At 43.2% G+C, this 265347-nt stretch overlaps 9 protein-coding genes and 1 long non-coding RNA gene across 13 annotated transcripts; 5 read left to right on the top strand and 5 right to left on the bottom strand.

Moving 5' to 3' along the window:
- Window positions 1-24943: 24943 nt before the first annotated feature.
- On the bottom strand, window positions 24944-55481 carry LOC120023657 (metabotropic glutamate receptor 1-like). The gene is made up of 9 exons (XM_038967710.1): window positions 54752-55481; window positions 49197-49446; window positions 37673-37908; window positions 32483-32729; window positions 31188-31356; window positions 30489-30615; window positions 28567-28955; window positions 26620-27146; window positions 24944-25943 (listed from the first exon to the last, which is right to left on the bottom strand). Exons 1-9 carry the CDS (start codon window positions 55479-55481, stop codon window positions 24944-24946), a joined length of 3675 nt encoding a protein of 1224 aa, XP_038823638.1.
- Window positions 55482-102191: 46710 nt separating this feature from the next.
- Window positions 102192-108716, top strand: LOC120023492 (F-box only protein 30-like). Its single transcript, XM_038967521.1, has 3 exons — window positions 102192-102359; window positions 105482-107690; window positions 108147-108716. Exons 2-3 carry the CDS (start codon window positions 105540-105542, stop codon window positions 108348-108350), a joined length of 2355 nt encoding a protein of 784 aa, XP_038823449.1. The 5' UTR covers window positions 102192-102359; window positions 105482-105539; the 3' UTR covers window positions 108351-108716.
- Window positions 108717-112738: 4022 nt separating this feature from the next.
- Window positions 112739-113770, bottom strand: LOC120023012 (putative proline-rich protein 21). The gene has a single exon (XM_038966964.1). The coding sequence runs from the start codon at window positions 113768-113770 to the stop codon at window positions 112739-112741; it is 1032 nt and encodes a 343-aa protein (XP_038822892.1).
- A 1849-nt stretch (window positions 113771-115619) lies between these two features.
- On the bottom strand, window positions 115620-136248 carry foxo3a (forkhead box O3A). Of its 2 annotated transcripts, XM_038967786.1 has the most exons (3): window positions 135571-136248; window positions 134873-135445; window positions 115620-119240 (listed from the first exon to the last, which is right to left on the bottom strand). In XM_038967786.1, the coding sequence occupies exons 2-3, from the start codon at window positions 135404-135406 to the stop codon at window positions 117798-117800; spliced, it is 1977 nt and encodes a 658-aa protein (XP_038823714.1). In that variant the 5' UTR covers window positions 135407-135445; window positions 135571-136248; the 3' UTR covers window positions 115620-117797. The 2 variants fall into 2 exon arrangements, with proteins under 2 accessions (XP_038823714.1, XP_038823713.1); XM_038967785.1 differs by having other exon boundaries at window positions 134873-136248.
- A 7365-nt stretch (window positions 136249-143613) lies between these two features.
- LOC120023581 lies at window positions 143614-145274 on the bottom strand. Its single transcript, XR_005472712.1, has 2 exons — window positions 145160-145274; window positions 143614-144695 (listed from the first exon to the last, which is right to left on the bottom strand). It is a non-coding gene; the product is annotated as an uncharacterized LOC120023581 (long non-coding RNA).
- Window positions 144625-163507, top strand: LOC120023580 (sex comb on midleg-like protein 4). Its single transcript, XM_038967615.1, has 8 exons — window positions 144625-144899; window positions 150379-150608; window positions 151586-151715; window positions 159037-159237; window positions 159951-160112; window positions 160867-161085; window positions 161316-161461; window positions 161869-163507. The coding sequence occupies exons 2-8, from the start codon at window positions 150384-150386 to the stop codon at window positions 161992-161994; spliced, it is 1209 nt and encodes a 402-aa protein (XP_038823543.1). The 5' UTR covers window positions 144625-144899; window positions 150379-150383; the 3' UTR covers window positions 161995-163507.
- A 3810-nt stretch (window positions 163508-167317) lies between these two features.
- On the top strand, window positions 167318-174340 carry vsnl1b (visinin-like 1b). 2 transcript variants are annotated; one of them, XM_038967731.1, is made up of 3 exons: window positions 167318-167479; window positions 167765-167980; window positions 174143-174340. In XM_038967731.1, the coding sequence occupies exons 1-3, from the start codon at window positions 167318-167320 to the stop codon at window positions 174338-174340; spliced, it is 576 nt and encodes a 191-aa protein (XP_038823659.1). The 2 variants fall into 2 exon arrangements, with proteins under 2 accessions (XP_038823659.1, XP_038823660.1); XM_038967732.1 differs by lacking the exon at window positions 167765-167980.
- A 2095-nt stretch (window positions 174341-176435) lies between these two features.
- smc6 (structural maintenance of chromosomes 6) lies at window positions 176436-205582 on the bottom strand. 2 transcript variants are annotated; one of them, XM_038967399.1, is made up of 27 exons: window positions 205534-205582; window positions 204222-204375; window positions 204019-204136; window positions 203667-203772; window positions 203379-203515; window positions 203043-203104; window positions 201870-201950; window positions 201495-201596; window positions 200485-200604; window positions 200233-200328; window positions 198265-198411; window positions 197892-197980; window positions 197062-197232; window positions 195674-195852; window positions 195239-195440; window positions 194798-194912; window positions 190915-191075; window positions 187160-187295; window positions 186766-186846; window positions 186458-186628; window positions 186122-186259; window positions 185011-185156; window positions 182880-183005; window positions 182500-182605; window positions 182024-182176; window positions 177996-178093; window positions 176436-177865 (listed from the first exon to the last, which is right to left on the bottom strand). In XM_038967399.1, exons 2-27 carry the CDS (start codon window positions 204351-204353, stop codon window positions 177775-177777), a joined length of 3264 nt encoding a protein of 1087 aa, XP_038823327.1. In that variant the 5' UTR covers window positions 204354-204375; window positions 205534-205582; the 3' UTR covers window positions 176436-177774. The 2 variants fall into 2 exon arrangements, with proteins under 2 accessions (XP_038823327.1, XP_038823328.1); XM_038967400.1 differs by lacking the exons at window positions 176436-177865; window positions 177996-178093; window positions 182500-182605 and having other exon boundaries at window positions 182069-182176.
- A 19065-nt stretch (window positions 205583-224647) lies between these two features.
- LOC120023011 (tudor domain-containing 6-like) lies at window positions 224648-230284 on the top strand. Its single transcript, XM_038966963.1, has 3 exons — window positions 224648-227227; window positions 228176-228796; window positions 229646-230284. The coding sequence occupies exons 1-3, from the start codon at window positions 224648-224650 to the stop codon at window positions 230282-230284; spliced, it is 3840 nt and encodes a 1279-aa protein (XP_038822891.1).
- A 1581-nt stretch (window positions 230285-231865) lies between these two features.
- On the top strand, window positions 231866-236763 carry LOC120023116 (ankyrin repeat domain-containing protein 66). Its single transcript, XM_038967089.1, has 3 exons — window positions 231866-232004; window positions 232392-232620; window positions 236656-236763. Exons 1-3 carry the CDS (start codon window positions 231866-231868, stop codon window positions 236750-236752), a joined length of 465 nt encoding a protein of 154 aa, XP_038823017.1. The 3' UTR covers window positions 236753-236763.
- Window positions 236764-265347: the final 28584 nt, after the last annotated feature.

Raw genomic sequence — 265347 nt, 5'->3', positions numbered from 1 at the left:
AAAAATATATATTGTTGTTTCATTGTTATCGGCGTTGTTTTTTTTATAAGTATGAAACACTATTTAACATAAAAACAGACAATACCTCATGAGAGAATTCATTATATATTTTTTTCATTGGTCAAATATTGCTACTGGAGGTGGCTAATAGCTATTACCTATGAGTTCAGAGTGTAAAAAAGATAGCCTGGTCCCCCTGTAGAGAGGACCGACAGAGTGTTTTAGGTCTGAGTGTATAGAAATCAGCACCATGGACAGTGACACATGGATCATGAGGGGTTCAGTGTAAAAAAGATAGCCTGTTCCCCCTGTAGATGTTCTTGCCAACTCCATTGCTAAAGCCAATGTTTGGCATGTGAGTGAGAAGGAGTTGGCATGATAGCACATACAGCCTGGCACTCAGGCTATGGAAAAGATACACTAGATGGCACAATTTACCAACATTGCTACCCAGCAGTCACTCTCACAGAAAAGGGACAATTGGTAATATCTATCAGAAATATTGAACACAGGGTTTTAATCTCTCTCCTCATCCTTACCCTTTCTCCTCATCCTTACCCTCTCTCCTCACCCCGTCCCTCTCTCCTCATCCTTACCCTCTCTCCTACTGAGGACCGACAGAGTGTTTTAGGTCTGAGTGTATAGAAATCAGCACCATGGACAGTGACACATGGATCATGAGGCGTTCAGTGTTATGTTCTCTATGAATATCAAAACACTGAAATCTCAATATATTATGATCAGTGGTAGAAGAAGTACTAAATTGTCCTACTTGAGTAAAAGTAAAGATACCTTAATAGAAAATGACTCAAGTAAAAGTAAAAGTCACCCAGTAAAATACTACTTGAGTAAAAGTCTAAAGTATTTGGTTTTAAAAATACTTAAGTATCAAAAGTAAAAGTATAAATAATTTCAAATTCCTTTCATTAAGCAAACCAGACAGCACAATTTCATTGTATTTTTTATTGACGGATAGCCAGAGGCACACTCCAACCCTCAGACATAATTTACAAACGAAGCATTTGTGTTGAGTGAGTCTGCCAGATCAGATGCATAGGGATGACCAGGGATGTTCTTTTGATAAGTGTGTGAATTGGACAATTTTCCTGTCAAAATGTAACAAGTACTTTTGGGTGTCAGGGAAAATGTATGGAGTACAAAGTACATTATTCTCTTTTGGAATGTAGTGAAGTAAAAGTAAAAGTTGCCAAAAATATAAATAGTAAAGTACAGATACCCCCCAAAAATACTATTTTTACTTAAGTAATTTACACCACTGATTATGGTTGCCTGGCTACACACACTCCTTGCTCTGGCTAAACACTATGCCACGCCCACAGACGTTAATTTCTTCTCTGCATTGAGTCTGGATCTGAGTACTTCCCACGACTCTTCACCGAATGCGAACAGATTCGGGGCCTGATTGGTCCAGAAACCGATGGGTTGGGCCAGAGCCAGAGCACACGTGGGTAAAGCAGCAGTTTTAAAATTCGGCATTGGTTTTGGTAATCTGATTGGTTAGAGATTATCCAATCGCTGATGACTTTGTTTTGTAGAACACCCCTCTTGCCCCTCGTCACCACAAATGACTTCAATGATGTCAGTGTCAGACTAAAGTATGTAACAAACGACAGAGCAGTTTCAGCTAAAGCCTATTTATTGGTGCACAGCATGCAGTACGAGAGAAAGAAGAGCCAGATAACAGAAAGTGTGTCTGCTTCGTATTCCCAAGATAGTGCACTACCCTATGGGCCCTGGTCAATAGTAGGGCTGGGATGATACCAGTATTGCAGACCTTCAGTGGCAATTCAAAAAACAACATAAAGTAGTATCTGGTGCTAGCTACTACGCATGCTTCCCAATTCAATAAACAGTTTGGCTCATCAGAATTCTTTATAACATTGTAGCAGAAGAGGTCAATAGAATTGGTCCCTGAGAAAGAGCGAATGAAAAGAGGGGAATTGAAAAAGCGTTAGAACGGGTTGAATTTGTGGTGGGGATGGCACTGCTGTGGATAGTGGCCGTTTTACGGAAAGCTGCACCATCGAAGCTGCACCATCGAGAGCATCTTGACTGGCTGCATCACCCTTAGCATGGCAACTGCTTGGCATTGGACCGCAAGGCGCTATAGAGCGTGGTGCATACGGCCCAGTACATCATTGGAGCCGAGCTCACTGCCATCCAGGACCTTTATAGCAGGCGGTGTCAGAGGAAGGCCTAAAAATTGTCATAGACTCCAGCCACCCAAGTCATAGACTGTTCTCTCTGCTACCGCACAGTAGGCAGTACAGATGCACCAAGTTTGGGACCAACAGGATTCTGAACAGCTTCTACCTCCAAGCCATAAGACTGCTAAATAGTTAGTGAAATAGTTAACCAAATAGCTACCCGGACTATCTGCATTGATCCTTTTTGTACTAACTCTTTTGACTCATCACATATGCTGCTACTGTTTATTATCTATCCTGTTGCCTAGTCACTTTATCCCTATCTATATGTCCTGTACATAATTACCTCAATTACCTTTTATCCATGCACATCGACTCGGGAAAGGGACCCCGTGTATATAACCTAGTTATCATTACTCATTGTGTATTTATTCTTCGTGTTATTATTTTTCTATTATTCTTTCTGTGTTGTTGGGAAGGGACCGTAAGTAAGCATTTCACTGTTAGTCTACACCTGTTATTTACGAAGCATGTGACAAATACAATTAGATTTGATTTGAATAAAGGGTCTTTAATTCAAAATGTCACATTTCTGAGCATATAATCAATAATGGAAAAGTTATTCATGTGGTATTAATGAGATATTATGTGTTTGTCCAGAGTGTAACAGTATTTGGGGCAACATCTCAGCTTGATTCCTGAATCTAGGTCTCTCCTGTATCTAGGACGTAAATCCATATTTAGAAGTTGTGTTCCTTCTTCTCAGTCACTTTCCCTCAGGCACAATTAATTACCACAGGAGGTAAACTAAAAACGCAATGGATGACCATTATCATGACTGTCGTGCTGCACCAAACCTGGCCATGGTTAATATACAGTAATATACAGTATCAGCTATTAGGGTGCTGTCAGATTCACAGTTTTCAAGATGAAGTTAATCTGAACATATACGTTCGGTTTCCTGGACACAGATTAAGCCCAGTCCTGGATTAAAAACATGCTTAGTGGGGCATCTTCATTGAAAGGGCTTTTTAGTCCAGGAGCAGGCTTAACCTTTGTCGGGAAACCAGCCAATATGTTATAGAGACAGAAACCTGAATGTGGCTGAGTGCTATAGAGTGTAGTCAGTGTATAGCACAGCAGCCCATAGCGTATATAGAACAGATCCCTAGACGCACAATGAAGAGTCTGAGGACACAGCAAAGTAAAACTACAGCATAGCAAAGAACAGATATGTGGTAAAAATAACCCGTCTCTAAATTACGACATGCCAGCAAATATAAGGGTCAAGGTTTCACTTTTATTTTTAAAGTAATATTCAATTAATAAACAACAAAATACAATGCGTGGGGAAATAATCACTCCGAACTGGGAAATTAATGCAAGCAGACATACATAAGGCCTCCCGAGTGGGGCAGCGGCGTCACTACAGATCCGGGTTCGATACTTGGCTGTGTCACAGCCGGCCGCGACAGGAAGACCCATGAGGCGGCGCACTATTGGCCCAACGTCGTCCGGCTTAGGGAAGGGTTTGGCCGGCCAGGATGTCCTTGCCCCATTGCGCTCTTGCGGTTCTTATGGCGGGTCGGGCACAATGCACGCTGACACGGTCGCCAGGGGTACGGTGTTTCCTCTGACACATTGGTTCGGCTGGCTTCCGGGATAAGCGAGCAGTGTGTCAAAAAGCAGTGCGGCTTGGCAGGGTCGTGTTTCGGAGGACACATGGCTCTTGACCTGCTGCGCCACTCAGGAGCCCTGAAGGTAGGGGTGAAGTGACTATACATAGATAATAAACAGCGAGAAGCAGCATTATTACTTTTAAAATAATGATATACCCATTGATTCTTGAAGAATATAACTTGTAAATTCCTCATGGGCTTAGTTCAAATGTCTTATTCCATTAGAACCCAAAACATAAACTTGTTTAACTCAAACTACACTACCGGTCAAAAGTTTTAGAACACCCACTCATTCAAGGGTTTTTCTTTATTTTTACTATTTTCTACATTGTAGAATAATAGTAAAGATATCAAAACTATGAAATAACACATATGGAATCATGTAGTAACCAAAAAAGTGTTAAACAAATCAAAATATATTTTATATTTGAGATTCTTCAAATAGCCACCCTTTGCCTTGATGACAGCTTTGCACACGCTTAACATTCTCTCAACCAGCTTCATGAGGTAGTCACCTGGAATGCATTTCAATTAACAGGTGCCTTCTTAAAAGTTAATTTGCGAATTTCTTTCCTTCTTAATGCATTTGAGCCAATCATTTGTGTTGTGTCAAGGTAGGGGGGTATACAGAAGATAGCCCTATTTGGTAAAAGACCAAGTCCATATTAAGACAAGAACAGCTCAAATAGCAAAGCGAAATGACAGTCCATCATTACTATAAGACATGAAGGTAAGTCAATACAGAACATTTCAAGAACTTTGAAAGTTTCTTCAAGTGCAGTCGCAAAAACCATCAAGCGCTATGATGGAACTGGCTCCCATGAGGACCGCCACAGGAATGGAAGACCCAGAGATACCTCTGCTGCAGAGGATAAGTTCATTCGACTTACCAGCCTCAGAAATTGCAGCCCAAATAAATGCTTCACAGAGTTCAAGTAACAGACACATCTCAACATCAAATTTTCAGAGGAGACTGTGTGAATCAGGCCTTCATGGTCGAATTCCTGCAAAGAAACCACTACTAAAGGACACCAATAAGAAGAAGAGACTATCTTGGGCCAAGAAACACGAACAATAAACATTACACCGGTGGAAATTTGTCCTTTGGTTTGGAGTCCAAATTTGAGATTTTTGGTTCCAACCGCCATGTCTTTGTGAGACACGATATGGATGAATGGATGATCTCCGCATGTGTATTTCCCACCGTAAAGCATGGAGGAGGAGGTGTTATGGTGTGGGGATGCTTTGCTGGTGACACTGTCTGATTTATTTAGAATTCAAGGCACACTTAACCACCATGGCTACCAAAGCATTCTGCAGTGATACATCATCCCATCTAGATTGCGCTTAGTGGGACTATAATTTGTTTTTCAACAGGACAATGACCCAACACACCTCCAGGCTTTGTAAGGGCTATTTTACCAAGAAGGAGAGTGGTGGAGTGCTGCATCAGATGACCTGGCCTCCACAATCCCCCAACCTCAACCAAATTGAGATGGTTTGGGATTAGTCGGACCACAGAGTGAAGGAAAAGCAGCCAACAAGTGCTCAGCATATGTGGGAACTCCTTCAAGACTGTTGGAAAAGCCTTCCAGGTCAAGCTGGTTGAGAGAATTCCAAGCTAAAAGTTATTTCCTCTATCTGTAATAGCGTGGCTGGGAAGTTCACTGAGTGAGTGTTTGACAATAACCTTGTCTTAGAGGTCTCCTCTATCTGGGGATGAAGTAGAATAATAATATCCAAGAGTTTCATAAGGATAGAATATAATTCTAAAATGTTTGTATGTCAGTCAGTCCTATAAAAGCTAATACAGTTTATTTTATAAGACTGACTGACAGACAAACATTTTGGAATTCTAGTCTATCCTCATGAAACTCTTGGATACCACAGTTTCACTTTTATGTTAGTCAGACAGCAAGATTGGGTCACTCATGTAAAACCTCTCAAGGATCTGACCTTTTTTTTCAATTTTTGCCTAAAATGACATACCCAAATCTAAATGCCCATAGCTCAGGCCCTGAAGCAAGGATATGTATTTTCTTGGTGCCATTTGAAAGGAAACACTTTGAAGTTTGTGGAAATGTGAAAGGAATGTAGGAGAATATAACACATTAGATCTGGTAAAAGATTATACAAAGAAAAATAAATGTTTGTATTTATTTTGTACCATCATCTTTGAAATACAAGAGAAAGGCCATAATGTATTATTCCAGCCCAGGTGCAATTTAGATTTTGGCCACCAGATGGCAGCAGTGTATGTGCAAACTCTTAGACTGATCCAATGAACCATTCCATTTCTGTTCAAAACGTTGTATCAAGACTGCCCAAATGTGCCTAATATGTTAACTAATAACTTTTCATGTTCAAAACTGTGCACTCTCCTCAAACAATGGCATGGTATTATTTCACTGTAATAGCTACTGTAAATTGGACAGTGCAGTTAGATTAACAAGAATTTAAGCTTTCTGCCAATATCAGATATGTCTATGTCCTGGGAAATTTTCTTGTTACTTTCAACCTCATGCTAATCGCATTAGCCTACTTTAGCCCAACCGTCCCGCAGGGGACCCATTTTATTGAAAGGGAAATAAAAAAAACAGCAGACACTAGGCCCTCCATGGAATGAGTTTGACACCTCTAGTGTAAAGTGAGTATCACAGCCATAGAAATATAATAACTATTCTATTCATTATATTTCTATTGTCTCAGTCAGCCCTTTCATGGTGGTGTGCTGTAGCCAGGAGACTGTACACACTAAGAAAAAAAGGAGCTATCTAGAACCTAAAACGGTTATTCAGCTGTCCCCATAGGATAACTCTTTGAAGAACCCTTTTTGGTTAAAGGTAGAACCCTTTTGGTTCAAGGTAGAACTCTTCTGTGTTCCATGTAGAACCCTTACCACGGAGGGTTCTACATGGAACCCAAAGGGGTTCTAGGTGGAACCAAAACGGGTTCTCCCCGGAACCAAAAAGGGTTCTCCTATGGGGACAGCCGAAGAACCCTTTTGGAACCATTTTTTCTAAGAGTGTACTAGAATGTATGTCACAGTGGGGTGCTGTAGCCAGGAGACTGTGTAGCAGGCTGTATGTCACAGTGGGGTGCTGTAGCGAGGAGACTGTGTAGCAGGCTGTATGTCACAGTGGGGTGCTGTAGCCAGGAGACTGTGTGGCAGGCTGTATGTCACAGTGGGGTGCTGTACCCAGGAGACTGTATAGCAGGCTGTATGTCACAGTGGGGTGCTGTAGCCAGGAGACTGTATAGCAGGCTGTATGTCACAGTGGGGTGCTGTAGCCAGGAGACTGTATAGCAGGCTGTATGTCACAGGGGGGTGCTGTAATCAGGAGACTGTGTAGCAGGCTGTATGTCACAGTGGGGTGCTGTAGCCAGGAGACTGTATAGCAGGCTGTATGTCACAGTGGGGTGCTGTAGCCAGGAGACTATATCGCAGGCTGTATGTCACAGTGGGGTGCTGTAGCCAGTAGACTGTGTAGCAGGCTGTATGTCACAGTGGGGTGCTGTAGCCAGGAGACTGTGTAGCAGGCTGTATGTCACAGTGGGGTGCTGTAGCCAGGAGACTGTATAGCAGGCTGTATGTCACAGTGGGGTGCTGTAGCCAGAAGACTGTATAGCAGGCTGTATGTCACAGTGGGGTGCTGTAGCCAGGAGACTGTGTAGCAGGCTGTATGTCACAGTGGGGTGCTGTAGCCAGGAGACTGTGTAGCAGGCTGTATGTCACAGTGGGGTGCTGTAGCCAGGAGACTGTATAGCAGGCTGTATGTCACAGTGGGGTGCTGTAGCCAGGATACTGTATAGCAGGCTGTATGTCACAGTGGGGTGCTGTAGCCAGTAGACTGTATAGCAGGCTGTATGTCACAGTGGGGTGCTGTAGCCAGGAGACTGTATAGCAGGCTGTATGTCACAGGGGGGTGCTGTAATCAGGAGACTGTGTAGCAGGCTGTATGTCACAGTGGGGTGCTGTAGCCAGGAGACTGTATAGCAGGCTGTATGTCACAGTGGGGTGCTGTAGCCAGGAGACTATATCGCAGGCTGTATGTCACGGTGGGGTGCTGTAGCCAGTAGACTGTGTAGCAGGCTGTATGTCACAGTGGGGTGCTGTAGCCAGGAGACTGTGTAGCAGGCTGTATGTCACAGGGGGGTGCTGTAGCCAGGAGACTGTATAGCAGGCTGTATGTCACAGTGGGGTGCTGTAGCCAGGAGACTGTATAGCAGGCTGTATGTCACAGTGGGGTGCTGTAGCCAGGAGACTGTATAGCAGGCTGTATGTCACAGTGGGGTGCTGTAGCCAGGAGACTGTGTAGCAGGCTGTATGTCACAGTGGGGTTCTGTAGCCAGAAGACTGTATAGCAGGCTGTATGTCACAGTGGGGTGCTGTAGCCAGGAGACTGTATAGCAGGCTGTATGTCACAGTGGGGTGCTGTAGCCAGGAGACTGTGTAGCAGGCTGTATGTCACAGTGGGGTGCTGTAGCCAGGAGACTGTGTAGCAGGCTGTATGTCACAGTGGGGTGCTGTAGCCAGGAGACTGTATAGCAGGCTGTATGTCACAGTGGGGTGCTGTAGCCAGGATACTGTATAGCAGGCTGTATGTCACAGTGGGGTGCTGTAGCCAGTAGACTGTATAGCAGGCTGTATGTCACAGTGGGGTGCTGTAGCCAGGAGACTGTATAGCAGGCTGTATGTCACAGTGGGGTGCTGTAGCCAGTAGACTGTATAGCAGGCTGTATGTCACAGTGGGGTGCTGTAGCCAGGAGACTGTGTAGCAGGCTGTATGTCACAGTGGGGTGCTGTAGCCAGGAGACTGTGTAGCAGGCTGTATGTCACAGTGGGGTGCTGTAGCCAGGAGACTGTGTAGCAGGCTGTATGTCACAGTGGGGTGCTGTAGCCAGGAGACTGTATAGCAGGCTGTATGTCACAGTGGGGTGCTGTAGCCAGGAGACTGTATACCAGGCTGTATGTCACAGTGGGGTGCTGCTCACAGGAGACTGTATAGCAGACTGTATGTCACAGTGAGGTGCTGTAGCGAGGAGACTGTGTAGCAGGCTGTATGTCACAGTGAGGTGCTGTAGCCAGGAGACTGTATAGCAGGCTGTATGTCACAGTGGGGTGCTGTAGCCAGGAGACTGTATAGCAGGCTGTATGTCACAGTCGGGTGCTGTAGCCAGGAGACTGTATAGCAGGCTGTGTGTCACAGTGGGGTGCTGTAGCCAGGAGACTGTATAGCAGGCTGTATGTCACAGTGGGGTGCTGTAGCCAGAAGACTGTATAGCAGGCTGTATGTCACAGTGGGGTGCTGTAGCCAGGAGACTGTATAGCAGGCTGTATGTCACAGTGGGGTGCTGTAGCCAGGAGACTGTGTAGCAGGCTATATGTCACAGTGGGGTGCTATAGCCAGGAGACTGTATAGCAGGCTGTATGTCACAGTGGGGTGCTGTAGCCAGGAGACTGTATAGCAGGCTGTATGTCACAGTGGGGTGCTGTAGCCAGGAGACTGTATAGCAGGCTGTATGTCACAGTGGGGTGCTGTAGCCAGGAGACTGTATAGCAGGCTGTATGTCACAGTGGGGTGCTGTAGCCAGGAGACTGTGTAGCAGGCTGTATGTCACAGTGGGGTGCTGTAGCCAGGAGACTGTTTAGCAGGCTGTATGTCACAGTGGGGTGCTGTAGCCAGGAGACTGTGTAGCAGGCTGTATGTCACAGTGGGGTGCTGTAGCCAGGAGACTGTGTAGCAGGCTGTATGTCACAGTGGGGTGCTGTAGCCAGGAGACTGTTTAGCAGGCTGTATGTCACAGTGGGGTGCTGTAGCCAGGAGACTGTATAGCAGGCTGTATGTCACAGTGGGGTGCTGTAGCCAGGAGACTGTATAACAGGCTGTATGTCACAGTGGGGTGCTGTAGCCAGGAGACTGTATAGCAGGCTGTATGTCACAGTGGGGTGCTGTAGCCAGGAGACTGTGTAGCAGGCTGTATGTCACAGTGGGGTGCTGTAGCCAGGAGACTGTGTAGCAGGCTGTATGTCACAGGGGGGTGCTGTAGCCAGGAGACTGTATAGCAGGCTGTATGTCACAGTGGGGTGCTGTAGCCAGGAGACTGTATAGCAGGCTGTATGTCACAGTGGGGTGCTGTAGCCAGGAGACTGTATAGCAGGCTGTATGTCACAGTGGGGTGCTGTAGCCAGGAGACTGTATAGCAGGCTGTATGTCACAGTGGGGTGCTGTAGCCAGAAGACTGTATAGCAGGCTGTATGTCACAGTGGGGTGCTGTAGTCAGGAGACTGTATAGCAGGCTGTATGTCACAGTGGGGTGCTGTAGCCAGGAGACTGTGTAGCAGGCTGTATGTCACAGTGGGGTGCTGTAGCCAGGAGACTGTGTAGCAGGCTGTATGTCACAGTGGGGTGCTGTAGCCAGGAGACTGTATAGCAGGCTGTATGTCACAGTGGGGTGCTGTAGCCAGGATACTGTATAGCAGGCTGTATGTCACAGTGGGGTGCTGTAGCCAGTAGACTGTATAGCAGGCTGTATGTCACAGTGGGGTGCTGTAGCCAGGAGACTGTATAGCAGGCTGTATGTCACAGTGGGGTGCTGTAGCCAGTAGACTGTATAGCAGGCTGTATGTCACAGTGGGGTGCTGTAGCCAGGAGACTGTGTAGCAGGCTGTATGTCACAGTGGGGTGCTATAGCCAGTAGACTGTATAGCAGGCTGTATGTCACAGTGGGGTGCTGTAGCCAGGAGACTGTGTAGCAGGCTGTATGTCACAGTGGGGTGCTGTAGGCAGGAGACTGTATAGCAGACTGTATGTCACAGTGGGGTGCTGTAGCCAGGAGACTGTGTAGCAGGCTGTATGTCACAGTGGGGTGCTGTAGGCAGGAGACTGTATAGCAGACTGTATGTCACAGTGAGGTGCTGTAGCGAGGAGACTGTGTAGCAGGCTGTATGTCACAGTGAGGTGCTGTAGCCAGGAGACTGTATAGCAGGCTGTATGTCACAGTGGGGTGCTGTAGCCAGGAGACTGTATAGCAGGCTGTATGTCACAGTCGGGTGCTGTAGCCAGGAGACTGTATAGCAGGCTGTGTGTCACAGTGGGGTGCTGTAGCCAGGAGACTGTATAGCAGGCTGTATGTCACAGTGGTTTGCTGCTCACAGGAGACTGTATAGCAGGCTGTGTGTCACAGTGGGGTGCTGTAGCCAGGGGACTGTATAGCAGGCTGTATGTCACAGTGGGGTGCTGCTCACGGGAGACTGTATAGCAGGCTGTGTGTCACAGTGGGGTGCTGTAGCCAGGAGACTGTATAGCAGGCTGTATGTCACAGTGGGGTGCTGTAGCCAGGAGACTGTGTAGCAGGCTGTATGTCACAGTGGGGTGCTGCTCACAGAAGACTGTGTAGCAGGCTGTATGTCACAGTGGGGTGCTGCTCACAGAAGACTGTATAGCAGGCTGTATGTCACAGTGGGGTGCTGTATCCAGGAGACTGTATAGCAGGCTGTATGTCACAGTGGGGTGCTGCTCACGGGAGACTGTATAGCAGGCTGTGTGTCACAGTGGGGTGCTGTAGCCAGGAGACTGTATAGCAGGCTGCATGTCACAGTGGGGTGCTGTAGCCAGGAGACTGTGTAGCAGGCTGTATGTCACAGTGGGGTGCTGCTCACAGAAGACTGTGTAGCAGGCTGTATGTCACAGTGGGGTGCTGCTCACAGAAGACTGTATAGCAGGCTGTATGTCACAGTGGGGTGCTGTAGCCAGGAGACTGTGTAGCAGGCTATATGTCACAGTGGGGTGCTATAGCCAGGAGACTGTATAGCAGGCTGTATGTCACAGTGGGGTGCTGTAGCCAGGAGACTGTATAGCAGGCTGTATGTCACAGTGGGGTGCTGTAGCCAGGAGACTGTATAGCAGGCTGTATGTCACAGTGGGGTGCTGTAGCCAGGAGACTGTATAGCAGGCTGTATGTCACAGTGGGGTGCTGTAGCCAGGAGACTGTGTAGCAGGCTGTATGTCACAGTGGGGTGCTGTAGCCAGGAGACTGTTTAGCAGGCTGTATGTCACAGTGGGGTGCTGTAGCGAGGAGACTGTGTAGAAGGCTGTATGTCACAGTGGGGTGCTGTAGCCAGGAGACTGTGTAGCAGGCTGTATGTCACAGTGGGGTGCTGTAGCCAGGAGACTGTTTAGCAGGCTGTATGTCACAGTGGGGTGCTGTAGCCAGGAGACTGTATAGCAGGCTGTATGTCACAGTGGGGTGCTGTAGCCAGGAGACTGTATAACAGGCTGTATGTCACAGTGGGGTGCTGTAGCCAGGAGACTGTATAGCAGGCTGTATGTCACAGTGGGGTGCTGTAGCCAGGAGACTGTGTAGCAGGCTGTATGTCAAAGTGGGGTGCTGTAGCCAGGAGACTGTTTAGCAGGCTGTATGTCACAGTGGGGTGCTGTAGCCAGGAGACTGTATAGCAGGCTGTATGTCACAGTGGGGTGCTGTAGCCAGGAGACTGTATAGCAGGCTGTGTGTCACAGTGGGGTGCTGTAGCGAGGAGACTGTGTAGCAGGCTGTATGTCACAGTGGGGTGCTGTAGCCAGGAGACTGTATAGCAGGCTGTATGTCACAGTGGGGTGCTGTAGCCAGGAGACTGTATAGCAGGCTGTATGTCACAGTGGGGTGCTGTAGCCAGGAGACTGTATAGCAGGCTGTATGTCACAGTGGGGTGCTGTAGCCAGGAGACTGTATAGCAGGCTGTATGTCACAGTGGGGTGCTGTAGCCAGGAGACTGTATAGCAGGCTGTATGTCACAGTGGGGTGCTGTAGCCAGGAGACTGTGTAGCAGGCTGTATGTCACAGCGGGGTGCTGTAGCGAGGAGACTGTGTAGCAGGCTGTATGTCACAGTGGGGTGCTGTAGCCAGGAGACTGTATAGCAGGCTGTGTGTCACAGTGGGGTGCTGTAGCCAGGAGACTGTATAGCAGGCTGTATGTCACAGTGGGGTGCTGTAGCCAGGAGACTGTATAGCAGGCTGTGTGTCACAGTGGGGTGCTGTAGCCAGTAGACTGTATACCAGGCTGTGTGTCACAGTGGGGTGCTATAGCCAGTAGACTGTATACCAGGCTGTGTGTCACAGTGGGGTGCTATAGCCAGGAGACTGTATAGCAGGCTGTATGTCACAGTCGGGTGCTGTAGCCAGGAGACTGTATAGCAGGCTGTATGTCACAGTGGGGTGCTGTAGCCAGGAGACTGTATAGCAGGCTGTATGTCACAGTGGGGTGCTGTAGCCAGGAGACTGTATAGCAGGCTGTATGTCACAGTGGGGTGCTGTAGCCAGGAGACTGTATAGCAGGCTGTATGTCACAGTGGGGTGCTGCTCACAGGAGACTGTGTAGCAGGCTGTATGTCACAGTGGGGTGCTGTAGCCAGGAGACTGTGTAGCAGGCTGTATGTCACAGTGGGGTGCTGCTCACAGAAGACTGTGTAGCAGGCTGTATGTCACAGTGGGGTGCTGCTCACAGAAGACTGTATAGCAGGCTGTATGTCACAGTGGGGTGCTGTAGCCAGGAGACTGTATAGCAGGCTGTATGTCACAGTGGGGTGCTGTAGCCAGGAGACTGTGTAGCAGGCTATATGTCACAGTGGGGTGCTGTAGCCAGGAGACTGTATAGCAGGCTGTATGTCACAGTGGGGTGCTGTAGCCAGGAGACTGTATAGCAGGCTGTATGTCACAGTGGGGTGCTGTAGCCAGGAGACTGTATAGCAGGCTGTATGTCACAGTGGGGTGCTGCTCACAGGAGACCGTATAGCAGGCTGTATGTCACAGTGGGGTGCTGTAGCCAGGAGACTGTGTAGCAGGCTGTATGTCACAGTGGGGTGCTGTAGCCAGGAGACTGTATAGCAGGCTGTATGTCACAGTGGGTTGCTGTAGCGAGGAGACTGTGTAGCAGGATGTATGTCACAGTGGGGTGCTGTAGCCAGGAGACTGTATAGCAGGCTGTATGTCACAGTGGGGTGCTGTAGCCAGGAGACTGTGTAGCAGACTGTATGTCACAGTGGGGTGCTGTAGCCAGGAGACTGTGTAGCAGGCTGTATGTCACAGTGGGGTGCTGTAGCCAGGAGACTGTGTAGCAGGCTGTATGTCACAGTGGGGTGCTGTAGCCAGGAGACTGTGTAGCAGGCTGTATGTCACAGTGGGGTGCTGTAGCCAGGAGACTGTATAGCAGGCTGTATGTCACAGTGGGGTGCTGTAGCCAGGAGACTGTATACCAAGCTGTATGTCACAGTTGGGTGCTGCTCACAGGAGACTGTATAGCAGACTGTATGTCACAGTGAGGTGCTGTAGCGAGGAGACTGTGTAGCAGGCTGTATGTCACAGTGGGGTGCTGTAGCCAGGAGACTGTATAGCAGGCTGTATGTCACAGTGGGGTGCTGTAGCGAGGAGACTGTGTAGCAGGCTGTATGTCACAGTGGGGTGCTGTAGCCAGGAGACTGTATAGCAGGCTGTATGTCACAGTGTGGTGCTGTAGCCAGGAGACTGTGTAGCAGGCTGTATGTCACAGTGGGGTGTTGTAGCCAGGACTGTATACCAGGCTATATGTCACAGTGGGGTGCTGTAGCCAGGAGACTGTATAGCAGGCTGTATGTCACAGTGGGGTGCTGTAGCCAGGAGACTGTATAGCAGGCTGTATGTCACAGTGGGGTGCTGTAGCCAGGAGACTGTATAGCAGGCTGTATGTCACAGTGGGGTGCTGTAGCCAGGAGACTGTATAGCAGGTTGTATGTCACAGTGGGGTGCTGTAGCCAGGAGACTGTTTAGCAGGCTGTATGTCACAGTGGGGTGCTGTAGCCAGGAGACTGTGTAGCAGGCTGTATGTCACAGTGGGGTGCTGTAGCCAGGAGACTGTATAGCAGGTTGTATGTCACAGTGGGGTGCTGTAGCCAGGAGACTGTATAGCAGGTTGTATGTCACAGTGGGGTGCTGTAGCCAGGAGACTGTATAGCAGGCTGTATGTCACAGTGGGGTGCTGTAGCCAGGAGACTGTATAGCAGGCTGTATGTCACAGTGGGGTGCTGTAGCCAGGAGACTGTGTAGCAGGCTGTATGTCACAGTGGGGTGCTGCTCACAGGAGACTGTATAGCAGGCTGTATGTCACAGTGGGGTGCTGTAGCCAGGAGACTGTATAGCAGGCTGTATGTCACAGTGGGGTGCTGTAGCCAGGAGACTGTGTAGCAGGCTGTATGTCACAGTGGGGTGCTGTAGCCAGGAGACTGTATAGCAGGCTGTATGTCACAGTGGGGTGCTGTAGCCAGGAGACTGTATAGCAGGCTGTATGTCACAGTGGGGTGCTGTAGCCAGGAGACTGTATAGCAGGCTGTATGTCACAGTGGGGTGCTGTAGCCAGGAGACTGTATAGCAGGTTGTATGTCACAGTGGGGTGCTTTAGCCAGGAGACTGTGTAGCAGGCTGTATGTCACAGTGGGGTGCTGTAGCCAGGAGACTGTGTAGCAGGCTGTATGTCACAGTGGGGTGCTGTAGCCAGGAGACTGTGTAGCAGGCTGTATGTCACAGTGGGGTGCTGTAGCGAGGAGACTTTGTAGCAGGTTGTATGTCACAGTGGGGTGCTGTAGCCAGGAGACTGTATAGCAGGTTGTATGTCACAGTGGGGTGCTGTAGCCAGGAGACTGTATAGCAGGTTGTATGTCACAGTGGGGTGCTTTAGCCAGGAGACTGTGAAGCAGGCTGTATGTCACAGTGGGGTGCTGTAGCCAGGAGACTGTGTAGCAGGCTGTATGTCACAGTGGGGTGCTGCTCACAGGAGACTGTATAGCAGGCTGTATGTCACAGTGGGGTGCTGTAGCCAGGAGACTGTGTAGCAGGCTGTATGTCACAGTGGGGTGCTGTAGCCAGGAGACTGTATAGCAGGCTGTATGTCACAGTGGGGTGCTGTAGCCAGGAGACTGTATAGCAGGCTGTATGTCACAGCGGGGTGCTGTAGCCAGGAGACTGTATAGCATGCTGTATGTCACAGTGGGGTGCTGTAGCCAGGAGACTGTATAGCAGGCTGTATGTCACAGTGGGGTGCTGTAGCCAGGAGACTGTGTAGCAGGCTGTATGTCACAGTGGGGTGCTGTAGCCAGGAGACTGTATAGCAGGCTGTATGTCACAGTGGGGTGCTGTAGCGAGGAGACTGTGTAGCAGGCTGTATGTCACAGTGGGGTGCTGTAGCCAGGAGACTGTATAGCAGGCTGTATGTCACAGTGGGGTGCTGTAGCCAGGAGACTGTATAGCAGGTTGTATGTCACAGTGGGGTGCTGTAGCCAGGAGACTGTGTAGCAGGCTGTATGTCACAGTGGGGTGCTGTAGCCAGGAGACTGTATAGCAGGCTGTATGTCACAGTGGGGTGCTGTAGCCAGGAGACTGTATAGCAGGCTTTATGTCACAGTGGGGTGCTGTAGCCAGGAGACTGTATAGCAGGCTGTATGTCACAGTGGGGTGCTGTAGCCAGGAGACTGTGTAGCAGGCTGTATGTCACAGTGGGGTGCTGTAGCCAGGAGACTGTTTAGCAGGCTGTATGTCACAGTGGGGTGCTGTAGCCAGGAGACTGTATAGCAGGCTGTATGTCACAGTGGGGTGCTGTAGCCAGGAGACTGTGTAGCAGGCTATATGTCACAGTGGGGTGCTGCTCACAGGAGACTGTATAGCAGGCTGTATGTCACAGTGGGGTGCTGTAGCCAGGAGACTGTATAGCAGGCTGTATGTCACAGTGGGGTGCTGTAGCCAGGAGACTGTGTAGCAGGCTGTATGTCACAGTGGGGTGCTGTAGCCAGGAGACTGTATAGCAGGCTGTATGTCACAGTGGGGTGCTGTAGCCAGGAGACTGTGTAGCAGGCTGTATGTCACAGTGGGGTGCTGTAGCCAGGAGACTGTATAGCAGGCTGTATGTCACAGTGGGGTGCTGTAGCCAGGAGACTGTATAGCAGGCTGTATGTCACAGTGGGGTGCTGTAGCCAGGAGACTGTATAGCAGGCTGTATGTCACAGTGTGGTGCTGTAGCCAGGAGACTGTGTAGCAGGCTGTATGTCACAGTGGGGTGCTGTAGCCAGGACTGTATACCAGGCTATATGTCACAGTGGGGTGCTGTAGCCAGGAGACTGTATAGCAGGCTGTATGTCACAGTGGGGTGCTGTAGCCAGGAGACTGTATAGCAGGCTGTATGTCACAGTGGGGTGCTGTAGCCAGGAGACTGTATAGCAGGCTGTATGTCACAGTGGGGTGCTGTAGCCAGGAGACTGTATAGCAGGTTGTATGTCACAGTGGGGTGCTTTAGCCAGGAGACTGTGTAGCAGGCTGTATGTCACAGTGGGGTGCTGTAGCCAGGAGACTGTGTAGCAGGCTGTATGTCACAGTGGGGTGCTGTAGCCAGGAGACTGTGTAGCAGGCTGTATGTCACAGTGGGGTGCTGTAGCGAGGAGACTGTGTAGCAGGTTGTATGTCACAGTGGGGTGCTGTAGCCAGGAGACTGTATAGCAGGTTGTATGTCACAGTGGGGTGCTGTAGCCAGGAGACTGTATAGCAGGTTGTATGTCACAGTGGGGTGCTGTAGCCAGGAGACTGTGAAGCAGGCTGTATGTCACAGTGGGGTGCTGTAGCCAGGAGACTGTGTAGCAGGCTGTATGTCACAGTGGGGTGCTGCTCACAGGAGACTGTATAGCAGGCTGTATGTCACAGTGGGGTGCTGTAGCCAGGAGACTGTGTAGCAGGCTGTATGTCACAGTGGGGTGCTGTAGCCAGGAGACTGTATAGCAGGCTGTATGTCACAGTGGGGTGCTGTAGCCAGGAGACTGTATAGCAGGCTGTATGTCACAGTGGGGTGCTGTAGCCAGGAGACTGTATAGCATGCTGTATGTCACAGTGGGGTGCTGTAGCCAGGAGACTGTATAGCAGGCTGTATGTCACAGTGGGGTGCTGTAGCCAGGAGACTGTGTAGCAGGCTGTATGTCACAGTGGGGTGCTGTAGCCAGGAGACTGTATAGCAGGCTGTATGTCACAGTGGGGTGCTGTAGCGAGGAGACTGTGTAGCAGGCTGTATGTCACAGTGGGGTGCTGTAGCCAGGAGACTGTATAGCAGGCTGTATGTCACAGTGGGGTGCTGTAACCAGGAGACTGTATAGCAGGTTGTATGTCACAGTGGGGTGCTGTAGACAGGAGACTGTGTAGCAGGCTGTATGTCACAGTGGGGTGCTGTAGCCAGGAGACTGTATAGCAGGCTGTATGTCACAGTGGGGTGCTGTAGCCAGGAGACTGTATAGCAGGCTTTATGTCACAGTGGGGTGCTGTAGCCAGGAGACTGTATAGCAGGCTGTATGTCACAGTGGGGTGCTGTAGCCAGGAGACTGTGTAGCAGGCTGTATGTCACAGTGGGGTGCTGTAGCCAAGAGACTGTTTAGCAGGCTGTATGTCACAGTGGGGTGCTGTAGCGAGGAGACTGTGTAGCAGGCTGTATGTCACAGTGGGGTGCTGTAGCCAGGAGACTGTGTAGCAGGCTGTATGTCACAGTGGGGTGCTGTAGCCAGGAGACTGTATAGCAGGCTGTATGTCACAGTGGGGTGCTGTAGCGAGGAGACTGTGTAGCAGGCTGTATGTCACAGTGGGGTGCTGTAGCGAGGAGACTGTGTAGCAGGCTGTATGTCACAGTGGGGTGCTGTAGCGAGGAGACTGTGTAGCAGGCTGTATGTCACAGTGGGGTGCTGTAGCCAGGAGACTGTATAGCAGGCTGTATGTCACAGTGGGGTGCTGTAGCCAGGAGACTGTGTAGCAGGCTGTATGTCACAGTGGGGTGCTGTAGCCAGGAGACTGTGTAGCAGGCTGTATGTCACAGTGGGGTGCTGTAGCAAGGAGACTGTGTAGCAGGCTGTATGTCACAGTGGGGTGCTGTAGCCAGGAGACTGTGTAGCAGGCTGTATGTCACAGTGGGGTGCTGTAGCCAGGAGACTGTTTAGCAGGCTGTATGTCACAGTGGGGTGCTGTAGCCAGGAGACTGTGTAGCAGGCTGTATGTCACAGTGGGGTGCTGTAGCCAGGAGACTGTTTAGCAGGCTGTATGTCACAGTGGGGTGCTGTAGCCAGGAGACTGTATAGCAGGCTGTATGTCACAGTGGGGTGCTGTAGCGAGGAGACTGTGTAGCAGGCTGTATGTCACAGTGGGGTGCTGTAGCGAGGAGACTGTGTAGCAGGCTGTATGTCACAGTGGGGTGCTGTAGCGAGGAGACTGTGTAGCAGGCTGTATGTCACAGTGGGGTGCTGTAGCCAGGAGACTGTATAGCAGGCTGTATGTCACAGTGGGGTGCTGTAGCCAGGAGACTGTGTAGCAGGCTGTATGTCACAGTGGGGTGCTGTAGCCAGGAGACTGTGTAGCAGGCTGTATGTCACAGTGGGGTGCTGTAGCAAGGAGACTGTGTAGCAGGCTGTATGTCACAGTGGGGTGCTGTAGCCAGGAGACTGTGTAGCAGGCTGTATGTCACAGTGGGGTGCTGTAGCCAGGAGACTGTTTAGCAGGCTGTATGTCACAGTGGGGTGCTGTAGCCAGGAGACTGTATAGCAGGCTGTATGTCACAGTGGGGTGCTGTAGCCAGGAGACTGTATAGCAGGCTGTATGTCACAGTGGGGTGCTGTAGCCAGGAGACTGTGTAGCAGGCTGTATGTCACAGTGGGGTGCTGTAGCCAGGAGACTGTATAGCAGGCTGTATGTCACAGTGGGGTGCTGTAGCCAGGAGACTGTATAGCAGGCTGTATGTCACAGTGGGGTGCTGTAGCCAGGAGACTGTATAGCAGGCTGTATGTCACAGTGGGGTGCTGTAGCGAGGAGACTGTATAGCAGGCTGTATGTCACAGTGGGGTGCTGTAGCCAGGAGACTGTGTAGCAGGCTGTATGTCACAGTGGGGTGCTGTAGCCAGGAGACTGTATAGCAGGCTGTATGTCACAGTGTGGTGCTGTAGCCAGGAGACTGTGTAGCAGGCTGTATGTCACAGTGGGGTGCTGTAGCCAGGAGACTGTATAGCAGGCTGTATGTCACAGTGGGGTGCTGTAGACAGGGCTGTATAGCAGGCTGTATGTCACAGTGGGGTGCTGTAGCGAGGAGACTGTGTAGCAGGCTGTATGTCACAGTGGGGTGCTGTAGCCAGGGCTGTGTAGCAGGCTGTATGTCACAGTGGGGTGCTGTAGCCAGGAGACTGTATAGCAGGCTGTATGTCACAGTGGGGTGCTGTAGACAGGGCTGTGTAGCAGGCTGTATGTCACAGTGGGGTGCTGTAGCCAGGAGACTGTATAGCAGGCTGTATGTCACAGTGGGGTGCTGTAGACAGGGCTCTATAGCAGGCTGTATGTCACAGTGGGGTGCTGTAGCCAGGAGACTGTATAGCAGGCTGTATGTCACAGTGGGGTGCTGTAGCCAGGAGACTGTATAGCATGCTGTATGTCACAGTGGGGTGCTGTAGACAGGGCTGTATAGCAGGCTGTATGTCACAGTGGGGTGCTGTAGACAGGGCTGTATAGCAGGCTGTATGTCACAGTGGGGTGCTGTAGCCAGGAGACTGTGTAGCAGGCTGTATGTCACAGTGGGGTGCTGTAGACAGGGCTGTATAGCAGGCTGTATGTCACAGTGGGGTGCTGTAGACAGGGCTGTATAGCAGGCTGTATGTCACAGTGGGGTGCTGTAGACAGGGCTGTATAGCAGGCTGTATGTCACAGTGGGGTGCTGTAGACAGGGCTGTATAGCAGGCTGTATGTCACAGTGGGGTGCTGTAGACAGGGCTGTATAGCAGGCTGTATGTCACAGTGGGGTGCTGTAGACAGGGCTGTATAGCAGGCTGTATGTCACAGTGGGGTGCTGTAGCCAGGAGACTGTATAGCAGGCTGTATGTCACAGTGGGGTGCTGTAGACAGGGCTGTGTAGCAGGCTGTATGTCACAGTGGGGTGCTGTAGACAGGGCTGTATAGCAGGCTGTATGTCACAGTGGGGTGCTGTAGCCAGGAGACTGTATAGCAGGCTGTATGTCACAGTGGGGTGCTGTAGCCAGGAGACTGTATACCAGGCTGTATGTCACAGTGGGGTGCTGTAGCCAGGAGACTGTGTAGCAGGTTGTATGTCACAGTGGGGTGCTGTAGCCAGGAGACTGTATAGCAGGCTGTATGTCACAGTGGGGTGCTGTAGACAGGGCTGTATAGCAGGCTGTATGTCACAGTGGGGTGCTGTAGCGAGGAGACTGTGTAGCAGGCTGTATGTCACAGTGGGGTGCTGTAGCCAGGGCTGTGTAGCAGGCTGTATGTCACAGTGGGGTGCTGTAGCCAGGAGACTGTATAGCAGGCTGTATGTCACAGTGGGGTGCTGTAGACAGGGCTGTGTAGCAGGCTGTATGTCACAGTGGGGTGCTGTAGCCAGGAGACTGTATAGCAGGCTGTATGTCACAGTGGGGTGCTGTAGACAGGGCTGTATAGCAGGCTGTATGTCACAGTGGGGTGCTGTAGCCAGGAGACTGTATAGCAGGCTGTATGTCACAGTGGGGTGCTGTAACCAGGAGACTGTATAGCATGCTGTATGTCACAGTGGGGTGCTGTAGACAGGGCTGTTTAGCAGGCTGTATGTCACAGTGGGGTGCTGTAGACAGGGCTGTATAGCAGGCTGTATGTCACAGTGGGGTGCTGTAGCCAGGAGACTGTGTAGCAGGCTGTATGTCACAGTGGGGTGCTGTAGACAGGGCTGTATAGCAGGCTGTATGTCACAGTGGGGTGCTGTAGACAGGGCTGTATAGCAGGCTGTATGTCACAGTGGGGTGCTGTAGACAGGGCTGTATAGCAGGCTGTATGTCACAGTGGGGTGCTGTAGACAGGGCTGTATAGCAGGCTGTATGTCACAGTGGGGTGCTGTAGACAGGGCTGTATAGCAGGCTGTATGTCACAGTGGGGTGCTGTAGACAGGGCTGTATAGCAGGCTGTATGTCACAGTGGGGTGCTGTAGCCAGGAGACTGTATAGCAGGCTGTATGTCACAGTGGGGTGCTGTAGACAGGGCTGTGTAGCAGGCTGTATGTCACAGTGGGGTGCTGTAGACAGGGCTGTATAGCAGGCTGTATGTCACAGTGGGGTGCTGTAGCCAGGGCTGTATAGCAGGCTGTATGTCACAGTGGGGTGCTGTAGCCAGGGCTGTATAGCAGGCTGTATGTCACAGTGGGGTGCTGTAGCCAGGGCTGTGTAGCAGGCTGTATGTCCCGCTGGTCTGTTTATTACCCTGTTGATTGGACCAGTGGCTTTACCAGGGATATGAGCATAATCATCTCCACAGAGGTGTTTATTACAAACCCCACACAGACAACCTACTGCCCCATACCCATGTACTGTTGATGGAGTGTGCTGAAAGGGTCTGAAATGAGAATGATATAAACTGACATTCCTGACACCTTATCCAGTGGGGAAAATTTGTTGAAATTAAATATTTATGTACAGGTATGAGTTTTACCCAGCTGTCCCTCTCTGTTCAAGTCCCCATATAGCCCTCTGAGTCCATTGTCTCCAGGGCGGTGCTAGCAGCATTTAAATGTTGTTTCTGACTGGCCCATGTTGATGCTGTCATTTTGATTGTCACTGTTGGACAGCACTCTGTCTATCTGCAGCATGTGCTGCACTAGGAATGCTCCTGCCTCGTCAACATTGACATTGGCCTGAAAGTCAGACATAAGGGAACATGGTACAAGGAAAAAATGTACACTACTGTTCAAAAGTTTGGGGTCACAATTTTTGGACCATTTTAAAATAACATCAAATTGATCAGAAATACAGTGACCCCAAACAGTGTAGACATTGTTAATGTTGTAAATGACTATTGTAGCTGGAAACGGCTGATTTTTAATGGAATATCTACATAGACAGAGTACAGAGGCCCATTATCAGCAACCATCACTCCTGTGTTCCAATGGCACGTTGTGTTAGCTAATCCAAGTTAATAATTTTAAAAGGCTAATTGATCATTAGAAAACCAGTTTGCAATTATGTTAGCACAGCTGAAAACAGCTGTTCTGATTAAAGAAGCAATAAAACTGGCCTTCTTTAGACTAGTTGAGTATCTGGAGCATCCGCATTTGTGGGTTCAACTACAGGCTCAAAATGGCCAGAAACAAATAACTTTCTTCTGAAACTCGTCAGTCTATTCTTGTTCTGAGAAATGAAGTCAACTCCGTTTCTTGAAGCGCATGTGGACGTAACGCGAGACGAAGCTGGTTATTCCAACTCCTCGCTCCCCAATTACCACTTTAAACGTATACTCTGTGCATATACTAAACCCCCTGCCATGTTCAAATATTAACTGCAACATCAGGCGTGTTGTAGGCTCGTGATATAAACCAGAGAATGGCTCTACTTTCTTTTTTCTGCGTGTGACCAATACAGACAGGCGTCATGAATGAATGACTCGGTACACGTGCAAAAAAAAAAAAAAAAGATTTAATTTATTCTAACAAAACATATATCTTTCAGAATCTTAACGACCATGACTTTGTTCTGCACTGCTCTATTAATTACATGTTTTAAACAGAAAACCTATTCAACTCTATGAAGCCATTTCTATCAAACAGCCTATTCATATTACTGATGATAATACCCATTGTTTATTACATTGTATATAGTGAGATCTTAACAATTGTGAAAAGTAAGAATAATGTTGTACAAACCCAACAGTCACAATAAACAACACATTTATAAATTGTTAAATAAACTTTACATAGTAATGCCTTTAGTAAACTAATCTGAATCGTTACCAAAAATAGGATGGATACTACATACAGTTCATTCACAAAACGAATGACATTCAATTGACATTCTATTACATTTTTGACAATCATATTATATTCTAAACTGGGTGGTTTGAGCCCTGAATGCTGATTGGCTGAAAGCTGTGGTATATCAGACCGTATACCACAGGTATGAAAAAACATGTATTTTTACTCTTCTAATTAGGTTGGTAACCAGTTTATAATAGCAGCAATAAGGCTCCTCAGGGGTTTGTGGTATATGGCCAATATACCACAGCTAAGTGCTGTATCCAGGCACTCCGAGTTGCGTCGTGCTAAAGAACAGCCCTTAGCCGTGGTATATTGGCCATATACCACACCCCTTCGGGCCTTAATGCTTAAATAGAAACTGTTGCAAGTATGGATTTAGAGGGCTGTTTATAAAATATACAAACTTGCAATTGAAATGAGAGACATAAAAAACATATATATCTTGTGTAAATGGAAGCATACAGGATACATGGCACTTGAAAATCCTTCTGGTTTTGTTTGCTACATTCTTACAGTAGTTATTGTATCAGTATCATAAGTTCATTCTGACTTTATCTGATGAGGACAGAGGCGGTAAAAATCTTTGTTATTTTTTCAAAATATAATACACACTTGATATGAGCAAAACAACAAAACACATTAATCTAGAATATTTTACATTTACAGGCTATTGTTCTATTAGTAAACACAGACCTACACAGCGCATATATAATTTATACACATATTTGTGTGAACTACAGGTGGGATAGTCTGGTAGCATTATAATTGATAAACCATCTAATTTCAAGCGGTGGAAGTTTGCCTTCATGAAAACAAGCAACAAACACAATCATTATTGTAATACCTGATGATGTTGAAATGTACACTGTATTGTACCCTGAATAACTTCTACTTAAATGACTTGAATAGGTAGGACTATCTTATCTTTTTGTTTTTCTAATAAGCACAAAGCCTACAGCAAGTTCGAAGCTTTTCATCTCTTGCATAAACATGGGAATGAATTTTGCGATGGTTAAATCTTTCAGTCTTTTCTCCATGATATTTACTATACAACAAAAATACCTTTTTAAAAGTGTGTCTTGTGTGTTTTTGCTCATTTTTTTCCATGTAAACACAAACACTTTTGCTCGTAGATTTCATGAGTCAACCAATATAGTCTTAACTTATTCAAGACATTGTTGCCATTTCTTACTGGTCACTGAATGGAACACAAACAAGATGCTACAAGTCATCAGCTACAAAATGGCTCTATATTATTCTACTATATCTACAGTACTCGTTCACAGAGTTGAGGAGCTTTCTTTGTAGTCCTTCAGAATGACGGAGGCGTAGTTCGGAGGGGTGCACAATATGGACTCGGACACGGGTGAGGTGTTGTGGAAAGGGCTCCCCATGCTCGCTGTATCACGGAACGGGGAGGGGGGCATCAGGGCCATAGAATCCTCCATGGCTGATTTGATCTGAACAACGTCGTCCTCTTCTTCTTCGTGAATCAGGCCGTTGTCATACATGTATCCATGGAGGAGGCCAAACTGTTCCTCCTCCACCTCTACCTCCTCCTCCTCCTCAATCTCCTCCTCCTCCTCAATCTCCTCCTCAATCTCCTCCTCCTCTTCTATCTCTATGGTGGAGGTGGGTTCCTCGTCATCAAAGGGGCCAAGGTCTAGTTGCAGGGGCAGGATTGCATGCTGCTGGATGAGATGAGCCTGGTGGTACACAGGCCTGCCATGACTGCTCCCAGACCGGCTCCCAAAACCACCACCACCCCCACCAGCCATAGGGCCAGGGCCGGGCAGACTGATCATGTCCATATCATTGAGCTCAGGGATGATGAAATCACTGTTGTACTGTAACAGTAGGTGGTCAGTGATGACCCTCTGTTGGGGGATCACTCTGCTCTGTGGCAGGGGCATGTGGTCAACAGGGGGATAATATTCAACCACCTCATCCACCTCTTTCATCGGCCCACCGATGGAGGGCATTATCTGCCCGTGGGCCATCATGTGGGGACTAAGGGGAGGGTTGTATCTGACCAGGTCGCACTCGTCCTCCTCGGCTACATTGTACAGAGTTTTGGTGCTGAGGTCAGAGAACTCCATGGCCATGCTGCTGCCTGTGTTATGGTAGGTGTTAGTTAAGGGTCTGATGACAGCCATCTGATTGGAGCATCCTGCTTCCTGTCTCTTCACGTGCACAGACAGTCTGTGCCAATTGTGCTCCCCTTTTGGAGGATGATGTCTTGCACCTGGTTCAGACCATGACACAGACTTTCCATTAGAACTATAAACAGAATAAAGATGGCTGTTAGCTCTTTCACAGGAACTCAGAAAAGTGAAGACAACAACAGCATTTCTGGTTCATGTAAAAATACATTTTTTTTAAACGAACGTTAAAATCAGATCAATTCTATGTTGATGGTGAGGTTTTGGGTTGAACTAAACCTTACTGAGGATTGTATATCTTTATTTATCTATTCAGATGAATGTATTTCCAATATACTATAAATCATTATGCTGTGTATCCTGATAGTACTCATAGGTATGCTGGTTTTCATTATATTCAGCAACAGATCAAATGTTAAGGTGTTTTTTAATTGAGCATTTGACCTGGATCTGGCATTATATACTCTCTCTCTGTGTCCCAAATGGCACCATATTCCTTACATAGTGCAATACCTTTGGGGCCTGGTCAAAAGTAGAGAACTAACCTACATAGGGTATAGGGTGCCATGTGGGACAAAGAATCTGAGAGTTAATTACTGTAAGACAAAATCAGCATCCCAGTGGTACCTCAGGAGAAAGGTCTGTACTCTCAAAGCGTCTCAGAGTACAAATTCTGATCTAGGATCAGGTCCCACCTGTCCGTGTAATCCTATTCATTATGATCTAAAAGGCTAAATCAACACTCCTCCTCTGATACTCTTTGTGAATACGGACCCAGGATTACATCAACCTACTTCTCAGAGTTCTTCTTCCGTTTGAACATGTTGAGCAGGCTGTTGCTCCGGCAAGTGCCGTCGCCCACGTGCATGCGCACGGCATCCGAGGTGGTGAACGCGCTGCGCACGTTACGCTCCGGCTTGGCGAGGATGATGTACATCTTGGGCGAGAACATACAGCCCAACGCCACGGTGACGCTCAGGCTCACGGAGAACGACGTGGTGATGATCTTATAGTTGGAGCCGAAGTAGATGGGGACAAAAGCCAGCCAGATTATACAGGTGGTGTACATGGTGAAGGCAATGTACTTGGCCTCGTTGAAGTTGGCCGGGACGTTGCGCGTCTTGAAGGCGTAGTAGGTGCAGCTCAGGATGAGCAGGCCGTTGTAGCCCAGCGGCGCCACCATGCTCAGTGTACTGGTGTTGCAGATGAGGTACACCTCCCTGATGCTGGGGTAGGACTTGACGGGCATGGGCGGCTCCAGGATGATCAGAGTAACCTCCAGGGAGAGCTGGACACTGACCAGGAGGCCGGCGATCACCAGCTGATTATACAAAATAATAAGAAGACAGGTTTTATATGCAGTTTTTCAAGATCACAGACACACCAAAGATTTAAAAAATGATGCGTCTAAAATAACATTATATTCCTTGTAGTACTCTACTTTTGACCAGAGCCCTGAGCATGCCCTAGAGCCCTGAGCATGCCCTAGAGCCCTGAGCATCCCCTAGAGCCCTGAGCATGCCCTAGAGCCCTGAGCATCCCCTAGAGCCCTGAGCATGCCCTAGAGCCCTGAGCATCCCCTAGAGCCCTGAGCATGCCCTAGAGCCCTGAGCATGCCCTAGAGCCCTGAGCATGCCCTAGAGCCCTGAGCATGCCCTAGAGCCCTGAGCATCCCCTAGAGCCCTGAGCATCCCCTAGAGCCCTGAGCATGCCCTAGAGCCCTGAGCATGCCCTAGAGCCCTGAGCATGCCCTAGAGCCCTGAGCATCCCCTAGAGCCCTGAGCATCCCCTAGAGCCCTGAGCATGCCCTAGAGCCCTGAGCATGCCCTAGAGCCCTGAGCATGCCCTAGAGCCCTGAGCATCCCCTAGAGCCCTGAGCATCCCCTAGAGCCCTGAGCATCCACTAGAGCCCTGAGCATCCCCTAGAGCCCTGAGCATCCCCTAGAGCCCTGAGCATCCCCTAGAGCCCTGAGCATGCCCTAGAGCCCTGAGCATCCCCTAGAGCCCTGAGCATGCCCTAGAGCCCTGAGCATGCCCTAGAGCCCTGAGCATGCCCTAGAGCCCTGAGCATCCCCTAGAGCCCTGAGCATCCCCTAGAGCCCTGAGCATGCCCTAGAGCCCTGAGCATGCCCTAGAGCCCTGAGCATGCCCTAGAGCCCTGAGCATCCCCTAGAGCCCTGAGCATCCCCTAGAGCCCTGAGCATGCCCTAGAGCCCTGAGCATGCCCTAGAGCCCTGAGCATGCCCTAGAGCCCTGAGCATGCCCTAGAGCCCTGAGCATCCCCTAGAGCCCTGAGCATCCCCTAGAGCCCTGAGCATCCCCTAGAGCCCTGAGCATGCCCTAGAGCCCTGAGCATGCCCTAGAGCCCTGAGCATCCCCTAGAGCCCTGAGCATCCCCTAGAGCCCTGAGCATGCCCTAGAGCCCTGAGAAGGCCCTAGAGCCCTGAGCATCCCCTAGAGCCCTGAGCATGCCCTAGAGGCCTGAGCATGCCCTAGAGCCCTGAGAAGGCCCTAGAGCCCTGAGCATCCCCTAGAGCCCTGAGCATCCCCTAGAGCCCTGAGCATCCCCTAGAGCCCTGAGCATGCCCTAGAGCCCTGAGCATGCCCTAGAGCCCTGAGAAGGCCTTGGTCAAAAGTAGTGCACTGTGTAGGGAATATGGTGCCATTTCGAACGCATCCAAAATCAAAACCAAACAGATTAATACAAAAAAAGAGACTAAGGAATAAGTCTATATAATCACCTGGGCCCAGGCGCTCATAAACCGCGGCTTCCTGGTACAGATCTTCTTCTTGCTGCCTGCCAGGATGCGTGCGATGCGGTTGGTCTTGGTGACTAACGCTGAGTAGCACATGGCGGCCGAGAGGCCCACTAGGAGGCGCTGCAGGTAGCAGGAGGTCACAGTGGGTCGGGCGATCAGGGTAAAGGGGCAGATGTAGCCCAGGAAGATGCCGGCCAGGATGATGTAGCAGAGCTCACGGCTGGAGGACTTGACCACGGGCGTGTCTCGGAACAGGACGAAGATGAAAGTGACGAAGGAGGTGACTAGGATGCCCAGGCAGGCAAACACCACCTGGACGATGGACTCTGGGTTCCCCCACTCCAGGTACCGCAAGGTGATGGGCTCACAACCTGGGGAGAAGACACAGATAAAGAGAAAATGTGTGAGACCTTTCTCTGAAGAGGTTTCACTAGAAACAAAGGACAAAGGCTATAATGTAATAAGCTAATGGGTTGATTAGTTGATTTAACCTAGGTCCTAGTCCAATATCTTTCATAGTATGTCTTACCTGACACTTCTTAATAATTAAATATTAGGAAAATGACCCAAAATCACAAAGGTAGAAACCAATAGTGTGTCGAAATTAGAATGCTGCCCAGTTGCCCAGAATGATGCCCAGAATAATATTCATTAAACATGGGTAGCCTATAGAATTTTACTTTCACCAAATCAACCATCAAAGAGCCTGTGTGACCGCTGCCTCCAGTTTGAAAACACACCAAGAATTAAAGTAGGTTTTCAGCTCAACTATAAATAAACCCCTTCTCTACTTAGGGAGGGCTAGTGCACAGCACAGCTAGCCATGGGGAGGGGAGGAAGAGACAGGCTGGAGTACAGAGCATAACCATGGGAGGGAAGAGGGAAGGGGGAAGGACATGACTGCAGCAGGACTCATTAAATCACTGCAACCTACCACTGGTCCCAGCATCCAACATCACAACAGTATCCATTCACAGACAAACCTAACTGACGCCAAATATTTCACTGACCAATTTTATATCGACATCAAACTGCAAAAACAAAATAATCACAAAAGGTCATTAAGTATTTTTTGTTATGATAGTTAAAATAAAATCTAAACAAAACATTTATTTTCACAAAGTTGTTGACAATTATTTTTGGGTCAGTATTGTCGTTTCATGTCTAATGCCTCTGGCGTAAAAGTAAGAAATGTGAATGAATTTAAAGGAGCTCATCTGAAGCGTTTGAAGAGCTTGAAAGCCCTTTGAAAGTAGAACGGGTAAGCAGCGACAGCAAGAGAGAAGTAGGGCTATCTGCAACACGTTGAACATGATTAATGGTGCTCTGGCCCCATGGGGACACCTTTGAAAATAGGACAGCAGTGTAGGACAGGTGGGTGATATAGTGCTGCTACTAACCATTATGGATGAATCAACTCTGTTGTGCTGAAATTAAGTGTTGTCCTGTGAAGGTTTTAGGGAACTGAACGTGAAAATAAGTGCGTAATACCCCTGGGGGAATGGAGCTTCCCCTGTGAATAAGATATCTGCTCGGATCTCGAAAATATTATGCTATTATACAGCTGAACAGAAAGGCAGAGCAAAACACGTGAGCAAGGAACTCCATCTAAATACTGCAAATAGCCAATACGCTGTAGGCCTACTATAACGTCAGGTAATAATACACAAGATATATACAATGGTAGAAGATAATATATGTCTTAGAATGATGTACTGTAACCAGGTGTATTTTGGCCATCATTAGCTGTGTTGCTGTAGGCACCTCTACAAAGACAAGAAAAGCTGAAACCAAACAGCATACCCTCCTAACAAAAACAACAGCATGATGGCACTGTTTTGTACTCTTTCGTTTGTTCCCATTTAGTCACAATTCTGTAGATATGGAAGAGGGAATGGCTGTACCTTCCAGTTCGGGGTCCGGCCACCAGCCCAGCTCGCAGGTCCTGCAGGTGAACTCATCCTGGACGATCTCGTTGTCTTTACAGGGCGTACAGATCCAGCAACAGCTCACCTCTCCCTTCCTGATCACCTGTATCCATCAAACACATTGAGTGATTGTATGTATGAGATCATTAAAAACACCTACAGACAGGATGAGATAACACTGTCAGTGTAGCCGCTCAACTTACTGCATTAACTCATACAGCCGCTCCCAGTTCCCTCACTAGTCCCTACCCCTTCCCCTTCCCAATGACCGTTCATCTGCAGGGCCTGTATAAGTATAATCAGGGTAGTGGTGGAGTGTCAACCATATTTCTTACACCTTACAGATCTGCAAACTGAAAGGTTATTGCAGATTGCTGATGTGTTAGTCGGGCTAACACAAGCTTTCACAAAGGCAGATTGATTTTAATTACGAAATCAAATGCCAGTGGGCGTCCTAGTGTTAATGAAAGTCGATGGATAAATGAATAATACGGTTCAGTAGCATCTGTGTGTGTGTGTGTGTGTGTGTGTGTGTGTGTGTGTGTGTGTGTGTGTGTGTGTGTGTGTGTGTGTGTGTGTGTGTGTGTGTGTGTGTGTGTGTGTGTGTGTGTGTGTGTGTGTGTGTGTGTGTGTGTGTGTGTATGTATATACACTGTACGTGCTATTGACCCGCACCTTGATCTCTCCCTTGGAGCAGGGCTCACTGCAGACGGAGCGGACCATGTCACTGCGGTTGATCTGCATCATGTAGTCATCGATGCTGAGCTGACCCTCGTGCCACGAACCCACGTTGATGTAGTCGAACGCACCAGGCTCCACATACTGGAGGTTCATTATTTCATACCTAACAGAGGAGGGAAAGTTGATTTGATGAAGATCGTTGTTGACAAAGCATAGCACATATAAAATATCTTAGCGCATATAAAATATCTTAGCACATATAAAATATTTTAGCACATATAAAATATCTTAGCGCATATAAAATATCTTAGCGCATATAAAATATCTTAGCGCATATAAAATATCTTAGCACATATAAAATATCTTAGCGCATATAAAATATCTTAGCACATATAAAATATCTTAGCGCATATAAAATATCTTAGCGCATATAAAATATCTTAGCACTTATAAAATCTGAAAGTTGCATTTGATTCAAGTGTACATAGACTTATTTTTGTTGTGAAAGGGAATGCAACAGATTAAATTATGTTAATGGTCAGGGGACTTTGGTTTATTGGTTTATTCGGATTCCCATCAGCTTTTTCCGAAGCAGCAGCTGTTCTTCCTGGGGTCCACACAAAGAACATATAACATGACATGTAACAAAACACTGATAGACAAGGGCAGTCACACAAACTTCAAGTACAACGATATACAAACAATACAACTAAAGAATAATAAATGTGTAGAGTGTGTGTTAGAGTGTGATAGAGAGAGAGTGTGTGTGTGTGTGTGTGTGTGTGTGTGTGTGTGTGTGTGTGTGTGTGTGTGTGTGTGTGTGTGTGTGTGTGTGTGTGTGTGTGTGTGTGTGTGTGTGTGTGTGTGTGTGTGTGTGTGTATGTTTGTGTGTGTGTCATTTCACAGTCCCTATTGTGCCATGAGATGTTGTTTTATCTCCCTAAAATGACTTTGGGATAAATATATTTATGAAGGAGCTTCTCTTCTTTCAAAGTTGACAAGTACATTTATTTGATAGGTTTCAGTAGGATTGATCCATAATGAGCTTCTGGAAACATCTTTCTAATCATCTGCAACAGTATTGTCACTGTCAGGGGATTTGTGTTGAATACAAAGAGTTGCTGTACTGGTCGTATTCTAGCGCAGTCATCTCGCTCAAGGCACCAACTTCTTAACCATTAGATCAAGAGGAAATCCCCTCTTAAGCCGGGGGCACACTGGTTCTATGTCTTATGGCAGTGCTATGTCATCACGAGAACGTGACTCCAAATCACCTGGGCTACACCTACCTGCCAGGCGTGTCCCCATTCTCATCGAACCACACGTCTTCTCCAGACACCCCAGTGAAGGAGGTCCTCAGGAGGAACTCTAGCAGCTGGCTTCCATCGATGGGGTCCATGGCCTCACACAGTCCCACATGGCCGGGGCAGAGGTGGCTGTGCATGTCATGCAGACCCTGAGCCATGGCGTAGATAGCGTTGATGACGAACCCCATCTTACTGTCCTGGACATAGTTATCCTCCAGACTTTCGTAACCTGTAATTAAAACATGAAATTAAGATTAGGGATGGATTGTTTTCCTGTAATGTAAAGAAAAGAAAGTGCTACATGTTTCAGTGCTGCAACCATTATACAACAATTATATAACGCTACAATGCTATGCAATACAAAGTGCAATAGATATTCATAGCTGAATATGAAATAGACAATCATATTTTTCTATTGTCAAATTTTTGGCAGCATAATACAGACTGACATATTGCAAAAGAATGATAGGGTGTCCGCAGACACATGCTTATTATTATTCTTGGGCTTATTTGTTTATTTGGATCCACATTAACTTTTGATAATTTTAGGCTATGGGCATCAGAAGGACACACTGTTCTGTTCTCTTCTGTTCTCTTTTGTACTGTACTGTGCTGTGCTGTGCTGTGCTGTGCTGTGCTGTGCTGTGCTGTTCTGTTCTGTTCTGTTCTGTTCTGTTCTGTTCTGTTCTGTTCTGTTCTGTTCTGTTCTGTTCTGTTCTGTTCTGTTCTGTTCTGTTCTGTTCTGTTCTGTGCTGTGCTGTGCTGTGCTGTGCTGTGCTGTGCTGTGCTGTGCTGTGCTGTGCTGTGCTGTGCTGTGCTGTTCTGTGCTGTTCTGTGCTGTTCTGTTCTGTTCTGTGCTGTTCTGTGCTGTTCTGTGCTGTTCTGTGCTGTTCTGTGCTGTACTGTTCTGTGCTGTTCTGTTCTGTTCTGTGCTGTGCTGTGCTGTTCTGTTCTGTTTTGTGCTGTTCTGTTCTGTTCTGTGCTGTGCTGTGCTGTTCTGTACTGTTCTGTGCTGTTCTGTACTGTTCTGTGCTGTTCTGTGCTGTTCTGTTCTGTGCTGTTCTGTTCTGTGCTGTTCTGTTTTGTGCTGTTCTGTTCTGTGCTGTTCTGTGCTGTTCTGTTCTGTGCTGTTCTGTGCTGTTCTGTTCTGTGCTGTTCTGTTCTGTGCTGTTCTGTTCTGTTCTGTTTTGTGCTGTTCTGTTTTGTGCTGTTCTGTTCTGTTCTGTGCTGTTCTGTGCTGTTCTGTGCTGTTCTGTGCTGTGCTGTGCTGTTCTGTGCTGTTCTGTTCTGTTCTGTTCTGTTCTGTTCTGTTCTGTTCTGTTTTGTGCTGTGCTGTTTTGTGCTGTGCTGTTCTGTTCTGTTCTGTTCTGTGCTGTACTGTGCTGTGCTGTGCTGTGCTGTGCTGTGCTGTGCTGTTCTGTGCTGTTCTGTGCTGTGCTGTGCTGTGCTGTGCTGTGCTGTGCTGTGCTGTTCTGTTCTGTTCTGTTCTGTTCTGTTCTGTTCTGTGCTGTTCTGTGCTGTTCTGTGCTGTTCTGTGCTGTACTGTTCTGTGCTGTTCTGTTCTGTACTGTTCTGTGCTGTTCTGTTCTGTTCTGTGCTGTGCTGTTCTGTTCTGTTTTGTGCTGTTCTGTTCTGTTCTGTGCTGTGCTGTGCTGTTCTGTACTGTTCTGTGCTGTTCTGTACTGTTCTGTGCTGTTCTGTGCTGTTCTGTTCTGTTCTGTTTTGTGCTGTTCTGTTTTGTGCTGTTCTGTTCTGTTCTGTTCTGTGCTGTTCTGTTCTGTGCTGTTTTGTGCTGTTCTGTTTTGTGCTGTTCTGTTTTGTGCTGTTCTGTTCTGTACTGTTCTGTGCTGTTCTGTGCTGTTCTGTTCTGTGCTGTTCTGTTCTGTGCTGTTCTGTGCTGTTCTGTTCTGTGCTGTTCTGTGCTGTTCTGTGCTGTGCTGTTCTGTGCTGTGCTGTTCTGTGCTGTTCTGTGTTGTTCTGTGTTGTTCTGTTCTGTACTGTTCTGTTCTGTGCTGTACTGTTCTGTTCTGTGCTGTTCTGTTCTGTACTGTTCTGTTCTGTACTGTTCTGTTCTGTTCTGTGCTGTTCTGTGCTGTTCTGTACTGTTCTGTTCTGTGCTGTTCTGTTCTGTACTGTTCTGTTCTGTACTGTTCTGTGCTGTTCTGTACTGTTCTGTGCTGTTCTGTTCTGTTCTGTGCTGTTCTGTTCTGTTCTGTTCTGTTCTGTACTGTTCTGTTCTGTGCTGTTCTGTTCTGTTTTGTGGTTAGGGCATCAAAGGGCAGGCATTATATTATAGCATCAAAGAATTCCTGTTACCATGGAGCCACCAAAAGTTTTGTATTTGCAAGTCGCCCTTCAATTATGTATAAATAATGGTGATATTATAATGAATTGACAGAGGAAGAAAATCTATTATTCTACTGTATCCTTTCCTCCCTCGATCCATTTGTATCCTTTGTTTGTCAGAAATACAGGGCTCGTGAATGAAGCCGTATTATGCCATATGTTAAAAGATGGAGACTGCAGGGTAACACTTTGATGATTTACAAAAGGTATACTATTTAAAGATACCAATATATAATAGATCCAGGGCCACCCTAATGGATTAACAAGCTTTAAGCAAGCTAGAAGCAGTATAAGTAGCACATACCGTTGGTGATCTTATACTACAATATCTCAATGTTAATAACAGTCTCCGGTACAGAAAGTGATCAACATTAAGCATCAAATAAACAATTGTGTTCATATCAATTTGTAAATCCAACCGTTCTGCAGTGATTGCTCAGTATTCAGATATGTTTGTTTGTAGTCGTGCTTGTGTTATTTTTTTTTAAATCAATCAGCTCACATAGTGATACAAGTACTAACAAACACACCAACGATAGATTGGATAGGGTTGTAGTGGATAGTGGCAGGCAGAGTGAGAGTTATATTCAGACAAGGTGTACCTGGTGGTGCCCCACTTAGAATGAGTCCTTGAGTTTGACCCTTACTTACTTCACTAACTTTTCACACTTGATGAAGTAGTACGTTACATGCATACAGATAATCACTACTGTTTCACTCTTCAAGTATCTCAGCTGTTGACCATGTTTCGTTTAATATAAGATAATAGTAATAACAATATATGCCATTTAACAGACGCTTTTATCCAAAGCAACTGACGGTCGTGCATGCATACATTTTACGTATGGGTTGTCCCGGGAAACGACCCCCCTATCTTGGTGTTGCAAGCCTCATGCTCTACCAACTGAACAATTTAACGTCTTTCTTTGTCCTCATCTCATCCTACTGATAAATCTTGTAACGTCATGAAACCTACTACTTAAGTGTGTGTACTGTATGTACACACAATTCTAACACCACGGTGTCTTGACGTGTTGGGCCGAAGGTCCATATAGGATCATGCAGCATGTGGTTCTACAAGGCAGACCAGCCAGCTGGCATCTCATCTAATGCTTTCAAATGTTATTGGGCTATGTTTTATACAGCAATCTCAAAACCAGTTGTTGTGATCTCACTGCAATGCATAAAACCACCCCAATAGCCTTATATAGTAGAGGTCAACAGATATACATTGGTAGGGTTGGATTTCAGGGTTGCTATGACTCTGATTTGGTCTCCATGCAGCCTAGGAAAAACTGTCTAAACCACAAAGGGCAATAACTTCCCATCAAACAAATCCTAGAGTTGTCTCTTGATAAATCACAATATCAGTGGACCTCTATGTATATTGCCAGAGTGACGTGCTTTACGAGATCATTCAGATAAAATACACACTCACCATCTTGGAGCTCTATGCAAAGAAACAATAGATGTGACTCAACAGCAAACTATAACTCTGTCTCTGATTATCACACATTATCAATATCCCTCTCATACATAGGAAGTAGAGAAACTTAGAGCTTGATTTGTGAAATGAGGTGGAAGAGGAGTCTTTCTTGTCAAAACGAGGTGGATATAGATTGGAAAAAAATATCAACAGCAGATTGACCAAGGGAACAGGACATGTAAAAGAGAAATGGAAATTCATGCTAAATATAAAAATAAAGTATATACTGTTGCATGCAGTGTATATATACGTTTAACTTCAATACATTGTTTTTGTCAACAAAAATAAGTAATTTCTATAGAATTCATGACTAGATTTGCTAAGAAATTGTACCCGACTCGACAAGCTTGGGTTAAAAAAAGTAAATATACAGCTAGCTCAAAAGGAATTTAAAAGCGCAACAACAAAAAAACATTTTGAGAACATGCTTTCTGAGCATTGTTTCAAGTGATCAATACAGCTTCAGCTAATCAATTAATCTTGATTATTTAAAAAAAAATTGTGAGATCAAATGTGCCATGATAATTCAATTTACCTAGATCATCTTTGGTTGGCCAGGAGAATGTTTCAGAAAAAAAAAAGACATAATATTATTGTATGGCTCCAGTAGATGCACAGAAACGTCCACCCTAAAGTACGCATAATAGAAGAAATATATATTCGTTCGAGTTTCATGAAGCTTCTAGACTTTTTTATTTTATTTTTTTATTTTAAATTTTATCCCATTTTCTCCCCAATTTTCGTGGTATCCAATCGCTAGTAATTACTATCTTGTCTCATCGCTACAACTCCCGTACGGGCTTGGGAGAGACGAAGGTCGAAAGCCATGCGTCCTCCGAAGCACAACCCAACCAAGCCGCACGGCTTCTTAACACAGCGCGCCTCCAACCCGGAAGCCAGCCGCACCAATGTGTCGGAGGAAACACCGTGTACCTGGCCCCCTTGGTTAGCGCGCACTGCGCCCGGCCCGCCACAGGAGTCGCTGGAGCGCGATGAGACAAGGATATCCCTACCGGCCAAACCCTCCCTAACCCGGACGACGCTATGCCAATTGTGCGTCGCCCCACGGACCTCCCGGTCGCGGCCGGCTGCGACAGAGCCTGGGCGCGAACCCAGAGACTCTGGTGGCGCAGTTAGCACTGCAATGCAGTGCCCTAGACCACTGCGCCACCCGGGAGGCCCAGCTTCTAGACTTTTGAAACAAAAATACCAAAATGATATCAAATCTAAAAATCTTAATGTAGTTATTAGTTGAGACAACATCAAGTATACCATGTTAGTTTACAATGTAAGTCATCAACCCTTCTGAAGAAACCATTATTATACTCTATCGTATCTACCTGAGCAGTTTTTCCTGTAGTTCATGTTCTCCTGCGGGTGCCCTGGGATGCGGCACTGGAACCTGTGCTGCCAGAACTCAGGGAACCACGGGTTCCTGGTGTTGGTGTGGAGGCGGAGCTTCAGGAAGTAATCATCAAATGACGTGACCTCCTCCGACTGCAGCTTCACAGTGATCCCGCCCACAGCCTCCTGTTCATAGCCCTCAACCACCTCATCTCTGTCTGCCCAGCCATCACTGTGGGGGGAGAGACACAGTAGCTTTGTAGTAACATCACTGTTAGGACTACTCTATACCACCCTTAAATGGATGGTCTTTAAGAGCGTTTCAATGGCATCCTAAAAAATAAGTTTGGAACGGTTTTACATGAATCTGTCAGGGACTGAGACAAACGTTTTTTTGTTTGCCTACATCGAGGAGACACAAGTCGTAGAGTCTGAGGGATGTGGCAAGACAGCATCTTCAAGCGTCACAACAAAAGCTGAAGCTATGGTGTGACAAAACCGCAAGAGAAAGAGAACTGAAGTCTGGGTCTTACTACTCTTACCTTCTGGGACAAGTAAAGTGGTTGCCAAGTGGCAAGGGCCTCAAAAGTGGTCAGCAAGACAGGGCCAATATAACCTATGAGATTCTCTGTCTAGGAAAACTGTGTCCCAAACAAAGAATATTGCAGAGAATATCAGAAGTAAAGTTAATGAATATAGTCTCTGTGTTGCGTGCACTCATGTCATAGCTTAGGGAGGAGAGATGAGCGTGCGCTCCAGGACACAAAAACATCACAGTAACATCATCACAGCCTGTTGCTCGAAGACTTCCACCATCTTATATCTGTCTGCCCAGCCATCACTATAGGGGACAGGACAGCTGAATCAGTATCATACAGATGTAGGATCTGAATTTGAGCCAGTTGCTACAGCAATAAAATAATCCTGCAGCAACAGAAAATGTGAATTATTATGTGGATTATAATTAATGGACATTTTTGTAGGGGATGATAAATTTTTTGTTAGAGAAAATCAAGTCTGAAATTTCAAAGTGGAAATTACAAACTTTAGGAGCCTTTTTAAAACTCAAGTTTTCATTTAAATTCTTAATTCTAAATTCTTAGCAACCAAAGAGTGATCAAATTAAGATCCGACATCTGTAATACTTAGAACTACACCCCTTGCAGTCTTGCCAGGGGAATATGCTAATGATACAAAAATGAAACAATTGAATGAATGTCCTCCTCCCTTCTCCAGCATGGCAACATCACCAGTATATAGCCATCTGTTTCACAGCACTACTCACACACTATGTGCCAAGAACTTGCTGCTCTGACGTCAGCACATAGAAGTCATCACACAAACCATAGTAGGAACAAAACACACTCAACGAGGCCAAATCACTTCGATGTGGGACACATAGAATTGTTGTATTGTCTAACCTTTACATAGATGGAAGGAACCCTATATACCCAAATCAAAGACAATGACAAATGTAATGTCAGGATTCAAGGAAAAAGCCCTCTGGTATTTAGAAAAGGCCTCTTGTCTCCTAGAGGGACCACACACACATGTAGAGTGCAGAAAATGGATAGTCTACTGTACTCTACTCTTCTATACTCTACTGTGCTCTACTGTACTGAACTCTACTCTACTCTAATTTACTCTACTGTACTGTACTGTACTCTACTATAGTCTACTCTACTGTACTCTACTCTACTCTACTCTTCTATACTCTACGCTACTCTACTATACTGTACTGTACTCTACTCTGCTGTACACAATTGTACTGTACTGTACTGTACTGTACTGTACTGTACTCTATTGTACTTTAATCTACTGTACTGTACTCTACTCTACTCTACTCTACTCTACTGTACTCTACTCTACTCTACTCTACTCTACTCTACTGTACTCTACTGTACTCTACTGTACTGTACTCTACTCTACTCTACTTGTATTGTACTCTAATCTACTGCACTGTACTGTACTCTATTGTACTTTAATCTACTGTACTCTACTCTACTCTACTCTACTGTACTCTACTCTACTGTACTCTACTCTACTGTATTGTACTCTAATCTATTGCACTGTACTGTACTGTACTATACTGTACTGTACTGTACTGTACTGTACTCTATTGTACTCTAGAGCAGTGGTTCCCAAACTTTTTATAGTCCCGTAACATTCAAACATTCAACCTCCATCTGTGTACCCCCTCTAGCACCAGGGTCAGCTGCGTACCCCCTCTAGCACCAGGATCAGCGCACTCTCAAATGTTGTTTTTTGACATCATTGTTAGCCTGCCACACACACACTATACAATACATTTATTAAACATAAGAATGATTGTGAGTTGTTGTCACAACCGGCTCGTGGGAAGTGACAAAGAGCTCTTATAGGACCAGGGCACAAATAATAATATATTAATAGTAATCTATAATTTAGCTCTATATTTAACCATCTTACATATAGAACCTTATTTGTTCATAGAAAATTGTGAATAACTCAACACAGGTTAATGAGAAGGGCGTGACATAACTGCAATGTTGGGTTGTATTGAAGAGAGTCTCAGTCTTAAATCATTTTCCACACACAGTCTGTGCCTGTATTTAGTTTTCATGCTGGTGAGGGCCCGATAATCCACTCTCACATAGGTACGTGGTTGCAAAGGGCATCAGTGTCTTAACAGCGCGATTTGCCAAGGCATCATACTCTGAGTGCAACCCAATCCAGAAATCTGGCAATTCAATTTTCACAGAACAGCTTGTGGCAATTTCGATGAGGCTCTCTTGTTCAGATATCGGTAAGTGGACTGGAGGCAGGGCATGAAAGGGATAATGAATCCAGTTGTTTGTGTCATCCGTTTCGGGAAAGTACCTGCGTAATTGCGCACCCAACTCACTCAGGAGCTTCGCTATGTCACATTTGACATTGTCGGTAAGGTTGAGTTCATTTGCACACAAAAAAATTATACAATGATGGAAAGACCTGTGTTGTTGTCCTTGTTAATGCAGACAGAAAAGAGCTCCAACTTCTTAATCATAGCCTCAATTTTGTCCCGCACATTGAATATAGTTGCGGAGAGTCCCTGTAATCCTAGATTCAGATCATTCGGGTGAGAAAAAATATCACTCAGATAGGCCAGAGAAACTCGTCATCAGTGAGAAACTCGTCATCATACAAGCGGTCAGACAAGTGAAAATGATGGTCAGTAAAGAAAACTTTAAACTCGTCTCTCAATAAAAAAAAAACGTGTCAATACTTTGCCCCTTGATAACCAGCGCACTTCTTCTGTATGTTGTAAAAGCGTTACATGGTCGCTGCCCATGTCATTGCATAGTGAAGAAAATACAGGAGAGTTTAGGGGCCTTGCTGCCTGTCATGGGTTTTGCGCTATCAGTACAGATACCAACATGAGCAGCAGCTACGTTTGACTACATACTGGAATTTCTGCGAGAGAGTAACGGTTAATGTGATTTGATGTTAATTATTTGACTAGGCTACCTGTATTTGACATTGTGTTGTTATTTAAACGTGAATCACATTATTATTTGATGTAGCCCTACGGCTTTGTGGGTACCCCAGTTTGGGAATACCTGCTCCAGAGTACTGTACTCTACTCAACTATACTGTACTCTAATCTACTCAACTGTACTGTACTCTAATCTACTCTAATGTGCTCTATTGTATTATACACTACTCTATTGTACTGTACTGTGCTCTACGCTACTGTACTGTACACTACTATACTGTACTGTACTGTACTCTACTGTACAGTACTTTACTCTACCCTACTATACTGTACTGCACTTTACTCTACTTTACTCTACTGTAATGTACTGTACTCACCTGTACTGTACTCTACTGTATCCTACTGTACTCTAATCTACGCTACTCTACCCTACTGTATTATACTCTACTGTACTCTACTCTACCCTACTCGACTGCACTCTACTCTACTGTACTCTACTGCCCATTACTTTACTCTACTATACTGTACTCTACTCGACTGTACTGTACTCTACTTTACTCTACGGTACTCTACTCTACTGTACTCTTTTGTACTGTACTGTACTCTAGTACACTCTACAGTACTCTACTGTCCTGTACTCTACTGTAGTCTACTGCACTCTACTGTACTCTTTTGTACTGTACTCTACTGTACTCTAATCTACTGTACTGCACTGTACTCTACTCTACTGTACTCTAATCTACCGTACTGTACTCTAAACTACTCAACTGTACTTTACTCTAAACAATTCTACTGTTCCCTACAGTACTTTATTCTACTCGACTATAGTGTATTCTACTATACTGTACTCTACTGTACTCTACTCTACTGTACTCTACTCAACTGTACTGTGCTCTAATCTATTGCACTGCATGGTACTCTACTATACTGTACTCTACTATGCTGTACTCTACTGTACTGTACTTAACTCTTCTCTACTGTACTGTACTCTACTGTACTCTACTCTACTCGACTGTACTCTACTCTACTCGCCTGTACTCTACTCTACTCGACTGTACTCTACTCTACTCGACTGTACTGTACTGTACTATAATATACTGTACTCTGCTATAATGTACTGTACTTTACTCAACTGTACTGTACTCTACTCTACTGTACTCTACCCTACCGTACTCTACTGTACTCTACTGTACTGTATTGTACTGTATTGTACTGTACTGTACTGTACTCTAGTACACGCTATAGTACTCCACTGTCCTGTACTCTACTGTACTCTACTGCACTATACTGTACTCTACTCTATTCTACACTCTATATAAAATGTTGTTCCAGGAGAATATGACTAACTGTGTTACTTTTCAAACCAAATTAAGCTCAGTTATGGATGTTTTGGCCAAAGCAGCGGTGGCAGAAATAAGTAAAATGTTCGATGATGGGTCTACTGATGGGTAAAGTAAAATGTTCTACTCTACTCTACTGTACTCTAATCTACTCCCCTGTACTCTACTGTACTTTACTCTACTGTACTCTACTCTACTACACTACTCAACTCTACTTGACTATACGGTACTATACTATGCTGTACTTTACTATACTCTACTGTACTCTAATATACTGTACTCTACTGTACTGTATTCTACTGACCTCTACTGTACTGTACTCAACTCTACTGTGATGTACTCTACTATACTGTACTCTACTCCACTCAACTGTACTATACTCTACTCGACTGCACTGTACTCTACTCAACTGTACTCTACTCAACTGTACTCTACTGCACTCTACTGTACTATTTTGTATTTTACTCTACTGTACTGTACTCTACTCTACTGTACTCTAATGTACTCTACTCTACTGTAATCCACTCTACTGTACTCCACTGTACTCTACTCTACTGTACTGCACTCTACTGTACTCTACTGAACTCTACTCTACTTGACTGTACTGTATTCTACGATACTGTACTCTACTCGACTGCACTGTACTCTACTCAACTGTACTGTGCTCTACTCAACTGTACTGTATGGTACTCTACCACACTGTACTCTACTATCCCGTACTCTACTGTACTCTACTCCACTGTACACTCCTCTACTGTACTGTAATTAACTCTTCTCTACTGTACTGCACTCTACTGTACTGCACTCTACTGTACTCTACTCTACTGTGATGTACTCTACTATACTGTACTCTACTCCAATCGACTGTACTGTACTCTACACGAGTGCACTGTACTCTACTCAACTGTACTGTGCTCTACTCAACTGTACTGTACTTAACTCTTCTCTACTGTACTGCGCTCTACTGTACTGCACTCTACTGAACTCTACTGTACTGCACTCTACTGAACTCTACTGTACTGCACTCTACTGAACTCTACTGTACTCTACTCTACTGTACTGTACTGTACTCTACTCCACTCTACTGTACTGTATTCTACTGACCTCTACTGTACTGTACTCAACTCTACTGTGATGTACTCTACTATACTGTACTCTACTCCACTCAACTGTACTATACTCTACTCGACTGCACTGTACTCTACTCAACTGTACTCTACTCAACTGTACTCTACTCAACTGTACTCTACTGCACTCTACTGTACTATTTTGTATTTTACTCGACTGTACTCTACTGTACTGTACTCTACTCTACTGTACTCTAATGTACTCTACTCTACTGTAATCCACTCTACTGTACTCCACTGTACTCTACTCTACTGTACTCTACTCTACTGAACTCTACTGAACTCTACTCTACTTGACTGTACTGTATTCTACGATACTGTACTCTACTCGACTGCACTGTACTCTACTCAACTGTACTGTGCTCTACTCTACTGTACTGTATGGTACTCTACCACACTGTACTCTACTATCCCGTACTCTACTGTACTCTACTCCACTGTACACTCCTCTACTGTACTGTAATTAACTCTTCTCTACTGTACTGCACTCTACTCTACTGTACTGCACTCTACTGTACTCTACTCTACTGTGATGTACTCTACTATACTGTACTCTACTCCAATCGACTGTACTGTACTCTACACGAGTGCACTGTACTCTACTCAACTGTACTGTGCTCTACTCAACTGTACTGTGTTCTACTCAACTGTACTGTACTTAACTCTTCTCTACTGTACTGCGCTCTACTGTACTGCACTCTACTGAACTCTACTGTACTGTACTCTACTCCACTCCACTGTACTGTACTCTACTGCACTGTACTATAAGATACTATACTGTACTCTACATGTCACGCCCTGACCATAGTTCCTTTTTTATGTCTCTATTTTGGTTTGGTCAGGGCGTGAGTTGAGGTGGGCATTCTATGTTTTTGTTCTATGTTTTCTATTTCTATGTGTTTGGCCGGGTGTGGTTCTCAATCAGAGGCAGCTGTCTATCGTTGTCTCTGATTGAGAACCATACTTAGGTATCCTTTTCCCACCTGTGTTTTGTGGGTAGTTGTTTTCTGTTTTGTGTGTCTTCACCTTACAGGACTGTTTCGATTTTCGTTTATTCACTTTGTTATTTTGTATTTAGTGTTCAGTTTTTTCAATAAAGCATGAACACTTTAAACGCTGCACCTTGGTCCACTCTTCCTTCAGCCCACGAGAAGCGTTACACCACAGCGGAGATTGAAGTATCTGTCCATAGGACCACTTTAAGCCGTACACTCCACAGAGCTGGGTTTTACGGAAGAGTGGCCAGAAAAAAACCATTGATTAAAGAAAATAATAAGCAAACACATTTGGTGTTCGCAAAAAGGCATGTGGGAGACTCCCCAAACATATGGAAAAAGGTACTCTGGTCAGATGAGACTAAAATGTATCTTTTTGGCCATCAAGAAAAATGCTATGTCTGGCACAAACCCAATACCTCTCATCATCGGCAGGGACTGGGAAACTGGTCAGAATTGAAGGAATGATGGATGGCGCTAAATACAGGGAAATTCTTGAGGGAAACCTGTTTCAGTCTTCCAGAGATTTGAGACTGGGACGGAGGTTCACCTTCCAGCAGGACAATGACCCTAAGCATACTGCTAAAGCAACACTCGAATGGTTTAAGGGGAAACATTTAAATGTCTTGGAATGGCCTAGTCAAAGCCCAGCCCTCATTCCAATTGAGAATCTGTGTTATGACTTAAAAATTGCTGTACACCAGCAGGAACCCATCCAACTTGAAGGAGTTGGAGCAGTTTTGCCTTGAAGAATGGGCAAAAATCCCAGTGGCTAGATGTGCCAAGCTTATAGAGACATACCCCAAGAAACTTGCAGCTGTAATTGCTGCAAAAGGTGTCTCTACAAAGTATTGACTTTGGGGGGGTGAATAGTTATACACGCTCAAGTTTATTTCACCAAAAAATATATTTTGCATCTTCAAAGTGGTAGGCATATTCTGTAAATTAAATGATACAAACCCCCCAAAAATCTATTTAAATTCCATGTTGTAAGGCAACAAAATAGGAAAAATGCCAAGGGGGTGAATACTTTCGCAAGCCACTGTATGGCTCCCTGGGCGAACCCCCCCCCCCCCCCCCCCATTAAAACCCCACCATTCTGTACTAACTGAAAGTTTTATTCAGACATATGGAACAACACAAATAAATAATCATACCATTTAAAACTATAAAAATATATACAAACATAAGACTCATAAATATCAAAAAGAAGTAACAAAGACAAATAGAAACAAATTGTAGCATATAAATACAAATAAAAAAGAGAATCTAATTATTACACTATTACCCTATTGCTAACAAAAAACACACAAATAAAACTAAATTGCACAAATCCTATATCACACAAATACACAAATAGAATAACACACTTATAAAGAAGAGAACCTGATTATTACACTATTGCACTTCAAACAAGAAACACAAACTAAATTGCACAACTAATTGCATTAGTACTGTACAAAGTTTGAGGTGCGCTATTTGATAGATTCCCCTGCTCCCCCTACCTCGAGCTTCTAGTCAACCTACCCCAGCCCCCTCCCCGTCTCGTACTTCTGAGTGGGAGACCTTCCCAGGCAGTAGCCTGCCTAGCTCACAAACTAGAATCAGGGCGCTAACTCCAACAAGGTTAATTGACCCACACTCCCACACGGTGACATGACATCATTGACGTGACGTGCAAATTAGCAATAGAAAACTGATCGCGCAAAAGTCACCATTCTGGATTTTTTTTTGGGTGCGGGCGCCCATGCCGTCCCCGGCAAGATGCCGCCCTGGGCAGCTGCCCATGTCCCCTATGCCTAAATCCGCCACTGGGGTCGTGAGTTATTCTTGGGAAAACAAATGAGGTCCCCAGAATACCACTGATCTAGATGGACCCAATCTTCCACACAGCACAGCATGGATGGATGGTCCCCACCAACCTTTCCGTTCACTTACTGCACTGCCCTGCAAAACAATCTTTTTTCAGTCGCAAGTCTCCTTGACCCAGAAAGAAACAGCCACACCAATTCCATGTCCTATTCATCCTTCACGGAGACTTGCGATTTTTATATCCTCACTGTCACCATATATCTGATTTATACGACTTACTTTGTTTGTAAAAACAATATATTTCTGTCTTTTGATGAGGAACTGTCCAAACCGTTTTCCAGGGTTAGCCTGAATGCTCCAACTGTATTGCTATCTTGTGAAAGGAAACGACTACCTGTAAGAACATCTGAGACCAGGCTAATTCAGGGCAGTTTGAGCTGTTAGCTTGAGCTTCACTTCTCCTGTCAGGTATTCATGCTAGCTAGCTCCATCCTCAATGGATAGCTACAGTCTAACTACAGTGAGGGAATGTCTTCCAGCTGATATGTGCTTTGATGCTCAGTAGTCCTCACCACTGAGCTCTGTGCTGGAGATGCTATCCCACATTACCCCAGTCTCCCACTGAGTCTGTGATCTGACAGGGGGAGAGGGAGCTGTCCCATATTACCCAAGCCTCCCCAGTTTGCCTGTGACCTGACAGGCGAGAGAGAGAGAGAGAGAGAGAGAGAGAGAGAGAGAGAGAGAGAGAGAGAGAGAGAGAGAGAGAGAGCAAGAGAGAGAGAGAGAGAGACAGAGACAGAGACAGAGAGAGACAGAGAGAGACAGAGAGAGACAGAGAGAGACAGAGAGAGAGAGACAGAGAGAGAGAGAGAACTCACTAACTCACTGTCTAACCATGCATTATTCAGGGTTGTGAGTGTGAATCAAAGCTTCTTTTTTCTTTCAGAAGGAACTCTACTACAGCTAGAATAATAATTATTATTATTGTGTTCCAGTATAAACTCTGAGTAAACCATGGGGGCCTTTGTATGAAATATCAAAGGTACAAACAGCAACATATTATTTTGAACAATCCTCAAGAGTCATGATAATAATTTTGTGTTTCCATATGATGAAAATGAGGTCAATCACTCCACAAAATGGAGTAAGGTAAGAAGAGCAAATACAGTGCATTCGTAAAGTATTCAGACCCCTTGACTTTTTCCACATTTTGTTACGTTACAGCCTTATTATGAAATGGATTAAATAAATAAAAAATCCTGATCAATCTACACACAATACCCCATAATGACAAATTGAAAACAAGTTTTTAGAAATGTTCGCAAATTAATAAAAAATAAAAACAGAAATACTTTATTTACATAAGTATTCAAACCATTTGCTATGAGACTCGAAATTGAGCTCAGGTGCATCCTGTTTCCATTGATCCTCCTTCAGATGTTTCTACAACTTGATTGGGGTCCACCTGTGGTAAATTTAATTGACTGTACATGATTTGGAAAGGCACACACCCACAGTTGACAGCACATGTCAGAGCATAAACCAAGCCATGAGGTCGAAATAATTGTCTGTAGAGCTCTGAGACAGGATTGGGTCGAGGCACAGATCTGGGGAAGAGTCCTAAAAATGTTCTGCAGCATTGAAGGTCCCCAAGAACACAGTGGCCTCTGTCATTCTTAATGGAAGAAGTTTGGAACCACCAAGACTCTTCCTAGAGCTGGCCACCTGGCCAAACTGAGCAATCAGGGGAGAAGGGCCTTGTTCAGGGAGGTGATGAAGAACCCGATGGTCACTTTGACAGAGCTCCAGAGTTCCTCTGTGTAGATGGAAGAACCTTCCAGAAGGACAAACATCTCTCCAGCATACCACAATCAGGCCTTTATGGTAGAGGAGCCAGACAGAAGCCACTCCTCAGTAAAAGGCACATGAGAGCCCACTTGCAGTTTGCCAAAAAACACCTAAATGACTCTCAGACCTTAAGAAAGAAGATTCTCTGGTCTGATGAAACAAAGGTTGAACTCTTTGGCCTGAATGCCAAGTGTCACGATCGAGGAGCAAAGTACAGAGAGATCCTTGATGAAAACCTCCTCCAGAGCTCTTAGGACCTCAGACTGGGACGAAGGTTCACAGTCCAACAGGACAACAACCCTAAGCACACTGCCAAGTCTCTGAATGTCCTTGAGTGGCCCAGCCAGAGCCCGGACTTGAATCCGATGGAACATCTTTGGAGAGACCTGAAAATAGCTGTGCAGCGACGCTCCCCATCCAACCTCAAAGAGCCTGAGAGGATCTGCAGAGAAGAATGGAAGAAACTCCCCAAATGCAGGTGTGCCAAGCTTGTAGCGTCATACCCAGGAAGACTCGAGGCTGTAATCGCTGCCAAAGATGCTTCAACAAAGTACTGAGTAAAGGGTCTGAATACTTATGTAAATGTGATATTTCCATTTTTTATTTGTAAGAAATGTACAAACATTTATAAAATCCTTTTTTTGCTTTGTCATTATGGGGTATTATGTGTATATTGATGAGGGGAAAAAACTGTTTAATAGATTTTAGAATAAGGCTGTAAAAAAGTCAAGGAGTCTGAATACTTTCCGAATGCACTGTATGTAATTCTGGGGCCTAATATATCAAGCGTCCCCCGTCCCCCAAATGTTATCCTTGATCAACACTCCTACTTTGAGACGCTTGATACATAAGTCCCCAGGTTGATATGACTCCATTTAACCCATTCCTGAGACTAATAACGATTATGTACAATGATCAAAGTTCTGTGGTGACCAACAGTTTACCTGCCGATGAGAAGGAACTCCCCTGCCACTCCAAGTCGTCTCATAGCCATGAGCAGCCCACGGACCGTCATGCCCTCGCAGAAGCAGACGACCACCCGGGCCTTGGGCAGGCGTTCTCTCAGCTTCCTCAGCAGCCTGTCAAAGTGCTTCTCCCCGGCGTTGCTGTAGATCTTGTCTGAATGGGCGATACACAGCCCCTCCTGAGAGGCCAAATCTTTAAAGGCTTCCATACCACTCTCTCCGTAGTTACCTGGGGAAATAAACAGCATTAACAAACAAAACAACATTATATCATGGTTTTTAAAGTTTAACACATTTTAAAATACAATATTATTTAAAAGGTTGACTCAAAAATGTTACATTCCGATGAAGTTTAAGACACTTTGTATTATAGCTTTACCTGTAATTTTTGCCAACAAGCCAAACACAACAGCACTGCAACCCATATCTAGTGGCTGGCTGCATTTCAACCTTTCCGTCTGCTTGTTATCACTCTATTTCAGAGACGGAAGTGCCATGTCACTGTATCGCACTGTATTTAATAATAATAATAAAAAAATACTAATCCTTCTGCTCATCGGTCTGGTAAATAACGAAGGTGCACCAGAACAGAAATGTAATTGAGTTTTAATCAGTTCATCACCAACTTTCCCTCACTGCAGACAGATCAGAGGTCTGTTCTTGCATCCCAAATGGCACCCTATTCCCTTTATAGTGCACTACTTTTGACCAGGGCCTATGGGGATAGTGCACTACTTTTGACCAGGGCCCATAGGGGTAGTGCACTACTTTTGACCAGGGCCTATAGGGCTCTGGTCAAAAGTAGTGCACTGTGTAGGGAATATTCTACAATAGGATGCACACTGTGACTATGAGGAACGTTCATATGCACATCAGGCAGGCAGCTATGACCCTGATGTCATTCAGACATCTCATCACCTGGAACTGGAATCTTAATTACTGTATAATAATCTACAGACCAGCAAAGATTTGTATAACTAACCCAAGATAGACCAGAGCATGTCGTTTCCAATGGGAGCAAATGAATTCCAGTTGGAAGAACAAGCAAGGAGATGGGCAGAGCCAAGCACGAGCTAGTGAGATTCTATTGGTGCATTTTAGCATTTATTTGCATATTTCCATTAGGGAACGACTACTCTGTGAAGTGCGGCGTGTGCAAAAACTCAAATCACCCTTGAACTCCTTCTAAACAACGTAACTTTTTTAAACTTTGGCAAAGGGTAAAGTCTACAAAACGCAGTCCACTCTGTGTGTTACATATTCTAGTTTTGGAAACAGAAAACTGTATGGAGATCAAATGTTTCATCGATGAGAAAATTAGCAGAACATCGGACAAAATCCATCTCGCACCATCTTCTCCCACTGCCAGCCACTGGGCTTCCTCTCATCACCATATTTGGTAGTGAGTGGAAACGCCAACCGGATGCTTCACATTTATACATCTGGTGAAATATCTGTCCCATTGCTCTATCTGTGGTAGCACTGTACTGCAGAGCAGAACTGTAGCTACAGAAGCCGAGGATTGTCTCGGTCTCCAGGTCTCATATGCTGTAGATTACCTGCTACCACCTCCCCAGTAAGATGCAGATATCTGAAGGACTTGGTTCACAAAATAGTTAGTGACTAGTGAGTAGGGGGTTGTGAGAGTGAATAGTGAGTAGTGGGTAGTAAAAAGTGACTAGTGAATAGTGAGTAGCAGGCTGTGGAAGTGAATAGTGAACAGTGGGCTGAGGTAGTGAGTAGTGAGTAGTGGGTTCTGGTAGTGAATAGTGAGCAGTGGGTTGTGGTAGTGAATAGTGAGTAGTGGGTTGTGGTAGTGAATGATGAGTAATGAGTAATGAGCAGCGGGTTGCGGTAGTGAATAGTAAACCATGAGTAGTAAGTAGTGGGTTGTGGTAGTGAATAGTAAGTAGTGTGTAGTGGGTTGTGATAGTCAACAGTGAGTAGTGGGTTGTGGTAGTGAATAATGAATAGTGGGTAGTGAGCAGTGGGATGTGATAGTGAACAGTGAGTAGTGGGTTGTGGTAGTGAATAGTGAATAGTGAGTAGTGGGTTGTGGTAGTGAATAGTGAGTTGTGGGTTGTGGCAGTAAATAGTGAGTAGTGGGTTGTGGGTGTGAATAGTGGGTTGTGGCAGTGAATAGTGAGTAGTGGGTTGTAGTTGTGAATAGTGAGAAGTGGGTTGTGATAGTGAATAGTGAATAGTGAGCAGTGGGTTGTGGTGGTGAATAGTGAGTAGTAGGTTGTGATAGTGAACAGTGAGTAGTGGGTTGTGGTAGTGAATAATGAATAGTGGGTTGTGATAGTGAATAGTGAGCAGTGGGTTGTGGTGGTGAATAGTGAGTAGTAGGTTGTGATAGTGAATAGTGAGCAGTGGGTTGTGGTAGTGAATAGTGAGCAGTGGGATGTGTTAGCGAATAACGAGTAGTGGGTTGTGGTAGTGAATAGTGTGTAGTGGGTTGTGGTAGTGAATAGTGAATAGTGGGTAGTGAGCAGTGGGATGTGTTAGCGAATAACGAGTAGTAGGTTGTGATAGTGAATTGTGAGCAGTGGGTTGTGGTAGTGAATAGCGAGTACTGGGTAGTGAATAGTGAGTAGTGGGTTGTGGTAGTGAATAGTGAGCAGTGGGTTGTGGTAATGAATAGTGAGTAATGGGTAGTGAAAAGTCAGTAGTGAGTAGTGAATAGTAAGTAGTGAATAGTGAGTAGTGGGTTGTGGTAGTGAATAGTGAGTAGTGGGCTGTGGTTGTGAATAGTGAGCAGTGGGTTGTGGTAGTGAGTAGTGGGTTGTGGTAGTGAATAGTGAGCAGTGGGTTGTGGTAATGAATAGTGAGTAGTGGGTAGTGAAACATTAGTAGTGGGTAGTGAATAGTGAGTAGTGGGTAGTGAATAGTGAGTAGTGGGTTGTGGTAGTGAATAGTGAGTAGCAGGTAGTGAATAGTGAATAGTGAGTAGTGGGTTGCGGTAATGAATAGCGAGTAGTGGGGGTCGATAGTGAATAGTGAGTAGTGGGTTGTGGTAGTGAATAGTGAGCAGTGGGTTGTGGTAATGGGTAGTGAGCAGTGAAAAGTGATTAGTGGGTAGTGAATAGTGAGTAGTGGGTAGTGAATAGTGAGCAGTGGATTGTGGTAGTGAATAGTGAGCAGTGGGTTGTGGTAGTTAATAGTGAGTAGCGGGTTGCGGGAGAGAATAGTGAATAGCGGGTAGTGAATATTGAGTAGTGGGTTGTGGTAGTGAATAGTGAGTAGTGGGTTGTGATTGTGAATAGTGAGTAGTGGGTAGTGGGTTGTGGTAGTGAATCGTGAGTAGTGGGTTGTGATTTCGAATAGTGAATAGTGAGTAGTGGGTAGTGAAAAGTAAGTAGTGGGTAGTGAAGAGTGAATAGCGGGTAGGGAATATTGAGTATTGGGTTGTGAAGGTGAACAGTGAGTTGTGGGTTTTGATTGTGAATAGTGAATAGTCAGCAATGGGTTGTTGTAGTGAATAGTGAGTAGTGGGTTGTGGTGGTGAATGGTGAGTAGTGGGTTGTGGTAGCGAATCGTGAATAGTGAGTAGTGGGTTGTGGTTGTGAATAGTGAGTAGTGGGTTGTGGTAGTGAATAGTGAGCAAGGGTTGTTGTGGTGAATAGTGTGTAGTGGGTTGTAGTGGTGAATAGTGAGTAGTAGGTTGTGATAGCGATTAGGGAGTAGTGGGTTGTGGTAGTGAATAGTGAGTAGGGGGTTGTGGTAGTGAATAGTGTGTAGTGGGTTGTGACAGTGAATAGTGAGCATTGGGTTGTGGTAGTGAATAGTGAGTAGTGGGTTGTGTTAGTTAATAGTGAGCAGTGGGTTGTGGTATTGAATAGTGAGCAGTGGGTTGTGGTATTGAATAGTGAGTAGTGGGTTGTGGTAGTGAATAGTGAATAGTGGGTTGTGGTATTGAATAATGAATAGTGGATTGTGGTAGTGAATAGTGAGTAGTGGGTTGTGGTTTTGAATAATTAATAGTGGGTTGTGGTTGTGAATAGTGAGTAGTGGGTTGTGGAAGTGAATAGTGAGTAGTGGGTTCTGGTGGTGAATAGTGAATAGTGGGTTCTGGTGGTGAATAGTGAATAGTGAGTAGCAGGTTGTGGTAGTGAATAGTGAGTAGTTGGTTGTGGTAGTGGGTAGTAAGCAGTGGGTTGTGGTAGTGAATAATTAGTAGTGGGTTGTGGAAGTGAATAGTGAGTAGTTGTTTGTGGTAATGATTAGTGAGTAGTAGGTTGCGGTAGTTAATATTGAGTATTGGGTTCTGGTAGTGAATTGTGAGTAGTAGGTTACGGTAGTTAATAGTGAGTATTGGGTTCTGGTAGTGAATTGTGAGTAGTAGGTTACGGTAGTGAATAGTGAGTATTGGGTTCTGGTAGTGAATTGTTAGTAGTGGATTGTGAGCAGTGGGTTGCGGTAGTAAATAGCACACATGAATTTCTAAACAGAAATTGATAAACCAACAAAAAAAGATAACGCTGTCATGTTTAAGCTTCTAACGTAGTATTGTTTATAAAAAAAATGTGTAGTCATGATTACTATTTGAACTACTTCAATTATGGAAAATAATAACAATCTGTTGCTTTCAGCATTGCTGGATCCATTCAAATGGAACATAAGGAAAACCAATGTGTCCATCTGTATACCCATCTGATAGTGGGTTGATATAGCTTTGATATAGCTTGTGTAAAAATGTTAATTAATAGTTGAGTTCATGGACACGGACTGATTTGACTGACCATTGACACTGACTGACAGTACAGAACCTCACAGATCCAAGCCTGTAATAATCATGTGCCAAACTCAAAATACACACCGGCTATTCCCTCCTCCTGAACCTACAGTTGAATCCAAACATTTGGCTACCTTTACTTCTCTGAGACTTCTCTCCACACCCAATTAAGCCCCTCAAACAATGCTGGCTAGGCCAGGGTTGAGGAACCTTGAAGGGCTAGGATTCTTGCCCACTTAAATCTGTAGCAACCACAGAATTTGACCATGAGAAAGTGGCTTCTCTTTCATGGTTTGTACCTGTCAAGGATTCCTCGTGAATTGTAGGCCAGAGGGCTGAGGAAGGCCTGAATGAACAAGGACAGGCTATTAACTTGATGGTGGATGATGTTGAACCCCTCTCCTTTTTTGACCTAAATCCATTATGATTATGATTTATGAATAACAGGAGGCTGGTGGCACCTTAATTGGGGAGGACGGGCTCATGGTAATGACTGGAGCGGAATCAGTGGAATGGTATCAAATACATCAAAGACGTGGTTTCCATGGTTTCCAGGTGTTTGATGCCATTCCATTTGCTCCGTGGTTGTTATGAGCCGTTCTCCCCTCAGCAGCCTCCTGTGTTATGAATGATCATAATCAATTGGATAGAACTATGTATATCTAGAATGTGAATATTCACAGTTCAATTCCCAACACAACTTTATCAAAATTGTGTTTGAATAGGCATTGATGGTCAGTAGGCAACATGCAGGCCAATTACTTATTGGATTAGAAACTTAACATGGAAAGTGTCTTACCCTCTGTATGGACTGCTGACACATAGGTCCAGTTATAGCGTTTGACAATGTCCAAGATGGCTCTGGCTTGGAGAGTGTCAGAGGGCACAACCCTAAGGAAATACTTGAAGAGCGTTTTGTCACTCAGATCTATGCTGGTCGCAGAATACGCTATCTGAGGGATGTTAAACAGCTGCAGGAGGTTTTGAACCTGGATAGCCACTGAGCTGGACCCAGGTCCAATGACACCTGCTATGGGTTTCTTGGTAGTGGGCGGCTGACTTGCAGGCGTCCCATCAATGCACCACTGTCTGGATGTACCATCTTTGTTGTCGTCATCCCTAATCGAGATGAGAGAGTCTCTAATGAACTCAATACTCTGCTCCAGAGCCACCGAGGAGTGCCAGCAGGAGTCCCTGATCTCGCACCCCAGAGTGATGTTGGGTAGAAGGTTCGGGTCGGAGTTGATTCTGTCCAAGGTGTGGAACATCGCTTCTACTCGTTGGATGCCGTACTGTTCCCGAACCTCCCCGCACTTCCTCTCCGCTACCTGCTCTGTTGACGGTTGGTGGTGGACCGAGAACAGTGCACCGATTATAATGTCCCCGTCCATTCTGGCCACCGAGCGGGACCCAGCAGCTTTAGAAACCACCGACCTCTCAAATATGTTACTGGGGGAGACGAACGCATCATACAGTAGAATAAGGAAATACAAAAACCTAATAACATTCAGGTAAATCATATTCCACATGGTGTCAACAGTCTTGGGGATATAATCATGTCCGCTTGGCCATTGGGGAGAGCTGAGGATCCAAGTTTAATTGAAGATCTATCATCTCCTTATCATCTCCTCTTTCACTGATGTCTTTCCTGCTGATGAGAGACATTCATTTAAGTTTGATACAAAGTGATACAAGTTTTGCAACAAGTTTTTCAACAAGTGATGATAAACAGCTATGTGTTGCCAATCTATCTTTGGCAACTCTTTTAATAGGCTACACAACTTAAGCAAAGGCAAATATAGTTATAGGCTGCTGCAGAAGCCAATCTGACATTCAATCTTGAATAATTCAAGTACTAATAGTCTACAGTAATGTATAACCATTTGATACATTTCAGTCATTTAGCAGACGCTCTTATCCAGAGCTGCGTACAGTCAGAGACGACGTTGAACGCCTTTCATAATCTATAGCCTACAGTAAAAACCGTCTACAGGAGGCTGATTAAAAGTTGATTTGTGCGATGGTTGGTTTGCGCGGCTGGTTTCAGTACCTTGGACAGCGCTAGGTTCTGACTTGAACGTTGGGCTCACAATAATTTGCCCACCCACGATGAGATTGTGTTTAGCTACATAAATTGCTGCTTAAAATGCTGCTTAAATGTTCCATTGAAATGATCAATTAATCAGATATCATATAATTTACCATTCTATTATTTATATATCGACATTGTCAACATCTAATTGACATTCCAATTGATAATCACCTACAAACGGTTTAGGTAAAATAGGGTATTTTACAGTTTCACTTTTTTCCCAGGACATTTGTAAATGAAATGCCGTAGGCTAGTAATCAAATAACTAAAGCAATGCTTACCATCATTGCTATTCACATGAGGAGCAATCTCCTCCATTCATGTTATATTGCACCTTTTTGCATTCACTATAGCCTAAAATACCTTAGATATCATAACGTTAGAGCGTGTACATACCTGCACCGGCTGCCTCAGGAACATTGCGTATCTCCTCGTCTCCTGAACCTCTCAGTTTGGAGCCCAAGTTTAATAAGCCTCTGCAGCGCTAATACAGTATTTCTCTCTTTTTTCCCCCAACCTCTAGCTCTCTATCTTTCTGAAAGGGAGCATGGGTGCCCCCTTCGATTCCTCTTGATCACTGCATGCATCTTTAAAACCGGGTCACATAGAATGCATTGTTTGGCCCGGATAAAAGACAGTACGAAGAGAGAGATAGAAACGTATGGAGTGGAGTTAATTGTCTCTATCTGGAGTATCGTCCAGTACATTGCAATGACACGCCCATCATTTCAAAAGTAAATGCATGGGGGTAACGTAGGCTCAATAAAATAGTTGATTGCATGTTTTATTTTTTCAGAATAAAAGGTATAATCATACCTACAATAAGAAGAATCAGGCCTACAATAAGAAGATAAGTATTGTAAGTATGAAATTAGTCTATAGGCATCTGTAGCTATAGCCTTGTAACCAAGTAGGCTAAACCAGTGATACTTGCAGATATGTAACATATCGAAACTAGCCTACATATTTGTTGCATTTGACTGAATTATCTTAATGCATTTTTTGTGCAATGTGACTGCAACAAGTTGAAAGGGACAAGCAAGCGAGCAAGAGCCACCTTTTCTACTCTACAGAGGAATGGAGAGCAATGATGCGACCTAGTGGCTGTGGCCTGACGGTTCCGGTTCAATGTTGTTGTGACCGTAGAGATCCTATTAAATTACCTAATAAATGAAATAGTATTCTAATTCCTAATTCTATGGTTATGACGCCACCTCATTTCCGGCCTGCATGAAAACATGGTGCACAGTAGCGGCAAAGGAGCAATCTGTACAAGAAGACTGTAAAGTCCATTCTTGACTGGTTTTGAACAACCGGACCAGTCTATTGTTTTGTCTGCAGGAACAGAGCCAACGCTTGGTGAGAAATCAAATGTAAATGTTCAAAGTTTGTTAGCAAGATGTCTGTGCCATCCTAGCCAGACACAATCATAATGTATCTTACTTACAAGAGGGAAGGTAATCATGACGTGCAGGGATATTATTTTTGTAACCATGGAAAGTCTATGCCAGATGATCATAAAACCTTGTGGTTTGGCCACTCGTTATCCTGTCGCTCTTGATCCTTTTTGTAAGCAGTGATGGAATAAGTACCCAATTGCCATTCTTAAGTAAAAGTGAAGATGCCTTAATAGAGTAAAAGTAAAGATACCTTAATAGAAAATGATTCAAGTAAACGTGAAAGTCACCCATTAAAATCCTACTTGAGGAGAAGTCTAAAAGTATTTGGTTTTAAATATATACTTCAGTATCAAAAGTAAATGTAATTGGTAAAATATACTTAAGTATCAAAAGTAAAAGTATAAATAATTTCAAATTCCTTATATTAAGCTAGACAGCACCATTTTCTTGTTTTTTTTTAATGTATGCATAGCCAGAGGCACATTCCAACCCTCAGACATCATTAACAAACTAAGCATGTGTTTAGTGAGTCCGCCAGATCAGAGGCAGTAGAGATGACCAGGAATGTTCTCTTGATAAGTGTGTGAATTAGACCATTTTCCTGTCCTGCTAAGGACTCAAAATGTAACAAGTACTTTTGGGTGTCAGGGAAAATGTATGGAGTAAAAAGTACATTATTTTCTTCAGAAATGTAGTGATGTAAAAATAAAAGTTGTCAAAAATATAAATAGTAAAGTAAAGTACAGATACCCCAAAAAACTACTTAAGTACTACTTTCAAGTATTTTTACTTAAGTACTCCACCACTGGTTGTGAGTAGCTAATTGTCTTCACATATTGACAACTGGTTACTGAATGATTATTGAGCTACTACATGTCAACAATGGTTCTGTAATGTAGAAATCCCATACTGCAACATTTTGTTACATGATGAGCTTGCAACAATGTAAGAGAAAGCTACACTAGTATCTGTGGTTGTCAGTGTTACAGTTGCCTTCTTAAGTGTCTGTCACGTTCCTGACCTGTTTTCTGTTGTTTTTGTATTTGTTTAGTTGGTCAGGGCGTGAGTTGGGGTGGGCAGTCTATGTTATTTGTTTCTTGTTTAGGTTCATGGTTAATTAGCCTTTTATGGTTCTCAGCACTGAAGCCACCTTTGTCCAATATCGTTCGTCATCCAGCTTCAAGGCGACGTTGACTCTGGGCCGGAGTTCTGGAAGGGCTCTGTCGTTGTACCTGTTGTTGTAGACATGACTGTACCTTGGCTTTGCTCTCTTGTCGACATGTCTCACCTGCTGGAGGTCTGGCCATGCCGGTTGTACGTTAACCTCCATACTGGAGACTGTGGTGTGGAGCTGTCTGCCAAGCATGAGCTGTGCTGGGCTCACACCTGTGCTGTGCAGTGACGTTGCTCTGTAGGTCATGAGAGCTAAGAATGGGTCAGCTTGCTTCAAGATCGTTTTGGCTGTCTGCACGGCTCGCTCTGCCTCACCATTTGCTTGGGCATAGTGAGGGCTGGTGGTAATGTGTCTGAAATCATAGTCCTTCGAGAATTGCGTGAAAGATCTACCTGACAACTGGGGAGCATTGTCTGTAATTAGCACATTTAGGCATCCCCACCTGGCGAAGATGTTCTTCAGTTTAGCTCTAGTAGTTTATCCTGACATGTGTTTGAGGTAAGCTATTTATATATACAGTGCATTCGGAAAGTATTCAGACCCCTTGACTTTTTTCACATTTTGTTATGTTACAGCCTTATTCTCAAATGGATGAAATAGTTTTTTTCCCTCATCAATATACACACAATACCCCATGATAATAAAGCGAAAAGGTTTTTAGAAAAAAACGGAAATATGACATTTACATAAGTATTCAGACCCTTTACTCAGTACATTGTTGAAGCACCTTTGGCACCGATTACAGCCTCAAGTCTTCTTGGGTATGATGCTGAAAGCTTGGCACACCTATATTTGGGAGTTTATCCCATTCTTCTCTGCAGATCCTCTCAAGCTCTGTCAGGTTGGATGGGGAGCGTTGCTGCACAGCTATTTTCAGGTCTCTCTGGAGATGTTTGATCGGGTTCAAGTCGAGGCTCTGGCTGGGCCACTCAAGGACATTCAGAGACTCGTCACGAAGCCACTTCTGCGTTGTCTTGGCTGTGTGCTTAGGGTCGTTGTCCTGTTGGAAGTTGAACCCAGTCTGAGGTCCTGAGCCGGATTTCATCAAGGATCTCTCTGTACTTTGCTCTGTTCATTTTACCCTCGATAGTGACTAGTCTCCCAGTCCCTGCCACTGAAAAGCATCCCCACAGCATGATGCTGCCACCACCATGCTTCACCATAGGGATGGTGCCAGGTTTCCTCCAGATGTGATGCTTGACATTCAGGCCAAAGAGTTCAATCTTGGTTTCAGAGAATCTTGTTTCTCATGGTCTAAAAGTCCTTTAGGTGCCTTTTGGAAAACTCCAAGCGGGCTGTCATTTGCCTTTTAGTGAGGAGTGGCTTCTGTCTGGCCACTCTACCATAAAGGCCTGATTGGTGGAGTGCTGCAGAGATGGTTGTCCTTCTGTAAGGTTCTCCCATCTCCACAGAGGAACTCTGGTGTCACGCCCTGACCTTAGAGATCCTTTTTATGTCTCTATTTGGTTTGGTCAGGGTGTGATTTGGGGTGGGTATTCTATGTTCTTTAGTTCTATTATTTGTATTTCTATGTTTTGGCCGGGTAGGGTTCTCAATCAGGGACAGCTGTCTATTGTTGTCTCTGATTGAGAACCATACTTAGGTAGCCCTTTTTCCCACCTGTCTTTGTGGGAGGTTAACTTTGTTTGTGGCACATAGCCCTTTAGCTTCACGGTTGTTTTGGATTGTTTATTGTTTTTGTCGGCGTCATAATAAATAAAGGATTATGTACGCTCACCACGCTGCACCTTGGTCTACTTCTGTTGACGGCCGTGACATCTGGAGCTCTGTCAGTGCAACAATCGGGTTCTTGGTCACCTCCCTGTCCAAGGCCCTTCTCCCCCGATTGCTCAGTTTGGTCGGGCGGCCAGCTCTAGGAAGAGTCTCGGTGGTTCCGAACTTCTTCCATTTAAGAATTACGGAGGCCACTGTGTTCTTGGGGACCTTCAATGCTGCAGAACATTTTTGGTACCCTTTCCAAGATCTGTGCCTCGACACAATCCTGTCTCGGAGCTCTATGGATAATTCCTTCGACCTCATGGCTTGGTTTTTTCTCTGACATGCACTGTCAACTGTAGGACCTTACATGGACAGGTGTGTGCCTTTCCAAATCATGTCCAATCAATTAAATTTACCACACGTGGTCTCCAATCAAGTTCTAGAAACATCTCAAGGATGATGGGGGGCTGCCTTAGTCAACATCCACCTCTTCGGCGCCCGGGGAACAGTGGGTAGAATGATGGGTAGAATGTATTGCTCCCTTTTCACTGATTTGTTGAATCTTGTCGAATCAGCACATACCATAAGGTTGGTCTTTGTTTCTCTTGGGTACCAGAAACATAGGACCACACCACTGTGTAGGCTCCCTAATCACACCACTCGCCACCATGCGGTCAAGCTCCTTTTTTGCCTTGGGGAGCATGGGCATTGGCACACATAGGGCTGTGTTTACACTGTAGGGCACTGCATCATCTTTCAGGCTTATTTTGATTGGTCATATCTTCAACCTGCTCAGTGCTTTGAGTCTCTTCTATTCTCTTCACCAAGCCCACTGCAACAGCAGCTACATTACAGCCCAGCAGATGGCCCCTTTATCACATACACTTTGAAGCTACACTGCTGTCACGAATTCCGCCGAAGTCGGCTCCTCTCCTTGTTCGGGCGACGTTCGGCGGTCGACGTCACCGGCTTTCTAGCCATCGCCGCTCCATTTCCTCATTGTTCCATTTGTTTTGTCTTGTTCCCTGCACACCTGGTTTACATTCCCTAATCACACTGCATGTATTTATTCCTCTGTCCCCCCCCCCCCATGTCTTTGTGTGAAATTGTTTTGTTACGTGTTTAGTGTGATGCGCCAGACTGGTTTTTCCCCCGGATATCGTATTTTGACCCGTTGTATGTATTTGTCATACATTTGTATATTTGTGAGTGTTTTCCCGCTTATTGACTTTTACCTGTGGCTGGAGGATTTTTGACGCAGTTGCGTCTGTCTTTTGTGCTTTTGCCAAATAAAACTGCGCCTGATCACAACTCACTGCTCTCCTGCACCTGACTTCGTACCAGTAGCGCACAACCTTGAAAACTGTTTTTCTTTCCAAATAGTACTAGGTGTAAAGTGACCCATACAGTTCAGTTCTGGCCTAATGGAGTGGAGGCCTCTGGATAGGACTGGCCCAGTGGAGAACAGGCATCTGGATAGGACCTGCCCAGTGGAGTAGAGGCCTCTGGACCGGACTGGCCCAGTGGAGAACAGGCATCTGGATAGGACCTGCCCAGTGGAGTAGAGGCCTCTGGACCGGACTGGCCCAGTGGAGAACGTGCATCTGGATAGGACCTGCCCAGTGGAGTGACTGGACTGACTAGAGAAGAAAAGTGTTGTGCAGCTGTGTCATCAGCCAGGAGTGGAGGCAATTAAGGTGCGCAGTTTGAATATATATACTCCACTCTGACTTCATATACTCTACTCGAACTTTATATACTCTACACTTTATATACTCTACTCTGACTTTATATACACTCCTTAAATACTCTACACTTTATATACTCTACGCTGACTTTACATACTCTACGCTGACTTTATATACTCTACGCTGACTTTATATACTCTACACTGACTTTATATACTCTACGCTGACTTTATATACTCTACACTGACTTCATATACTCTACACTGACTTTATATACTCTACGCTGACTTTATATACTCTACGCTGACTTTATATACTCTACGCTGACTTTATATACTCTACGCTGACTTTATATACTCTACACTGACTTTATATACTCTACACTGACTTTATATACTCTACACTGACTTTATATACTCTACGCTGACTTTATATACTCTACGCTGACTTTATATACTCTACACTGACTTTACATACTCTACACTGACTTTATATACTCTACGCTGACTTTACATACTCTACACTGACTTTATATACTCTACGCTGACTTTATATACTCTACGCTGACTTTATATACTCTACACTGACTTTATATACTCTACACTGACTTTATATACTCTACACTGACTTTATATACTCTACACTGACTTTACATACTCTACACTGACTTTATATACTCTACACTGACTTTACATACTCTACACTGACTTTACATACTCTACACTGACTTTATATACTCTACGCTGACTTTATATACTCTACGCTGACTTTATATACTCTACGCTGACTTTATATACTCTACACTGACTTTATATACTCTACACTGACTTTACATACTCTACACTGACTTTATATACTCTACACTGACTTTATATACTCTACACTGACTTTACATACTCTACACTGACTTTACATACTCTACGCTGACTTTATATACTCTACACTGACTTTACATACTCTACACTGACTTTATATACTCTACACTGACTTTACATACTCTACACTGACTTTACATACTCTACGCTGACTTTACATACTCTACGCTGACTTTATATACTCTACGCTGACTTTATATACTCTACGCTGACTTTATATACTCTACGCTGACTTTATATACTCTACGCTGACTTTATATACTCTACGCTGACTTTATATACTCTACACTGACTTTATATACTCTACACTGACTTTATATACTCTACTCTGACTTTATATACTCTACACTGACTTTATATACTCTACGCTGACTTTATATACTCTACACTGACTTTATATACTCTACTCTGACTTTATATACTCTACACTGACTTTATATACTCTACGCTGACTTTATACACTCTACGCTGACTTTATATACTCTACACTTTATATACTCTACGCTGCCTTTATATACTCTACGCTGCCTTTATATACTCTACACTGACTTTATATACTCTACGCTGACTTTATATACTCTACGCTGACTTTATATACTCTACGCTGACTTTATATACTCTACACTGACTTTATATACTCTACGCTGACTTTATATACTCTACGCTGACTTTATATACTCTACGCTGACTTTATATACTCTACACTGACTTTATATACTCTACACTGACTTTATATACTCTACACTGACTTTATATACTCTACACTGACTTTATATACTCTACACTGACTTTATATACTCTACACTGACTTTATATACTCTACGCTGACTTTATATACTCTACGCTGACTTTATATACTCTACACTGACTTTATATACTCTACACTTTATATACTCTACGCTGACTTTATATACTCTACGCTGACTTTATATACTCTACGCTGACTTTATATACTCTACGCTGACTTTATATACTCTACGCTGACTTTATATACTCTACGCTGACTTTATATACTCTACACTGACTTTATATACTCTACGCTGACTTTATATACTCTACGCTGACTTTATATACTCTACGCTGACTTTATATACTCTACGCTGACTTTATATACTCTACGCTGACTTTATATACTCTACGCTGACTTTATATACTCTACGCTGACTTTATATACTCTACGCTGACTTTATATACTCTACGCTGACTTTATATACTCTACGCTGACTTATATACTCTACGCTGACTTTATATACTCTACGCTGACTTTATATACTCTACGCTGACTTTATATACTCTACGCTGACTTTATATACTCTACGCTGACTTTATATACTCTACGCTGACTTTATATACTCTACGCTGACTTTATATACTCTACGCTGACTTTATATACTCTACGCTGACTTTATATACTCTACGCTGACTTTATATACTCTACGCTGACTTTATATACTCTACGCTGACTTTATATACTCTACGCTGACTTTATATACTCTACACTGACTTTATATACTCTACGCTGACTTTATATACTCTACGCTGACTTTATATACTCTACGCTGACTTTATATACTCTACGCTGACTTTATATACTCTACGCTGACTTTATATACTCTACGCTGACTTTATATACTCTACGCTGACTTTATATACTCTACGCTGACTTTATATACTCTACGCTGACTTTATATACTCTACGCTGACTTTATATACTCTACGCTGACTTTATATACTCTACACTGACTTTATATACTCTACGCTGACTTTATATACTCTACACTGACTTTATATACTCTACGCTGCTGACTTTATATACTCTACGCTGACTTTATATACTCTACGCTGACTTTATATACTCTACGCTGACTTTATATACTCTACACTGACTTTATATACTCTACTCTGACTTTATATACTCTACACTGACTTTATATACTCTACGCTGACTTTATACACTCTACGCTGACTTTATATACTCTACACTTTATATACTCTACGCTGACTTTATATACTCTACGCTGACTTTATATACTCTACGCTGACTTTATATACTCTACGCTGACTTTATATACTCTACGCTGACTTTATATACTCTACACTGACTTTATATACTCTACGCTGACTTTATATACTCTACGCTGACTTTATATACTCTACGCTGACTTTATATACTCTACACTGACTTTATATACTCTACACTGACTTTATATACTCTACGCTGACTTTATATACTCTACGCTGACTTTATATACTCTACACTGACTTTATATACTCTACGCTGACTTTATATACTCTACGCTGACTTTATATACTCTACGCTGACTTTATATACTCTACGCTGACTTTATATACTCTACACTGACTTTATATACTCTACACTTTATATACTCTACGCTGACTTTATATACTCTACGCTGACTTTATATACTCTACGCTGACTTTATATACTCTACGCTGACTTTATATACTCTACGCTGACTTTATATACTCTACGCTGACTTTATATACTCTACGCTGACTTGATATACTCTACGCTGACTTGATATACTCTACGCTGACTTGATATACTCTACGCTGACTTGATATACTCTACGCTGACTTTATATACTCTACGCTGACTTTATATACTCTACGCTGACTTTATATACTCTACGCTGACTTTATATACTCTACGCTGACTTTATATACTCTACGCTGACTTTATATACTCTACGCTGACTTTATATACTCTACGCTGACTTTATATACTCTACGCTGACTTTATATACTCTACGCTGACTTTATATACTCTACGCTGACTTTATATACTCTACGCTGACTTTATATACTCTACGCTGACTTTATATACTCTACGCTGACTTTATATACTCTACGCTGACTTTATATACTCTACGCTGACTTTATATACTCTACGCTGACTTTATATACTCTACGCTGACTTTATATACCCTACGCTGACTTTATATACTCTACACTGACTTTATATACTCTACGCTGACTTTATATACTCTACGCTGACGTTATATACTCTACTCTGACTTTATATACTCTACACTGACTTTATATACTCTACTCTGACTTTATATACTCTACACTGACTTTATATACTCTACACTTTATATACTCTACTCTGACTTTATATACTCTACACTGACTTTATATACTCTACACTTTATAAACTTATATACACTCTACACTGACTTCATATACTCTACTCTGACGTTATATACTCTACGCTGACTTTATATACTCTACGCTGACGTTATATACTCTACGCTGACTTTATATACTCTACGCTGACTTTATATACTCTACGCTGACTTTATATACTCTACGCTGACTTTATATACTCTACGCTGACGTTATATACTCTACTCTGACTTTATATACTCTACACTGACTTTATATACTCTACTCTGACTTTATATACTCTACACTGACTTTATATACTCTACACTTTATATACTCTACTCTGACTTTATATACTCTACACTGACTTTATATACTCTACACTTTATAAACTTATATACACTCTACACTGACTTCATATACTCTACTCTGACGTTATATACTCTACGCTGACTTTATATACTCTACGCTGACGTTATATACTCTACGCTGACTTTATATACTCTACGCTGACTTTATATACTCTACGCTGACTTTATATACTCTACGCTGACTTTATATACTCTACGCTGACGTTATATACTCTACGCTGACTTTATATACTCTACGCTGACTTTATATACTCTACGCTGACTTTATATACTCTACGCTGACTTTATATACTCTACGCTGACTTTATATACTCTACGCTGACTTTATATACTCTACGCTGACTTTATATACTCTACGCTGACTTTATATACTCTACGCTGACTTTATATACTCTACGCTGACTTTATATACTCTACGCTGACTTTACATACTCTACGCTGACTTCATATACTCTACGCTGACTTTATATACTCTACGCTGACTTTATATACTCTACGCTGACTTTATATACTCTACGCTGACTTTATATACTCTACGCTGACTTTATATACTCTACGCTGACTTTATATACTCTACGCTGACTTTATATACTCTACGCTGACTTTATATACTCTACGCTGACTTTATATACTCTACGCTGACGTTATATACTCTACGCTGACTTTATATACTCTACGCTGACGTTATATACTCTACGCTGACTTTATATACTCTACGCTGACTTTATATACTCTACGCTGACTTTATATACTCTACGCTGACTTTATATACTCTACGCTGACTTTATATACTCTACGCTGACTTTATATACTCTACGATGACTTTATATACTCTACGCTGACTTTATATACTCTACGCTGACTTTATATACTCTACGCTGACTTTATATACTCTACGCTGACTTTATATACTCTACGCTGACTTGATATACTCTACGCTGACTTGATATACTCTACGCTGACTTGATATACTCTACGCTGACTTGATATACTCTACGCTGACTTGATATACTCTACGCTGACTTGATATACTCTACGCTGACTTGATATACTCTACGCTGACTTGATATACTCTACGCTGACTTGATATACTCTACGCTGACTTGATATACTCTACGCTGACTTGATATACTCTACGCTGACTTGATATACTCTACGCTGACTTGATATACTCTACGCTGACTTGATATACTCTACGCTGACTTGATATACTCTACGCTGACTTGATATACTCTACGCTGACTTTATATACTCTACGCTGACTTTATATACTCTACGCTGACTTTATATACTCTACGCTGACTTTATATACTCTACGCTGACTTTATATACTCTACGCTGACTTTATATACTCTACGCTGACTTTATATACTCTACACTGACTTTATATACTCTACACTTTATATACTCTACTCTGACTTTATATACTCTACACTGACTTTATATACTCTACACTTTATAAACTTATATACACTCTACACTGACTTCATATACTCTACGCTGACTTTATATACTCTACGCTGACGTTATATACTCTACGCTGACTTTATATACTCTACGCTGACTTTATATACTCTACGCTGACTTTATATACTCTACACTGACTTTATATACTCTACGCTGACTTTATATACTCTACGCTGACTTTATATACTCTACGCTGACGTTATATACTCTACGCTGACTTTATATACTCTACGCTGACTTTATATACTCTACGCTGACTTTATATACTCTACGCTGACTTTATATACTCTACGCTGACGTTATATACTCTACGCTGACTTTATATACTCTACGCTGACTTTATATACTCTACGCTGACTTTATATACTCTACGCTGACTTTATATACTCTACGCTGACTTTATATACTCTACGCTGACTTTATATACTCTACGCTGACTTTATATACTCTACGCTGACTTTATATACTCTACGCTGACTTTATATACTCTACGCTGACTTTATATACTCTACGCTGACTTTATATACTCTACGCTGACTTTATATACTCTACGCTGACTTTATATACTCTACGCTGACTTTATATACTCTACGCTGACTTTATATACTCTACGCTGACTTTATATACTCTACGCTGACTTTATATACTCTACGCTGACTTTATATACTCTACGCTGACTTTATATACTCTACACTGACTTTATATACTCTACACTGACTTTATATACTCTACACTGACTTTATATACTCTACACTGACTTTATATACTCTACACTGACTTTATATACTCTACACTGACTTTATATACTCTACACTGACTTTATATACTCTACGCTGACTTTATATACTCTACACTTTATATACTCTACGCTGACTTTATATACTCTACGCTGACTTTATATACTCTACACTGACTTTATATACTCTACGCTGACGTTATATACTCTACGCTGACTTTATATACTCTACACTGACTTCATATACTCTACACTTTATAAACTTATATACACTCTACACTGACTTCATATACTCTACTCTGACGTTATATACTCTACTCTGACTTCATATACTCTACACTTTATATACTCTACGTTGACTTTATATACTCAACACTATATACTCTACTCTGACTTTCTATACTCTACGCTGACTTTCTATACTCTACGCTGACTTTCTATACTCTACGCTGCTGACTTTATATACTCTAAACTGACTTTATATACTCTACACTGATTTTATATACTCTACACTGACTTTATACTCTACGCTGACTTTATATACTCTACGCTGCTGACTTTATATACTCTACGCTGCTGACTTTATATACTCTAAACTGACTTTATATACTCTACGCTGACTTTATATACTCTACGCTGACTTTATATACTCTACGCTGACTTTATATACTCTACGCTGACTTTATATACTCTACGCTGACTTTATATACTCTACGCTGACTTTATATACTCTACGCTGACTTTATATACTCTACACTGACTTTATATACTCTACACTGACTTTATATGTCGTGTCTTTGACTATGCCAGATTAATTGCTATGACATGCTATTCTATAAAATAATTTCTCCGTAATTAATATTACCTGATTGAATTAATCATGTAAATATGAATTAACTAGAGGGACACCACAAAATAATATTTCTAGAGCTGTTATCTTTCGAATAAACTCTTGAAGATTTAGTAAGATTTTACATCCATAACAGTCACATTAATCTCATTTTATTCAGTCTCATCTGAAAGTTGTAAGTCCTTGATTATCTGCAAGAATCCTGGCTAACAAGTTGAATCAGCAATACAAAATTGGGTTTAATTATTTATTTACTAAATACCTAACTAATCACACAGAAACACACATACACAATTAAATCATAACTTGATCACAAATTACGTCATACAGAAAAACGTCCCTAGCGGGCGGAATAGATATGACAGCTTGTTACACAAAGGGAAGGGGCTGAGTCCTAGTGAAAGAGCGGGAGACTTGAACATAGGCGAGCTGTACTATCGTAAATACAGTATCTTATGCATTCTAAATTACCGCCCATTTGAAGAGGAAAATGCAATACATATTTACTCTGAGCTGCGCTTCCGTAGGTTGGTGGTAGATGGACCGTGTCGCCAACCCGAGTCCTCTGTCCTTTGAAGAATGTCTCTGGTAGTCACGGGATACGTTGTGTGTAGTAGACGGGATACTTGGACTGTCCTTCCTAACCTGCGTTTAGCTGTTGCTAACTCAACGGCTAGGAGATATCACTTCTGTAGTGAATACGAGTTCAAAGTTCATACCATTCACAATCAAAGTCCATGCTGATGTTGGCTTAGTTCTGTAGTTATCTGAACCATTCTGACACCGGATCGTCATCCTAGCGTACCCGGAACAGGAAGTTATATTCTTGTTCATGGCCTTTATAGTGGAGGGAGAGGGGTGTGTCTGAAAAGTTTATAACCCATGCCTCTTCACAGGGGCGGGCCACTGTGAGCAGAGGAAAACTTATGAAAGCACAGATCTCTCATTTGGAAGCTAAAATTACATTTCACCTCTTCACAAATAATGTCATATTCAAACATTTGAATTAAACAACAATTCCATGTGAATCCGATACCTCTGACGTTTAGACTTTCCACAGTAGAGTTTATGTCATTCTATCATTGATGAGAATGTGTCAGAGGGCAACCGAACTGACATAATATACCTTAAGTACCACCGCATATGTTCAGTTGGTCGGATTAGCAGAATATAGTTCATTTCCCCCAACTTCTGATGTTACCCAGAATCTCTATGTTAACCAAGGGGTTTTCTTATGTCACATCAGTTATAGTAGGGAGAGAGAAAAAGGGGGAAAGAGGTATTTATGACTGTCATAAACCTACCCCCAACCCAACGTCATGACATATATACTCTACACTGACTTTATATACTCTACACTGACTTTATATACTCTACACTGACTTTATACACTCTACGCTGACTTTATATACTCTACGCTGACTTTATATACTCTACGCTGACTTTATATACTCTACTCTGACGTTATATACTCTACACTGACTTTATATACTCTACGCTGACTTTATATACTCTACACTTTATAAACTTATATACACTCTACACTGACTTCATATACTCTACTCTGACGTTATATACTCTACTCTGACGTTATATACTCTACTCTGACGTTATATACTCTACGCTGACTTTATATACTCTACGCTGACTTTATATACTCTACGCTGACTTTATATACTCTACACTGACTTTATATACTCTACACTGACTTTATATACTCTACGCTGACTTTATATACTCTACACTGACTTTATATACTCTACACTGACTTTATATACTCTACGCTGACTTTATATACTCTACGCTGACTTTATATACTCTACGCTGACTTTATATACTCTACGCTGACGTTATATACTCTACTCTGACTTTATATACTCTACTCTGACTTTATATACTCTACACTGACTTTATATACTCTACTCTGACGTTATATACTCTACTCTGACTTTATATACTCTACGCTGACTTTATATACTCTACGCTGACTTTATATACTCTACGCTGACTTTATATACTCTACGCTGACTTTATATACTCTACGCTGACTTTATATACTCTACGCTGACTTTATATACTCTACGCTGACTTTATATACTCTACGCTGACTTTATATACTCTACACTTTATATACTTATATACACTCTACACTGACTTTATATACTCTACTCTGACGTTATATACTCTACTCTGACTTCATATACTCTACACTTTATATACTCTACGCTAACTTTATATACTCTACTCTGACTTTCTATACTCTACTCTGACTTCATATACTCTACACTTTATATACTCTCCATGACCCTGTCTGTGTACAATTTCTCTGTTCCCACGTTAGAAGTGGTGGAGACGGAGGAGAAGAAGTGTGACGCTGACTTGTAGAGGCAGAACATGGAGAAGCTGTTATCACACAGTTAAAGTGGATTCATTGTCATAGTAGAAGACCTTATGCATTTCAGGTAAAATAACAACTAATGTTTATATCCCAGGACAAATTAGCTAGCAACACCAAGCTAACTAGCTAAATTTCCATAAATATTTTATGCTTTTTGACCTGTCCCCAAATGAATATAGTTGGTTCAGAGTTTATTTTGATATTTCAACCTGCGTGTCCTGATCGAGTCTGGTGTGGATGGACAAAATCAACATGCGCACGACGGCACTCGCGGATGGACGCACGCGCGCACCCGGTGAAGTCAGCATGTTACTCAAGAGACCATGTTTGTATGCAGCTTTATTAACTCAAGTATCATATTTTTTTTAATTATTTTTTTTTTTACATTGTTTGCAAACTGATATGTAACACGAAATTAATGCCAAAATAACATGCAAAATAGAGCTACCTGTTTAACTAAAAATGAAAAAATAAAAATACATTATTTTGCTTGTTATTTTGGCATTAATTCATGTTACATATCAGTTTGCAAACAATGTATAAAAAAAACTATGTAAAAACAAATATATGGCCTCCCGGGTGGCGCAGTGGTCTAGGGCACTGCATCGCAGTGCTAGCTGCGCCACCAGAGTCTCTGGGTTCGCGCCCAGGCTCTGTCGCAGCCGGCCGCGACCGGGAGGTCCATGGGGCGACGCACAATTGGGCTAGCGTTGTCCGGGTTAGGGAGGGTTTGGCCGGTAGGGATATCCTTGTCTCATCGCGCTCCAGCGACTCCTGTGGCGGGCCGGGCGCAGTGCGCGCTAACCAAGGGGGCCAGGTGCACGGTGTTTCCTCCGACACATTGGTGCAGCTGGCTTCCGGGTTGGAGGCGCGCTGTGTTAAGAAGCAGTGCGGCTTGGTTGGGTTGTGCTTCGGAGGACGCATGGCTTTCGACCTTCGTCTCTCCCGAGCCCGTACGGGAGTTGTAGCGATGAGACAAGATAGTAATTACTAGCGATTGGATACCACGAAAATTGGGGAGAAAAGGGGCTAAAATTAAACAAATAAATATATATATATATATATATATATAATAATCGTTGCGCCCTGAATGACGGGTTGCCACTAATAACATAAAAAATTAAATAAAAACTTACCAAGAATGTAATTTCAGGGGTCTTGTAGAGAATTTCATACTTTTCAGCAGTGGTTATGTTGGAAGTAGCCTACCTTTGGAAGTAAACAAAGGGTTTATTTACCCTATGAACAGCCAAAGACACTCCTACCCAGTACGTAGTAGGAATGTTGTCATTTCTCCTCCTATGTGGGTAGATTAATGGCAATATTGTTGTAAATAGGAGAGTACAATAAAAATATATAAGCCATGCTCTGTAAACAAAAAAAGTAAGCACAAATATAATCCACACACAAAAACATTACGTTGTATTCGTAAACCATAATTTGAATAAATGTAAACATTTTTGTAAACATGAATAAAGATTAGTGAATTAATGCCCTGACATTTAGAAATCATTAAGCATAAATCATGAAGTGTGAATAAAAACAGAAGCATTGACAAATATACTTTCAGTATCCTTCCAAAGTTGTAAATAAAAGCATTACATTGTGTAGTTAACATTTTTCTCCATATAAAAGATTTTTTTTTTAATTAAAAAATTAATTGAAGTATATAAGGTTTGGGCTCTGTGGTTCATAAGCATCTTAATAGCACAGTGTTTTTTTCACTTTACTTTACTGTGTTCGAAGGACCCATTCACTGTGTGAAGCAAGTGGGGGTGGGTGGCCAATACAAGGGCTCTTGTCTCATAATGCTGTCTTTGATGACTGAATTGCTCTTTCTTATATTAGTTGGTTGGCACGGAGCCCAAATTACTAGCTGGTAATTGGATGGCCTCACACGGAGATAAATGGTCTCTATGGCCTCACATTTGTTCGTTGGTTAATCGATAAAGCCAGTGTGTCTGTGGTGTGCTATTGTATTGTTCAGTTCTGTTTGACAGTTAATGAGGTCTTACCTACAATGTGTTTCAGTGGCGCAGTTTTAATTTGTTGGTTGATAAAGGAAGCCTAAAGTGGGTTTCAGTTTCTGGTGCTGCTGTTTGCCAGTTGGTTTCTTTGGCTTAGTCTTCCAGATGGTTTATTTAGTTTAGTTTGCTAGTTGTTTGCGATGATGTCAGTGACACTTATAGATCCTATGATTTACAGTAATGCCATCACACAGCACATGACGATGGAGGAGCTGCTTAAGTCCCTGCAGAAGAAATGTTGAGTGGAATGTAAAGAGGCTCACAGACAAATTGGTGTACGCCCTCAACGGTCTGGCAGGCATCCACATCATCAGAGGTAGACAATCAAACACCACCCCGCCTTCTCTCCTCTACCTCTCCAGTGGTTCTGTCTTTCCCATGGGAAACCGACCTGATAGACTGTGACATCATTGATCCGCGATTTGTCCCTATAATGAGGATCCTTAATCCTTGTGCTGTGTGCAGGGGCAGACTGGCCATCTGTAATTTCGGGCAAATGCCAGATGGGCTGGTCCATTTTTAGCTTAATGGGCCTGTCTAACTTCCTTTTTCTGTGTGCAAGTTGATAATGATCAGGCTAATAATTGGAGCCTCAAGGGAATAAATGGTCTGGTGAGGGGGCCTCGAGGAAAAAAAGGGCCAATGTGGGGGCCTCAAAGAAAATGGGCCTGTGTGTTAGAAATGCCAGGGCCAATTTCTGGTCCCAATCTGCCCCTGGCATGACAGTTGAAACTACTGAAAAACAAATTGAGTAGTGTGGTGTTTTTGTTGTCATGCCCACCTGTAGATGAGTTTGTGGAGGCAGTGGAGATGTACAAAGAAACCCTGACGTCTTCAGAGGAACACAAAGGACGACTGAAGATTGATTCACTGCAGGTATATGCTACAATCCGCAGCCATCATCTTAAAGATGCGTTATAAAGGTTTTGTATAATTTCATCCAGTAGTTTTGAAAGTAGTGGTCACGAGTCCAGGAAAATTGTGCACTATGTCATCCATTTCGTATGATATATTACGTCCTGCAAAAAAAAGATAAAAAAAGATAAAAAAGCCTGCAATTCGTATTATATGTAACGAATTTGTAAGTGCTTAAGATCCCGTTCAATCTCTTTAAGGCCCTTGTTAGACTATCAAAACCTATTCAACATCAGATTTGCAACTTTTCCGTTTTTATGAACTCTCTCTTTCTATTGAATCTTTCTGTGTCTTTTTTGAACAAAGACTTCATGCCAGGGCCATCAGTTGGGTATGGCATGGTATGGAAGTTGCCATACCCTACCTAGCTCAAGACGAACAATTTTAGGCTAAAATCTTTCCAATCCTGAATAAAATGCAACGGCTGTTTGGGGTAATGCTGGCTGGCTTTAGGACCATGCCGACCACGGCTTCGGGGAGCAGCTGCCAGCCTGCAACCCTTTTCTTTCCCCTTCAGAAAGCAGACAGTGCCAGTGTGCTTTGCCGATTGCTTTGTATTTGATATTGGCATTTGAACTCGGCCTTGTAAACCTTGTTGTAATCTGATAGGCAGGGGTTAATTTAATTGGGAACTGGGAGAGCCCTCCTTTTTGGTGAACATTCAACACCAAAAGCTATTGTATTGCTATTAAAATACAGTACAGGTTGTAATAGCTGTAGCCTACTTGATGTTTTAATTAATTCACCCAGTAGGCTAGTGCAATTTTGTTTTCATTCATTGGTATGAAAAACTGAACCACTTGCTATTTAGAGCAGGTGTTCCCAAACTGGGGTACACGTAGCCCCAGGGGTACGTAAAATGCATTTATATTTTCCAACGGGGCTATACATTTGGGTGAGTTATTTTTCCTCGCCTGAGTAGCCTCGTTTCACTGCCAAAAAATTTAATTAAACCATCTAGTGTTCAGCGAAATAACAACACAATATCAAATACAGGTAGCCTAGTCAAATAATTAACATCCAATCACATTAACCGTTAGTGATGAGCTTGGAGGGCACAATGGTGTTGAACGCTGAGCTATAGTCAATGAACAGCATTCTCACGTAGGTGTTCATTTTGTCCAGGTGGGAAAAGGCATTGTGGAGTGCAATAGAGATTGCGCCATCTGTGGCACTACAGATGTCCACCCATCAGAGGCTACAGATGTCCACCATGAGGAGCTACAGATGTCCACCATGAGGAGCTACAGATGTCCACCATGAGGAGCTACAGATGTCCACCATGAGGAGCTACAGATGTCCACCATGAGGAGCTACAGATGTCCACCATGAGGGGCTACAGATGTCCACCATGAGGGGCTACAGATGTCTACCATGAGGAGCTACAGATGTCCACCATGAGGGGCTACAGATGTCCACCATGAGGGGCTACAGATGTCCACCATGAGGAGCTACAGATGTCCACCATGAGGAGCTACAGATGTCCACCATGAGGGGCTACAGATGTCCACCATGAGGAGCTACAGATGTCCACCATGAGGGGCTACAGATGTCCACCATGAGGGGCTACAGATGTCTACCATGAGGGGCTACAGATGTCCACCATGAGGAGCTACAGATGTCCACCATGAGGAGCTACAGATGTCCACCATGAGGAGCTACAGATGTCCACCATGAGGAGCTACAGATGTCCACCATGAGGAGCTACAGATGTCCACCATGAGGAGCTACAGATGTCTACCATGAGGGGCTACAGATGTCCACCATGAGGGGCTACAGATGTCCACCATGAGGGGCTACAGATGTCCACCATGAGGGGCTACAGATGTCCACCATGAGGAGCTACAGATGTCCACCATGAGGAGCTACAGATGTCCACCATGAGGGGCTACAGATGTCCACCATGAGGGGCTACAGATGTCCACCATGAGGAGCTACAGATGTCCACCATGAGGAGCTACAGATGTCTACCATGAGGGGCTACAGATTTCCACCATGAGGGGCTACAGATGTCTACCATGAGGGGCTACAGATGTCCACCATGAGGGGCTACAGATGTCCACCATGAGGGGCTACAGATGTCCACCATGAGGGGCTACAGATGTCTACCATGAGGGGCTACAGATGTCTACCATGAGGGGCTACAGATGTCCACCATGAGGGGCTACAGATGTCCACCATGAGGGGCTACAGATGTCCACCATGAGGGGCTACAGATGTCCACCATGAGGGGCTACAGATGTCTACCATTAGGAGCTACAGATGTCCACCATGAGGAGCTACAGATGTCCACCATGAGGGGCTACAGATGTCCACCATGAGGGGCTACAGATGTCTACCATGAGGGGCTACAGATGTCCACCATGAGGAGCTACAGATGTCCACCATGAGGGGCTACAGATGTCCACCATGAGGGGCTACAGATGTCTACCATGAGGGGCTACAGATGTCCACCATGAGGGGCTACAGATGTCCACCATGAGGGGCTACAGATGTCCACCATGAGGGGCTACAGATGTCCACCATGAGGAGCTACAGATGTCCACCATGAGGAGCTACAGATGTCTACCATGAGGGGCTACAGATTTCCACCATGAGGGGCTACAGATGTCCACCATGAGGGGCTACAGATGTCCACCATGAGGGGCTACAGATGTCTACCATGAGGGGCTACAGATGTCTACCATGAGGGGCTACAGATGTCCACCATGAGGGGCTACAGATGTCCACCATGAGGAGCTACAGATGTCCACCATGAGGGGCTACAGATGTCCACCATGAGGGGCTACAGATGTCCACCATGAGGGGCTACAGATGTCCACCATGAGGAGCTACAGATGTCTACAATGAGGGGCTACAGATGTCCACCATGAGGAGCTACAGATGTCCACCATGAGGGGCTACAGATGTCTACCATGAGGGGCTACAGATGTCCACCATGCTTCCCCAGCAGGGGCTACAGATGTCTACCATGAGGAGCTACAGATGTCCACCCAGCAGGGGCTACAGATGTCTACCATGAGGAGCTACAGATGTCCACCCAGCAGGGGCTACAGATGTCCACCATGAGGAGCTACAGATGTCTACCATGAGGGGCTACAGATGTCTACCATGAGGGGCTACAGATGTCTACCATGAGGAGCTACAGATGTCCACCATGAGGGGCTACAGATGTCCACCATGAGGGGCTACAGATGTCCACCATGAGGGGCTACAGATGTCCACCCAGCAGGGGCTACAGATGTCCACCATGAGGGGCTACAGATGTCTACCATGAGGGGCTACAGATGTCCACCATGAGGGGCTACAGATGTCCACCATGAGGGGCTACAGATGTCCACCATGAGGGGCTACAGATGTCCACCATGAGGGGCTACAGATGTCCACCATGAGGGGCTACAGATGTCCACCATGAGGGGCTACAGATGTCTACCATGCTTCCCCAGCAGGGGCTACAGATGTCCACCATGAGGGGCTACAGATGTCTACCATGCTTCCCCATCAGGGGCTACAGATGTCTACCATGCTTCCCCATCAGGGGCTACAGATGTCTACCATGCTTCCCCATCAGGGGCTACAGATGTCCACCATGCTTCCCCATCAGGGGCTACAGATGTCCACCATGCTTCCCCATCAGGGGCTACAGATGTCAACCATGCTTCCCCAGCAGGGGCTACAGATGTCCACCATGCTTCCCCATCAGGGGCTACAGATGTCAACCATGCTTCCCCAGCAGGGGCTACCACCACAGACGAGGCTGTTGTACCGATAAGCAGGCTCAAAGCTCAGTTCTCAGTGCATCCAGTTCACAGTGCTGATAGTAGACCAAGTCTTTCATTGATAGTAAACATTCCCCTTTTTAGATAGCTATTCCAATTAAAAATAACAAAAATAGAAAAAGCAAGCCTGTAAGTAAAGTACTAGATATCACTTTGTGTCTTTTAAACTATTTAAAGCAAAATTGTATTCGGTCCCGTTAGATCTGTCTGTCTGGTACAGAATAGTTAGTTCACTTGTTGCCACCGATTGGAAAACGGGGAGGTTTTTAAATGGGTTTATATGCTGTGTGTTGCTCTTCCTTCGACACTCAGCTTCCATCTCATTCCGATGAGGAGCTGCTTGTATGATTCCATTTAATCAATTGCACTGAAATATTGTGATGTTTTACCTCTCTGTATTCCCCACTGCTCAAAATACACCTTACAGTAGATCATGTATTATCAATTTGATTTCAGAAAATGCCTACAGAACAAGCATCATGATCAGTTATTGGATCTGAATCAACTCCACCTGAAAAAAATAAAAATAAACCAGGAAAAAAGACTGCTCATGACCTATCCAGATATGGGATAACATGACATCATGACATCCTTCATCAAACGTTGATATTCAGATGAGGGAAAACATTCCAGATGATGTAATCACTGTGTTGATTGGTTGAGGTATTCCATCCCTTTTTTAAAGAATAAAAGGCTGTCACAGGAGAGTTGTTTGTTCATCTGTTTTGAACCTGCTACTTTTGTATTATATGACATTCATGTCAAACTCAGTTGTTTAATGGCCTCGTTGAGGGCGTTGTAAAAGTTTGCAGGAAGGAAGCTGTTGTCCTTTACATCATACAGTAAGTGGATTTTGTAAGTTTTGGGGGAAATCTCATCCGTTGGGATCCATTGAAGCTGGTTGTCTGGTGGGATAATGACAGACAATCACAGTCTAACTGTTCAGCTCGTCTTATTTGCAACCCCCCCCCCCCCAAAACATGTTTCTATGTCCGTAAAATGTAGGCTGAAAAATCAACTCGTAAAAAGTTAAATTCCAACGAAAAAAATATGGTACAATTGTCTTAAAATGTTCATGTTCTAGCTTGCTTTCCAGTGCTCCTTGTCTGTTACAGCCTCGCACGTACGCATGCACACACACACACACACACACACGCACACACACGCACACACACACACACACAGTTAGAGCATTGGCAGTGTCAGTGAACTGCCCGTGACTCATTGGCAGGCCTTCTTTTCATCTCACTGTGTATCCCAAATGGCACCTTATTCCCTATATAGTGGATTACGTATTACTGGAGCCCTATGTGTGCCCTGGTCGAAAGTAGTGCACTATATAGGGAATAAGGTGCCCTTTGGGACGTAGCTATTGACTGGGGTTCCCGCACCAGTAAAGATTTCACAATGGCCTTTAAAAATGTATGTACAAAAGACGGCAGACAAAAGAGCAGTACCACCCATGTACTATTGCCCCTGTTTACATGTTAATGAGTCTGCTTGTTGATGTGTGTAGTAAGACGATGTAGTTACGTAGTTGTAAGATGTTTACTAAGAGGGCATCTCCGGCAACGGCCTAGTTGTATGGCTGCAGCCCAAGTGGCACAATTTTTCCTACGTAGTGTGCTACTTTTGACAAATAGTAGTGCACTATATTGGGAAGAGGGTGCCATTTGCGATGCAGATTTATGTGTGTTACCTCGGACTACTTCCTACAACCTCGGTTTCCCCTATTCATATGTGTAATCTCATTGTTGGTGGGGACATCATTCAGGCTGGGTTTTAAAAAAAAGGTCCAATGCAGCTGTTTTTAATCTCAATATCAGATAATGTCTGGGTAACAATTAAGTATCCTACTGTGATTGTTTTTCAATTCAAATTGTCAAAAAGAAACAAAAATTATCTGTTATTGGCAGAGAGGTTTAGAACTCTTTTTCTATTGGTCTATTAAATATTACCACATGGTGATGTCACCATGGAAGGCCAAAACTCCATCCTACCAAAACAGGCTGAAATTTCAGGCAGCCTTTTCAAACAGCTCTTACACTAAAAGGGCATTATCATAATTTTCAAAATGTCACAACGTTATTCCAATCGCATAGTGTGGAAATATATATAAAATACAAGGAAATCTTGTTTTTGACTGCACTGGGCCTTTAAGTTCTGAGGAGAGGGAAGAAAGGGGGGAGGCTGGGCCCCAGTCCTTGTTCATTAGAGCTGTGTTTGGAGGGCTGCACTGAGGGCGGACTACATCTGAACCTGACAGCTACACTGTGGTGAATAGCTCAAAAGATTCAAAAATCTGGGAGAAAGTGCCTAGAAGACAAGAGTCTAAGGTTGCGAGTGTCTGACAGTAGATAAGCCAAAGAGAGAGAGAGAGAGAGAAACTTTGAAGATGACACCTGCCAGTTTGGTGTTAGGCTGGTTCCTGCTCGCTGTGAGGACAGTCAACTCTGCTGTGTATCTGGACCCTGAGGAAGAGGGTGAGTTCAGTTCACGTCAACACCACTGGGATCCAACTACTTCAGGGTTGCTATAATCCCGTTTTTTTAAGCAGGGAATACGCTGAGAGAATCCTCCAAGCTGGAATTCTCTTCAACCAAGCTTTTTGATAAACAAATACATTTTGGGGACGTTTTCAGGAATTTTGCAACCATATTCGTGAGCAAATGTCAAGTTGAACATCTGTTTTTGTAACTGTTTGTTGATGTGGGCTTAATGTTTGATGGATCTTTTTCAACAATAAGAACCTGTTCAAATCTAGAGATCACATGTATTACAGAAGCATACCAGAAGCAGCATGTTGTCACAGGGGAAACTGTTTGGAGTTTGTGATGGAACATGTAGGAGAATGGAATCTATAGATTTAACCTTGCCGTAACAATACTGATATTGTCACATACAGTGTGGCATAGAACATTCTTAATCAACTGCCCTTATAATAACGGTATAGGTGCACATATTGATGTACAATGTAATACATTTAAAACTCCATTTAACAGATTTAATGCCATTTCATTTTACGTTATGATATTTCACATGTGATTTCATGTTCTGTGATTTCATGTGATGTGATTTCATGTTATCTGATTTCATGTCAGGGTCAGGGGGACAGGATGTATTTGTAGTCCCTCTGACTCCTTCCTCTCGCCAAGAGCTGAATGAAACTGTCCTCTGCACCAATGACCTGATGAAGGTGGTCATTCCCAGTGCCTTCTTCCTCAACAAAGTGCCACCCGTTTATGTAAGTTCTGTTTCACCTAGAATTAATATTTCTTTGTAATACAGTTACCTTACCATTAATCTACTGTTAAATTTGGTATTATAGATTACTGCCTGTGTGCTGTGTCATATTGTGCAATATCTTGCTCTAGTAATCTCAGCACCCAAAACCAAATCACCTTTTTAATATTAGGCTGTCACGTGGGTCTACTGCAACTCTCTAGTAATCCCCTCTCTTAGGTCTGGGATTTGCACCTAAATGACCCGGAATGCCGTGGTGTTGAGATTGGAGATGACTATGTCTTCAGCATCAAGACTAATCTCTCTGACTGTGGGACGATCCTGGTAAGACTGAGTTTTCCCTTTGGGCATGCCCTTTCATTCCAGGGGCATTGCAATTCTGTAATGATTGCTTTGGAAGATTTACATTTACTTGTGTACGCCAACTATGAAGGATTTAAATCCGTAAAGTAAACAAAGTAGTAACCTTTGTCATTCAGAGCTTCCCAGACAAAGTAGAAAGACATTAGTACCAGGGAACATAGAGATAAACTACAGTTGGGATTCCTTTCACCAATCACATAAAATCTCCATCACAGTAAATTACCTAATTTTACGATGCACTTCTGTTTTACTGAGCTCTGGCCTCCTGTCTGGTGTAGTGTTGTAGAACCTCTCTGCACTAGTTTGTGTGAGCTAAATAGGAGTTTGGATCGACGCAATGCTTAAAATGACTAGCATAAATAATATGTCTTGTTTTCCTTTATAAGTTAAATGTACACTCACTGGCCAGTTCATTAGGTACACCCATCTAGTACCGGACCGGATCCCCCTTTGCCTCCAGAACAGCCTGAATTTTTCAAGGCATGGATTCTACAAGGTTTCGGAAATGTTCCACAGGGATGATGGTCCATGCTGACGCGATGGCATCATGCAGTTGCTGCAGATTGGACTGAGGTACATTCATGCTGCAAACAGCCCTTTCCATCTCATCCCAAAGATACTCTATTGGGTTCGGTCAGCAACAATGTTCAGATATGGTGTGGCGTTCAATCGTTGCTCAATTGGTATCAAGGGACCTAGCGTGTGCCAGGAAACATTCCCCACACCAGTACACCACTGCTACCAGCCTGTTCTGTTGTCACCAGGCAGGATGAGTCCATGGTCTCATGCTGCTTATGCCAAATCCTGACTCTGCCATCAGCATGACGCAACAGGAACTGGGATTCGTCGGACCAGGCAATATTTTTCCACTCCTCTATAGTCCAGTGTTGGAGATCGTGTGCCCACTGGAGCTGCTTCTTCTTGTTTCTGCTGTTTGAGTGGAACCCGGTCTGGCCGCCTGCTGCAATAGCCCTTCCTTTACAAGGACAGATGAGTTGTGCGTTCAGAGATGCCGTTCTGCACACCACTGTTGTACTGCACCATTATTGGTCTGTTTGTGGCCAGCCTGTTAGCTTGCACAATTCTTGCCATTTTCCTTCGACCTCTCGTCAACGAGCTGCAGCTGACTGGATGTTTTGTGTTTGTCTCACCGTTCTCTGTAAACCATAGACACTGTTGTGCGTGAAAAGCCCAGAAGGCCGGCCGTTTATGAGATACTGGATCCTGCACGCCTGGCACCAACGATCATATCACGCTCAAAGTTGCTTAGGTCACTCGTTTTTCCCCCTCTAATGTTCAGTTGAACAATAACTTAATGACTCGATGCCTTTCTGGCTGCTTTATATAGCAAGTCACCTGACTCACTGTCTGTAAGAGCAGACCATTTTTGTAAATGGAGTGGTGTACCTAATAAACAGGCCGGTGAGTTTAGACCTCAGATATCAGCTTCCTGCACTGTAATAATCTTGTAATCTGTAGAACGAGAGAGGGAGAGACACACAGAGAGAGATAGTAAGAGTGAGACAGAGAAAGGAAAGAGGGAGGGATAAGTAGCCTATATGAAAATAGGGAGTGTTGGTCCTCACAAGAGCTACTAGACTTTATTCAAAGCAGCAAGGATGGGTGGGAGCTTAAAGCTCTAAATTATCAGGGTTGACATAGAAATGAGGAGCGTGTTTTCAGACCTGCTGAATAGCCAGGCAATAAATCTTTTTTTTTTTTGTAAGATTTTATTTTGGTTTTTAGACAATAGACAAGGACAATTTAACAATTCACAGACATGGATCCACTAAACTAGACATGACGTTGGCTGGGATTTAACACCCAACCTTCAACATAAAGAAAATAAGACGAATAAATTTCAACAAACATTCATGACATCGTATTTGCTCAGACCTGTTCCCACAGTATTGACACCTATGTTGTTTGTTCTCATAATAACATACTGTTTTTACTTTTCATCCATATAGTGCTTTAATTTTATGGCACACTGCTTCAAATTGTTCTATTTAGTTTATTTCTGTAGCCCCCATTTTTTCCAATAATACTGCAGTTGATTCATCCAATGTCTTAACAATGGAGGATCTGATCATCCCATTTACAGTTAATAAGTATAAGAACTTTTTATTTTCAAAATGATTGCCAAGAAAAGGATTGTCCAACCCATTGGGTATCTCAGCGCACGTTCGGCTGCCATGTCTTGAAAAATGCAGATAGACGGATTAAAAGGTATTTTTAAATTGTAAAACTTCTGATAGCCAACTGTCTACCGCAAACCATAACTTTTGGAATTTATAGCACTCCTAGAAGGCATGAAATATTGAGTCATTGTTTGTTTTACACTTAAGACATGACTGCCGTTGTGCTGTAGAATTTATGGATTTTCTCTTGTATAATGCATTTTGTATATTATTTGATACTGGATTAAGCATACATGTAACTGTAATTTTGTTAAATTATAATACACTCCCTCCATCTTGTGCCAACATCAGTTATTTTTAGGTCTTGGTTCCAATAGTATATTTTTTTCTAAGAGATTTCCAGTAGGATATGCTTTCTGTAAGGTTTTGTACATCTTACCTAACATATAGTATCCTTTTTGGACTCAAATAGGATTCCCTCAATAAAATATTTCAGATCGAAATTGTATGGTATAAAACTTGTAAGTTACATGTATTTCAAAATGTCTACATTGGTCACTCCAAATTGCTTTTTAATTCTGTCATGGAAATAATTTTATATTACCCAATAAGTAATTTGTGGGCCAAACATAGTGAGTGGTAGGCCCAGTGGGGGCTATATTAATACCTTGGTGTTGTTAAGTCTGGACAGTAAGGCCAAGGGTCAATTCATCCTTCTCAATGGCCATGGGACCAGTACTCCTTTTGCCCACAACACGGATCCGAGGACAACCCTCAACACGGATCTGAACACAACCCTGTCACACCTTATCATCCAACCCCTCTTTATAGTTTCTGCCTACGTCAGTAGCCGGCTACTAAACATTTCCACTGTAATAATCGCACATTCTTCAGTCACAGAAAACCACAGGGTTGCTGCCTACTGTACATAGTTAGAGGCTCTGTTTGGGTAAAGTGTCATCTTGGAACCCAGAACCAAATCTTGCGTGGACTGGCCAGCTACTCAATTTGACATTTATGTTAACAGTCTTGTCACACGAGAATAAGGAAAGAGTTTGCTAAAGAAGAATGGCTTTTAATAATGTAATAATATATACCATTTAGCAGATGCTTTTATCCAAAGTGACTTACAGCATACGTGCATACAGGCATTTGGTGAATGTAGCAGGGTTTGTGATGAGAATGCTGTTCATTGACTACAGCTCAGTGTTCAACACCATAGTCCCCTCCAAACTCATCACCCTGCTTGGGACCCTGGGACTGACACCCTCCCTGGGCCGAGCTTCCTGCCATCCAGGACCTCTATATCAGGCGGTGTCAGAGGAAGGCCCTAAAAAATCTGCTACCGTCTGGCAAATGGTACCGGAGCATCGGCTCTTGGATCAACAGGCTCCATGACAGCTTCTACCCCCAAGCCATAAAACTGCTAAATAACCAGACTGTTAGATAGTCAATTAATGGTACCCAAACTATCTGCACTGACCATACATACACTCACTAGACTATACACTGAGTGTACCAAGCATTAGGAACACTTTCTTACTGAAGAGTTGCACCCTCCCCCCCACCACCACCACCCTTGCCCTCAGAACAGCCTCAATTTGCCAGGGCATGGACTCTACAAGGTTTCGAAAGCGTTCCACAGGGATGTTGGCCCATGTTGACTCCAATGCTTCCCACAGGTGTGTCAAGTTGGCTGGATGTCCTTGGGGTGGTGGACTATTGTTGATACACACGAGAAACTGTTGAGCAGTTCTTGACACAAATCGGTGCGCCTGGCACCTACTACCATACCCCGTTCAAAGGCGCTTAAATATTTTGTCTTGCCCATTCACCCTTTGCATGGCACACATACAGTACACAATCCATGTCTCAATTGTCTCAAGCTTAAAAATCCTTCTTTAACCTGTCTCCTCCCCTTCATCTACACTGAATGATGTAAATAAGGGATCATGGCTTTCACCTGGATTCACCTGTACCTCTATGTCATGGAATGAGCAGGTGTCCTTAATATTTTGTACACTCAGTGTATATACACATTACACACAAACTTTTACACGCTGCTACTCTGTTTTCTTTATTTTAATCTTATTATTATCTATCCTGATGCCTAGTCACTTTACCCTGTCTTCATGTACATATCTTCCTCAAATACCTTATTATTATCTATCCTGATGCCTAGTCACTTTACCCTGTCTTCATGTACATATCTTCCTCAAATACCTTATTATTATCTATCCTGATGCCTAGTCACTTTACCCTGTCTTCATGTACATATCTTCCTCAAATACCTTATTATTATCTATCCTGATGCCTAGTCACTTTACCCTGTCTTCATGTACATATCTTCCTCAAATACCTTATTATTATCTATCCTGATGCCTAGTCACTTTACCCTGTCTTCATGTACATATCTTCCTCAAATACCTTATTATTATCTATCTTGATGCCTAGTCACTTTACCCTGCCTTCATGTACATATCTACCTCAAATACCTTATTATTATCTATCCTGATGCCTAGTCACTTTACCCTGTCTTCATGTACATATCTTCCTCAAATACCTTATTATTATCTATCTTGATGCCTAGTCACTTTACCCTGCCTTCATGTACATATCTTCCTCAAATACCTTATTATTATCTATCCTGATGCCTAGTCACTTTACCCTGTCTTCATGTACATATCTTCCTCAAATACCTTATTATTATCTATCCTGATGCCTAGTCACTTTACCCTGCCTTCATGTACATATCTTCCTCAAATACCTTATTATTATCTATCCTGATGCCTAGTCACTTTACCCTGCCTTCATGTACATATCTACCTCAAATACCTTATTATTATCTATCCTGATGCCTAGTCACTTTACCCTGTCTTCATGTACATATCTTCCTCAAATACCTTATTATTATCTATCTTGATGCCTAGTCACTTTACCCTGCCTTCATGTACATATCTACCTCAAATACCTTATTATTATCTATCCTGATGCCTAGTCACTTTACCCTGCCTTCATGTACATATCTACCTCAAATACCTCATGCTTCTACACATTGACCTGGTACTGATAATCTCTGTATATAGCTCCACATTGACCTGGTACTGATAATCTCTGTATATAGCTCCACATTGACCTGGTACTGATAATCTCTGTATATAGCTCCACATTGATCTGGTATTGGTACCCTCTGTAAATAGCTCAACATTGATCTGGTACTCTCTGTATATAGCTCCACATTGATCTGGTACTCTCTGTATATAGCTCCACATTGATCTGGTACTGGTACTTCCTGTATATAGCTCCACATTGATCTGGTACTTCCTGTATGTAGCTCCACATTGATCTGGTACTTCCTGTATATAGCTCCACATTGATCTGGTACTGGTACTCCCTGTATATAGCTCCACATTGATCTGGTACTGGTACTCCCTGTATATAGCTCCACATTGATCTGGTACTGGTACTCCCTGTATATAGCTCCACATTGATCTGGTACTGGTACTCTCTGTATATAGCTCCACATTGATCTGGTACTTCCTGTAAATAGCTCCACATTGATCTGGTACTGGTACTCTCTGTATATAGCTCCACATTGATCTGGTACTGGTACTCTCTGTATATACCTCCACATTGATCTGGTACTCTCTGTATATAGCTCCACATTGATCTGGTACTGGTACTTCCTGTATATAGCTCCACATTGATCTGGTACTGGTACTCCCTGTATATCGCTCCACATTGATCTGGTTCTGGTACTCCCTGTATATAACTCCACATTGATCTGGTACTGGTACTCCCTGTATATAGCTCCACATTGATCTGGTACTGGTACTCCCTGTATATAGCTCCACATTGATCTGGTACTGGTACTCCCTGTATATAGCTCCACATTGATCTGGTACTGGTACTCCCTGTATATAGCTCCACATTGATCTGGTACTGGTACTCCCTGTATATAACTCCACATTGATCTGGTACTGGTACTTCCTGTATATAGCTCCACATTGATCTGGTACTGGTACTCCCTGTATATAGCTCCACATTGATCTGGTACTTTCTGTATATAGCTCCACATTGATCTGGTACTGGTACTCCCTGTATATAACTCCACATTGATCTGGTACTGGTACTCCCTGTATATACAGTGGGGAGAACAAGTATTTGAAACACTGCCGATTTTGCAGGTTTTCCTACTTACAAAGCATGTAGAGGTCTGTAATTTTTTATCATAGTTACACTTCAAATGTGAGAGACGGAATCTAAAACAAAAATCCAGAAAATCACATTGTATGATTTTTAAGTAATTAATTTGTATTTTATTGCATGACATAAGTATTTGATACATCAGAAAAGCAGAACTTAATATTTGGTACAGAAACCTTTGTTTGCAATTACAGAGATCATACGTTTCCTGTAGTTCTTGACCGGTTTGCACACACTGCAGCAGGGATTTTGGCCCACTCCTCCATACAGACCTTCTCCAGATCCTTCAGGTTTCGGGGCTGTCGCTGGCAATACGGACTTTCAGCTCCCTCCAAAGATTTTCTATTGGGTTCAGGACTGGAGACTGGCTAGGCCACTCCAGGACCTTGAGATGCTTCTTACGGAGCCACTCCTTAGTTGCCCTGGCTGTGTGTTGAGGGTCGTTGTCATGCTGGAAGACCCAGCCACGACCCATCTTCAATGCTCTTACTGAGGGAAGGAGGTTGTTGGCCAAGATCTCGCGATACATGGCCCCATCCATCCTCCCCTCAATACGGTGCAGTCGTCCTGTCTCCTTTGCAGAAAACCATCCCCAAAGAATGATGTTTCCACCTCCATGCTTCACAGTTGGGATGGTGTTCTTGGGGTTGTACTCATCCTTCTTCTTCCTCCAAACACGGCGAGTGGAGTTTAGACCAAAAAGCTCTATTTTTGTCTCATCAGACCACATGACCTTCTCCCATTCCTCCTCTGGATCATCCAGATGGTCATTGGCAAACTTCAGACGGGCCTGGACATGCGCTGGCTTGAGCAGGGGGACCTTGCGTGCGCTGCAGGATTTTAATCCATGACGGCGTAGTGTGTTACTAATGGTTTTCTTTGAGACTGTGGTCCCAGCTCTCTTCAGATCATTGACCAGGTCCTGCCGTGTAGTTCTGGGCTGATCCCTCACCTTCCTCATGATCATTGATGCCCCACAAGGTGAGATCTTGCATGGAGCCCCAGACCGAGGGTGATTGACCGTCATCTTGAACTTCTTCCATTTTCTAATAATTGCGCCAACAGTTGTTGCCTTCTCACCAAGCTGCTTGCCTATTGTACTGTAGCCCATCCCAGCCTTGTGAAGGGCTACAATTTTAACCCTGATGTCCTTACACAGCTCTCTGGTCTTGGCCATTGTGGAGAGGTTGGAGTCTGTTTGATTGAGTGTGTGGACAGGTGTCTTTTATACAGGTAACGAGTTCAAACAGGTGCAGTTAATACAGGTAATGAGTGGAGAACAGGAGGGCTTCTTAAAGAAAAACTAACAGGTCTGTGAGAGCCGGAATTCTTACTGGTTGGTAGGTGATCAAATACTTATGTCATGCAATAAAATGCAAATTAATGACTTAAAAATCATACAATGTGATTTTCTGGATTTTTGTTTTAGATTCCGTCTCTCACAGTTGAAGTGTACCTATGATAAAGATGACAGACCTCTACATACTTTGTAAGTAGGAAAACCTGCAAAATCGGCAGTGTATCAAATACTTGGTACTCCCTGTATATAGCTCCACATTGATCTGGTACTGGTACTCTCTGTATATAGCTCCACATTGATCTGGTACTGGTACTCTCTGTATATAGCTCCACATTGATCTGGTACTGATAATCTCTGTATATAGCTCCACATTGACCTGGTACTGATAATCTCTGTATATAGCTCCACATTAACCTGGTACTGATAATCTCTGTATATAGCTCCACATTGACCTGGTACTGATAATCTCTGTATAAAGCTCCACATTGACCTGGTACTGATAATCTCTGTATATAGCTCCACATTGATCTGGTACTGGTACCCTCTGTAAATAGCTCCACATTGATCTGGTACTCTCTGTATATAGCTCCACATTGATCTGGTACTGGTACCCTCTGTATATAGCTCCACATTGATCTGGTACTCTCTGTATATAGCTCCACATTGATCTGGTACTGGTACGTCCTGTATATAGCTCCACATTGATCTGGTACTTCCTGTAAGTAGCTCCACATTGATCTGGTACTCTCTGTATATAGCTCCACATTGATCTGGTACTGGTACTCTCTGTATATAGCTCCACATTGATCTGGTACTGGTACTTCCTGTATATAGCTCCACATTGATCTGGTACTTCCTGTAAATAGCTCCACATTGATCTGGTACTGGTACTCTCTGTATATAGCTCCACATTGATCTGGTACTGGTACTTCCTGTATATAGCTCCACATTGATCTGGTACTGGTACTTCCTGTATATAGCTCCACAGTGATCTGGTACTGGTACTTCCTGTATATAGCTCCACAGTGATCTGGTACTGGTACTCCCTGTATATAGCTCCACATTGATCTGGTACTGGTACTCTCTGTATATAGCTCCACATTGATCTGGTACTGGTACATCCTGTATATAGCTACACATTGATCTGGTACTGGTACTTCCTGTATATAGCTCCACATTGATCTGGTACTGGTACTTCCTGTATATTGCTCCATTCTTGTGTGTTGTATTTTATTACTATTTGTAGCCCTTTCCTGTAGTCAAATTACCTCGTGGACTCATGGGTGGAATGTATATTTTTCATAATTTCATAAATAGTAAACATTATTTGAAAAAAGAAACAACCGGGTTTTCTGTGGTTTATGTCAAACTGTTTTGTTATATTTCAGTCTTCTGTGATGTACATAAAGTGTAATATTGGGATGCAAACTAAAAATGGAATACATTTCAACTCTATATCTGACATGGTAAAGGTGCCTTCTTTTTTAAAGCCCATAACCATGTGTGTGAGGTGTATACTCTTGTTTCAAAGTAGATTTGTTAAAAACTACCAAGAAACACTCTGTGTGACCCTGATTTAGCCCACTGCAGTAAAAGGTTAAACTGTGTGTCTTTGGGAAGGTCTTGTAAGCAAGCATTGATGGTAAAGTCTACACCAGTTGTATTCAAATTGTATTTTATTTGTGTTGCGTGCGTCATGGTTATAAATCTCCAGTTACTTCCTAAGTGACTCATTTAGCTGTGGAATAATGTACCAAGCCAGCCAGTACATCACGTTTGTCTGACTGATAGACTTATAGGTCTGCCCTCATAACCTTCATGTTTCCTTGACACTGTTGTTTCTCTGACGTCCTTCTAGGCATCAGATGATACACATATTATGTTCATAAACACCATACGCAACAACGATTTGGATGTCGTCACAAGGAACTACATCAACATCACGTTCGTCTGCCGTTACCCAATAAACTACATGGTACAGCAGCCCAATGGGGAAAACATGATCAGAGTGGATGTCAAGTAAGATATCTAAGCTAAGGTTGAGAAAAACAAATCACATTTGGTCATAGATTTACATTACGAGTTCACTAACACATGATTTAAACTTTAATTTACGATTGTTCACACAGTCTTAATTGACCAAAGCATCTTATCTAAAAGGAGGACGTTTTATGTTCTATATGGTGCTTACAGTTTGTAGAAAACATTGATCCAATAACCTTTAAGATCTCTGTTGGACGATTCTAACTTCCACTTTAAGTCGAATTTTCACTTTAGTCATTCGTGTCAAAAATGTGACTTTAGTGGAAATTAGGATTCGCACCCTTAAAACTGCACTGCACCTATACATCTATACTATTCTCTCCAGGACCATCACTCTGAACACAGAAGATGGGAACTTCTCTGTGTCCATGCTGCTTTATAAAGACGAAGACTTTGAGGACAAGTGGACCACTGTGCCCTCCCTGACCCTGGACGACAACATCTACGTTAAAGTGTTGATGGTAAAGATCACCATGTGATTTCTTTCTGTTTGATTCAGTGTCATGTACTGTCTCTGTTATCTGTTGTATATTTCAACCACACTCGGCACCATCACACGGCCTTCTTAGGCATGGTGTTGTTGAAATATGAAATCAGAGCTGATCATGTAAAGATAACTAGCCTAACTAAATATCTGCTGGTTACTGGAAGTACCAACAAATGCGGTACAGAATTTGAACGATTCATAAGAGACCCTATAATCTGTAGAAGCTTACTGTGTCTGAGCCATTTGTGCTTCTTGTTGGATAAAGATAAGCACCTTTAGTGAATGTTGAGCTGAATGACCAGTCTTTGGCCCTGACCATAGACAGAGTTTGCGTTCCAAATGGCATCCTATTCCCTATATAGTGCATGACTTTTGACCAGGGCACATCGGGCACTACATAGGGAATAGGGTACCATTTGGGATATAACACCAGTCATTGGCCCTGACCATACACATACAGTACTTGTCAAGTAGGGCATCGCCGGCAGGTAGCTTAGTGGTTACGAGACTTTGGGTCAGTAACCGAAAGGTCGCTGGTTCGAATCCCTGAGCAGCCTAGGTGAAAATCTGTTGTTGTGCCATTGAACAAGGAACTTAACCCTAATTGCTCCTGTAAGTCACTCTGGATAAGAGCGTCTACTAAATTACTCAAATGTAAAATGAAAATTATATTGGACACTAGACGTTGTGGGCAGCTAATCAACTACTCAGTCTGTGACAGACTGGACAGTAATGTGAGTGCTGCTGCTCTTGATCCTCTCTACTCTCTGTTGTTATCACTGTTCTGATCCCCTGCCTCTCTGTTGTTATCACAGGCTGTTATCACTGTTCTGATCCCCTGCCTCTCTGTTGTTATCACAGGCTGTTATCACTGTTCTGACCCCCTGCCTCTCTGTTGTTATCACAGGCTGCTATCACTGCTCTGACCCACTACCTCTCTGCTGTTATCACAGGCTGCTATCACTGCTCTGACCCACTACCTCTCTGCTGTTATCACAGTCTGCTATCACTGCTCTGACCCCCTGCCTCTGTTGTTATCACATGCTGTTATCACTGTTCTGATCCCCTGCCTCTCTGTTGTTATCACAGGCTGCTACCACTGCTCTGATCCCCTACCTCTCTGCTGTTATCACTGTTCTGACCCCCTGCCTCTGTTGTTATCACAGGCTGTTATCACTGTTCTGACCCCCTACCTCTCTGTTGTTATCACAGGCTGCTATCACTGCTCTGACCCACTACCTCTGCTGTTATCACAGTCTGCTATCACTGCTCTGACCCCCTGCCTCTGCTGTTATCACAGGCTGCTATCACTGCTCTGACCCACTACCTCTCTGCTGTTATCACAGTCTGCTATCACTGCTCTGACCCCCTGCCTCTCTGTTGTTATCACAGGCTGTTATCACTGTTCTGATCCCCTGCCTCTCTGTTGTTATCACAGGCTGTTATCACTGTTCTGATCCCCTGCCTCTCTGTTGTTATCACAGGCTGTTATCACTGTTCTGATCCCCTGCCTCTCTGTTGTTATCACAGGCTGCTACCACTGCTCTGATCCCCTGCCTCCCTGTTGTAATCACAGGCTGTTATCACTGTTCTGATCCCCTGCCTCTCTGTTGTTATCACAGGCTGTTATCACTGTTCTGATCCCCTGCCTCTCTGTTGTTATCACAGGCTGTTATCACTGTTCTGATCCCCTGCCTCTCTGTTGTTATCACAGGCTGTTATCACTGCTCTGACCCCGTGCCCTCTGTTGTTATCACAGGCTGTTATCACTGTTCTGATCCCCTGCCTCTCTGTTGTTATCACAGGCTGCTATCACTGCTCTGACCCACTACCTCTCTGCTGTTATCACAGTCTGCTATCACTGCTCTGACCCCCTGCCTCTCTGTTGTTATCACAGGCTGTTATCACTGCTCTGACCCCGTGCCCTCTGTTGTTATCACAGGCTGCTATCACTGCTCTGACCCACTACCTCTCTGCTGTTATCACAGTCTGCTATCACTTCTCTGACCCCCTGGCTCTCTGCTGTTATCACAGTCTGCTATCACTGCTCTGACCCCCTGCCTCTATCACTGCTCTGACCCCCTGCCTCTATCACTGCTCTGACCCCCTGCCTCTATCACTGCTCTGCATACTAACTACAACTTGGACTCTAGTTCTCACGCTCTCTATTTCTCCCCACAGTATCTCTATCCTCACTCAATTCAATGCAAAGGGCTTTATTGGCATGGGAAACATGTTTATATTGCCAAAGGAAATGAAATAGATAATAAACAAAGATGAAATGATCAGAAATGAACAGTAAACCTTACACTCACAAAAGTTTCAAAAGAATAGAGACATTTCAAATGCTATGGCCATGTACAGTGTTTTAACCATGTGCAAATAGTTGAAGTATAAAAGGGGGCAGACATTTTGATCAAGAGAGACCTTAAGAAAATATGTACATTTTCTCTAACACTAAGCATACAAATATGTATTTTACACTTATAAGTGTAACGGATGTGAAATGGCTAGCTAGTTAGCGGGTACGCGCTAATAGCGTTTCAATCAGTTACGTCACTTGCTCTGAAACCTAGAAGTAGTGGTTCCCCTTGCTCTGCAAGCTCTGCAAGCTTTTGTGGAGCGATGGGTAACGACGCTTCGTGGGTGACTGTTGTTGATGTGTGCAGAGGGTCCCTGGTTCGCGCCCGGGTCGGGGCGAGGGGACGCCATAAAGTTAAACTGTTACATAAGGAAGGTGAAATCTTACACTTAGTCATTTTATAATTTGATTATGCTGTATTTAGAAAGCATATCAGTAATTTCCAACTTATTCATACAGTTTTGTTGAATAAGAAATACATCACGTATTCATATTTGTACTGTGTACTTGAGCTTGTGTCCTTAAAAGTGACTACACCTCAGCAATGTATAACTATTTTTACCAGAAAGGTGAGATTTGAACCTTTCTTTGACTATGCCGCGTTACTAGTTATTGTTTATGGCCCTCTCATGATAACGAATTCCTTTTGGGGATTACGTAGATGACATTTAACTGGTATCCACCCATCTACACTGGATCTACACAAGTGACATTAATAAGGGATCATAGCTTTCATCTGGATTCACCTGGTCAGTCTATGTCTTGGAAAGAGTAGGTGTTCTTAATAAACCAATTACTGTAGTAGGCACATTTGGGCAGTCTTGACACAACATTTTGAACAGATATACAATGGTTCATTGGATCTTGACTAAAACGTTGCACATACACTGCTGCCATCTAGTGCCTGGGCTGGAATAATACAATGTGGCCTTTCTCTTGCATTTCAAAGATGATGGTACAAAAAATACAAAAAAATATGGATGTTTTTTTCTTTGTATTATCTTTTACCAGATCTAATGTGTTATATTCTCCTACATTAATTTCACATTGCCACAAACTTCAAAGTGTTTCCTTTCAAATGGTATCAAGAATGTGCATATCCTTGCTTCAGGTCCTGAGCTAAAGGCAGTTAGATTTGAGTATGTCATTTTAGGCAAAAATTGAAAAAAAGGGTTGGATCCTTTTGAATACTCATTGTAGTTTGTATTTACAATTGTGTTTGTACTTCACTGGTTGCCCTTTTCATGTAGCAACAGCTCACACATCTTGCTGCTGTGATGGCATGTGTAACGGATGTGAAATGGCTAGCTAGTTAGCGGTGGTGCGCGCTAATAGCGTTTCAATCGGTTACGTCACTCGCTTTGAGACCTTGAAGTAGTGGTTCCCCTTGCTCTGCAAGGGCCGCGGCCTTTGCGGAGCGATGGGTAACGATGCTTCGTGGGTGTCAGTTGTTGATGTGTGCAGAGGGTCCCTGGTTCGCGCCCGGGTCGGGGCGAGGGGACGGTCTAAAGTTATACTGTTACACATGCTATGGTATTTATATACAGTCGTGGCCAAAAGTTTTGAGAATGACACAAATATTAATTTTCACAAAGTCTGCTGCCTCAGTTTGTATGATGGCAATTTGCATATACTCTAGAATGTTATGAAGAGTGATCATATTAATTGCAATTAATTTCAAAGTTCCTCTTTGCCATGCAAATGAACTGAATCCCCCAAAAACATTTCCACTGCATTTCAGACCTGCCACAAAAGGACCAGCTGACATCATGTCAGTGATTCTCTCGTTAACACAGGTGTGAGTGTTGACGAGGACAAGGCTGGAGATCACTCTGTCATGCTGACTGAGTTCGAATAACAGACTGCAAGCTTCAAAAGAAGGGTGGTGCTTGGAATCATTGTTATTCCTCTGTCAACCATGGTTAAATGCAAGGAAACACATGCCATCATCATTACTTTGCACAAAAAGAGCTTCACAGGCAAGGATATTGCTGCCAGTAAGATTGCACCTAAATTAACCATTTATCGGATCATCAAGAACTTCAAGGAGAGCTGTTCAATTGTTGTGAGGAAGGCTTCAGGGCGCCCAAGAAAGTCCAGCAAGCGCCAGGACCATCTTCTAAAGTTGATTCAGCTGCGGGATCGGGGCACCACTAGTACAGAGCTTGCTAAGGAATGGCAGCAGGCAGGTCTGAGTGCATCTGCACGCACAGTGAGGCGAAGCCTTTTGGAGGATGCCCTGGTGTCAAGAAGGGCAGCAAGGAAGCCACTTCTCTCCAGGAAAAACGTCAGGGACAGACTAATATTCTGCAAAAGGTACAGGGATTGGACTGCTGAGGACTGGGGTAAAGTCATTTTCTCTGATGAATCCCCTTTCCGATTGTTTGGGGCATCCGGAAAAAAGCTTGTCCGGAGAAGACAAGGTGAGCGCTACCATCAGTCCTGTGTCATGCCAACAGTAAAGCATCCGGAGACCATTCATGTGTGGGGTTGCTTCTCAGCCAAGGGAGTGGGCTCACTCACAATTTTGCCTGAGAACACAGCCATGAATAAAGAATGGTAGCAACACATCCTCCGAGAGCAACTTCTCCCAACCATCCAGGAACAGTTTGGTGATGAACAATGCCTTTTCCAGCATGACGGAGCACCTTGCCATAAGGCAAAAGTGATAACTAAGTGGCTCGGGGAACAAAACATTGATATTTTGGGTCTATGGCCAGGAAACTCCCCAGAACTTAATCCCATTGAGAACTTGTGGTCAATCCTCAAGAGGCGGGTGGACAAACAAAACCCCACAAATTCTGACAAACTCCGAGCATTGATTATGCAAGAATGGGCTGCCATCAGTCAGGATGTGGCCCAGAAGTTAATTGACCGCATGCCAGGGCGGATTGCAGAGGTCTTGAAAAAGAAGGGTCAACACTGCAAATATTGACTCTTTGCATCAACTTGATGTAATTGTCAATAAATGCCTTTGACACTTATAAAATGCTTGTAATTATACTTCAGTATTCCATAGTAACATCTGACAAAAATATCTCAAGACACTGAAGCAGCAAACTTTGTGGAAATTAATATTTCTGTCATTCTCAAACTTTTGGCCACAACTGTACATTTTATTTTTCAAATTCTTTGTGGGTCTGTGTAATCTGAGGGAAATATGTCTCTCTAATATGGTCGTACATTTGGCTAGGAGTGGGCACATAGCCTGTCTTCTCTTGAGAGCCAGGTCTGCCTACGTCGTTCTCTCTCAATAAGGCTATGCTCACTGAGTCTGTACATAGTAAAATCTTTCCTTAATTTTGGGTCAGTCACGGTAGTCAAGTATTTTGCCACTGTGTATTCTCTGTTTAGGGACAAATAGCATTCTAGTTTGCTCTGTTTTTTGGTTAGTTCTTTCCAATGTGTCAAGTAATTATCTTTAAGTTTTCTCATGATTTGGTTGAGTCTAATTGTGTTGCTGTTCTAGGGCTCCGTGGGGTCTGTTTGTGTTTGTAAACAGAGCCCCAGGACCAGCTTTCTGATGGGAATCTTCTCCAGGTTCATCTCTCTGTAGGTGATGGCTTTGTTATGGAAGGTTTGGGAATCACTTCTTTTTAGGTGGTTGTAGAATTTAACGGTTCTTTTCTGGATTTTGATAATTAGCGGGTTTTGTCCTAATTCTGCTCTGCATGCATTTTTGGTGTTTTACTCTCTATCTGTTGACCTGGTCAAAATATTTAATGACTGCAGGCCTGAGTCACCTCTGTGTGTGTGTGTGTCACTGACTGCAGTCCTGGTTTGTCTCGCTCTCACTTAGATACCGGCTCATCTTTTGCTGCGTGTGGAGAGATGCTGGGCTACCCCAACCAACGACCCGTACAGTAACATCCAGTACACCTTCATCAAGGACAGGTCTGTTCAAAGGGAAGTTAAACATTATATCACTGTGTATAATAAGCTCCTCTCACCACATCTTGCTTTATATTTCATTCTGTTTGATAGAATTCATAAATATGTTATGGAGGCTTATCTAAATGTATATTTTTGTAGTGTCCCATTTTCAACCACACTTGACACCAGCACACAGTCCTCTGGGAATGGTGTTGTTGAAATATGAAATAAGAGCTGCTGAATTGCTTAGACAAGAGACCTGGGGGTGACAACTTCAGACCCCTGTCACATGACCCTGTCTGAGGCCATATAGATTTCAGACCCCTGTCACATGGACCAGGCCCTGTCTGATGCCGCGTTCATGTCATGTCGGAAACCCCAAAATTTCCGACTTGCTTACTTGTGGTAGAAAGATGATATCAGAGTTTCCCACTTGGGAAGTATCAGACTCAACCAATAGGAAGTTCTACGCAAATAACTTACGTTCATTTTAAATCTGAGGTCCCGAGTTTTCGACATGACGTGAACACTGCATCAGCCATATGCATTTCAGCTCAACAACTGTGCATGTCATTGACAACCAGGAGGTATGTTGTACTGTTAGCAACAGCACAGCAATGACTTGCACAAGGACTTTTGTTCACTACGTCTGAGGAGAAAACACTTCGGAGGATCTGTCTTGTCATTCCAAGAATACTAATGTTAATGTGTTTGCATTCCCATTATGAAAGATGGATATGTCACAATAGCAAAGTTCTCTGCTCTTACATTGGCATGTGTTCAATCAAAACCAGCGACTGTAGATTCTACACCAGTTTTTTTGTACCAGATGTTGGAATAGTTTACTAGGAATTATAGGGAAATCCATTAAAATGTTGAGTTTTATTAACCAACACATTCTAAAATGTATGATATCTTATTCAACGGTTGCACATGCTGCCTCTGATACTGATACGATCCATTGCCTGCTCTCTCTCTGTCTCTCTCGCTTTCTCTGGCTCCCTCTCTCTTTTTCTCTGGCTCCCTCTCTCTTTTTCTCTGGCTCCCTCTCTTTCTCTGGCTCTCTCTCGGTCTGTCTCAGCTGCCCCGTTTTGTCAAACGAACCATTGACAGTGCTGAAGAATGGACAGGGGCCAGAGGCTATGTTCAGGATACAAATGTTCAAGTTCGTGGGCAGCTCTTACAAGGATGTGTTTCTCCACTGCAATGTTCAGATCTGTCACAACACACTTGGGGTCTGTCAGCCTGTGAGTGATCCCTCCCCCTTTCTTCATAAAGATGATGCTCACTGGCTCGTTCAAACCCTAGTTTATAGCAAGGGCCTACTGCTGTCATAAAATAGACAACAAAACACACTTCTTTTTTATGTCTATTATTGCAATGAACTTTCATTTTGGAAAATTTAAAACAAAAAGTAAATATGGTAATTAGACTGGGTAATAATACTGTAATTAAACTATATATATTTGCTCACTGTACCTTAATATGTCTCCCTAATTTATATTGTTGATTACTACCCTTCATTTAACAGAACTGTTCTGGTGAGGATAACAATGGGCGGATGAGAAGAGATGTCACTACGGCCCATACAGTATCTTATGGACCAATCAGGCGACGTCTGCCTGAGAGTGACCAACCCAGCCTGAGTAAGTCTCCCAATAAAGGCTCTTTATTTACCATAACCAATATACTGTACTGGGTCATGTTCAGTCGAGATAAAAATGTTGTATTAGAGTGAAACAGTGAGGTACACTACCGTTCAAAAGTTTAGGACAATTACATTAGAGTGTCTAGTTTGAGAAGCAGACGCCTCACAAGTCCTCAACTGGCTGTGTCATTAAAGAGTACCCGCAAAACACCAGTCTCAACATCAACAGTGAAGAGGCGAGTCCGGTATGCTGGCCTTCTAGGCAGAGTTGTAAAGAAAAAGCCAAATCTCAGACTGGCCAATAAAAATAAAAGATTAAGATGGGCAAAAGAAGACAGATACTGCAGAGGAACTCTACCTAGAAGGCCAGCATCCCGGAGTCACCTCTTCACTGTTGACGTTGAGACTGGTGTTTTGCGGGTACTCTTTAATGACACAGCCAGTTGAGGACTTGTGAGGCGTCTGTTTCTCAAACTACACACTAATGTACTTGTCCTCTTGCTCAGTTGTGCACCGGAACCTCCCACTCCTCTTTTGGTTAAAGACAGTTTGTGCTGTTCTGTGAAGGGAGTAGTACAAAGCATTGTACAGGATCTTCAGTTTCTTGGCAATTTCTCGCATGGAATAGCCTTCATTTCTCAGAACAAGAATAGACTGACGAGTTTCAGAAGAAAGGTCTTTGTTCCTGGCCATTTTGAGCCTGTAATCGAACCCACAAATGCTGATGCTCTAGATACTCAACTAGTCTAAAGAAGGCCAGTTTTATTGCTTCTTTAAATCAGCACAACAGTTTTCAGCTGTGCTAACATAATTGAAAAAGGGTTTTCTAATGATCAATTAGCCTTTTAAAAGGATAAAATGGGATTAGCTAACACAACGTGGCATTGGAACACAGGAGTGATGGTTGCTGATAATGGGCCTCTGTACGCCTATGCAGATATTCCATAAAAAATCTGCCGTTTACAGCTACAATAGTCATTTGCAACGTTAACAATGTCTACACTGTATTTCTGATTAATTTGATGTTATTTTAATGGACAAAAATGTTTTGCTTTTCTTTCAAAAACAAGGACATTTCTAAGTGACCCCAAACTTTTGAACGGTAGTGTACGTTGCAGATAGAAATGCCATGATAGAGTCAACGTGATTCCTTATTCTACACTTCAGAGAGGCTTGTTTGTCCTTCATAACATATTTCTATCTGAACGTTCCAAAATGTTGTGTCCTGCTGAACACACCCCAGCTCATTTATGTTTTCCGTTTTAAAATGTTTTGCTAAGCGGTGCCCTACTGAATACGTCCCTGCATGTGGTTGACTGATCTCTTGCCCTGCAGACTCTGGAGGTGTCCCCTCGGTGGAGACCTTTGTCCTGGGAGGCCTACTTGTGGTCCTGCTGCTGTTCACTGGAGTGTTTGGGAGGCTGTGGCTGCGAACCAGACGTTCCTACCCAACACAGGAGGCTCAGCTCACCTTGTCCAACATACACCACAACTCAGAGGTGGCCCGCTGATCTAACCCAGCAGTTCAAGCAATGAAAACTGATATGAACCGGTGCACGCAGACACACAAATTAAAGCATGCACAGGCATGCATGCACACATAAACACACATTACATTTCTGCATAAGGAAAGAGGAAAGTATGAATTGACTGTAGTTTGGGGTGTAAATAAAATCTCACTGTAGAAAGAGGGATTTTGAAGATGTAAATGAGAACATGTCTCTGCAAGGAGTGTTCTGTGTTTTTTTGTAGAGAAAAATAAAGGTATTTCAAAGAGCTGTTTATGGCGTTTAATTGTAATATTTCGGACTTTTTCAATGTCTAAGACAACATATTTTAGTGAGATGTAATATCGTGAGGTTATTCCCCATCTATTTCAGGCGCACGTCTCTAGCCAAACTTCACTACATGATGACGTAATCAACTAGCGCCACTTGTAGCAGCTATCCAAAGATGGCTAGTTAGCTTTTTACAACACAGCGACTGGAGTCGAAAGACACGACATGAATATTTGTAACTGTCTAACAGCTACAACATTGCCGAACTAGTTAATTGTGTGTGGCTAGTGTTGCTGCCGAATATAAAGACAAGACTCATACGCTGTATCGTTTTTTCTTACGGGTAAGCCAACTTTGCCAAGTAACAGTAACGTTAGCCAGCTAATTTAGCGATCTAGCTTTAGTACTCGTTTAGCTAGTTAACGTCAGTTAATTTTCAAACTCCTTATTACCTGTAATTAAATCACAGGGGTGTTTGGTAGCCGCTAGCTAGCAATGCTAATTTACGGCTAAAGTAGGGTTAAAGATGGGAGCTGGCGTTGCTAGTCTAGACATCGTTATTTTCTATTTGAAGCCGCTAAGCCAGGCATACCACTTGCCAAGCAGTGGCATGCTTATCTGGCTATCATTTTAACTGCATCATTTTGATCATCTAGCCAATTAGCTTGCTACCATGTTTAATTACATATTTGTTAGTAATAGAACTACCGTAGCTCTCAAACTCTAGGCAGCATTCTGCGTTTTCCTACTGTTTTCAGCGATTAGCTTCGCCACGAAGGGCTAATAATGTGAAGTACAATCTCGATGCTGTGTTTTAACGTTTAGAAACGTCAATAGTCATGGCTTTCATCGCCGATAAAGAATCCTTCAAATAAAACCGATACACTTACTGTAGCAGTTTTGCACAGATCCATACAGCTATATGGGTGACTTCCCGAGTTCCGTTTACACACAGGTGTTCAGAGTAGGCTAATTAGCACAGGTGTCTGTTTTCTGTATACAAGCGCTGTAACATGGATATATGACCTTGTGGGAACTCTAACCCTATCAAGGTGTGTATCAATTAAACTTTTTTTTTTTTCATGATAAGGTCCTTAAATGCTTCCAATACCGTAGCGCAAGCGACGAGCGTTAATGTTCAGATTGAGCGTCGGGACTCTTAAAACTCCCCCATACAGATGACGTCTTTTCCGAGTAAAATACTACTTGAGTTAAAAGTATTTGGTTTTAAATATACTTAAGTATCAAAAGTAAAAATCCTTAAACATTCCTTGTAAGTAAACCAGACAGCACCATTATTTTAAATTATTTTTTAAATTTAAGGATAGGCAGTGGCACATTCCAAAACTTGGACATAATTTACAAACGAAGAAGCATGTGTTTAGTGAGTCCGCCAGATCAGAGGCAGTAGGGATGACCAGGGATGTTCTCTTGATAAGTGTGTCAATTAGACCTGCTAAGCATTCAAAATGTAACTAGTACTTTTGGGTGTCAGGGAAAATGTATGTTATTTTCTTTAGGAATGTAGTGAAGTAAAATATAAATAGTACAGTACCACACAAAACTACTTAAGTAGTACTTAAAAGTATTTTTATTTAAGTTCTTTACACCACTGCTCTTTTGTGTAATATAATGTAACTGAGAATCATGATCAATGGCTAAGATAGAACAGGTGAGTTATAAAAAAAAATGTGTGGCTTGCTACAAGTCATTGTTTTTTTTCTTTATATTTTGCAAAACGGGCACTGGTAGTAATGAAAATAGCTAGCTAGCTATGTGTTTGTATAGCTACTTCTTGCAGTGACTAAGTTCTGTTGAAATGTTTTTCCTAGTCGTATCTTATGCATTTCTATATATGAAAGTTACTGGAGAAAAAAATGTAGTTAGCTACACAAATAACTTTACAACAGTAGCTAGCCATATCTGACTAAAAAGTTAAATTCTTAGCTACAACTACAGCAGGAAGTAAGCATATTTAGATGCACGTTTATGGATGATAGCTATACAGGTAACTGCCAAAATAAAGGAAAAACTAAATTAGGATTACAAAGTATATTGAAATCCAGTGCTTCCACACAGGTGTGGTTCCTGAGTTAAGCAATTCACTTCCCCGTCATGTATAAAAATGCCCAGTTGACCATTATTTGGCTACCATGGCTAGAAGAAGAGATCTCAGTGACTTTGAAACAGGGGTCTCAAAGGAGCTTAGTGAGTCATCTGTCATCAGATCTCTTTTACATTTTACTCATTTAGCACAGGGTTTTCCAACCTCAGTCCTGGGGCCCCCCTCTGGGTGTTTGGGGAAACCCTGATTTAGCAGACGCTCTTATCCAGAGCGATTTAGTTAGCTATCTTAAGATGAATGCACTAGGTGGGACAAGTACATCACAGGCATTAGAACGTAATTGAGGTGAGGAGGATTATTTAAGATACTGTTTGACGTGGTAGGGTTTCATATGTTTTCGGAAGATGGGCAGGAACTCTTCTGTCCTAGCTTCAGGGGGAAGCTGGTTCCACCATTGGTATGCCAGGACAGAGAAGAGCATGGACACTATGCTGGTGTTTCTTTTATTTTGGCAGTTACCTGTATATGTCCAATAATAATTGCAACCACATCTCTAGTATTTTCTATTTTCATTACACGCCACTTTCGTGGATGACCAGATATTCCAAAATGGAATCCTATCCTGCTGTTGTATTTATAGTAATTCAAGGCCTGTCAAGCCATCCAAGCCCAGCAGTGCAACGTTTTTCCTTAGACTGTCATGGTTGGCCGACAGTTGCTTATAATAATCTTCAAGTTTTGTCATTATCAAGCTATGAGCAGGCCAGTGAGTCCAAAGATGGTGAATAAATTAAGATGTCCCACTCCGAACCTTTTACAGTTGAAAAAAAAAAAGTGGCATTTCCTGTCTGCTTAAGTGGCTCTCCCATATGCACCAATGCAATAACAGCTGGTTCTGATCTGCTTAGTTCATTGACTGTATATGAACCAGAAAAGGGAGCAAGTGGGATGTCTCGCTTCCTCTTCTGTCTCTGGTGAGACCACTGAACCGGCCTCTGCTTCGTACAGCCTCACCTTGGGGTCAAAGGTCATGAACCCTGTGGTACTTTAGGTTATATTCTAGAACTGGCGTGACCATGTACTGCAACCCGAGACGGGTGTCGTAAAATGTCATGCAGCAGCGTAAGAGATTTAGTAAACAGAAACCGTCTGAGATGGCAGCAGGGAGCAGGCGCTATGCAAGCCTTTTAAAGGCACGAGACTCCATTGCCACATGTTCCGTGGCTAGAGAGCCAGTCAGTGGGATAATGTGACAGGATGTTTCTAGCAACTGGGACATGGCCTGGTTACTTTTTCTATTCATAAACTGACTGTGGTTGAACTTGATTTTGTCTATTTTAATTAGACCTAAATTGTCCAATGTTTTTAATAATGGTGTTTTTTCACCCTCATTATTGCAGGCCACTTCACCCCTAACCCCCCACCCCCTTTTACATCCAGAATATCAACACAACAAAGATGGAGGAGCTCCATACCCACTGCCTGAACTGTGTGAACCGGAGGTGTATGATTCGCACAGAGACTGGTATGTCCTGTGATCTCATTGGCTGTCCTCTCGTCTGTGGGGCAGTCTTCCACTCCTGTAAAGAGGAGGAACATCATTTACTATGCCCGTTTGAAAGAGTGCCTTGCCTCAACACTGGATTTGGGTGCCCTTTCACTATCCCCCGGATTAAGATGGCTAAACACCTAGAGACGTGCCCGGCCAGTGTGGTGTGTTGCACCATGGAGTGGAACCGTTGGCCTGTGAGCTATTCAGACAGGAAGTCCTACGAGCATTTGAGCAATGTTGAAGTGGTGGAGCAGCTCGACATGGCCCTGGCTCTGCAAGATCAGAGGATGCTACTGGAGTCTCTTAGAGTCACCACCAACACGTCAAAGAACAGATATAATAAATCAGCTGAGGAAACGTGTTACAAGATCGCTGATGTAATGTCAAGTGTACCAGAGACTGACGTTAGTAATAGAACGGTTGAAATGGATGAGGCTGCTGCTTTGACTAATGGAGTGGTTGAAATGGAAGATGATGATGAGTCTTATAGTGAGGTACACAAAATAAACTTAGCAGCTACCTTGGCTGTCCTCAGAAGTGCCAAGGACATTGACTTGATCAGTGTAAATGTTGAAAACGGTGAGAGAGAAGGGGTTCTCCATAGGGGAGAGGACAGTGATAATGATAATCATAATGATTTGAAGAATGTAGAGATGAAGGCAAGTGACACAGAGTCGGGCTGTGAGCTCGGCGCAGTGGGCGGAGCCGGAGTGGACTGTGGATTTGGAACAGACAGACAGGGAGACGAGAGCTATTGGGGAGAGTCTTCAGAGGAAGTGGAGAAGGACCATGTGATGGGTCTTGCTGAGGTGGGTTGTCCTCCTCTCAGTAATGGTTTCAACCATACAGGAGACAACCAAAAACACTTGAGACAGCGTGAGTGGATGGATCTGAGCAGATCTCCACCCAGATGCTCTGAAGTCAACAGGTTTTCAGACTTCAGGCTGGTGATGCCTTATCTCTCCATGCCTAATATAGTAGCACCACGGGAGCCCTCTGGGCCCCACCCTCCACCACTACCCATCCACCTGCCTCTTCCCATGCCTCTCCCTAATCTGGAGCCCTACAACGTGCTCCAGCACCTGCCCTTGGAGATCGAAGACAGGTGGCTGGAGAGGAAACTTCAGAACCTCCAGGTGCTCAGAGGGATGAGCGTGTTTACATTTAACGGGCGCAGGGCTCTGATGTCTGACCCCTATCTGTTCAGAGCCAAAATGGAGGACAAGTCAGTGGACACCTCAGACCTGGAGGTAACTGACGATCCATTGGGGCTCCATGGAATCGACCTGATCACGGCAGCACTGCTCTTCTGTCTGGGGGACTCCCCTGGGGGCCGCAGCATCTCAGACAGCAGGTTTGTAGACGGCTACCACGTCGACTTTGGTACCCAGACCTTCTCCTTCCCCTCGGCTATACTGGCCACTAACACCATGGTGGGGGATATCGCCTCAGCGTCGGCCTGTGATCACGCCAGCCCTCAGCTCTCCAACCCCAGCCCCTTCCACTCTCTCCGGCTGGACCTGGTTTTGGAGTGCGTGGCCCGTTACCAGACCAAGCAGCGCACCATGTTCACCTTCGTGTGTGGACAGCTGTTCCGCAGGGACGAGTTCTCCTCGCATTTCAAAAACGTTCACGGGGACATCCATGCCGGGCTGAACGGCTGGCTGGAGCACCGCTGTCCCCTGGCCTACTACGGCTGCACCTATTCCCAGAGACGCTTCTGTCCCTCTGTTCAGGGCTCCAGGATCATCCATGACAGACACCTGGGCTCGTTTGGGGTGCGGCCCGACATGCCTCCCCAGTACGGCGATAAAACCCTCCACAGGAATGCCTGTCGGTTCGGGTCCACCTGCGACCACCTGAGCTCCTTGCCCTTCGAGGTGCAACAGTATGTGGCCAGTTTCCTGGATGGCTTCACCCTGTGCCAGTTGTCTAGGGTCTCTCGGACAATGAGGGATGTGTGTGGCAGTTTACTGCAGTCCAGAGGCATGGTGGTGCTGCTCTGGGAGAACACACGAAGGCCTGATGGGTCGTCCTCATGGCAGATCCAAAACAAGGTTAGTCACTTACTGTGCGTGCATGTGCATTAACATCTGTATCCAAGCTGTATCACAACCAGCCGTGATTGGGAGTCCCGTAGGGCGGCACACAATTGGGCCAGCATCATCAGGTGTAGGCCGTCATTGTAAATAAGAATTTGTTCTTAACTGACTTGCCTAGTTAAATAAATGTTCAATTGAATTTTATCTAGTGTAATTTTCCCATAAATCTATGATCCATGCAATAGTAGGACAGTCTGAGATGTGTGGGGATCTCAAGTTAGAATTCACACCTATTTGCTGACCATTGAATACAGGTTGTCCTGTCTCAACAAAATTGTCAATTAGATTAAAGGCTTGGCATTGCAAAAGGACAAACACAAGCAGGAATACAATATGACATCTAGTATATCAACGGCTTTATTGTTATTGGATGAGAACTAATTAGTTTATAATATTCTGTTTGTGAACCAGGTGTGGCGATTTAGCACAGCCTTCAGTACAGTGAAGGAGTGGAAGTTTGCCAACATCACCAGTATGGCCGACCATCTGAAGAAGTGCAAGTTTAACACCATCACCTGTCGGGACGAGGCCATCCCTCTGCCCTGCATGTGCTTATCCAGAGAGCTCACCAAAGAGGGATGCTCACTGCGCTCAGTCCTCAAGCCAGTATTATGAGTAACGCTATAAAAGGGTTGGAGTCCATGGGTACGTCTAAAATGGCACCCTATTAAAAGTAGTGCACTATGTAAGCTTTGGGGTACTATTATGGACGTAGCTCATTTCAATCCATTCAGTAAGTTCTTACAGAAGTACTCCCAGAATTCACTGAATTGAAATGCACTCCAACCCTGCTCTATGAGAAGCAAATACAAAATGCTGCTATCTTTCTCTTCCGGTCTGGACAGAAAAAACCTGACTTGTTTTCAACCTATTTGATATGCATTCACGCTGAGTGGACAAAACATTAGGAACACCTGCTCTTTCCATGACAGACTGACCAGGTGAATCCAGGTGAAAGCTATGATCCCTTATTGATGTCACCTGTTAAACCCACTTCAATCAGTGTAGATGAAGGGGAGGAGACAGGTTAAAGAAGGATGTTTAAGCCTTGAGACATGGATTGTGCATGTGTGCCATTCAGAGGGTGATTGGGGCAAGACAAAAAATTTAAGTGCCTTTGAACGTGGGTATGGTAGGAGGTGCCAGGCGCACCGGTATGATTGTGTCAAGAACTGCAGCGCTGCTGGGTTTTTCACACTCAACAGTTTCCGGTGTGTATCAATAATGGTCCTCCACCCAAAGGACATCCAGCCGACTTGACACAACTGTGAGAAGCATTGGAGTCAACATTGGCCAGCATCCCTGTGGAACACTTTTGACACTTTGTGGAGTCCATGCCCCAATGAATTGACTGTTCATGGGGGAGGCGCAACGTAACTCAATATTAGGGAGGTGTTCTTAATGTTTTGTGCACTGTATATATTCTTGTTACCAATGTACTGAATAGATTATTTAACTTTTACATACTCTGTCAATGTGTAAATAAAACATGTTTCGATGTTATATTTTCTATTTTTATAAGATAACTAAGTTCGTACTGTGCCGCATTGACAACAAAAGAAAATGGAGCCTTAACTTATGATAAAGACTTGATTTCTGGTCATGGGAGGGATCTGATGGGGATCTTTTAATGAGTAGATTTCTCATTGACCCCCGGCTAGAGCGATTTACAACGTCTTGCACGGTTTTATATACTTAAGGTGATAATGGTTTTTGTTGAGTTTGAGTCAGCGGATCATTCCGTTACTTTTGAGTCAGCGGATCATTCTGTTACTTTTGAGTCAGCGGATCATTCTGTTACTTTTGAGTCAGCGGATCATTCCGTTACTTTTGAGTCAGCGGATCATGCCGTTACTTTTGAGTCAGCGGATCATGCCGTTACTTTTGAGTCAGCGGATCATGCCGTTACTTTTGAGTCAGCGGATCATGCCGTTACTTTTGAGTCAGCGGATCATGCCGTTACTTTTGAGTCAGCGGATCATGCCGTTACTTTTGAGTCAGCGGATCATGTTAAGATATTGTCAGTGTAGCTATTTAATGCCGGGATTCAATCCGATCACTCTTGTAGACGACGCACATTTTAAAGGTATACTTGGCAGATGTCAGCTCAATTATTTGAAATTACCTTTTAAATGTAGATCAGAATGAATCCCGGCCTAACTCAACCTCCATCAGTATCAGGCTGGACAACAATGTTGACTGTTTGAGTTAAGGGTGATTGGTTGTCTTTCTGTATCCACTCTCCTTTTCCTCATTTGAGAACGATGTTACTTCTGTGAAAACCATTTGTGTGAATACTTGTTATAGATCAGTGAATCCTGCAGGCCCGGGAAAGTTGGCATAATGTAGCTTCTGTTCATTTAGAGTTGATCAGTATGGAAACTGATCATCATTCAATCATGGGCGTGTCTTTAAGTTATCATATTAGTGTTTTTATCTTTGTATTGTCCTCTTGGCTCTACGTAGTCACTGTGTTCAGAAGTTGCCTGCTGTGTCTCAGGGTTTGTAAAACATGGTTGCCTTCCAAATGGCACCCTATGAACTATATAGTGTTCTAATTTTGACGCTCCGGGGTCAGCAGTAGTGCACTGTATAGAGATTAGGGTGCCATTTGGGTAGTTGCCATGGAACAGAATCAATAGTGCTGGCCATTACTTGTACTGTATTGCCTGATTGACACTATAGGGCCGAGCCAGACCGGACTCTATAGTGTGAATTTGGCTTGTGTGTAAAAGATGCACCAAGCTATCTACCAGTCTTCACATGGAACAGTCACTTTATTGTCATGGTTATAGAGTGGGGTTAGTTCTAGGACTGATACACCGTTCAGTATTACTGATGTGTTTTATTACAGTGTTGCTACTGACACATTCAATTCCATGTCCTCAAAAGATCTTATACTTATCGATAACCTACCCATCATTTGACATGATTTTCTCCGGTTTGAATATTAGTTGAAAATCTGTTTGGGTTTGGAAGTGGAGTGCAATATTTAATTAATCAGTCTTAAAGATGGTGTTAATGAAATTAAGGCCTGGATTCAATCCGATCGCAGGTTGAAGAAAATGTGGCTTTAAAAGGCAATCTTCCAGTGTTTGCGGAGATCGCATTCACAGTAAACGCTGTATATTTCGGTTCAATTGGAAATTACCTTTAAATGACGCTTTGTCGGTGAAGCACAATCGAATTGAATCCCGCCTTAATTCATGGGTTTAAGATTGGGTTTAAGATTGGGTTGTAACGACCTTGGATCTTAAGGGCACAGTTTGCATCTGTTCTTTTTAAAAGGAAGTAAATGTTTATTTTACTTCAAGTTCTTCTCTGAATGGCTGTACTGTTTGTTCTTCCCTGTGTGTGTTATTACATTTTGGGGGAAAAGACCAGTGCAAACTTTGCATTATTGCAATCATGATGAACACCCCGGATGAAAAGTTTGAAACATTTTGATATGGTGAAATAATCCACACTTGTTTGGTTTGATACACATTTTGTACATGTTTAGTATTCTTCCATGCAACACTTTTTTAAATGGAGTTTTTTCCTATTATTTGGTGTAGTTCAGGATGTTATTAACATGCCACCAATATTACATAGACCACGTAAAGGTCTTCGCGGGTCTACCCGAAGACCCGGGACCTGAATGGGTCTAAAACTCAAACATTTCCCTAGGGTCCGGGTCCTGTTCGATTGTCATTGGGTCTCGGGTCAATTTAACTACAGCTGATAGATCCGAATGGACACAACCACGACTCTGCATAGTCTAAGATATATTTCTTTTACGCTAATACGGTGAATTTATTGACATAGAAGGCCTAGACAACATACAGCATAAAGACCTATTCGTTAACCAGAAGAGCAATCATAAATATTTTGGTGTCACTCGGGTCCAATCAGGTCTGTTCTGGTATGGGTCCAGGTCTGGTTGTTCTCAGGTCTGATTTTAACCTATTGATCATCCCCACATTATATCTTGGGCCCAGATCTGTTTGATGCTTAGACAAGTCTGATGGTCGTTGATGACCAATGACTAGGAGTTGGCAAAACAGCACAAACAGATCTGGGACCAGGCTAGACATGTTTCTGCTGGAGTCAGATTTAAATCCCCTTTTTTTCTGCATGTGAGTGAAGAGATTAACCGTCATTCTTAAAAACATGATTTATCCATAAAATGCAAGGTTATTTTTCACACTACAATAACCTTTCTAACGGTTGTGTGTGCCTCTATACAATGGGATTATCTGTATTTGACTACATTTGATGGTAGCATTTGCAACAATGAAATGACAGCTTTAAACAAGAATCTGGAAGCGTAATTTAGTTTGAAACTTTTCTTCAACAATTTATGTTATAGAGGTGATTATTTATGTATTGCCCAGTTTATTAAACTCTAGTTAAATAACACAATTTGTTGAAAAAAGGTTTGAGATTAACTCATGCTGCCAGATTACAATGAAGTTTATGGTACATTTTGCACTTAAAGCTAGAATCCTTACTTGAAACAATAACTAAGGGTCAAAAGCTGAGGGATGAACCTGGAGAAATGTAACTGCTCAAATTCATAGATAGCTATGGATCCAAGGACTGCCCATCCATGATATCAAAATTATAGTTTTAACCATGTTTTGAGGCTATATAGTGTTTGTTTACATTTATATTGGCTACAAACACTTGAGTAAAACAAGCTTATATTTGGGGTTCTAATGGGGAACGACAGCTGAACTAAGTTCATGAGGCATTTATAAGTTCTATTCTTCAAGAATCAATGGGTATCATTAATTTAAGTCCAAAAATTGATGTAGCATCTAAGGATTCTAGCTTTAACGCGTTACTTTTGCTATACGAAAACGTTTTCCCACAGTGTCTTACTGTTTTACATGTTTTGTTCAGTTTGTTTTAGCGGCCCTGGTGTATAAAGCTCCTTCACATTACTGTGTATCATCAACAGCAATTTCATCACCAATAAAGGTTTTTCTTTACTTGCTACAACATGGTTTAAATATCTTCTACGAGAACAGCATCATGTTTACTGATGGTCGAGTCTCAGCTGCTAAAGGTGTGCGGGAGACTGGAGGAGGTTGGGCCTCTATCGGTGAGGTCTGGTAGCAGGGTCTCCATCGGTGAGGTCTGGTAGCAGGGCCTCCATCGGTGAGGTCTGGTAGCAGGGCCTCCATCGGTGAGGTCTGGTAGCAGGGCCTCCATCGGTGAGGTCTGGTAGCAGGGCCTCCATCGGTGAGGTCTGGTAGCAGGGTCTCCATCGGTGAGGTCTGGTAGCAGGGTCTCCATCGGTGAGGTCTGGTAGCAGGGCCTCCATCGGTGAGGTCTGGTAGCAGGGCCTCCATCGGTGAGGTCTGGTAGCAGGGCCTCCATCGGTGAGGTCTGGTAGCAGGGCCTCCATCGGTGAGGTCTGGTAGCAGGGCCTCCATCGGTGAGGTCTGGTAGCAGGGCCTCCATCGGTGAGGTCTGGTAGCAGGGTCTCCATCGGTGAGGTCTGGTAGCAGGGTCTCCATCGGTGAGGTCTGGTAGCAGGGCCTCCATCGGTGAGGTCTGGTAGCAGGGCCTCCATCGGTGAGGTCTGGTAGCAGGGCCTCCATCGGTGAGGTCTGGTAGCAGGGCCTCCATCGGTGAGGTCTGGTAGCAGGGCCTCCATCGGTGAGGTCTGGTAGCAGGGCCTCCATCGGTGAGGTCTGGTAGCAGGGCCTCCATCGGTGAGGTCTGGTAGCAGGGTCTCCATCGGTGAGGTCTGGTAGCAGGGCCTCCATCGGTGAGGTCTGGTAGCAGGGTCTCCATCGGTGAGGTCTGGTAGCAGGGTCTCCATCGGTGAGGTCTGGTAGCAGGGCCTCCATCGGTGAGGTCTGGTAGCAGGGCCTCCATCGGTGAGGTCTGGTAGCAGGGTCTCCATCGGTGAGGTCTGGTAGCAGGGTCTCCATCGGTGAGGTCTGGTAGCAGGGTCTCCATCGGTGAGGTCTGGTAGCAGGGTCTCCATCGGTGAGGTCTGGTAGTGATCTCTCCTCAGGACCTGCGGAAGTAGGATACATCTTTAGAAACCGGAACTGAGCTATGAAAAGGTCCAACAATAATGGAATAGAACTAAATAAAATACAAATGACTATAAACGGACAATATGACAATCACTGACTGGCATTTAAACCATGGCCAACTATGTTTTGCTCACAGACCTCCTCCCCCATATCCGTCTACGTATAAGACTGGGAGGGTGTTACTATCTGTACAGAGAACTGAGAAGACAACTCTGGTTCCATTAGCTTTACCTTAGCAGCAGAGGAAACTTTGTAAACCACCTTGAACATGACAGGATGTCCTGGAGACTCTATGAGTAAAAAAATGCAAAAAAATTAAGTTAATTATGAAGAGATGTATCACTGCACAATCAATGGGTGTATCTCTACTGCTGTAATCCAACCAAAACATCTCTGGGGAGAGATATTGTAGTGTATAGTAGTTACATTTCTCAATAAATCTTACAAAACCGAAATAAACTAATTTAAGTGAATCATTGGCTTCTGAAAGCAACTCCAAACTTGTTCCTCTCCCAAGCTTGTTGTTCAGAGTATCCATGAAGAGTCTGATTTACTTGCGACGGGAACCTATACATACTTTTGACCTCTAGAGAGCACTAGAACTCCAATAACACTATAATCCAACTGGATAAATGCACTATGCTCTTGTAAAATATTGTAATTGATAATATACACAGAGTATACAAAACATCAGGAACACCCCCCCCTCTTTTGCCCTCAGAACAGCCTCAATATGTCAGGGACATAGACTCCACAAGGTGTCAAAAGCATTCCACAGGGATGCTGGCCAATGTTGACTCCAATGCCTCCCACAGTTGTGTCAAGTTGGCTGGATGTCCTTAGGGTGGTGGACCATTCTTGATACACACAGGAAACTGTTGAGCGTGAAAAACCCAGCAGCGTTGAAGTTCTTGACACAAACCGGTGCGCCTTGCACCTACTACCATACCCCGTTCAAAGGCACTTAAATCTTTTGTCTTGCCCATTCACCCTCTGAATGGCACACACGCACAATCCATGTCTCAATTGTCTCAAGGCTTAAAAATCCTTCTTTAACCTGTCTCCTCACCTTCATCTACACTGATTGAAGAGGATTTAACACATGACATCAATAAGGAATCATAGCTGTCACCTGGATTCACCTGGTCAGTAGGTTATGGAAAGAGCAGTGTTCCTAATGTTTTATATACTCAGTGTATTTAGCAGATCTTGTCTTTAAAAATTATAATTACAAGGATAAACTTCCGCCGTACAAATCCAAAACCATTATCAGTGATTTCGATAAATCAGGTGCACCTTGATCTCTTCCCTGTAGATATTTACCCTACTGTACCTTTCAAATATTGACTTATATTATCAACTACCCTAGCTGGATTGAAATAGCTCAACATGCTCACTTCTCTTGGATACAGGGAAACTGATTGGCTCCAACAAAGAATGGGCACATCCAATAAGAAATGGTCACAAGGTGCACTTCCACCAATAAGTGCACAAGGACAAGGGATTGTTCTAATTCCTTTGTCACAAGGAGAGGAGAAGGCTGTGATCGCCTGGACTGAACTGCACCATGAATCAATGACTGTGGATAGATGATTAACAATAATTCAATATGGTTTGTTCTATTCCTATCACAAGACAGAACTATAGAAATGCTCTGTTTTTAACAGAATCTGGTTGCAACCCCCCATTTTATGGCAGCATGTCTCCCTAGCAACCATTTCCTATAGCAGGACGTTCTTGTGAAAGACTTCCCTTTGTCTCAGAACAGAGCCCTTCAGAGTAAACATTTTTAAATACACATTGAGATTGATATTCAATACAATAGAAGAATAACATCCATTTTCAAGACAATTATAGTGCTTCACAAAGCTTTTATTTACATGCACCATTTCTCAGACATACATAACATAATGCAAAGTGGAAAAATACATGAGGAAAAGCCAACTGAAATCAAATATGGTTGTGGTTAATCAAATGTATTTATAAAGCTATTTTTACATCAGCAGATGTCACAACACAAACAGCAAGCAATTCAGATGTAGAAGCAATTCATGGAGGACCAGTGAGGTAAATACAAACATAGGTAGGCAGTGGGTGTTGATCCACAGTACATGAAGTAATACTGTTAATTACTTTAAAGGCGCAATCTGCGGTTTGAACAATAACAAAGCGGACACCCCTGCCGCTGATTTGGTAAACTGCTGAGGGATGGGGCTGGAGAAATGTAAGCGCTTTCAAACTCATGGACAGAGCTATGGATACAAGGACCGAACCTCCATGATATCACAATAATAGTTTTAATCATGTTGAGGCTATATAGTGTTTGTTTACATTTTGGGTTTAATAGGTTACGACAGTTGAGATAAGCACATGAGGCATCTATGTTACATTCTTCAAGAATCAATGGGTATGCATCATTAATTTGAAAGTCTAAAAACAGACATAGCAACTGCAGATTGTTCCTTTAATGATTACAAACAACTTGTTTCAGCATAAAAACATCCCAAAACCAATTACTGTATTCTAAATATGTTGTATTAGGAGTTTAAATCCATCAAAATTAATTACCAAGACCTCCTTTGGTGTTGCTATGAAGTTAGTTAACGTCTCTTCACGTAGTCCTACTCCATGTGGGAAATCAACTCAAAATATTGACTTCATATTTTTGGGGCAATAATTCAGAACATTGAGAGTTTGTTGCTTCTGATTCTACATGGAATGTTATTTTCCATAATCATATTTTAGGCCTAGCCTATATTTAGCATGAGTAATAGCTTATTCAATGTAAATGTTCAAAAAATATGATTTTTGTAAGCTGTAATTACATCACTTTGTTTAAGGAATAACAACCATCCAACACCTGGGCCCCGCATTCATAAAGTGTCAGGTTTGGAGTGCTGATCTAGGATCAGGTCCCCCCTTTACAAGCAGAGACTTGTCATCCTTATCAGGGTTTATCACAGGAGTACTGAATACTAAAATCACTGAAGAAAATTAAAACACAAGTTTCATACAGTACAATTAATACAATGTGGATTACCTTGGACTTGATGTTCCACATATAAAAAACATATGTTTTATTATATAGGTGCATGGAATTGTGCACTGATGCAAGGCTTTTCAAAAACAATTGTTTCTTTTGTCCTCTTTTCGGCTGAGAACATACCAGTAAAAGCTGAATCAAGTATCTACAACAAAAAGGTCACATTTGCTGGAGCTTGTTAGATGTAAACAGGCAGTCAACCACTGTACTGACAAATGGTTTGGTAAAAATATTGTGTTGGTTCATATGTATGGTTAAGAAATATGACATGGGAAGCAGGGTAAAAAAAAAAAAAAGTTTAATTTTATATATCAGTGTTTACAATCCACCACATAAGGAAAAATCCCTGAGACTTAAAAGCAGTGTCTATTTCACATTTACATCTAAAATCCCACTGATAACACTGGTGTTAAAAAGGTTCTTTTTTTAAATAAAGAAAAATAATTGTCACTGTCCCAACAGACTAGACACAGCTCTACAGTCCAGGGCCTGTATTCACACAGCACCTCAGCGTACGAGTGCTAATCTAAGATCCGTTTTTGCCTTTCAGATCATTATGAATAAGAGTGAGGACCTGGTCCTAGATCATCCCTTCTACTGGCAGATGGTTTGTGAATACCTGCCCTGAAATCAGACTCAAGCCTCCTTGTTTTTGGAACATGGTTTAGGGTACAAGAAGCTCATCTCCATCTTGTCTTCCAGACACTTGCAGTTCTAAATATGTAATGTCTGATAATAAAAAGAAGAAAATAATTGAATACTTGACACTTAGCCCTGCTATACAATCAAGTTGCACAATATGCATGAGTTATGAAAGCTCACCTGCAATGATCACTCTCTATACTGATCAAGGTTGGGTTCAATTCCATGTCAATTCAGCAAGTACACTGAAATTCCATTGAATTAACTTAACTGAAATTCAAACTGTCCCCAACCCTGACACTGTTCTGAGACCGGGCACCGGGTAGTACAGTACCTCAGCTAGCTTGGAACCCAGCTTGGGGAAGAAGAGGTTTGTTTGGAGCTGGAGAATCCCCCTGCTGTACTTAAGTTATTAGTGGTCTGAGTACCAGAGCGCAGGGGAGCGTGGTCAAAGCATAAGCCAAGGCAGTCAGCGTCCATCAGCTCATTACATATGATGTCACAGTCCAGGCTGCTGTTGAACACCTCCAGATCAAGGTCTGCAGGTATTGGGAAGTGGTCCTGAGCATTCAACTGCAAAAGGCTTCCAGATCTGCTGTTGGTACCTGAGCCACCAAGCTGCATACAATAATTTCTACTGGGAAATGGAAGGTGCTGGAGAAGCTGGTTGGCCTGCTGGGCCAATTCATTGCTTGCGCACAAGACTTCATTGTCAGGTGTTGACAAGCCAGCCTGAGCCCACCAACCGGGCACTGAGGAAGTCTTTGAATTCGGACCTGCAGCAAAGTCCCGGATTGATGATGACATAGGGTCCTTGCGGAGAAGCATAGCATTCCGCTGGGAATTCTGGGACAAAGTGACAGAGGCGCTGGCTTGTGACATCATCGGGTCAGAGTGTGTGAGCATGACGTCGCTGACATGGCTGCCATGGGTCTCCAGGTTCATTAGGTGTTGCAGGGTGTGGTGGTGGTTGAAACGAGAGGACAGGCAGGAGAAGGAAGCTTGGTGGTTCTCCTGGATAGTCTGCATGGGGGACTGACGTAGGGAGGCCACTGAGGAGGGTGGGGGGCTGAGCAGGAAGATGGTGCCGGGAGGGCCGAAGCTGCCGGAGGACGGGACGACCAGACTACTGCCGCTTCCTGGACACGTGTAGGTAAACACTGAGCTCCCCGTCTGATTGGTCCTGCTCTCCACTTCCTGCCCCTGGGGCTGCTGGGACGCCGTCAGGCTGACGTTGTCAAGCAAGTCGCCCATCAGGTGGTCAGGGAGCCCGTCGTTGAGGTTCTTAGTAAGGGCCATGTCGCCCAGACCGAGGGTGGCGGTGGAGGGGGACAATCTGCTGGGACTGGAGTAGAGGGGCGCGATCGAGTCGTCATCCAGAGCCTCGTCCAGTTCCGGGTTGGCCAGGATAGGGGAGAGGCGGCCACTGACCGTGCTGGCGTTGGAGTTGGTACGTGACCTGAAGTCTGTCCAGGTGTCCAGTTCGTCACTGCTGCGTGACGTGGGACTTCCTGTCCACTTGGACAGGCTACAGGACAAAGATAAACTCTCGGAGCTGCCATCTTGGAAGGTCTGTAGGCCTAGAGATGCTTTCTTTGCGGCGCGGCCTCGAGCACCTTTGATCAGCTTGTTGCTGTTGTCCATGGATACGGCCCGTCGTCGTGGAGCTTTGCCACTTTTCCCAACCTCTGGGTTGACCATCCACCAGGAACTCTTCCCCGTTCCTTCATTATGCACCCGCATGAAACGACTGTGGAGAGACAGGTTGTGTCGGATGGAGTTCTGGAGACAGAGGAGAGGGTTGGTTAGAATTAGGTCACTTCAGTTGTGTAATTAGTGTTACTACACAGGTTTAAGAGCAACACTATAACGTGATCATTTTTTTAATGGAGTGAGCCCAATACACGTGGATTTAGCAGTGTTGATTTAATTGCTGATGCAAATTTGTGAATTGTCTTTGATGTTCGAGATTCTTGGCGGTAACTTTGCTCCAAAAAGTTGTTATTCCTATGGAGACATATTTTCCACAACCTCTGTACTCAATTATACATAAACTAGGCACTAAGCAGAAAAGCTCAATAAAAGGAGGAAACACTAATATACACTGTTATTACACTGCAGTTAGTTATACAATGTGTTTGTCTTCTTCTGGGACATACAGTATTCCACTGCAGCTGTGACCTATTTTCTGTGAAAGGTCTAACAGTTTTCCCTGGAGATATTCTCAACCATGTAGCGTTTAAATGAAAGTCTGTATTCAGGCTACACTAACAGAGTGCTGCCGTAGAACAGAGGAACCAGCGCAGTAAGTCATCTCTGGCACTGCAGCACCAGGGCTCAGAGGGCTGGGCTAATGACATGTATGGATGGGAGTGGTTCTAGTCTTTCTACCATTTAGGCTAGCGTCAGCTGACAGCTTGATTGGTGGTATACAAATTAGATATGTCCCATATGGTTTTAGGTTTCATTTTTTGCATAATAGCAATAAGCATTCCACTAGAATCACACAATAGTCTACAAAGCTGGGAAGTTCTGTGATGTGAAAGATATGACTGACCAAGTCTGTCCACGAAGTACTGTGTGTCATTGGGCCTGACCTAAGCCGGTCTATATTTTACTTTGGGTCAATGGGTTGGTCTTGTGAAATCAAACTTAGCAAAGCTCTCAGCTCTCGCTTACTCCAAGCCAATTAATTACAGGGTTAAACCAACCCGTGAACCTTTTCATCGCCCAGTCAGTAAGGAGTGAAACATGCTTCTCTTCGCCTTCACTCTTAATGACCAGCCTGTCTTTTTGTTATGGACTAGCCTGGCAAGGTGGTCATGACTAAGGTTAGCGGATCAGGGTAACAAACCTACCTCATTAAGATCCAAATGTATTCTTTGGATTATACAAATGATGTAACAATCAAACTACAAAGTCTCATTCTTGAGAACCCATGTAGCCCAATCCAGAACTTTTCCTTGTAGGCCAAGTCATAGCATATAAACATTTGATTGTTGTGATGCCTTTAAAAAAAGATTACAAAGCCTCTAGGGTTTGTTTTTTTTAGCTCAGCTGGGACTGAAGTCAAAAGAAAGTTAATTATTTGTGGCCGAGACAGTCAAAAGCCTAAGCCCGTTTCCGTTCCCACATTCTAGGCTTTTCCAAGATCTTGGAACTTCACGTTGACTATTCAGTTAAATGAATGCCTTTATTTCCAAGCTATGTAGTTTAACTCAAGCCCGCTACAGAAGAGTAGGAATAACATTTTCCACAACCCTCAGGCAGCGACAAGTCCCAGCCCATTTAAATGAAAACCTCCTCAAAAAGTATTGTGCAGTGTGCAGACTTGGGATTTCTCTCCCAAGTGCTCTTCTGTGTGGAGAAAGAAACAGGGGTACGCATGTTGGCTTTCTCCTCAAACCTGTCACACCAGTAGGCTAGCTGGCTGGCCAGCGTGGACACATCTAAAAACAGATGTCGACTGACATGGGGATGGATGTGTGTGTAACGGATGTGAAATGGCTAGCTAGTTAGCGGGTACGCGCTAGTAGCATTTCAATCAGTTACGTCACTTACTCGGAAACCTAGAAGTAGGGTTGCACCTTGCTCTGCAAGGGCCGCGGCCTTTGTGGAGCGATGGGTAACGATGCTTCGTGGGCGACCGTTGTTGATGTGTGCACAGGGTCCCTGGTTCGCGCCCGGGTCGGGGCGAGGGGACGTACTAAAGTTATACTGTTACATGTGCAACACTACCACGAGGCCTGTGAACTGAATACCTTGTAATCTTTCGTCACTAATGTGACATTAAACAAACACATGGCAAACAACCCTCTTCCAGTTGTGGAAAATCTATCAAAATCAAGTCAACTAAGCAAGATTCTATGGATTCTCTGATGGAATTGCAGAGTGAAAAGATATCACGTTTTAGATGTGATCTCTATACTGTATGTGCTTCCTGTAGAAAGACTGTGCCAAAAGCACCCAGTGTAGTTAGTGCTCCCTTCCCCCACCCAGTCAGTGCACAGCAGCAGCCGGTAGCAGCCTTTAATAAGCAAAGCCTTGTGAACAGAGAGCCTCTCCCTCACACACAAACCCTCCATTTCTCGCTCTTCCTCCATATCGGTCACCCTCTACCCCCCCCCCCCCCCCCCACTTCTCTCAGGCTCTCCTGCTATCTCTCACTGCTGACCAACAGTTTCCAGTCAGCTGATTGATTGTGCTCAGGCCACCAGCCAATGAAAAAAAGGAGGTATGGAGCACAACTGCCAATGGCAAGCCTCCCATTGATTTAAAGCTAATCGTAGTAGGTAGGCCCATAACACTGCATCAGAGCATTAGCTATGGCTGGCTTATGGCTGGCTTATTGTATTATTGTGTAAGTAACCAACAATTATAGACAATAACGTGAACAAAAACAAAATGCATAACTGTCTTAAGTAGACAGTTAACCTAATAGCAGTTTTTACTTGCTACATGGAGGGTAAAGTTGTTCATTTCTGGACGAGCACAGTAGAACGGTACAGTCGGGGGTAAAAATCTTAGTTTTCAAAAGTTTCAAGTGGTCAAAACCATTTGTTTTTGAGACGTGGGTTTCACCAAAAACGTGTTGTATTAATTAAGGATGTCATAGCTCATTGTCAAAGACGCATTATGATGGATTACAAGCTCAACATCTTTCAACCAAAATGATTACGGTCAATTGCAAGACAATTAATTGTTACCCAAAACTCCAGAACCGTCACATCCCTACAATAGCTACAGCAAAAGGGTTGGTGATCCATCTAGCAGCCTCACATAATGCATAGAATCAATACTCTAAAGATAAGGTTAGTTACGTGTTGAACAAGTTGGCTTGACTGCAAGGTTAAATACAAATTCCATTCAAGGTTGAATACAAGAACTGGTGTATGACAAAACAGCGTTATCACAGTGGGAGCTGGATTAACTACTGTATATCAGAGATAACATGTACATGTATTTCACACCTTATGTCACTAAGTCTCCACATACAGGGCATTTGGAAAGTATTCATCTCCCTTCACTTTCTCAACATTGCTATGTTACAGCCTTATTTTGTTCCTCAAACACAATACCCCATAATAACAAAGTGAATAGGTTACATTTTTTTGCAAATGTATTAAAAAATAACACAGAAAAACCTTATTTACATAAGTATTCAGACCCTTTGCTATGAATTTTGAAATATAGCTCAGATGCATCCTGTTTCCATTGATCATCCTTGAGTTGTTCCTACAACGTGATTTGAGTCCACCTGTGGTAAATTCAATTGATTGGACATGATTTGGAAAGGCACACACACTTGTCTATCTATATAATGTCCCACAGTTGACAGTCTTAAATGAAGAAGTTTGTAACCACCAAGACTCTTCTTAGAGCTGGCCGCCCGGCCAAACTGAGCAATTGGGGGAGAAGGGCCTTGGTCAGGGAGGTGCCCAAGAACCTGATGGTCACTGACAGAGCTCCAGAGTTCCTTTGTGGAGATGGGAGAACCTTCCAGAAGGACAACCATTTCTGCAGCACTCCACCAATCAGGCCTTTACAGTAGTGGCCAAACGGAAGCCACATGACAGCCCCCTTGAAGTTTGCCAAAAGGCACCTAAAGACTCTCAGACCATGAGAAACAAGATTCTCTGGTCTGATGAAACCAAGATTGAACACTTTGGCCTGAATGCCATTCGTCACGTCTGGAGGACACCAGGCAGCACTTAGCACCTAGCCAATACCATCCCTATGGTGAAGCATGGAGGCAGCATCATACTGTGGGGAAGTTTTTCAGCGGCAGGGAGACCAGCCAGGATCGAGGGAAAAATAAACGGCGCAAAGTAGAGAGATCCTTGATTAAAACCTGCTCCGGGGCGCTCAGGACCTCAGACTGGGGCGAAGGTTCACCTTCCAACAGGACAACAACCCTAAGCACACAGCCAAGACAACGCATGAGTGGCTTCGGGACAAGTCTCTGAATGTCCTTGGAGTTGTCCAGCCAGAGCCCGGACTTGAACCCGATCGAACATCTCTGGAGAGACCTGAAAATAGCTGTGCAGTGATGCTCCCCATCCAACCTGAGAGAACTTGAGGGGAACTACAGAGAAGAATGGGAAAAACTTCCCAGATGCCATGATTCTGAAACAGGTCTTTGAAAACCTCTTTAGGAATGGAGTTTAATTGAGGGAAGGGTCTGAATACTTATGTAGACCTTCAGACAGATGTTGTGAAGCCTGTGTATTTCAACGTAGATGCTATGAACACACCCTTCTGTCCATCTCAACTTATTGAACAGCATGCCGAAAAGCATGCATGCTAACCTGTCCACCTTGTTCAGATGTTGAACTCAATTGGCCTACCTTATTTTTCAGATTGAGAACGAGTTGCCAATTCCTTATACAAATTGTGTTTATGCTTATTGCACAGACTAGACTGCTAGTATAACAGTCTTTGGCTAAAATGCTGTTAGTGGTATGTGGTACCGCAATAAACACGACACACTGAGCAAACATTTTCTAGAATGAATAAAGGTTCATAGATACTCCTATTTGAGTAGTGTCTGCTCCGCATGTCATTTGAGTCATCAGTTGTCATTAAAAGGTCATCTTTTCTATTACAGTCAAATCATGTCTTCATGTGTTTAAGTCCAAATGACCGATTTGGTCGGACCAAATCTCAAATGGCGAGTTCAAACCGCTTGTCAGAGGAAGAAGTAATCTCTCATCATCTTTGTTGTAGTGTGTGGCAGGGGGAGAGGATTGGTGTGTGTAAACAGGAAGAGGTGAAGCGAGAGGTTTCACTCTTGCCAAAATAAGCCCAATGTGTTTCTATGGGCTTATTTTGGACCTAAACTTGTCACCTGCCTTCAGCACAACTCCTATTGTTAGGACGGAGACATGAGCATCTCCTCATTATATCCAGATCTCTGGTGTAAATGGGAAGGTGCACATAGCACAGGAGTTAAATAGATGAGACCAAAAAGACAACATGAACGAACCAGCAGACAAACGCTGATAAAAAAACACAAATAATTTTAAAAATACAAATGAATCTAATGAGTTTGATATATGACCCAGCCCTATGTTATTACTATGATCATTATTCCTTTCCATGGTCTTTTGGAAAACAAGCGTTTCGCTACACCAGCAATAACATCTGCTAAACATGTGTATGTGACCAATAAAATTTGATTTAGATGGATGCGGAATAGAGGTTTGTCTCCAACAGTTGTAACGGATTACAAACCTAGGTTATTTCTATTTCCAGACCTCTCCCCCCCCCCCCCATTTCAATCCAGCAAAGCTGAAGCTTTCATTAGACTTGATTCCATGACAGATGGATCGGTTTTCCAGGCCAAACTAATCCCTGGAATGAAACAGAGGCAGGAGACGAGAGAGAGCAGAAAGCCTTGCAGACCAACAGACTAGACCACGTTTAACCACCAGGGTATAAGGGCACTAGGAGAGGCCTGGGGTGTATTCACTTCGAACCAAGCGGAAGCAAACGGGCCAAAACAGAGACGTACTACCTGAACTCGTAAAAAATGTAACACATTTTTTATTGAACATTGCAAAACATTTTGCTACGGTGTGCACTAATGAATATGGCCCAGGGTTAGTGGGGGCACAATAAGAGAAGCCTGAAAAAAACATTACTGATAAAATGGGAATTGGCAGATGACAAAGTACCTCCACTGTGGACAAATAAAAAGGAAAGCACTCCCTTCCCAGGTATGATTAGGCTGCTGAGGACTAGTGGGACTCCCTTCCCAGGTATGATTAGGCTGCTGAGGACTAGTGGGACTCCCTTCCCAGGTATGATTAGGCTGCTGAGGACTAGTGGGACTCCCTTCCCAGGTATGATTAGGCTGCTGAGGACTAGTGGGACTCCCTTCCCAGGTATGATTAGGCTGCTGAGGACTAGTGGGACTCCCTTCCCAGGTATGATTAAGCTGCTGAGGACTAGTGGGATTCCCTTCCCAGGTATGATTAGGCTGCTGAGGACTAGTGGGATTCCCTTCCCAGGTATGATTAGGCTGCTGAGGACTAGTGGGACTCCCTTCCCAGGTATGATTAAGCTGCTGAGGACTAGTGGGACTCCCTTCCCAGGTATGATTAAGCTGCTGAGGACTAGTGGGACTCCCTTCCCAGGTATGATTAAGCTGCTGAGGACTAGTGGGACTCCCTTCCCAGGTATGATTAAGCTGCTGAGGACTAGTAGTGGGTTTTGTTTTCATCCTCAGCTGTATAGATCAGTTTTACATAAAGAATCACTCACCGTCATAGCTATCCCTTCGTCACGTCCCAAATGGCAGCCTAATCCTTATATCGAGCACTATGGGCCACCTAATCAAACGTAGATCGCTATAAAAAGGGACTCATTTGGTACACACTTGTGTTTAACTGCCCCTTGGTTATGATCTTGTGACTGCCAACTGTTCTAATAAATCCACTTAAACCACATAAATCACTAGCAGTTTTGTATTTATTTAAAAGAGGCAAGTCCATAGTTGTATCCCACTGGAGAAAATTACTTACCGCTTAAGGAATAAGTTAAATACATTTTACAGAATTTGGCAACCTTTTGACTATATGGAGAATCTCCCCCCACATCACATTGAATGAATCTCTATATTATCCTTATATAATGTTTCACACGTAACGTATAATATGTAGCCTACGGCAGGTGACCATATGATCCAATGTCTCATTATAATTTTTTTTTTTATTGTATGTCTGTATATATAATTATAATTTGTTTTATTTTTTCTTTCTTTGTTATGCTCATCTGTTATTGTCACTTTGTCCTATTGTTGTCTAATATCTTTTCACGTTTGTCTTGAATGTTGTTAATTGGAAAATGCAAAAATAAAATATATTAAAAAAAAAAAAGAGGCAAGTCCGTTAAGGACAAATTCTTAATTACAATGACGGTCTACCCCGTCCAAACCCTAACCTGGATGACGCTGGGCCAATTGTACTCCGCCCTATGGGACTCCCAAATATGGCCGGTTGCCCTATGGGACTCCCCTATCCACATCGACGGGACAGTAGTGGAGAAGGTGGAAAGGTTTAAAGTTCCTCGGTGTACACATCACGGACAAACTGAATTGGTCCACCCACACAGACAGCGTTGTGAAGAAGGCGCAGCAGCGCCTCTTACATTTACATTTTACATTTTAGTCATTTAGCAGACGCTCTTATCCAGAGCGACTTACAGTAGAGTGCATACATTTTATTACATTTTTTACATTTCATTACATTTTACATACTGAGACAAGGATATCCCTACCGGCCAAACCCTCCCTAACCCGGACGACGCTATGCCAATTGTGCGTCGCCCCACGGACCTCCCGGTTGCGGCCGGCTGCGACAGAGCCTGGGCGCGAACCCAGCCCAGCCTGGGCGCGAACCCAGAGACTCTGGTGGCGCAGCTAGCACTGCGATGCAGTGCCCTAGACCACTGCGCCAACCTCAGTAGGCTGAAGAAATTCGGCTTGTCACCAAAAGCACTCACAAACTTCTACAGATGCACAATCAAGAGCATCCTGTCGGGCTGTATCACCGCCTGGTACGGCAACTGCTCCGCCCATAACCGTAAGGCTCTCCAGAGGGTGGTGAGGCCTGCACAACGCATCACCGGGGACAAACTACCTGCCCTCCAGGACACCTACACCACCCGATGTCACAGGAAGGCCATAAAGATCATCAAGGACAACAACCACCCGAGCCACTGCCTGTTCACCCCGCTAGCATCCAGAAGGCGAGGTCAGTACAGGTGCATCAAAGCAGGTACCGAGAGACTGAAAAACAGCTTCTATCTCAAGGCCATCAGACTGTTAAACAGCCACCACTAACATTTAGTGGCCGCTGCCAACATACTGACTCAACTCCAGCCACTTTAATAATGGGAATTGATGGAAATTATGTAAACATGTATCACTAGCCACTTTAAACAATGCCACTTAATATAATGTTTACATACCCTACATTACTCATCTCATATGTATATGTATATACTGTACTGTATATCATCCACTGCATCTTGCCATCTTTATGTAATACATGTATCACTAGCCACTTTAAACTATGCCACTTTATGTTTACATACCCTACATTACTCATCTCATATGTATAGACTGTACTCTATACCATCTACTGCATGTTGCCTATGCCGTTCTGTACCATCACTCATTCATATATCTTTATGTACATATTCTTTATCCCTTTACACTTGTGTGTATAAGGTAGTAGTTGTGGAATTGTTAGGTTAGATTACTTGTTGGTTATTACTGCATTGTCGGAACTAGAAGCACAAGCATTTTGCTACACTCGCATTAACATCTGCTAACCATGTGTATGTGACAAATAAAATTTGATTTGATTTGTGATACAGCCTGAAATTGAACCAGGGTCTGTAGTGACGCCTCTAGCACTGTAATGCAGTGCCTTAGACCGCTTCTCTTCTTGGGAGCCCAAAACAATTGGTTAGCCTACAGTGTTTTAAAAATTGCAACTAATGACAAAGATTCCGTTACAAGAAGAGCGTTTATTTGTTGTGATTAGAGATTTGCACGGAGGCCTGCAGGCCAGAAGTCCTTTACTACATGGGTTCCCCAAACTCGGTCCTCGGGACCCCAAGGGGAGCAAGTTTGGGTTTTTGCCCTAGCACTACACAGCGGATTCAAAATAATCAACTAATCATCAAGCTTTGATAATTTGAACCAATCGTGTAGTACTACGGCCAAAACAAAACCAACCGTGTAGTACTACGGCCAAAACAAAACCAACCGTGTAGTACTACGGCCAAAACAAAACCAACCGTGTAGTACTACGGCCAAAACAAAACGTGTACCCCTTGGGGTCCCGAGGACAGAGTTGTATTTTTTTCCCCTCTCTCTTCCTCTCGCTCTCTCAACGCTGCTCTACTGCATGCAAATACCCTTAGTCTCAGGTTTCTACTAGTTACCAGAGCGGCTAGACTGCAAAAATTAACTGAAAACGATTATTGTTTAACACCTTTATAGGGTTAGCGTTCCCACACGGCCAAATCTCCATGTTACAGAAAACAGACAGAAGACATCAGGTGACCACCTGTGCTAATTAGCCTACTCTGAACACCTGTGTGTAAACGGAACTCGGGAAGTCACCCATATAGCTGTATGGATCTGTGCAAAACTGCTACAGTAAGTGTATCGGTTTTATTTGAAGGATTGAAAACAGTGATGAAAGACAGTGGCCATATGTTTCAAAAGCCATGATTATCGACGTTTCTAATCGTTCAACACACAGCGTCGGGATTGTAGTTCACGAGCCAGTCGTGGGCGAAGCTAAAGGCTGAAAAATGTTAGGAGAAGGCAGAATGCCGCCTAGAGTTTAAGAGCTAGGGTTAGACATAAGTTTAGCAGTGTGGTTCGGGTTAAGGTCAAAAATCTAAGAGATAGGCAGGGTTTATGAATTTGTGGTTGAGGTAACGACCCGATACAACTTTGTCAGTCAGAGGAACTCTAGAATCCTAGCAGCCTAGCCTGGATCTAAAATTAAGTTAAACTGAACAATTAACCTATAGCCCAACTCAACCAAACCAGAGCAATAATGTAAAGTATTCAGAACCCTTGATATTTTCCACATTTTATTACAGCCTTAATCTAAAACTGATTAAATAAAATATTTCTCAATCTACACACAATACCTCATAATGACAAAGCGAAAACAGGTTTAAACAGTTTTACAAATGTATTAAGAAAAAATAAATACCTTATTTACATTAGAATCCAGACCTTTTGCTATGAGACTCGAAATTGAGCTCAGGTGCATCCTGTTTCCATTGATCATCCTTGAGAAGTTTCTACAACTTGGAGTCCACCTGTGGTCAATTCAATTGATTGGACATGATTTGGAAAGGCACACACCTGTCTATATAAAGGTCCCACAATTGACAGTGCATGTCAGAGCAAAAACCAAGCTAAGGAAAAGGAATTGTCCATAGAGCTCCGAGAGAGGATTGTGTCGAGGCAAAGATCTGGGGAAGGGAATCAAAACAATTCAGCAGCATTGAAGTTCCCCAAGAACAGTGGCCTCAATCATTCTTAAATGGAAGTTTGGAACCATCAAGACAGTTCCTAGAACTGGCTGCCCGGCCAATTGGGGGAGAAGGGCCTTGGTCAGGGACCAAGAACCCGATGGTCACACTGACAGAGCTCCAGAGGTCCTCTGTGGAGATGGGAGAACCTCCCAGAAGGACAATAATCTCCGCAGCACTTGCACCCCGCTTGGCGTTTGTCAAAAGGCACCTAAAAACTCTCAGACCATGAGAAACTATTTTCTCTGGTCTGATGAAACCAAGATACACAGTTGAAGTCAGAAGTTTACATAAACTAGTATTAATGACTCCAAACTAAGTGTTTGAACCACTCCACAAATTTATTGTTAACAAACTATAGTTTTGGCAAGTTGGTTAGGACATCTACTTTGTGCATGACAAGTATTTTTTCCAACAATTGTTTACAGACAGATTATTTCACTTATAATTCACTGTACCACAATTCCAGTGGGTCAGACGTTTACATACACTACGTTGACTGTGCCTTTAAACAGCTTGGAAAATTCCAGAAAATGATGTCATGGCTATAGAAGCTTCTGATAGGCTAATTGACATCATTTGAGTCAATTGGAGGTGTACCTGTGGATGTATTTCAAGGCCTACCTTCAAACTCAGTGCCTCTTTGCTTGACATCATGGAAAAATCAAAAGAAATCAGCCAATACAAAAAATTGTAGACCTCCACAAGTCTGGTTCATCCTTGGGAGCAATTTCCAAACGCCTGAAGGTACCACGTTCATCTGTACAAACAATAGTATGCAAGTATAAACATGGGACCATGCAGCCGTCATACCGCTCAGGAAGGAGACGCGTTCTGTCTCCTAGAGATAAACGTTCTTTGGTGCGAAAAGTGCAAATCAATCCCAGAACAGCAAAGGACCTTGTGAAGATGCTGGAGGAAACGGGTACAAAAGTATCTATATCCACAGTAAAACGAGTCCTATATCGACATAACCTGAAAGGCCGCTCAGCAAGGAAGAAGCCACTGCTCCAAAACCACCATAAAAAAGCCAGACTACGGTTCACAACTGCACATGGGGACAAAGATCGTACTTTTTTGAGAAATGTCCTCTGGTCTGATGAAACAAAAATAGAACTGTTTGGCCAATATGACCATCGTTATGTTTGGAGGAAAAAGGGGAACGCTTGCAAGCTGAAGAAACCCATCCCAACCGTGAAGCACGGGGGTGGCAGCATCATGTCATGGGGGTGCTTTGCTGCAGGAAGGACTGGTGCACTTCACAAAATAGATGGCATTATGAGGTAGGAAAATTGTGTGGATATATTGAAGCAACATCTCAAGACATCAGTCAGGAAGTTAAAGCTTGGTCGCAAATGGGTCTTCCAAGTGGACAATGACCCCAAGCATACTTCCAAAGTTGTGGCAAAATGGCTTAAGGACAACAAAGTCAAGGTATTGGAGCCCTGACCTCAAGCATTTAGAAAAATTGTAGGCAGAAATTAAAAAGCGTGTGCGAGCAAGGAGGCCTACAAACCTGACTGTTACACCAGCCTTGTCAGGAGGAATGGACCAAAATTCACCCAAATTATTCTGACATTTCACATTCTTAAAATAGGTCAGTTAGGATCACCACTTTAAGGCAGGGAATTTTTACGAGAATTAAATGTCAGGAATTGTGAAAAACTAAGTTTAAATGTATTTGGCTAAGGTGCATGTAAACTACCGACTTCAACTGTAAACTCTTTGGCCTGAATGCCAATGCCAAATGTCACGTATGGAGGAAACCTGGCACCATCCCTTCAGTGAAGCATGGTTGTAGCAGCATCGTGCTCTGGGGATGTTTTTCAGTCGCAGTGACTGGGGGACTAGTCAGGATTGAGGGAAGAGATCCTTGATGAAAACCTGCTCCGGAACACACAGGACCTCAGACTGGGGTGAAGGTTCACCTTCCAACAGGACAACGACCCTAAGCACACAGCCAAGACAAGGCAGAAGTGGCTTCTGTGCAAGTCTTGATGTCCTTGAGTGGCACAGCCAGAGCCTGACTTGTACCCGGTCAAAAATCTCTGGAGAGACCTGAAAATAGCTGCGCAGCAACACTCCCCATCAAACCTGACAGAGCTTAAAAGCCCCATATACTACCCACCACTGCGACCTGTGTGCTCTCGTTGGCTAGCCCTCACTACATACTCGTCGCCAAACCCACTGGCAAAGGTAAAGCCCCACCTTATCTCAGCTCACTGGTCACCATAGCAGCACCCACCCGTAGCACGCGCTCCAGCAGGTATATTTCACTGGTCATCCCCAAAGCCAACACCTCCTTTGGCCACCTTTCCTTCCAGTTCTCTGCTGCCAATGACTGGAACGAATAGCAAAAATCACTGAAGTTGGAGACATCTCCCTCTAACTTTAAGCATCAACTTTACAGCCCATCTGTAAATATCCCACCCAACTCCTCATCCCCATATTTATTTTTTTGTGCCTTTGCACCCCAGTATCTCTACTTGCACATCTATCACTCCAGTGTTTAATTGCTAAATTGTAATTATTTTGCCACTATGGCCTATTCATTGCCTTACCTCCCTAAACGTACTTAATTTGCACACACTGTATATAGACTCTTATATTGTGTTATTGATTGTTTGTTTAGCCCATGTGTAACTAACTCTGTTGTTTGTGTCGCACTACTTTTCTTTATCTTGTCCAGGTCGCAGTTGTAAATGAGAACTTGTTCTCAACTGGCCTACCTGGTTAAATAAAAGGTGAAATAAATAAAAATAAAAAACATTTTCTATTTAACAAAAATGTCCAAAAACCTGTTTTTGCTTTGTTATTATGGGGTAGTGTGTGTAGATTGATGAGGATGTTTTTTTAAAAACACATTTTCGAATTAGAAATTGACCGATTATGATTTTTCAACGCCGATACCGATTATTGGAGGACCAAAAAAAGCCGATACCGATTAATCGGCCAATTTTTTAAATGTATTTGTAATAATGACAATTACAACAATACTGAATTAACACTTATTTTAACTTAATATAATACATCAATAAAATCAATTTAGCCTCATAAATAATGAAACATGTTCAATTTGGTTTAAATAATGCAAGAACAAAGTGTTGGAGAAGAAAGTGCAATATATGCCATGTAAGAAAGCTAACGTTTAAGTTCCTTGCTCAGGACATGAGAACATATGAAAGCTGGTGGTTCCTTTTAACATGAGTCTTCAATATTCCCAGGTAAGAAGTTTTAGGTTGTAGTTATTATAGAAATTATAGGACTATTTCTCTCTATACCATTTGTATTTCATATACCTTTGACTATTGGATGTTCTTATAGGCACTTTAGTATTGCCAGTGTAACAGTATAGCTTCCGTCCCTCTCCTCGCTCCTACCTGGGCTCGAACCAGGAACACGTCGACAACAGCCACCCTCGAAGCAGCATTACCCATGCAGAGCAAGGGGAACAACAACTCCAAGTCTCAGAGCGAGTGACATTTGAAACGCTATTAGCACACACCCCGCTAACTAGCTAGCCATTTCACATCGGTTACACCAGCCTAATCTCAGGAGTTGATAGGCTTGAAGCACAGCGAAGAGCTTCTGGCAAAACGCAGGAAAGTGCTGTTTGAATTAATGCTTACGAGCCTGCTGCTGCCTACCACCGCTCAGTCAGACTGCTCTATCAAATCATAGACTTAATTATAACCTAATAACACACAGAAATACGAGCCTTAGGTCATTAATATGGTCAAATCCGGAAACTATCATCTCGAAAACAAGACGTTTATTCTTTCAGTGAAATACGGAACCGTTCCGTATTTTATCTAACGGGTGGCATCCATAAGTCTAAATATTCCGTTTACATTGCACAACCTTCAATGTTATGTCATAATTACGTAAAATTCTGGCAAATTAGGCGGTCCAAACTGTTGCATATACACTGACTCTGCGTGCAATGAACGCAAGAGAAGTGACACAATTTCACCTGGTTAATATTGCGCTAACCTGGATTTCTTTTAGCTAAATATGCAGGTTTAAAAATATATACTTCTTTGTATTGATTTTAAGAAAGGCATTGATGTTTATGGTTAGGTACACACTGGAGCAACGATACGCACCGATTATATGCAACGCAGGACACGCTAGATAAACTAGTAATATCAACAACCATGTGTAGTTAACTAGTGATTATGATTGATTGATTGATTGTTTGTTATAAGATAAGGTTAATGCTAGCTAGCAACTTACCTTGGCTTCTACTGCATTTGCGTAACAGGCAGGCTCCTCGTGGAGTGCAATGTAATCAGGTGGTTAGAGCATTGGACTAGTGAACTGTAAGGTTGCAAGATTGAATCCCCCGAGCTGACAAGGTAAAAATCTGTCTTTCTGCCCCTGAACGAAGCAGTTAACCCACCGTTCCTAGGCCGTCATTGAAAATAAGAATGTGTTCTTAACTGACTTGCCTAATTAAATAAAGATTAAATAAAAGGTGTAAAAAAACCTCAAAAAAAAACAGCCAAATCGATGTCCAAAAATACCGATTTCCGATTGTTATGAAAACTTGAAATCGGCCCTAATTAATCGTCCATTACGATTAATCGGTCGATCTCTATTTAGAATAAGGCTGTAACGTCACAAAACATGGAAAAAGTCACAGGGTCTGAATACTTTCCGAATGCACTGTATATGGCTCTGTGAGACAACACCTGATTGTCCTCAATTTCTCCGAATGGTCTTCATCAAGAGGGCTGAATGACAATTGGTGCATCTCTTTCTATTACAGTACAACACTGCGTCATGGGGTGAAAGGAGAGCTGCTGTCAACAGTCATCAGTGATATCTGCGGGGGACCGGGCAGTCCCTGGGCAGTGCTTCATGATCAGGTACATTCTGGGATCACCCCGTTTTTAAAATCAGGCAGCCATACACTGTCCAATCTTAATTGGTTATCATTAAAAGAAGACTATTGCCTCATGCCATTTAGGGCCTAACCCCATCTCATACACGCTGAGAGACATGGTCTAACAGCATACCATACTGTGGTCCTTGGTATGCATGTGATTGAATGCATCTGAGTCTCTGTTTGAATGCACCTTTAAAATGTTGGAATACTTCTTGATGTAATGTGATTCACATAAAGTATTTAACGTGTGTGTGTGCGCACCTGTCCACTACAATATGTACATTATGTACCTAAAAGGTGTATTTACTCCAAGTGAAAGCAATGTATTTCTTTATCAATTCAGACACCAGTGTACCTTAAAAACACATGGGCTCGGTCACACAGCGCTTTGTTAGTGTTCTGACTGAACGCATAGTTCCCATATCAGTGATGCCAGCCCACTACCACTGCTTACCTTCCAGCCTGCAGAGCTGTTGCTGTCCCCTTTGTCCTTGAAGTAAGTGACAGATCTCACCATCCAATCATAGATCTGGGCTAACGTCAGCCTCTGGTCCGGGGAGCTCTCTATGGCCTGGGTGATGAGGTCCGCATAGGAGTAGTTCCCCCAGGCATTCCTCCGAGTTGAGGACTTCCTAGGTTGGGAGGCCAGGCCATTGAGAGCTGTGAAATCATGTGTCTGTGAAGACCCGGCCTCCTCTTTTGAAGTTGGGGTTAGTACTTCTTCCTTAGTGGTGGCGGGGATGTTTTGGTGTTCAGATAAGTTATTTGTGTTCTGAGGTATAGTTATGCCACAATTGACAGGAGTGGAGCTAGAGATGCTGGGCGCTGTGACATAATCCTCCTCGTCCTCCGGGATGATGTCATCGTTCGATTCGGGCTTCCCTGTGTTGGACTCGGGTCGAGGCAGAGGCCAGGTACAAGACCTCGGTCGTTTCTTGGGCTCGAAGTCTGGATCGATGTCAATATCATTGTGCGGTACTTCAGCCATATTCCTCTCCTTGGTTTTGTCGCTTGTATTCGGTATACACTGATTAACAAAATTTCATTACAATAATAAAATGTTATTTGTTTGGTTATCATGCATAATATCAGCATGACATTACCAGACTCATTAAAACAATGAGTACAATAACTAGTACCCACATTCCACACCTTCAGCTGATGGTAGAACTCCACGTGCGTCCAGTCGACTGTCTTCTCTCTGCTGATCGCAGCAAAATTGATAGCGCGACTTAAAAATCCCTTGTTTTATGTGCATTGAGCTAGTACTGCAGCGTCTGTTTGTACTTTGTAAAAAAAATATATATACACATTTGTTAATACATACGTTAAGGGATTCAATATAATTCCATCACCTATTTTGGGAATGTAGCGCGTCCTCAATGAATAGATAACGTTAGCTAACGTTACTCAATCAACAGCGTTCCGTTTGCCCGTGTTTCTTTACCATTTCCAATATGCGGGTTACATCAAAATGTAAAACTAGCACCTTCACATTCCGAATGCAGCTGCCATCTTGACCATTTCCTTTCGAAGTCCTTTATTATTCGTTTAGCTATGAGCAGAGCACCACCGAGAGCTTTCTTTCCCTGCCTCCAGTGAGCTAGCTACTGGTTACCATCGAGACATTTTCAGCATTTGCACCGAGTCCAATTGTAGAGTTAAGCTACTTACAAATGTCGAAATTCGAATAAATAAAACATTCGCTCCGTCTGTGACTCTGCGCTGCCTCTCCTCATCTCGAGTAGTCGTGCACACCACACACTCAACCTCCAAGGCCATCCCTAACTGGCTACTAGCACTGTAGTACAATACAATTAGCCTAGCAACTAGTAGTCCCAGAGGACAGAACAGACCTGCGCTAAAGGAATCGGCTTTTAAAGAGACACGCTGTATTGCATCACATTGACAGGTTGGAACATTTCAAGTGACGTTAAGTGAACGCAACATACTAATGCTGCGTTCATGCGCTAGTCGGAACTCGACAATTACCGACTTGCTACTGGTTGTAGTTAATCAAGCGCTGCGTTCAATGAATTAGCTAATTGGAAATTTCCGAGTTTCCTAGTTCAGACTAGTACGTGAATGCAGCACAATAATATCATTTAAAGGCGCAATATGCAGGACTCTAATTTCCGTTTATGTGACAAAACAAGCACTCAGAATGTAGAGAATCATTGTACCATCTAAACCGCTGTGAAATATATTTTTAACAACCAAAAATGTTGTATTTTCAGCAGGTGGAAGCTAGTGTACAAAACCTTAAGTATAAAAACCAAAAACGAAATGTAAGAACTGAAAGCATAGAAATAGCACACATAGAACATATCTACCTCTTCGTAGACTTGCGTTCAATGAGAATAACAGATCTATAACTATATTTCTATGCGAATTGGGTCAGGTCACCCAAAAAGTTATTGCAGCTTTAATACAGTGACGTGTCATCATAATTCTACAGAATTACAGAGGTATTTACTTAGAATTTAAAATAATAATTATAATACTATTATGATCATGAAATCGCATTGGAGGGCAAAATTACACAAGGTACTGCACAGTCAAGATATGTCATCATGTCTAAAATTACAAGGTTATGCCCAGTAGTCTATGTTTCCTAGCCTGGTCCCAGATCGGTTGTCTCCTTCTATACCCTGGGCCCAGATCTGTTGTCTCCTTCTATAGCCTGGTCCCAGATCTGTTTGTGCGCTTGCCAAATCCATTACTTATTGTCAAGCCAATTGTTTGGCATGACAATTAGTGACAAAGCGGTGACATGAAAGCACATCACAGACTGGCACTCAGACTACTGTAATCTCTGTTTCCTAAATAAAATGTAAGACTATGAAGAAGGTAGGTTGCAGGATGTTGCCTTCTACATTAAACAAGCAGCCTTAAATACATCTATGATATTATTCACCCTACTGTAGTAGTTCTCTCTTAGTGATCATTTTAATTAAATAATACAGTACATCACTTATTAAAATAAACAATCCTTTTCATCACCAGATTTCAATCAAATAAAATAGCAATGCACCTCGAACCAGGAGTTCCATTTGTACAAGTGGATTCCCTTGAAGACTTCTTTGCAAACGCCATTCACACTATTCACCCGCTAGCTACTGTACATGTACTGCATAGTAAATGTAAATTACTAAAATATAGAAAAAAATCAACGGATACCAGAGGTTTAATGTAAAAATATTCTACACAGTTTGTATTATTTTTATTTTTTAAGTTTATAGACGCTAGGCAATTAATGTCACAGTTATTACAATTTAGGACACTAAAGAGGCCTTTCTACTGACTCTGAAAACACCAAAAGAAAGATGCCCAGGGTCCCTGCTCATCTCTGTGAACGTGCCTTAGGCATGCTGCAAGGAGGCATGAGGACTGCAGATGTGGCCAGGGCAATAAATTGCAATGTCCGTACTGTGAGAAGCCTAAGACAGCGCTACAGGGAGACAGGACGTACAGCTGATCATCCTCGCAGTGGCAGACCAAGTGTAACAACACCTGCACAGGATCGGTACATCCGAACCTCACACCTGCGGGACAGGTACAGGATGGCAACAACTGCCCGAGTTACACCAGGAACGCACAATCCCTCCATCAGTGCTCAGACTGTCCGCAATAGACTGAGAGAGGCTGGACTGAGAGCTTGTAGGCCTGTTGTAAGGCAGGTCCTCATCAGACATCCCCGGCAACAATGTCGCCTATGGGCACAAACCCACCGTCGCTGGACCAGACAGGACTGGCAAAAAGTGCTCTTCACTGACGAGTCGCGGTTTTGTCTCACCAGGGGTGATGGTCAGATTCGCGTTTATTGTCGAAGGAATGAGCATTACACCGAGGCCTGTACTCTGGAGCGGGATCGATTTGGATGTGGAGGGTCCGTCATGGTCTGATTGGACTGAGCTTGTCGTCATTGCAGGCAATCTCAACGCTGTGCGTTACAGAGAAGACATCCTCCTCCCTCATGTGGTACCCTTCCTGCAGGCAGGTCCTGACATGACCCTCCAGCATGACAATGCCACCAGCCATACTGCTCGTTCTGTGCGTGATTTCCTGCAAGACAGGAATGTCAGTGTTCTGCCATGGCCAGCGAAGAGCCCGGATCTCAATCCCATTGAGCACGTCTGGGACCTGTTGGATCGGAGGGTGAGGCCTAGGACCATTCCCTCCAGAAATGTCCTGGAACTTGCAGGTGCCTTGGTGGAAGAGTGGGGTAACATCTCACAGCAAGAACTGGAAAATCTGGTGCAGTGCACGAGGAGGAGATGCACTGCAGTACTTAATCCAGCTGGTGGCTACACCAGATACTGACTGTTACTTTTGATTTTGACCCCCCCCCCTTTGTTCAGGGACACATTATTAAATTTATTTTAGTAACATGTCTGTGGAACTTGTTCAGTTTATTTCTCAGTTGTTGAATCTTATGTTCATACAAATATTTACACATGTTAAGTTTGCTGAAAATAAACACAGTTGACAGTGAGAGGACGTTTCTTTTTTTGCTGAGTTTACATGTAAACAGGGGTAATAGTGATTGGTAGGAGGAATATATAAATACTGATGGTAATATATACATGTAAACAGGGGTAATAGTGACTGGTAGGAGGAATATATAAATACTGATGGTAATATATACATGTAAACAGGGGTAATAGTGACTAGTAGCAGGAATACATAAATACTGATGGTAATATATACATGTGAACAGGGGTAATAGTGACTGGTAGGAGGAATATATAAATACTGATGGTAATATATACAGTACATGTGAACAGGGGTGTCACGATCGTCATAACGAGGAGACCAAGGCGCAGCGTGATTGGAATACATTCTTCTTTTAATAAACGAAGAACACTTAAACAAACTAACAAAACGAACATGAAGCTATAAACAACTAGTGCTGACATGCAACTACACATAGACAATAACCCACAAAACCAAAATGGAAAAGGGCAAACTAAATAGGATCCCCAATCAGAGACAACGATAATCAGCTGTCTCTGATTGGGAACCAATTCAGGCCACCATAGACCTATAACAACCTAGACTAACAAACACCCCTAGATATACAAAAAACCCTAGACAGGACAAACAAACATACCCACCCTCGTCACACCCTGACTTGACCAAAATAATACATAAAACTAAGGTCAGGGCGTGACAAGGGGTAATAGTGACTAGTAGGAGGAATATATAAATACTGATGGTAATATATACATGTGAACAGGAGTAATAGTGACAGGTAGGAGGAATACATAAATACTGATGGCAATATACTAGTGGTAATATATACATGTAAACAGGGCTGAAAAGTGACTGGTAGCAGGAATATATAAATACTGATGGTAATATACTAGTGATAATATATACATGTAAACAGCAGTAATAGTGACCAGTAGCAGGTCAAATAGATGCATGGTGATTGGTTGAACTGTGTACTGTGTGTTGGACTGTTTTATGTGGAAATACTGCTGTGATTGGTCAAATTTGCAAGCCCACGCATAATATGCAGGGAAGTGTTGATTTTGATAAAATGTTTGAATTGGAGAATTCTGAGATCAATAAAATACTGGAGCAATTCTTAACCTTTTTAGGTCGAGGTCATCCATAAGTTCATGATGGTGGTGTTTGTGATTTCCATCGTGTACAAAGAAGTTACTTTTTTTATTTCACCTTTATTTAACCAGGTAGGCCAGTTGAGAACAAGTTCTCATTTACAACTGCGACCTGGACAAGATAAAGCAAAGCAGTGCGACAAAAACATCAACAGAGAGTTACACATGGGATAAACAAACGTACAGTCAATAACACAATAGAAAAATCTGTATACAGTGTGTGCAAATGAAGTAAGGAGGTAAGGCAATAAATAGGCCATAGTGGCGAAGTAATTACAATTTAGCAATTTACACTGGAGTGATATATGTGCAGATGAGGATGTGCAAGTAGAAATACTGGTGTGCAAAAGAGCAGAAAAACAAAAACAAATATGGGGATGAGGTAGGTAGTTGGGTGGATGGGCTATTTACAGATGGGCTGTGTACAGCTTCAGCGATTGGTAAGCTGCTCTGACAGCTGACGCTTAAAGTTAGTGAGGGAGATACAAGTCTCCAACTTCAGTGATTTTTGCAATTCATTCCAGTCATTGGCAGCAGAGAACTGGAAGGAAAGGCGGCCAAAGGAGGTGTTGGCTTTGGGCATGACCAGTGAAATATACCTGCTGGAGCGCGTGCTACGGGTGGGTATTGCTATGGTGACCAGTGAGCTGAGATAAGGTGGAGCTTTACCTAGCAAAGACCTATAGATGACCTGGAGCCAGTGGGTTTGGCGACAAATATGTAGCGAGGACCAGCCAACGAGAGCATACAGGTCGCAGTGGTGGGTAGTATATGGGGCTTTGGTGACAAAACAGATAGCACTGTGATAGACTGCATCCAATTTTCTGAGTAGAGTGTTGGAGGCTATTTTATAAATGACATCGCCGAAGTCAAGGATCGGTAGGATAGTCAGTTTTATAGTAGTCAGTTTGGCAGCATGAGTGAAGGAGGCTTTGTTGCAAAATAGGAAGCCGGTTCTAGATTTAACTTTGGATTGGAGATGCTTAATGTGAGTCTGGAAGGAGAGTTTACAGCCTAGCCAGACACCTAGGTATTTATAGGTGTCCACATATTCTAAGTCAGAACGTCCAGAGTAGTGATGCTAGTCAGGTGGGCGGGTGCGGGCAGCGATTGGTTGAAGAGCATGCATTTATTTTTACTTGCATTTAAGAGCAGTTGGAGGCCACGGATGGAGAGTTGTATGGCATTGAAGCTCATCTGGAGGCTTGATGATTGGTTGACAAGATGTCAATCAGGTGTGCTTGTCCGGGACTACAAAGCTTGAAGAATTTTGAAAAGAATAACAGGCAAATTCTGCTCAATACAGGTGTGTAAAGCTCTTATGAGACTTACCCAAGAAGACTCACAGCTGTAATCGCTGCCAAAGGTGTTTCTAACATGGATTGACTCAGAGGGATGAATACTTATCTAATCAAGGTATATTAGTGTTTTAATTTTCATTAATATGAAAAAATAACAAATATTTCACATTAGAGTATTGTGTGTAGATCATTGACAACAAATGATAATTCATTCCATTTTAATCCCACTTTATAACAAAGTGTGTGTCACGCTCGTCGTTAGGTGGAAGAGAGGAGGACCAAAGCGCAGCGTGGTACGTTTCCATATTTATTGGAACACTTACTTTAACACGAACAAAACAATAAACAAAACGAAACCAACGACGCTACAGTCTTGAACGAGAGAACATAAAACACATGAACGCACGAACAGGAACAATCACCCACAAACAAACAGTGAGAAACAGCCTACCTTAATATGGTTCCCAATCAGAGACAATGACAAACACCTGCCTCTGATTGAGAACCATATTAGGCCAAACAATAAACCCAACATAGAAACACAAAACCTAGAATGCCCACCCAGCTCACGTCCTGACCAACTAAACAAAGACTAAACAAAGGAAATAAGGTCAGGAACGTGACAGTGTGAAGAAATCCAGGGGGGTGTTGACTTTGTATAGGCGCTGTATTTGATGCTGTCTGGTCAAAAACATTATGGGATGTCATACTATTTTTGGCCAGATAGCATTAGATACATGGTGTACATATAGAGAAGACAGAGGGGCGCTGTTTTGCTTGCTCTGAAGCTTTCTTCTGTGAGATAGTTACAGCCACTTGTGAATTGAAGGAAAGTTGGCGGGTGCACAGTGCACTGTTCAGATGCTGGAATTATTTTGGATGAACCTGCGAAGCTAATTACCTTGGGACTAAACACCTCCCTCTGTAACTGGATCCTGGACTTCCTGATGGGCCACCCCCAGGTGGTAAGGGTAGGCAACAACACGTCTGTTACGCTGATCCTCAACACTGGGGCCCCTCAAGGGTATGTGCTTATACCCCTCCTGTACTCTCTGTTCACCCACAACTGCATGGCCAAACGACTCCAACACCCTCATTAAGTTTGCTGACGACAAAACAGTGGTAGGCCTGATCACTGACAACGATGAGACATCCTATAGGGAGGTCAGAGAACTGGCAGTGTGGTGCCAGGATAACCTCTCCCTCAATGTGAGCAAGACAAAGGAGCTGATCATGGACTACAAGAAAAGGCGGGCCGAACAGGCCCCCATTAACATCGACAAACTATAAGTGGTCCAAACACACCAAGACAGTCGTGAAGAGGGCACGACAACACCTTTTCCCCCTCAGGAGACTGAAAATACCTGGCATTGTACCCCAGATCCTCAAAAGGTTCTACAGCTGTACCATCGAGAGCATCCTGTCCGGTTGCATCACCGCCTGGTGTGGTAACTGCTCGGCATCTGACCATAAGGCACTAGAGGGTAGCGCGTACCGCCCAGTACATCACTGGGGACAAGCTTCCTACCATCCAGGACCTATATACTATGCGGCGTCAGAGGAAAGCCCCCAAAATTGTCAAAGACTCCAGTCACCCAAGTCATAGACTGTTTTCTCTGCTCCCGCACGGTAAGCGGTACCGGAACAGCAAGTCTAGGACCAAAAGGCTCCTTAACAGCTTCTACCCCCAAGCCATAAGACTGCTGAACAATTAATCAAATGGCCACCGGATTATTTACATTGACACCCCCACTCGCTGTTTATTATCTATGCAGTCACTTCACCCCTCCCTACATGTACAAATTACCTCGACTAACCTGTACCCCCGCACATTGACTCGGTACCGGTACCCACTGTATATAGCCTCGTTATTTTGTTACTTTCTATAATTTTTTACTTTATTTGGTAAATATTTTCTTCTCTCTTGAACTGCACTGGTTAAGGGCTTGTAAGTAAGCATTTCACAGTAAGGTCTACACCTGTTGTATTCGGCACAGGTGACAAATAAAGTTTGATTTGAAGGTGACCTACTTTTTGAAGTGATTCGTTTCAAAATCTGATGAAAACACATGGTTGTGTTCATGGCACATTAAAAGGCAATACAATTGTACAGTTAAATTACATATCTTTACAGTAAATCCCATACATTTGTTAAGACATGCCTCTGCCTGGCGCCCCTGTACATTATTGAATGTGTTTTGTTAGTGTGCACACCAGTTTCTAAAATCAAAGTGCATGCATAGAAATCCAATTACCTTTGAAAAAGATGGATGTAGGCTGGTTGCTGTATTTATTAAACAGTTACATGCAAAACAGAACAGCCAGAGGAATTACACAAAAGACAGAAGAAAACTAAATACAAATCCACATATCAAATACAGACATGTAGCGAATACATTTTGACATTTTCTTTTGTATACGTTTGAATGATTCTAAATAGTTTTCCAAATCAGATACAAAAATTACAGGCTTTTTCTTCATAAAATGATTTGTGTATGAAAAATGTTCCTAATAAAATAAAGATATTTATAACATACTGACGAGCAATTGCGGAATCACTGTAGTAAAACCATATGTCAAACTTAGATATTTCAATGGTTGAATGCATTATGTTTCCAAGATATAGTTTATCAGTCCAGAACACCTCACTATTAAACAATTACAGAATAAGTGTTCAATAGATTCAGTTTCTAGTTCACAAAAACTGTATTCACTGGTATTAGGTATATATTTAGAAATCAAGCTATTACACGGGTATAATCTATGGATGATAATCTTAAAGGAGATATCCTTTACTTTATTGGTCACCATACCATTGTTGGAGTAAGCCAAGCACGGCGACAGTTTACATCAAACTATGAAGTCCAGCAATATATAGCAGAGGGGATATAATTCCTGTAGAAAATATCCCTTAATTAACGATTGTTGAATATCTTATCTAGTAAACCTATGCCATTCATCTGGATATCGCGTACAATAGATGTTCCAAAATATGCATTATTCTTAAGTAAATATTTTATCCCACAAGGTATAGATTTTATAAGTGTCATATTCCTTGCTTGAAACCTCAAAGTTGTATCTTTCCATTAATTCTCTCAGCGTAAATAGATTCCAACTAATACTAAGTAATTGGCTGACAAGGACAATGTTTTTCGAGAACCGAAGCTTGTTGCTGTAACCTCGTAGGGTTTTGTGCATTTTATCCAAGGTCTGAACCACGGTTTTCTGATGCGGGTCCTCTCGCAGCGCCAAGTCCATGACCAGACTGGTGTAGTGCTCCAGCGGTCCGCTGTGGCGGCATTGCTGTCTTCTGCAGCAGGTTGGAGAGCATCTCCATCTGTCGAGTAGCCTGACCAGTAGACAAGATCACGGAATTAACGTTAACATCCTGATGCTGCGGTAGTAAGATATATAGCTAGACCCCTGTGGAGGTTTAACGTTACGTGTTTAGAGGAGCAAAAACTGTTATCCAGTTAACGTTACGAAGTTAACAAGCAAGCTTCCAAAGATTGATTGATTTGTCAGCGATTCGTTATTCCCTCGTCTCAAAAAGGTACGTTTGTCAGCACCGTAACAATGCAGCTAGCTAGCTAGCTAGCTATTGATGTCATTATAATAATGGCTGATTTATGTGCTTGTTGCCAGTTAATTAGTTAGCCAGCCTGACTAGACAAGTCCGGAATGGAATTAAGTTTGACAGGTTAAGGTAACTAGCTAACTTTAGCTATACTAACACGCTACAGTAACTATTAACTAGGTGTCAGTTGATATTAATTTGAAACGACACAATAATAAAAATAATAATATTCTCACCTCGTCTGGAAATTTCGGTCACACCGTTACATATCGTTGTCGAGGAATAGGACTGCTCTTTCAGTAGAAGTCTAATGATGGGCGACATCTTTGACGACAACATGCACGTCGCCATTTTGGCTTCAAATGCAACTTTATTGAATCAGGCAAAAATTAACAAAATTATCCTTAAGTGAGCCAGGAGAGGGCTGTATTTCTCATTTTAATTAAGGACTGCAGTTCACATTATGCTTATTTTTTTCATGAATAGAGAATAAAGTAGCTTACTAAATATGCACATTTTGTTGCAGTGTTGGTTTATTTGATCTCAATTGGCAATGAATGGCATTGGCAGTAATAGTCTATGGGCCAGACCCCTAAATTCGTGAAGATGCCTCATAGTGATTTTCTTGAAGGTCTATATCCCTAGTTGGAACATGTGTGATAAGTGCAGCAGTGCAGCAATGGCAGCTTTCTCTGTGTTATCACTCTTTATTTCATCCCTCCATCTCATTCATTTTTCCCATAGGGATTTTACTATGACAAAACAATGTCAGTATACAACAAGTTATTGCCCACATATACCCATTAATCAGATATAATTGCAAAGCTAAGATTAACAGCTATCCATCAGATACAATTTCGGGAATGCTCACATCAACAGAACTTTGACATTTGACCTCTAGTGTACATATCAGAATGACCTGTATAAATTGCTTTAAGAAGGAAACCCTGATAATGTTAAACTTTGTTTGACAAGTGGTTTTGAAAGTTCATGAAATTATGTTTCAACTGATGTACAGTGCCTTCAGAAAGTATTCGTACCCATTGACTTATTTTGCCTGTGCCTAGCTCCTAGTTCCATTCCGTTTATTTTGATCCTGAAAACCATATGTCAGTCATAAGTCCCAAAGAGGGTGTTTTGTCCTGTTGGTGCATTCATCCCAGTCATCAGTCCCAGTCTCCCGAGTGGCACAGCAGTCTAAGGCATTACATCTCAGTGCTTGAGACGTCACTACAGACACCCTTGTTCGAATCCAGGCTGTATCACAACCGGCCGTGATTGGAAGTCCCATAGGGCGGCACACAATTGGCCCAGCGTCGTCCGGGTTTGGCCGGTGTAGGATGTCATTGTAAATAAGAATTTGTTCTTAACTGACTTGCCTAGTTAAATAAAGGTTAAATAAAAAAATCTGCGATATAGCATTGGGTTAGGCACATATTTGTCATCAATGTGTGTACATTAACAATGGTAATGAAATGGTCAATTTTAGGAAATGTTACTTAACATACTATTTATAAGTAGAATGGAATGGTTTGCCTTGTGTGTTAGGATTTGTGGGCTTTGACACTCTTATGTAGGTGTCATAACCAACCATAAAATATTGCAATATACTGTATGTCACAACATATGTGTCATTACAGTGTTATGACAATGCTATGACATGGTTATGACCGTGTTATGACGCTAGGTGTCCAATAAAGTGTTACCAAAAGGGTCAATGCAGATAGTCCTGGTAGCTACAGTATTTGGTTAACTATTTAACTAACTACAGTATTTAGCAGTCTTATGGCTTGGGAGAAGAAGCTGTTCAGGGTTCTGTTGGTTCCAGATTTGGTACATCGGTACCGCTTGCCGTGACTTGGGTGGCTGGAGTCTTTGACAATTTTTAGGGCCTTTCTCTGACACCACCTGGTATAGAGGTCCTGGATGGCAGAGAGCTCGGTCCTAGTGATGTACTCTGCTGTACGCACTACTCTCTGTAGCACTTTGCGGACGGATGCCAAACAGTTGCTATACCAAGCGGTGCTATACCAAGCGGTGCTATACCAAGCAGTTGCTATACCAAGCGGTGCTATACCAAGTGGTGCTATACCAAGCTGTGATGCAGCCAGTCAAGATGCTCTCAATGGTGCGTGCCACAATTTTCCAGCCTTCTGAAGGCGAAGAGGTGTTGTCGTGCACTCTTCACGACTGCGTTGGTGTGTGTGGACCATGATCGATCCTTAGTGATGTGGACACAGAGGATCTTGATGCTCTCGACACACTCCACTACAGCTCCGTCGATGTGAATAGTGGCGTGCTCAGCCCTCCGTTTCCTGTAGTCCACGATCAGCTCCTTTGTCTTGCTGACGTTGAGGGAGAGGTTGTTAGAGACCGCAGGAGCGGTAGAGATACTCTTAATGATCGGCTATGAAAAGCCAACTGACATTTACTCCTGAGGTGCTGACTTGCTGCACCCTCGATAACTACTGTGATTATTATTATTTGACCATGCTGGTCATTTATGAACATTAGAACATCTTGGCCATGTTCTGTTATAATCTCCACCCGGCACAGCCAGAAGAGGACTGGCCACCCCTCATAGCCTGGTTCCTCTCTAGGTTTCTTCCTAGATTTTGGCCTTTCTAGGGAGTTTTTCCTAGCCACCGTGCTTCTACACCTGCATTGCTTGCTGTTTGGGGTTTTAGGCTGGGTTTCTGTACAGCACTTTGAGATATCAGCTGATGTACGAAGGGCTATATAAATAAATTTGATTTGATTTGATTTATTCTGCCAACACACTACCAGGTCTCTGACCTCCTCCCTATAGGCTGTCTCATCGTCGTCGGTGATCAAGCCTACCACCATTGTGTCATCTGCAAACTTAATGATGGTGTTGGAATTGTGCGGGGCCACGCAGTCGTGAGGGAACAGGTTGGAGATTAAGCACACCCCCTGAGGGGCCCCCGTGTCGAGGGTCAGTGTGGCAGATGCGTTGTTGCCTACCCTCACCACCTGGGGGTGGCACGTCAGGAAGTTCAGGATCCAGTTGCAGAGGGAGTTGTTCAGTCACAGGGTCCTTAGCTTAGTGATGACCTTGGAGGCCACTATAGTGTTGAATTCTGAGCTGTAGTCAATAAACTGCATTCTCACATAGGTGTTCTTCTTGTGCAGGTGGGAAAGGGCAGTGTGGAGTGGGTCCAGGGTGTCTGGGATGATGGTGTTGATGTGAGCCATGACCAGCCTTTCAAAGCATTCCATGGTTACAGATGTGAGTGCTACGTGGTGATAGTCATTTAGACATGTTACCTTGGAGTTCTTGGGCACAGGGACTATAGTGGTCTGCTTGAAACATGTAGGTATTATAGACTGGATAAGGGAGAGGTTTAAAATGTCAGTGAAGACACTCGCCAGCTGGTCAGCGCATGCTCTGAGTATACATCCTGGTCATTTGTCTGGTGAATGTTAACCTGTTTCAAGGTCTTACTCACATCGGCTACAGAGAGCGTGATTACACAGTCGTTCGGAACCGCTGGTGCTCTCATGCATGGTTCAGTGCTGCTTGCCTTGAAGTGAGCATAGAAAGCATTTAGCTCATCTGGTAGGCTCGCTTTTAGCTCGCCTTCCTAATATTCAGTTGCAGCCCCCCCTTTGCCCTCAGAACAGCCTCAATACGTCGGGACATGGGCTCTACAAGGAGTCTAAAGTGTTCCACAGGGATGCTGGCCCATGTTGACTCCAATGCTTCCCACAGTTGTGTCAAGTTGGCATGATGTCCTTTGGGTGGTGGACCAATCTTGATACACACGGGAAACTGTTGAGCGTGAAAAACCCAGCAGCTTTGCAGTTCTTGACACAAACCGGTGTGCCTGGCACCTACTACCATACCCCGTTCAAAGGCATTTAAATATTTTGTCTTCCCCAATCACCCTCTGAATGGCACACATGCATAATCCATGTTTCAATTGTCTCAAGGCTTAAACATCATTCTTTAACCTGTCTCCTCCCCTTCATCTACACTGATTGAAGTGGATTTAACAAGTGACCTCAATAAGGGATCATAGCTTTCACCTGGATTCACCTGGTCAGTATATCATGGAAAGAGCAGGAGTTCTTAATGTTTTGTCCTCTCAGTATACACAACAACTGAAATATTTTATTAAAGTAATGTGAATAAATGATGGTTAATAAGTGATAAGCAGTAATGGGCAGTCCCTACCATCATGGGACTTTATTAATTATTTTATTCTGTGTTGTTACAGCATTCAACCCACATAATGCATAGTGCATTTAATGTTTCGGGAAAAAATGAAACCGAACCGGCCTCAAAAAGCACTAATCGCAGGGCATGGAATCACGCACACACACACACCATATCTATGTACACTCTCAACACTTTCAAATTAATTCCTATTGTAATTAGCGGTTGATTTGAGGGTGCCTTCTATACTAATTATACATCCACCCAGTTTTGGGCCTGAGTATCAAGCAGCAAGACATGGGAGATACAGCCGGCAGGGTGTTACAGGCTTGTTGCCATGACAACAGGCGAATGTTTCCCGGCACTGGCTGACACACACACACACACACACACACCATTACAGTGGAATCTGCCTTGCTTGGAGATTCCACTCTGTGGTGCAGTTGAAGACATTTAGAAGCAGGCAAAGACACAGACAGGACAGAGGGTGATTCAATAGGAGAACAACTGAAAAGGGATATACTCTCCTATCCTCATTCATTCTGATGGTGTGTGCATACTGGCTCTGTTTTATCTCCCTTTATTTTCTGTTGTCTTTGTCAGCACAAAGGAAGAATGAAGCATGCTGCATGCTAATGCTATATTTTAACCACTGTAATTATTCAGCATTGCCTGTGTGTCTAGTCTTCTGCGCTCTATATATGAGACATGCATGTTGATGTTGTTTTCATCAGTAGGCTAGGCTGACTCTTGAGGCTGCTGCTTTTTTAAGATTATGGTGAACGCTGTCATCATAATGCTAATTCATAGCTGTGTAGCCATGGTGAAGTCAATTCCCCCTCCCCCCCTCCCTTCCTCTGCCACTGCTGAATGCATTAGTGTAATGAGGAGTCTGCAGCCAGCCAGCCTGTGTGCCGTGCAGCAGCAGAGACGAGAGGAGCAGAGAGAAAACATACAGCACAGCAGCTAAAGGCAAGATGGCTTCAACAGCCTGCTGAGGCAGTGTGCAGGGTTTAGAACCTTCTTCTGCTATTCTGGAATCTAACCGGGATCTAAGAAGCGAAGCGCTTGGTTCTCAAGCGTTCTAGATCAAAGGAAATCAGGTAATGGAAGTTCTGGGAGACAAGCAGACAGAATGTTGGGGTTCATGCACATTGAGGATAGGATGGACTGGATGGTGGAACTGCCACTGTTTTTTATTATGTGCCATGCAGTCTTCAATTAATATAATTATTTCTCCCTTTGTGTTTCCCTCCTTCCTGTGTCTCCCTCCAGCTCCAATGAGTGTACCTGCAGCAGCAGCAGCACAGAAAGCAGACAGCAACAGTGAAATGCAGTCACCTGCAGTGTCTCCCTCCTTCCTCCCCAGCCAGCCAGGAAAGATTCCAGGCAGGAAGAGGGGGAGACCCCCACTACATCGCAAGATGGATTTTCCAACCCGCTACCCTGAATCCCTCCCTCCCCTCAAAGTGCCCAAGAAGAGGGGGAGAAAACCTGGCTTCAAGGTCAGTGTCAGGGATGAGAGGAGAGAGAAAGAAGAGGGTATTGGAGGAGAGGGAAAGAGGAGGGGATTGGAGGAGAGGGAAAGAGGAGGGGATTGGAGGAGAGAGAAAGGGGAGGGGATGGGAATGGAGGAGAGGGAAAGGGGGGGAGAAAAAGGGAAGGGATGGGAGAGAAAGAAAGAAGAGGGGATTGGAGGAGAGGGAAAGAGGAGGGGATGGAAGGAGAGAGAAAGGGGAGGGATGGAAGGAGAGAGAAAGAGCAGGGGATGGGAGGAGAGAGAAAGGGGAGGGGAGGGGATGGGATTGGAGGAGAGGGAAAGGGGAGGGGATTGGAGGAGAGGGAAAGAGGAGGGGATGGGATGGGAAGAGAGAGAGAGAAAGAGGAGGGGATGGGATTGGAGGAGAGGGAAAGGGAAAGGGATGGGATTGGAGGAGAGGGAAAGGAGAGGGGATGGTATCGGAGGAGAGGGAAAGGAGAGGGGATGGAATTGGAGGAGAGGGAAAGGAGAGGGGCCAGTGGGGATGCAGGATGTTAACAAAATGCATATGATGATGTAGCTTGACAGACCTAACTTCATTTAGATTTAGTTGGAGTAATATATAACATGAGGTAGCCTTTGTTTGTTTAATTGAAGACTGTTTTAATTGATATTCTGATTGGCCATGTATATGCCTAGCAAAATTAAATGCTTGGTAAATATTGCAATACGAAGAGGGGAGATTATTTTATTTACAAGTTTCTGTGTAAAAATATCAATGTGTAGATTTCTGTTGAGTGTTTACTAATGCCAATTGAGAACCATCATCTTTTAGTCTATTGTTGCTATCTCAGACTGTATGGCATGGCGCTTGCAACAAGAGGGTTGTGGGTGGCCACCCATATGTAAAAATGTATCAGTCGCTTTGGACAAACGCGTATGCTAAATTGCATGTATTATTTACAATTAGATACTGAGATCCAACCCCCTGTCTTCCTGCAGCTGAAGCCCAGGATGGTGCTGAATCCCCTGGCCATCTCTCCTCCCAGCAGCACCCCAGAACCAGACATGAGCTCCATCCCCCAGGATGCTGCTACCATCCCCCACTCTGCCACACCCCAGGTGCTCACAGGTAACTATACCCACCCCGCCAGGCTCCAGGTGCTCACAGTTAACTATACCCACCCTACCAGGCTCCAGGTGCTCATAGTTAACTATACCCACCCCGCCAGGCTCCAGGTGCTCACAGTTAACTATACCCACCCTACCAGGCTCCAGGTGCTCACAGTTAACTATACCCACCCCGCCAGGCTCCAGGTGCTCACAGTTAACTATACCCACCCTACCAGGCTCCAGGTGCTCATAGTTAACTATACCCACCCCGCCAGGCTCCAGGTGCTCACAGTTAACTATACCCACCCTACCAGGCTCCAGGTGCTCACAGTTAACTATACCCACCCTACCAGGCTCCAGGTGCTCACAGTTAACTATACCCACCCCGCCAGGCTCCAGGTGCTCACAGTTAACTATACCCACCCTACCAGGCTCCAGGTGCTCACAGTTAACTATACCCACCCCGCCAGGCTCCAGGTGCTCACAGTTAACTATACCCACCCCGCCAGGCTCCAGGTGCTCACAGTTAACTATACCCACCCTGCCAGGCTCCAGGTGCTCACAGTTAACTATACCCACCTCGCCAGGCTCCAGGTGCTCACAGTTAACTATACCCACCTCGCCAGGCTCCAGGTGCTCACAGTTAACTATACCCACCCTGCCAGGCTCCAGGTGCTCACAGTTAACTATACCCACCCCGCCAGGCTCCAGGTGCTCACAGTTAACTATACCCACCTCGCCAGGCTCCAGGTGCTCACAGTTAACTATACCCACCCCGCCAGGCTCCAGGTGCTCACAGTTAACTATACCCACCTCGCCAGACTCCAGGTGCTCACAGTTAACTATACCCACCTCGCCAGACTCCAGGTGCTCACAGTTAACTATACCCACTCTGCCACACCCCAGGTGCTCACAGTTAACTATACCCACCCCGCCAGGCTCCAGGTGCTCACAGTTAACTATACCCACTCTGCCACGCCCCAGGTGCTCACAGGTAACTATACCCACCCCGCCAGGCTCCAGGTGCTCACAGTTAACTATACCCACCCCGCCAGGCTCCAGGTGCTCACAGTTAACTATACCCACTCTGCCACGCCCCAGGTGCTCACAGGTAGGCCCCACCCCCACTCTGCCACGCCCTTGGGGCCTCATTTTTCAACCGTGCGTAAATTTTGTACAGATTTCTGGCGTATGTAGAGATTCTAGGATTTGCGTGCACAACAAATTATTGGGATTTATCAAACTGTCGTACGCAACATATACACATGTTTTCATTGATAAATCAGAGCCATACTATATTTTTACTACAACCCCGCCTGGAAAACGCCCTCCATTCACCTTTTAGGGTAACAAAAACACCCTCATTTGCTGTATGATTTGGAAATGTTGGAACTGGGCCATGACAGTTTCTAAAAGAAAGCGAAATAGCAAATTTTATCACATTTCTATACAGGTGTGGGCAGAATGTTTTAATCTTTTGCAGTGACTTTTTTCAAACTAAGGTCAGTGTTTGGCACTCGCTGACCTCACATTCTGGATGATTGACTGTCTGTTCAACCAACAAAAAATAAATACTACAGCCCACACTTCTTTCGTTTGTCAATAGATGATTGTGTTTATATCACCTGTCTTGGTATAGTCTCTGAGATTAAATAGAAAATGGTGTTGCGCTCCTACAAAGGCCGCTATGTGATCTTCTTACCGTTAGGCTACGTTTACATTTTTTCCTAGCAACGCTTTATTATAATTCCCTTGTGTCAAACACTCAAAACAACAGTATTGACTTGTAATACAATTCTTCAACCACTAGAAGTTGTGAGTACGCATGGTCTGAGATATGCACACTTTCCCGTCAAATTCAAATTTGATAAATACCAACCTTTGCGGGAAAAGTGGTGCACGCAAGGTTGTCTTTTTTGTGCTTATGCACATCTGATAAACAAGGCCTTAGGCGCTCACAGAGTTTGCCTCACTCTTCCAATGTCTCCCTCCATAATGCTTTGTCTGGTGAAACATCTTGGGTGTTATGAAAAGTCATGTTGGTAATCACATTTCAAATGTAATTTGTATTCTGTTAGTTATAAGCATGTTGTACTCGTTAATTTAAGGAAAGCAACGTCACCAAAGTAGCCGACCTAAATATCTTTGTCTCCTCTGTCCCTCCTGCTGTGTGTCCTGCAGTGTGTATCTACGTACATCATCAAGCAGGCGGACATGGTTACTAACCCTCGCTCGTACATCATCAAGCAGGTGGACATGGTTACTAACCCTCGCTCGTACATCATCAAGCAGGTGGACATGGTTACTAACCCTCGCTCGTACATCATCAAGCAGGTGGACATGGTTACTAACCCTCGCTCGTACATCATCAAGCAGGTGGACATGGTTACTAACCCTCGCTCGTACATCATCAAGCAGGTGGACATGGTTACTAACCCTCGCTCGTACATCATCAAGCAGGTGGACATGGTTACTAACCCTCGCTCGTACATCATCAAGCAGGTGGACATGGTTACTAACCCTCACTCGTACATCATCAAGCAGGTGGACATGGTTACTAACCCTCGCTCTTACATCATCAAGCAGGTGGACATGGTTACTAACCCTCGCTCGTACATCATCAAGCAGGAGGACATGGTAACTAACCCTCGCTCGTACATCATCAAGCAGGCGGACATGGTTACTAACCCTCGCTCGTACATCATCAAGCAGGCGGACATGGTTACTAACCCTCGCTCGTACATCATCAAGCAGGTGGACATGGTTACTAACCCTCGCTCGTACATCATCAAGCAGGCGGACATGGGTACTAACCCTCGCTCGTACATCATCAAGCAGGTGGACATGGTTACTAACCCTCGCTCGTACATCATCAAGCAGGTGGACATGGTTACTAACCCTCGCTCGTACATCATCAAGCAGGTGGACATGGTTACTAACCCTCGCTCGTACATCATCAAGCAGGTGGACATGGTTACTAACCCTCGCTCGTACATCATCAAGCAGGTGGACATGGTTACTAACCCTCGCTCGTACATCATCAAGCAGGTGGACATGGTTACTAACCCTCGCTCGTACATCATCAAGCAGGTGGACATGGTTACTAACCCTCACTCGTACATCATCAAGCAGGTGGACATGGTTACTAACCCTCGCTCGTACATCATCAAACAGGTGGACATGGTTACTAACCCTCGCTCGTACATCATCAAGCAGGTGGACATGGTTACTAACCCTCGCTCGTACATCATCAAACAGGTGGACATGGTTACTAACCCTCGCTCGTACATCATCAAGCAGGTGGACATGGTTACTAACCCTCGCTCGTACATCATCAAGCAGGCGGACATGGGTACTAACCCTCGCTCGTACATCATCAAGCAGGTGGACATGGTTACTAACCCTCGCTCGTACATCATCAAGCAGGTGGACATGGTTACTAACCCGCGCTCGTACATCATCAAGCAGGTGGACATGGTTACTAACCCTCACTCGTACATCATCAAACAGGTGGACATGGTTACTAACCCTCACTCGTACATCATCAAACAGGTGGACATGGTTACTAACCCTCGCTCGTACATCATCAAGCAGGTGGACATGGTTACTAACCCTCGCTCGTACATCATCAAACAGGTGGACATGGTTACTAACCCTCGCTCGTACATCATCAAACAGGTGGACATGGTTACTAACCCTCGCTCGTACATCATCAAACAGGTGGACATGGTTACTAACCCTCGCTCGTACATCATCAAACAGGTGGACATGGTTACTAACCCTCGCTCGTACATCATCAAGCAGGTGGACATGGTTACTAACCCTCACTCGTACATCATCAAACAGGCGGACATGGTTACTAACCCTCACTCGTACATCATCAAGCAGGTGGACATGGTTACTAACCCTCGCTCGTACATCATCAAGCAGGTGGACATGGTTACTAACCCTCGCTCGTACATCATCAAGCAGGCGGACATGGTTACTAACCCTCGCTCGTACATCATCAAACAGGTGGACATGGGTACTAACCCTCGCTCGTACATCATCAAGCAGGTGGACATGGTTACTAACCCTCACTCGTACATCATCAAGCAGGTGGACATGGTTACTAACCCTCACTCGTACATCATCAAACAGGCGGACATGGTTACTAACCCTCACTCGTACATCATCAAGCAGGTGGACATGGTTACTAACCCTCGCTCGTACATCATCAAGCAGGTGGACATGGTTACTAACCCTCGCTCGTACATCATCAAACAGGTGGACATGGTTACTAACCCTCACTCGTACATCATCAAGCAGGCGGACATGGTTACTAACCCTCGCTCGTACATCATCAAGCAGGAGGACATGGTTACTAACCCTCGCTCGTACATCATCAAGCAGGTGGACATGGTTACTAACCCTCGCTCGTACATCATAAAGCAGGTGGACATGGTTACTAACCCTCGCTCGTACATCATCAAGCAGGCGGACATGGTTACTAACCCTCGCTCGTACATCATCAAGCAGGTGGACATGGTTACTAACCCTCGCTCGTACATCATCAAGCAGGTGGACATGGTTACTAACCCTCGCTCGTACATCATCAAGCAGGTGGACATGGTTACTAACCCTCGCTCGTACATCATCAAGCAGGTGGACATGGTTACTAACCCTCGCTCGTACATCATCAAGCAGGAGGACATGGTTACTAACCCTCGCTCGTACATCATCAAGCAGGTGGACATGGTTACTAACCCTCGCTCGTACATCATCAAGCAGTTGGACATGGTTACTAACCCTCGCTCGTACATCATCAAGCAGGAGGACATGGTTACTAACCCTCGCTCGTACATCATCAAGCAGGTGGACATGGTTACTAACCCTCGCTCGTACATCATCAAGCAGGTGGACATGGTTACTAACCCTCGCTCGTACATCATCAAGCAGGTGGACATGGTTACTAACCCTCGCTCGTACATCATCAAGCAGGTGGACATGGTTACTAACCCTCGCTCGTACATCATCAAGCAGGTGGACATGGTTACTAACCCTCGCTCGTACATCATCAAGCAGGTGGACATGGTTACTAACCCTCGCTCGTACATCATCAAGCAGGTGGACATGGTTACTAACCCTCGCTCGTACATCATCAAGCAGGTGGACATGGTTACTAACCCTCGCTCGTACATCATCAAGCAGGTGGACATGGTTACTAACCCTCGCTCGTACATCATCAAGCAGGAGGACATGGTTACTAACCCTCGCTCGTACATCATCAAGCAGGTGGACATGGTTACTAACCCTCGCTCGTACATCATCAAGCAGGAGGACATGGTTACTAACCCGCGCTCGTACATCATCAAACAGGTGGACATGGTTACTAACCCTCGCTCGTACATCATCAAGCAGGTGGACATGGTTACTAACCCTCGCTCGTACATCATCAAGCAGGTGGACATGGTTACTAACCCTCGCTCGTACATCATCAAGCAGGCGGACATGGTTACTAACCCTCGCTCGTACATCATCAAACAGGTGGACATGGTTACTAACCCTCGCTCGTACATCATCAAACAGGTGGACATGGTTACTAACCCTCGCTCGTACATCATCAAACAGGTGGACATGGTTACTAACCCTCGCTCGTACATCATCAAGCAGGTGGACATGGTTACTAACCCTCGCTCGTACATCATCAAGCAGGTGGACATGGTTACTAACCCTCGCTCGTACATCATCAAGCAGGCGGACATGGGTACTAACCCTCACTCGTACATCATCAAGCAGGTGGACATGGTTACTAACCCTCGCTCGTACATCATCAAGCAGGTGGACATGGTTACTAACCCTCACTCGTACATCATCAAGCAGGTGGACATGGTTACTAACCCTCGCTCGTACATCATCAAGCAGGTGGACATGGTTACTAACCCTCGCTCGTACATCATCAAGCAGGTGGACATGGTTACTAACCCTCGCTCGTACATCATCAAACAGGTGGACATGGTTACTAACCCTCGCTCGTACATCATCAAGCAGGTGGACATGGTTACTAACCCTCGCTCGTACATCATCAAGCAGGTGGACATGGTTACTAACCCTCGCTCGTACATCATCAAGCAGGCGGACATGGGTACTAACCCTCACTCGTACATCATCAAGCAGGTGGACATGGTTACTAACCCTCGCTCGTACATCATCAAGCAGGTGGACATGGTTACTAACCCTCACTCGTACATCATCAAGCAGGTGGACATGGTTACTAACCCTCGCTCGTACATCATCAAGCAGGTGGACATGGTTACTAACCCTCGCTCGTACATCATCAAGCAGGTGGACATGGTTACTAACCCTCGCTCGTACATCATCAAGCAGGAGGACATGGTTACTAACCCTCGCTCGTACATCATCAAGCAGGAGGACATGGTTACTAACCCTCGCTCGTACATCATCAAGCAGGAGGACATGGTTACTAACCCTCGCTCGTACATCATCAAGCAGGTGGACATGGTTACTAACCCTCGCTCGTACATCATCAAGCAGGTGGACATGGTTACTAACCCTCGCTCGTACATCATCAAGCAGGTGGACATGGTTACTAACCCTCGCTCGTACATCATCAAGCAGGAGGACATGGTTACTAACCCTCGCTCGTACATCATCAAGCAGGTGGACATGGTTACTAACCCTCGCTCGTACATCATCAAGCAGGTGGACATGGTTACTAACCCTCGCTCGTACATCATCAAGCAGGTGGACATGGTTACTAACCCTCGCTCGTACATCATCAAGCAGGTGGACATGGTTACTAACCCTCGCTCGTACATCATCAAACAGGTGGACATGGTTACTAACCCTCGCTCGTACATCATCAAGCAGGTGGACATGGTTACTAACCCTCGCTCGTACATCATCAAACAGGTGGACATGGTTACTAACCCTCGCTCGTACATCATCAAACAGGCGGACATGGTTACTAACCCTCGCTCGTACATCATCAAGCAGGTGGACATGGTTACTAACCCTCGCTCGTACATCATCAAGCAGGTGGACATGGTTACTAACCCTCGCTCGTACATCATCAAGCAGGAGGACATGGTTACTAACCCTCGCTCGTACATCATCAAGCAGGAGGACATGGGTACTAACCCGCGCTCGTACATCATCAAGCAGGTGGACATGGGTACTAACCCGCGCTCGTACATCATCAAGCAGGTGGACATGGTTACTAACCCTCGCTCGTACATCATCAAGCAGGTGGACATGGGTACTAACCCGCGCTCGTACATCATCAAGCAGGTGGACATGGGTACTAACCCGCGCTCTCTCCACTCTTGTGTATCCTGCAGTGTGTATCTACATCAACAAGCATGTCAACATGGGTCCTAACCTGGACAGGAAGAAGCTGCAGCAGCTCCCAGATCATTTTGGGCCTGACAGGCCCTCGGTGGTGCTGCAGCAGGCCGTCCAGGGATGCATCGACAGCGCCTTCCAGCAGAAAGCTGTGTTCACTCTCCTCACACAGGGCTACGGAGGGGAGAAAATATCAGGTATAACTAGGGCCATGTGCTCATACATGTGCTTGTACAGTGTCACTGAGATTTTGGTTTTATATTTATTAATTTTATTCGTAGCAACTGGCCTGAGGGAAATGATAGAAATTGACATACACTGATTAGATAATCTAGTAACCATGAGAACATCTGAGAACATCCGGAACTGTTACCCCGGGGTTATTGGCCATTTCCATCTTTGGATGTCAGTGGATGAAATGCATTGGCCATCCTAGGTTGTAACTGTTGCTTTGAGACATGGCTGTAGAGATGTGTCCCCTAGAGCAAAGTTAACTGCAACAAGATTTACTGCAATGGGAAATTAAAATATATTCCAGCGTTGCGTCCCAAATAGCACCCTATTCACAGAGCAACACTCCAAATCAAATGTTATTAGTCACATGAGCCAAACACAGTGAAATGCTTACTTACGAGCCCCTAACCAACAATGCAGTTTCAAAAAATACGGACAAGAATAAGAGATAAAAGTAACAAGTAATTAAAGAGCAGCAGTAAAATAACAATAGCAAGACTATATACAGGGGGATACCAGTACAGAGTCAATGTGGGTTGGCACTGGTTAGTTGAAGTAGTATGTACATGTAGGTAGAGTTATTGAAGTGACTATGCATAGAAGCCATTGGCTCTGGAATAGGGTCCCATCTGGGACGCAACCCAATGGGTTAATCAAGTCTTCCTTTGTGTTCCAGCCACTTTCGATGGGAAGCAGCACCTTCTGAGTCTTCCTGTGGTCAACAGCATGGGCTACGTTCTACGCTTTCTCAAGAAGCTCTGTCGCAGCTTGCACTGTGAAAACCTCTTCAGCGACCAACCAATCCCCCAGCATAATAATGCCTCCTACCAATCAGAGGGTAATGTACTGTCCTGTATTCAATTGAATTCAAAATGCTTTCTTTATCCCACAAGGGAAATGGTGTAGGCAGAGGTGCAGATATGATACATTGATTGTTTAAGCAATAAGGCCCGAGGAGGTGTGGTATATTAGCCATATACCAGAAACCCCCGAGGTGACTTATTGCTATTATAAACTGCTTACCAACATAATTAGACCAGTAAAAATGAATGTTTTGTGATACCCGTTGGTATACGGTCTGATATACCACGGCTTTCAGCCAATCAGCATTCGGGGCTCGAAACCACAAGGTTTATAATACTTTTTAGAACAATCCTGTGCCTTAACAAGAGCTTTTGAAGATATCGCCCCTCAGACATTTTGTGGGCTCAGTTCCTCAAATATTGTGCTATATTGCGTCAGATTGCTCATGAAAGCACAGAATGACATTTTGTCAAATACACATCATTTGGTGTTTTACTTGTGTAATCCCTGGTAATCCTAATCCATTATCCAAATCCCTGTATTCCAACCTAAACAAATGAGACCTCCATGCCAGAACACTACCTAGAACATTTTCTTGAACCTAAACAAGAGCACCAGGGAAACCCTACGCTCAATTCTCCAAACAGGGTTTGTTTCTTCCGATTGGACCATAAAAGCACAGAAGGACATTTCATAGACATCTTTAAAGGCTTCAGCTTCTATCGAAAGTTATTCAAAGTATTGCCAATATGTTTTACTTATGTAATCTCTTTCCATTCATATCACAGCTGAAACCTCCATGCCAGAGGAGTATCTTCTGGACCCGTCAGACAAACGCTACTCAATGGACCCAGGTGACTCCGCCTTCAGTGCCATAAGCTCCTCCTACTCATCCAAACCATCCTATGGGTTCCGCTCCTCGCAGCAGTTCCCCAACGGCTCCTCCCCCTTGGGCATGTGTAGACAGACGTCCAGCCCTAACACCTTCATGGAAGGCAACAGGATAGGTAAGAGATTGGAGAGTGGAGACTATGCTTGCAAAATTCTGGTAAATTTCCCAAAATGTCTAGGTTTTCCGGGATATTCCCTCCCGATTCCGGGAATCTTCCAACCGGGATTTCTGGGAAACCTGGAGATTTGGGGAAAATGTGTTTCTTGCTATAATCACAATGCCCTAACCAGGTAAAATAGACCAGCATAGAAATCCTTCTTGACCTCTTTCTCTTTTCTCATGCAGCGTACAATCCATCTCAGGACTCCCAGGAGTCCAAGCCGCCCCCCAGTAAGGACCCTTCCACCTGGAGTGTAGAGGATGTGGTGTGGTTCATCAGAGACGCTGACCCGCAGTCCCTGGGCCCTCACGCGGATGTCTTCAGGAAGCATGTAGGCTACCCCTGGGCTCACTCATAATTAATATTTCCTTGATACCTCGTATCCTCTCTCCGAACCTTCTCAAAACGCCTTGGAGGAGAAGGTCCTTGGGGAGGGACCTCGGACCTTCTCTTCCAATCCAGTTGAGGATGAGACAAGGATGTGAGGAATCGCTGAAAGACAGATTGAGGCCTGGATCCGCAACAGTTGGGGGAAACCCCTTTTCTTTTTCAGTTGTTATGTTTCATGTGATGTTTTGATTTGATTTGAGTGGTTGGATTAAATCTGAATGTGATGTTTTGTGAAATACTTACCCGGATTGGGGTCACTCCCAGTTCAGTAAACAACCCTGATACATGTGTCCACTTTACTTTTAGTGGAGATTTAATATAACCTGAGCTTCTGTTTCTATCCCACAGGAGATAGACGGCAACGCGCTGTTACTTCTAAAGAGTGACATGATGATGAAGTACCTAGGACTGAAGCTGGGGCCAGCCCTGAAGCTCTGCTATCACATCGACAAACTAAAACAAAACAAGTTCTAAATCTGAACATTTTTTCACGTCATCAATCTGTGGGACCCAACTTTGTGGATGCGTTCCAAATGGTACCCATAACCCACTCGTTTTGACCGTAGCCCTATTGGCCCTGGTTAAAACTAGTTCAATATATAGGGAATAGGGTGCCATTTGAGACGCTATATTTTACTGGTTATTTTTGCATTTTCATATATCATGTATCTAAAGAAAACAATGTGATCATGTGATCGTGACAGAATACGTTTTTGGATATTCTAGTTTTTCTGTTGAAACAAGGTTTTGGTTTATACAGATTACAAAATATGCAAATTGTGGAATGCATAACTGATACACTGGTTGACAATACCTGGAAGAGAGATACAGCTGTCCTATAAATTAGCTTATTAAGGCACCTATGCGCCCTGGTAAAACATACCAAGTTACGTTTATGATCTGTTGAGAAGTGTGAATTATTTTAGATAAACTGTTATTTATACTTGGTCTCAAATCTGCGGTATAACTTTGTTTTAAAGGATATAAAAGGGGGGGGGGGGGTCTCCACAAATGTGTGACAAACACATCAAAGCTGTCCCGTATTGTTTTATTCTATACCTTTACAACAGTAACTTGAATATGTAGTAGGGTTAAAGCTGTTGATGAAGTTCTTAACACATCAATGCATGTGATTTAAAAGCAGGAAGCTACAGTGATGTTAAACATTACTATACTTGGTTTTGTTATTTACACAAAATAATGTAAACTAAAATGGTTTTGCATATTGTTTTACATATTGTTTTGCATATTGTTTTACATATTGTTTTACATATTGTTTTGATAAAATTGCCAAAAAGATCATGTTTGTGCTGCAACACATAACGAGACATTTCTATAGTTTAATAAAATAATGATCTCCAGCCTCTTTTTATTTGGTTTATTTATTTTACCTTTATTTAACTAGGCAGTTTCTTATTTTCAATGACGGCCTAGGAACACTGGGTTAACTGCCTTGTTCAGGGGCAGAACGACAGATTTTTACCTTGTCAGCTCGTGGATTCGATCTTGCCTCCTCACAACGTATTTACTATGGACATTTTTTACTACATATCATTCTTGAAACAGTTGGAGAGCAATGGATGAGAACACTCACTGCATAACTTCAATTGACCTACAGTATTGGGTTATTAGGCCATATAGCATTGCTTGTGTACGCCAGTTTGGCAGTATGTGTACTTTTTAGTAACCTGTGTACGTCAATGCTGCTGTATACAATTACATGTCATTCATGCCAAGTCAAATCAACCTGGGACTAGGTCTTTTATTTTGAAAATAATATTGGAAAGATCTATACTGTAAATCAGAGAATAACCACTGTATGGATTAATTCATTTGTACTGGTGCTAAAGAAGTTCTCAATGTATTGAATATCTCATGTTTGCTTTTGTGTTGTGAGACTTAAATGGAAATCAATCAATGTGTGTATTTAACCTGGCTGTGTATCCTATCTAAGTAATAAAATAAAATAAAAATATTAAGGAAACAAGGTGTGGTCTTTCTTGTTGATATCAAGCATCTTTCAGAATGAAATCAAGCTTGGGACTCATGTAAAAATAATAATGAAATGTTACCAAATATGACACAATTATGTGTCGATTCAGATAATTATATTTTCTCCTGATGCAGAATAATGTATTAACCTACAGGCTTACTTCAGTATATTTGAATGCGTTAAACAGTATGGCCTATCCTTTGTTTGGCTCATAGTCTATTCTTTCAGTCATGTTTGCTTTGGGATTGACCTGGCTATTGTAGGTTAGGCTATATGCAGAAACAGGTGCACGTAAACTAGGCCTTACTGCAGCAGGCTTTGCAGTTGCATGTACATTTCAATCTGAATGAATATAACTGTTAAAATTGAATTATTTACTGTATATCCCATTTGAAGCATAGCCTTTCAACAAAACAGCATGCACTCCACCAGCTAAAATAAATGTTTAGTTAATCCACGATGTGTTTATTGACTGGTTTTGGTCACCCCATTCTTAATTTATCCATACACCTATCCAATAATATCATTGTTTGTGTTGAAAGGGAACAAGACTTTTAAGTCATAGACAGGCCTATACTTATTTTATCGATGCAAATGTATAAAATCAAGCAATGGAGCAATGCACGGAGTAGGGGCTGAGGTGGGGTGACGCCGTATGTCTAGAGTCGCATAACCAACGACGAGACGAGCGTGGGATCGGTCCCTATACTGCCGCTGCTGCCTGCCTCATTTGGAATAGCACGGAAAACCGTTATTTTTTTCTCTGCGTCCTGAAGAGGCCAATTTCAGGGATAGTCCCATTTGGGCATTCTTGATCATCGGGAGGTTTTTACAGTGTCTGACAGACGACAGTACAGACTGCCATTAGCGGTAGCATCTCCAAAATAAGGTAAGAAGCATTTGTCTGCAGCAGACACAGTGAATGTTGTTTTTATGTTGTCATAGCATATATTTTAAATTATTTTGTATGATTGTCTAGAGACATAGGCTAATCATTTCCATTCACGATGTATCTCATAATGGGGGTATCCTGCCCTTATAAACACATTTGATTAATGAGATTTGGGGAGAGATTTGGCGTTTTATTTGGGGGAGGAATTGTCACCTGCGCATCCATCATTAAAATTAATGCATAACGTTTTAAAAACATCCTGAGTTAATTCATTATATTTAGAAAATAACATCAAAATCGTGTTTTTCTCGTTGTTCTATTCACATTTCATGAGAATGACCAGACAATCATGTCATTTTATGGGTTGATTGTCAGTTTTTGTCATATTTTAAGATTATGCGCATGGTGAAAAATGACATGAGAAATAGAGTGATGTGATTTCAGGCGGGTTATCACTTACGGGGTTTAATTCCCTCACCACTGCGTCGTTTCTATCGGAATGCACTTGCATACCTCTCTCTCTCTGTCCGAGCAGACTCGTACCATGAACTGGATAACTGAAACGACATGTTCTATCTGCAAATAAATAGCCTATTTCTAACCACATCACATGTTATTTTTGCGCGTACATGTGAGGTGGACACCTATACCTTGTTCAATGTCTAACGACGTTAATCTTAGATGAACAATTAGACCGTAGGAGCCAACCCCATTTTCACCTTGCCCCTGATAATTTCTCTCTCCTATCTTCGCTCAATATGTTTCTCCTCAAGGTCATTCGATGCATAGTAGCCTAATGATTTAGGCTCATTTTATGTTATGTAACATCTAAATTATTTCAACACAAGCCTTTTGGTTGCATCATCTAAATATATGTCATTTTTTAATGAAAAATATAGTTTGCGCAAAATGTTGGGTATGCAACATAACCTACTTTGCAAATAAGCCAAGCCCATGTCAATATACTGTGCCTGTGTATCGTGTAATGGTTATGTATGTCAGGATGTCAAACTCCTTCCATGGAGGCCCAACTGTCTGCTGGTTTTTGTTTTTCCCTTTCAATTAAGCCCTAGACAACCAGGTGAGGGGATTTCCTTACTAAATTGTGACCTTAACACATGGTTGTTGGTTCAAGCACAGTGCTCGCTGTCCATGACTACATGACAATATACTGTATGCATATCCTACTGCATAGCCTACACCCAAGGCCATCAACTTGTTTCTATCATATGATGGTTGTTCCAGTTATCGTGATCTCCCTCAATTGTCAATTTATAAATAGTCAGAGTTAATTTGATTTGGATTATGTTTTCCAGGACAGGTCAGGATAACATCTGACATTTCGCATATAGGCTACAATATCAACACCCATATAGTTTACATAATGTACTGTGGTCAACATATTTGCAGGACAGGTGTCAGCAGCAGCTATTGTTAATCCAGGCTGTCAGAATTGCACGTTTTTATTATTGAAGAGGATCAGAGAGCAGCTCACCAGATGGGCTGATTCCCTTGTTTATTCATTAGTCAAAAGGCTTTATATGATCACCGAAGTACCAACGATAGCCTATTGCCCACACACCCTACGGGCTACACACTGACTTCATCTAATCCCTCCACTATGTGATGGATACCTTATCACTCACTCTGTTTCCATTAATGAATAGATTCCTCTGGAGGTTTCTACATCGAGGTTATTAAACATAAACTGCAATTAAAAGTCCAGGAGTATGTCCCAAATGGCACTCTATTCCCTATATAGTGCACTACTTTTGAGCAGAGCCCTATAAAGGGAATAGGGTGTCCTTTGTGAAGCATCCCATGTGTCAGGCTACAGGTAATCATGGAACCAAAATTGGTGTACGACAGTCTGTCACACAAGACTACAGGCTACAGGTAAAATGCAGACCGGTAACCTGATAGGTGATGATCGAACGCTTGAGGAAGTGGTCGTGCTGACGGCAGTGGTCCTGTCCGACACTGTGTGATGTCAGGCCAGATGTGATGTGGTGCCAACAGATTTAGAGAACACAAATAGAACACTGCCGTCAGGCAGGGAAAGCATCTGTGCATGTCAAAATCAACCTCATTGAAATCAACCAAGCAATTCATTATTGTCTTTTTTTTGTTGTTTAATTTTTTACAAAAGGACTGTTTGACACAAAACAGAGAGCAAAATTGTTGGTAAAACTTCCTATGAAAACCCTCCCATCATAATGCATTATAAGCATGTTTATAACATCTTATGCGCTATGCATAACGCACTATAATGCACAGCATACATTTGAATGTGTGATAGGCTTTTTCTATAACCATGATATAAATAAAATAAAGGCATGTCTTACTACATGTAGTAAGCATGTGCTATATTGTGCTATATTGTACTACATGTTAGTAGAACAATACCTTGATGAAGGTTTATTGAGACCGAAACGCTGGTCTATGATCTATTAAATGTGTGCTGGAGTTTCCTTTCTATTCAAAATAAATCCTTCCTCAACTATATTTCAAATTGGACAGAGTGAATGGGGGGGATCAGGGAGATGAGCAGATGCGTGTTGTGTAAGGTGCTGTAAAATCTAAAAACTAATTATTGGCTCGTCATCTCAGCTAAGGCTGGAAATAGCTAATAAGAACCCTGATAGTGCTGCTGCAAGTTCTATAATTTAAATTTTGTTATAATTATTATTTGTGTGTGTGTGTGTGTGTATATGTATATATATATGTATGTGTATGTATGTAATATATATATATATAAAACAATTTTGTATTATTATTATTATTATTTATTATTATTTTTTTTTAAGTCACATCTGTGAATGTGGAATGTGTTTGGTTGGTTGATTGAAAACTTAATAAAACTTTAAATTGAAAAAAAAAAAAGAATAAATCCTTCCTGCACCACAGGCATCATGGGAAAACAGAACAGCAAGCTGACCCCTGAGGTGATGGAGGACCTGGTGAAGAGCACAGAGTTTAACGAACACGAGCTGAAGCAGTGGTACAAAGGCTTCCTCAAAGACTGCCCCAGTGGTAGACTGAACCTGGACGAGTTTCAACAACTCTATATCAAGGTGTGTATGACGTGTGGTACACCCGATGCTGGAGAAATGATGTATATGGTGTTATTACTCCTAGCTAGGGAAATGATTGATATCCTGATTATATCATGCGATTGTAAGAAACCTTTGTGAAGCTAGAACAGACAGAATCAGGGTTTGATTTCTCTATATTAAAACTGCACTGTTGCTCATGATTTTTCCCTGTCATATTAACCAATCATAATGCTAGTTAAACATAGATGTTTTTAAATAGTTGGATATCACAGCTGTCTCTCAATAAATGTTTCAACTTTGCAGTTCTTCCCGTACGGCGATGCGTCGAAGTTTGCACAGCACGCCTTCAGGACCTTCGACAAGAACAGCGACGGCACCATCGACTTCCGAGAGTTCATCTGTGCCCTGTCCATCACATCGCGTGGCAGCTTCGAGCAGAAACTCAACTGGGCCTTCAACATGTACGATCTGGATGGAGACGGCAAGATCACCAGGGTGGAGATGTTAGAGATCATCGAGGTAAGGAATAACACTGATGGCTGGCTTCCCGGACACAGATTAAGCCTACTTGGTTTCCCGGACACAGATTAAGCCGTTTTAGTCCATTACTAGGTTTAATCCGTGTCCGGGAACCAGCCCTATATGTTTTTTGATTTACTTGTACCCATGAAGCTTATACTAGCTGTTTAAGTTGTTTATCCAGTTTTAATTAATCAGCAGTGCATGTTACTTCAATGTATGCTACAAAGACAAACATGACTAAAAGAAACATTGAGACAGAGGACGATCAAGTTTAGCCGCTAGATAAATCAGGAGAACGTGTGTCCTTAGGGATAGCAGCAGGTAAGTGACCGTTGAGGGAGGTTGGATATCCCTAGGGCGAGTGTAACGGATGTGAAATGGCTAGCTAGTTAGCGGTGGTGCGCGCTAATTCCCTTTCAATAGGTTACGTCACTTGCTCTGAGACCTTGAAGTAGTGGTTCCCCTTGCTCTGCAAGGGCCGCGGCTTTTGTGGAGCGATGGGTAACGATGCTTCGTGGGTGACTGTTGTTGATGTGTGCAGAGGGTCCCTGGTTCGCGCCCGGGTCGGGGCGAGGGGACGGTCTAAAGTTAAAAACTGTTACACGAGCAGCAGGTAAGGTAAGTGACCTTTGAGGGGGGTGGGATGTCCCTAGGGCGAGCAGAAGGTAAGTGACCGTTGAGGGGGGTGGGATGTCCCTAGGGCGAGCAGCAGGTAAGTGACCGTTGAGGGAGGTTGGATATCCCTAGGGGGAGCAGAAGGTAAGTGACCGTTGAGGGAGGTGGGATGTCCCTAGGGGGAGCAGAAGGTAAGTGACCTTTGAGGGGGGTGGGATGTCCCTAGGGGGAGCAGAAGGTAAGTGACCGCTGAGGGAGGTTGGATGTCCCTAGGGGGAGCAGAAGGTAAGTGACCGTTGAGGGAGGTTGGATGTCCCTAGGGGGAGCAGAAGGTAAGTGACCGTTGAGGGGGGTGGGATGTCCCTAGGGGGAGCAGAAGGTAGGTGACCGTTGAGGGGGGTGGGATGTCCCTAGGGGGAGCAGCAGGTAAGTGACCGTTGAGGGGGGTGGGATGTCCCTAGGGGGAGCAGCAGGTAAGTGACCGTTGAGGGAGGTGGGATGTCCCTAGGGGGAGCAGAAGGTAAGTGACCGTTGAGGGAGGTGGGATGTCCCTAGGGGGAGCAGAAGGTAAGTGACCGCTGAGGGAGGTTGGATGTCCCTAGGGGGAGCAGAAGGTAAGTGACCGTTGAGGGAGGTTGGATGTCCCTAGGGGGAGCAGAAGGTAAGTGACCGTTGAGGGGGGTGGGATGTCCCTAGGGGGAGCAGAAGGTAAGTGACCGTTGAGGGGGGTGGGATGTCCCTAGGGGGAGCAGAAGGTAAGTGACCGTTGAGGGAGGTGGGATGTCCCTAGGGGGAGCAGAAGGTAAGTGACCGTTGAGGGGGGTGGGATGTCCCTAGGGGGAGCAGAAGGTAAGTGACCGTTGAGGGAGGTGGGATGTCCCTAGGGGGAGCAGCAGGTAAGTGACCGTTGAGGGGGGTGGGATGTCCCTAGGGGGAGCAGAAGGTAAGTGACCGTTGAGGGAGGTGGGATGTCCCTAGGGGGAGCAGAAGGTAAGTGACCTTTGAGGGGGGTGGGATGTCCCTAGGGGGAGCAGAAGGTAAGTGACCGTTGAGGGGGGTGGGATGTCCCTAGGGGGAGCAGCAGGTAAGTGACCGTTGAGGGGGGTGGGATGTCCCTAGGGGGAGCAGAAGGTAAGTGACCGTTGAGGGGGGTGGGATGTCCCTAGGGCGAGCAGCAGGTAAGTGACCGTTGAGGGAGGTTGGATATCCCTAGGGGGAGCAGAAGGTAAGTGACCGTTGAGGGAGGTGGGATGTCCCTAGGGGGAGCAGAAGGTAAGTGACCTTTGAGGGGGGTGGGATGTCCCTAGGGGGAGCAGAAGGTAAGTGACCGCTGAGGGAGGTTGGATGTCCCTAGGGGGAGCAGAAGGTAAGTGACCGTTGAGGGAGGTTGGATGTCCCTAGGGGGAGCAGAAGGTAAGTGACCGTTGAGGGGGGTGGGATGTCCCTAGGGGGAGCAGAAGGTAGGTGACCGTTGAGGGGGGTGGGATGTCCCTAGGGGGAGCAGCAGGTAAGTGACCGTTGAGGGGGGTGGGATGTCCCTAGGGGGAGCAGCAGGTAAGTGACCGTTGAGGGAGGTGGGATGTCCCTAGGGGGAGCAGAAGGTAAGTGACCGTTGAGGGAGGTGGGATGTCCCTAGGGGGAGCAGAAGGTAAGTGACCGCTGAGGGAGGTTGGATGTCCCTAGGGGGAGCAGAAGGTAAGTGACCGTTGAGGGAGGTTGGATGTCCCTAGGGGGAGCAGAAGGTAAGTGACCGTTGAGGGGGGTGGGATGTCCCTAGGGGGAGCAGAAGGTAAGTGACCGTTGAGGGGGGTGGGATGTCCCTAGGGGGAGCAGAAGGTAAGTGACCGTTGAGGGAGGTGGGATGTCCCTAGGGGGAGCAGAAGGTAAGTGACCGTTGAGGGGGGTGGGATGTCCCTAGGGGGAGCAGAAGGTAAGTGACCGTTGAGGGAGGTGGGATGTCCCTAGGGGGAGCAGCAGGTAAGTGACCGTTGAGGGGGGTGGGATGTCCCTAGGGGGAGCAGAAGGTAAGTGACCGTTGAGGGAGGTGGGATGTCCCTAGGGGGAGCAGAAGGTAAGTGACCTTTGAGGGGGGTGGGATGTCCCTAGGGGGAGCAGAAGGTAAGTGACCGTTGAGGGGGGTGGGATGTCCCTAGGGGGAGCAGCAGGTAAGTGACCGTTGAGGGGGGTGGGATGTCCCTAGGGGGAGCAGAAGGTAAGTGACCGTTGAGGGGGGTGGGATGTCCCTAGGGGGAGCAGCAGGTAAGTGACCGTTGAGGGGGGTGGGATGTCCCTAGGGGGAGCAGAAGGTAAGTGACCGTTGAGGGAGGTGGGATGTCCCTAGGGGGAGCAGAAGGTAAGTGACCTTTGAGGGGGGTGGGATGTCCCTAGGGGGAGCAGAAGGTAAGTGACCGTTGAGGGGGGTGGGATGTCCCTAGGGGGAGCAGCAGGTAAGTGACCGTTGAGGGGGGTGGGATGTCCCTAGGGGGAGCAGCAGGGAAGTGACCGTTGAGGGGGGTGGGATGTCCCTAGGGGGAGCAGAAGGTAAGTGACCGTTGAGGGGGGTGGGATGTCCCTAGGGGGAGCAGCAGGTAAGTGACCGTTGAGGGGGGTGGGATGTCCCTAGGGGGAGCAGCAGGTAAGTGACCGTTGAGGGGGGTGGGATGTCCCTAGGGGGAGCAGCAGGTAAGTGACCGTTGAGGGGGGGTGGGGAGAAAATGTAAATTGGGGGAGTAGGTTGCTGACTATTCAACAGCCTGATGGTCTGAGGGTAGAAACTATTGGCCAGTCTTCCAGTTTTGCCATGATGCTCCTGTACTACCCGCATCTAAGTGATTGAAGCAGGGAGAACAGGGCGTGTCTTGGGTGGCTTGGGTCCCTGATGATCATCTTGGCCTTCCTGTGACACTTGGTGGTGTAGGTGTCCTGTAGGGCAGGAAGTGTGCACCCAAATGGTGCGTTCGGCTGCACGTATCAACCTCTGACGTGCATTGCTGTCTGCGGTGGTGGAATTGCCGTACCAGGCTGTGATGCAGACTGACAGTACGCTCTCGATGCTACTCCCATAGAACACTGAGGGGCCTCGGGGACAGCATCCTGTGGTTGAAGAGTTGCTGTCGTTTCTTCTTCCCCATGGTCTCCGAGTGGTTTGACCATTTCAGCTTCTTTTAGATGTGTACGCAGAGGAATTTGATGTCATTGACTGTCTCCACGGCTGCCCTGTTGATGAGGATGGGAGTGTGTCCAGCCTGGTTCCACCTGAAGTCCACAGTCAGCTCCTTTGTTTTGCTAACGTTGAGGGAGAGGTTGTTTACCTGGCGCCAAGCCGTCAGAGTGCCTACCTCCTCCCTGTAGGCCGTATCGTTGTTGTTGGTAATCAGGCCTACTACTGTCATGTCATCAGCTAACTTGATGATGGAGTTGTAACTGTGTGAGGCCAGTCAGTTGTGGGTATACAGGGAGTACAGGAGGGGACTGAGGACACACCCTTGTGGGGCCCACGTGTTGAGAATCAGTGTCGAGGTGGTAATGTTGCCTACCTTCACCACCTGGGGGCTGCCCATCAGCAAGTCCAGGACACAGTTTAATAGGGAGGAGTTCAGACCCAGGGCCGATTGTAATGAGCTCATAGAGCACTATGGTATTGAAGGCCGAGCCATACTCGATAAACAGCATTCTCACATACAGTGCATTTGGAAAGTATTCAGACCCCCTTGACTTTTTCCACATTTTGTTCCGTTACAGCCTTATTCTAAAAATGATTAAATAAATAAAAAATCCTTATCTACACATAATACCCCATAACGACAAAGCGAAAACAGGTTTAGACTTTTTGCAAATGTATTAGAAATAAAAAATAAATACTTTATTTACATAAGTATTCAGAACTTTTGCCATGAGACTTTAAATTTAGCTCAGGTACATCCTGTTTCCATTGATCAACCTTGAGATGTTTCTACAATTTGATTGGAGTCCACCTGTGGTAAATTTAATTGATTGGATATGATTTGGAAAGGCACACATCTGTCTATTTAAGGTCCCACAGTTGACAGTACATGTCAGAGCAAAAACCAAGCCATGACGTCAAAGGAATTGTCCGTAGAGCTCCGAGACAGGATTGTGTCGAGGCACAGATCTGGGGAAGGGTACCAAAAAAATGTCTTCAGCATTGAAAGTCCACAAGAACACAGTGGCTTCCATCATTCTTAATTGGAAGAAGTTTAGAACTAACAAGACTCTTCCTAGAGCTGGCCACCCGGCCAAACTGAGCCATCGGGGCAGAAGGGCCTTGTTCAGGGAGGTGACCAAGAACCTGATGGTCACTCAGACAGAGCTCCAGCGTTCCTCTGTGGAAATGCGAGAACCTTCCAGACAGACAACCATCTCTGCAGCACTCCGCCAATCAGGCCTTTATGGTAGTGGCCAGACGGAAGCCACTCCTCAGTAAAAGGCACATGACAGCCCACTCGGAGTTTGCCAAAAGGCACCTAAAGGACTCAGACCATGAGAAACAAGATTATCTGATCTGATGAAACCAAGATTGAACTCTTTGCCTGAATGTCAAGTGTCACGTCTGGAGGAAACCTGGCACCATCCCTACGGTGAAGCATGGTGCCAAGTGTCACGTCTGGAGGAAACCTGGCACCATCCCTCTGGAAGCACGGAGGTGGCAGCGATCATGCTGTGGGGATGTTTTTCAGCAGCAGGGACTGGGAGACAAGTCAGGATCGAGGGAAAGATGAACGGAGCCTAGTACAGAGAGATCCTTGATGAAAACCTGTTCCAGAGCACTCAGGACCTCAGACTGGGCCAAAGGTTTACCTTCCAACAGGACAACAACCCTAAGCACACAGCCAAGACAACGCAGGAGTGGCTTCGGGACAAGTCTCTGAAAGTCCTTGAGTGGCCCAGCCAGAGCCCGGACTTGAACCCGATCGAACATCTCTGGAGAGACCTGAAAGTAGCTGTGCAGCAACGCTCCCCATCCAATCTGACAGAGTTTGAGAGGATCTGCAGAGAAGAATGGGAAAAACTCCCCAAATACAGATGTGCCAGGCTTGTAACATCATACCCAAGAAGACTTGAGGCTGTAATCGCTGCCAAAGGTGCTTCAACATAGTACTGAATAAAGGGTCTGAATACTTATGTAAATGTGATTTCATTTTTGCACAAATGTCTAAAAACCTGTTTTTGCTTTGTCATTATGGGGTATTGTCTGTAGATTGATGAGGAAAAAAACTATTTAATACATTTTAGAATAAGACTGTAATGTAACAAAACATGGAAAAAGTCAAAGGGTCTGAAGACTTTCCCAATGCACTGTATGCATTCCTTTTGTCCAGGTGGGTAAGGGCAGTGTGTTATGTTATATATATTTATATGTTACAGTGGGGAACATTGGTATATAAGTTCAGAAGTATCAAGATTAAACTTTGAACATGTTAACAGATTAACCAAGACTGTGTGAAAATAGGTCTTTCTTGAATTCATTACACACCTGTTCCTTTCTGTGGTATCGCCTCACCTATCAACCCTGGTTGTCTATAGGCCATATACAAAATGGTGGGCACTGTGATCATGATGAAGATGAACGAGGATGGCCTGACACCGGAGCAACGGGTAGACAGGATCTTCAGCAAGATGGATAAGAATAACGATGACCAGATCTCATTGGATGAGTTCAAAGAGGCGGCCAAGAGTGATCCGTCCATCGTGCTCCTCTTGCAGTGTGATATGCAGAAGTGAGGAGGTGCTCGTCTGTATAAAACCAGACATGCACACACTCTGCGGACAGGCAGCACATGTTTTAAATGTTTCATTAAGTTCTTCTTCTCAGCCTTTTCCAAAGGAAAAAAATTATGCTTGGACTATTTTTCAATGGACTTGCTTCTTGTGGTTGTATGCATGAGAATGTCAAATAGCGGAATAATTTTTAATATATAACATTACACAGTATCATGATACATTTATATTTTATCAAACCTGACCTGCCAATGTGAATTGTGCACAAGTAATCGTATTCCACTTACCCATTCACTTTTAGGCTAGCTTGTATATCAGTGAAGCGCTATAAATTGAATGATTCTGTTCCTGCAGTATTTAGATGATCCATGTCCACTGCTGCAGCTAGCTGCTAATGCTAGCTGCTAATGCTAATGCTTAACATGCTGGTAATGAACAATCATTCCTTCGATCATTGTAACTTGTCTCTATAATACCCAAACTTATTGAGCTCTTGGAAAAATAGAGGAGATCCTTGTTCTTTCCAAATAAGGTGTTCTGTTCAGACTGACTGAAACTGATGTGTAGGTTCTAATATTTGCATGCATGTGTTTCGTGTTGAGACTCTATACTCCAACCTCTTGTTAAACTGTTGCATCTGCAAGGGGGGTATTCAAGGAGAACCCCCCCCCCCCCCCCCTGAAAAGCGTTTGGTATTGTTGCATGGGATGTACAGTAGTGATTCACCTCACCATTACATGATTAACCTTCTGTGGGCGGTTGTTGCCCTCATATTTAATAACGTATATATGTGTAATTAATGTGACACTTGAGTTCTTGAACGACAGATAATATGGGCCCTGGTTGTAACCTCTCACACATACAGAAGACGTATCTGAAAATGTAGTATTGAATTAAAGCACAGCAGTAATTGAAAAACTAGAGAATAACTCTGCTGCTGATAATATACTACCCACTGGGCAGAAACTGGTTGAATCAATGTTATTTCCACATTTAAAAAAAAAGATCATCAACGTAAGATTATTTTTAAATATTTTTTTTAAACCCAACTTTGAACCTAAATCCAATGACATGGTGACATTTGTTGTTGATTTCACGTTAGTTGACAACTCAACCAAATGTAAATCAAAACTAGACGTTGAAATGACGTCTGTGCCCAGTGGTTATCTATCTATTATATTATTCTGTTGCTTCAATCAAATCAATCAAATCACCAGGCCAATACTAATCTATCTTCAATACCAGTCACCCATCACTCTTAGCATTGCTGGATACATTATACGCCATAACATCCTAATAGGTTGGATTTCTCAGCCTGTACGTTTTCCCACTATTTACAATACAAAGTTACGTCATACATATCAATATGTTTACCGTAACACAGAGCATGGCGTCTGGAGCTTGTAAATGAAGCGCTTATTTCCAGAGCAGAAAAGCCTTACATGAGTTTACCGGACATACTGCATTACCACCAACTGTACTTTTTTATTACAATTAAAAAAATTATCAAAGGTTTCATCTTCTAATCTCAATCTAAGTTTACAATGGTCTTTAAAATATGCAGAATCCTCCACGAGATACAAGTGTTAGGATGAAAACATAGCTTCTGAAACTAAAGGTTGCAGTCCTGTATCAAATTTACACCTATATGGATTACAGATATTGTGAAAATTTACTTTGTATTGAACATAACCAGACTGATTTACCACTTGGAAGCTATGCAGGCATGTACTGGCAGGCAGTCCACTTACTGTACCAGTGGAATCTGGCCCTGTTTTTCATAGTTCTGGATACAGCATCATGTAGACTTGAATGCTCATAGCTGTTAATTAACATTAGTCTATATTATTAGTACAACACGGTGATCCTAACTCCATGGGCAAGAATCTTTGTCAAGTAAATGTTTATACTAAATTTGAAAAATCCAATTAAAAAAAGATAAGTGTATTTTGTTAGTTTTGTTCTTTTTATACATGTTGCATGTGTTGCACCCAAAATGACATGGTTACATTCTTTATGTAGTACTAAAGAAACTCAATCAAATAAACATCTATGGGCTTTTACAAAAGGCATGGTCTGGTAAGTGTGATTCTATTTATTATCCAGGCAATCAAGAATGGTACATATTTCCTTGATTGCTTATCCAACATTTAAAAAATGATGCTGTTTAGCAACCTGTTAGGTTCCAAACATATGCATTTTGTTGTTGTTGTTCGAGGTGAATTATTGGAATCTTTCAAGATTCTCTAATTTAAGAAACAGGTATTTCCATTTGTTAATTTTCCCCAATGTCTGTAATATTATGTATTACAACCAATGACAGTTGGATCAGCTAATATTTGTTAATCCATTTTATTGTAACAAGAATTAACATATAAATTAGGTTAGAAAAATTGGATGCGTAAAACATCTTTCAGTTGACAGTAGTTTAAAGCACATCATCAGCATTCAAATATGTTAAAAACCAAATACAGTAACCTAAAAATATTGCAGATAAAATCAATAGCAGGGTTGGGCAAATTGTTTCTGAACAAAGAATGAAACAAAACATAATTCCCAATGTATCAAAATTATACAGTGTATTACTAACTGTAATCAAAGTCAAAAGATATCTACATCTAGTGTACACATACAGTAAGATGAAAAATAAAAAATAAAAAATAAAAATCTGCAAAAAACAAATTTACAGAATTTAAATTACAAGCAATTAAAGATGCACTATGCAAAAATCGCTCTCCATTTCCTGGTTGCTAAAATTTGAATAGTCGACTAATTTCAGTTTATGTGACAAAACAAGCAAGTATAGTGTAGAGAATCATTGTACCATCTAAAAACAGCTGTGAAATATCGTTTCCAAAAACAAAAATATTGTATTTTCAGCTATTTGAAGCTGGTGTACAAAACCGAAAGTAAGAGAGACAAAACTTAAGAACGAGAAGCATAGACATAGCGCACATAGAACAGATCTGTCACTTCTTAGACTTGCTTTCTATGAGAACTATAACACACATTTCTAAGCAAATTTGGTTGGGTCACACTAAAACATTTACATATTGCAGCTTTAATATGTAGAAAATGTAAAATATGCATAGAGATATGTGAAAGTAATGGTGTTGACAATACAACAAAGATGTATCCACACAGCCACTATGAAAGTATATAGGCCTACATACTGCATCATAGGGGGAATTCTTCATAATTCATCCGTCTGCATAGCGCACAACAATAAAGCATAGTCTTAAGTCTCCCAGAGAGACTTACGTATTCATTCCTAGCGAAAATTAATAGAATGTGTTTAAAAATCCCACACTGTTCTAATGGCTTGTTAGGCATGACGATGGCCTAATCCACCATCTATCAGGGTTGGGGTCAACTCCATTTAAATTCCGGAAGTACAAATTGGAATTTGGTTTACTAACCAAATTGACATCTATCAACTACCCCAGGTCTTCATCTCCTGTCTGTCCTCCTGCCCTCTCTGGATCCTGCAGCTGATGTATCTTGATGTGGTCACTTTTTGGCAAATTGCTGAAAGAAAAAAGTGAGAGAATCACCAACAACACATCTTTAATGTTCTGTGTTCAAATTTGATTTGAAGATCAATAAGGGATAAGGGCAATATACACATGTACAATGTCCTCCTCCTATCTCCTCCTACCTGGTAGATAGGGGGGTGATGAAGAAGAACTGACGAAGGTGCTGCCGTTCTGACAGCTCCAGGAGGAGATCCAGTGAGATACGACGATTGTGCATGTCCTTTGAAAAACAAATTGGAGACAATTTTTTTCCAGCGTTGATTCAGTAAGACCTACTATTTTACTATTTTGTTGGGATCCCCAATTAGCCGCTGTCAAAGCAGCGGCTACTCTTCCTGGGATCAAAAGAGGATATAAAAACAAATAAAATATACTTGACAAAAATATGAATGCAACATGCAATAATTTAAAAGATTTTACTGAGTTACAGTTCATTCTAGACGATTCTGTGCTTCCAACTTTGTGGCAACCGTTTGAGGAAAGCCCTTTTCAGCTGTCCACTAAGGGAGGTCCATACAGAAATAGCTTGCCGAGATCGGTGTGGAAGAACTTGAATGGCCTGCACAGCGCCCTGACCTCAACTCCATCGAACACCTTTGGGATGAACTGGAATGCAGATTGCGAGCCAGGCCTTATCACCCAACATCAGTGCCCGACCTTACTAATACCTGTGGCTGAATAGAAGCTTTTCTTCGCAGCAATGTTCCAACATCTAGTGGAAAGCCTTCCCAGAAGAGTGGAGGCTGTTATAGCAGCAAAGGGGGGGACCAACGCCAAATTATTGCCCATGATTTTGGAATAAGACGTTTGATGAGCAGATGTTCATACACTGTTGGTCATGTAATGTCCCGTAAAAAAAGAGGGCCTCAGGATCTCGTCATGGTATTTTTGTGCATTCAAATTGCGATCAATAAAATGAAATTGTGCTCGTTGTCCGTAGTTTATGCCTGCCCATACCATAACCCTACGGGGCACTCTGTTCACAATGTTGACATCAGCAACCCGTTCACTCACACAACGTCATAGACATGAAATGCGGTTGTGAGGCTGGTTGGACATAAAGCCAAATTCTCTAAAACGACATCGGAAGCGGCTTAAGGAAGATAAACAAACATTCAATTATCTGACAATAGCTCTAGTGGATATTTCTTCAGTCAACCTGCCAATTGCACGCTCCCTCAAAACTTGAGACATCTGTGGCATTGTGTTGTGACAAAACTGCACATTTTTGAGTGGCCTTTTATTGTTCCCTGCACAAGGTGCACCTGTGCAATGACCATGCTGTTTATTTAGCTTCTTGATATGCCACACCTGTTAGGTGGATGAATTATTTTGGTAAAGAAATGCTCACTAACAGGGATGTAAACAAATTTGGCATGCTGACTGGAGGAATGCCCACCAGAGCTGTGGCCAGAGAATTGAAATGTTTATTTCTCTACCATAAGCCACCTCCAAAGTCGTTTTAGAAAATTTGGCAGTACGGCCAACCAGCCTCAAAACTGCAGACCACGTGCAACTATGCCAGCCCAGGACATCTACTAGAGGTCAACCGATTAATTGGAATGGCCGATTAATTAGGGCCGGTTTCAAGTTATCATAACAATCGGTAATCGTTGTTTTTGGACACCGATTATGGACGGTTCCATTGCACTCCACGAGGAGACTGCGTGGCAGGCTGACTACCTGTTACGCGAGTGCAGCAAGGAGCCAAGATAAGTTTAATGCTAGCTAGCAACTTATATAATAAAAACAATCAATCTTAACATAATCACTAGTTAACCTCACATGGTTGATGATATTACTAGTTTATCTAGCTTGTCCTGCGTTGCATATAATCGATGGGGTGCCTGTTAATTTATCATCAAATCAGATGATAATTTAACAAGCGCATTTGCGAAAAAAGCACTGTCGTTGCACCAATGTGTACCTAACCATAAACATCAATGTCTTTCTTAAAATCAATACACAAGTATATATTTTTAAACCTGCATATTTAGTTAATATTGCCTGCTAACATGAATTTCTTTTAACTAGGGAAATTGTGTCACTTCTCTTGCGTTCTGTGCAAGCAGAGTCAGGCTATATGTTGTGAACTGTGTGAAGACCATTTCTTCCTAACAAAGATCGTAATTAATTTCACAGAATTGTACATAATTATGACATAACATTGAAGGTTGTGCAATGTAACAGCAATATTTAGACTTGGTTCCGTATTTCACTGAAAGAATAAACGTTTTGTTTCCGGATTTGACCATATTAATGACCTAAGGCTCGTATTTCTGTGTGTCATTATATTATAATTAAGTCTATGTTTTGATATTTGATAGAGCAGTCTGACTGAGTGGTGGTAGGCAGCAGCAGGCTCGTAAGCATTCATTCAAACAGCACTTTCCTGCATTTGCCAGCAGCTCTTCGCTGTGCTTCAAGCATTGCGCTGTTTATGACTTCAAGCCTATCAACTCCCGAGATTAGGCTGGCAATACTATAGTGCCTATAAGAACATCCAATAGTCAAAGGTATATGAAATACAAATGGTATAGAGAGAAAAATTCCTATAATAACTACAACCTAAAACGTCTTACCTGGGAATATTGAAGACTCATGTTAAAAGGAACCACCAGCTTTCATATGTTCTCATGTTCTGAGCAAGGAACTTAAACGTTAGCTTTTTTACAAGGCACATATTGCACTTTTACTTTCTTCTCCAACACTTTGTTTTTGCATTATTTAAACCAAATTGAACATGTTTCATTATTTATTTGAGACTAAATAGATGTTATTGATATATCATATTAAGTTAAAATAAAAGTGTTCATTCATTATTGTTGTAATTGTCATCATTACAAATATATATATATATAAAAATTGTCCGATTAATCGGTATCGGCGTTGAAAAATCATAATCGGTCGACCTCTAAATCTGGCTTCTTCACCTGTGGGAATGTCAGACCAGCCACAAGGACAGCTGATGAAACTGTGGGTTTGTACAACCAAAGAATTTCTGCACAAACTGTCCCAGGGAAGTTCATCTGCGTGCTCGTCGTCCTCACCAGGGTCTTGACCTGATTGCTGTTCAGTGTCGTAACCGACTTCAGTGGGCAAATCCTCACCTTCGATGGCCACTGGCACGCTGGAGAAGTGTGCTCCTCACAGATGAATCCCAGCTTTAACTGTACCTGGCAGATGGCGTTGTGTGGGGGAGCGGTTTGCTGGTGTCAACATAGTGAACAGAGTGCCTCATGGTGGCAGTGGGGTTATGGTATGGGTAGGCATAAACTACAGAGAACGAGCACAATTTCATTTTATTGATCGCAATTTGAATGCACAAAAATACCATGACGAGATCCTGAGGCCCATTGTCGTGCCATTCATTCGCCACCATCACCACGATAACGCACTGTCCCATGTCGCAAGGATCTGTACACAATACCTGGAAACTGAAAATGTCCTAGTACTTCCATGGCCTACATACTCACCAGACACGTCACCCAATGAGAATGCTTGGGATGCTCTGGATCGATGTATACGACAGCGTGTTCCAGTTCCCGCCCATAACCAGCAACTTCTCACAGCCATTGAAGAGGATTGTGACAACATTCCCAATCCTCTTCAATGGCTGTGCGAACAGCCTGATCAACTCTATGTGAAGGAGATGTGTCGTGCTGCATGAGGCAAATGGTGGTCACACAATATACGGACTGGTTTTCTGATCCATGCTCCTACCTTTTTTTTGTTAAGTTATCTGTGACCAACAGATGCATATCTGTATTCCAAGTCATGTGAAATCCATAGATTAGGGCCTAATGAATTCATTTCAATTGACTGATTTTCTTATATGAAATGTAACTCAGTCAAATATTTTCAAATTGTTGCATGTTAAGTTTAGATTTTTGTTCAGTGTATTACATTAAGGTACTTAGTTGTAACCCAGAAATAATTTCATATGAATAAAAAAAATTACTGCATTGGGCCTTTAAATTAGTCATAGAAGTTGTAATCTTCAACGATTTCAAAATGTCTCATCAGCACGTCAGCTCAAACTAAGGTCTTGGAGATGAGCATTAACTTGAACTTTGATTAAATACTATTTTACTAACTATGTGAATCCAGGTGTGTAAATAACAAGCATATGCATGTAGGTCTGTCTTACCATGTAGACGTCAAACTCGTCCAGGCACCTGAAGGGGGACTCAGTGATCTCCCAGAGGGAGAGGATAAAACACACTGTAGAGAAGGATCTCTCTCCTCCAGACAGAGACCGCATGTCACTCATACTGTCGTTCTCACGGCCTGGCGGCTTCACCTGTACACACAGGCCCAGGAGGTTAGAGAGTACAGACAGACAACAGGACACATTGAGTTGGGGTTCACACCCGTAGCTTGAGTGTCTAGTTTTATCTGGTTGTTGTTATGTGGGTCCTGTTGTCTGTAAATACTGATGATTTAATGCGGTCTTAAATGCAGTCCTCTTGAATGCCAAACACATTCCTGTAAAAAGCTAAATAAATGAACTGAACAATTATGATGAAAATGTATTTGTCAAATTGATTCTGACGAATACAGATACTTTATGTTATGTAAAAGCTACGGAGGCCATTTGAAAACTATGAGGATTAGCACACATACCGAGATGGAGAGGGTCTCACTGTTGTGATCAAACATCATGGACCCACAGCAATTCATCTTTATCAGGAAATTATTAAAGTATAACTTGCATCTCACAGAGAGGGACCTAGGTACATAAAAGAGTGTGGGAATATTCAACATACGGTATTCGACAATTAGTATTCAGAGGGCGAGTTGTGGACTAAAAGGCCCAGTCGTGTCCTAAAAAGCATGCTCAATGGAGATCATCCATTTGTACAGGCTTAAGCGTAATCTGTATCTGGGAAATGAGCCATAGAGTATTATTTTGGGGGTTTAGAGCGGTTTAAATAAATAACAGTCATGAGCATTTTCAAAGCGGGATTGTCCTTTATGAAATGCGTCAAATGATCACGAATTACCTGCGCATTATTTTGTACCGGGTCTGCCTGTCGGACATTATGTTGTCAAGACGATCTATGAACTTCTTCAGATCTCTCACTTGGTTTGATTTGTCCCTGTAGTTAGCCAGGGCCTCTGCATACTCTCTGGTGAGGAGACAAAGATAGTTGAAGTCGGAAGTTTACAGACTTAATTTGGAGTCATTAAAACTCGTTTTTCAACCTCTCCCCAGATTTATTGTTAACAAACAGACAACAGAAGCAGCTTCTGTCTTATTTCTGTAGATATATACAGTTGAAGTCGGAAGTTTACATAAACTTAGGTTGGAGTCATTAATACTCGTGTTCAACCACTCCACAAATTTCTTCTTAACAAACTATAGTTTTGGGAAGTCAGTTAGGACATCTACTTTGTGCATGACACAAGTAATTCTTCCAACAATTATTTACAGACAGATTATTTCACTTATAACTCACTGTATCACAATTCCAATGGGTCAGAAGTTGACATACGCTAAGTTGACTGTGCCTTTAAACAGCTTGGAAAATTCCAGAAAATTATGTCATGGCTTTAGAAGCTTCTGATAGGCTAATTGACATCATTTGAGTCAATTGGAGTGGATGTATTTCAAGGCCTACCTTCAAACTCAGTGCCTCTGCTTGATATCATGGGAAAATCAAAAGAAATCAGCCAAGACCTCAGGAATACAAATTGTTGACCTCCACAAGTCTGGTTCATCCTTGGGAGCAATTTCCAAACGCCTGAAGGTACCACGTTCATCTGTACAAACAATAGTACGCAAGTATAAACACCATGGGACCACGAAGCTGTCATTCCACTCAGGTAGGAGACGCATTCTGTCTCCTAGAGATGAACGTTCTTTGGTGCGAAAAGTGCAAATCAATCCCAGAACAACAGCAAAGAACCGTGTGAAGATGCTGGAAGAAACAGGTACAAAATGATCCATTTCCACAGTAAAACAAGTCCTATAACCTGAAAGGCCGCTCAGCAAGGAAGAAGCCACTGCTCCAAAACCGCCATAGACTGCACATGGGGACAAAGATCCTACTTTTTGGAGACATGTCCTCTGGTCTGATGAAACAAAAATAGAACTGTTTGCCCATAATGACCATCATTATGTTTGGAGGAAAAAGGGGGGGGGGGGGCTTGCAAGCAGAAGAACACCATCCCAACCGTGAAGCATGGGGGTGGCAGCATCATGTTTTGGGGGTGCTTTGCTGCAGGAGGGACTGGTGCACTTCACAAAATAGATGGCATCATGAGGGGAAATTATGTGGATATATTGAAGCAACATCTCAAGACATCAGTCAGGAAGTTAAAGCTTGGACGCAAATGGGTCTTCCAAATGGACAATGACCCTAAGCATACTTCCAAAGTTGTGACAAAATGGCTAAAGAACAACAAAGTCAAGGTATTGGAGTGGCCATCACAAAGCCTGACCTCAATCCTATAGAACATTTGTGGGCAGAACTGAAAAAGCGTGTGCAGGCAAGGAGGCCTACAAACCTGACTCAGTTACACCAGCTCTGTCAGGAGGAATGGGCCAAAATTCACCCAACTTATTGTGGGAAGCTTGTGGAAGGCTACCCGAAACGTTTGACCGAAGATAAACAATTTAAAGGCAACGCTACCAAATACTAATTGAGTGTATGTAAACTTCTGACCCACTGGGAATGTTATGAAAGAAATAAAAGCTGAAATAAATCGTTCTCTCTACTATTATTCTGACATTTCACATTCTTAAAATAAAGTGGTGATCCTAACTGACCTAAGACAGAGAATTTTTACTAGGATTAAATGTCAGGAATTGTGAAAAACTGAGTTTAAATGTATTTGGCTAAGGTGTATGTAAACTTCCGACTTCAACTGTATATACAAAAGAAATGTACAGTATTGGCCTTGAAAAGTAATATTTTCAAAATGCCTTGACACAGTAGGTACAGCATGTGGGAGCAGGCAGAAATGTCTAACATCACAATCTCCATAACGCAGAACTAAAATCTTGCCTAATTTGGTGTTTACCTCATCTGTCCACGAGAGATGAAACATTACAAGACGACAGACAGTTAAATGAGCAATGTTTAATGAAATATTCATGCCGTTTGGATATGTACTGATGGAGTACCCTACCTAACCACCTGCTCGTGGTCTCCATGGCTACTCTCCTGAACGCTGATCTTCCTCCGTAACCTCGTGATCTCCACATCAATACTCCTGGCGCTGCGATCTACCTGTTGGCGCTCTGGGCTGATCTCTTTGGCTTTGGCCACAAATTCCTGTCAACAGTTGATAAACAGATTAACAACTGCCATTTACAGTATGTTCATTTCATTTTGCACAATTTGGCCCCATCATTGTTTTTTATTTAGCAAAATAACATGCAGGATGACAAAAAGAAAATGAATGCAATAATTTAAATTCATCTTATATAATTCACCAATAAATATCCATATATGGGTTGATTTGTGTTTTTTGAGGTCGGTTCTATTTCGGTTAGATTATTTGGGTTGAATGCTGTAACACAAAATAAAACAACAAAAGTTCCATGATGGTAGTGTGTATATTAGGCTACATTTGTTTTATGACTATTATTTAATTCCAAGTCATTATCTCATCTCTATAGAGCTGATGTATATCCTGTCTGACTAAATCACTATTTTGTAGTTCTTCAAAGTAAATAAAGCATCATTTTATGACTGCTGAAGACCAGCTATCAATCACTTAGCATATCACTACCTGAAAATACATTATCTAAGCAACAGCTGCTCTCTAGATCCCCTCATGATCACGAAACGTCGCTAAGCAACAGCTGCTCTCTATGTCCCCTCACGATCACAATACGTCACTAAGCAACAGCTGCTCTCTAAAACCCCTTACATCACGATGCGTCGCTAAGCAACAGCTGCTCCCTATATCACATCACGATAAGTCTTTAAACAACATCTGCTCTCTATATCACCTCACGATCACGATACGTCGCTAAGCAACAGCTGCTCTCTAGATCCCTTCACGATACGTCGCTAAGCAACAGCTGCTCTCTAGATCCCTTCACGATACGTCGCTAAGCAACAGCTGCTCTCTAGATCCCTTCACGATTACGATATGAAAAAATATACTACATGGAATTCAAATAATTGAACCGACGTTGGTTAATTAGTTGTTGAATTATTATTATTTACATTTTGGTTAATCGCTCAGCACTAGGGTTGATTCCAACATTGGGACAAATATTATCTCTTACTGTGACCTCCTCTTCTTTCAGAGCCAGATCACTTCTCATAGCCTGCATGTTGTCCTGATGATCCTTGAGTTTCTTCTCTAAGATCTTCAGGCTTCGTTCCAGTTTACTGCACTGTGCTTCAGCCTTACCCTGTTCCTCCTGGTCAGTCAAGAACAAAACAATAACACACAAAGCACAACGTCATCACAAACAGTTTGTGTTTGTACCAAATAACTCCAATTTCATTAGGTACCATTTCAACGATTAAAGTTACTCTGGATAAAAGTGTCTGTCAAGTGGCATTATTAAGCGCTTTCATCTTTACAGCATCAGGCACGCCAAACATGTCTACAGTACCTTCAGTGGCTCTGTCTCCTCAGCCAGCTGTTCTATCCTGTTCCTCACGTCAACATACTGGCAATCAACTTCCTTGGTAGTTCTCTTATGCTCCTCCAGCTCCTCCTTCGCTTCCTCCACAGTTTTCTTCTCACCATCGATTCTCTGCTGGTTCTCTTGAGCCACTTCTTCCTGTAGCATTTTATGAAGTTAAACATTTAAATGAAATGCACCGTGTTAACAATTCAATCAATCCAACCAACATCGATCATCTCTACAGGAAATCATGGCATCATTTGGAATCATGGATAAATAAAGTTACACTTTACCAAAGTGCTGATGTCATCAGTCTGTTCCTCCTCAACATTCTCCAGCTCGGTCACACCGGCCTTGACCTGATTCACTGTGGCCTGGATTCAAATATATAGGTAGACTGTTAAACAGCATGCATGTCCTACGTTACATAGGGGGTGTAACATGCTCAACAACAGATGACACCCTGCATTAATATACAGGACATTTGTCAATATCTTTCAGATACATCTACAGCAATGCTTCCGTTTACAACACACGTCTTTTTCAGAGTAGTGATGGTGCAATGTATCGGACTGTTGTCAGTTCAATGTGTCAATGTTTTCATTGCATATGTCCCTATTCAAATTAACAATTGGTCAAGAAAACTGAGCAGTGACAAACACATTATAACACAGTTCAACACATTACCAGAGTCTTTTTCAGAGTCATGATTGTGCTGTGTAGTTTGGCCTCCATGCGCTGGATGTCCTCATTGACTGAGCTCAGGTGAAGCTGAAACCGGGAGAGCTGGGCCTTGTAGTTCTCCAGCTCTGACTCCACCATGCTGAGCAATGACAATGAACAATAAAACTACAAATCAATACAATGCTGAAGGACAGTACCATCTCATGGGATGAAGGCGGCAGGTAGCCTGGCTGTTTAAGAGGCTTGCCAGTTCGAATCCCGGGTCTGACTGGAAAAATCTGAGTGGGTGGGGGAACGTGAGCTGGCAACCGAAAGGTTGCTGGTATCAAATCCTTGATGCCATTGCCTGCTATTGTGCCCTCGAGCAAGGCACTTAACCCCCAAAACAACTGCTCCCCGGGCGCCCAGTGTGGCAGCCCCCCATAACTCTCCAAACCCTGTATATGTATATATTAGGGCTGACCCCATTTAGTCGACTGGTCGATTGTAATAAATTAATTGTGACTAATTTTTATTTTTTACATGTTGCACAAGACACCTGTTTGATTCATGCCTGTCTCAGTGGACTGTTCCATGGCGGAGGCCACAGGGATGGCACATTCCATCACTCTAAGACATGTGATAGTGAAATTGTGTATGGTTAAATCATGTAAAAAATAAATGGTGGAACACTAATACATTTAATATAATTTAATAACAAATGCGCTTTCTACCGCGTTGTATATGGCCACTGTCCATGATAGCGCACTGTAGAATTGGAACCTTCCCCTATGTTGCTATTGTGCAAAATAGCAAAATTACCCAGCATATTGGGATTGAGAACAATGTGACGGAGGCAGCAGCAGAGATGAGGAAACAGCCCTTGCCTTAGCCTAATTATCCAAGAAAATTGAGGAGAGAGGAAACCAACTTAATTAGGTCTATAATCAATAGCCTAACTGTTAAATGTGCCAGGCTTTATAAAATCATCCATATATATATATACACATATTTATGTATGTATGTATGTATGTATGTATGTATGTATGTACACACACATATATATATTATATACACACAAACACACATATATATATATATATATATATATATATATATATATTATATATATATTATATTACAGTATAACACACGTTATAATATATATATACATACATACATACACACACATTATAGTATATATATATATATATATATATATATATATATACACACACACGTATGTATGTATGTATGTATGTATGTATGTATGTATGTATGTATGTATATGTATATGTATGTATGTATGTATATATATATATATATATATATATATATACACACTGCTCAAAAAAATAAAGGGAACACTTAAACAACACAATGTAACTCCAAGTCAATCACACTTCTGTGAAATCAAACTGTCCACTTAGGAAGCAACACTGATTGACAATAAATTTCACATGCTGTTGTGCAAATGGAATAGACAAAAGGTGGAAATTATAGGCAATTAGCAAGACACCCCCAAAAAAGAAGTGATTCTGCAGGTGGTGACCACAGACCACTTCTCAGTTCCTATGCTTCCTGGCTGATGTTTTGGTCACTTTTGAATGCTGGCGGTGCTCTCACTCTAGTGGTAGCATGAGACGGAGTCTACAACCCACACAAGTGGCTCAGGTAGTGCAGTTCATCCAGGATGGCACATCAATGCGAGCTGTGGCAAAAAGGTTTGCTGTGTCTGTCAGCGTAGTGTCCAGAGCATGGAGGCGCTACCAGGAGACAGGCCAGTACATCAGGAGACGTGGAGGAGGCCGTAGGAGGGCAACAACCCAGCAGCAGGACCGCTACCTCCGCCTTTGTGCAAGGAGGTGCACTGCCAGAGCCCTGCAAAATGACCTCCAGCAGGCCACAAATGTGCATGTGCAGGTTATGTCGATATAGGACTCGTTTTACTGTGGATATAGATACTTTTGTACCCGTTTCCTCCAGCATCTTCACAAGGTCCTTTGCTGTTGTTCTGGGATTGATTTGCACTTTTCGCACCAAAGTACGTTCATCTCTAGGAGACAGAACGCGTCATCTTCCTGAGCGGTATGACAGCTGCGTGGTCCCATGGTGTTTATACTTGCGTACTATTGTTTGTACAGATGAACGTGGTACCTTCAGGCGTTTGGAAAATGCTACCAGGGATGAACCAGACTTGTGGAGGTCAACAATTCTTATTCCTGAGGTCTTGGCTGATTTCTTTTGATTTTCCCATGATATCAAGCAGAGGCACTGAGTTTGAAGGTAGGCCTTGAAATACATCCACTCCAATTGACTCAAACGATGTCAATTAGCCTATCAGAAGCTTCTAAAGCCATGACATAATTTTCTGGAATTTTCCAAGCTGTTTAAAGGCACAGTCAACTTAGCGTATGTCAACTTCTGACCCATTGGAATTGTGATACAGTGAGTTATAAGTGAAATAATCTGTCTGTAAATAATTGTTGGAAGAATTACTTGTGTCATGCACAAAGTAGATGTCCTAACTGACTTCCCAAAACTATAGTTTGTTAAGAAGAAATTTGTGGAGTGGTTGAACACGAGTATTAATGACTCCAACCTATGTAAACTTCCGACTTCAACTGTATTTATCTACAGAAATAAGACAGAAGCTGCTTCTGTTGTCTGTTTGAGTGTTTAATAGCCTACTGATTCCGTGAGCACCAAGCCTCATGCAACGGCAAAATGTTGGAGAAAGCGAACACACAGATTTGGTTGTTTTTAATCCTTGCTATGCTGTAATAAAGGCTTTACAATAGTAGGCCAGCATCCCGGAGTCGCCGCCTCACTGTTGACGTTGAGACTGGTGTTTTGCGGGAACTATTTAATGAAGCTGCCAGTTGAGGACATGTGAGGCGTCTGCTTCTCTAACTAGACACTAATGTACTTGTCCTCTTGCTCAGTTATGCACTGGGGCCTCCCACTCCTCTTTCTATTCTGGTTAGAGCCAGTTCGCGCTGTTCTGTGAAGGGAGTAGTACACAGCATTGTACCAGATCTTCAGTTTCTTGGCAATTTCCCACATGGAATAGCCTTCATTTCTCAGAACAAGAATAGACTGACGAGTTTCAGAAGAAAGGTCTTTGTTTCTAGCCATTTTGAGCCTGTCATCGAACCCACAAATGCTGATGCTCCAGATACTCAACTAGTCTAAAGAAGGCCAGTTTTATTGCTTCTTTAATTAGGACAACAGTTTTCAACTGTGCTAACATAATTGCAAAAGGGTTTTCTAATGATCAATTAGCCTTTTAAAATGATAAACTTGGATTAGCTAACACAACGTGCCATTGGAACACAGGAGTGATGGTTGATGATAATGGGCCTATGTAGATATTCCATAAAAAATCAACTGTTTCCAGCTACAATAGTCATTTACAACATTAACAATGTCTACACTGTATTGCTGATCAATTTGATGTTATTTTAAAATGGACAAAGAAATTGGTTTTCTTTGAAAAACCAGGACATTTCTAAGTGACCCCAAACTTTTGAACAGTAGTGTACGTATGTGTGCGTCTTTCGGAGGGAAAAGGGTAAAAAGCTGAAGTCAGATTTCCGTTGGACCTTATGTGCAATTGACCAATAATGTGATCTTAATCTGGTACTTCCTGGTTAAATAAAATAAACAAATATTTACTGCTGATGTGTTTCGGAGCAAGGTACTTTATAAGAGCACACCACAACAACCATACCAAAATAAATGTAATAAGAGTCCAGAGTAATAAAATAGGTACTTGCCGAATTTCTGTTTCCAGATCTCCCCCGAGGTATTTGGCCATGCTGAAGTCTGGAGTGTAGTACCGGTTAGGGTAAACCTGGTCTCCCTCCACGGTGAAGGCCTCACGGCAGTTCCTCGGGGGTCGGCCTTGTTGCATCACTCTCCTGGCTGCATTCTTCTCCTGCAATCACAACCGGGACAAGAGACATTGGTAGCTGGGAACTTTATCATGTTTTTAAATTATTTATTTATTTAAACTTTATTTAACCAGGTAGGCTAGTTGAGAACAAGTTCTCATTTGCAACTGCGACTTGGCCAAGATAAAGCAAAGCAGTTCGACACATACAACAACACAGTTACACATGGAATAAACAAACATACAATCAAATAATACAGTAGAAAAATCTACATACAGCATGTACAAATGAGGTAGGATAAGAGAGGTACGGCAATAAATAGGCCATGGTGGCAAAGTAATTACAATATTGCAATTAACCACTGGAATGGTAGGATGTGCAGAAAATGAATGTGCAAGTTGAGATACTGGGGTGCAAAGGAGCAAGATAAATAAATACAGTATGGGGATGAGGAAGATTGGATGGGCTATTTACAGATGAACTATGTACAGGTACAGTGATCTGTGAGCTGCTCTGACAGCTGGTGCTTAAAGTTAGTGAGGGAGGTAAGAGTCTCCAGCTTCAGATATTTTTGCAGTTCGTTCCAGTCATTGGCAGCAGAGAACTGGAAGGAGAGGCTGCCAAAGGAAGAATTGGCTTTGGGGATGACCAGTGAGATATACCTGCTGGAGCGCATGATACGGGTGGGTGCTGCTATGGTGACCAGTGAGCTGAGATAAGCGGGGCTTTACCTAGCGGAGACTTGTAGATGATCTGGAACCAGTGGGTTTGGCGACGAGTATGAAACGAGATCATACAGGTCGCAGTGGTGGGTAGTATATGGGGTTTGGTGACAAAATGGATGGCACTGTGATAGACTGCATCCAATTTGTTGAGTAGAGTGTTGGAGGCTATTTTGTAAATGACATCGCCGAAGTCGAGGTTCGGTAGGATGGTCAGTTTTACGAGGGTATGTTTTGCAGCATGAGTGAAGGATGCTTCGTTGCGAAATAGGAAGCCGATTCTAGATTTAATTTTGGATTGGAGATGTTTAATTTGAGTCTGGAAGGAGAGTTTACAGTCTAACCAGACACCTAGGTATTTGTAGTTGTCCACATATTCTAAGTCAGAACCGTCCAGAGTAGTGATGCTGGACGGGCGGGCAGCGATCGTTTGAAGAGCATGCATTTAGTTTTACTTGCATTTAAGAGCAGTTGGAGGCCACGGACGGAGAGTTGTATGGCATTGAAGCTCATCTGGAGGTTAGTTAACACAGTGTCCAACGAAGGGCCAGAGGTATACAGAATGGTGTCGTCTGCGTAGAGGTGGATCAAAGAATCACCAGCAGCGAGAGCGACATCATTGATGTATACAGAGAAGAGACTAGGCCCGATAATTGAACCCTGTGGCACTGTGGCGTAACTGCATCGCAGTGCTAGCTGCGCCACCAGAGTCTCTGGGTTCGCGCCCAGGCTCTGTCGCAGCCGGCCGCGACCGGGAGGTCCGTGGGGCGACGCACAATTGGCATAGCGTCGTCCGGGTTAGGGAGGGTTTGGCCGGTAGGGATATCCTTGTCTCATCGCGCTCCAGCGACTCCTGTGGCGGGCCGGGCGCAGTGCGCGCTAACCAAGGGGGCCAGGTACACAGTGTTTCCTCCGACACATTGGTGCGGCTGGCTTCCGGGTTGGAGGCGCGCTGTGTTAAGAAGCAGTGCGGCTTGGTTGGGTTGTGCTTCGGAGGACGCATGGCTTTCGACCTTCGTCTCTCCCGAGCCCGTACGGGAGTTGTAGCGATGAGACAAGATAGTAATTACTAGCGATTGGATACCACGAAAATTGGGGAGAAAATGGGATAAAAATTAATAAATAAATAAACTTTCACTGAGGTGACGTCATAAGGGTTTTGTGTGATTGTATTGACTAGGTCCTGAGCTCAGTAAGGGGAATTTCCAAGGCTGTAGGCTAACTTGTCTATATTATGCTAATATTTTGTATATTTTGTGATATATTGAGTCTTTTGGTGTCTTATGCCTAGAATTAGCCAAGGAGGTTGTATGGTTCATTTGGTTCCTATTCTGAAAGTTTGATAAATTGTGCATAATGACATGTATATTTAATTGTGCAACAAATGTATTTAGGGTGTCAGGCTCATATACTGTATTTCAATGCAAATTCAGGGGCACTTCTGAAATATTTTGGAGCACCCACTGGCCAGGATGAGGAGCCATCTACCTCCTCAGCCACACAGGCCTCTTCAGAAGTTATCTCGGAGCCTCAGGATGAGGAGCCATCCACCTCCTCAGCCACACAGGCCTCTTCAGAAGTTATCTCGGAGCCTCAGGATGAGGAGCCATCCACCTCCTCAGCCACAGAATTAAGACACAACTAGTTTGCAGAGGACCAAGTGAGGTAGCACCTAACTTTGTTTTCCCAAGGAATGAGAGTGATGGAAGAAGTTGTCACCACCAGTATTTCAGTAAGACCTTGGTGAGTGGTGTAAATAAATTCCTAGAAGTTGGTTGGTGTATTCTGAAAGAAACAGCCTTTTCTGCTGCAAACTCTTTTCTAAGAAGAAAATGTATTTAGCAAACTCAGGACTGACAGACTGGAAACATGCAAGTTCTTTGCTGACTTCACATGACAGCAGTCCAGAACACCAAAACTGCAACTGCATGAAAACATAGAAAGAACTGGCAATGAGGATCAAAAAAGAGGAAACAATTGATAATCATGATGGCACTTAATGGAGGCTGAGAGAATAAGATGGAGAGAGAGGTGTTGACATGTCTGACTGCTATTGTGCCGTCTCTGGCAATTAGACATCTGGCACTAAGGAGACACACAGAAACACTGTACTCTCCATCAAAATGGACATTTTCTCAAAAGGAGGTTAAACTGATGGCACAATTTGATCCAGTCATGAGAGCATCTTAACCGTGTCCAAAAAGGGTCCTTGAGTCACACCATCAGCTACCTTAGCCACCAAATACAGAATGAACTCATTGATTTTTTGAGCAGCAAGGTCTTTTCAATAATGGTGAGTGACATCAAGCTGGCAAAATGCTTCTCTATCATTCTAGATTGCACCTCAGATGTCAGCCACACTGAACAGTTGTGCAATTAAGTTTGTGCGTTTCTTGTTTGAAGTGCAATTGTGTAATAATCAGGTTCTCTTCTTTATAAGTGTGTTATTCTATTTGTGTATTTGTGTGATATAGGATTTGTGCAATTTAGTTTTTTGTGGGGGTTTTGTTCGCAATAGGGTAATAGTGTAATAATTCCATTCTCTTTTTTAATTGTATTTATATGCCACAATTTGTTTCTATTGGTCTTTGTTACTTCTTTTTGATATTTATGAATCTTCTTTTTGTATATATTTTTATATTTATATGGTTTTAAGGGGGGTTTCGCCCAGGGAGCCATAATGATCTGGGGTCTGTTGCCTTTAAAAGAAGTAGTGTGACATCAGATCCTGGAGGACTGCCTCGTCCTTGTAGTTGACACAGCAGAAGGTCTTCATGAAGCTCCTCAAGCAGCTCTCCACTGCTACAGCTAAGGCAGGGTCCTTCGCCCAGGGAGCCATACAAGCTACAACCACCACTGGTTCCCACTCTATGCAAGACAGCCTGATCAATTCCATGACGGTACAGTTAGAAACATGGTAAATGCTGTTGTTTCTATCTTCCAAGTTATCTTTGTCGTATGATGCCTCAATGCCAACTCCTTCAAACAAACGGTTTGTTGGACTGCACATTCAACTAGGAGCTTAAATCAGGGAAGAAACTAACCTTGATTATGAGAATGGATTCTATGCCTCTCATGTCGATGAGACAGTTTGCGATGACTGGGTTGGCTATGCTCAGAGAGTCCAGTACTGAGGGGTAGTCTGGGTGATTGACTCCCCTGAAACACAACCAAATAAAAAAACAAATTAGCTTTACTGACAACAACAAAAAGTATAGATATAGTTTGTTATGAACATCTAACAAAATAAGTTGGTAACAATGAGACAATGTATTCACAAATCCACAGAGTTTCACTCTAATAATATCTGTAACTAAATATGGTCAAGGATCAAATACGGTCCATAGTAGCTACCGGTATTCAAAAACAAAACAATATGTGGTAATGTCCCAAATGGCACCTTATTCCCTACATAGTGCACGACTATTGACAAAGGCCATGTAGGGAATATGTTGCCATTTCAGATGGAGCGATTGTGTCCTCACCGTCCTTGAACCTTGTAGACGGAGCCAGAGAAAGGGCTGACGATGATCTGGGGTCTGTTGCCTTTAGAGAAGTATCGTGACATCAGATCCTGGAGGACGGCCTCGTCCTTGTAGTTGTCACAGCAGAAGGTCTTCATGAAGCTCCTCAAGCAGCTCTCCACTGCTACAGCTAAGGCAGGGTCCTTCAGGTTTATACATGCCCCTGATGGGAAACCATGGATGGATGGATGGATGGGTAGATGGATGAATGGATGGATGGATGGGTAGATGGATGAATGAACAGAAAGAAAAACAGATTAATTCATGTTAAGTACATCTTTCTGAGGTTTCCCCACAGGGGGTAAATAGGAAGACTGTTGCACATGACCGTGCCATTCGGCCAGACCACTATATGATTGGGCTATACTAAACCAAAGAAGGTTGAGAACCACTGACCTATAGGACCAAGAGGTTTCTTGGTAAAACGTCCTTGGATGTAAGCCTTGTCTATGGTGTCTAGCAGATCAGGCATGTTATCTCCAAAACGCTTCAGTTTGTTGGATCTACTGGCCAGGAGCTGGTTCTTCCTCTTCAGTTTGGCTTCCATCGACACCTGAATATTCTTCTCTTCCAATCTAGAGCATTCAATCAACACATGAGCATTACAGAAGTTTGAGTACTCATACTAAAAGAAGAACGTGAGAGCAAATGGTTGATGCAGAAAGTGGTGGTGATCACGTTGCTGAGGCCTATATGTGAGTCTTCCGGGCCACACCCTATTGGGCCACACCCTACTCCACACATTGAATTAATATAAAATGTTAATATCTTCGGCAAAGAGTGATAAAATAAAAAGGCTTCAGCGACAATTATTTGAATAATTTATGGATGTTTTGTGAACAAAGTTGATGACTAAAGTGTCTTATTAGGAATGTCCAAATCTGACTTCTCTATGTGGCCGTGTACAGAAATGGTCATTCTGGACCGGGCGTCAGTTAAACTGCAGTACCGAAACAAAACTGTAGAAGCAGTCGACACAGTGCTTCTAGACCGGAACCATGGCCCCTTAAGTCTCAACACCGTGAGGATGTGTAAAATTGCTAATGGTCCGTAGGTATTTGTTGTCGTACTTGTTTCATACAGTAGAAAAATGCCACAGGTAGAAGAATGCCACAGGTAGAAAAATGCCACAGGTAGAAAAATGCCACAGGTAGAAGAATGCCACAGGTAGAAGAATGCCACAGGTAGAAGAATGCCACAGGTAGAAGAATGCCACGGGTAGAAGAATGCCACGGGTAGAAGAATGCCACGGGTAGAAGAATGCCACGGGTAGAAGAATGCCACGGGTAGAAGAATGCCACGGGTAGAAGAATGCCACGGGTAGAAGAATGCCACGGGTAGAAGAATGCCACGGGTAGAAGAATGCCACGGGTAGAAGAATGCCACGGGTAGAAGAATGCCACGGGTAGAAGAATGCCACGGGTAGAAGAATGCCACGGGTAGAAAAATGCCACGGGTAGAAAAATGCCACGGGTAGAAGAATGCCACGGGTAGAAGAATGCCACGGGTAGAAGAATGCCACGGGTAGAAGAATGCCACGGGTAGAAGAATGCCACGGGTAGAAGAATGCCACGGGTAGAAGAATGCCACGGGTAGAAGAATGCCACAGGTAGAAGAATGCCACAGGTAGAAGAATGCCACAGGTAGAAGAATGCAAACAGAATTCATCGGACTTAATCGTTTAAAAATAACAGGTTTTTATCTGATCTTATCATACTGTACAATATGATAAGACCACATTCTTGGAAGAGAAAGAAAATAGACTTTGAATCGTTTTCCATTACCGTAGTTTGTCCAACTCCTCCTTCCCTTTGAACAGAGCCTGTTGCCTGTCCTTGATCTCCTGATTCAGAGCGGTGCACTGCGTCTCATGCTTCTCCAACTGCGTCCTCAGACTGGAGATCTTCAGCAGTCTCTTGGTGTGCTCTGCCTCGGCCTTCTTGTTCTGACTCCCACTACATGGTTACATCAAAAGATCATTTCAACAAAAGCTGAATGTATGCAAGGAAATCCAAACGACAGTAGTTATGTAACTAAAAAATGTGGACCAGACCACAATGCAATGACTATTCATGCTTACGTAAATCAGTGTGTGCAGTTAACAGTGTTGAGGAAGCTACTCTGAAAACATAGTTTGTGAAGCTACCAATTACTTCACACTGGAAGAAGTTAAGAAAAATGTAGTTTACTTAAGTTACTTTGAAAAAGCAGTTCACTACATCCAAAGTACTTCGTGAAAAATTATTCTATCTAAATCTGAGATGTTATAGACCACAAATTGAAAGAACAGATCGATCTGGAGTCAGATGTTACCAGAACGTGTCATTTAGACTATTAAAACACAAAAACTGTTTCAAGTCAGAATTAGAAAGATGTGATGCCTACTTCACCCATACTTTCAGTTCTTTTAGGGGAAAAAAGTTCCAGTAGTTAGCTAGACCGCTACATGGCTAAAAAGTAATGAACTACTGAAAACACTACCTATATTTGAATTTAGTTTAACTACCACCTAGCTACTGCAAAACGTAGTTCAATTACTACTATCCAACACGGGCAGTTAATCCTTTCACAGTATATTCTACCAAACATTGACTATCACTCAAAAATCTCTCACATATTTTTCACTTTGTGAATTCTCTCGTGAAGAAGGGACTGTTCCTTCTCTGATTGCTTCAGTTTGTTCACAGCACGGAAGTACACCACCTACAATACAACAGCATAAAATACAGCTCAGACAAAGGTATTGCATTTCATCAAAGTGCTGCAAACATACAGAAAAGTATCGGTAAGCAAGGATATTAGTGAGGAAAATGGACATTTCATGTTAGTCCTAAACAACACCTTATTCCCTATGAAGTACAGTACTTTGAACAGAGCCCTATGGTCCCTGGTCAACAATAGTGCACTACATAGGTAATAGGTGCCATTTTGGCCGTAAACCTACATTTACTTCCTGGAATGGGATTGACCTCAACTCAGCCTCTTACCTCCTGCTCTTTCTGAGCTTTATTCTTTGACTTTACTTCTTCCTTTATCTTCCGACAGTCCTCTGACAGTGACTCCTCCTCTTCTTTCCGACTGTGAAGCCTGCTCTGGATCTCCTGCAATTTCTTTTCAGCTACTGTCACTTTATTCTGGAGGGAAAAGAGAGGAAAACATTAAAGGCCCAGTGCAGTGAAAAACTAGATTTTCATGTGTTTTAAATACATTTCCACACTGTTGAAATAATACTGTGAAATTGTGAAAATAATTATATGCCGTTTTAGTGTAAGAGCTGTTTGAAAAGACCACCTGAAATTTCAGCCTGTTTAGGTGGGATGGAGTTTTGGCCTTCCATGGTGATGTCACCATGCAGTAAATTAGTTAATAGACCAATAATAAAAATAGTTCTGAACCTCTGTCAATAAGAGTTCCATTTCAGTTTCCCCCTCCCCACTCCCTAGCAAAATTCCTGCTTGAGAATTTTTTTTAAAGCTAAGAATCTTTAAAAAAAATTCATTCACAGTATATTCACAGTAAATTCATTCACAGTAAGGTACTTAAAATGTAACCCAGATATGATTAAATATTGAGATAAAAATGGCTGCATTGGACCTTTAAGATATAACACAGGCAGGATTTCTAAGAAAATCATAAGAGTTTCTCCAATGGATTTCTCAACAGATCCAACTGACAGCATACACTATATATATATATATATATATATATATATACACACACACACACACTCACACAAAAGTATGTGGACACCCCTTTAAATGAGTAGATTCGGCTACTTCAGCCACACCCGTTGCTGACATATAAAATTGAGCACACATCCATGCAATCTCCATAGACAAACATTGGTAGTCAAATGGACTTACTGAAGAGCTCAGTGACTTTCAACATGGCATCGTTATAGGATGACACCTATCCAACAAGTCAGTTTGTAAAATTTCTGCCCTGCTAGAGCTGCCCCGGTCAACTGTAAGTGGTGCTGTTATTGTGAAGTGGAAACGTCTAGGAGCAACAACGGCAGTGGTAGGCCACACAAGCTCACAGAACGGGACTGCCGAGGGCTGAAGCGCGTAGGGCTTAAAAATCGTCTGTCCATGGTTGAAACACTCACTACCAAGTTCCAAACTGCCTCGGGAAGAAACGTCAGCACAATAACTTTTCGTCGAGAGCTTCATGAAATGGATTTCCATGGCCGAGCAGCCCCACACAAGCCTAAGATCACCATGCGCAATGCCAAGTGTCAGCTGGAGTGGTGTAAAGCTCGCCACGATTTGACTCTGGAGCAGTGGAAACGCTTTCTCTGGAGTGATGAATCACGTTTCTCCATCTAGCAGTCCGACGGACGAATATGGGTTTGGCGGATGCCAGGACTACGCTACCTGTCCCAATGCATAGTGCCGACTATAAAGTTTGATGGAGGAGGAATAATGAATTGGGGCTGTTTTTCATGGTTCAGGCCCCTTAGTTCCAGTGAAGGGAAATCTTAACGCTACAGCACACAATGACATTCTAGACAATTCTGTGCATCCAACTTTGTGGCAACTGTTTGGGGAAGGCCCTTTCCTGTTTCAGTATGACAATGCCCCCGCTGCACAAAGCGAGATCTATACAGAAATGGTTTGTTGAGATCGTTGTGGAAGAACTTGACTGGCCTGCATAGAGCCCTGTCCTCAACCCCATCGAACGCCTTTGGTATGAATTGTAACGCCGACTGCGAGCCAGGCCTAATCGCCCAACATCACTGCCCAATCTCACTAATGCTCTCGTGGCAAGTCCCCGCAGCAATGTTCCAACATCTAGTGGAAATCCTTTCCAGAAGAGTGGAGGCTGTTAAAGCAGCAAAGGGGGGTTCAACTCCATATTAATACCCATGATTTTGGAATGAGATGTTCCGATGAGCAGGTGTCCACATACTTTTGGTAATGTAGTGTACTTAGACAAATATACTTCACAAATACCTGACAGAGTTGAAGGTTTTCTTCGTGTTTGTGATTACTTTCCTCTGTGTCCATCTGTTCCTGTAGCTGTTGGACCAACCGCTCCTTTTCTCTCACCTGAAAGTAACAAAACAGAGGTGACATGACCATATTATTTTCTCGCAGAAAATAATTTATGCAGTTTTTCAAAGAATTTCCAACACTTTTGAATGGCTTTGACTTAGCCCAAACTAAACAAAATGGTGAATGAGAAACAACCAAGTAAAGTCCTACCAAGCACCATGCCATCATCTTCTTGAGTTCCTCCAGAGTCTCCTTCATCTTACCAACAGATGACAGGTTTTCATACCTCTCCTTCTTCTGCAAAAACTCCTGCTTGAGATCCTTTAGACACTGAAAGCAAAAGATAAAACATGGTTAGAGTCTTAACTTACTGTCCTATTTATGTACTAACCAAAAATAGAAATGCAACATGTGAAGTGTTGGTGCCATGCTTCATGAGCTGAAATAAAAGATCTCAGAAATGTTCCATATGGACAAAAATCTTATTTCTCTAAAATGTTGTGCACAAATTTGTTTACATCCCTGTTAGTGAGCATTTCTCCTTTGCCAAGATATGCCACACCTGTCAGCTGGATGGATTATTAAGAAGCTGATTAAACAGCATGATCATTACACAGGTGCACTTTGTGCTGGGGACAATAAAAGGCCACTCTAAAATGTGAAGTTTTGTCACACAACAATGCCACAGATGTCTCAAGTTGAGGGAGTGTGCAATTGGCATACTGACAGCAGGAATGTCCACCAGAGCGGTTACCAGAAAATGTTAGGGAATGTGTCCTGCTACATCCTGCTACATGAGGCAAATGGTGGTCACACCAGATACTGACAATTTTTTTCATCCACGCCCCTACCTTTTTTTAAGGTATCTGTGACCAACAGATGCATATCTGTATTCCCAGTCATGTGAAATCCATAGATTATGGCCTAATGAATTTATTGTAATTGACTGATATCCTTATATCAACTGTAACTCAGTAAAATCTTTTAAATTGTTGCATGTTGCGTTTATATTTCTGTACGGGGTAATTTAATTGAAAACCTCTAACAAACCAGGTACATACGTAGTGTTACATTGTCATCTTTTTTTTTTTTTTAAATCTAATAAAAAATAAAAAATAATCGTTAAGTGTATGTGTGACCATGTATGAAATGCACTTTAAAAATGTAATACATTCATTTTTGGGCCCCCATAAAATGTAATTTCCATGCGATAGCATTACCTCCTCTTGCCTCTCAACCTGTTCTCTGGTCACTGCTTTAGTCTGTTTGATGTGGATGTAGTCTCTCTTCATCTGCTCCAGTAGAGTCGCTTTCATGAAGAACTACATAAATATTTTTAAAAATGAATCCCCAGAAGGAACTTTGGTTGCGCATGATGAAGTGGACACAGAATTAGAATTGCATATGGGACAAAAATGAATGACAAAAAAAACAAGCACCACAAACATGTAGACAAGAAAATGACAGAGCTTAAATTACAAAACAAGGACAAAGAGCTTAAATTACAAAACAAGGACAAAGAGCTTAAATTACAAAACAAGGACAAAGAGCTTAAATTACAAAACAAGGACAAAGAGCTTAAATTACAACTGTACCTTATACTTATCTGCTTCGCTTTTTGAATGGAGAAATTGCTTACTCATTTCTTGGTTAAGAATTGAGACTGGGTTATCCACCTGTGATTTACAGTAAACAGCAAAAGAGGCTTTTCAAATATGGACATACACTACCTTTCCAAAGTTTGGGGTCACTTGGAAATGTCTTTGTTTTTGAAAGAAAAGCCAATTTTTTGTCCATTTAAAATAACATCAAATTGATCAGAAATACAGTGTAGACATTGTTAATGTTATAAATGACTATTGTAGCTGGAAACGGCTGATTTTTAATGGAATATCTACATAGGCGTACAGAGGCCCATTATCAGCAACCATCACTCCTGTGTTCCAATGGCACGTTGTGTTAGCTAATCCCATTTTATCCTTTTAAAAAGGATAATTGCTCATTAGAAAACCCTTTTACAATTATGTTAGCACAGCTGAAAACTGTTGTTCTGATTAAAGAAGCAATAAAACTGGCCTTCTTTAGACTAGTTGAGTATCTGGAGCATCAGCATTTGTGGGTTCGATTACAGGCTCAAAATGACCAGGAACAAAGACCTTACTTCTGAAATTTGTCAGTCTATTCTTGTTCTGAGAAATGAAGGCTATTCCATGCGAGAAATCGCCAAGAAACTGAAGATCTGGTACAACACTGTGTACTACTCCCTTCACAGAACAGCACAAATTGGCTCTTACCAGAATAGAAAGAAGAGTGGGAGGCCCCGGTGCACAACTGAGCAAGAGGACAAGTACATTAGAGTGTCTAGTTTGAGAAACAGACACCTCACAAGTCCTCAACTGGCAGCTTCATTAAATAGTACCCGCAAAACAACATGCTCAACGTCAACAGTGAAGAGACGACTTCGGGATGCTGGTCTTCTAGGCAGAGTTGCAAAGAAAAAGCCATATCTCAGACTGGCCAATAAAAATTAAAGATTAAGATGGGAAAAATAACACACACTGGACAGAGGAACTCTGCCTAGAAGGCCAGCATCCCGGAGTCACCTCTTCACTGTTGACATTGCGGGTGACCACAAACTTTGGAACTTAAGTGTAATTAAAAATAAATAACATCATTCACTTTCAATAAAACACACACACACTATATATATATATATACACACACACTATATATATATATATATATACACACACACACACACACAATACCTGGATGTTGAAGTGATCTAAAATTGCAGTCAATTCATCCTTTTTATTTGAAACCAAGTGCCCTGGAATAGAAGGTAAAGGTTGATTAAAATAGAGAAGAGATAAAGAAAACGGCCAGACAGACCAACCTGACGGCCGGACAGACACGGACAGACCGACCTGACAGACACGGACAGACAGACACGGACAGACTGACCGACCTGCCGGCCGGACAGACAGACAGACAGACCGACCTGCCGGCCGGACAGACACAGACAGACCGACCAGACGGCCAGACGGACCGGCCAGACGGACCGACCTGACGGCCAGACAGACCTGACAGATTTAAACTATTACCTGTTTTACTCTTCAACCTGCACGTCCGAACACCATCACTAGAAATCCTTTGTTCAATAGAAATGCATTCCCCGTAGACATCCCCTTTGTACGCGTCTGGTCCTCTGTTTCTCAGTTTCACTGTAACATCCGCTGTGCTGGAAATAAGTTCACCCACAAGCAGGTCTATTGTTTACATTACATTCAAAAGATCTATTTGCAAACTCAGCGGTAATGAGAATTTACACTGTGCATAAAAAAGAGAGATATGGAATGGGTGTCATTATAATATAAGTAACTAGAACTGACCTTTCACCATTTTTCACAAAACCCTTCAAAGATGCTCCTCTGTTTGTGATGGTGGCCTTTCCACCAAGGCCCACTATTAGAGCAGTCAGTATGGCACTTTTCCCACCTGCAAAACAAAATCTGGTGAAAATACCATGGCACAATAACATAGCAGAAATAGGTCCCACTCACAGTACAACGAATAGCAACTAAGCTATTATAGACAGGGGGAAACTGTAACTTGAATTCACTATTCAAATTCAGTTATAATGACTGTTGGAGAAGGGTTAAAAAGTTAAGGGAAGGCATCAAAAACATGTCTATGGGGAGTCCTTTAACCAATACAAAGTATCAGTTTAAAAATCTTTCTTACTTCCATTGTTGCCAACAATGAAGTTCACATTGGGCCCGAACTGGAATGGACCGAGCAAATGGTGACACATGAAATTCTTTATGGTGATGCTTTCAATAACTCCAATATCTCCCAAACCCTAAAAATGAACAACAAAAATAGAAGAAAACTGTAAGCCATTACAAATCAATCTATCGATCAGATAATTGATGGGAGGCACTGACCGAGGGAGAGGTGGAGTGGTCATTAAATGTTGTCCCATGATCCTCTCTGCCATCTTCTTCCTCTTTAACCGCTTCCAATCTACGTTTCTTGGTGAATTTTTCATCATTCAGTACTTTGCTTTTCCGCTTCATTTTAGTAACATCTGGATCCACGCTGTTGAAACAAAAACATCTGCATAAATATTAGTAATTACATGCCTAAGTCATGTTAGTTTACTGCCAGAGCACATAGGGAAGATTCTGGAGAGACATATGGGTCTCAAATTGATTGTTGCCTGACTTACTGTAGGCTACACTACAGATGTGGCTATCGCGTTTGAGTCGCTCTGGATGGCGCCGGAAGAGATGGCTGCCGTTTTACGGGCTCCTAACCAACTGTGCTTCTACCCCCAAGCCATAAGACTGCTGAACAATTAATCAAATGGTCACCCGGACTATTTACATTGACACCCCCCCCCCCCCCCCCTTGTTTTTACACTGCTGCTACTCGCTGTGTATTATCTATGCATAGTCACTTTACAAATTACCTCGACTAACCGGTTACCGGTATCGCCTGTATATAGCCTCGTTATGTAATTTTCTTGTGTTACTAAATAAACAAAAGTTTAAAAAAAATGAACAAGCAAATATTTTCTTAACTCCATTTCTTGAACTGCATTGTTGGTTAAGGGCTTGTAAGTAAGCAATACACGGTAAGATCTACCTACACCTGTTGTATTCGGCGCATGTGAAAGATTTAATTTGATTTGAGTAAGTGATTTGACGTCTGGTGTCTTGAAATTGGTGTCTTGAAATGATACCCGGGGGGGGGGGGAAATCATTGGATATATTACAAAATGTGTACTTGTCTTACAGGTGGAAGGGTAAGCTTCAGTGTAGACCACTACCACACAGGAAGGCGCCATGAAAGTACAAAGCTTGACACATCTTCCATAAGAACGCGCAGGTGCAGACTAACATTGCAACGTTCCAATCCAAACTGATACAATCTAACATTTTTACGTTTCGTATTCAACTATATAAGGGCTGCTGAAGTTCCATATAGGGGGTGATATGACAAATACAGCTACAATAGGCCTACTCGATACTTTCTTTGCGAAGCATAGGCTATCTTTGTTTGCAAGATCAGTGCATTAAAGTTTTAAACTGAAGAGACAAAAGCGTTCACCCCCGTCAGTCACAGGTCCAGACAAGCAGTTTTATTCTACTGCCTTTCGTTCAGGATAGTCTTAACTTCTAAATGTCCGTTTATGAGGTTGAATTATGCATTATGTGTTCTTCAAGAACAGACAAAAATAGAGCGCGTACGTACCCGACTCTGACTTCCTGGTGTGGTGGACGTGCTGCGAAACGGAGGAGGAGAAATGTGTGGGAGTGTGTTAACTTTGTATCAGGCTGTTTTCAAAGAGGAACACATATTCTTCTTCGGTTTGCGTCAAATATGTTGCATTACCGCCCCCAACTGGACTATAATATAAATCCATTATACTTTGTAATACAAAATAGGAAAAGGGGAAAATAAAAAACTAAATTTACAAATCTAAAATAAAACACACCCTTCAAACTAACCTTACACTCATTCAAAACCCACTAGCCCACTCCAATACTTTGTCCCCACCTACTCATGCACCATGCCAACGGCCTGGGAGGCCGGTACACCACCACTCAACACACCCTGTTGACGTCAAATCTCGTATACCCAAATACTTTTTTCTGCAGCATCCACCACAACATCTATTTTCTGTGATTTACATTCCATTTCTGCGGTACAGTTGATAACCATTGCTATGAACGCTAAGAAGCCAACCTTACAGCATATTTCACTCGTTGGCCTATCCCTCAATGGAGGCATAGGTCTACTACTCACAGGGATCCTCTCAGGATCCCTCACCCTTGACCCATCCTCCTCTACTTTCTTCACTACCTCAGTGTAATAGTATAACTTTACGGCGTCCCCTCGCCCCAACACGGGCGCGAACCAGGGACCTTCTGCACACATCAACAACGGTCGCCCACGAAGCATCGTTACCCATCGCTCCACAAAGGCCGCAGCCCTTGCAGAGCAAGGGGCAACACTACATCTAGGTTTCAGAGCAAGTGACGTAACTGATTGAAACGCTACTAGCGCGTACCCGCTAACTAGCTAGCCATTTCACATCCGTTACATCAGTATACGACGCCTTCTGCACTACTCTGACTCTAGCCACCTCAACCTGCCTCTCTCGCACCGGACATGTCCGATCCACAGAAACATGGGCACCCCTGCAGTTGACACAAAACTTTATCCACCGAGACTCCACAATATTCTATCCCATGCCCCCCTGCACACTTCCCACATCTTGGAATCTCCATCCTACAAACTGCTGTGACATGACCATTGTCCAGAGACTTAACATTAGTGAGTAATAAGTGGTGGATGGTGTCCACTCCGAAAACCTCTTCTCTGCTGGTGGCGACTTGGAGCAGCCTCTGGGATAAGTTCAATTGCCCTGGGGTGTACGAACAAAGGATCCAATTCGGGAAAGTCGTATTCCTGGTCGTAATGCTGGTGAGTTACCTCTGCACTGATATCCAACATTTATTTCCGGCTGTATGTAATAACAAAAAAACACCTGAAACAGAGCAGTGGATTCAGCACAAAAGGCTCTAACAGGATAACTGCCATATCCTAACATGACTTTGTCTGGTAGAGACTCTGACTCACCGAGTGCCTGCTCCCTCTGATCAGAAGAAACACAAAAATATATTACAAGTCCATTAACGTTACAGGTTACCTTCACTGATTCAACTGCAACCAACCAACCCTTTCTCACCCAGCCTGAAACCACAAATGGATCTGTCAAAAGGCAAAGATTCACTTTCTCCAAAAATGGAACTCCTACTGGACCAGATTTTTCTTTATCATGTCCATTGATGCCAGGCTCTGGTTCTGAACTCTTCACCACACTTTCCACCTCACTTAACTCGCCCTCATTCCCTTCCATTTCACCTCCAGAACTCGGTCAGGCGCACAGCTCACTCTATTTGCACTCAAAACCAATCTTCTTTGACACCCCATCTCCATTGTTATGGTCATCTTCCTCAGATTCAAATCCAACCTCTTTCGTCATTCTCTTCGATCTGCTTTCGTCATTCTCTTCGATCTCTTCTTCCTCTTTTTCCACCTCCATTCCTCCTCAGAAATCCACCATTCTGTGTCCCTGTCCAAATGTTCCTCTTTTCCCGACTTTGCATGCGACCCGGTGGCATCCCAACCTAACTCCATCTCATAATCATCCTGCTCACCTCGGACGAGGAACACCTATGTGAAGCCAGCCACAGTATGAGTCATAATACCCACAAAACCTAGCATTAAAACCCTGAAATGGTTCCAATCGTTTTTTCCACCATTCATTTTTCTGTAGAGGATTTTAAAACTACTTCATATAAGGTCTGTGTTTTGTGTAGGCTAATCCTGGCGTGGCGTTTTGATAACCACACAAATCGATCAATATATTTGCCTGTAATTACCCCCCTAATCAGCCACTAATGTGGCTATCATACAGAACTACACATCCTGTGCTTTGACATAATCACTCAAGGTGCAGCGTGGAACCCCCCCCCACCACCCACATTTCTCTAACCTCAGTGACCTCACGGCTGAGGGTTTTAACTTCCTTCTTGAGAATTTGAATCTTAAGTAAGGTTGTATAGCTCATTGCAATAGTTCACCTCTTCGGGCAAATAGTACCCTAGACTGTCCTGATCATCTAGTTAATCATTCCAGATAATTCCTCCACCCCAACAGAAATGTCTCATCCACATAGAAGGATTTTAGATGTGCAGATAGACTAAAACCCAGTCTATTTTACCATTACTACAGTCAAGTCTGTGGGTTATGGTATTTTCATATAAATGTTACCATTTTAGTAATCAAGTTAGCTAGCTAGTAAAAAAAACGTTAAAAGTATTTCAGATGGGTGGACCAGAAACCTAGAGACCACACTCAGGTCTGCAGCTGCCATTTTCCATTTTCCTCTGCCCATGATACATCGCAATGTGAATTGTGTTGTACTACTGAATGAAACTGAGGAGATGCACTCAGACCAGCCTTTGTGATTGAACTTATGTTAACTACATTACTTTAGATAGCTGCTTTGAGCAAAACTTGAAGGTAATACATTATAACATATTCTAGGAGCCTGTTGTTTGTGTATGATCTTTATTCATTGTTCACTTGTTTTTCAACAATGTCAGGTACAGGCAAGGATGATAAATTCCCACTGTGCCCATGATAAAGTTAACTACATTACTTGCATGTAATATAACCTATTCTGAGAGCCTAATGTGTGTGTGTGTGTGTGTGTGTGTGTGTGTGTGTGTGTGTGTGTGTGTGTGTGTGTGTGTGTGTGTGTGTGTGTGTGTGTGTGTGTGTGTGTGTGTGTGTGTGTGTGTGTGTGTGTGTGTGTGTGTGTGTGTGTGTGTGTGTGTGTGTGTGTGTGTGTGTGTGTGTGCGTGAACAATGTGGAATATGTATGGACCATTGTCTTCCCTGAAAACAGGTACTGACAGGAGGAACAATATGTGTCTGTCAGAGGTCGTCAATTATGAATGTCAATAGATTTTTTGATTCTATCTCATCAATGACAACATTCTAGAACTGAGTTATCACTCATCTAAGTCTGGTATCCTGAGAAATCTGGTTAATGATTATATAATTGATTAAGTGGCTCTTTCCTTGTAGAATGTTGACAGCTGTATATACCAAATTATATTGCTGAGATGCTCAAACTTAACTTAATAGCTACACTCACCGATACAGAATCAACTTTATCCCTCATGCTGGCCCTGATTAAACTGGTAAATTGCCCATCACTATAGCTGCACTTCTCCACATTGCCAGATTTATAGTGGTCTAGTAATACAAAAATATTTTTGATCTACTTCTCTGCTAATTAGCTAGCTAAAGTGTAGTCATTGGCTAGCTATGACAGAGAAAAGGAAAGTTCAACACTTTATTCAATTCAATGCAATACAGCACATGGATTCATCATGGATTGGGCACAGGTCTCTGATCGCGCTGGGGAACGGTAGCTGACAGTGTCGGGTAGAGATGACATGCAGCAATTTCCTGCAGGAATTAGTAGTCTTGCTGAGGTCTTCTCTGTTGCTAATGAGCATTTAGAATTTTTTTGAGTAAATTGAGGCGAATATACAGTTGAAGTCGGAAGTTTACATACACCTTAGCCAAATATGTTTAAACTCAGTTTTTCACAATTCCTGACATTTAATCCTAGCAAAAATGTCCTGTCTTAGGTCAGTTAGGATCACCACTTTATTTTAAGAATGTGAAATGTCAGAATAATAGTAAAGAGAATGATTTATTTCAGCTTTTATTTCTTTCATCACATTCCCAGTGGGTCAGAAGTTTACATACACTCAATTAGTATTTGGTAGCGTTGCCTTTAAATTGTTTAACTTGGGTCAAACATTTCGGGTAGCCTTCCACAAGCTTCCCACAATAAGTTGGGTGAATTTTGGCCCATTCCTCCTGACAGAGCTGATGTAACTGAGTCAGGTTTGTAGACCTCCTTGCTCGCACAGACTTTTTCAGTTCTGCCCACAATATTCTATGGGATTGAGGTCAGGGCTTTGTGAAGGCCACTCCAATACCTTGACTTTGTGGTCCTTAAGCCATTTTGCCACAACTTTGGAAATATGCTTGGGGTCATTGTCCATTTGGAAGACCCATTTGCGACCAAGCTTTAACTTCCTGACTGATGTCTTGAGATGTTTCTTCAATATATCCACATACTTTTCCTACCTCATGATGCCATCTATTTTGTGAAGTGCACCAGTCCCTCCTGTAGCAAATCACCCCCACAACGTGATGCTGGCACACCCGTGCTTCACGGTTGGGATGGTGTTCTTCGGCTTGCAAGCCTCCCCCTTTTTCCTCCAAACATAACAATGGTCCTTTATGGCCAAACAGTTCTTGAATCTGCTGGCTGCCCGCGGGCGTTCTGAGAGGGTCCTGTACGTTCCACCACCCAGCCCCTCCGCTCCTATTCCGATGGAGTTGGGAGGGGCTGGGCCGAGGGATACCGGAGGAGGAGGCTCTCCCTGCACCAGCTGTGGTCGGAGAGGACACACGGCCGATCGGTGCTGGGGGGGTCCGTCTGGGAGTCGAGATGGCAGGCGGAACGCTTCTCGATCACCCCAGGTGAGTCAGCACCAAACTCACCCAGAACCCCCTGTTAGTCACATGTTTGTCTTGATTTTTTCCCTCTTCCCAGCATAGGGCGCTAGTCGATTCAGGCGCAGCTGGGAACTTTATGGATCGCGGACTCGCTCTTAGGTTAAGGGTTCCGCTTGTGTCGATAGATTCTCCCTTTCCCGTGCACTCCCTAGATAGCCGGCCATTAGGGTCAGGGGTGGTCAGGGAGACCACGGTCCCCCTGGACATGGTGACGCAGGGGAATCATAAGGAGCGTATCAGCTTTTATATTATTGATTCGCCTGCGTTTCCAGTGGTGCTAGGGATTCCCTGGCTGGCCCGGCACAATCCTAAAATTTCGTGGAGACAGGGGGTTCTCCAGGGGTGGTCAAAGGAGTGTTCTGGAAGGTGTTTGGGAGTTTCCATCGGTGCCACGTCGGTGGAAAGTCCAGACCAGGGTTCCACGGTGTGCATTCCCCCCGAGTATGCCGATTTGGCAATCGCTTTCAGTAAAAAGAAAGCGACTAAATTACCACCTCATCGACCGGGAAGGGATTGTGCGATAGATCTCCAGGTAGACGCTGCGCTTCCCAAGAGTCACGTGTACCCATTGTCCCAAGAGGAGACGGTGGCTATGGAGACATATGTCACTGAGTCTCTGGGACAGGGGTACATTCGGTCCTCCATCTCACCCGCCTCCTCGAGTTTCTTTTTTGTGAAGAAAAAGGAGGGAGGTTTGCGTCCGTGTATTGATTATAGAGGTCTAAATGCCATCACCGTAGGGTTTAGTTACCCACTACCTCTCATTGCTACGGCAATGGAATCATTTCACGGAGCGCAGTTCTTCACAAAATTGGATCTCAGGAGCGCGTATAGTCTGTGGAAAACCGCATTTAGTACCACATCGGGCCATTATGAGTACTGCGTCATGCCGTATGGGTTAAAGAATGCTCCAGCCGTTTTCCAATCCTTTGTAGACGATATTCTCAGGGACCTGCACGGGCAGGGAGTGGTTGTTTATATCGATGACATTCTGATCTACTCAGCCACTCACGCCGCGCATGTGTTTCTGGTGCGCAAGGTGCTTGGTAGACTGCTGGAGCATGACCTATATGTCAAGGCTGAGAAGTGTGTGTTCTCCAAACGAGCCATCTCTTTTCTGGGTTATCGCATTTCCACCTCGGGCGTGGTGGTAGGGAGTGACCGCATTAAGGCCGTGCGTAATTGGCCAACTCCGACCACGGTAAAAGAGGTGCAGCGGTTTTTGGGTTTTGCCAACTACTACCGGAGGTTTATCCGGGGTTTTGGCCAGGTAGCAGCTCCCATTACCTCACTGCTGAAGGGGGGTCCGGTGCGGTTGCAGTGGTCAGCAAAAGCGGACGGAGCTTTCAACAGGTTGAAGGCGCTGTTCACGGATGCGCCCGTGTTGGCGCATCCGGATCCCTCTCTAGCATTCATAGTGGAGGTGGACGCGTCCGAGGCTGGGGTAGGTGCCGTGCTATCACAGCGCTCTGGTACGCCACCAAAACTCCACCCCTGTGCTTTCTTCTCGAAGAAACTCAGTTCAGCGGAGCGTAACTATGATGTGGGGGACCGGGAGTTGTTAGCAGTGGTCAGTGCCCTGAAGGTGTGGAGACACTGGCTTGAGGGGGCTAAGCACCCTTTTCTCATCTGGACCGACCACCAGAATCTGGAGTATATTCGGGCAGCTAGGAGACTGAACCCACGTCAAGCAAGGTGGGCCATGTTCTTTACCCGATTTCAGTTTACGTTAACGTATAGACCGGGCTCTCAGAACGTAAAGGCGGATGCACTGTCCCGTTTTTACGACTCGGACGATCGGCCCACCGAACCCACTCCCATCCTTCCCGCCTCAAGGCTGATAGCACCAGTGGTGTGGGAAGTGGACTCGGACATCGAGCGGGCGTTACGGGCGGAACCCGCTCCTCCTCAGTGTCCGGTGGGGCGGAAGTACGTGCCGCTTGGTGTTCGGGACAAATTGATTCGGTGGGCTCACGTTCTACCCTCCTCGGGTCACCCTGGGGTGAAGAGGACGGTGGGGAGCCTTCGGGGGAGGTATTGGTGGCCTACCTTGGCGAGAGACCTTAGGGTTTATGTTTCCTCCTGTTCGGTATGCGCCCAGAGTAAGGCTCCTAGGCACCTTCCTAGAGGGAAGTTACAACCCCTCCCCGTTCCACAACGGCCTTGGTCGCACCTGTCCGTAGATTTTCTGACCGATCTTCCCCCGTCTCAGGGGAACACTACGGTACTGGTGATTGTGGATCGGTTCTCGAAGTCCTGTCGTCTCCTCCCGTTGCCCGGTATTCCTACAGCCCTACAGACTGCGGAGGCATTATTCACCCACGTCTTCCGGCACTACGGGGTGCCGGAGGACATTGTTTCTGATCGGGGCCCCCAATTCACATCCCGAGTATGGAGGGCGTTCATGGAGCGTTTGGGGGTCTCGGTCAGCCTGACCTCCGGGTATCACCCTGAGAGTAATGGGCAGGTGGAGAGAGTGAACCAGGAGGTGGGTAGGTTTCTGCGGTCGTATTGCCAGGACCGGCCAGGGGAGTGGGCGAGATACATTCCCTGGGCCGAAATGGCCCAGAACTCACTACGCCACTCCTCTACTAACGTGTCCCCCTTTCAGTGTGTATTGGGGTACCAGCCAGTCCTGGCACCATGGCATCCGAGCCAGACCGAGGCTCCTGCGGTGGAGGAATTGGTGCAGCGTTCCAAGGAGACATGGAGGGCCGTCCAGGAATCTCTCCAACAAGCCAGTGGACGGCAGAAGAGGAGCGCTGACCGCCACCGCAGTGAGGCCCCCGTGTTTGTACCGGGGGACAGGGTCTGGCTCTCGACCCGAAACCTGCCCCTCCGCTTGCCCTGCCGGAAGCTGGGTCCGCAGTGTGTAGGGCCCTTCAAAGTCCTGAGGAGAATAAACGAGGTGTGTTATCGATTACAACTCCCTTCCTATTATCGTATTAACCCCTCGTTTCATGTGTCTCTCCTCAGGCCGGTGGTAGCTGGTCCCCTGCAGCACGGTGAGGTGCCGGAGGTCCCTCCTCCCCCTCTGGACATCGAGGGGTCCCCGGCGTACACGATACGGGCCATTCTGGACTCGAGATGCCGGGTGAGGGGGCTGCAGTACCTCGTGGACTGGGAGGGGTACGGTCCGGAGGAGAGGTGCTGGGTACCGGTGGGGGACATTTTGGATCCGTCGATGCTGAGGGATTTCCATCGCCTCCATCCGGATCGCCCTGCACCTCGTCCTCCGGGTCGACGCGCTGCGGGAGCCGCGCGTCAGAGGGGGGGTACTGTCACGACTTCGACCGAGGCAGGCTCTCCTTCCCGTTCGGGTGGCGTTCGGCGGTCGTCGTCACCGGCCTATTAGCTGCCACTGATCTTTTTCTCCCCCTCCCTATGTGTTTATTGGGTTCACCTGTTTTGTATTAGGGTTAATTAGTTGGGCTTATTAGTCAGCCGGCCCGCACGTTTCTTTGTGCGGGATTGTTTGTTTGTAAGTAGTGGTGTTGGTTTTGTGCTACGTGTTTTCTGGACTGTGTTCCTTTCCCCCCGTGTCTGGGGTTGGTTAAGTAGTACACCCAGTGTGTTAGTAGGGTGGCCTAGTTTGTCCGTGTTCATTAAAGAACATTTTGTATTGGCACCTGCTGTTTCCTGCGCTTTGACTCCACACTCCGACACCCAGGCCTTACAGTTCTATTTTTGTTTCATCAAACCAGAGGACATTTCTCCAAAAAGTACGATCTTTGTCCCCATGTGCAGTTCCAAACCGTAGTCTGGCTTTTTTAATGACGGTTTGCAGCAGTGGCTTCTTCCTTGCTGAGCGGCCTTTCAGGTTATGTCGATATAGGACTCGTTTTACTGTGGATATTGATACTTTTGTACCCGTTTCCTCCAGCATCTTCACAAGGCCCTTTGCGGTTGTTCTGGGATTGATTTGCACTTTTCGCACCAAAGTACGTTCATCTCTAGGAGACAGAACGCGTCTCCTTCCTGAGCGGTATGACAGCTGCGTGGTCCCATGGTGTTTATACTTGCGTACTATTGTTTGTACAGATGAACGTGGTACCTTCAGGCGTTTGGAAATTGCTCCCAAGAATGAACCAGACTTGTGGAGGTCTACAATTTTTTTTCTGAGGTCTTGGCTGATTTCTGATATCAAGCAAAGAGGCACTCAGTTTGAAGGTAGGCCTTGAAATAAATCCACAGGTACACCTCCAATTAACTCAAATGATGTCAATTAGCCTATCAGAAGCTTCTAAAGCCATGATGTCATTTTCTGGAATTTTCCAAGCTGTTTAAAGGCACAGTCAACTTAGTGTATGTAAACTTCCGACCCACTGGAATTGTGATACAGTGAATTATAAGTGAAATTATCTGTCTGTCAACAATTGTTGGAAGAATTACTTGTGTCATGCACAAAGTAGATGTCCTAACCGACTTGCCAAAACTATAGTTTGTCAACAAGAAATTTATGGAGTGGTTGAAAAATGAGTTTTAATGATTCCAACCTAAGTGTATGTAAACTTCCGACTTCAACTGTATTGATAAAACTCACCTTGTCCGAGAGAGAATTACACGTTTATCAAAACCTCATGCCAAGGTAAGCCTAAACCAAACACATAATTAATATGAAGTGTTTGTAAAATTCACTATGTGAAAAAGGAAATAGTGGAAAGACGATTGGAACCATTTCCATGTTTGACCTTTATGTTTTATGGGTATTATGACATGTCCACTATGGCGGATTATAAGGATAAGAGTTTATAAAAATATAGAGCTCGCCAGCTTGTAGTCCTAAAACCTGGAAATAAGTTAGATTGTTAAGCCATCCCTGTGGGGAAAAATAATTGGGGAAAGGAATAAACGTTGAAAATAAGGTCTGAGGTTAACATGAGATCATGTTAAACTTAAATCAGAATAATAGTAGAGAGAATGATTTATATTTTATGTTCTATGAGATAATAGCAGTCCGGTTAACATGACCTTTATGAATTATGACGCCTTTGATGTGTTTTATTACATAAATTCTTCAAAATTCACAAAAATGACGTTAGCTGATAAAGATTATGTCATAGAACAAAACACATAAGATCTCCTAAGCCTGTGTTTAACACAGGTCTTATTTTTGGCGTTTATCCAAACACCCTACAAAAACGCCATTAATTTTCCTCATAGGCTTTGTCCAATGAACCATGGTGGAGTTAGTGCCTACAAAAAGATGCCATTACTATTGCTCTCTATTAGCATCGTAGATCTTATTGCGGGACTTTGACAGTCGGAAATCTCCTCCCTAGTCAGCCTATTATGCGTACTGACATTCATATTGCACTGTACAACCTTACCTATGGATTGTGGATCAATGAAATGGAGTATCAGTCTACTCAGTGACACTCACAGAACACAACTGAAGAGTTTATACAAATATTAGCATTATAACTGATATTGCGGGACTCTGAAACCACTGTGAAATTAGCCACATGAAAAAGAAATGTCACCTTGGTACTGGCACATCTTATAGTCATTACTATATTAACAACATTACGTTTTTGGTCATAAACATAAATGATCCAAACCACAAGCGCATTTTCATTTCACTGGTAGAATCGGGAAGTTTTGACTCCCTGTGTATTCGGTTGCTCATAGTGAACCACAAACTCCAGCATTCATAGCGAATGCAAATGCCGCTCACTTAGGTAGATGGGGCGTGCCCATAAACTTGGATAATTGTTTACTTTAAAACGACTTCTATATCCAAGATTTTTTTGGAAAATGTTTGTTTTTCACTAACATTTGTCATCATGCCCGTGTGGTGTCCTGTGTCTGGCGGTGCTAATTACAAACAAGCGCGAAAATTAGTTATCCAAAACGCAAAGCACCGCCCCTACACGAGTTGTAGTCTTTCAGACTGGAAAAATGTGTCAGCTTGTATGTTTAATTAATCAATCCTTATTCATTTATAAAGCCCTTTTTACATCAGCCGATGTCACAAAAACCCAGCCTAAATCCCCAAACAGCAAGCAATGCAGATGTAGAAGCACGGTGGCTAAGAAAAACTCCCTAGAAAGCCAGAACCTATTAAAGAAACCTAGAGAGGAACCAGGCTCTGAGGGGTGGCCAGTCCTCTTCTGGCTGTGTCGGGTGGAGATTATAACAGAACATGGCCAAGACGTTCAAACGTTCATAGATGACCAGCAGGATCAGATAATAATAATTACAATGGTTGTAGAGGGTGCAACAGGTCAGCACCTCAGGAGTAAATGTCAGTTGGCTTTTCATAGCCGATCATTCAGAGTTAGAGACAGCTGGTGCGGTAGAGAGAGAGTCCAGCAGGTCCGGGACAAGGTAGCACATCCAGCGAACAGGTCAGGGTTCCATAGCCGCAGGCAGAATAGTTGAAACTGGAGCAGCAGCACGACCAGGTGGACTGGGGACAGCAAGGAGTCATCAAGCTAGGTAGTCTTGAGGCATGGTCCTAGGGCTCAGGTCCTCCGAGAGAAGAGGGAGAGAGAGAAAGAGAGAGAATTAGAGGGAGCATACTTAAATTCACACAGGACACCGAATAAGACAGGATAAATACTCCAGACATAACAGACTGACCCTAGCCCCCCGATACAAACTATTGCAGCATAAATACTGGAGGCTGAGACAGGAGGGGTCGGGAAGCACTGTGGCCCTATCCGACGATACCCCCGGACAGGGCCAAACAGGCAGGATATAACCCCACCCACTTTGCCAAGGCACAGCACCCACACCACTAGAGGGATATTTTCAACCACCAACCTACTACCCTGAGACAAGGCCGAGTATAGCCCACGAAGACCTCCCCCACGGCGCGAACCCGAGGGGGGCGCCAACCCGGACAGGAAGATCACGTCAGTCAACTGATACCCCATTTCATGAATCCACAATCCATAGGTAAGGCTGTAGTGAAATATAAGTATGCCACCATTGCAATTGTAAAGTCTAATACAACCACAGTGTGATCAACTGATTTTTGTTGAATTTATATAACATTCAAAACTTGTTTAACATTATCTAGTCCAAATATGGCAAGATTCCAATATTTGTATCAATGAAAATTAGGGACCTTTATTTTGAAGGCGAGCCGCAAACTCCACTATTGTGGCTAATCCTTATTTTGGCTAGCTTCACATAGGTAAGAGGACCGACCTGTTTGTGTTGGTTTGTTGCGAGGAGCGCGCAACGGTCAGATTTTAGCTGCATTCAGAGTCGCACCGTTAAAAAGTTCTACATGGTCTGATTAAGGTCTATTGACCGACATCTCAGCTACTATTAAAATCAATTAGAAGGAAGGTTGCCGAGTCTTTTTCCCGTTTCTCCAGCAGATTCTGCCTCATCTCTTATCAAAAAATTGTTGTAAACATGCTCATGCACTTTAATGTATACATTTGCGGCTGTGGGTACAACAGGTGACACGCACCCCATAGAGATAGAAGACTCTAGTGCCCAAAACCCCATTTTAGTATGGGCAGTGTCCATTGAGGACTTTCACCATTTTGAAGTAGTCAACTGGGTGGGACTTCCTATGAGTTAAGGAAGGATCACATAATTATAGGTCATCAGGAGGGAGGGATCAACCAATGAATTTTACTGCTGAGCAAACATTCCATAACTGCAGGTGTCAGTAAATTGCCAACCTTTGCTTTATTCCCAGATCAAACACACTCTAGGTGACAGTGTGCACCCTTTCAGTTTGTTTACCAACTCATAGAAGTAGTAGAAGAAAACTGACTAGTTCAATGGAGCGGCCCATGCTCACAGACACCATAATGAGACATATACAATGATGCTATGTCTAAATAAGTATATGGTGCTCCCCCACCTCCACCCATAGACTGGCTCCAATAAACACTAATTATTTGGCGTCCATTGCAAGTGGTGGTTGATTCCAATTGGATTGCGATGAGGAAATACAAAATGTTCACAAACATGAGTTACATCAAATTTGGTAAGGATTTATTCTGAATTTATATTTGATTTTTAACTGCTTTCTTAGAACTAATTCGACATATTGTTTTTCATGTCAAATAGCAGAAGTTTTCATTCACCATGGAATGACAGAGTATTACTCGCTGGGACATCCAGTTTGATCATCTGAATCTGGCGATGCTGTCCATTGTGTACAGCATATAGTCACGCATATTTACATAACTCAAAAACCTAAACGTTCCTGATCTGTCACGAATGTTGAATATAATTATATTTGAACTTACTCAGCCGATTGACCATGGGGCTGGGACCTCAATTATAACCGTTAGGTAATTTTCTACATGCACAATTTATAAAAGGTCTAGGCACGTACGAAAATAATGAGATTCTAAAATTTGGCGCACACCATAGATACGCATTTTCGCCGTTATAAATCAGAACAGTCTTAAAATTGTGTGAATGAGCTTTAAAACTCCGCATGGAAAACGCCCTCCATTCTCTTTTCATGGTCACGTTCCCCTCCAACCATTTCATGAGGTTTAATTACGTGACGCATGAAAAAAAAAAAAGTCACGACAGGACTGATGGAAACATGAAATGCCGGTACAATGTTATAAAGGCCGACAGACAATTTGTTCGTTCGACATGGTGGGCTCTTTTTGTGTCGTTAAAATAAATAATGCAATAAATGGTGGCGGAAACACCTTTATGCGCAAATATTGATATAATAACCAAAAATGACTACTCGGAAAGCATGAAGTGTATTATGTGGTGTTGGAGGGCCAGTAGGAGGCACCCTTTCCTCTGGTCTAAAAAAAAATATCCCAATGCCCCAGGGCAGTGATTGGGGACATTGCCCTGTGCAGGGTGCCGTCTTTCGGATGGGACGTTAAACGGATGTACTGACTCTGTGGTCACTAAAGATCCCATGGCACTTATCGTAAGAGTAGGGGTGTTAACCCCGGTGTCCTGGCTAAATTCCCAATCTGGTTCTTTTACCATCATGATCACCTAATCATCCCCAGTTTACAATTGGCTCATTCAACCCTCCTCCTCTCCTCTGTAACTATTCCCCAGGTCGTTGCTGTAAATTTAGTGTTCTCAGTCAATTTACCTGGTCAAAAAAATTAATAATACAAATTATGCTACAGATTAAATAAATTATGAACTTGGTGGTGAATGTGCAAGGTGATGAGCTTGATGTTGCTTTCCAATAATATTATTCTGGTGACATGAGGATTGATGCTTGGCTGCCATTTGACAAATACAAATAATATCGCTCTTATCCATAATAACATCATAATGTAGTCTACCCGCACTGTATCTGCGATCTGTTGGCTAGAGTGCATGAGCCAACACCAGAGTGGGCACATTCGCTACATAACTCAGTAGAGTTGAAAATGCAATGAACCCCATTTAACTTGTATTTTTCATTTGGTACATGGGAATTTAACGGGAATGTATGTGCACTACGTCATCGCGCACAGCTTTTTATCCGCAACAAGTCAGTTTAATGGCAACACATCTCTGGTTGGATAATGCGCATATTGATTTATGCAGATTTTAGAATATTCGCATGAAAATCTGTCGCAAATCGGATGGAAACCTAGCTAATAACCAATTAATGGATGCCAGGTATCCCCAAATATTTGACCCCCCCCCCCCCCCCCCCCCCCCCCCCCAAAAAAACAATATATATACAGTTGAAGTCAGAAGTTTACATACACTTAGGTTGGAGTCATTAAAACTCGTTTTTCAACCCCTCCACACATTTTTTTGTTAAAAACTATAGTTTTGGCACCTCGGTTAGGACATCTACTTTGTGCATGACACAAGTAATTTTTCCAACAATTGTTTACAGACAGATTATTTCACTTATAATTCACTATCACAATTCCAGTGGGTCAGAAGTTTACATACACTAAGTTGACTGTGCCTTTAAACAGATTGGAAAGTTCCAGAAAATGATGTCATGGCTTTAGAAGCTTCTGATAGGCTAATTGACATAATTTGAGTCAATTGGATGTGTACCTTCAAACTCAGTGCCTCTTTGCTTGACATCATGGGAAAATCCAAAGAAATCAGCCAAGACCTCCACAAGTCTGGTTCATCCCTGGTAGCATTTTCCAAACGCCTGAAGGTACCAAGTTCATCTGTACAAACAATAGTATGCAAGTATAGACACCATGGGACCACGCAGCCGTCATACCGCTCAGGAAGGAGACACGTTCTGTCTCCTAGAGATTAATGTACTTTGGTGCGAAAAGTGCAAATCAATCCCAGAACAACAGCAAAGGACCTTGTGAAGATGATGGAGGAAACAGGTACGAAAGTATCTATATCCTCAGTAAAACGAGTCCTATATCGACGTAACCTGAAAGGCTGCTCAGCAAGGAAGAAGCCACTGCTGCAAACCGTCATAATAAAAACGCCAGACTACGGTTTGCAACTGCACATGGGGACAAAGATCGGGGAGGCTTGCAAGCCGAAGAACACCATCCCAACCGTGAAGCATGGGGGTGGCAGCATCATGTTGTGGGGGTGCTTTGCTGCAGGAGGCACTGGTGCACTTCACAAAATAGATGGCATCACGAGGGAGGAAAATTGTGTGGATATATTGAAGCAACATCTCAAGACATCAGTCAGGAAGTTAAAGCTTGGTCGCAAATGGGTCTTCCAAATGGACAATGACCCCAAGCAAACTTCAACCGATGTGGCAAAATGGCTTAAGTACAACAATGTCAAGGTATTGAAGTGACCATCACAAAGCCCTGCCTCAATCCTATAGAAGATTTGTGGGCAGAACTGAAAAAGCATGTGTGAGCAAGGAGGCCTACAAACCTGACTCAGTTACACCAGCTCTGTCAGGAGGAATGGGCCAAAATTCACCCAACTTATTGTGGGAAGCTTGTGGAAGGCTACCCAAAAGGTTTGACCCAAGTTAAACAATTGAAAGGCAATGCTACCAAATACTAATTGAGCGTATGTAAACTTCTGACCCACTCGGAATGTGATGAAAGAAATAAAAGCTGAAATAAATCATTCTCTATACTATTATTCTGACATTTCACATTCTTAAAATAAAGTGGTGATCCTAACTGACCTAAGACGGGGATTTTTACTAGGATTAAATGTCAAGAATTGTGAAAAACTGAGTTTAAATGTATTTGGCTAAGGTCTATGTAAACTTCTGACTTCAACTGTGTGTGTATATACAGTGGGGAGAACAAGTATTTGATACACTGCCAATTTTGCAGGTTTTCCTACTTACAAAGCATGTAGAGGTCTGTAATTTTTATCATAGGTACACTTCAACTGTGAGAGACGGAATCTAAAACAAAAATCCAGAAAATCACATTGTATGATTTTTAAATAATTAATTTGCATTTTATTGCATGACATAAGTATTTGATACATCAGAAAAGCAGAACTTAATATTTGGTACAGAAACCTTTGTTTGCAATTACAGAGATCATTATACGTTTCCTGTAGTTCTTGACCAGGTTTGCACACACTGCAGCTGGGATTTTGGCCCACTCCTCCATACAGACCTTCTCCAGATCCTTCAGGTTTCGGGGCTGTCGCTGGGCAATACGGACAAAACAAAAACACTTTCTGTCCATTAAAATAACGTCAAATTGATCCGAAATACAGTGTAGACATTGTTAATGTCGTAAGTGACTATTGTAGCTGGAAACAGCAGATTCAAAAAATTAAATAATGAATATCTACATAGGTGTACAGAGGCCCATTGTCAGCAACCATCACTCCTGTGTTCCTAGAAGGCCAGCATGCCTGAGTTGCCTCTTCACTGTTGATGTTGTAGACTGGTGTTTTGTGGGAACTATTTAATGAAGCTCCCAGTTGAGGACTTGTGAGGCGTCTGCTCTAGGAAGAGTCTTGGTGGTTCCAAACTTCTTCCATTTAAGAATGATTGAGGCCACTATGTTCTTGGTGAACTTAAATACTGTAGAAATATTTTGGTACCCTTCCCCAGATCTGTGCCTCGACACAATCCTGTCTCTGGGCTCTACGGACAATTCCTTCAACATGGCTTGGTTTTCGCTCTGACCTTACACTGTCAACTGTGGGACCTTATATAGACAGGTGTGTGCCTTTCCAAATCATTCCAACCAATTGAATTTACCACAGGTGGACTTCAATCACGTTGTAGAAATGTCTCAAGGATGATCAATGGAAACAGGATGCACCTGATCTCAATTCCGAGTCTCATAGCAAAGGGTCTGAATACTTATGTAAATAAGTTATCTTTTTATTAATTTGCAAAAATGTCTACAAACATGTTTTCACTTTGTCATTATAGGGTGTTGTGTGTAGATTGATGAGTAACATGTTTTATTTAATCCATTTTAGAATAAGGCTGTAATGTAACAAAGAATAAGGACTCTGAATACTTTCCGAAGGCACTGTATGCAGTGTTTATAAAGGAGCCCCCTGGTCCTTCAGGTGGTCGACATTTGAGACAATATCCACAGGAAAGTATTATTAAACCAACTTCAAAACACGGGTCTCTGTGTGTCTTTTTCCCGTTTCACGGGTCTCTGTGTGTGGCAGTCATTTACATTTATACATTCACGTCATTTAGCAGACTTGCTTATCCAGAGCGACATACAGGAACAGTTAGGGTTGAGTGCCTTGCTCAAAGGCACATTAACAGATTTTTTACCTAGTCAGGTCGGGGGTTCAAACCAGCGACTTTTAATTTATTGTCCCTATGCTCTTAACCGCTAGGCTACCTGCATCATGTGCACAACAAGGAAATACATGCAAGCATATTAACTGAAGTCTTGCAGGTGTTTATGGTTTTGCACATCTGCCAGGTGATAGAAATTTCAACGGCAGTACTGGCGCTCTAAAAAGTAAAATAATACTCTCATGTGGATAGACTGAGTTCAAATGTAATTGTATTCAACATTCTGGCTTGTAAGTCAACTTTCCAAGTTTTTGCACTGCATTGTTTGAGAATGTGTACCAATAGTTGGTATCACAGTGTGATTTATTAGGCAAGCTGGTCACCTACTTGACCAGCTCCTAGGCATGTTTTTGAACACGGTAGCATCTACCAGCTAAAGCTGGTTGACCAGCTCTAGTTGGTTGGTTAGTTAGACCATCTACCAGCTCTAGCTGGTTGGTTAGTTAGACCATCTACCAGCTCTAGCTGGTTGGTTAGTTAGACCATCTACCAGCTCTAGCTGGTTGGTTAGTTAGACCATCTTCCAGCTCTAGCTGGTTGGTTAGTTAGACCATCTACCAGCTCTAGCTGGTTGGTTAGTTAGACCATCTACCAGCTCTAGCTGGTTGGTTAGTTAGACCATCTACCAGCTCTAGCTGGTTGGTTAGTTAGACCATCTACCAGTTCTAGCTGGTTGGTTAGTTAGACCATCTACCAGCTCTAGCTGGTTGGTTAGTTAGACCATCTACCAGCTCTAGCTGGTTGGTTAGTTAGACCATCTACCAGCTCTAGCTGGTTGGTTAGTTAGACCATCTACCAGCTCTAGCTGGTTGGTTAGTTAGACCATCTACCAGCTCTAGTTGGTTGGTTAGTTAGACCATCTTCCAGCTCTAGCTGGTTTGACAAACACAATTCACAATAGTAAACTGTAGCACATAGTTATAGCAACGTTTGAATGAATAACTATAAAAGAGTGCTTTCGATAACTATTTTTTGCAATTCTAATTAGTGTTTTTTTCCATCTGTTTTAAGTGGCCACCTATCACATTGTGTTGCGCATAAAAAAAAAAAATATTCTCATGATCAAGGTAGCCTACTATACATAAGCATTGATTTGTTCCTAATTTAGTTTTGAACAAAAACAGTCCCATATGCAAGATACATATTTTTGTCATATATCATCAAAGAAATGACGAAAATATATATCATATGGATGACCATATATTTAGAAAATATGTCCATTGCAAAAGTTGAACGCACTGACTAAGTCGCTCTGTCTAGAGTGTCTGCTTAATGTAATTGTAAAAGGGGTAGCCTAACACAGGAGGCTGCTGAGGAGAGAACAGCTCATAACAATGGCTGAACGGAGCAAATGGAATGGCATCAAACACCTGGAAACCATGTGTTTGATACTATTCCACTCCAGTCATTACCACGAGCCCGTTCTCCACAATTAAGATGCCACCAACTTCCTGTGTAGCCTACCATCCACATATCTAATTCTTTTTTTTTTTGTATTCCCAGGTTAATTGTGACCTGTCCTGAATTCTACTCAAAATGTGTTCCATTCCTGGATTGCCAACGCCAGGATCCCAAGTCACAGTTCTCATTACAAGGGTAAACCTAAATCCTATCTGTTCTCTAGTGGAATTGTGGGGCAACTTTGATCAAGAAAGGCAACATGCTTACCAGCAAATGAGAAGGGGAGTTCAGATTCCCAGACAGAGGTTTTGTGAATCAGAAGGAAACCCTGGAGACTTGTGTCTAGCTCATCTGAATGTAACCTGGCACAGAGCTAGGATAATTTCTAGACATGGGCATCATTACAATGTGTTTCTCATTGATGAAGGGAGAGCTCATGTTGCTACAAACAACACCTTAGCATGGGGTAAGAATGACTGTTTTCTTTTACCTCCAGAAGTGGAGTTCTGTGTTCTTGCCAATGTATCCCCCTTATCACATGAAAACAAATGGACTCCAACAGCCTCAGATTTTTTGGAGTCTCTTTGCGGCAAAACGGTCAATGGAATGGTTCAGGATGTATTGATGCCAGACAGAACAGTCCTCCTTTATATTCCAATCATTAACAAACATATGTATGAAGTCGGCTTTGCCAGAAAGCTCCCCAGTGACAAGTTCAAACAACTTGTTCTATTGTCTCTGAACTTGCCAAAGAGTCAGGTCTCCTCCACAGAGACATTGCCACCTACAGTGTTACACAAACAGACTGATGCTGGGATAGAAATTGAGAAGTTTCAACAATACTTCTATCCAGAACTGCTAACAGACTTCATTGAGACTGTGGAAGTCACAGAGGTGATAAACCCACATCGTATCTTCTGCAAACTCTCAGTTTTCTCTCAGGAGCTGAAGAAACTCTCTGAGCAGATTGATGAATATTACGAAGGAAGATCTACTTTTTGCAAGGCAAGACAGACGGCCTCAGGCGCTCCATGTGCAGCAAGAGGGAGCAATGGCAAGTGGTATCGATCTCTGCTACAGCAGGACATTGGATCAGAGAGTGCTGTGGAAGTACTACATGTCGATAATGGGAAGACGGACTTCGTCCATGTGGGTGACATCAGACCACTGGCTGCCAAGTTCTTCAGAATGCCAGTTGTAACTTATGTTTGCTCCCTCCACGGTATTGAGGACAGAGGCATTGGATGGACAGCGGATGAAATCAAGTATCTGAAATCTGTGCTGTTGCACAAGACCGTCATTGCCAAATTTGAATACCACAACTTGTCAGAAGGCATCAACTGTGTGACACTCTATGGAGACGACAATGTAAACATCAACAAACGTTTTGGAGTGAAAGAGAGATGTCTTCTGGAGTCAGAGAGGCCTCCACCACGAGTCACAGAGGAAAGCTTTGCCACAGACATACAAAACCGTGTGCATCCCCTTACCACTCCACACTTTCCGTCAGCAACAGAGACTGTCCTCAATGAACATTGGTTCCAGGTAGGAAGCACCTTGGAAGTCAAAGTATCTTGCATTGAAAGTCCAGCAAAATTCTGGTGCCAGATAGCACAGGAGAGTACAAGTCTTCAGATCCTTATGCAAGAAATGCAGTATCATTATACCTCCAGTCCTCCACAGCAAATTGATGGAGACATTTGTGTTGCTCTGGATCATGACAATGGTATGTGGTACAGAGCACGGATTGTTGAGAATGATCAGTCTCCCCATGTAGATGTGCGGCTCATAGATTACGGACAAACCAGGCGTGTCTCTCTGCAGGACTTGCGCCCCCTGGACCCAGTGTTTCGAAGACTGAAGACCCAGGCCTTTCAGTGTTTCCTGCAGAATCTGAACACTCCTACAAGTCCTGTTCCAGCAGATTGGAGTGATGCTGCCTCATCGGAGTTCCAGAAGTTTGTAGATTCCACTGCTGACTCTAATGTAGGCTTGAAATGCACCGTACATGCAGTCATGCGTGACACCCAAGGCTTGGTGGTTAATATGGTAGATATTGAAACACCAGTTCAAAGTGCATGCAAACTTCTGGTTCAGAAAGGAGTAAAGACCCCAGCTCCTCTAAAATCTCCTCCACTTTCTTCTGCGCCGCCCGACACGGAAAACTTCTCATTACACAACATTGAAGTTGGAGGGAAAGAGAAGGTGTGGATAACTAGTGCAAAAAGTGTTGCTCACTTCTACGGCCAGCTTGAAAGAAATTCTCATGTGATTGACAAATTGACAAAAGATGTTCAGTATTTTTGCCACCAACCACTGCAGAGCACAAACTGTCTTCAATCACTAGAAACTGTTTGTTTTGCTAAATACACTGATAACCAGTGGTACAGAGGACAGATTAAAGCAACACATCCAACCCTCCAGGTTCACTTTGTGGATTATGGTGACACAGTCACATTGAGTCAATCAGACATCCTTTCCTGTCCTGTAGAAGCCGGCTCGCTCATGTCAGTTCCTGTGCAAGCTGTTCTGTTTGGACTCTTCGGTGTTCCAGAAGATGTATCCCAAGAGGTCAACCGCTGGTTTGAAAAGCATGCCACAGACCTGAGCTTTACCATCACAGCGGTGGCTAAAGACTCTGGTGGAAAGCTTTTAGTTGAACTGTATGACGGAACGACACATATAAATGAGATGGTCAGAGAGAAGCTAAAAGAGGCAAGACCAGGAAAAGAAATAATTTTAGTCCAATCGTCTTCTCTGAGCTCTAAACTATCAACTACTTCAAGACGCACAGCTCAATTTCAGACCAAATTTAAAGGGCCAGAACGTGTGCAAATGCCAACATCTCAGGATTGGGCTGCGAGGGGAACGGTAATAAAGCACAGTAGCACTGCAATGTGTTTCGCATCCCCGCAAAGAAAAGTTGGACAGTCTACTCCTCAGCAGTCACTGTTGGACAAACCTGAAAATAAGCCTATGGTTGAACATGATGGACAGATATGTCGTTTCTCCAAACTCACAGACCTTCCCTCAAGACCCTTGAAACCAGGGTTGGTAACGGAGGTGTATGTTTCACACTGTAACAGCCACTCTAGTTTCTTTATTCAGTTCACAAAGGATGAAGATGATATATTCTCTCTTGTGGAGAAACTAAATGACTCACAGTCATCTTGTGATGCCCCTCCAGTTGACTTGAAGGAACTGCAGCTCGGTGACTTGGTGAATGCAGAGTATCCCGAAGACAGCTCTTGGTATCGTGCAGTTGTTAGACGCAAACCTGGGAATGGAACCGTTCATGTCGAATTCATAGACTTTGGAAATGAAGCAACTATTCCATCCCTGAATGTAAAACAACTCGACAAGCAGTTCATAGAATATCCCAGGTTCAGTATTCACTGTGTACTTAGTAGAACAACTAATGCTAACAAAGAGACATGGGAGGAAGATGTCACATCGATGATCAAAAAGGCTACAACAACAGAAAACGCTGAGAAGAAACTGGCATGCACATTCATGAAGGAGACCGGATCAGTTTGGGAGGTCAGTCTAGAAGATCAAGGTATTGTGTTGGCACATTCCTTAGTTGAAGCTAGTCAAACAGGCAGAGCAGATGTATCACAACTGTCTTGTTCAGGTGAAAACACGATTCCCATGCTGTACAAGAAGCCAAGCGTTTCCCAGAACCAGGCTTTAGATGTCTATGCGTCCTCTATAGTTGAACCTAACTACTTCTGGTGTCAACATGCAAACTCTGAGGAGCTATACAGGATCTCAGGAATTGTTCAAGAGTTTGTAAACTCTGCCCTGCAGGACCCTGTCCCAATGGATACCCTGATCCCCAGAAGTCCTTGTCTGGCTTTCTTTGCAGAAGACAACCAATGGTATCGAGCTCAGATTATTCGCAAAACGAATGATCTTTTCACTGTTCTTTTTGTGGACTATGGAAATGAGTCCGAAATTGATCTTAAGGCGATAAGGTCAATTCCACCTCCGCTACTAGAGAGCGCCCCTCAGGCCTTTCTGTGTTCTCTGGCTGGAGTTGAGCACCCAGAAGGTGCCTGGGATAACAACACTGTTGATGGGTTTTATCAGCTTATAGTTGACAAACCACTAAAAGTTACAGTTCAGAACATGTATAATAATCTGGAAAGTTTCACCCCACAATACCAGGTCAAAGTGGAGTGTGAGGAGCATGTTATCAACGACTTGATGAGAAGTTACTTGCATTGCTCCGATTTGCACGTCCACAGCAAAACAGAGTGTGCTGACGAGCTCTTCTCTGACGTGACCATTTCAAATGAACGCTTCAACCGGTCTGAGTATAAACATCTTACACAGGAAATAACTCCCAAATTGAAATCCACTGATGTTCCAGTGATGGATAGATCACCAAGCACCACGCAATGTTCAGGAGACACTCTGGCAGTCAGGACAATCTCTTATAATGGTCTTGCAGGAGTCTCCTCAAGTGGATCCAATGTACCTTCTGAGAGTGTCCCCAAACTTGAAAATCTTCCAAAACGATCAATAAAACCAGGTTGGGTAGCAGATGTCTATGTTTCACAATGCAACAGTCCATCAAGTTTCTTCGTTCAATTAGTAGAGGATGAAAAGTATCTGTTCTCTCTTGTGGAAAGACTCAATTCTGACCAATCAGATGGTGTTGCACGCAAGAACGTTGCCAATCCGCAGCCAGGGGATCTGGTGAATTCTGAGTTTCCAGATGACTGTTCCTGGTATCGTGCAGTCATTCTAGAAACAAATGGAGAAGACAAAATTCATGTGCAATACATAGACTTTGGTAATGAAGCATACGTTTCACCCCTCAAGGTTTGCAGGGTGGACACCCAGTTCCTGGAGCACCCAAGATTTAGCATCCATTGTTCTTTAAGTGGACTTGCGGACACTAAAGACAAAGGATTGGAGCAGGAAATTAGTTGCCAGTTCAAAAAAGTTGCAGGTGCAGACAGTGCAAGGAAATGGGAATGTAAGTTCATCAAAGACACTGGATCCACTTGGGAGGTCTGTCTGGACCAGAACATCGTACTAGCAGATTCACTAAATATGTGTTGTTCAGCTGGAGACTCTCACCTTGACCAACAAAGCCCAAGTTCTGGATCTTTGCCATCCCAGATAGAGAGGAGTGACAGAGAGCATAATACACTGCTGCAATTCTGGAAACTGGATATATTCCTGGGACAGACTTTGGATGTGTACGCCTCCTCCATAGCGGGCCCTGGTTATTTCTGGTGCCAGTATGCAAACTCTGAGGAGCTTGCTGAAATCTCTAAAGTTTGTCAGCTCATTGGAAACTCTGAGCATAAGGACACAGTCCTCATGTCTACCCTGAGCCCTGGAAGTCTTTGTCTGGCTCTCTTTGCCGAAGACGAGCAATGGTATCGAGCTCAGATTGTTAGCAAAATGGATGTTATCTCTGTTGTCTTTGTGGATTATGGAAATGAGTCAGAAACTGATTTGAAGTCTTTGAAGTCTGTTCCACCTCAGCTACTAGAACACCCTCCTCAGGCCTTTCTGTGTTCCCTGGCTGAATTTGAGAACTCAGAAGGCAGCTGGGATGACAATGCCCTTGATGGGTTCTATGAGCTCCTTGCTGATAAGCTGCTGAAAGTGACAGTTCAGAAAATGGATAATAATAACAAGCTCCCCATTCCTCAATACCAAGTGAAAGTAGAGTGTGAGAAGCTGATTGTGAATGACTTCATGAAGACTTGCTGGAGAAGCTCCCCCACCGAGTCTCAATCAGGTTTGTAAATGTTCTCAACTTTTTATTGAGAGTTGTACAGTCTCCATAGAGACTGTCTCCATAGAATGATTGTGAGTTCATTTTAACTCTTTGCTTTTTTTTCTGTTGAAGGTTACCTGTGCTTCAGATTAAGTTTTTAAACTTTTCAATTCTAATATTGTTTAGTAATACTACTATACATTTAAAATGTTCAACTTTATTATCCCATTGGGAAATTTAGTTTGCATATAAAAAATAATGCACCACATGTAAAACCAAAGTGAATCAATAATCTCAAGTTAATCATCAGTATACATTATATGCATGTACATTATAAATAATTTATGTAAATTCATGTTTCTTCCCTTTCAGAAGAAGCGGCCAGTCATTGTAGCTGGCAACTGGAAGAGACTGATGATTGAATCTGGTTCGGTCAGATTTTAGTCCTAGTTTGCATCAAGACTTTAGAAGTGATGAAGTTGTTGGATCCTCAAGATTGTAGATGTTAGCACATTGTGGACATTAATGTCTGCAAACAAATCTACAGGGGCGGCAGGTAACCTAGCGGTTAAGAGCGTTTGGTCAGTACCCGAAAAGTCACTCATTCGAATCCCAGAGGGAACTAAGTGATATCTGTCGACATGCCCTTGAGCAAGGCACTTTACCCTAATTGCTCCTGTAAGTCGCTCTGGACGAGCGTCTACTAAAATGTAACAAAATGTACTATTAAATGTGAATATTTTCAGATTCAAAATACAATAGCTGTAATGTTTTTGTAACTGTTTGAATATGTTATGTGGTGAATGGTCTTGATTGAATAATCTTGTTTTATTTGTGGTGTCTGGGATTCCCACTTGTTGTTTCTCCTCCAAAAGTTTGCATTTGGAGTTTTCCTATTCTAGTGATCTGTGTTATCTTTGTCCATGTGACTAGTTTTCAATATAACTGCTACTAAACCTAATGCACTTGGAAACAACAGGTTTTGAAAAGCTTGTAGATGGGAATTTCAAAGAATGTTTCAATGACAGTGTTAGTATCTGTCTTGGAATGTCATGACATTGTACCTTGTTTGGAATTGAAAGCAATAAAATGGGACTGAGAATGCATTATCAAAGATATTGTTTGTAGTTTTATACTCAAGTTCAAATAGCCTACTTTTTGTCAGTTTGTTGCCATAATTGTCAAACATTTTTGCATAGTAGTCATGTATGAATTTGTTTTCCCTTTCACGATTAGAAGGATCAATTAACCCAAGTGCAATTCTGCCTTGAACCAGGAAGTTTTACTTCCTCCTTCCTCCTTCCACCAATCTAATTACTTTTTGATCCTTGAGGTGCAAGTGCACACCTCAGGAGGTATGAACGAATTGGGAATTGAGCTAATGTGTAAAACTCCACCCAGTCCACCAGTGGGCAAACATACTTCCTGGTTCATTCTTGTCCCTAGATGCTGATCATGGGTCAGTTTTGCATTTCCCCACTAAGGGTTGGGGGAGGGGAAGCTGATGCTAGATCTGTTCCTAGGGGAAATTCACCCTGGAGCTGTAAGACAACCCCTCTTGTGTTGTTGAATGTTGCTTGGCAACCTCTTTTTTTCCAATCATGTTAGAAATGACAGAGTTGCACCAGGCAGCTGCTGCTGGAGACTTTGATCTGGTGGAGGAGATTCTGAACAAGAAGAAATGTAACCCCAATCACAGAGACATAGACTGGAACTACAAGACACCGCTTCACTGGGCAGCAGCCAAAGGTAGTTGTCTTTAGAAGGTTTGTGTCCATTAAACAAGAGGGCTGCATTCAGCAGGGTAAAATGTTGTGGAACTTTCAGCTAGAAATATATTATCGAACAAACATATAGAACAAACATGCCTCTCTGACATGTAGAATAAGGAATCACATGGGTTCTGTTTGACATGTCTATTTGCAACGTTTGCCTACTGAAGACGTTTGCCTATTCGTTTACCTATTCCCTATATAGTGCACTTCTTTTGAACAAATTTTTGCACTATTTAAGGAATGGGGTGCCATTTGGGGACACATCATTTATCAAATCCTGTTTATTATGAACTGCATTGTGACTCTCTTGTGTTTTTATTTTTTAAATACGTTATTGTCACATTTAGTCCCTGTTTCCCAGGACAGACAGAGACTGTTAGAATTCTGGTGGAGCACGGAGCCAGAGCCTGCCTGAGAACTGATAGTGGATGGACACCTGCCCACTTTGCAGCCGAGGCTGGGAGACTTGGAGTGCTGCGCCTGCTCCACTCACTACACGCCCCCATAGACAAAGAGGACTTCTCTGGTGACAAACCAGTCAGAATAGCAGAAGTCTATGGACATAGTGACTGTGTTCGATTTCTTGAAAGGTATGTATTGTCAGTGGTGAAAAAAGTACCCAATTGTCATACTTGAGTAAAAGTAAAGATACCTTTTAATAGAAAATGACATAAGTAAAAGTGAAAGTCACCCAGTAAAATACTATGTGAGTAAAAGTCTAAAGTATTTGGTTTTAAATATACTTAAGTATCGAAAGTAAATGTAATTGCAAAAATATACTTAAGTATCAAAAGTACAAGTAAAAGTATAAATCATTTCAAATTGCTTATATTAAGCAAACTTTTCTTGTTCTTTAATTGACACACTATATTACACATTATTTTCTTGTTCTTTAATTTACACACTACATTACACATTATTTTCTTTAGGAATGTAGTGAAGTAAAAGTTGTCAAAAATATAAATAGTAAAGTAATGTACAGATACCTCCAAAAACTACTGAAGTAGTACTGTAAAGTATTTTACACCACTGTGTTTCGTATATTTATAGTATAATATTTCAGTGATTTTAAAAATATATATTTTTTATTTTACTCTGCTCTGACATGCAAACTTTACTGTTGTGGTTAATTGATTCTAGTCTACTAAACATTTGGGTAATGAATTGTGATTGATATAAGAATAACTTTCCCTCTTAACAGACTTCTTTAAGTGTAGTTTAAGTACAGTAAACTGCTCCACAGCTTCATCTCTATTATGTCTGAGGGGATATGTGTGATGTAGTACATGTGATTATCTATTTCTGCATCATGCACAATAATATGATTTAGATTCACTGCTTTATTTGAATGATGTGTGAGGGGATCAATGGCCGTGTCCGAATACCGTAGGCCTACTTGCGTTCTTAGTAGTAGGCATTTTGGGTATATACGAAAAAAACGTGAATAGTCAAATGTGAAATTCAGTAGGCTTTAAATGCCAGGATGTCATACTCTTTTCGGCTTTGCATCTAGTCAGGGACGGACTTAGTGATTTGGAGGCTCCAGACAGAGGCCAGTATGAGACCCCCCTCAACTGTAAAAATGTTTTACCTTTTATTAATGTGAACCAGTCATGTTTTCATCTGACGATTCCCTTCAAAAAGTAGGGTACCTTTGCATGTTCATCCCAAAATAATTCCGGCATTTGAACTGTGTACACGACAGTTTTCCTTTAATTCCAGCGCTTGACTTGGGATGAAAGCAGTGCAGGAGCGGTCTTTTTTTCCCCAAGTCGGTCCATTAGACAGAAATTCCCAAATGACATTATGCTATAGTTATGCTATACCTGATTATTCTCTGTTAAGGTTTCATACACATTTTGACGACTTCCCATGACTTTTAACCAAATTTCCATGACCAATAATTGGTTGCATCTATGTAGCCTACATGAAAGTCTGCATAAATGTGGTATTGACACTAGAAGGCTGCTGCTCTCTGTTCCCATGTAGACCTACTATCTCCTGCTATTGTGCCCTTGATCAAGGCACTTAAGCCTCCACAAAGTAAAATAATTGCACTGTTAGGCTACTTTATAAAACATGTGGTCAACCCTCCATCTGGAGAGAGACAGGGAGTGCAGGCTTTTGATCCAGCCCTGAAACACACCAGAGTCTGCCTATCAAGGTCCTGTCAATCAGCTGATGTTTAGGCTACAGTGTGGTGTGTTCGAGCGGGGCTTATCAAGGTCCTGTCAATCAGCTGATGTTTAGGCTACAGTGTGGTGTGTTCGAGCGGGGCTTATCAAGGTCCTGTCGATCAGCTGATGTTTAGGCTACAGTGTGGTGTGTTCGAGCGGGGCTTATCAAGGTCCTGTCGATCAGCTGATGTTTAGGCTACAGTGTGGTGTGTTCGAGCGGGGCTTATCAAGGTCCTGTCGATCAGCTGATGTTTAGGCTACAGTGTGGTGTGTTCGAGCGGGGCTTATCAAGGTCCTGTCGATCAGCTGATGTTTAGGCTACAGTGTGGTGTGTTCGAGCGGGGCTTATCAAGGTCCTGTCGATCAGCTGATGTTTAGGCTACAGTGTGGTGTGTTCGAGCGGGGCTTATCAAGGTCCTGTTGCGCAGCTGATGTTTAGGCTACAGTGTGGTGTGTTCGAGCGGGGCTTATCAAGGTCCTGTCGATCAGCTGATGTTTACCTCTATTTCGGTCCTCCTGGAGGACGGTTGGCCACCCTTGACATAAAATATTGCAACATTACAACCAAATACGTCTTTATAAAATGATTCCCTCATTCAATGAATCAGGGATAAAATGGATAAGGTAGTCTACAACCGTATAAGGCTAAAATATTCACATTTCAGGGGAGATGTATGCATAGCATGGAAGCTATTTGTCAATGCGGCAATGTTTTGGAAAAATTACGTTCCCGGAATTATACTGATAATAAATGCAACATGCAACAATTTGAAAGATTTTACTGAGATAACAGTTCATAAGGAAATCAGTCAATTGAAAAACAGTCATTAGGCCCTAATCTATGGATTTCATATGACTGGGAATACAGATACAGTATGCATCTGTTGGTCACAGATACCTTAAAAAAATGTAGGGCGTGGATCAGAAAACCAGTCTGTATATTATGTGACCACCATTTGCCTCATGCAGTGCAACACATCTCCTTCGCATAGAGTTGATCAGGCTGTTGATTGTGGCCTATGAAATGTTGTCCCACTCCTCTTCAATGGCTGTGCGAAGTTGCTGATATTGGCGAGAACTGGAACACGCTGTTGTACACGTCGATCCAGAGCATCCCAAACATGCTCAATAAGTGACATGTCTGGTGAGTATGCAGGCCATGAAAGAACTGGGACATTTTCAGCTTCCAGGAATTGTGTACAGATCCTTGCAACATGGGCCTGTGCATTATCATACTGAAACATGGGGTGATTGCAGTGGATGAATGACACAATGGGCTTCGGGATCTTGTCACGGTATCTCTGCATTCAAATTGCCATAGATAAAATGCATTTGTTTTCGTTGTCCGTTGTTTATGACTGCCCATACCATAACCCCACCATGGGCCACTCTGTTCACTATGTTGACATAAGCAAACTACTCACCCACACACGCTATCATAGAGGGTGCATAAAAAAATAAGTTTAGTGTGGAATTACCTGTATGCTTTTTTTTTTAAACATAGAAATGCATCATTCACATCCATTCATTTTTCGGCTCCGTACTGGGTTACTGTCAGACAAGTACCGTGAGACTTGTTGGGTCATATTAGTGTGTAGCCCAAACGCTACAGACGTTTGTGAGAAGATCCATTTTCGGATGTCTCTTGGTCTGACGAACACCACTGTCGCTCTGCTACCTTCCACCACAAATGTGGAAGGCGGACATTGGTGCATCATAGACATTAAAGTGGCGGATACTTTGGATTGAGACACAGCCCATACAAAAAAAACATATCTCTAGCTTAACAGATGGATTTAAAAAATATTTATTGCAGCTGATAATCAGATGAGGTAATGATGCTTTCAATACAACACGGAAAAAACTAGGTCAAATCATGATGTCTGATCTTCAGGTTGGAACTCTAGAAAGAGGCCCGAGTTCCCGACTTGGAATTCCGAGTTGGATGACCATTCAAAAAGATCTTTCCCAGTCGGAGCTCGTTCTTTTTTTCTCCAGTTGTCTTTCCTTGAATGCACTGAAGTTGGTTGTCAGAGATTTCCGAGTTGTTTTGAAAGCGTTATAAGAGGACGTGCTGAACAAAAATTAACGTCAGGAAGCAATGCAATTACGCATTAGATGACGCATTCTCAGTAAGGTTGAGTGTGTATAGTAGCCTATGTTAATATTTGTTGTTTACTGCATAAATGTTTACTAAACAGTATGTTCTAAATCCTATGTAGTATGATTAGTACACATGTACAGTTTTAGTCGGTAGCCTAGTAGGCAAGACCGATTTCGGACACGGCCATCATTGTAGATTCCCAAATTGAACCCTATTCCCTTCCCAGGGCTCTGGTCAAAAGTAGTGCACTTTGTAAGGAGTAGGGTTACATTTAGGGTGCAAGCCCATGTGTGTTATGTGCAGTAGGTTACTTCCTTAATGTGATTGTCTGCATCATATTTCAGTGCAGAGCCAGAGTGCAGGGCCTACCGCCAGATGGCAGTGTTAAACGGTTTTCCCTTGGACGACACGGACAAGGAATGGGAGGAGCAGAGAAGATAGGAACTAAACAGGACTGCAAAACAAGGGATTACCACACATCCTTAACAAAAACATTATTGGGAAAACAGCTAATATAGTTTACCCAAACCAATTTTTAAAATGGTACACCATCAAGCACTAGTGGCATTTGGCAGAAAAATACAGACATTACATACATTTCACTGGCCATACAGTATGAAAAACTATTCTGGACACTTACGATAGAAACAAGTGTAGGTTACACATTATGCAATTCATTTGCCAAATGATTAATTCCTATTATGTAATTTTCCATTCTGCATAACATCTAATATATAGGCTATATTACAACAGAAAAATAAGGCTACAATTATAATAAATGATACATGTATGACACTGCACATACTTTCTCAGTGTCAGAATTTCAGTTGATTAGTATTGGGTTTAATTTGGATATAAACTAAGCCTAGATGAATAAACAGTATAGGTATAAAACGTATCTAAAAAAAGAAACTGCATTGAAATATCATTTCGTCTTCATCGTGGATGCCAGTTTGGAACTTTGACTCACTGCTGATTGTACCTGCTGGTGAAGAGTGAAATAGATAAATAATCACTTAGCTATGACATTACAGCCAGTTGGTTCAGACCAATAAATAAATTGTGATTTGTGAACTCACTTTTTGGTTGAAATATTTCACTAGTGCAACACGAATCTGTTTGGAAGGAATAAAAAAAAAATGATTGAGTTTTTGTTTTGCTACATATTTCTCATTCATCCGGTATTGTTGCCTGGTTACCCATCAACATCACTCCAGCCAAACGCCACACCCACTAATGTTTCTTCCCCAACCGAGTGGGTGCGTTCAGTTTGATTAAACTTTTGCTAGGTTGTGTAAACAGTTTGCACTGAATGACACGTTTTCCCCAAATGTTCTCGAACTGACTGAGGTATGTTTTCTCTGTTTGGTGGGTGCGGTGTGGCTTGAAGCAATAAGTGATATATTTACAGGCCAGCAGCCATGCTGACAGCGTTTCCCAACCCACAACCCAATAAATGATTTGATATTGAGATAAAAACAGCTGTATTGGACCTTTTTTCAGTAGCTTACCGGTTTTTCTCCAAAATATGCAGTGAGTAGAATGAAGAGACCCTGTAAGAGCATAAAAACAACATTAAAACCTTGTGACCTGAAGAAGGAAAAGATGTCACGTCTACTCCTGCTCCTCCCCTCCTGCATTAGACGTTGCCGGTTTACTAACCGTTGGTCTTGGCAACCATTCATTACTCACACCTGCGCCTCATCAGGCACACCTCGATCTTATCACTTCCCTGATTACACCCCCTATATATAGCGCTCTGTTGGTTTTTCCCATCAGGCATTATTGTCTCTGTTTCCATGTTCAGATGCATTCCTTGTTTTTGTATCTGTACGTTTATATTAAACTCTGCACCTGCTTCCTAACTCCCTGCGTCTACATTACAAAAGACAATTACAGGGTTTGATCAAAAGACAATTGTATATTAGTCAGTGTTGCATTCAATTCCCTTCTAACACAGTTGACTGAATTGAAATGGAATTGACCCAACCCTAATCTCAGTCGTACCTGGAATGCGTTCAGCAGAGTGAAGGCATAGTTCACCAGGTAGGCTATAGGTCCTGTGGTGATGTCAATCATCAAAACAAAAAATCCAAAAATCCATGTCCCTCCAAAGATTGGGGTTAGGAGGATAACCGCTTTTAGGATACCTTTGGCCACTTCTTTTTCATCCTTAGTGTTGACTTCAATACTTGGTCTCAGGAGCCTTATGATAACTACTAGCATGCAGAACACATTGACTACTACAATAGTGCCAACAGGCAGAAGGAACGCAAAGATGGAGCCCTTTAAAGAACCTCCATAAACCAGCCAACAAGTCTCACTGGTATAGTAGTAGTCCTTCTGGCCACTGTTGTAGGTGATAAATGTAATGAAAACAATTAACAGTGGACAGCAATAGCCAACAAAAAAGCACAGTCCCAAGCAAAACTTCTTGCTCATCTGATGGAACATAAATATCATCTGATGGAGAACCATGATACTCAGGCACAACATCCAGAAGAACATGGACAGGAAGCATAAATGCTTAACTACCACGAAGATCTGACACCAATTCTCTGGGATGTTTTTGGGGAAAGCTGAGGCGAGAAAGCTACAGTCGGCTACCAGTAAACACAGGCAGATGTTAATGTGGGCTGTGTGGCGACAATACGACACGCTGGACTTGACAACAGATTTCCACACAATACATTCTATCACTAGACAGGAGAGAAGTGAGACAATTGAGACGCCCAAGCCCACATAGGTTATCTCATTCATATAGGGAAGATTATCTGGTTTCTTTGACATGAGGGTGGTGAACGAGGATAAGTGGGTGCATTCGCAATGGTTTTGGTTATCAGGACCACTCCATTTACAACCTTCATCAGACCATTGGCTTTTTGTAAAATCCCAATATACACACTGTATCTTGTGGTTGCGGGGCCTTTCACGGATCAACTGGAAGTCTATTGAGATATCTGCAGATCCTTGACCAATGCTAGTGGACACCACAATGCTGTTTGGATCAGCGTCTGTTTGTTGCGGCTTTGGTAGATAGTTATTGAGAGATTTAAAACCTATAGTTTTAACCATAATGGAGCTAGTCCTCATGATTACGGTGACATTGAAAACTTTGTTCACACAATGTTTCTCCGGCTGAGGTTCACAGCCATTCAACTCTATGTTTGTGTGTTGGTATGTGTTATTCTCGACATCTGACTGTTCAACCAGGCCCTCAACAGAAATCAGATATCTTTCAGCCATGGATATGTTGGCCTGGTCAGGTTTAGAAATCCATGAATTTACAAGACTGCTATCCAAAAGATTGCTGGATGATATTAGAGCATCCTGAAAAAGGGGGGGGGGGAAGTCATATTTTAGTCGATAATTATGATATATATTTTTTTACATTTCTGTTTACTTAATCTTTTGTTATTATAAATCGTACATAGTGAAGAACAGATAAATAACATTCTGGTAAAGATGATTATGGATTATACTTACTTGTAGTTGAGCCTTATTCAGTGTGTAATTTGTTAGAGATGCGTTGATTGCGTTGTTCATGGTGAAGAGTATGGACACAGAAGCATTCACATTAGCATACGTGTTGATGGATTCTGAATTATCGGTGGAAGACTTCAGACGTGAAAATATGTTCGCAGAATTTGTTTCAACTGACCCAAGTCCTATTCCAAGGTTCTGTAATGACAGAAGGAAAATGCATACAAAAACTACAGTTTAGAGCAGTTTAGAATAAACTATAATAACAAAAAGTAATTTAAATGACAACACGGCCACCCCGCCACTTGTTTTGGGAAACAGCTGATGGATGGGGCTGGAAAAAGGTAACCACTCTGAATAAGATCAAAATTATAGTTTTAACCATGTTTTGAAGCTAGTGTTTGTTTACAAATACATTGTTTATGAACAATGGAATAAAAAACAAGATAATATATTGTGGGTACAGCAGTTGAACTAAGCTCATGAGGCATTTTAAGTTCTATTATTCTAGAATGAATGGATCTACGGGTCGATCCACCAATTCAGTGCCTTTTGAGAAGTGAAACTCGGTCCCCCCCCCAAAAATGTTTGATTTCCCCTAATTTTAACATTCGGTCATAAAGAGCACATGTTCAACTTCAGGAAAAAAAGGTTTTCCCCATCTCAAGACGTAAAAAAGAGACTATGTAAGTGCATAATAGGTGCCAAGTAAAGTAAGAGTTGACCATAACAGGGTTGACGATTTCATTTTAAATCAGCCATAAATCAATCCACTTCTGACAACAGGGAATGGCGATTTAATTATTCACAAAAAAACGTTTCTAGCCTTTCTTATCTATAAATAAATAAATGATAATCTTCAGAAATCACTTTGTCAAAGCAACAAAATAACATTACAGTGATGGTGAAAATTTGGAGACATTTTGGGGTGAAGTGGGTTAACACTAGAAGCTCCGATACCAGTCATTTTGACTGCATATTAATTCATTTAAAATGGAAATATCTTTTAATGTCCCCCTCTGCCCTTGACTTGTCATAAATAAGTATATTTAACACTTATGATTATTATAATTTCACAAACATAATTCCTGTTATAAGCAGTTTTAAGTTACTGCAATATTAAAGTAGTATAGTATCACAGAAGATATTGTGAGGTTTCACTTACCTTTGCCAAATAACTCTTAAAATGTAAGAGATTAGCTTTATTTGAAAATATCACTTTTACCAAGAATAACCGCTGTTCCTTTGTGCTCTACACATGAGCACACTGCAGCAGATCGCTTACAGTAACATAAACTAATGAAATGCTACTGTTATTTAAATACTTTTTTTCTTCTTCGTATTCTGTTACCCAAGACCTTCATAAACACAAGTGAAGGATAATTTTTCTGATAGCATTTATGAAATGTATTTATTAGACTGTTAGAACGTTGCAGTCAAAATGGCTGCTCATTGGCGTATTAAGGGGGTAGTGAGGCCCAGCTGTTTAAGTGTTAAAATCTTCCTAGAAGGCACAGAGGTTGTGCGGAGGGATGCTGAATTTTGTCACTTCAGCAAGTTTTATGCATATTAAAAATCATAATTTATAGAATTATTCATATGGTTTATATTAAAGGGATTTTAAAATTCAATATTGGTTGTGGTATCCCAGGAGGTCTACCCCGGGGGATGGTAATAGAGGGGAGGTACGTGAGGCGACGTTGGCTCTCTCTGCTGGGCATATGGGAGGTGGGCACCCCGACACGGACAGCTAAGTGGAGGTAATTAGAGGAAAGTTGCAACCAGGCGTGGAGGCTAAATAAAAGGAGCACGATTGCACACCGCGGGAGAGAAGGGAGAGAGACGGACACCAGTTAAGAGAGAGAAGAAAGACCGAGCAAAACCTAAGTTATTTATTTTCTGTCTTAGTAAAGTAGTTTTTTCGGACGAAAACCTCCCTGTCTCTGTGTCAATCTCTGCACGCTCAACCCAACACCCCTCGGTTTACCACATATGGTGGAGAATGCGGGTAACTCAATAGATTTGGGTGCCGTGGGGTCGAGTGTGTGGAGATTACCATGGAGGAGCTGGTGACTCAGTTCATCCTCAGCCAGCAGAAGCAACAAGCTCTCCAGGAGCAAGCGCTGGAGGAGCAGCTCCAACAGAACCGCAGACTGGTAGCGGAGGTAGCCCAGTTGAAGGTTGGGTGGGCTCAGGAGTCTGGCCCGAATCAGTTCCTGGTTCAGTTAAGGGAGGAAGATGACGTGGAGTCGTATCTGTGCACCTTCGAGAGGACGGCACAGAGGGAAGGATGGCCCAAGCCCCAATGGGCCAGCGTGTTGTCACCCTACCTCTCTAGGAAAGCCCAGAAGGCCTACTTTGAGTTGAACACTGACCAGGCCGCGAATTATGAGGGACTCAAACGGGAGATACTAAGCCGTTATGGGTTCAATCTCGCACGCCGTGCACAACTGGTCCACGACTGGGCCTTTGACCCCACCCTGTCCCCCCGTGCGCAGATGAGCGACCTGGTGCAGCTGACCATGGGCTGGCTACTGACGGAAGTACCGTCCCTCCCGATGCTTGACAAACTCGTCCTGGATAAATACCTTCGGGCCCAGCCCTACGAGATGAAGAAGACGGTGAGCATGCAGAACCCCCAGAGCCTGAAGGAATTGCTGACAGTGGTGGAATGCTTCAATAAGACCCTGAAACAGATGCTGAACAAGGTCATCGGGAGGAACTGGGACCAGCTGCTGCCACACCTGATGTTTTCAGTTCGCGAGGTACTCCAAGCATCCACGGGGTTCTCCCCCTTTGAGCTCCTGTATGGCCGTCAGCCCCGCAGGCTGCTGGATCTAGCCAAGGAGGTCTGGGAAGAGCAGACGACCCTCCCTTCGCAGCGTCGTAGAACATGTGGAGGAGATGAGGGAGAGGATGACGGCGATTTGACCAGTGGTGAGAGAGCACATGGCCCAGGCGCAACGTGCCCAGGAGCGTGTCTACAACCAGGGGGCCCAACCACGAGAGTTCCAACCCGGTGAGAAGGTCTTGGTGCTGATCCCTACCACGGAGAGTAAATTCCTGGCTACGTGGCATCGTTGAGCGGGTAGGTGACGTCAACTATAAGGTCCGCCAACTGAGGTGGAGAAAACGCCTCCAGCTTTACCATGTGAATTTACTGAAGAAATGGCACGCACGCGAGGCGCTGTGCGTAACGTGGACCCGGCCACGGCAGGGCCCGCCCTCGGTCGAAGTGGCAATGGGGGAAGATCTCAGCCCGACCCAACGACAGGAGCTCAGAGAGTTGGTCCAGCGGAATACGGCCGTGTTCTCCGAGGTGCCGGGGCGCACGGACCTCGTGGAACATTAGATCCACACCCTTCCGGGAGAAAAAGTGCATAAACGGCCATACCGGATACCAGAAGCCCAGAGGGTGGCTGTCCAGCGGGACGTGATGGCAATGTTAGAAATGGGGGTACTGGAGGAGTCACACAGTGAGTGGTCTAGCCCCATAGTGCTGGTTCCAAAACCGGACAGAACCGTCCGCTTCTGTAATGACTTCAGGGGCCTGTACGAGGTCAGTAAGTTTGATGCCTACCCCATGCCCCGGGTGGACGAACTGATCGACCATTTGGGGACGGCGAGATACGCCAGCACCTTGGATCTGACGAAATGGTATTGGCAGGTGCCACTGGCAGCGGCCTCCCGGGAGAAGACTGCCTTCTCCACCCCGGGGAGGCTATACCACTACCGAGTTCTGCCTTTCTGGCTCCACGGGGCACCAGCGACATTTCAGCGACTCATGGACCGAGTCCTGAGGCCGCACAGTGAGTACGCAGCGGCTTATCTGGACGACATAATTGTGCACAGTGACAATTGGGAGTCACATCTGTGTAAGTTACAGGCCGTGGTTAATGCGCTAAGGGATGCAGGTCTGACCGCGAACCCCCACAAGTGCAAGCTGGGCTACGTCGATGTGGAGTACCTGGGATATGGAGGGAGGGGAGGGGAAATGTGAACCCCCAAGAAAAAGAAATCGCTGAAGTCCCCTGAACCAAGAGGCAGGGGGGGGGGGGTTGTATCCCAGGAAGTCTACCCCTGGGGATGGTAATAGAGGGGAGGTACGTGAGGCAACGTTGGCTCCCTCTGCTGGGAATACGGGAGCTGGGCACCCCGACACGGACAGCTAAGTGGAGGTAATTAGAGGAAAGTGCCAACCAGCCGTGGAGGCTAAATAAAAGGAGCACGATGGCACACCGCGGGAGAGAGACGGACACCAGTTAAGAGAGAGAAGAAAGACCGAGCAAAACCTAAGTTAAGCCTTTTAACCTAAGTTATTTCTTTGATATATTTATTTTCTGTCTTATTAAAGTTGTTTTTTCGGTCTAAAACCTCTCTGTCTCTGTGTCAATCTCTGCACGCTCAACCCAACACCCCTCGGTTTACCACATGATGCACAACTTCTACTTAAAATATAAAAAGCCACTTTTCGTGGAACGACCCATGATATATAATTAATTTAAATGTCCCTTCAAAAATGATTATTTTTAATACTTGTGAATCAATTAGGATGATTGGTTTTAATACCTGTGACTCAATTAGGATGATTAGTTTTAATACCTGTGACTCAATTAGGATGATTAGTTTTAATACCTGTGACTCAATTAGGATGATTAGTTTTAATACCTGTGAATCAATTAGGATGTCATGTAGATCTACATTCACACAGTTAGATATTTCCTTATCCCAAACTCCATCACTGGAACACTGTCTCTGGGTTTTTCCAACACCATTTTTACACTTCAGCACCGCCGTAAAGTCAGCCTTTGCGTTTGACCAGACACCTTCAGCAGGACAAAATTTTGAATTTCCTGTGGAAATAAACAAAATATTTGACAATAAGTAAGAAATAGATATTCAAGACAAATTTTCACCATTTAGATGAACAAGAAATAAAAATATATATTTTTTAACCCTTATTTTACCAGTTAAGTTGACTGAGAACACATTCTCATTTACCACAACAACCTGGGAAATCGTTACAGGGGAGAGGAGGGGGATGAATGAGCCAATTGTAAACTGGGGATGATTAGGTGACCATAATGGTATGAGGGCCAGATTGGGAATTTATCCAGGACACCGGGGTTAACAACCCTACTCGTACGATAAGTGTCATGGGATCTTTAGTGACCACAGAGAGTCAGAACACCCGTTTTAACGTCCCATCCGAAAGACGGCACCCTACACAGGGCAATGTCCCCAATCACTGCCCTGGGGCATTGGGGTATTTATTTTAGACCAGAGGAAAGGTTGCCTCCTACTGACCCTCCAACACCACTTCCAGCAGCATCTGGTCTCCCATCCAGGGACCAACCCTGCTTAGTTTCAGAAGTTCAAGACAATGGTTGAGTTCCAGGTCGACTACATTGAAGCTGCCTGCCAGATCTCACAATACCTGGATAGGATGATAACCACATCACATGATATAGCAATCTGATACCTGGATAGGATGATAACCACATCATATGATATAGCAATCTGATACCTGGATAGGATGATAACCACATCATATGATATAGCAATCTGATACCTGGATAGGATGATAACCACATCATATGATATAGTAATCTGATACCTGGATAGGATGATAACCACATCATATGATATAGCAATCTGATACCTGGATAGGATGATAACCACATCATATGATATAGTAATCTGATACCTGGATAGGATGATAACCACATCATATGATATAGTAATCTGATACCTGGATAGGATGATAACCACATCACATGATATAGTAATCTGATACCTGGATAGGATGATAACCACATCATATGATATAGTAATCTGATACCTGGATAGGATGATAACCACATCATATGATATAGTAATCTGATACCTGGATAGGATGATAACCACATCATATGATATAGCAATCTGATACCTGGATAGGATGATAACCACATCATATGATATAGTAATCTGATACCTGGATAGGATGATAACCACATCATATGATATAGCAATCTGATACCTGGATAGGATGATAACCACATCATATGATATAGTAATCTGATACCTGGATAGGATGATAACCACATCATATGATATAGTAATCTGATACCTGGATAGGATGATAACCACATCACATGATATAGTAATCTGATACCTGGATAGGATGATAACCACATCATATGATATAGTAATCTGATACCTGGATAGGATGATAACCACATCATATGATATAGTAATCTGATACCTGGATAGGATGATAACCACATCATATGATATAGTAATCTGATACCTGGATAGGATGATAACCACATCATATGATATAGTAATCTGATACCTGGATAGGATGATAACCACATCATATGATATAGTAATCTGATACCTGGATAGGATGATAACCACATCATATGATATAGTAATCTGATACCTGGATAGGATGATAACCACATCATATGATATAGCAATCTGATGCCAAAACTGAAGTTGATGACGTGTCACACAACCCATGGTTGATGCAATGTAACGTCTGTAATGAAGTCGTCCTGGAACTCACCCAAGAATAAAAAAATGATACTATACTGAACAAAAATATAAAGTTAACATGTAAAGTGTTGGTCCCATGTTTCATGAGCTGAAATAAAATATCCCCAAATGTTTCCATATGCACAAAAAACTTTTTCTCTCAAATTGTGTGTACAAATTTCCTTACATCCCTGTTAATTAACATTTCTGCTTGCCAAGATAATCCATCCACCTGACAGTTGTGGCATATCAAGAAGATGATTAAGCAGCATGAACATTACACAGGTGCACCTTGTGCTGGGAACAACAAAAGGCCACTCAAAAATGTGCAGTTTTGCCACAGATGTCTCAAGATTTAAGGGAGCATTCAATTGGCATGCTGACTGCAGTAATGTCCATGAGAGCTGTTGCAAGAGAATTTAAAGTTAATTGCTCTACCATAAGCCGCCTCCAACGTCGTTTTAGAGAATTTGGCAGTGCGTCCAACCTGCCTCACAACCGCAGACCACGTGTAAGCACTCCAGCCCAGGACCTCCACATCCAGCTTCTTTACCTGTGGGATTGTCTGAGACCAGACACCCAGACCGCTGATGAAACTGAGGAATATTTCTGTCTGTAATAAAACCCTTTGTGTGGAAAAACTCATTCTGATTGGCTGGGCCAGCTCCCAAGTGGGTGGCCCTGTTCCATCACAGGTCACCCACTGCCCAGTCATGTGAAATCCATAGATAGGGCCTAATACTTTTATTTCAATTAACTGATTTCCTTATATGAACTGTAACTCAATAAAATGTTTGAAATTGTTCCATGTTGCATTTTAATATTTTTGTTCAGTATATTTATCTTAGATTTCACTGAAATTATGCTTGTGTTTGTTACCCATTCCAAGAAGATTGGGGTATGCCGCTGAATGTTATTGTACCATTTTAGAGCATAATTGTTCATATGGCAGAATACACTGTTCATGCTGGATAATGGTACTGAAAACCTACTGTAGATAACAGGGATATTGACAGTAGCATTTTTCTCTTGGGACAGGATGTTCATAAATGTACATGTTACATCTGGCTCTTGTAAACTGTTGCAGCTGACAGTCGTATCAATCCTGTAAATTATGGCATTACCGGTAACATCTGTGGAGGGATAAATTACAAGATATAACTGTCAAATGGGTTCAACTGTACTCCTAATTGCATGTTAATAGCAACCGTTATAACATACAGTCTTAAACATAGCGTATTAATATGTGAGGACCATGAAGTGCAGAAGATTACCTTTTTGTTCATTTAATTTCGTTTCAGTGTTGGTGTAATTCCATGTCACGGTGTAGTTTTCAGTGGTATTCTTAATTTCACATTGAACTCTGACGAAGACTCTATCATTTGGATTATATTTATTGTAACAGTCTGGAAATTGAGGCGTGCTACTAATGTCAATTTGTGGCAGGAGAGCTATCTCTAATGTTGCACTGGCTTTGTGGTTTATGGTCACATTGGAAGATTTTGGATTGAATGCACACGTGTACAGCCCTGCAGTTAAATGAAAATGAAAAGAGAAACACGTTTTACTGTTATATCTTACAATGAGTTAGTCTGCGTGACTCAAGACCACGTTAGCTCACTGACTTAAAGCCTAGGCATTAGTTATGGGAGCAAGCACAAGTCCTCAGCCGACTCACTCATCATAAGAGTGCAATTCACCCAACGAACTCCACTTCACAAACCGTAGGCCTATATCTGCACAGACCTTTTAGCACAAAAACTATGAAAATGTAATGAATATGAGCAAATAACAAATGTGTCCCAAATAGCAACCTTTACCTTTGTACAGTGCACTACTTATGACCAGATCCTATAGGTAATAACATGCCATTTGGAACACACCCACTGTCTAATTGGCCCTGTGACCTGTCCTATCATCTTCTACTACACCATACACCATACACATTAACAGATAACACATACCTTCCCAGATCTCCGTTGCCTGTCTGAGGAGAATTGTAGTCTTCCTACTAGTGGATATCACTGTAGCATCAGTACCTGTTGTTACGTTAAATGATTTACTATCACTCCTTTCCAAAACCCATTCAATTGGTTTCATGTCCTCCTTGGTTTGACAGAGAATTGTCTGGTTAGAATCATATTTTACCGGGCCTTCTGGGACTGTGATCTCAACAACACCTGTCAGAGAAAAGTACACAGAACATTTAGTAGCTTCTCACCTCTCCACCATCCTAGCGGATATGTGGTGAGCTGTGCATCACCACAGGGTGCTACTACACATTGGTGGTGGACGAGGTGAGTTTCCCCCCTTTTCTGTGTAACGCTCTTTGAGCTCTGGAAAAAGAGCTTTAGAAATGGTTTTAAGTTTTATCAGTCGTATGTTCAAGATACACATTGTATACACCGTTAAATGAAATGCTTTCTTGCAGGTTCCTTCTGGACAATGCAACAACAATAAGAAATAACAAAATATAATACGAAGACAAAGAAAAAGGATCAGTAGAATAGAATAAACAATTTAGCATAAAAATAATACAGGAGCAGTATGCCTTTGTTAAACTTGGCCCTGTGTATCCCTCCCTGTGTCCCTACTAGCTTGGCCTGCTTAGCTTCCACTGTGAGGCCGCTAATGCATCCCCCTCTCCACCCTCCATTTCTCAATAAATCACTTTGAGACGATACACCAGAAGAAGAAAATAAAATAAGAAAATAAACCACGACTTTGATAAATGTTAACTTTTTAGAAATAGCATTTCCAAAATAAACCCTCAAAACAATTCAACAACTATTATTGTCAGAGGTTGCGCTCAACCCAACCTGCCTCGAGCCGCCCAGGCTGGCATGGAACAGAGCGCACCCACAAACTACAAGGTCAGTAGGCCCCACAGCCTATGCTGTCTCCAGCAGATCTTTAGACCCATCCGACTTGAAAAAAAAAAGGTACAAAAAATAAACATATAGCATTCACTAAATAAACAAAAACAGGTTATGTGTTTCAGGTAATAGCCCGTACATCCCTTCATTACAACTCTAAGTAAATTCTCTGTCATGCAAAAAAATAAAATAATCAAGATGCAGAAAGAACAAGACAGAAGGAACAAAATATATAGGCCTACAGTGCATTCGGAAAGTATTCAGACCCCTTGATTTTTTTCACGTTGTTACGTTACAGCCTTATTCTAAAATGTATTAAATAAAAACATTTCCTCAGCAATCTACACACAAGACCCTATAATGACAAAGTTTAAACAGGTTTTTTGAAAGACAAAAAAAAGTATAATTTAAAAAAAATAGAAATATCTTATTTACATAAGTATTCAGACCTTTTGCTATGAGACTCCAAATTGAGCTCAGGTGAATCCTGTTTCCATTGATCATCCTTGAGATGTTTCTACAACTTGATTGGAGTCCACCTGTGGTATATTCAATTGATTGGACATGATTTGGAAAGGCACACACCTGTCTATATAAGGTCCTAAAGTTGACAGTGCATGTCAGAGCAAAAACCAAGCCATGAGGCAAAAGGAATTGTCTGCAGAGCTCAGAGACAGGATTGTGTAGAGGCACAGATCTGGGGAAGGGTACCAAAAATATTCTGCAGCATTGAAGGTCCCCAAAAACACAGTGGCCTCCATCATTCTTAAATGGAAAAAGTTTGGAACCACCAAGACTCTTCCTAGAGCTGGCCACCTAGCCAAACTGAGCAATCGGGGGAGAAGGGTCTTGATCTGGGAGGTGACCAAGAACCTGATGGTCACTCTGACAAAGCTCTAGAGTTCCTCTGTGGAGATGGGAGAACCTTCCAGACGGACAACCATCTCTGCAGCACGCCACCAATCAGGCCTTTATGGTAGAGTGGTGAGACGGAAGCCACTCCTCAGTAAAAGAAACATGACAGCCCGCTTGGAGTTTGCCCACCTAAAGACTGGCACAAGACTCTCAGACCATGAGAAACAAGATTGTCTGGTCTGATGAAACCAAGATTGAACTTTGCCCTGAATGCCAAGCGTCACATCTGTAGGAAACCAGGCATCGCTCAGCACCTGGCCAATACCATTCCTACAGTGAAGCATGGTGGTGGCAGCATCATGCTGTGGGGATGTTGTTCAGCGGCAGGGACTGGCAGAATAGTCAGGATCGAGGGAAAGATTATTATTATATATATTTTTACCTTTATTTAACTAGGCAAGTCAGTTAAGAACAAATTATTATTTACAATGACGGCCTACCCCGGCCAAACCCTCCCTTAACCCAGACGACGCTGGGCCAATTGTGCGCCACCCTATGGGACTCCCAATCACAGCCAGTTGTGGTACAGCCTGGTATCGAACCAGGGTCTGTAGTGACACCTCTAGCACTGCAATGCATTGCCTTAGACTGCTGGAGCCCAAGACAAACGGAGTAAATTACAGAGAGATCCTTGATGAAAACCTGCTCCAGAGCTTTCAGGGCCTCAGACTGGGGCGAAGGTTCACCTTCCAACAGAACAACGACCCTAAGCACACAGCCAAGACAACGCAGGAGTGGCTTCGGGAAAAGTCTCTGAATGTCCTTGAGTGGCCCACCCAGGGCCCAGACATGAACACGATCTAACATCTCCGGAGAGACCTGAAAATAGCTGTTCAGCGACACTCCCCATCCAACCTGACAGAGCTTGAAAGGATCTGCAGAGAAGAATGGGAGAAACTCCCCAAATACATATCAAATAAAACTTTATTTGTCACATGCGCCGAATACAACAAGTGTAGACCTTACCGTGAAATGCTTACTTACAAGCCCTTAACCAACAGTGCAGTTCAAGAAGAGTTAAGAAAAAATTGACCAAATAAACTAAAGTAAAAAATAAAACAATTATAAAAAGTAACACAGTAACATAACAATAACAAGGCTGTATACCGAGTCAGTGTGCGGGGGGGGGGGGGGGGGGGGCATTTGATTAATTGTTCAGCAGTCTTATGGCTTGGGGGTAGAAGCTGTTAAGGAGCCTTTTGGTCCTAGACTTGGCGCTCCGGTACTGCTTGCCGTGCGGTAGCAGAGAGAGTCTATGACTTGGGTGACTAGAGTCTCTGACAATTGTATGGCCTTTCCTCTGACACCTCCTATTATATAGATCTTGGATGGCAGGAAGCTTGGCTCCAGTGATGTACTGGGCCGTACGCACTACCATCTGTAGCGCCTTACGGTCAGATGCCGAGCAGTTGCCATACCAGGCGGTGATGCAACCGGTCAGGATGCTCTCAATTGTGCAGCTGTAGAACTTTTTGAGGATCTGGGGACCCATGCCAAATCTTTTCAGTCTCGAGAGGGGGAAAAGGTTTTGTTGTGCCCTCTTCAAGACTGTCTTGTTGTGTTTGGACAATGATAGTTCATTGGTGATGTGGACATCAACGAACTTATAACTCTCGACCCTCTCGACTACAGCCCTGTTGATGTTATTGGGGGCCTGTTTGACCCGCCTTTTCCTGTAGTCCACGATCAGATCCTTTGTCTTGCTCACATTGAGGGAGAGGTTGTTGTCCTGGCACCACACTCCCAGGTCTCTGACCTCCCTATAGGCTGTCTCATCGTTGTCGGTGATCAGGCCTACCACTGTTGTGTCGTCAGCAAACTTAATAATAGTGCTGGAGTCGTGTTTGGCCATGCAGTCGTGGGTGAACAGGGAGTACAGGAGGGGACTAAGTATACACCCCTGAGAGGCCCCAGTGTTGAGGATCAGCGTGGCAGACGTGTTGTTGCCTACCCTTACCACCTGGGGGCGGCCTGTCAGGAAGTACAGGATCCAATTGCAGAGGGAGGTGTTTAGTCCCAGGGTCCTTAGCTTAGTGATGAGCTTTGTGGGCACTATGGACTGGCCACCCCTCATAGCCTGGTTCCTCTCTAGGTTTCTTACTACGTCTTGGCCTTTCTAGGGAGTTTTTCCTAGTCACCATGCTTCTACACCTGCATTGCTTGCTGTTTGGGATTTTAGGCTGGGTTTCTGTACAGCACTTTGAGATATCAGCTGATGTACGAAGGGCTATATAAATACATTTGATTTGATTTGATTTGATTTGGTGTTGAACGCTGATCTGTAGTCAATGAACAGCATTCTCACATAGGTGTTATTTTTGTCCATGTGGGAAAGGGCAGTGTGGAGTGAGATTGAGATTGAGATTGCATCATCTGTGGATCTGTTGGGGCGGTATGCGAATTGGAGTGGGTCTAGGGTATCTGGGAGGATGCTGTTGATGTGAACCATGACCAACCTTTCAAAGCACTTCATGGCTACCGACGTGAGTGCTACGGGGTGATAATCATTTAGGCAGGCTACCTTCGCTTCCTTTGGCACAGGGACTATGGTGGTGTGCTTGAAACTTGTAAGTATTACAGACAGTCAGGGAGAGATTGAAGATGTCAGTGAATACACTTGCTAGTTGGTCCGCGCATGCTTTGAGTACACGTCCTGCTAATCCATCTGGCCCTGCAGCTTTGTGAATGTTGACCTGTTTAAAGGTCTTGCTCACATCGGCTACCAAGAGCGGTATCACACAGTCATCCAGAACAGCTGGTGCTCTAGTGCATGCTTCAGTGTTGCTTGCCTCAAAGCGAGCATAAAAGGCATTTAGCTCGTCTGGGCAGCTTGCTTCTGGATTTCCCTTTGTAGTCAGTAATAGTTTTCAAGCCCTGCCACATCCGACGAGCATCAGAGCTGGTGTAGTAGGATTCAATCTTCATCCTATTTTGACACTTTGCTTGTTTGATGGTTCGTCTGAGGGCATAGCGATATTTCTTAGAAGCATCCGGATTAGTGTCCCACTCCGTGAAAGCGGCAGCTCTAGCCTTTAGCTCAATGCGGATATTGCCTGTAATCCATGGCTTCTGGTTGGGATATGTATGTACGGTCTCTGTGGGGACAATGTTGTCGATGCACTTATTGATGAACCCGTTGACTGAGGTGGTATACTCCTCAATGCCATTGGATGAATCCCGGAACATATTCCAGTCTGTGCAAGCAAAGCAGTCCTGTTGCGTAGCATCCACGTCATCTGACCACTTCCGTATTGAGCGAGTCACTGGTACTTCCTGCTTTAGTTTTTGCTTGTAAGCAGGAATCAGGAAGATAGAATTATGGTCAGATTTTCCAAATGGAGGGTGGGAGGATGGCTTTGTATGCATCTCTGTGTGTGGGGTAAAGGTGGCCTAGTTATTTTTTCCTCTGGTTGCTCATGTGGCATGCTGGTAAAATTTTTGTAAAACTGATTTAAGTTAGCCTGCATTAAAGTCCCCGGCCACTTGGAACACCGCTTCTGGTTGAGCATTTTGTTGTTTGCTTATGGCCTTATAGAGTTGGCTGAGTGCAATCTTAGTGCCAGCATCGGTCTGTGGTGGTAAATAGACGGCTACGAATAATATTGATGAGAACTCCCTTAGTAGATAGTGTGGTCTACATCTTATTATAAGGTACTCTACCTCAGTCAAGCAATACCTCAAGACTTCTTTAATATTAGACATTGTGTGCGAAGCTTGTAGCGTCATACCCAAGAAGACTTGAGGCTGTAATCGCAGTCAAAGGTGCTTCAACAAAGTACTGAGTAATGTGATATTTCAGTTTTTTTTTTTACATATATACATTTGCAACAATTTCTAAAAACCTGTTTTTGCTTTGTCATTATGGTGTTTTGTGTGTAGATTGATGAGGGGGGAAAGCAATTTAATCAATTTTAGAATGAGGCTGTAACGTAACAAAATGTTGAAAAAGTGAAGAGGTCTGAATACTTTCATTATGCCCTGTATCAAGCATCCCAGAGTAGGAATGCTGATCTAGGATCAGGTCCCCTTGTCCATATAATATGATTCATTCACTGTGTTCATACAGTCAGACCAATTCTAATATTTTGTCACTAATTGGTTCATTTGATCAATCAGATTAGCTCTTTTGCCACTAATTGGGCAATTTGAGAAACAAGGTCAGAATTGGCTGCCTGTGTAAATAAATACAGCCATTGTGATCTAAAAGGCCATACTGATCCTAAATCAGCACTCATACTGTGAGATGCTTGATACATATGGCCCCCGATGTAGCTAGCCCCTGATTTAGATAGACATACCTTCTGTGTCAAGCGAGAACGTAGAATTCAGTGTTTTTTCCAATTCTGCTGTTTTGCTTGCAAGGTCATCAGCTGAAATGTTGTTGAGGTTCATTTCAAAAGCAATGTTGACACTACCACGACTTAAAGCAAAAACAAGGGACAAGATCAGGTCTACTGTATGTCGATCCCCCCAAAAATGTAACATAATTTGTAAACAAGCTGAATTACCTGAACCCTGTGATGTATATGTCGTCAAATGAATTCAATGTACTGTACACCCTTTTCAGCTAAAAGGGAAAAGAGTGGTTTGCATATACAAAACTAATTAAGAATGATCATGCACATAGATCTGTGAAGAGTATATTGTCAACATAGTTTAATATGGTATTTGCAAAATATATCTAAATAATATATCTCCCTCTAAAATAAAGTTCCTGTTTTCATTCTGTGTGTGTCATTAGAACATTGTAGTAACCCATTCCCATATTATAAACAATTTTTATATTTACAGTGTAAATTTGACACATACCTGAGGCAATAATTCGTCATGCAACTTTTTATATTCCATAGAATTTGGATTGCTGTAACTTTCAAAATATACCTTTCCAGCTATGTTAAGTTTTCCAATGACAGTAACTGTGAATAAAAGAGATCATTCTTTGCAATGTGTACTGGGCCTTTTGCATACTGTCTTTGAAGTGGCTTGTGGAAAATGCAAACTGTTGACAGACTGGTATGTTTGATTATGTAAATTTTTTGGGATTCACTCTCAAACACACACGCACCCCCCCCCCCCCCCCCCCCCCCCCACCCACCCACACACACACACACACACACACACACACACACACACACACACACACACACACACACACACACACACATACAGAATACCTCTTGTTTCAGGGAGACACATTGGTTTTGTTTTTATGCTTTCAAATGTGCAGTTTTGTTGTTTACAACAGTTAGGTGAAGACTGACACACTGCAACACTCCAGATATGCCCTGGTCTGCATGTGCACTGAGTGTTGTTTCCAAGAGGGGCACAATCTGTTGAAATAATTTCAATACATAATTTTAGCCATATTTACCCCAAAATAAATCCAATAGAAATCAAATGAAAATGAAGGGAACACAATGTGGAGGCACATATATAGAGTTTGCTTTATATAGGCCTATACTGAATAGACACTTAGTTAGACTTGTGTGTGTTTTTACAGTAGGTTTACTAATGCAATGTTTCCCATGTTAGAGTATTTGATAGTACATTAGTAAACCAGCTACAGTATTGCATACATATTTACCTGTTGTAACTTTAAGGGTGTCAACACTCACAGGATTGTCCATTTTAAAAGATTTGAGTATAGATAAAATACGTTCTTCCGGTATGGACGCCTCAGTCCTCAGTACCATATAGTAGACTTTTGTTGAGTTGCCTGAAACATGCAAAACACCATGCAAAACATACTTTAGAAATAGAGTATGTAAAGTTTGAAGTACTGTACAAGGAATTCAGAGTAAGAGCGGGCATGCAAATGATAAATTGTCAGATGCTCACTGTTTACCCATACCTCTATCAGCAGCACTACGTCATGATTATGGAATCCTGTCACATTACTGTGTTAGCTAGATGGCAGGGTTGGGGTCAATTTAATTTATATTCAGTCAAATGCTTCCTGAATTAACTGAATCTAAATGGAATTGACCCCAACAACCCTTGTGGCACCTTCATTTCTGGATTGCTTCCAGACAATAAATTATGTCCCAGATGATACTTGGAGCCTAGCCCCCTACAACCAGACTGATCTGACAAGCTCGGGAGATCAGTCTGGTTGTAGGAGGCTACCTGCAGCTATCCCTTGCTGAAAGTAGTGCACAAAAGGGAATAGGGTTAGGGTAGTGGGCCAAAAGGGAATAGGACTAGGGTAGTGGACCAAAAGGGAATAGGATTAGGGTAGTGGACCAAAAGGGAATAGGATTATGGTAGTGGACCAAAAGGGAATAGGATTAGGGTAGTGGACCAAAAGGGAATAGGATTAGGGTAGTGGACCAAAAGGGAATAGGATTAGGGTAGTGGACCAAAAGGGAATAGGATTAGGGTAGTGGACCAAAAGGGAATAGGATTAGGGTAGTGGACCAAAAGGGAATAGGATTAGGGTAGTGGACCAAAAGAGAATAGGATTAGGGTAGTGGACCAAAAGGGAATAGGATTAGGGTAGTGGACCAAAAGGGTGCCATTTGGGAGGTAGACATAGTCTTCAAAATAGGGAAAAATGTAAATGAGCTTACCATTTCCAGAGACCTGAGCAACAGCAACAAAAACACATCACATTATTACTCAAGTACATATGTTCAGCAGGAACAAACCAGAAAGATACATTATACAATTATTATGGAATCGGGCCCATTTTCAAGTTTGTAATTAAGTATTTGGTTTGCTACAAACATATAGCTGAAATCTTGACCAACCTTGTTGCAAGTTAGTCCTAGAAAATATAAAAGAAGTAAAGTCTTCATTTTGTAACCTTCAGATGGAGACAGAGATAGAAATGGCAGTTGGTGTACAGCAGAAACACAGTTGGAAGTCATTTACATTCCATCCCAACAAGATAACGGTCAGTGGAACTGTCAATACTTGGAAAAACCCATGTTCACTTGGGAGTTGTTTTTCACTGGTGTTACATTGAATAAATAAAGTAACACATGAACACAAAAAATTGTTGACAGACTTACTGGTATAACAAATGTTTGATTATTTACCCATTTTGGATTACACACGCACGCACGCACGCACGCACGCACGCACGCACGCACGCACGCACGCACGCACGCACGCACGCACGCACGCACGCACGCACGCACGCACGCACGCACGCACGCACGCACGCACGCACGCACACACACACACACACACACACACACACACACACACACACACACACACACACACACACACACACACACACACACACACACACACACACACACACACACACAATTAACATCCCCAAATATGAAGAGCCATATATTTTAATCTGGACCTAATCATGAAATGGAATTAGTTATTATTCACAGGGTTAATAAAGGCACAATGGGTTTCAATGTCCTACTGTTCAATGGTCCATTCATTAAAATGGAGGTTAATATCCCCACATAATTAAATAGAGGGGCAATTCCAGCATTATGGACATTACATTTGTATGCAAAATCACAAATGTAATGTCTCACAGAATGAAACATTTTATGTGTGTGTCTATAGTACCCCCTGGGGTGAGTGTATACCAGTGGAGGCAGGTGGGAGGAGCTATAGGGATACAGCTCCATCTGTTTGATGTGTTTGATACCGTTCCATTAATTCCATTCCACATATTACAATGAGTCCTATAGCTACTCCCACCAGCTTCTACTGGTATACCCTGTATATGCCCCAAAAAAGTGGATTACTAAATATTGGCATGCTGGAGAAATAAAGCTAATAAGTGTTATGGATGTTAGATGAAATGAGACTGAACACAAGTCTGTGAGTTTGTAAGTCTTAGGTCAAAACATGGATTGCCTTTTTGGAAGGAAAGGCTTAGCTGAACACAAAAGCGATCATTTTGAAGACTGTCGTTACCATCATAACTTTAGAGAGGAAAAACAACCGTTATGGATGTTATGGAGTCTGAAATAGACATTCAAATCTGAAAGATTTCTTAATCAAAATCTATCATAACATATTTGTTGTCATTTGGAATGTTTTAAAAGGTCAGTAGAATGCATAATACTTTAGTACTGCTTTTACAGGCAGCCTGAATAGTACACAAGGCCAGGCACCACACCCTAACAGTTTATATTATTTTGTATATTTAAACATATAAAACTTAACCTTTACCAGTTGAATGTGGACGCAAATATGAGATGTTTTTGTATAACAATTTTTCTGAAATATTTTAACAAAATATGCAAATGAAAAATGAGACAACATACATTGGCCTATACTTTGGACTCTGAATGAAGTCAGTATATTTTGGGCGGCTACAGGACTATTCACATAGTATACTGTTAATAAACAGTACTACAATGCCCATGTATGAGAAATGCATTTCAGCATATACAGAACCAGTCAAACGTTTGGATAGTATCACCACTAAGTACATTCAAGGGTTTTTCTTTATTTTTACTATTTTCTACATTGTATAATAATAGTGAAGACATCAAAACTATGATATAACACATATGGAATCATGTAGTAACCAAAAAAGTGTTAAACGAATCAAAATATATTTTATATTTGAGATTCTTCAAAGTAGCCACCTTTGGCTTGTTGACAGCTTTGCACACGCTTGGCATTCTCTCAACCAGATTCACCTGGAATGCTTTTCCAACAGTCTTGAAGGAGTTATATGCTGAGCACTTGTTGGCTGCTTTTCCTTCACTCTGCGGTCCAACTCATCCCAAAACATCTCAATTGGGTTGAGGTCGGGTGATTGTGGAGGCCAGGTCATCGGATGCAGCACTCCATCACTCTGCTTCTTGGTCAAATAACCCTTACACAGCCTGGAGGTGTGTTGGGTCATTGTACTGTTGAAAAACAAATGATGGTACCACTAAGCACAAACCAGATAGGATGGCGTATCGCTGCAGAATACTGTGGTAACCATGCTGGTTAGATGTGGCTTGAATTCTAAATAAATCAACACTGTTTGTAACAACTGCAGTTGTTTCTAATCTTCAATTGTATCTTTAACTTGTGACACTTTGTCTTTTGTGTGTATTCTGTATTTTTCTGTAATGTTTTATGGACATGCTGCTATTTTCCTGTTTCGCCTTCTTGCCAGGTCGCCCTCGCAAAATAGGTTTTAAACCTCAATGGGTTTTATCTGGTTAAATAAAGGTTAAATAAAAAATCATTGACAGTGTCACCAGCAAAGCACCCTCACACCATCACACCTCCTCTTCCATGCTTCACGGTGGGAACCACACATGCAGAGATCATCCGTTCACCTACTCTGCGTCTCACAAAGACATGGCCGTTGGAACCAAAAATCGACAATTTGGACTCATCAGACCAAAGGACAGATTTCCACCGGTCCAATGTCCATTGCTCGTGTTTCTTGGCCCAAGCAAGTCTCTTTTTCTTTTTGGTATCCTTTTAGTAGTGGTTTCTTTGCAGCAATTCGACCATGAAGGCCTGATTCACACAGTCTCCTCTGAACAGTTGATGTTGAGATGTGTCTGTTACTTGAACTCTGTGAAGCATTTATTTGGGCTGCAATTTAATTAACTTATCCTCTGCAGCAGAGGTAACTCTGGGTCTTCCTTCCCTGTGGCGGTTCACCTGAGAGCCAGTTTCATTATAGCGCTTGAGGGTTTTTGCGACTGCACTTGAAGAAACTTTAAAAGTTCTTGAAAATTTCCGGATTGACTGACCTTCATGTCTTCAAGTAATGATGGACTGTCATTTCTCTTTGCTTATTTGAGCTGTTCTTGCCATAATATGGACTTGGTCTTTTACCAAATAGGGCTTTCTTCTGTTTACCACCCCTAATTTGTCACAACACAACTGAGTGGCTCAAACGCATTAAGAACTAAAGAAATTCCACAAATTAACTTTTAACAAGGCACACCTGTTAATTGAAATGCATTCCAATTGACTACTTCATGAAGCTGGTTGAGAAAATGCCAAGAGTGTGCAAAGCTATTATTCTACAATGTATAAAATAGTAAAAATAAAGAAAAATTATTGAATGAGTAGGTGTGTTCAAACAGTTGACTGGTACTGTATTTTCCAAGATAATCTTAAATATAGAACACATAATTTTCAAGATATCTGAAGCTAAGATATGTTGCATTAATATCCATCACATCCGCAACCGTTATGAATTTTACGGATAACATAACACTGAACAATTATACTTACAATGAAAAGAGAGAAACCAATTAGACCATATAAAACCTTGTTGAAAGTTGGCTTTACAGATAAGGTTTCAAGATGATCCGATGTAAGGTGCATGTTTTACAAAAACTTTTCCTAAAAACAATGTATGTTACATTGCCAGTCCCAGTCACCCCCCTATCACTAAAAGACTCAAACCACTTCTATCTGCTTTGTATTGCTTCATTAACATCTAATTTCCATAACTAACACTGGGGGACAGGTGTGAGTGGAAAAACATGCTCTGTGGGCCCTTTCTAACCAGGTTTCCCGTTGGGTTTCCGTACAATCTTTATATGCAAGTACTTCGGATAAAACATGTCAACACAAGCCTTATTGAAACAGAAAATGTGTAGGTCGACTTTAAAAATGTTGACAAAACAAAATACACTAGACAATGTAGGATCTTTTTGTTTCGGTAAAATTAATTATGCGAGAAATGTCGGAGGAAACACTTTTATGCGCAAATATTGATATAACAACCTTCACATCGAAGTAAATCACGCGATAACATGTTGTGTGGTCCTCCCACTACGACACGTCGGGAAAGCATGCATATTATTGGGCTACATATGAAATACATTATGATGAATTTAACAGGGTGGTGAAAATGCAAGGTGATGAGCTTGATGCTCCTTTCCAATAAATATCGAGGGTCTTATTCTGGTGACATGATAATCAATGATTGGCTGCCGTTTGACAAATAAAAATAGTCTGTCCATAATAATCTCATCATGTAGGCTCTCCTATCCGCTCTGTATCTGCAAACTAAACTGACGGATAGAGCGCAGTGCCAATACCAGAGTGGACACACGCTATTTAGATGAAAATCCCCGAGAAGCCGGTGTTTGGAGGATATATTGGCACATCTGTTTTTAGGCCACTCCAAACACTGCTTTTTATAGAGGAGATCAAGTTTATAAATCGCCTGGCTGGGCTGATTAGACAGCGGTTGAGCAGTCAGATGGAACAAAGTAAATAGGCATTTTAACGTCATAGATGTATCCGGCTGTAACTTGTGGAATAGACACCGTTGGAATGCGGTTTTAACCAATCAGCATTCAAGATTAGACTCACCCTTTGTATAAAGGCCTATAACACACAAAGTAAATTGTGAGAAAACTATTAGTAGAGTTGAAAATGCGATGGAAACCCATTTAACTTGTATTTTTTTGTAGGCGAGGGGATTAAAAAAAAAAAGTATGTGCACTATGTCATCATGCACAGCTTTTTATCCGCAATAAGTCAATTTGATGGGAAAATGTGCATATAGTTTTTATAAAGATTTCTGAATATTCGCATGGAAATCTATCGCCAATTGGATGGAAACCTAGCTACTAATGGTCAAAATGAATGCAATTTCCTACTTAAACATTTCAAATAATGCCTGAACTCCCACATATAGATCTTAAGGATAATTATGAACGTGGCTTCATTTGGAAATTACTAAATTTATTTGTATATGCTCAAGTTGACCTTCCCACAAAATCGCCCAGAACTAGAATTATATGATCTCTATGAATATAACATTGATTCTTGAAGAATATAAAAAGTGCAGAAGCAGATATACTGAATATAATTCATAATGAGTTGAGAATACAGAATGATTAACACCAACCTCTCCTCTTTGATTCCCCCGATAAATATCATCAAAATATGAATATGAATATTTGAAGAATATAAAAAAATGCAGAAGCAGTTACACTGGATAGGATTGAGAATATGAAGAAAACCTACCTCTCTTCCTTGTCTCCCCCGAAAGTATCATCAAAATATGAATCAGCAAGCGAGGTGAAGCGCAGACTTGTAAGTCTGAGAGTAACTTCAGGTTGATATGCTGTTTTTGAGAGCCATAGAAAACAATGGCACCTCTATGAAACTATAAACCAAAACGTCCCCTGTCCATTTGCATCAAAGAGGTCACATTATGAAAAGTAGATATGCAAAGTGATGATGTAGGCCCACGTGCATCATTCCCTAATATGTTTATCATTAAAGAACCCTGTGCTTGTTGAAGCAAACTGCAATTTGCATAGTCCACACTAAGTGCAGTAGGTCTAACCTTTTCTGAGTCAAGATCACTTTTGCAGTCAAACAGCAAGCCGAGATCTACTGCCCAGATTTTATTTTTAACATGACTTAAATGTTTTTACATTAACCTAATAAAAGCAGTTCTGTATGAATTAGTTATGTGCAGTATGCCTAATACATTATCACAGCATATTGGCTATATGCCTGTTCTGACAATATTGTTCTTCTCAGACCATATTATATTTCAAAACTCGAGCTTTGATAACAAAATAGATCAGTTGGGGTAGCACTTGCAAGGCACAGCTGAGCATTAATTGAAATAATTTGCAAATAATGTGCTTTTTATTTTACTGGACTGATGGTACCTGCATCTGATGTTCATGGTGCTTTCAAAACAACTGGGAACTCTGAAAAAACAAGGCAAATCAAAGCGATTTTTCCCAGTCGGACATCGTTTTATTCCGAGTTCCCAGATGTCTTGAACGCACTGAAGTCGGAAGTCCGAGTTCTAAATTCCCAGTTGTTTTGAATACGGCGTTAGTCTCATTAGAGGGAGGGAGAGAGAGAGCAGCAGAGGGTCCGCCTCTCACGGTCCCGCCTCTTTCCTTCCCTTCCTCCAGTGAAACTGACCAGAGAGGACACGGTGTTCAACCTGATTGCGAAACTCGAGTCGCACCGCATCCGTATTTGTCTCATATACAAATTAATGTTGTTTCTATGACCAGAGAAAGGGAAATATTCCTCGATATTAAAATATATACGACGAGCTGCTAATAACAATAAAAACGCAGGGATGTCGATACACGTGGCCAGTAATTAATAGCAGCTACAGCGCGAGTGGTACTATGGAGAAGTGCGCTTTATGTGTTGTAATAGTGTCGAATAAAAACTTAATCATGAACTCACTCATAAAAGCAGCAGCGCGTTGCTTTATTATTTGACAGTCACTCAGATCATGTTTTTAAATGTGTTATTTTAAGTTATGACATTTCACGTAGGCTACACTTTGCTTGAAGCTGTATGTCCGGGGATTTGGGATATTGGCCAGCGCAGTAGACGCCATAGATCCCCCGGTCCACCCGGTAGGAGTTTTTTTTTCTCCAGACAAATTAAAAGTAAAAAACTTTAACCTTTATTTAACTAGGCAAGTCAGTTAATAACAAATTCGTATTTACAATGACGGCCTACCCCGGGCACACCCTAACCCAGACAACGCTGGGCCAATTGTGCGTCGCCCTATGGGACTCCCAATCACGGGCGGTTTTGATACAGCCTGGAATCGAACCAGGGTCTGTAGTGATGCCTCTAGCACTGAGATGCAGTGCCTTGAACATGGGGCATTAGACCGCTGCACCACTCGGGAGCCCACCCGGTGCGCAGGGCTTCTGAATTAAGTGCAAATACCGGCAACAGCTCAACACGAATTTTAAAAAAGGAGCGCAAGCCTTAATCGTTAGCTTTTCTACAGAAATGTTTGGTGATCGACTAGGAATGCCTTGAAGATCGAACACTTGGTGACCACTGGCCTAGGGCGTTTAGGCCCCTTATTTTATAACTCGTTCTCCAACCAATATGCATCAATTGAGGAGCATGAATTGAAGTGTATAGGAAATTGAGTAACTCTTGCGAGGACAGTGAAAGTTGATAAAATGTATTTTTTTATAAACCCAGAGCAATGACCTTCATCTGGATTTCACACACACACACACACACACACAAAAACTGGCTTTCTATGGGTTTAGGGACCAATCACAATGGGTAAGCAAAACAAAATCCTGATAAAGGCCAACACGCGGTCTTACCATTAACAATAAAGAAGCTCTGTTATCAACTTCCACTGTCCAAGACTTGCTGAATTTCCTCTTCATTGAAATAACACCATGAACGATACAGATCAGGGTTTTATTATTCACTAGATGCTTGGCAGTTATTTAGGAGGACTTGTTTAACTGATCATTGGGGGCGCAATGATTATCACAATGTGCCAAATATATAGTGAAACCCTGCATCATATTTAACCAATATTCTGGCAACTCGGTTAAACAAGTCTGTGAGAGGCCTGCTGTGACTACTAAGCCTCCTGTGAATCGCTGGGTTCGAATCACGTGTTCGTTCGCTCATCAGAACGTTGCTGAGCAACTTGTTACAACTGCCAGTGCTTTCAAGCCAAGTCCACGGATCTCTTGTTGCACTTTGTTGATGAACAATAAGATAGCTAGCTAACCACTTGAACAGTTCATGCAGAAAATGAGTGAATTATTTGAGAATATCAACTTCTGACATTTTGATGTTGAGCGTGGCAATTGATAATGGATGTAAGTAGCTAGCAAGAGCTGTCAGTTAGCTTAGCCAGTGTCCTTAGCTAGCCAGCTAACGACGTCGTTTTCATCCATCATGAATTATACATTTATCTAGCAACTGCGTTACCTTTATACTGTCAGGGTTGGGTAGGTTACTTTGTAAATGTAATCCGTTACAGTTACTGGTTACCTGTGCAAAATTGTAATCAGTAATGTAACTTTTTGATTAGTGAAGACATCAAAACTATGAAATAACACATATGGAATCATGTAGTAAACAAAAAAGTGTTACATCAAAATATATTTTATATTTGAGATTCTTCAAAGTAGCCACCCTTCGCCTTGATGACAGCTTTGCACACTCTTGGCATTCTCTCAACCAGCTTCATGAGGAATGCCAGCTTCACCTGGAATGCATTTCAATTAACAGGTGTGCCTTGTTAATTTGTGGAATTCCTTTCCTTCTTAATGTGTTTGAGCCAATAAGTTATGTTGTGACTGATAGGGGTGGTATACAGAAGATAGCCCTATTTGGTAAAATACCAAGTTCATATTATGGCAAGAACAGCTCAAATAAGCAAAGAGAAATTACAGTTCATCATTACTTTAAGACATGAAGGTCAGTCAATCCAGATTTTAAGAACTTTGAAAGTTTCTTCAAGTGCAGTCGCAAAAACCATCGCAATGATGAAACTGTCTCTCATGAGGACCA

This window comes from Salvelinus namaycush, chromosome 28 (assembly GCF_016432855.1).
Source record: "Salvelinus namaycush isolate Seneca chromosome 28, SaNama_1.0, whole genome shotgun sequence".
Lineage (NCBI taxonomy): Eukaryota > Metazoa > Chordata > Actinopteri > Salmoniformes > Salmonidae > Salvelinus > Salvelinus namaycush.
Note: the sequence above shows the minus strand (reverse complement) of the source record. Positions and strands in the feature narration are given on the sequence as shown.

Excerpts from the sequence above, each read along its gene's own strand:
- LOC120023657 (XM_038967710.1), bottom strand. The coding sequence starts at position 55,481 with ATGTGGAATATGATTTACCTGAATGTTATTAGGTTTTTGTATTTCCTT. Across the intron at positions 49,447-54,751 it reads GTCAGCAGTCCATACAGAGG|GTAACTACGGAGAGAGTGGT; the intron begins GTAAGACACTTT and ends TTATTTCCCCAG. Across the intron at positions 31,357-32,482 it reads AATGGGGACACGCCTGGCAG|GTATGAAATAATGAACCTCC; the intron begins GTAGGTGTAGCC and ends CTCCTCTGTTAG.
- LOC120023492 (XM_038967521.1), top strand. The coding sequence starts at position 105,540 with ATGGAGGAGCTCCATACCCACTGCCTGAACTGTGTGAACCGGAGGTGT. Across the intron at positions 107,691-108,146 it reads CATGGCAGATCCAAAACAAG|GTGTGGCGATTTAGCACAGC; the intron begins GTTAGTCACTTA and ends TTTGTGAACCAG.
- LOC120023012 (XM_038966964.1), bottom strand. The coding sequence starts at position 113,770 with ATGTATCCTACTTCCGCAGGTCCTGAGGAGAGATCACTACCAGACCTC.
- foxo3a (XM_038967785.1), bottom strand. The coding sequence starts at position 135,406 with ATGGCTGAAGTACCGCACAATGATATTGACATCGATCCAGACTTCGAG. Across the intron at positions 119,241-134,872 it reads ACAGCTCTGCAGGCTGGAAG|AACTCCATCCGACACAACCT; the intron begins GTAAGCAGTGGT and ends CTCTGTCTCCAG.
- LOC120023580 (XM_038967615.1), top strand. The coding sequence starts at position 150,384 with ATGAGTGTACCTGCAGCAGCAGCAGCACAGAAAGCAGACAGCAACAGT. Across the intron at positions 150,609-151,585 it reads GGAGAAAACCTGGCTTCAAG|CTGAAGCCCAGGATGGTGCT; the intron begins GTCAGTGTCAGG and ends GTCTTCCTGCAG. Across the intron at positions 159,238-159,950 it reads CGGAGGGGAGAAAATATCAG|CCACTTTCGATGGGAAGCAG; the intron begins GTATAACTAGGG and ends TTTGTGTTCCAG.
- vsnl1b (XM_038967731.1), top strand. The coding sequence starts at position 167,318 with ATGGGAAAACAGAACAGCAAGCTGACCCCTGAGGTGATGGAGGACCTG. Across the intron at positions 167,480-167,764 it reads TTCAACAACTCTATATCAAG|TTCTTCCCGTACGGCGATGC; the intron begins GTGTGTATGACG and ends TCAACTTTGCAG. Across the intron at positions 167,981-174,142 it reads AGATGTTAGAGATCATCGAG|GCCATATACAAAATGGTGGG; the intron begins GTAAGGAATAAC and ends GGTTGTCTATAG.
- smc6 (XM_038967399.1), bottom strand. The coding sequence starts at position 204,353 with ATGAAGCGGAAAAGCAAAGTACTGAATGATGAAAAATTCACCAAGAAA. Across the intron at positions 203,773-204,018 it reads CATTGTTGGCAACAATGGAA|GTGGGAAAAGTGCCATACTG; the intron begins GTAAGAAAGATT and ends TTTGTTTTGCAG. Across the intron at positions 203,516-203,666 it reads TTTGTGAAAAATGGTGAAAG|CACAGCGGATGTTACAGTGA; the intron begins GTCAGTTCTAGT and ends ACTTATTTCCAG.
- LOC120023011 (XM_038966963.1), top strand. The coding sequence starts at position 224,648 with ATGTGTTCCATTCCTGGATTGCCAACGCCAGGATCCCAAGTCACAGTT. Across the intron at positions 227,228-228,175 it reads TCAGAGAGAAGCTAAAAGAG|AAGCCAAGCGTTTCCCAGAA; the intron begins GCAAGACCAGGA and ends ATGCTGTACAAG. Across the intron at positions 228,797-229,645 it reads CTGACGAGCTCTTCTCTGAC|ATAGAGAGGAGTGACAGAGA; the intron begins GTGACCATTTCA and ends TTGCCATCCCAG.
- LOC120023116 (XM_038967089.1), top strand. The coding sequence starts at position 231,866 with ATGACAGAGTTGCACCAGGCAGCTGCTGCTGGAGACTTTGATCTGGTG. Across the intron at positions 232,005-232,391 it reads TCACTGGGCAGCAGCCAAAG|GACAGACAGAGACTGTTAGA; the intron begins GTAGTTGTCTTT and ends CCTGTTTCCCAG. Across the intron at positions 232,621-236,655 it reads TGTGTTCGATTTCTTGAAAG|TGCAGAGCCAGAGTGCAGGG; the intron begins GTATGTATTGTC and ends ATCATATTTCAG.